We start from the raw sequence: 237,508 nt of genomic DNA, 5'->3' as shown, positions 1-237,508 counted from the left end.
GAAGGGACAGAACAATAAAATGATGGAGAAGCAGGCGTTTCTATTCATATGGCATACAAAATTCTCCTATCTCAATCAATTCCACAAAATATCTTAAAATTCTATCTTTTTCTGTGTTTCTATTAGAGATTTCAAGGAAAAATCATAACACCCTTTTCCTGAAAGCTACAGTAATGAAAATAAAATGAGCACTGAAGTCACAATGTTTTAACACATTGTCATGCAGTGTTTTGTGTTTATCTTTGAGGTATAAAATGCTCAGTAAGTGGGCTAGTGTAAAAAATATTAAGCACTAGTCAACCACATGTAAGAACCAAATTAATCCCATCATATTGGAGGGAATTTAATTTGAAGAAACTCAACTTCCTGACTTGGTTAAAGTCTATAATGTAATGAGACAAAAGTGAAGTAGTTTAAGTAATAAATGTTTAATCAAAGAATTTTACATATTATTAACAGCATTCATTTGGCCAAACATCTACACGTTTGTAGAACGCTACTGTATATAAAGTGGGAATGTATCAAGTATAGACTATGAAAGTGCAAATAACAAGTCAAGGTTAGAGGAATTTTTTTTTAACATTATAAAATTAACTTGTTTACAAAATAGGCTTTGCCAAACTTTATTTCTGAATTGTAAAGTCAATGACTGTGTTGTTTTTAAAATATGTACCAAGGAAATACAAATTGGCTAATGACCATTTTTCATGCTCAGGAGAGAACACCACAGAAACAAGGGTACTGCACAAGGTGCGAGGAACCAGACCCACCCGGACACTATCCCCACACGGAGCGCGCTTTCTCACCTTATTGCCCCTTTGCAAGACGCCTCAATGCGATACAAAGACTCTTTCTATTGAAAAATTACAACTTGGTCTAAAAACTGATTGGTGTTGATATTTTTAATCCAAAATAAATTTGTAAAAAAATCCTTTAATGGACTATTTCAGTTTAATATACAGTAATACACTGTAGAAAAAGTTAATATTTTCCCCAACTAATTTTAATAGGGATTGATATCAATGTTTCTGATAATTGGGGAAATAAAAACTAATGTGGACCTTTGATATCCATGGCATAGGAACAATTTCCACACAGTTTATCCTAGGGAACCCAGGCAGTATTAAATGCTCTAATATAATGTCCTAGCCATATGAATTCAAAGTTCAAGAATATTTCAAAAGCAGGATTTGGAAAAAAAAAAGGAATCAAAAACCATAATTACAACTCATGGGTATCAATACTAATATAACCTTTACCCAGCCCAGGACTTGCCTGTACAAACTCAGTACTGAAATTTTGGTATCTGTAGACTTCTGGTAAGAATCTGGCAAAACATTAAATGGAGTGTTGCATATCTATTTTGTTTTATATTATGCTAGTTTTGATAATATGTAAGTAAAACAGCCATTCCAACAGTTTACTCTAGTTTAATTACACACTGTACCATTGTATCTTAATTACAACTAAGACCAGTATTTTCTTCACAGTAAGACACTGATAACTAGAAAGTTGATTTTTTTCAACACTAAACAGTAATCACACAGCAAATGAGTATTGTGCAATAGAACAAACACATGTCAGCATTTGCTATTTAGGCAAACAAACTGATTGAACATTTAGTTGTTATATTTACTGTAAAGGCAAGGCCATGGGTGGTTTTATGGAGGTCTTTGCAATTCATAGCATAGTTACTTCAGAAGAAACATTGAAATTTGAATTACTCACTTATTTAACTGGCAACTATCCATGTAGGTTAGGCAAAGGCACGGTAACATGTTGCGCAGGATGTTTTATTGAATTTTTTAATAATCGTGGGATTTACTATAACTCATGAAAACTCCACTTTTTTTCTATTTTATAAAACACTTACCATTAAAAGTAATTGCACCCATTAGTAATTAGAATGCACTGTAAAATTGTGAAAACAAAGAACTATGATTGCACTTCCAATAAAGTGTCTCTTAAAATACAGCACCGCTGTTGCTAATCAACTGTATTTTAATATTAAAATAAACTGTGTTTAACAGCAGCATTAGGTTTAGTTAACTTAAGCTACAGGCTACATTTATTTAAATGCAGTCTCCATGGCAACAAAAACCCACTGAATTCTGGAATATCATCGCTCCCAAGTGGCACCTTTTCCTCCAGAGAAGGCTGAAACTGCTCTGGAGCCCTCTAGGACACCGTACACCTAAATGCCTTGTTAGTCAGCGCACGAGTCAGAGTTTGGCACAAGTGGACTGTAAATAGACATGAAAAGAAATTTTTGATTCATATGAAAATTAAAACTAATCACACTGCGGTAGCTGCAGCACTAAAGAGAAGCCTTGAATACCTCAATCCACACTGTCAGACAAAAGGAAGGACGTTATGGAGGAGCACAAAGAGGCTGAGGACTAAGTGTTACTAGATCTGTCCACAATAACTTCTAAAATGAAGAAAACTTCTTTTAAAAAAAAGGAAAACCACCCAAGGATTAGGGAGTAAGCCTTTAATTTAAATGTTCAATTTAAGTATTGCTGACCTTAGGCTAAACAGAGGACTGCATTTTCTTAGAATGTGGAATCTAACCTAACTTATTCCATTTGTGTTTCTCTCTCTCTCTCTCCTTTTTGTCAGCAAAAAGGGGAAAAGTTATCCAATTAAATACAAAAGAAATTCCCTGTAAGGTTAAACTCAGAAAGGAAGCTACCATTCAAGGGAACTCCTTCATATTCAAGCCTAATGTCAGTGGTTTATAACTGAGCTGGAATTAAGTGGATGAAGTTTCCATAAAGCCTACTCCACTAGCATACCATCTGTACCTGCAATGGCATTTAGAGCCCAGAGGTGTGCAGTTCACACTAAATGTACTTGTTCAAGCCAGTCACTTGAGGTTTGAGGTGTTTGACTTGAAACATCTGAACCATCCCCCTTGTCGGCAGCCTCATTACCACTTTCGCCAGCTTGAGATGCTGCTTCCCCAGCCAGAATATTCTCTTCCAAAGGATTTTCCTCTTCTATTTGGGTTCCTCTACCTTTACTGACCACAGCATCTTCAAACACTGACTCTTCCTCTGGAGGCACCAGTTCCACATCCCTCACCCCTTCTGACCCATCTTTGACACAGGGGAGCTGGGAATCTGCACTGATTTCTGCAGCTGCTGGAGGAATCAGGGCAATACTCTGAGGGTTCATGTCATGAAACCAAGCCATGATATTGCCAAGGAGATTGTCATTGATGTTGGTGTCCTGGCCAGCTGAGTCAAGGTCACTGGATGAGGGATAGAATTCACTTCTTGCCTCACTGAGAGGGTGTGAACTCGGGGTGTCAGTTGAAAATGGGTCACTTTCTGCTCCTAGTCTCATGAGGCTGTCACCAAGTTCCAACAGTTCAGAGCTGCTCAATGCAGCCCGAGGGCTATCTGTGTTTCTGGGGACAGAGTCCAACCTGGAAGGTAAAGAAGTGCCTATTGCTCCTAAGGATGCCTCATTACTGAGGAAGTCTCTACTTTCTTCATCGATGGCCAGCCCAGATTCTTGCAGTGATAACTGTATTGCGAGAAGTATATTGGGATCGTCTTCATCCAAGGAACTCAGAGCCTGAGAGCAACAGAAAGTAAAATCACTTTAAAATGTAAAAGGAAAAATGATTTAACCCAATGAGGTTTACCACTGTTCTTTTACCAAATAGATAATTAATATTATCTCTATTTACACAGAAAAATTATCTCATTTGAATTTTTTCTTTGCCCATGCTAAAGGGGGAATAAATCTGAAATATAGGAATCTTTTCTTATAGTACATCTCTGAAACAAAGATTTTAGAATGGAAGGAAGCAAAAGGAAAGTCATAAAAGTGAAAATAGGAAACCAGGCTTAACAGAGCAAGAGCAGAAGCGGGGGCAACAAGGCTATCCAGGCAGCCTACCTGAAGCGAGTCCTGGTTCTCAGAGTGACTGGCAGGGGTGTAGTCGCGCAGGGAAGAGCTGTGCAGCACACTCATAGACGCAGAACTCACCACGGAGGTGCCAGGCCTGCGGCCACTGCCGCCTTCTGGAACATCTATTTCAAAGCAAGTGGTACCAGAGACAATTTAGTCATACAAGATTTCATACATCTTTTTATTTAACTTGGCAATTTCTCTTTCAGTGCTGGTGAAAACCCATGTTCCCACGTTCACTTAACGTTTCAGAGCTTTCTCATCCATATTTGTCTCACCACAAGCAACAATATAGACCTAGTACTATTACTTCAAATCCATGATTGTTCTTTGTATTTTTTCTTGCACTATATAGGCTTCTATTCATAAAGGCAAGTGCTACCATCCATTCCTCTGTTATTTTCTTAAGCAATACCAAATAAAGGTGTTTTAGTTTTCAGGTTTTTTTTTTTTTTTTTGGTGAGGAAGATCAGCCCTGAGCTAACATCCACGCAAATCCTCCTCTCTTTGCTGAGGAAGACCGGCCCTAAGCTAACATCTACTGCCAATCCTCCTCCCTTTTCTTTCCCCTTTTTCTTCCCAAAGTCCCAGTAGATAGTTGTATGTCATAGTTGCACATCCTTCTAGTTGCTGTATGTGGGATGCCGCCTGAGCATGGCCGGACAAGTGGCGCGTCGGTGCGCGCCTGGGATCCGAACCCGGGCCGCCAGTAGCGGAGTGCGTGCACTTAACCGCTAAGCCATGGGGCCGGCCCCTTCAGGGTTTTTAAAACTAAAGAAATTTGGGAATTACAATAGCCTGAAGAGCAAATCTTTAGGCCCATCGATCCTGATTTATTAACGATCATCTGCTGACATTATAGTCTGAAGATTTTCAATTAACAATTTAACATTTAAAGGCTGATAATTAATTTTCCTCTAATACTAGAAATTTTCTCTCTTTTAAAGAATGTTTATAGGAGAAATGAGTCTAGGAGAAAAATATTTCTTGAATACAATAACAGTGATCAACAGCTATGATTAACTGAGTGCTCACTAGGTGCCACTGGTGCTTAAGTGTTTCACCTGCATTATCTCATTTAATGCTCACAATGAGCCCCCAAAGTGGCACTATCAGGTTAAGTGACTTGACTAAAGTGTCACGCTGATATGCAGCAGGGATGGGTTCACGAACCCAGGTCTGTCTGACTCCACAGCCCATGTCCTTAACCCCCCCGGTTTTCTGCATCCTGTGACATCTGCATATTGATTGTATATCTAAATTACAAACTCTTTCACAAACATTTAGATTAACTAGTTTTTTTTTTCTTTTTGGTGAGGAAGATCGGCCCTGAGCTAACATCTGCCAATCCTCTTCTTTTTTTGCTAAGGAAGACTGGCCCTGGGCTAATATCCATGCCCATCTTCCTCCACTTTATATGGGACGCTGCCACAGCATGGCTTGACAAGTGGTGCATCAGTGTGCACCCGGGATCTGAACTGGCGAACCCTGGCCTCCCGCAGTGGAGCGTGCACACTTAACTGCTTGCGCCACCAGGCTGGCCCCTAGATTAGCTAGTTTTAAGATTAAATTCAAGAGAACTAAGAGATTAAAACATACCCAACCCAAGAGTTTACCTAAAGTGCTTTCACTCGGCTCTTCAGGGCCTGGAGGATTACTGAGCAGACTGTGCACGTCTCCGCGACGGCGCTGCTGTCTGTGCCTCCTCCGGTACTGAAATTCAGCATATTCCTGCATAAACCAAAGGTTATAAAATACAGGAGAGCATGCAATTTTTTTTAATGCAAATAAAACAAACAACACACTTTTCTTCCAGGAAAAAAAATGTGTGATTTTATGTACATATTATAAAATCACTTGGCTTTAGAAAAAGAAACTTCAGGGTTTGCCATGCCAAGGAAACAGAAAGGGTAAAATGGAAAAAGAACAATTTTAAATAGTCATTACAATTGCCTGGGTAAACTGCGAATACTTGCAAGCTCCAATGCTAGATCATAACTGAGCCTTATTTCCTAGGTCTGGGTCTTGTTATCTAATATTATAAATAATACCATAATTATTTTACTAATATACATTAGGCTTTCCCTGGAGGTCTGGTTAAAAAAGTGACTGTGATATATGCAACAGAAAGAAAAAGAAAAGCACATCCTGTTAAGTACTTGTCAGGCTGTTAGATTTTATATTCTTCCCTACATTATCATACTCACAAGTCAAAAGACTACATTAAAAGGAAAATGTGAGGCTAGCTTTAAAATAAGATGTTGCTTGGCTTCCTTCCTATACTAGCTAATATCTACAATGCAGGCAGGGAAGTGTTTTCTATTCAGCACACGGGAGGAACAGATTTGGGCAGATGTCCTGAGTCTATTCTACATTTGTGATAACAGTTTAAAGTAGGTTTACTATTACCAGAGGCAGAACCTGCGACCACCTGCTATGACCTGGGTACAAATGTGCTTTTCCAGATTTTAGTGATAGAAGAGACTAGAAGAGAGGCCAGTGTGCATGATATCAGCATAAAAAGGCTAATTTTGAGAATCATTATAGAACCTTTCAGTGATAAACACTAAGATAGTCAGGTTTATGATTATCCCAGTTACCCTAGATTATTCAATATGCTTATATTGTGAAAATACTGGAATAAATGAAGGCAAGTTTTACATCACAAATAAAACTTTCACATGATACCACTCTGGTTAAATTTATTTAAATTCCTTCATCTATGTAAGCAGTTGGACTCTAATAAGAGTGGGAGGCATCCCACCAGATTAGAACCCAATGAACGAAAGAGACTCCAAGCACTTGGAGCAATTATTTGGGTTCTTTAAAATTTCCGGCTGAGCTGGGGTATCATTTCCTCTTTTCCTGGAGGCCCATGATCCCAAACTGCATGACTCTTATGTGTCATCATGACTCACTGGACCACCGAGAACCACCACACTTCTTAGACAAAGATGGCACAAAAATTTTATTTCAGTTCAAGACTTAATACTTAGGGAGAATCTGATTACTTTGTACACTTGACAAGGGTACAAAGTTATTCTGAATTAAATAAACTATTACTCATCATAAAATATATGTATTTCCAATTTAAGAAAACTAAATGCTTTAAAAACAACTGTAAAAGAAACTTGTTATAATTATTCTGATAGAAAACTCAAATGGCCTTCTCTCAGAATGTAATAGGCTTAAATATTGTTCTCATAAAATTAGACTTATCTGATAATTTCCAAGGATTCTTAAGATCTTCACATAAGCACTGACATGGTCTGAGAGTGCTAAGGCTACCGAGAAGACTGAGAAGCTCATGATTTACAGGGAAAAAGGCTGCCAGGAGTTTTTTTTTGTTTTAAGTAATAATAGCTACCATTTATTGAGCACCAATTTTGTCAGTGACTTAAAGATATGCTTTAATCCTTCCAGAACTTCCATGGGGTAGATAGCACCATCCATGTTGTAAAGATGAGAAATTAAGAAAGAACATAGCCTAAAGTCTAATAAGTTACAGAGCTAGACTTTGAATTCAGGCATCCCTTAGACTTTTAGACTATGCTCTTTCCTCTGGGCTCCACTGCCTCTAAAGTGGTACAGAACAAATACTACTGCTTGTTACTGACTCATTCAATTCAATTAAAATAGAATAAGATAGAATTAACTTTACTGAAAAAAATATAAATTCAACCTAAATCCACTTCTACTGGAGTTTGGCAACATTATTTTATACAGAGTCTATATGAAGGCCAAGAGCTAACTTCTAAAGATATAATTTTGGCAGTTACTTGATAGTCACACACACGCAGAATTTTAAAGTTTCACACTGTGTGGTAATTCTTTAGACTTGTAATAAGGTTTACATAAAAGCTTGGTGTTTCAATGTACCAAAGACTTTAAAGAAAAGTAAAAGTGAGTTAAATAATTCTTATAAGCTTTATTAACTCATAACAAATAAATTTAGGAAGGAAATGTTACTTACACTTTCACAATTCTCAATCTTTGGAGAACAAGAGCTCAATAATGTTATATACATATTCACATGTGAGGTGCCAAGCCTTCCTATTTTTTACAAAATGAATCTGTGTCAGTCAAATTAGCAGGCCCTCAATATTCACAGACAAATACTTCAGGATTCCTAAAGTTACTGTCACAGCCAGAAAGCCACAAAAGGATGCACACATGATTGTGAATACTCTGGTAAGGTTTTCTTTTGCTAAATTGTGTTTCTATCTTGAAATACTGAAAACTTTAGTACTGTTTTTTTTTTTTTTAATTATGTGCAATATATATATATATTTTTTTGGACTCTTTTTTTGATAACGGAAGCTTCTTTATTTTTCCTTTTAGGTGGAAATCTTCCACAATATCCTAAAAGCTGTAATTATATAATACAGAAATAATAAGTACAGGATTAGGTAAAGAAAAGGTTCATAATTTGTTTTACAATAGAAATTTTATTAATATATTAAAATTTTTTTGTAATTTAAGTGAATTTAAAATTTCCATATCAGAGCTCTTAGCACAAATTGCTTTCTCAAGTCAGTATTTTCTTGGATGTATCTACCAATACAAAAGGACACAAGGTGATTGCAAGTATCCTCAGTGGCTGAAGAGAAAGTATATGATTTAAATAAGCCACAGTCATTTCTGGATAAAAATCAATTTCACTGTCTTTTAGTGGCAGATAACAAATGGGTTACAAACGATCAAGTTTCATTGTTTGTTCTGTCCCCTTCCAAGAATTAAGTTAAATGGTTACCATAATACAAGCATCGAATGGTATACTGTTTTACAAAGAGCAAGGAAGGAGAGACAGAAGTAGAGAACTGCTAAAACCATTCAGTCTCAATATTCAGACCCAACAGTGACGGTGGCAATTTAAATCTTAGAAAACAGCAATGCGATTAAGATTTTCACTCTATCTTATTTTTATTTGCGGCAACTGCTATTTGCAGTGTTAGTATTTTAGACCTTCTGTATTTTAAAAAGGTATATCAATAATAACAACAACAAAAAGACAAGAAGAGTGTGAAAATCTTAAAGAGATGCAGAAAGCAACGAAGCAAAGCATTTCTTTCTGCATAAACATGATTAATGTCAAGTTTCCACTTTAGCAATTGATTGTAAATCAATTCTCTCAGGTTGTTGCAATAACTTAAAAAAATAGATTGTGTATTTAGGTTTTTAATAGATTCAGACTGAAACAATATTACCACTAGAAATGCATTTCCAATAAATAAAATTTATATCTTTATTAACCAATTTGAAGATATTTTCAAAAAATATATGCTGTAAATTGGCCTTAATTCTGACTGTTCAGAATTAAAAATGATAGAAGGGGGGATGCATTTTAATAATGTGATGATAATCCAACACCATAAATAGATAAATGGAGGCTCACTGAGGCATTCTGATTATAAAAGAAAGAGAAAACATTGCTGACAATCTCAGGAGGATTTAAAATAGATGAGAGTGCAAATGCAAGCAGGATTGCACTAAGGAAAAATATAATTAAAACAAAAAACAAAATCCTCACAAAACAATTACCTCAGGTGATGCAAATCCTAAATATTCCCAATCCCATGTTCCACCAGCAAAGCTACAAAGAAATGAGACATACCGTTTGATTTATCATCAGTCCTACAGAGCACACACAAGCAGATCCTTCCCTTTGAACAGTACTCTTAATTCCTCTGCTTGGAACTTGCTTACCCAAAGTAGATCAACTACTGAACACAAGTAAAAGGATACTTTCATTATTTCTTTCAAATTCTAAGTTGCTTTATACTTGTGTAAAATGGTGGAAAAATAAAAATCAACATGCGATATCAGAGTATTTTATGATTTCTTCTATTTTTATTTTCTAAGTGTGTTTATGCAAAAATAGTGTCAAAGGGATTTTTAATGCCTATAATTATTATGAATAAGAAAAAATGCTTCAATTTATAATGGCAGAAGTAGTATAAGTCTCTGAAATAAAACAACTAACTGTTCTTTAATGGATGAATATGGATTACTTAACTTTACTAATGTCAAATTTCTAATTTCTTCACAACCTCTTACCACAAAAATATAAATATGACCATAACAAGTTGGCAAGGCTCCCAAATTCTATGTCATTAGATGTTTATGACTATCATATCACTACACATATTATGTATTTGAAATGATGCATTAGAATACTCTTTGAATTTGAGTTCACTGAAGTATGAAATTAATCTAGCCTAATTTAGTCTGAGAAACTACACAATGACAAACAAAAAACAACAAGAAAAATAGAAATAGTACTGGGGAAAAAAAAAAATCACCAAAAATAAGTTAACATACTTTTATCAGCTATCCATATTTTAAGTATAAGTAACTTCCAGGAATATGAACTCCAATTGAATAAAAAAATAAACCTGCTGGCATTTGTGGCTGCAGCCAGAATGATTTCCATAATGTGCATCCTTTTTACCTGCGCCTTGGAGCTTCTGGTGAGTCTGCAGGAGCAACTCCCCGAGCCACGGATGCCAGAAATTCTTGCCTCTTCTGCTGTACAAGGCATGCTGCCTTGATGATCTTGTGGCGAGGTGTGCGAAGGTAAGGCCTATTGACTTTTTGGGCAAGGTCTTCAGTGACCATTTCTAGGTCTGTCTATGGTGAGAAGATGGAAAAAAAAAAAAAAGATTATAGGCTGAGTCGGTTAGTCAATAGCAAATCTAGTGTCTACCTGGTTTCTCAGTTAAATCTAACTCTTTTGAAGTCAGAAATTAATCCAAATTTTGAAATAAATTCCTATTTAACATATGTTTCTATTTTGCACATTTCAGGAAAACAGCACTCATTTGATACGCATTTATAGCAATGTAGTTGGTACGGCTTATAACAAAGTAGTGAGTATACCAGCTGTCTACAAGGAATTTGTAATTTGTCTATGTGGAAAAAAACTAATAAATTTCAAGGCAGTGCACATGCAAATGCATGACCGTGTGGTGTAGACTATTTGTAAATGCTGAAGGAATCTGCAGCAAGGCAAGAGCCCTGTGATTTGGGGTCAGGTCTGGAAGGCTTCATGGAGAAAATGAATATTGAGCATTGAAAGAAATGTAGGATATAAATTAGTAGAGGGCAGTTCAAAGGGATGACATGAAAATTGTAGCAAGAGAAGAAAGTTTGTTGGTTTCAAAAAAAGAGGGAAATGTACAATGAACTTGGTCAGCTACAGTGATGTCAGTCGGCTTAGGTGTTTTGTTTTTTAAATACTGTAACTTTTTCCATGGAACTTTTAAAATAAACTGGTAAATAGCAACTTTCTCATCTAGTATGTAATGTGGTTTGTTTCATCTTTGAACTCCTAATTACAAAATCAGAACCAGGCCAGATTTCAACCTCAACCAGTTTAAAACAAAGAAATAAATGTGGTAGGAAATATGTGCACAGCTCAGAACTCATTCAGATCTGACAATTCAGAGTGACAAATTTAAACATAAAGAAAATTTCAGTTTATTACTGGTAACTTTTCCTTTATTTAAAAAATTCTAAAAATGAAAAATAATTGTTTACTAACCACACTCAACTAAGACAAAACTTATTTAAGTAGTTGAAAAAGGAGGAAATCTGTTTTTCATAATAACTGCATTTAAATATAATTTAAGAAAGATATCTTACTTGCATGAGTTCAAAAATTTCTTTCTTTGTGCTTTTAGGTTCTAAGAAAAATCCATATGGATAAGAACACTTGAGAATGCGTCGAGTTTTTAAGAGCACGTGAACTGCATCTTCAATGAAAGTGGTATCTGGACAGCCTCCTTCAGCTATAAAGTAAATCAGGCACAAAGAAAAAAAATTTTTTGGCTAATGTGCTATTATAAAATTAAACAACTAAGTTTTCTTAAAAACAAAACAAAACCACCTCACAAGGACCCTAAGAAGAAACGGTTTGAAGTAGCTGTATGATAGTATTTATTTGAACCAGACTAAAAACCTACATAAAACACTCAGGTGTGACTTGTCTGCACTTATAAATGAAGCACACATTCCTGGGCTGCAGTAGCCCAGGAGTGCTGATGGCAGTCATGAAGGAATGCAGACACAGATCCTGGGTTCTGCTCTCACCCTGCTGGCAAACAAATCTAGCTTTAGGTTAACTCAAAGGTTCCATGCTTACTAAATTTTTCAGGTCATCCTTAGCAGAATTTTATTGATAAAGAATCAGAACAAATGCCTTGCTAAATTGCTGCTAAAAAAAAAAAGCCTAATTATAATTATGCCTCTGCAAAAACCACACTGTAAGGAAAAAGATAAAACATTCTGGGGAACTACTGGATAACTAATGCTAGTAAATAAAAAACTTTAGGGAGAGAAAGGGAGGAAGAGTGAGGAGGAGGGAAGAAGAAACTGCCTTAATATCTGAGGCTGTTCCTTCCCCAAATATCATTATAACATTCTAGCTTCTTCCTTAACTGCAAATAAACAGAAATTGAGCAGTAGAATATAAATTCATAAGTACTTTTGAAACTAAGATTATTCCGCATGCCTGTAGAAAGAAATTACATGTGTATGTACACACACTGCTATACAGATCATCCCCAAATACCCATACCTAGTGTAGGCAGCTGAACTAAGAAGATGGAAAAAAAGAAAAACAAAACAAACACTGCCCCCCTTACTATGATATGTGAGAAGTGTGTGAAGTTTTGTTTCTTGCTTTCCAATCATTATACCTTTTAATTCTTTTTCATATCTTACTGTGCTGTCTAGAACCTCCAGAAGGTTGAACAGAAGCAGGAATTAACATCTACAAATATCTACTGCATGTTTACTATGTGTCAGGCACTGTTCTAAGCACTAGGGATACATCAGTGATGAAACAGACAAAAATCTCCACTAAAGAACTGTAGAACCTGTGAGGGGTTTTTCCTTCCAGTTTTCACTGTGGACAATACTTGAAGAGTTTGATATTGGCGTGATATAGTTATATCATTATTAAAGTCTAAGAACTAATAATTAACAAGGAGACTAAGCTGCTATTGACACCTTTTCTCCCGCTGTAATTTATTTAACTTATAGTTACTGTCTTAATTAGGGAATTATCCTCATGAAAAGGGTGTTATTACTCATTACTTTTATAAACTGGAGCAAACACAAGTATAATTGATTGCATTTTAAGGCTTAAAACCTTTTATATATAGGCTGTGATTATTTTTAAAATGTGACTTTTTAAAACAAACATACCAGAACCTGTACTGTGTGTGGTCATTGTGAGATATATTCTAATGGTGCAACTAATACTGAATACATTTATAGGAATGTTTTTTTCGAACTTCCATTTTAGGATCCATAAGTTAGCCCTATTTCATGTCTTTGTTTTTTGACTCCAGTGTCTATCATTTACTAGCGAGATGATTTCTCCCCAAACTGTACTTGATTTCCATTCCATTAGACACTCTGCTAAATTTTCTCAAGAGTCTTTGGGGATTCAGTCACATGACAATTGGGTGGCATGTGACTCTCGCTCCTTTGACTAGGTCAGGGATGCTTTTTAGGTCCCATCCACTTTTCCCAACATCATAGAACATCAGCAGTGGCACTGCTGATGCCAGAGTAAGCAAACCATGATGTGTGTTTATCTGCAACCAGTGTAGGCTGCATTAAGAGGAGCAGACGAGGTAAGCTGTGTAGAAAATCTAATCAGAGGCCCTAAATGCTAAACTGCATTCTGGGCTTAGAGAACTCCAAAAGTACCAGGACGAGCTAATGGAGATAAGGTATTCCTTTAAGGGTCTTAACCTCCTACCAGTAAAGTGACTTAAGCATGGAAGGCTATTTTATATTAATTATCACACATACCACTTACAACTTACTTTCTTTGAGAGCTCTACTCAATTGCTCCATCTTTTCTTTGGCTGTTTTAAGAAGGCGTTGTTCTAACTAAAGGAATAGAAATAAGTAATTTATATCATTCTCTTCATTTATTCACAACAGTGTAATTCAGAGCATTTGAAATGATCTGGGACATACCTGATAGCTATGCTCATGGTTTTTAAATCTTGTGTAATAGTGCATAAATCTGTCAAGTTCCTGAAATCGTTTGTGTTTTTTCTCAGCCTAGGAAACAAAAGTCCATAAATCACTTTTATAAATAAAAATATTAGCTATTAAAATTGGGTTTTTTGATCACTTAAAAATTTTATTACTAATAGGTAATAATGCATACGGATTTATTGATTATTTCACTGAGAGAAAACAATAACCAATACATTTTAAAGGCTCCCAGAATAGAGTCTTGTATTTGTATTCTCTGTGACAAACCAGTGAATCCACAATCCCAGAGTATAACGCAAAGATGCCTCTCAAGCTCTATGTTTATCAGATATTCAACATTTTATTATATTGCTTATTGCTATGGACTGAATTGTGTCCTCCCCACCCCCGCCAAATTCACGTTGTGCCCTAACCACCAATGTGATTGTATTTGGAGACCGGGCCTGTGAGGTGATAAAGGTTAAACAAGTTCATTAGGGAGGGGCCCTAATCCAATAGAGCTGGTGCCCTTATAAGACGCTGAAGAGACACCAGAGCTTGGTCTCTCTCCCTGCCATGTGAGGACATAGCAAAAAGACAGTTTGCATTCAGGAAGAGAGTTATCCCCAGAAAACGAACTGGCAAGAATCTTAATCTTGGACCTCCTAGTCTCCAGAACAGTGAGGAATAAATTTCTGTTGTTTAAGCCACCCACTCTACGGTATTTTGTTATGGCAGCCAAGCTAAGATACCTATTATATGCTATAACATAATATTGTATTGTTGATATTATGTTAAAATTGTTTTTAAGTCATTACAGAGGCAGGTTGGATATAGAAGACTTTTCTTATCTTCACCAATACAAAAAAAGGAAAATTAAAAAAAAAAAAAGCTCTCAAGTTTATAGAGCTATTTTGTTTAAATTAAAGGCTACTCTAAAGTGTATTCAATTTGGGGCCGGCCCTGTGGCGTAGAGGTTAAATGCGCGCGCTCGCTGCTGGTGGCCTGGGTTTGGATCCTGGGCACGCACTGACGCACCGCTTGACAGGCCATGCTGAGGCCACGTCCCACATAATGTGGAGGAAGATCAGCACGGATGTTAGCTCAGGGCCAGTCTTCCTCAGCAAAAAGAGGAGGACTGGCATAGATGTTAGCTCAGGGCTGATCCTCCTCACAAAAAATAAATAAATAAATAAATAAATAAAGTGTATTCAATTTAATGCCTCATCGCGATGAAGACAGGAAAAGAAGAAATGCAAAATACTTCCAATGGTATTAGGTGGCTTAGCCAGAGGTCTTGGCTTAAATAGTTCTCTTTACCTCCACAGTCATTTCCTTGGATTGCTCCTCCACATGCTGAATGACTTCATAGCGAGTACATCGGTAATAACCTCCCGTAGAAGAACTATGTTTTTTCCATTCTTCTAGGCAAATCCAGCAAAAGTCATACTTGCACTTAAAAAGAAAACATACATGCAAACATCTCCCTATGTTAATATGCAAATTATTTTCCAATTTCTAGTCAACCAATTCGTAGAGATTAAACAATCCTGCCTGTGTGACCATGAACAAATCTTAAAGATATACCCTCTTTTTCATATTTCCTCTGGAGACCTTATCTGTACTATGCAAAAGACATGGGGGTAGTTTAAAATTATTGGTTATAAGGATAAATTAAAATGTAAATCATAGGGCCGGCCCCGTGGCTTAGCGGTTAAGTGTGAGTGCTCTGCTACTGGCGGCCCAGGTTCGGATCCCAGGTGCGGACCGACGCACCGCTTCTCCGGCCATGCTGAGGCCACATCCCACATACAGCAACTAGAAGGATGTGCAACTATGACATACAACTATCTACTGGGGCTTTGGAGAAAAAAAAAAGGAGGAGGATTGGCAATAGATGTTAGCTCAGAGCAGGTCTTCCTCAGCAAAAAGAGGAGGATTAGCAGGGATGTTAGCTCAGGGCTGATCTTCCTCACACACAAAAAAATGTAAATCATAATATTATGAAGTAATCTCAAGAAATCTTTAAAAATATCAATAGGATATTCTTTCCAAATAATCAAAACAGATACTGACAAATGTTTCATTTTTCAAGTGCATGGTAATCTTACTTTGGTCTATAAAGCTCCACCAGTCTATCTGAAAACTCCTGGTGACTCTGAAAAATTGGTTTTGAAACTGGCAACAAGTTTAAAAGGTCTCCAAGTAGAACAGCTGACATAAAACCTGTTTCTCATTTTGTAGAAATTTTCACTTTCTTAATTACCATAATTAGCAGACAATGCCAAAAATATGAACATTTCAGTATGAAAATATATCCTCTTTTTTTATGCTTATGGATTTTGAGTCAGAAAGATCTTTCCATTCCAAGTCTATGTTTTCTTCTCGTACTTCCATGGTTTATTTTATTTTTAAAACATTTAAATCTTTGAGCTGTTCAGGATTTATCTGGGTATGCAGTATACAGTATGAACTAAACTTTACTTTTTTTCCACACAGCTGGCCAGTTGCCTCAATATCATTTATTGAACGAGTCCATGTTTCTCAGCATAGTGGTTGAAGATGCCTCCTTTACTAAATTCCCACATATCTCTGTCTATTTTCTGGGCTTTCTTTCTATTGTTTCATTGATCTGTAGATTCATGTACCAGCACCATGCTATTTTAATGACTGAGCCTTTATAAGACGGCTTACTATTTGACAAGTCCAGCTCCTCCTCACTGTCCTTTTTCAGAGATTTTCTAGCTACTCTTGTTTTGTTTTTCCATATGCACTTTGAATTAGCTTATCTAGATGCAGAAACAAAATCTGCTGGTATTTTTGATGGAATCTTTCTATCCAAGAACTTCATTATCTTTCCATTCGTTTTTCATCTTTTGTGTCCTACAGATAGGGGTTTTAAAATTTTCTTCATATAGGTCTTGTACATTTCTTAAGTTTCTTTCTAGATAAATGAGGTCTTCTCTTTCAGTATATATTCTATCTGGATGTTGTTGGTACACATGAAGGCTATTACTTTCTACATATTAATATTTTACTCTGCTAGTTAATTAAAATTTTGTTCTTTGCAGTAGTTTTTCAGTTGATTCTTGTGGGGTTTCTAGGTACACAACTATGCTGTCTGCAACAAAAGATAATTTTATCACTTCATTTCTAATTTTTACATCTTCAATTTTTTTCTAGTGTCTAATTATGTTGACTGGTATCTCCAGTCCAATGTTAATAATATTTGTGATGGACAGCATCCTTACTTTGTGCTTGATTTTAGTGAGAACACCTCTAGTTTCCCCACTAAACATCATGTCAACTTTTGGACTGAGGTAGATTTCTTTTTATCATACTAAGGAAGATTTCATTTATTCCTATGTCTTTGAGGGTCTTATAAAGAATGGTTGTTGATTTTTTTTGTTGTTAAATGTGTTTCTAGCATTTATAGAAAATATCTATGATTTATCTCCTTGGATCTACTAACAAGATGAGGTACAGCAATAGCTTTTTTAATATCAAACCATTCTTGTATTCCTGGAATAAGCTCCACATGGTCAATTACTTTTTTATTAAAAAAACTTTTAATTGAGATATAATTGACAGTCAATTCTCTTTTAACGTACTCTGCTGGATTATATTTGTTAATATTTATGGGTTTTTCCCCCCTCTAATATCTTATTTAGGACTTATGTATTGTTATTCACAAATAAGATTGATCTACAGTTTTCTTTTAATTTTTATAATCTTGTCAAGTGCTGGTATCAGGTTCTACTCACTTTATAATAATACTGAACTTTGAAACCCCCCCTCCTGCTTTTTTTTACTCCCAGAAACAGTTTAAATCACATTGGAATTACCTATTCTTTAAAAGTTTGATAAAATTCTATTGGGAAACTGTCAGGGCTATTGCTTTAAAGGGGGGAGATCATTGAAATACTGTCTTTATTCTATGGAAATAGGTTTGTCTGGATATCTCTTCTACGGTCAGTTTTAATAAATTATATTTTCTTAGAAAATCAATCCATTTCAAATCCAAGCTCAAATTTATCAGCATGAGTTGAGCAAAGTTATCTCTTATTAATTTAGTTTCCTTTATTGATTATTCCCTTTATTTCTTATATTGTGCATTTGAACTCCCTCACCCCCATTTTTTTCTTACATAAGCTTAATAGTTTACCTTATTTTTTCTTCAGAAAACCACGTTTTGGATGTATTTCTTAGTTGTACTGTTTTCAGGGTTTTTTTTGTATGTGTGTGAGGAAGATCAGCCCTGAGCTAACATCCGTTGCCGTTCCTCCTCTTTTTGCCGAGGAAGACTGGCCCTGGGCTATAACACCTGTGCCCATCTTCCTCTACTTTATATGGGACGCCGCCACAGCATGGCTTAAGAAGCAGTGCAGCGGTGGCCTGGGACCCGAACCAGCAAACCCTCGGGCCACTGAAGCGGAGCACGCGCACTTAACAGCTAGGCCACCAGGCCGGCCCCTTGTTTTTCAGTTTTTACTGATTTTTTTTTTTTTTTAAATCCTTCCTCCTGGCTTTCTTCAAATTTATTTTGTTTTTCTAATTTTTTGAGTCATATCCTTAATTCATTCCTTATTTTGTATTGTTTTAAGTGAATAAAGCTACGCACGTTTCTGAGCATTGCTTCAGCTATAGCTCTCAGGTTCTGATAAAGTAGTATTTTCATTATCCTAGTTTTCTAGAAATTCTTTAATTTCCATTTTTACTTCTTTTTTTCCTTAAGAGTTGTTTGAGAGATTTAAAATTTCCAAATAAAAAGGCCTTTTGTAACTTTATTAATAGTTTTATTTTATTCCATTACAACCAGAGAATGTTGCTTATAATATTTTCTATTTTCTGGAATATTACTGAGATTTCTTCAATGATCAATAGTCAATCTTTTGTGAATACTCCATGGGTACTTGAAAAGATGGTGTAGTCCATATTTTCAAGATATAGAGTTTGAATATATAGCAATCAGATATACCTTGTAATTATGTTGTCTTCTATATCTTTACTGATTTTTTTTCTCTACCTGATATGTCATGAACAGAGAGCTGAATTAAAGTCTCTGTACTTATCTATCCTTTCACAAACATGTACTTACACAATAAATTGTGGGCTTGTTTCAAAGCTCTGACAGTATGCGAGTTCTTTTGTTGCCTGGTATAAGCAAACTTTGTGCCTGATTTGATACAAGTACCCTTCAGTACAGCTTTACTGATCTCTCAAAATTAGTTGCAAAAATTCTACAAAACAGCCAAATTTTATGTTCTATGATAAGAAAAAGAATACATAGCTTTAATAATTTTTATTTTTTAGTTGCAGCATATAGTTTTACACAGAGTCAGATAAGAAAATTACTAAGTGATTTAAAACACAGAAGAATGCAAAATTTAAACAATCTCCTGAAAACTATCTAAAGGGAAATGAATAGAATAAACAGTTTTTAAAATAAACAAACTTATTTTTATACGGCCAAATTTGTCTCTGTTTAAAAATGTTTAACAATTTGATTCCAGAAAGTAAAAACTGTCTGCTGAATCATAATCAACACTGAGGTATTCATAAAGGTATATTAAGATTTAGTCATTGTGTTACAGTATGAATTCAATTACACATGACCTGTTGTTCCACCTTCACATTTAAAAAAACTCTAAAAGTATAACATTCAATGCAAATACTTCAGATGGCATATTAAACAAGACTACTACATTTACATAGTATGTAAGTAAACGTGTCTTTTAAATGCAACCGAAGCTGAAGCAAAACCTGTTTACTATAAATTATCTCACATCATTAGACTAATTCATGAATATATTCATTCACTAAATACATATTTATCAAATATTTACTACTGGTAGGTGCTACGAAGGAAATACATAAAGGTAATGTTGGATGCTGCCTCTTTTGCTAGTAGCTCAACTGCTGATTTTTATGGTCAACTTATTTTCTTTACGCATCTATGTAGTCTATAACAGATTTTCCAAGAAAAAAACTAATATGGATGCTGAAGATAATACCACAAATAAATCAAATAATTTTGGCTTGATCAGCTGATCAGGTTAGCTGATCAGCTAATAAGCACTTTTGAGCATTTTGCTCAGAACACTATAGTAGGTTTTCCCTCTTGCCTCTCAGGAAATCATTATTACTGTCTCACTAAACCAATTCATTTATGTTAATTTTAGAGTAATATTGGCTTATAAAAATCATCTTGTAACTGCCATTGTTTTTTAAGTCATAATAATAATGATCATTAGCTTCAAGGTTAAAAATCAAGCAATACTTAGAAGATATTGATATATTTTATTGGCATCTTCTTAACTCTTTGGGTCTCTTTCACATCCTAATTTGGAAAAATTACATTGTCCTCTCGATAATTTTAAATAATTATCTTTTACATACAGATGGCACTTCCAATGAAAAGGAAAAAAACTGGAATATCATTACAATTTTAAAACAAAAATGTTTATAAATGTAGGCATGGATTAATAAAATATTATTACCTAATTCCAGAATATTTGTTTTAAATATGGTAGTCTCTTTCTATGCAACTAAGTCAAGAAGGTAGCCTTCTAACAGTATTTACTTATATTAATTATCTTTCAGCCAAGTAGATCTTCATTGGCATTTTCATTTTCAATACAGTAATGTATTACTTATTTAATTGATGGTTTCATTAGCAGATCTAAAGTCTGCCCGCTGCTTTGGGTAACTTTATTATAAACACCCATAAGCAGCCAGTAAGATTTATTTTATTTTATTTTATTTATTTATTTTTTACTATTTGTTTTTTCCCTTTTTTCTCCCCAAAGCCCCAGTAGATAGTTGTATGTTGTAGTTGCACATCCTGCTAGTTGCTGTATGTGGGACGCCGCCTCGGCATGGCCGGACAAGCGGTGCGTCGGTGTGCGCCGGGGATCTGAACCCGGGCCGCCAGTAGTGGAGCGCGCGCACTTAACTGCTAAGCCACGGGGCCGGCCCCAGACAGTAAGATTTAGATTTGGACTTAGGGGGACTGCCTGGGGCCTGGCTTGGGCCTTGAGTCTAAGCTGTGTGCTCCAAAACCAGCTTTGCAAGAGATCTATACAAGTTAGCGCTTTATCATTTAATATTATTATTTATACATACACAAAACTCTCTCAGGGTCCTCACTGGAGGAGGTGACTGGCAGGGAAGAATTCAGGCATTTCTGATCTTCTGGCCAAACACCACTGAACTTTTACTCTTATGTTTAATATTTACTATGAGTGTAAAATTTAGTAATATAAATCAACATTTATGTTATTCAACAAAGAATGTAAAATGCAATCTGCTAGAATTCATCTGAAACCTATCAAGACTTTTACGCTTATAACATTTCTTCTTTGGATTAACAATCAAATTAAGACTCCGTCCACAAAGCATGCACAATCCTCTTTTAACTTCTTACCTTAGCACACTGCATGTGATTGCATCCCTCATTCTTCTGTATCGGAGACTTACAGTTAGCACAAGGCTTGGAGTTAGTTAACAACCAGAGACAATTGGCAGCATCCTCATAAGCTTCACTAACTCCTACAACTTTGGGATATTAAGAACAAACACAGAAATAAATGATTTAATGTACAACTGCAGGGGAAAAAACCCCAAAGTTTTCTTTGTAGGTTGTCTCTCAATTTTAATCATATATTTATTTTCCTCCTAGGTCTCCTAAGTTTTTAAACTGCTTCATTCTGAATAGCATCATTATTGGATAAGGAGCTGTATTCCCAAAGCTCTATTTATGAAACATGATTTAAAGAAGATTTAACCCTCAGTTGTGTCCAAATAAACTGGGGAAGAAAAAAGACAAAGTTAAGAAAAAAAGCATTATGTTATTCTCTGTTTAAAATAACTATTGCATCAAAGATTATAGAAAGAAAGGTTACTTTAGACAATAATTTCTTAAATAGGCCATTTGCAAACATAATTACCAGAAACTCTTCATCATAGTAAAAAACATAAAAATTATATTAAAATACCAACAGCTTTTTTTACCCATGATTATTTCAGATAAACTAAAAATGAATCCAATGTGACATGTCTAAAACTAATCATTTCCCCCAAACCTGCTCCTTCCTCTATTCCCTGTCCTGGCAAATGATATGATCATTTACCCAGAGTCAATCCAGGAACAGGATAATCTTGGACACCCTCCTTTTTCCTTCACCCACCCGTCCATTGATCTAACTCTTTCTTTTTCACATCTGTCTCCTCTCCATTCCCACTTCTTATTGCTTTAGCTAGGGGTTCTCCACACCTCTTGCCTAGACAATTACAACACAGAAAACCAACCTATCTCCCCAGATCCTTCTCCCCACCTCCAACCACCCCTGTACGGCCCGTACAGTTATGTTTTTAAAATACAAATCTTTGGGCCAGCCCCGTGGCTTAGCGGTTAAATGCGCACGCTCCGCTGCTGGCGGCCCGGGTGCGGATTCCGGGTGCACACAGACACACCACTTCTCCAGCCATGCCGAGGCCAAGTACCACATACAGCAACTAGCAGGATGTGCAGCTATGACATACAACTATCTACTGGGGCTTGGGGGGGTAAAATAAATAAATAAATAAATAAATAAATAAAATACAAATCTTTAAATCTTTTAGTTGCTCCCCACTGACTACAACTGACTACAAGATAAAATCAAATTGCTTTAGCAAAAAATATAAAGCCCTTCATGATTTGACCACTTTCTACCTGGCAAGCTTGTCCTACCCTCTATCCCCACACCAACCGTATACTCTTCATCATCTTAAACTCAATTTATTCTATTACAATTTGAGATCTGCAATAATGCCATGGTTTTTAAAGATTCTAAATTTTACATTCTATAAACTTTTTCCCCCAATGGAGAAAAAGTTTAGGGGCTGGATGGAGTTCTAGATGCGCAATTAAAAAATTATTTTTTCCTGCAAGAATGTCAGTAATCAAGTTTGCTTTGTTTTCTTTTCTATCTCTAAGTGCACAGGGAAGCCTCATGTTCTCTTTACTGAAAGAGATGTCCAACATCACTTTGGAATCATTCAAAGTGGCCCATCTAATCAAGGCCTTGATTACATGCAGACCCTCTAAGAAGGGTAGAGTAAGGGACTGGCCCAAGGCAGAAAGAAGGGGAGAAATCAGGCTCTTTGAGTTTGGAAGTTTAAAAGGGAAAGTTAGCCAACTCCCAGATATAAATCCCTGGAGAGGGAAGTGGGGGCAAAGGTTTGGGCTGACTGACCCAGGAAGTGGCTCTGTATGTGAACTGGAAGAGCTGAGCACTAGGAGCAGCCCTTTGATGGAGCCTAGCAGTGGAGGAGTGGGGCCATCTTGCTGCGAGGAGCCCCAAGTGCCTACCTACTTAAGTTTGTGTCAACAACAGAACAGCACCTACTGCTGGACTGTAAAGCGCTGATTTTCAATTCCACAAAGCAAGAAGAAACAACAGCAGCAATGAACTGATCAGACTCTACTACACTTCTAAACTTATTTGGTAGAAGATGGTTTGATTAGTGTGTTAGTGGAGAGAATTCTGAGATAATTTGGTAGAGAACAGGAATTTCAGAAGGAACTTACTACACTTATGGCTAATAAGATCAAGCTGCAGAGGTAATGCTGTTTATTAAGGGTATTTCTTGCTATAAAACCTAATCACTAAGTACAAATGTCTAATTTTTATTTAAAAGTAGTGGCCTATCTCCTCTCTTCACCATCAACATTATTTTTAGCTCACAAGCTCTCACATATTCTTATGACCTTTATTGTCCATTGTTATAATAAATAAAGCACAAAGCCATTAAAACAAAGCAGCTGTGTGGCCTGCAACATAACAGTTTTTTTTCTTCTCACCCTAGGAGAGAATGCTAGTTCCTAACTGCATCCTAGTGGATTGCATGAAGTAAATTATGTCCAGAAAATAACTCACTATTATTACAACAGAAACTTGTGCTGGAAAAAAATGTCTTTACTTCCAGTTCTGTGAACATGAACATTTCATACATATTTTCTTAATACCTGCAATACCTTATCTCCCTTCAACTTACCTCATGAGTCTTCTTCACCTCTACTAACTTCCAAATTCTTCCCTTCACTTCAGTTATATGTCTATTGTATCTCGATCTTCTTTCCCTAATCATCTAGTGTGCTTAGGTCTCTTTGTAAGAAATATTAACTTCATTTAATCAGGTCTTAGAGTATAACAGAATCTAAGATCTACTAGTAGATTCAACATGTATGCAAGTGAAAACAAAGTTGCTTTTAAAGACAATTCTTTTTTGTGTGTGTGTGAGGAAGATTAGCCCTGAGCTAACATCTGTGCCCATCTTCCTCCACTTTATATGGGACACCGCCACAGCATGGCTTGACAAGCAGCGCGTTGGTGCGCGCCCGGGATCCCAACCTGCGAACCCCAGGCCACTGCAGCGAAGCGCATGCACTTAACCACTGTGCCACCGGGCTGACCCCAAAGACTGAATTCTTAAAGACTGAATTCCATTCAAAAACCATTTACTATGTACCATGAAAAAACTGGTCTGAAAATTTGATAAATCGACCATAATTTCACAGAAAATATAATCATTCTTTCCTCTTGCTCTGGTTAGACACGAGAGGCAGTTTCAGTGCTTAAAAATAGCATTTGAATCTTTATATGGAATTAATTCTTTGAACCGATCTCAGTACATTTTCTAATACTTTTTCTCATTAATTAGATTTTGTCATTCCTTTTGAGTCTCATAATTCAAACACTTTGAAAAACTGGGCATAAGGGAGAAGACTATCTTACGAATCTACAAGTTTGATTGAAAATGCTTATGCCAAAGATATGTGACCATAAGCCAAAGTAATATGTAAACTCATTAAAGCATTTAATCATACTCTTCTTTTTGAAATATTATTTTTATATATTTAATGATGATGTTCTACTTAAGAATTACAGTTGGCCTATTATTGTTTGCTTTAAGCCTCATCCTAAATTTCATAAACTCAAGTGGCCATTAATAGTAGTCTACTGGTCATCACCTTTCAGTTTGGTGGACAGTGAGAAAACTCCTAGGTTTTTCTCAGCAACTGGGAATTTTCCCCGCAGTCTTGGCTTTGGCTCCTTCTCTGGTAGACCAATTCTCAGATGTTCTCAGTCATTGCTTTCTGTCCAATTTTCTAAAGTTCTTCCATCTTTCTAAATTAAAATCCTATTTGGGACTCTGAGAGCGCTCTTCAGTTTTTATTTGAGGTCTCTATCTCCGGCCACCAGAAGTAACCACATATACACCATGTATACCATTTCCTAGTTCTTCTATTTCTTTTCTGTCCTCATTATCAGGATTATTATCATGTGCGAGGATATTCTGTCACAGTCCCACCAATAGTTTGTGCTTACTAGCCAGGTCGTTCTCCCTCTCCTTCCTTAGTAAAAGCTTATTAGTGGGTACAGAATGATTGATCCAATTTTACGAATGATAAGGGATAACTAAAAATAATCACCCATTTCAAAATACTTGCTTTATATCTCAAATCAGACACTCCGGCTATTTTCTACTCAAGAATTAAACAATATACTGTACTAATTACTTCCTGTGGTGCATTAACTCTTTTACGCAACTGTTAAGTACACTAGATTTACAACTTAATAAAATTACATCTTAACTCTCCTGTATACACCTCTCTTCTCCCATCTGCACTGCCTCTGTCTTGTTCAAGTCCTCATATCCTCTCACCTGGACATTCTTAAGTCGTCTCAGAAACAGCATTCTTTTTTTTTTTTGAAGATTGGCCCTGAGCTAACATCTGTTGCCAATCCTCCTCTTTTTCTTTTTTCTCCCCAAAGCCCCAGTACATAGTTGTATATCCTTGTTGTAGGTCCTTCTAGGTCTTCTATGTGGCACGCCGCCTCAGCACGGCTTGATGAGCGGTGAGTAGGTCTGCGTCCAGGATCCGAACTGGGGAACCCCGGGCCGCTGCAGCAGAACGAGCAAACTTAACCGCTACGTCACCAGGCCGGCCCCAGATACAGCATTCTTAGGTGGTATCTCAACAGTCCCTAATTCATCATTCACACTTCTGCCTGAGTGATCTTTTTAAGTAAGCATCTTCAGTTATCCTTCTCCTACTCAAAACTCCTTTTCAGTGTCTCAGGATAAAGTCAGACCTTCCAGCATTGAATAGAACCCCTGCCCCTGACACCCTGATTTGCACTTGTGCCTTGTGCACCCTGATGTGCACTTGTGCACAGTCTGATCTCTTACTGCAAGTTCCTTTGCACTGGTTGTACGAATTATTTGCAGTCCTTGAATATGCCATGCTGTTTCACAGCCCTACTCCACCCTATGTCTGGAATGTCCTTCCTATTCTGATCTCTGTGAAGAATATCAGCTTTCAGGATGCTGCTTATGCATCAATTCTTTGCTACAGCTTTTCCTAACCCTCTCCTAGAGAGAACTGATCTCTTCCTCCTTAGTCCCTCCCCTTCCTCACAATGCACAACAGGTACACTGTTCTCTCACAGCATTTATAATACTCTTTGTTCTTAGTTTTGTATATAGCTGTCTCCATTTCTAAAATGTATATTTTAAGAGCATAGAGGGCATCTTTTTTCTGTATTCTAACATAAAATAGCACGCAAGAAATGTTAAATAAATAACAAAGATACCATTTAAAAGCAACAAGTTATTCCTAAGTTTTCTCAGCATCTCTTCGGAGCTGCAGACAAATAATTCTAAAATCCCACTAGACATCTCCACACATATGTCCTGCAACTACCTCAGGTTCAAAATGTCCACAACAAAATTATTTTCCCCTGAAAGATACTCCTACTTCTGAATTTCCTAAACTGACCAATGACATCATAATCTACCCTCTAACCCAAACTAAAAATTCATCTTCCTACTTCTGGTCTATTTCTCCTTCAGTCTACCCTTCCTAGTCATCAGTTATCTGGATAAAAATATCTCTCTTCATGCCACTTCCCTACTTAAAAAATGCATTCTATGGCTTATTCTGTTAATAGGATAAATCAGATAATTTGGCAAGAACCCTCACAATCTGGCAACACCTTCTTCTCCAGCCTCATCTCTTGCAAATTTTCCCCATGGACCTTAACTTTAAGCTCCATAGAAATGTATAAAGAAATGTAGGTAGGTGGGCAATAGCAAGCTTCTCTAATAGAAACATAGATGTTTCTAGGTGTCAGAAGCAGGGGAAAAAAAATCAAAATCCAGTTGTCTTGTCATGTTCAAAGGTGGTGTAGGGTAATGGTATTAATGTATTTACGGAACTCACAAACATATATAGACCCATACATATCAGCAGAGTAGGGAAAATGGGTGGGTGTCAAGAGAGCAACGGCAAGCTACATCTGGCATTCGACAGAGACACAGTGAACCTGGGGAACAAGAACAATCTACACAGGTGTTTTTGATTTGGGAAGTCCCTAGCACTTAGAAGATACTCTAAAAAAGAATTGTTGGTTAAATCATGAATTTATAGGACAGAAATATTTAATCAGACCTTGTTATAAAATCTACTTCCCTTTGCTCCTGGATAAGCAACATGAACCTTCTGATCATGTGAAAGGGAGTTTCTTCATTATCAATTAATAAACTGGTATTCTGATTTACACTGCAGTCTCTTCTTCATGGATCTGAACAACCCTTAGTCAGTGCACAAAACGAATCTCGTGAATCTAAAACGCTGAGGGGGGCCGGCCCGGTGGCACAAGCGGTTAAGTGCGCGTGCTCTGCTGCAGCGGCCTGGAGTTTGCCGCTTCGGATCCTGGGCGCATACTGACACACTGCTTGGCATGTCATGCTGTGGCGGCGTCCCATATAAAGTGGAGGAAGATGGGCAAGGATGTTAGCCCAGGGCCAGTCTTCCTCAGCAGAAAAAAAAAAAAAAAACAAAAAACAAGAGGAGGATTGGCAGATGTTAGCACAGGGCTGATCTCCTCACAAAAAAAAAAGAAAGAAAAAGAAAAAAAATAAAATAAAATGCTGAGGACCCGCTCCCAGATAATGGTATAGTGCCCAACAAAATACAAGCCTGTAAGGTCTCACGGCTGCCAGCCAGTCACTCCCAGTATCACTTCAGCTGCTGACAGGAATCCTGCCACATCTTTGCCTCTGCAGATATGCTAAAACCCAATTCATAGCTCACTGCCTCCCGGAAGATTCTTTGACACACCCCTCCCAACCTGATTTAATTGTTTTTGTTTTTGTACTCTCATTTTTACCCAATTACACTAGTTATCACATGACAGTGTAATGATCTGACTGCTTCCCTTCTAGCCTCTGCACTCTTTGAAAGCTGGTATCATCTTTATTACGTGCTTTGCTCATAATAAGCATAGAGTCACTGTGTGAATTCTTAATCCTGACTTGCAATATCTCAAATTAACTCCATTATCTAAAAGCTAAAAAAAACTAAATTAATTTTCATTTATATTAACTTGAAAGAAAATAGTAGTCATAAAACACTTCAGGGGATGAGAAATTATTGCAAAGCAGATATATTTGCTTGTCAAATGCAGGAATTGCTATTAGGAAGGTTAATTCAAACCCATTCTGTTTCCCAGGCACATGGCCTGTGTCACTCAATCCAATCTAACTGCTGGTTTCCTCATCTGTAAAAAGGGATTACTAACATCAATCTCATAGCATTTCTGTGAGGATTAACAGAGATAAGGTACTTACAGAAGTCTCAGTAAAAATAGTTATAGACATGGCATTTAACATAAGTAAATCTACAGACCCACATAATAGCAAGAAATTAACTTGTCTCATCCTCCACTGGAAGCTTCCAGGGAAATAAAAAGCTTCCTCTCACTACAGATCATACATTTCTTCCCATAAAGTACAGAGAAGCTAGTTGGCCCACCCCAGGATAAAAGGAAAGTGCTGTATGAGGGGGGCTTAAATGTGATCCCTGATTACCCTGGTTTATCTTGGGATGGAAAACAAGTCAGTTGGAAACATGGAACCTGTCCACAATTTCCCCTTGCAAAAACCCTACAATCTCCAAAAGGATGGTGGTTAGAGAGGTGATGTTAAATCGAGGAGCTTAGCATTAACAAACTTAAAAACTTCTTAAATGAAGATTCTAAGAAATATGACCGCATTATCTTTTGAATGCTATTAGAGAATACACAGCATAGCTATCTAAAATTCCTCTTACGTTCTTCCGGTTTCATTTCAGTGATTTTTTGTAGCCAGTTTTTCCACGTTTGGCAGTCACAAGGCTCATGTGCTTCACCAAGGCACTCCCTAGAGAGGAAAAAACAGAAAGGCAATTTTAAAACATTCTTCACCAACATCAAGGGAAAAGAATAGGTGAGAAGTACTCTTTCAGTTTGAAAGTTGAGAAAACTGAAGCACAGCAACTGCTGAGAGATGAAGCATTTCAATAGAGGAATTGAAAACATGATTCCAAAGCTTGATATCACCAGGTCAGTTTTTTTTTTTTAATCAGTACATTCATTTATACATTTTTAAAAGTTCCAAATAGATCACCTAATATGGATAATTTAGTTTTGCATGCCTTAAAAGCTGTAAAATATTTTTGTCAATTAGGTAAAACTGCCCTCACTAATATTTTAAATTCTTGAAACTCAAGGTGTGCTCCCCTGGCTAGCAGCATTGCCGTTACTGAGGAGCTTGTTGAACATGCAGAAGAGCAGCCCCATGAGACCTATTGATTAGAATCTGCATTTTATCAAAATTACCACATGACCCTTCTGCATTTTAAAGTTTGAGAAATACTGCTTTACATCACATTCTTGTCATTACTTTTACCTCTGAATCCCCAAGTAACAGACAGGGCAATCTAATTTACTTTTGAGTTTCATGAATCCCAATTTTCTGTTTCATTGGAATTTGGCAAATTTTGATTTAAATAAATAAAAACATGTTAATTTATCATTTATAACTTAATCTTATATTCTTTCTAGAGCTGTGTAAAAATCAAGCATTAAAAAGGGCCTAAAGCCTTTACAAATTACTTCTTTTAATTCAATATGATGCTATATTCTATAGTACAAAGGTAAATTATTACAGTTACTTAAATACCATTTTGGGAGGAGAAAAACCTAATCTGTAGGTGCCATCACCATCATCATTATCATCATCATCATCATGTGTTATTTTAGACAAAGATCATATTTGCAAAGTTTAAGTTTGTTAAGAAGACATACCTACTGACTCGGTAGTCTTACAAACTAAGAAGTAACATTTCACTATATTAAGAATGCACCAATTCTACTTCACACCCATTAGGATGGCTACTATTTAAAAAATGGAAAATAACAAGTGTTGGGGAGGATGTGGAAAAACTGGAACCCTTGTGCATTGTTGGTAGGAATGTAAAATGATGCCACTGCTATGGAAAACAGTTTGGTGGTTCCTCAAAATGTTAAACATAGAATTATCACATGATCTAGCAATTCTACGCCTAGGTAAATATCTAAAAGAATTGAAAGCAAGTACTTAAACTTTTACTGCAATGTTCATAACAGCACTATTCACAAAAGTCAAAAGATAGGAACAACTCAAATGTCCACTGACAGATGAATAGATAAACCAAGTGTGGTATAGACACACAATGGAATATTAGCCATAAAAAAGAACGAAATTCTGATACATGCTACAACATGCATGAATCTTGAGAGATCATGCTAAGTGAAATAAGCCAAACACACAAGGACAAATATTGTATGATTCCACTTACATTAAATATCTAGAATAGGGAATTCATAGAGACAGAAAGTGGAATGGTGATTACCAGTAGCTGAGGGGAGAGGGGAGGGGGGGTTGTTGCTTAATGGTTACAGAGTTTCTGTTTGGGATGATGAAAAAGTTCTGAAAATGGGTAGGGGTGACAGTTGTATATAACATTATGAATGTACTTAATACCACTAAATCAGATACTTAAAAATGGTTTAAAAAAAAAAAAGCACCAATTACCTGAAAGAGTAATTTAGTTTCTTTAAATTCCTGACATGACCAAATCTGGCATTGGGAAAATTTTTTCCATAACTGCAGTTTCATAGAGTTCCTTAGTAACTCAGTGGTAACTTCACAGTCATTCAAAAAATACTGGGTTGATTAAAAGTGGAAGTAGATACACTAGATTCACTTTAGTACATATTAAAATCAACTCTGCTTTCCAGAAAAGTAAGGGACATTTGTGGTAACTGTTAATTTTAATTTGGCACATATACTAGCATACACTAGGGTATGAAATATGCCACAGATCTAGGAACAGTGTTTCCATATGGTGCTTGAGAATACATGTAGGAATACAGAATCTATATTTCTCATGGCTCATTAAAAAAAAATTAAGGTAAAAAATAGCCTTATATATCTGCAGTACCTAAAACAAATGAAGTCAATAAAATAAATTTTTTTCATTAAGTTTAAGACTTTTTCCCCCTGGAGATTAAACAGCACATTCAATATTTTTCTCCCTAATAGAATCAATACCAATATGACTGGTTCTGCTGTCAACATTTTCTGACAGAAGCAAGAAAATAATCATGGGGGAAAAAAAAAGTCCAATGTTTTCAAATACAATCTGAAAAAATAAATGCCACTTCTTCAAAAGGCCATAATTGCTTATCAGTGTTCTGGTTCTCTGAGGTTGTTGCATTAGACAGCAACAGAAGGTTTTCTTTTGCAGAACCTCACAGGAGGACATAGACCTGCCGCTTCCTCAGGTGCTAGCCCCATCAGTGGGATCACTTGCGGGTGTTATAACTGGTTGGCACAGTTTCCACTACTTTCCAATGCAACGCTAAGAGTTAGTATAAAAAGGAGAAGCTTATAAATGAAGGAGAGGCTAGAGAAAAAACTGTAAAGTAGAAAGAGAGCTAGAGGTTGCCATTTAATACTATTAAGTATCTTTGAAAACTAAGGCATCTGAGAAAATAAGCCCAAAATTCTTCAAAGTATGGTAATAACAATGCTATCAGATATAATAGGTGATTGATAATCTGGATTATAGAATGTGTAGGGAAAGAGGTTATTCCGAGTGAAGTAATGAAGATACTGTAATGTTCTGCAAATACTGGAAAGCTCAATTCCTGAATAAAGTTTTAACCAAGATGCCAATGACTGATGACAAGTATTCTGACAGACCTGGTACATGTAGAGACCGCATCTCAAAATGTCACTAAAAATGAGTAAGCAAGAAGGGGAATTTTGGCACATAGTCAACTGAAATTTATAGACACCAATTGAGTGGGTTCATTCAGGGGAAAAAAGTGCCTGGTAAGAAATTATAAAGAAAAAATTGACTGTTTTACCTAAAATCCTTAACCCTGTCCAAATATGACAGTTAACTAATATCAAGAGATCAAGGGATGGCTCTTTCCTCAAAAATGTGTTAATATGCACAACTGTTGGCAGGAATATACAATGGCTCCAAAGGGTTCTGGAAAAGAAAAAATCTACTAACATTTCATTACTTGACAAGAAATTCCTATCAAGAAGCCGGCAATTTCAGTTCATTGCCATTTATTTTATTTTTTTGGTGAGGAAGATTGGCCCTGAGCTAACACCTGTTGCCAATCTTCCTCTTTTTGCTTGAGAAAGAGTGGCCCTGAGCTAACGTCTTGTGCCCATCTTCCTCTATTTTGTATGTGGGATGCCACCACAGTATGGCTTGATTAGTGGTGTAGGTCTGCACCCGGGATCTGAACCTGTGAACTCCGGGCTACTGCAGCAGGGCACGCCGAACTTAACCAATGCGCCACCAGGCCGGCCTCTCACTGCCATTTTAGAACTTTATTAATGACCACTCCTGAATGAATGCGTAGAAATCCTCATTTAATGATTCTCCTCTTTAGCTAACTTTCTCCTCTAATTAACAAATCAACTAAAAGAAAATTTTTTTTAAAAGCTAACATTTTTGAGTATACCAGGCAATGTTCTAAATACTTTACATGTACTGACTGATTTAATCTACATAACAGCTCTTTGAAAGTGGTACTATTTATCCCCATTTTACATGCACAAAGAGGTTGAGTAATCTGCAAGGTAGCAAGTGGATGAGGTAAGATTTGAAGCCAAATAGTCTGGCTTTGGAACTAGCACGTTTTTATGTTGACTATATGAGACACGAAGGCTTCTCTTCTATTACTGTATTCTAAGAGAGGATGCTTGCTTATAACCAAGTCACACAGCTAGTTAGTGGCAGAGCTAAGTCTCGAATGCACATCCTGTGTGTCTCCAGATTAATGTCAACCATGTGCTCTATTGAAACTTGATAAACTGAACTCTCAGGCAGTATTTATTTAGATGGATATGCTACTTTGTATAGAGCAGAGATGATATTTAAAGAACGTCTTAGGATTGATCCCTATCAAATAAATAGCAACATGTTTTCATTCTGGGCCTAGGAAGAGCTGGGGAATGTTCTGCTAGTTGGGAGGACTCTTTTTTTCTGGAAAAAACCCTTTTTTTCCAGAACCAGAGCTATTAAGCTAAGGGTTTGAGACTCTGATTTTGCAAGAGAAGATGAGACTCAACTGTTAAGTCCACAAACAAGGCCAACCTCATTTATTTTGCCCAGAGGACTCTTAAAAGAGTCTCTTTGCCTGTGAAGTCTCTGGAGGAGAGGAAGCATGAAACTACTGCTTTAACTCAATCAAGATTCATGATCCTAACCAGGAAGAAGGTGTTATCAAAATCCTTATTGTGGGTATTGGAGGAAAACAGAATTTTAAGGCAAAGACATTCACTTTCAAAGTTTCCTCCAATACTTGACAAGTCTGCACATTGTACTCTGATTCACTGGAAACTTAAGTGGACTAGAAACCTGATACTGTGATTTCTCACCAGGAGCATCACTATGATTCAAACCTTCCTACCAAGGGTTCAAATTTGTTTTGTGGTGGTGTTGATACTATTTTAAAGACTTCCTTGCATAGTTTCAGTAAATAAATTCTCCACAGCTGGGTGATATATTAAAAACCCCACCATATTATTATTTAGAATATTCTTGCCAGTCAATTTCAGTGAATAACTCTAAAATATGTTTGGCTATCTATGGATTTAGAAGAGATAAATTTCAAGTTTCTCAGTTTCCAATGGAGATATTGGTGATTAAAGGGACCAAGGGACACTCTGAGGTGATACAGGAGAGAAATGACCACTATCCCAGGTTAAATTGGAGTTCTTCTCCTCACTGATTAGGATTTTGGTGGCCAAGAAGTATTTCTGACAACAAATCTTTAAACAGTTGCCTCAGAGAAGAAAGATTTTGTGTCAGTTCAGAGGGCAGTGAAGTTACATAGTAGCATATTTTACTTAATAAAAAGAAAAACAGGGAAAAGATTATTGGCTTAAGCGAGAGTCCAGGTTTTGAACATTGTCTAGGGATAATACTGTCAAGGTCACACAAATTATAATTATACAGGCTAGGGGGAGAAAGCATTCTAGGTTCAGTTATTAAAGGCACAGAACTAGTTGATGAACAAGTTAGAATAGCCAGGGTTACCCTGTGGTGGGAAGAGAAATGCCTACTCCTGCCTTCCCTCCTAACAATGAATTTATTCAGTTATATTCAGAGAGACATCTCTTGGGGATGGATCTCAACTGATTCTGTCACATGCAGTTCTTAAAAAGAAGAAATTATTATTGCCATCTCTTGTGGTTTTTGTAATCGTTTTTAGAGAATATTTCGGAGCTGTTTGGGGAGAGAGAGAAGCAAACCCAGAATCACATGCCTTTATTTTATAAAGATCTCTCTTGCAAAGCTTCCTTTTGCATGAAGCAGATTTTGTTTCTCTTTGAAACACTAGATAAGGGCAGCAGAATTCTACTTAAAATTTCTTTTAAAAAAAAAAATTTTTAGAATTTCTGATCATCGGCAAAGCACTTATACTATATAAATAAGAGTAGCAAGCTAAGAATATAAAAACGGAGATTGCAAATTAATGCCTAGAGAGGTGAAGGAGGCAATGCAAAAATCCTAGAATATACATATATCATATACCTACATATATCTATCCTATAGCTTAACAAATATCAAAACTGAAAGGTAACAAGGTTAAGTTGAAGAACTTAAATATGTCTGCCCTTCATTGAAATCTGTTCTCATTTCACTTAAGTCACATTCTCTTCCCCTGAATTGCTATGTCCAGAAAACGATGATTCTATTTGCCAAGTTCTCTACCACCCTTATGAATAGGAGAAAGAGTAAATAATTACCAAATGTGACCTTGAATCCATGTGGCCATGCACAGATCCCTTGAACTGGGATACAATTCAAAGTAGGGCCTGTGATCTTGGCATATAGTCTCCAATGGATCTTGAGTATAACCAGCCTGATATTTTGGGGTGTGAGAAAGAGTAAGCTGACATATTTCTCCAAACATTGGTCTAGAAATGTACAGTTTATAGCATCATATATGTTTATAGACATATACAGCTTTTAGAGTCTACCCTATATTGTTAGGTTTTTCCATTAGTTTCCTTATCCTCAGTCAAATCAAACTTATTACTTGCAGGATACAAAGAGAGGTGGGGAAGAATACAAGAAAGTAAAAGCTAATCTATAGTAAAAACTAGTAACAGGTAGACCACAGAAACCACAGAGCTTAAGAAGACAATGCCAATCACAGGTTTTTCTTTTCCCTTCAAAACTCTATTCTTCTCTGATCTCAGCAAATTCTATCTTCTTTTTATCTTCTAATTTATATTTTCCATTTTTGTAGCCTCTCCATCAATCTTCTAAATCAGCCTTTTCAACCAGGGATGCTTACATAAAGCAGACAACTCAGAAAGTGATTTATGTGATAACTTTTCTCAATTTTCCCAAGGATAGTACATAATTAGTACCATTCTAGACGCACAGGATGCATACAATGGGGTGCCTTACAGCACTAGAGCTTAAGTTTCTCAAGAAACCTGACAATAACTTAGACGAGGAAGCGCTTTTATTTTCTTACTTTAATATTCTTACTGTATAGTAAAGTAGATTCATATTCATCTAAGGATCATTTATTTACTAACAGTTAAGCACACGTGTATTCATTAACTCACTTCTCATTTCTGTAGCTGGATCCTTATCTCTTCTGGTGGGGTAGTGAGATGAAGTCACGAAGCAACCAGGAAATATTAAAATGTAAAACTAAAAATTAGGAATTTGTCTTTTAAATGTTTTGAAAGATTAAGGTATGTAGATATAACCTATTATTCCGTATTTTCTTGCTATTCACTTGCTGAGTCTGATTTGGCCATGAAAGTAGTAAACATGGTTTTCCTTTCATTAATCACTAAATTCAAGCACCTAGCACAGGAGTCTAGCAAACTTTTTCTGTAAAGAGCCAGGATAGTAAATATTTTGGGTTTTGAGGGCCATACAGTCTCTGTCATAACTAATCAATGCTGTCATAGCCTGAAAGCAGCCACAGACAACAGGTAAACAAATTGGCGTGAATAGGTGTGGCTGTGTTCCAATAAAACTTTATTTTCAAAAACTGGTTCAGACAGTTGCTTGCTGACACCTGACCTAGAGTTCAGTGCTACATATAGGTTGGCAGTTGAAGAAACATCTTTAGCTAATGATAATGATGATGAGGGTAAGAAACAGACCTTTCAGGGTAGGGATATTTCCATAACTAGGCCTTTTTACTATAGAGTGGTGCTACAATTTGATTTTGGTTTCTGATAAGAACGTAAGTAAAGAATAGAGTTTTATATTCATTTAAAGCATATCCTTGCATATATGATAAATCTGGAAATGAGCAAAAAGCAGAACAAACATTATTTCTTTTTCTGATCATTTAATTAACTAAAAATAGTTAATTATCATTGAATCTACTCTCAATAAAGTAGAATGCTGATGTCGAACAAACATATAGTCAAAGGACTAGACACAGTTACACAGCCTATCCATTGCTGACTTATCATCAGTTCATACTTACTGAGTACTTATCACGCACCAGAAATTAAACAAAGCAAGAAACACAAAGTGGTTCCTACCTAGACTGTGCATTAGAATCACCTAAGAGCTTTTTTTTTTGGAGTTCCATTCCAAAACCAATTAAATCAAAACCTCACTTGTTGGGGCCTACAATGAAAATTTGGAAAAGCTGTCTTAGTAATTCTGGGCATCACTGCTAGAGGCTTCTATTTTTGAAGAAAAGTTAAACTCTAGACATTTTCTAATCTATAGTAAGCAATTTGGTATTAGAGTTTAAGTGCATGGGCTCTGGAATCAAAAAGAGCTGGGCTCCGATCCCATTTCCTCCATTTCCTAGCTGCATAATGCTGGGCAACTTCTCCGTGCCTGAGTTTCCTTATCTGTAAAAAGGGTATAATAACAGCACTCAACTCATAGCACTGTTGGGAGAATTCAATATACGAAAATATTTGGCATAATGCCTGGCATACATCAAGCACACAATAAATATAAACCATTACTACTCATTACACATTTTTTAATTAATAAGAATGACATCAAACATACTATAATTTAAAGGCCTGATTCAGGCACAAAGTCTCTTTAAAAATTCTCTTCAGGCGATTCTAACTCATCTTGTACTGACCAGCAGAAGAGGTGTCCTTTTCCACAGTCCACAGCAGGAGCTCTGAGCAACGGGAAGCTGAGCGTATCAGACCCAGACGTATTTGACCCTTGTTTTGTCAGTCTGACTGCTCTTTCACAGCCTGGAGTAGGACACCATTTAATGGCAGGATTATTTTCAACAAAGGCCTGTTTAAGCAGCAATAACAAAACACAACAGAAAATATTTTAACTCTTAAATTCTAATATAGAGCACACCCCATGTCAATCTACTTTAAAGCAAAAAAAGAGTCAAATAAAAAACAAGAAGTCAGCCTCAAGAAATACTTAAAATAGTACCAGAAAGTACGAAACAATAAGGAAAAAAGTGGCAATTACTTTAGTAAGGACATGACTTTTTATTTCTTTTATTTATTTTTTTTGTGAGGAAGATCAGCCCTGAGCTAACATCCATGCCAGACCTCCTCTTTTTGCTGAGGAAGACCAGCCCTGAGCTAACATCTATTGCCAATCCTCTTCCTTTTTTTCCCTTTTTCTCCCCAAAGCCCCAGTAGATAGCTGTATGTCATAGTTGCACATCCTTCTAGTTGCTGTATGTGGGACGCCGCCTCAGCACGGCCGGACAAGTGGTGCGTTGGTGCGCGCCCAGGATCGGAACCTGGGCCGCCAGTAGCAGAGCGCGTGCACTTAACAGCTAAGCCACGGGGCCAGCCCCAGGACATGACTTTTTAAATTTACGTTTTCTTTCATCTAAAACCAGGTAGATGATGGTAAAGTAAAAATGCAATTATTCACACAGAAAATGTGTAATTTAAAAATGTTTTCTCATACAGTGTGCCACTTTTCTGATGGAAAACAATTATAAATAGAATCTTGCATGTAATTATTAGTTGCATTAGAACAGTAAATTTCTAAATGGTACCCTAATAATACACAGAAATCAATATTATGATGCCTTCTATGTTAAAGAAATAGTAGGACTTCTTCTTTAAAAGTCCATATATCAAGGTTTAGACTACAAAAAATCTGCTCAAGCCAGTTGAAATTTAACTGTTAAGTCACATACAAAAGAAAGTAACTTGCATATGCTTCTGAATAACTTCTGCATGAAAATAAGATAGAAAAAAAGGTGAAATAAACATTGTAATTAATTATATGAAACTATTACTTGAAATTAAAAAAAACAGATATAAATTTCCAAATTGATAATCTTTATTTCTAAATACTTAATTTAGGAGTGTAAAATATAATGTCTTTGTGAAAACTTAAAATACGTACTATGTACTTTGAACATGATCCTCATCAATCAGTTATAAAAGTGCAACCGGCAATCAGGAAATAGTTCTGAGCAATAGTTTTATTTTTTTGGTAAATTACTACTTTAGCTTTTCACTTTTACTTCTATCATGATTATAAAATAATGTTTTAGCTTAAAACTTTAATTAATGCAACCATTTCTTTAGGCAGTTTTTCTGAGACACAAAAGTCAGAGTCCATTATTTTACATGTTTTCAAAAATAAAACAAAAAGCTAAAATCTGCTATACAGATTTAATTAAATTAAAATTATGGAAATCAGACAGATAATTGGCAGCATACCTTAATATCAAACTGTAGGTATCGTTTGTCCATCTCCTTGGAAACTACACTTTCTATGATATCCACAGGCACAAGTTGGAAGCAATCATATGCAGGGCAGAAAATGTTGTGAGCTTCACCTTCTTGAATTTTCAGATTCAAAAACCTATTAAAATGATCAATTGACAGAAAAAAGGTAAGGATATAATTTATTTGCACGTTCTAAGAATTTTTTTCTTTATGCTGAATTTTCTGTTAAACTAAAATAACACCAATGAAAAAAGTGTGGAATATCAATTGCAATACCTGATTTATATAATTCACAAACATTATTGAACACTTACTACCTGCCAAACATTCATTTTATATATATACAAATATATATACACACATTTATATGTTTTACATGTTCCTGTTTTGCTTTACTTCTCTAAAAATTTGAAACAATATATTTATTTAACATTAAAAATTCAGAAATGAGTGGTTTAGAAAAGTCATATTCAATTTTCAATATGCTACACTTTTAAGTAAAAGGGAGCAATTGTACACAATTAAACCATGGATGATTCAAAAGATTTTGGGGTGGCATTGGAATACAGCATGCTTTTTTGAAGAAAAGGTTTTCTGCTTATATTTCATTTAGATTAACATTAAAATAAATTTCACGTACTACTCTAGCACATTAGTTGAGGTAGTAGGGGAAAGGTATCCTGGAAAAAGGCAGGAATCTTGCCTAAGGTGAATTAAGTGGTTAAGAGCTGAATTTTGAGTTAGAGAATTCCAGGTCTGCCACTAACAAATTATATGATATTAAGCAATTTATTTAACTGTTCTGTGCCTCAGTTTGACTATCTGTAAAATGGAGATAATAATACGCACTTCTTGGGGTTGTTATACAGATTATATGATATAATCTATGTTAAATATCAGCATGGTGCCTGGCATAGAATAAGAATTCATAAATTTTAGCAAGGGTTTTATTGTTATTACTATTATTATTGCCTATGGAAAAACAAGAAACAAACATTTGAAGTGTGGATTTAACACTTAAATCTAGAGAAAATAAATGGAAAACCAGGCAATTAAATCACCATTCTCTTAGTCATCACCATCAACAGTTTGATTATTCCACTGCCTACAATATCTTTTTCCTTTAGTTCTCTAAGTATCTTAATTTAATTGCACTTAAAAAAATATCAAGCTTATTGAGACGTTATCAGATCTGCTCCCTTTGCTCCATCTCCTTCTTCTTCCACATCTTGGCACATCAGGAAAAACAGAGCCTCTCTTAATATCCTCCCTCCACATCTCAAATCTAGCCATATTGTTAGCTATCTTTGCCTTCTTCCCACTCACTTAGTCAGAGGGCTTCCTCTTTTACCCCCAGGCTAATCCTCAAATCCTCTGGCCAGCTCTGGGACTTGCACTATCCGTTAACCTACTCTCTTTCTCTCTCTCTAATGGCTCTTTATTTACCCTCAGCACAATAAACATGCTCAAGTTTTTCCCATCCTGAAAACCTTTCTCAACCAAATAACATTTTTTACTTTCACTCTCCTTTCCTTTCACATCCAAGTTTCTTGACAAAACAGTTTGTGATGATTTGTCATTCCTTCTGCAAGTCCATCCCATTCACTTCTCAACCCGCAACACTCTGCCTTCTATCATCTCTTCACTGAAAGGCTGGCTCTCCACAAAGCCATTAGGATTAGCCATTAGCCCCAAGTATTCAAGATTTCTCAGGTTTTTTTGCCTCTGATTTCTCTAGAGTATCACACACTGCTGAACAGTGCCTTCTTTCAGATTCTCTCTTCCCTCTGGCTTCTAGGACTTATTTTTTTCCCTGGTATTCTTCTTATCTCTGGTTTTTCCTTGTCCACCATTTTTACAAGTGCCTTTTACTCTCCTGATCACTTATATTTTACTGTTCCCTAGGGTTTTCATGCCAAAACTCTTCCCTTCCCATACCATACTATTTTCCTGGATGATTTAAATACCCCTAACTTAAACTACCACCTATATTCCAATGACTCTGAAATTTAAAGCCCAGATCTCCCTCCTTAGCTATAGATTTTGATTACACACACAATATTTTTGTTTAATCATAGGCATTTTAAATTCAACATGTTTAAAATCTTCCTATTTTTAATATGATTTAAAAACCACACACTCTCCACAAAACTCTGACATATCCCAATAGAAGAGCATTCTGCAATTTAGTCACCAGTTAAAAATTACTTGTTTTACTCTGTGTCAGGAAAAACAATTTGGAGAAGCAAGCATGGATGAAGGGAAATGCTATAGAGTAGCAGTGCTGCAAGTGTGATGTGTGGACCTGTGAGGGTTCCTGAGACTTCTCAGGGGGTTTATGAGGACAAAACTATTTTCATAATGGTATTAAGACTTTGTTTGCTTTTTGGTTAAAAGTACTGGTGCCTTAGCATGAATCATGAGTGGCACTTGGTAGCCAAGTAGACTTTGTATTCTTTACTGCTCCATACTCGCAGTTAAAAAAAAAAAGCCAGTTTCATTTAAGAGTGTCCTTGAGGGAGTAAGAAGAATTATACATTATTAACAAATTTTATTGATTATTTATTTTATTAAAAATGGGTATGTATTTTTTTGGTATTCTGTGCAAAGAAATGAGAAGTAAGCATAATGAACTTCTGCCGCACACCAAAGCATGATGGTTGTCTCAGGGAATTAATTGTTCAAGTTACAAGCAGACTTCCCTGCTTTTATCATGTCGTACTATTTTTATTTGAAAGAACAACTACAAACAATGATTATTCAGACTTGGGTATACAGTAGACTTTTTTTGAAAATGAATTAAGTGAGCCTGTCACGTCAAGGAAAAAAGCTGACGGTACTTGTTGCCAAGGACAAAATTCAAGCCTTCAAGTAAAAAGTAGAGTTTTGAAAAATTCTTTTCTGCTATGGTGAGCCTGACAGCTTCCCAATATTTAGAGACTTTCCTGATGAGACTGGTGGTGATAGTAACTAATGTGATTTTTTTACTATATTTATGTATAGTGAAATGTGTTAACATTGGAAGATCTACCTAACTCAGTGAACTAACATTTTCAAAATGATATCACAAGACCACGCATGGGTAAAAGATCTATTAAAAGTGCAAGCTAGATCAATGGAATTTTTTTTTTTTGCTGAGGAGATCAGCCCTGTGCTAACATCTGCCAATCTTCCTGGTTTTTTTTGCTGAGGAAGACTGGCCCTGGGCTAACATCCGTGCCCATCTTCTTCCACTTCACATGGGATGCCGCCACAGCATGGCTTGCCAAGCAGTGCGTTGGTGCATGCCCGGGATCCGAACCAGCGAACCCCGGGCCACCACAGCGGAGTGCGCGCACTCAACCGCTTGTGCCACCGGGCCGGGCCCCGATCAATGGATTTTAATGTAAGAGTATAAAAATTCTATTCGTATGGTTTCCGATTTTACACTGCAACTAACCATTAAGAAAACTACGACTTGTTGAGTTTTGATGTATATCAAACAGTAGCCACACTTATCTGAATAGGCTATTAATATGCTCCTCTCTTTTCCATATACACATCTGTGTGAGGCCAGATTTTCTTTACATATGTCAACCAAAATAATATACTATAAAGGATTGAATGCAGAAGCAGACGTAAGAATACAGCTGTTTTCTATTAAGCTACATATTAAAGAGATTTGCAAAAATGCAAAACAATACCACTACAAATTTTTTTACTGGAAATAGTTATTGTTAATAGCAAATGTTATTTATGTTAACATATAATGGATTTTTTTTTTTTAATAATTTAATCTATTTATTTTCCCCCAAAGCCCCAGTAGATAGTTGTATGTCATAGTTGCACATCCTTCTAGTTGCTCTATGTGGGATGCAGCCTCAGCATGGCCCGAGAAGTGGTGCGTCAGTGCGCACCCGGGATCCGAACCCGGGCCCCCAGCAGTGGAGTGCGCACACTCAACCGCTAAGCCATGGGGCCGGCCCCATATAATGGATTTATTACTGTTATTTTAAAATGAATAAACAAATATTAAATTTTTTTTCAGTGTTAATTTCTAATATAGCATATATGCATAGGTATAACCCATATAAACACAAGCACTTTGAAGTCCTCAACAATTTTTAAGAACGTAAAGGGATCTTGAGATTAAAAGTTAGAGAACTGCTAAATGTAGAGTTCCCTTTTCCACATAACAGGAACCTCTTCCTTTTAGCTATTAAGAGGCTCCCTGGGAAGTTGCGTATAGTTTATCTTAATACTCATAGTCCCCTGTCAAAGTGCACAGTTTGCTTAGACATCGTTACTATATGACTTATTTACTGTACATTTTATGAATTCTAAATACATCAGAGCAGGTGTAATTATCTCTGGGAACTAAATGACAGAACTGAGAAGATCTCATTGAAGATAGGATCATTTCTCTGTATAACAGCCATGCTGTTAATCCTCATCAAGATATAATTTCCCACTAAATTTATAAGCAGAACATGGAGTCGATGAATGTTAGTAAGAGAGAAATATGGGGCAAACTTTATGTTTTTATCTTGTAGGTCAGTTTCACAGATTATATATCATAGATAGGTTCTCTCTGCTTATTACCATGCTTAGGAAGATGATGATAACAAACATTTGTTGAGTGGTTGCTATGTGTCAGGCCTTGTTCTAAGCATTTGACATATATTAAGCCATTTAATAACAAACTGATAATAATCCTATGAAGTACTTACTATTATCACCATTTTATAGAGTAGGAAACTGAGGCACAGGGAGGTTACCACTTACCTAAATCAACAACTAATAAGTAGCAGGAAGGATATTCTAGGCTGGGTAGAAAATAGTAATTTCTATTTCATTTAAGCCCTTGCCATAGATGCTTCAAAGCATCTGTCTAGACTGAGGGGATAAGGGGGTAGGGAAGAGTAAGATAAATTGAGAGATTTTCAAACTATCTAAGGACCTTTAAAAATTCTTCCTTGCTCCTTGGACAGACAAGTTTCTTTTCTATACGCCTATGAAAGGACTGCAATTAATTTAAAAATAGCTTTTTTGGTGAGGAAGACTGGCTCTGAGCTAACATCTGTTGCCAACCTTCCTCTTTCCGTTTGAGGAGGATTTGTCCCTGAGCTAAGATTTGTGCCAATCTTCCTCTATTTTGTATGTGGGACGCTGCCACAGCACGGCTTGATGAGCGGTGTGTAGGTCTGCACTTTGGCTCTGAACTTGCAGGACCCGAACTTGCGAACCCTGGGTCACTGAAACGGAGGAAGGGAACTTAACTACTAGGCTGGCCCCTAAAAATAGTTTTATCAACGTATGAATCACCCAAACTGGAAGCTGTTTTACTGGTGCTTGATTTGACAAGAACTACCTGGCAGGAGTGGGGATGAGAATCCTAGGTAGGCTGATAAGGTACCATGGAAAACAATAATTACATCTTTCAAATTTAAATCTTACCATAAACTTCTTATGGCTAGTCTGTGATGAGTATGGGAGATGGTTCCTGTGATAGGAGTTTGGTGAGGTAGGTGAAGAAGTTCAAAAAAATTCAAGTAAATCTCTGGGGGGCTCAGTTTTCACATAGCAACCAAGGTCAACAGGAGCAAACTTCACAGAACCCAAATAATACTTCCTTATGCAGTACAGTTAACAATTTTAAGCTAAATAAAGTACTGTACCTGTGGAAGATTTTCTGCATCCAGAATTAGATCAAAGTTTGCTTTGGATTGTGAGCTCCGACCCTTGTGAATTAGTTTACCTCAGCTGTACTGGTTTGATCCTATTTAATTAGACTGAGCAGAATCTAGTCTATGTTTTAAAAAGAACGACCAGGGGCCGGCCCGGTGGTGCACAGGTTAAGTGCTCACGCTCCATGTTGGCAGCCCGGGGTTTGCAGGCCCAGATCCTGGGCATGCACAGACACACTGCTTGTCAAGCCATGCTGTGGCAGCGTCCCATATAAAGTAGAGGAAGATGGGCATGGATGTTAGCCCAGGGCCAATCTTCCTCAGCAAAAAAGAGGAGGACTGGCAACAGATGTTAGCTCAGGGCTAGTCTTCCTCACAAAAAATAAAATAAAAAGTACGACCAGGTATTCTTATTTGTTTTGACTTTTTTTAAAGCAGTAATTTTTTCCCCCTCCAAATGAAATCTTGCCTCAAACCCCAATTTGGAAAACAGATAAAGAAAATGTACTCAAAATAAAACCTGAATGACAGAAAGAAGATCAGTAGTTGCCTACAGATTGGAGGGATGGGATGGTGGTGGAAAGATAAGAGGGAGGCAGAAAGAGAAGGGTGAGAGGAATTTCAAGGAGGAATGAGGAAACTTTTGGGGGTGATGGATATACTTATCGTGATTGTGGTAATGATTTCAAGGGTGTATATATATGTCAAAGCTTATCAAATCATTTATTTTAAATATGTAGTTTCTTGCATGTCAATTATACTCCAACAAAGTTGTTTAAAACCCTAACAGAAAATCTGCTCAGTTCTTGCTCTCTCACCCACACAGCACTCCTCAGCTTCCTACACTTGATGCTCTGTGCTCCACGAAAAAGAATAGTTTGCAAACTTCTGATTTTTAAGATTGCCTTAAATACTAATAAACATGCTTCACTTAGGCCATCAATCAGTAGATTTATGTGTCTCCAGAGATAACATGATACTGTATTGCTCCGTTTTCATTGTGTTTATAAAACTCTCCCGAAAAGTGCAACATTAGAGCAAAGTTAATGGATAATGAGAAAGTATAAATCTTCGCAAGGTGATGGGAAGGAGAATATAGATAAACATGAGAAGCAAAATAAGTTTTTCATTTGTAATATATACCCAACTATGCCTAGGAGAGACATCTAATTGAACTGATTAAAAAAGAATTTTAAACATCCATATTTTACAGATTTTCAAGGCTATTTCCTTGTCACAAAAAATTCAGAGAAAGCATAAAAACAAATGCTTAAAAATTCTTGGGATATAAGAAACTGATTCTTGATATTTATGTGTAGGCTTAAAATTTACATTAGATGTAATATAAATTAAGATACTAAGAAAACTTATTTACATATACCTGCTTTGTTCCCAAAAGTACCTTACATTAAGCTAAATAACATTAATTACTAAATTAAATAATTTTACTAAATTAATAAATTAGAAGATTTAAAAATAAGAAAAACAAACTTCTTCCTTAGTAGCAAAGTATAATACATTTCAGTGTAACTCTGAAACCAATATACATAATCCATATCATTAAATATTGAAAGCAATTTTATTACCAAATCAAGATGCTATCATGCCGTAAGAAATACTGAGCTGCACATATACTCACGACTCCCAACATCCTCTACAAAAGTCATGTCCACAGGGCATATCCACTGGGTCTTCAAATACAGAAATGCTGCACATACATATATCACACTGGAGATAAAGAAGAGCAATGCTTTAAACAAAGTCATACTTTGGAGAGAGAACAATACATTCATTTGTTCATTAGTTTAAGGCAAAACAACTGGTATAGTAATTATAAAAAGTGTTTCAAATTTATAAAGGAAGTTAAAGTTAGTGTGCCTACCTATGATTGAATAATAAATACCATGCCTACCTCATTATAAACTATTGTGGGATTTAAATGTTTTAATGCAAAAGGCAAACACTCAAATTCCAAATTTGTGTATCAAATTAATCAGCAACTATGCATTTGGAAAAGGAAGTACAAGAAACAAATCATTACAATCTACTCAGGTCAAGATCAAATTGCCTGTTGCAAAACAAATACTTCAATATCACGTCCTTCACCCTATGCTTACCCCAGAAGATCTACAGAAACAGAGTAATGTTGCTTTTTCAGTTTTTTGAACTCAGCATATTCAGAGCAGCAATTCAAGGATTTCTACTCAGGGAACTCTGCTACAAAACTACGTATCTTCTAAACAACGACTTACTAAAAGCAAACTTTATAATGTTACAGACGTGAATTATAGAAGTAGAATTGTTTTCCAAGAAGGCCTAGATAAAACCCTGAGTGCTTTCATATGAGTGGCTGAATCATTCAAGAAACATCAAAATTTCCTATAATAGTACACCAATGGTATGCCAATTAAAAATGCAGACAACAGCACTACTGTTTCTCAGTAAAAAGCAAACATTTATTATTGAAATGTATCTAGATGACAAACTCCAGAAGCTTTCCTGAACCAAATCTATAATTATCAATATATTATAAATGTCTTCAAGAAAATATAAAAAATATTTTTGTATTTTTGGTTTAAAGTGCCTATGACAAACTCAACTTTTAATATTTCAGTATGGTGTATTCAAAACTGTAAGTAACTGGAGGTTTTAAGTGAGAATATAGGAGGTGGTTTTCCCAAACTCTTATTATGTTATCTGTTTTTTTTTTTAACTCCCCCCCCCCCCAAGCCCCAGTAGATAGTTGTATGTCATGGTTGCACATCCTTCTAGTTGCTGTATGTGGGACACGGCCTCAGCATGGCCAGAGAAGCGGTGCCTCCGTGCGCGCCCGGAATCCGAACCCGGGCCACCAGCAGGGGAGCGCGTGCACTTAACCGCTAAGCCATGGGGCCGGCCCATGTTTTCTGTTTTGAAATGAGAAAGGAAAACCTTTTGTATTTCAATCTGTAATTCAGAGATCACAAAAATATTCTGTGAGAATATTGTTTTATTTTTTATTTTATTTTTTTTGCGAGGAAGATCAGCCCTGAGCCAACATCCATGCCAATCCTCCTCTTTTTTTTTTTGCTGAGGAAGACCGGCCCCGAGCCAACATCCACTGCCAATCCCTCTCCCTTTTCTCCCTTTTTCTCCCCAAAGCCCCAGCAGATAGCTGCACGCCACAGCTGCACATCCTTCCAGCTGCTGCACGCGGGACGCGGCCCCAGCATGGCTGGAGAGGCGGTGCGCCGGTGCACGCCCGGGATCCGAACCCAGGCTGCCAGCAGCGGAGCGCATGCACTTAACCACTAAGCCACGGGGCCAGTCCCTGTGAGAATAAATGTTTACCAAAGCCTGAAATAACTGAACCCGTTAAGAAGGGTATAGGATTCAACTACAAGAATACGACTAGAGATTCCATGAAACAATACTAAATAATTTAAAAGTTAAAAGACTAAACACAAAACTATGAGAAGTACACTGAACACCAAACCATACCAAACTGGTGTCCAAATCCCCAGGAGATAAACTTATTTCATCCGGAGAGGTGACAGAAGAGCGTGTAGTCCTTGGAGTTCTTGGAGAAGGGAGCGTGTCCCAGGCATTATACCCACTTGGTGGTGGAGTTGGCATTTGAACACCCGATCGTTGGCAGCAGTTCTCTGGGTTGGACATCCAAGCTTCAAGTAATTTCTCCCTGTCCCAGTCTTTAAGAAAAATGGAATGAATATCTCTCAAAAAACAGAGAAAATATGGTGATTTTTTAAGAGCTTCATAATAACAAAAGAAAGTGAGGATAAATTAAAGAGAGAAAGCTCATCTAAGGAATAAAAATTATTTATAACAAAGTAGTCACTGCAAATGAATATTCAGGTATGTTATATATTAATATTTTTAAATGAAATTTAAAATTATAATCTACTGTGGCTTACAACCATGTCAATATCTAACAATATTGTCAAAACTTCCAGTCATTTCTACTAATAATCAAAAGATGTGGCTCACACATCACTTTTGGAATTTACTAAATTTTTGTTGGCATAGATTTGATTTAGTCATTTTACTCTTTCAAAAAAATATGTAATTTTGTAATTGGTCTCACTGATTTCAAGTTGTAAAATGATTACATAGCTAACTATAAACATGTCAAAATGCCAACAAGTCCTAAAAATCATTTTGTAAACAGTCTGAACACAGAAGGAACTTCTAAAGGGATTATGGTTATAAATAAAGTTTTAGTGAATTAGGTATAAATTCTGTACTAAGTGAGCTCAAATCTGGCATAACTAAAAAAGATTATTTTCCTACTATGAACACTTTAAAAATAGCCAAAGGAAGCATGTCATTATCAAGTCCAGAGCCATAACTCTTTAAAAACAATAAACTAAAATATCCAATTATTTTGCTAGGTGTTTTACACATATTATTTCATTTATTCCTCCCAACAAACTTTTCAACCATTATTTAGATGAAGAAACCAAGACCCAGGGAAGTTATATAACTTGCCCAGGCTCACATAAATAGTGAAGAATTTGAAACCAATTTCTGTGATTCCAAAGTCTGTCTTTCCACTGTAGCACAATAAAGTACAGCGGTCAGGAGTAGTACAGAGTCAATTATTCACCGTAGGCCCATTCTACACAATTTTACAGCTCAAATACAGATAGCTATGGAAATTTTCTATAGAACAGTTTTTTCAACCATATTAAGTCAATGATTTGGTGGTTTAACAGGATAATTACGACTCACACATGCAATGAAGATAGAGGGAGTGTATTTCCAGCTGTGTAAACCATACGTGCAAAGAAGTATAATAGAGAGACATGAACAGTTCTGTAAAGTTACAGTATACCATGTTGTGGTTAGGAGAGATAAAAAATAAGATTGGAAATAGGGGTCAGATTACAAAGAGGAAGAAAAATTCAACAATTGAAAAAAATTGCATGTGAGTACATTCCAGGAAATGTTGCTAAACGGATCTCAGTGCTTTGATAGGTCATTATTTACTTAGAAAGCTAAAATTACTTTTCTTAGAACAGTATGATTATTTTTTAAAAGTCTCCATTATGTCACTTTTTAATAAAGGAAAAATAGACTATTATAATTTATATATGCAGATATTAAATATGCTAAATTTTAGTCTTATCTAATACAAATATTTTTCAGCACAATTTCTGCTTGGATTCTATCACATCATTCATTTAGCAAATATTTACTGAATGTTTTTTATGTGCCATGCACTATATCAGGCAGTAGGGATACAATGGGAGGAAAAACCAGGCACAATTCCTGCCTTCATGGAACTTATGGTCTAGAAAGGAGAAAGACATTATGTAAACTCAACACATTAAAAGAAAATCATCACTGTCCAAAGCACCATGAAGAAGAGGTAGAGAATCCCGGTCAGAGAAGGTGACTCTGAGGAAATGGCCTGCAGCAGACATCTGAGGGATGAGTGGGAGTCAACTAGGTAAAAGGGAAAGGGAAAGACATTCTAGACAGATGGTACACAGCATGTTCAAAGGCCTTGTGGCAGGAGGGAAGGTGGCAACCTTGTGAAATTAAAATGACCAACGTAGCTGGAGAAAGGAGAATAGAGGGGAAACATTGTGTGAGATGACACTGAAGAAACAGGCAAGAGCTAGGCCACATAGAACTTTTTAATAATACTTCTATCATCAGCTTAGGAGTGATAGGAAATCAGTGAAAAGCTGGGCTTGGGGTTAGGAAGGGTAGGTTGTCATGATTAGATTTGAAAAGATCATTCTGACCACAATATGGAAAAACACGCAAACAAATTGGATAGGGCAAGAGTGGAGGGAAGGCAGACAAGAGAGGAAGCTATCGGGTAGTATACATGAGAGACGATGGCAGCTAGGGCTAGGTGGCTGGTTGCAGTGGAGATGAAGAGAAAGGAAGAAGTTTAAGATCTGGGAGGTCAAATTGACAATTCAGTGACAATAGGATATAGCGTCTGAAGGAGAGGAAATGTCAAAGTTGGTGTCTCAGGTTTACCCAGTTGGTTAGTTGGTTCTGCCATCTATGTAAATAGGGAATACCAGAGAATCAGGTACGTGGAAGACCATGATTTTAGTTTTATACACGATGAGTTTAAGGTGCTTTTGAGATATTCTAGAGGTGCTTTCAAACAGGCAGTTATACATAAGGGTATGGAGCTCAGAAAAGAGGTCTAGTCCAGAAGGAGAAATCTACACCTATAGAAGCCTTGAAAGAAAATATCCTTTCCTAGGACGAGAGCAGAGTGAGAAGAGAAGATATGCACCACTGATGTTTAATAGCCTCAAGAAGACAATGAGCCTCCAAAGGAGCTTAAAAAAATACTTCAATATAAATTTATTCTAAGCACAAGCAGATTAGCTTTAGTCTTATACTTTGTAAATTTTACTTATTTTCTCACTAGGTAGCATTCAACTATATAAGTTACTTTTATTACTGAGGAAATACTCAGAGAATGACCTTTGTATTCCTAACAGAGTCCTCCTTAAAATTCAATTACTACTTAGTAAATACTGCCAAACATCTCTGTCTTCTGCTTTATCTAGATCAACTTCATTATTTTGGGACTAAATTTGACAACAGATAATATAATACTCAAATCTATTTTCCTGTATAAAGCTGAATGAATGTTACCAAGGATACAATCCATAAATCTTCCAAATAGTTCAGTTTAATAGCTCTGAGATAGAGTCTATCCTGGTTTGAGAGCAATTAGTGTAAATTGTAGCTCTGTGCACTGTCTATTTTATTTACTAACATCACTTATCTCTGTCAATCTTATTTGATAATCAAATGTCACTGACATTACCTAAACAATACACAAAAGATGTCCATTTAAAAACCTGCATTAGACTCTATTTATGCCATAATAGGGGAATGAATATAGAACTCTTAAGTAAGTTATCAAAAAAGTTATCACAGAATAGACAAATGCCAAGTAGGAAAATTCGATTCGATATCACTTTATTAGAATTGACCCCGACTACGTGAAAGGAGTAACTAAGGGAAGTATCAATGGAGTAAAAATGGAGTTAACCATTTAATAATACTCGATGACACAAGTATAAACAAACAGAGATAAAAATGTTCCTTTTAATTACAATAAAATTACTGGTAAAGTTAGCCTTAGATTCTATATAATATTGTACCTGAGAGTTATGATACATTATATCATCTAGCTGAATGTAGATACCTGTAGCAGAAATTGCTAAGTCTGCAGTGTAGAACTGTTGCTTGCAGTTAAGTGTGGGCATGTGACTGAACTCTGGCCAATGGAATATGTGCAGGAGTGATGCATATGCCACTTCCAGGACTGGCTCAAAAAACTTCCCACGCTTATTTCTCCAGGCTCTTTTCCCTTTCTGACTGGTTGGCTGGAATGGGGATAATTGCCAGGGCAAACTCAGACGCCATTTTGTTTAAGATGGCAGAGTCTCAGTCGGTCAGGGTCCTTGGATAACTGTGTGGAGCAGAGCACCTGTCCCACTCCTAAACGTACTGGAAACGCTTTGGACTATTATATGACTAATAAATGTTTACTGCGTTTGAGCCTACACCTTCGTTTCAGCAGCTAGCCTACCCTAAACTAATACACTGTCATGTCATGGCTCCCCACTGATGAATAGCTTCCACTTTTCTGCTAGTTCTACATTATAGTTAAATGTGCTCTCTGTATTTAAAAGCTCAAGCAAAAAGTAGGGTATACTTTCTGGTGCTGTGAACCTTACCCTAAAGAAACACAATTTAAGGTATTTTGTGTTTTTTTACAGTTTTTATATTATGATTCTTAAGCATTATTACTGGCTAAAAATAGTTCAGTTGGCTAAAAAGAAAATATTTTATCTTTAAATTCTATGATTTTAAAAGCTATTCTTAATTTCTAAATTTCATTTTTGACGCAGGTCTAAATTTCTTTCCAAAGGATTTACTTCAAAGTTTACAAAGATGTCAATGGAGAGATATAGTTTTATAATAAAAAGATGGGTTTTCAAAAATATATAAATATTTCAGGTATATTATCTATTCATTCTGTAACTATCTTCTGAGGGCTTATATCAGATACTGTGGAATCAAAAAAACAATAAAAGCTGCCCTCTAAGAGCTCCTAGGTTAATGCAGAGGAAAAGCAAATAAAGAGATTATTACAACATTGTATTTTAAGTGTATGACACATATATGCATGAGATATAACGGGAATAGACAGGAGGGGTCTCAGTGCAGACTTGGGACCACACAACCAGAAAAGGCTTCCTGGAAGAGGTGATTTCTAAAGACAAGTAAAGACAGGTAAGAAATGCGGAGACTGACAGTCCAGGTGAAGAAGCCTGGGTCACAAAGGTCTACTAAAGAGTCTTCATGGTTTTTAGTCTGTGGAGAGCCAGTGAAGGGTTTTTCAGCAGAGGAGTGACACGCTCAAATATGCATTTTAAAAAAACGGCCTAATGGCAATATGAAAAATTAAGAGGGTGAAAGAGGAATGGCAACACTAGAGACTAGGACTCAGGAGACTACAAATCAGATGAAAAATAATGATAGCCTGAATATAAGTTGGTGGCAGTGGGAATGGAAAGAGCTAGGTAGGGTGAGGGAGGATAAGAGATATTTAGGAAGAGAAACGATGAGAGTGTGGCCAAATGTAATAGAGATGGAGGAGTAAAGTATGACTTTCAAGTTTCTGGCTAGGGTAATTAGATGAATGTTGATGCCCAAGTTATGAAGACAGTGGGAGAAATGATGAGTTCAGGTGGGGACACCTAGACTGAGGAGAAAATATTAAATAGATATTTAGAACTATAGCCTCGAATGCTTTATTAAAGTCAGGTTGTAGATATACTCTTTACTATTTAGGTGGTTTTTGAAACTATTGGTTTCAGTAGATAAATGTGCACAGCAATGTTTCTTAGAGAGTGGTAAGCCACTTGGTAGGCTTGTTTAGAACACATATTTTTATGCCTCACTCCTCACCCAATGACTTACAATCTCCAAAAGTAGCCTTAGGAATCTCTGGTTAGTTTCCTAGGCCATTCTTATTTACACTAAAATTTAAGAGCCACTGGTATATAAAGTGGAAAAGAGTGTCAAGCTTAGAACCCCTGGGAAATATCAATATTGAAGGTAGTGATTCTGGAGGGTTATATACCAAATTATTCACAGTGGTGATCGAGTTATAAATTTTCCTCTGATCAGAAGATCATATAAGGGGCTGCCCCGTGGAGTAGCAATTAAGTGCGCGTGCTCCGCTGCTGGCAGCCCAGGTTCGGATCCCGGGCGTGCACTGACGCACCGCTTGTCAGGCCATGCATGGCGGCGTCCCATATAAAGTGGAGGAAGATGGGCACAGATGTTAGTCCAAGGCCAGTCTTCCTCAGCAAAAAGAGGAGGATTGGCATGGATGTTAGCTCAGGGCTGATCTTCCTCACACACATACAAAAAAAAGATCATATAAAAATTTTTGGAAGTTGACATTCTATTTTTAGTATAAATGATAAAGATTTATAGTGAAAATAGACAGGTAACCTCAAAATGACCAGACTAGAATAGCCATTTACCTTCCTCTTTTTAAAAATAATTTTTAAATCAGAAAAAACTTGTCTTTGAAACCAGCCAAAATGTCAAATACCAAGTATGCAAAGAGAGTGTCTAACTCAGCATGTGACAATTCTCAGAATGGCTGTCTTAAGTACCACAGAGAACTTACAACAAGCTGAGTACTTTTCCTAAGTAGAGTTGGTAATGTCCTCAAAAAAGAAACCTTAAGAGGGATAGTATAGTTCTGTGTTGACTCTACAATTTCACTTTGTGCATTTCACGGTGAGAAACAGCCTTTACATAAAATAAATGCAATTGACAATACTGATAACATGCTTGTTAGGTAGTTAATTGACTTTAGTAAAAATTAATGTCAAAACCAAGACTAGGACTATGGATTCCAACTCTCAACCCTGCTCGAATCACACACATTTCTAAAATTAGACAATCTATAAGTTGATTTAGTACCTCGATTTTTAAAAAGAGATTTCCATTTCTCTTCTATGGTTTATAGCCAGTTTATACCTCAAAATACAAAATGTTATGAGGATGTTGGGTACTGCAGTAGCCACTGTACAAAAAACAACTTAGGCTTGTTTACCAAACTATTTTGTTTTATATTAAAATAGCTAGCTTTTAACTCTGAAAAGTTTCAAAAGGCACTCATGTTATCAGAAGCATAAGACATTTCTTTCATTACCATGAGCTCGAAGTAAAGCTTCAGCAGTAAATAGTGGAGCCTGAAGCATGTCTGCAGTTTCCACAATCAGCATATCTTTCAATTTACGAAGATCCTGAGGTCGTAATCCTTCATATGGCTTTGAAAAGAAGAAAAACAAAATTAAATTAGTTATTATACTCTTAGGAAGTTCCAAATGACTATAAACAAATATATATGATAATCATTTATTTAATCTTCCAGTTTCAGTTTGGTTACTCAAGTTTAAAAGGCTCTGTAGGCTCCACTACCACAGACTGCAAACTACTCCTTCACAAGTCTTTAGGCTGGAAAGTGGATGCTGGGGCTCATGCACCTTATCATTCTAAAATAAAAGTATCAGACTATAATGACAAGACCATTTTACACTTTACAGTTTTGAAAATTTGGATAATACAAAAAAGTATTAGAAATAAAAACCTATAATCCCACCACTGAGCAATAATCATGATCAAAGTTCTCAAGTATTATTATCCAGTCTTTTCTTTTTTGCAAATGAATTGTGTGTGAATATATGGGTATGCATTTAGGCACAGTTTTAATTATTGAACCACAAAACATTTACACTTATGAAGATCTAATTTGGATTGCTAGTGAGATTATATGATACTTATTAATTAATTTGGAGAGAAATGGACTATGCCATACTCTTCAGACTTTTTACTCATAAACATATTACCTCTCTCTGTTTATTCAAGTGTTTATTAACACTCCTTAGTCATATAGGTACTATTATTACCTCAGATTTTTTATTCTTTTGTTATCCTTTATCGTTTTCTTTTTTGCTTTTAACAGAAAACATATAAAGAACAAAATCACAAGTGCCTCACTATTCAGAAAAAATTATTGATAATGTTTTTGCCATACTTGTTGCAAGTCCTTTTAAAAACAAAATGAAACAAAAGAAGCAAAATTTTATAAAAGCGAAAATAACCTGTCACATGTTTTTGCCATTACACTTCCCTAATTTTCCCCATCCTTGCCTGTGGCAATCACTATCATGAATTTGATTTATAGTTGCCATAATACTATGGCATAACATTTTATATAAATATCACTAGGCAATTTGCTTATTTTTATTCAATATTGTGTTTTTATTATTAATATTGATACAAGTATCTATTTCAATCCTTTAAACAGATATAACCAGCTTAATGCAGTAAGCATAGAACTAAAGGCTATAGCTTAAAAAGCAGTAGAAATTCCCAAGTACTTATCAGAACAACAACCATTGAGGATGTCCTCTGGTAGCATCTGTCAGTCTCCAGAGAGCTCTGGGCAGTTACCAAACCTCATCGATTGTAGTTGATTTAGAGATATTTTAGAATTAGATGTTATCTTTATTTCCTGCTTTTTTTTTTTTTGGTATCATGGAAACCATCTCATCAATTCTTACTTAACCCCATATGACTGGGACTCTATTCACCAGGGATAATTTCTCTCAGTTGACATGATAAGCTTCCTGATCCTTAGATGCCTTCTGGCAGGGATGCACAGATAAGCAATGAGTGTATTAATGACAGACAAGACTGACAGACTTGACTGCATAGAAATATGCCAAGATTTAAACATAAAAAGTATATTACTTTTAATATATAAGGAATTTGTGACAATCAGTAAATTAAAAAACAAGTTATAAAAACACAAATATCCTTCAAGATACAAACTCTTTACCTAGCAAATTGGCCAACGTTAAAAAAAAAACTCAATATTGGTAAGGTTGCAGTGAGGTGGTCCTCTGACATACTGTGGGTAAAAATAAAAATTGGTACATCATTTAACAACCAAGCATCATATATCATGAACCTTTAAAACATTCATTTTTTGACTTAATAATTTTACTTGCAGGAAACTGCCTTATGGTATAATCACAAATGTAGACTAAACGGGTCATTTGCAATGTTACTTACAAAAGTGACAAAACACAAGTAACCCAAATGTATATACTAAGGGAGTCATATAGGACATCTGCATGTTAGAATAGTCAACAGTCATTTAAAATGACTTCCATGGGGCTGGCCTGGTGGCGTAGTGGTTAAGTTTGTGTGCTCCACTTTGGCGGCCTGGGGTTTGTGGGTTCGGATCCCAGGTGCGGATATACACACTGCTCATCAAGCCATGCTGTGGCAGCATCCCACATACAAAATAGAGGGAGACTGGCACAAATGCTAGCTCAGGGACAATATTCCTCAATCAAAAAGAGAAAGATTGACAATGGATGTGTTAGCTCAGGGCCAATCTTCCTCACCAAAAAAAATAAATAAATAAATGAAAAAAATAAAATGACTTCCATGATGAGTTTGTAAATGTCAAGAGGTGTTAAGAAAAAAAAAAAACCCCACAGGATATAAAATATATAATATCATCAGTGATGAAAAATGGAAGGTGATCCTGCAAAATGTTACAAGTATTATTTATTAGTGGTAGAATAAGGAATATTTTAAATTTTCATTCTGCTTTTTTATAAAGAGCATATTGTGCAGAAAAAAATTAATTAAAAAAGAAAAATCCGTGGGTATGTTAAAGAGCTTTCAACAGTGGTGGAGCCCACACTCAATCAGTCTGCAGTACTGTTCCTTTTAAAAATGACAGTGAAGACTTATGCTAAATAAATTTCATATCACACTGTATTAACAATCTACTGCACCTATATATGCATTCAGCTACACTGCTATGAATTTCTACATATACCTGTATTCTATGAACTTAATTAGAAAAAGAAATAAAAATTTAACCTAAACTATATATATATCCATATATTATTATCTATATATCCATATCTATCTACATCTATATATATATGGATATCATTAACTAAAAAAAAAAAGATTGCAATTTAATCCAAACTATCCTTTTAAAAGCCCCTGAAATCATCATGTACAGTTTGCTTTTAAGCTAATTTATGAACCGCACTTTCCCCTACAAAAACCTAACAAATCCTTTTATGGTTAAATTTGTAGTACTCACTCTAGTATAGAAGTTATATGCTATGTATAACACTGCTTCTGGAAAATGTAGTCCAAGTTCAGACTTGAGACTCCAGGTACTTCTCCTGCCTCAGCAATGACAGTGAACATCTCCTGATATTCTCAGTGATGGCAACTGTATATTTCCTGGTATTATTTCCTACATGTTCTTTTTTATATTAGCCATCATTCTACCTCATTTACATTGAGCCAAATAAGATTTGATTTCAGATGTATTAAGAAAGGGATAATACAAAGCAATCTGCACAGATTAAGTTTTTTAAAAATGCAGTTTTAAACTTAAATAGGTGACACTTGAAGAAAAATAGTTCTTAGAGAAGAAAGACATACTGCCTTCATGAACACATAAGATATTCACTCTGAATCTCTGCAACAGAACTATAATTAGGTCATGCGAAGCATTTCAATACACTGCTCAGTCCCAAGTGGGCACTAACCCTCTCCTCTGCAGGAAGGATTAAAATGAAGGTGCCTTTCTCTTTCGCGTTGCAAAGATAAACTGCTTCTATTTTCAGACTAAACACAAACCAGTAATAACCTTCAAAGCAGTCAGTACTGATACAAAGAAAGGAAAAGGAAACTAATTTAAAAAGAAACAGTGAATAAAAGTGCCTCTTTTGCTTCAGTGCATACTATTGCTACCAAAATACCACTGAAGAAATGTGAAACAGCCCAACATAAAAATTGCACCACTTGGACATCACGTATAAAGTGACAGTATCTTCAAAACCTGTTTCAGAAAAGACTATGACAAAGGAGTTATGAAAGAAGTATTTGTTTTTTCCACAATGAAAATAGCTCCCCCCAATTATAGAGGTAAAATATGTTCATTGTTAAAAAATGAAAAAACGGGGGCTGGCCCGGTGGCATAGTGGTTAAGTTCGAGCATTTCACTTTGGGGGTCCCGGGTTTGCCGGTTTGGATCCTGGGCATGGACCTACTCACTGCTCATCAAGCCATGCTGAGGCAGCGTCCCATACAGAAGAGCTACAACTCTACAACTATGACACACAACTATGTACTGGGGCTTTGGGGAGGGGAAAAAAAAAAAGAGGAAGATTGGCAACAGATGCTAGCACAGGGCCAATCTAGAAAAAAAAAGAAAATTAAAAAAAAAAAAAAAGAAAAAGCGGATACTTATTTCCCCAAATATATCAGTAATTTTTAAAATTTTAAAAGAAGTGAAAGACACTCAGGGAAAGGAGAGGATATTTCAATGCCTGTCTCTCATTAGCTGATCCCTGAGCTTAGCTTGGTAGAGAGAGGGGAAAGAATAGCTGAAGTCTTTAGGATTTCTTCCCTTTATTTCAGTTTCCCCTCTCCTTACTCAGCTATTCTGTCTAGGCATCAAGACCCAGGCCACCCTGATCTGTACTTTGACCTAGGAATAACTGCTCTTGCAGAGTAGGTTAAACCTGCTAACTAGGGTAGCAAGCTAAGGCAATGTCCAGAATATGGGTTCCCTGCCAGGAAAAGAGCCTTGAGCCTTCCTGAGGTACAGACTAGGAAGAGGGGGGGTTCTTTAGATGGCTTTAACAGCAGCATATTGCTCAGTTTTCCCTTTGTTTACCCAGATGTAGTCACACAATCTACTCCTACAGAGCCTGACCCATACTAGGCCTAATACTCCTTAGTTTCTCTGTTCTTTCTTTGGGGGTTTAGATAAATTAAGCACATTGTTTCCAGCCATCACTCTAATACACATCACCTTGTTTTTATTTCTTTATAGCAGTCACCACTCTCAGAAATTATGTTCATGAACTTTTTAAACTTATTTGTGTGCATCTCTCTCTCCATGCTGGAATAGAAACACCTAAAGGACAGGACTTATCTTTGTTCTTCACTGTTATCTTCAAGCTTCTAAAACAGTATCTGGCAGAATATTCACTCAGAGTTTTATTGAATGATGAGATGAAGAAGCAGATTACCCATTTATAAACTAATCATCTGGAGAAAAGGATTAAATTAAAATGTGTCAAGAAGAAATTATAACATTATACACTGTCCAGATCATTAACTAAATCAAGAAACTTAGCTAAAATAAACACTTCATCTTGGGAACATAAAATTTTAAAAGTACCTAATTATGTAGTTCAATACAATTACATAGGAAGCCATGTAAAATTACTAGCATAGGCAGAATAATCCAAAAGGTGATGAGGCTCAAAGTAGAAGGTACAAAAATGAATTTTAAAGAAAGTATTGTTGTTTTAATTTTTTAAAATTGTTACAAAACTCATATAACTCAAAATTAACCATTTTAAAGTGTATTCAGTGGCCTCTAGTACATTCACAATGTTGTACAACCACCACCTGTATCTAGTTCCAAAACATTCTCATCACCCCAAAAGAAAACCCTATACCCATTAAGTAGTCACTCCCTGTTCCTTCCTCCTCCCAGCCCCTGGCAACCACTAATGTGCTTTCTGTCTCTATGGATTTACCTATTCTGGATATTTCATATAAATGAAGTTATTCAATATGTGACCTTTTGTGTCTGCCTTCTTTCACTTAGCATGTTTTTGAGATCGATCCATATTTGTAGCATATATTAGTATTTCATTCCTTTTTATGGCTGAGTAATATTCCATTGTGTATATACCTCACATTTTATTTATCTAGTCACCTGTTGATAGACATTTGGGTTGTTTTCAACTTTTGGCTACTGTGAGTAGTGCTGCTATAAACATTTGTGTATAAGTATTTATTGATGAAAGTATTGTTTTTTTACATTATGATATAGTAGACAAAAATAAATCCAATATGGATTAAAAACAAAAATACAAATCTAGAAAAAACGTAGGGCCATTTGATTATAATATTAGCAACACAAATTCAGAAGCCAGAAAGGAAAAAAAATGTATACCTCTGAATATTCTAAAAGTGAAAAACTTAGGATATAGATAAATACACAAAGTTCTCATAGAAAGCAATAAGAAAACACAAATAATCCATAGAAAAAAAGCAAATGAACAATAAATTCACACAATAATCAAACAAATAAATTCAAACAGCTACCATTTATTTCTCCAAACTGGCAAAAAACAGAAACACTGATAATAGCCAATGCTAGCAAAAATGTGAGGAAAAGAATTCTCTAATACGCTATTGGAAAACAAGAAAAGTGATATAATCTTTTAGGACAGTTTAACACATCTATTAAAGTTAAAAATGTATATATCTCATGATCAATCAAACCAATTTCTACAAATTTATAGGGAATATATCTTAAAAATGTGAATATAAATGCAATAACGATGATATGATCATCATGATTATAACAGCAGAGACTTAGATAACACTTATAATGAGTCAGGCCCTGTTCTAAGTATTTACATATACTAACTCATTTAAGGATCACTACAACCCTATGAATTAGGGATCATTATTATCTGCATTTTAAGGAAGAAGAAACTGAATCAGAGAGACTAAGTAACTTGCTCAAGGTTACATAATAAGTCAGTCGTGGGGAAAAGATATGAACCTAGCCAGTCTGGCTTCAGATCCATGTTTTTAACCATAATAATGACACAACTGGATCAAGGTATATATGGAACAAGTAGATACATGTCCTCTCTAGCCTTGTTTTTAATGGCAAAAATATCTAAATTATTTAAATGTTCATCAATAGGTAAGTGGTTAAAATATGTAGATCATGTGTTCTGACTGCTGAAAGATATTCATGATATACTGTTAAATTGAAAAAATATTTTAGCAGAATTCAATGTACTATATGATCTTACTTTTGCACTAAAAATTCTATATGCATATATGTTAGCTTAAGTCTGGGAGTACACACAAGAAACTGTTACCACTCGGGGGTAGAGTCAGGAAGGAGGAAAGTTTTCACGTTTTTTAGCAATGTATATTCATTATAAATTTTAGTAGGAAATGCATGAAAATAGAAGAAAAAATAATAATAGTAAAGAAAATTACCCATAACCACAATTATTATTTTGGTATACTTCAATCTTCTCCCAATACATAGTAGGTTTTTCTATATAATTAGTATCAAACTGTTCTGTAACTTTTGTTTTAACTTAAGATAACAGTTTATTTTAGTTATACTAAGTTCATTTAGATCTTATATCTACCGCTAATGAGTACTCATGTTATGATTTAATTATAAATTAAGATAGTATCTTGGAGAAAAAGCCTAAACAGTCATAAACGTCTTTCAATTTAATCACATCAACATTATTTCTAGAATATTATTGTTTAAATGTTGTTTTCTGACTAAATTGTTATACTAATTATTACATTAATAATTTCTATGTGTGACTCAAGATAATGGATGTCAAAAGGTAGGCAGTATAGCATAGCAAATAGAGATGCTTAGACTTGAACTCAGAAGAATTAGGTTCAGCTCACCTTGATCCTGCCAGGTTATTCAACTATTTTCTGGTTTATTTTCCTTATTTAAAAAAAGGAGGGGGTATAATTGTCATTCAAGGTTACCGTGTGGATTCAACAACCACGTGAAAGTGCTTAGGACATGGCCCTCTCTCTATGTGTACTTCATCTGAATAAGCATTCCTATAACACAGCCTAACTAAAGAAACACAAGGGGCAAGAAATGTAAATCTTTTAATTCCAAGAAACTCAGTTCTTTTGGCCATCTGGTGAGTATGGAAGCTCAAAAACTGCTGGGAATTTATGGGAAAAATAAAACAACAATACAATTATTTTTCTAAGCACATACAAACAATAGTTATATAAGTCCTTTTAGAATCGAGTTAGCACTGAACATTGAGGAATCAGAATTATTTTGAAAGAAAAAATTTATTGTGTCTTATAAATTCTTTATTTAAGAAATATATATGGATGCCCACTGTGCAAGCAGTGAGTGTGTTAAGACACTGAAAATACTCTGCTGAATAAGGCAGTTATGGTTCTGGCCCTCATGGTGTTGACAATCTAACAGGAGAGAAAGGCAATAAACAAGTAAACAAATACATAAACTAAATACTTATAGCATGTGATAAATGCTAGGAAAAATAAACAAGGTATTATGGCAATGAATAATGGAAGGAAAGAGGCCTATTTTAGAAAGAATGGTCCACGCTTGCTTCTCTGAAGAACTGATATTGAGCTAGCCAAGAGAAAAATTGAGAGAAGATTTCAGACATAGGAAACAGCAAATGCAAAAGCCTTAGTGCAGTTTAGGTATTATAATTAGAGCAAGTGTGCTGGCAAAAAAGGTTTGAGATGATGCTGGAGAGGTAGGTAGTAGCGAGGCCCTATAGGGTCTTATATCTGAGCAAACAGTTTGGATTTTATTCTAAGTACAGTGAAAAGTCACTAACTGATTTAAATGATATGATCTAATTTAAGTTTAAAAACGTCACTCTGGCTTCTGTGTACAAAATGGATTCTAAGAGGACCAGAATAGAAGGAAGGAACCGGTTAGGAAACTATTACAGTAGCTCAGATGAGAAGTGAGGGTGGAGAGGGCCTAGGGAGGTAAGAGTAGACATTGGGAGTAAATGGATTTAGGTTATATTTTTGTAGGTAAAGTTGACAGGATTCTCAAATTTTCTGGATGTAAAAAGGAGTGAGGAATTGAGAATGCTTACTACATTTATGCTTGAGCAACTCAGGGGATGGAGGTAATGTTTGCTGAGATAATTAAGGAAAACCGGAGAATAATGTCCCCGAAGCCAAAGGAAGAGTGTTTCACTAAGAAGAGAGTGGTCAATTGTGTCAAGTGCTGCTGATGAATTCTGAGGAGAGAAAAGTACCTACTGGATTTGGCAACATGGTGACTTTTGATGTCCACGACAAGTGCAGTTCCATCATAGTAGAAGGGAAGAAAGTCACAATGGGCTGAAGAGTGGATGGAAGGTGAGGATGTTGGTATGTACAGACAACTCAAGTTTTGTTTTTCTTATAAGAAGATTGGAGATAATGAGGCTACAAGTGAAGGGGGACAGGGCTGAGGAAGACTGGAGAGGCTGTTTTGCTTTTTTTTTTTTTTTTTTAAGATAGGAGTTACCAAAGCATATTTGTAGATAAGAGCAATCCAGAAGATGGGGAGAGACTGAGGAACAGGAGGATTGGAGTCTTGGAGTAGTAGGAGTGCTTGGGATTCATAATACACATCAGCATCTCTATTTATATGTAAGTAAACATACATATGCTAGAGGATAGACACCACCTCCACGTTTTCTAGATGTATTTTCATACTTATGGCTGTGCAGATGACAGTATATTTAGCATACTGCAAAGAAGACTACACAAATTGGTTTTAAAGAAAAAAACGAAATTTAAAATAAAATCCATATAAATTTTTTATTAAAAAAAACTTACCTCTCGTTTGTCTAATGCAGCATATTCAGCTTCTATTTCTTCAGCTTCGGGATCTCGTGAGAACACCATTTGAGATTCCAGATTGAGGGCCAAATCTTTGTGGTGTTGCTTTTCAGCACAATCACAAGGAGTATCTTTATTCTCATTCTCAGCAAACAAGTCTCCCCCATGTTTTACTAAAAGCTAAAAAAGATTTTTTCAAAAACTTGTAACCACAGATTTAAATGATGTTATTTCACACTACATATTAAAAAATTAAAAATATGATAAAGTAAGCACAACAAAATGCAATGGTTATGTACTTGAAATGACAATAAAAGTTATTTAGATGCCAGTGGCTTCTGATTGTAAGATTAGCAATTCTTGTTTAGCAGTATTAAGATGACTTCCTTTGGTTTAAAACAACAGCAAAACCAATTTCTTAAACTTTAAAAAGAAATTCTTAAGTATTTTGTCCAATCCAAAAATAAAGTTTTACTTAAAAATAAAAAATTTTATAGTTATTCAATGCTTTAAATTCTATAAATTTCCATAAATCTTTCTTAAACAAGGACGCTGCTGATATTGTTACTTTAACCTCTAATACCTGGATGTCCTGACATGGCAGACAAAAGCTTTCATTTGTATCATTCATTATCCAGTCAAACATTGAAATGAAATTAGGATGAGTAAGCCACTGAAGCAAAACTATTTTCAATATTCCTCAAAATAAGTGATAGGAACAGCTATTGATAGCCATGTTGAGAAGATACTCTATCAAACAATCTCTCAATTTTTAAAGGTGGGATTTGGCCCAAAGAAATCCCACCTTTAAAAATATATGGAATAGCGACTTGACTTGTTCACTATTGAGGTTTCAGCTGGTTTTGCGGACACTAAATATGTTGTTACAAAGGGCTGTAGGTTCAAGTTTCCACATTATGTCTGCAGAGACGTTATGAATGACATGAATGCCATGAGGGTTATAATTTAGGACAACCCTAAAGGACAGACTGACAAAGAGTCATGCAGCTGATTCTTTTACAGGATTCAGTCATGACCATAATGACATAGTAACGGCCACCATTTACTGAGTGTTAGTTCTAAGTGCCAAGCACTATGCTAAGTACTTTAAATTCACATTCTTATTTAACATTAACAACCCCATGTGACAGGTATATTATGATGTCTCAGAAAATTTAAGTAACCTGACCAAAGTTACCCAGATAGTAAGCAGCAGAACTGGGATTAAGACAAGAGTCTGACCAAGTTCTTAACCGTGACTAGATATTGTACTGACACATAGAATAGGATGATCACATAAATTAAAGAAGAAAATGCATCCTGGGTCCACCATAAAGTTCTGCCCAGATCTGACTTACGACCTAAATGTGAATACTTTTTATAGGTTTTCATTTTGTATGGGGGTTAATCAAATGGTAGCTTTACATTTTCTTCCAAATAATTTTATCTTGCTTCCCTCCAACAAACACATACAGCTTCTTGTAAAGTTCCTTTATTGCTTTTGGAACTGGAATCCTTATGGTTCCTCTAGTCATCCCAAGCGGCCTGACAAAACAGGGGACTTATATCAACGCTAGGCCTGGAAGCCATGGGCTAACTTGACAACCCCAATGGATATGGCTTCAGCTTCTTGCTCTAGGCCAAGGGAATGCCCTAGAGCTAAGATGGTTTAACATTTTTTTTCAAGTTGTAAAAACAAGCAAACAAACAAACCAAGAAGAATATAAAACACTGACTTGTGGCCACAAAGCTCAAAATACTTATCCTTTGTATCTGGCCCTTTACAGAAAAAAATTAGCTAACATAGCTCTAAGCAATCACTGTTGCAGCCACCTGTAGAGCCTGAGGGCAAGGTCATAACAGCTGCTATTTACCACCTAGAACCTTTTTAGTCAGTGTGATCTGGGGACGCAGCAGTATTATCTGGGAGTTTGTTGAAAATGCTGAATCTCAGCATTTCCACCCAATCCCCTGCCACTCCAGGCCTGTGAATCAGAATCTGATTCTGATCTCTAGGAGATTCTTACCACAAAGAATTTTGACAAGCAATGACCCTAGAGTACAATCTACAGGGCTGTGGAAATTGATATATTTATATTACCTAATCTACTCAATATTGGGGACTTGCAGTAAGTCCATAGACTTATCATACCTATAGCAGGGTCTGTTTTTAGCCTTTCTGCTTATAGGTTATCCCATACCTAAACGCAAAATAAACTATTTGCTTCTGACTGCTACAGAACTAAGAGAGCTGACTTTATTCTTTGTTTCTTTATTCAGAGTAGTAGAAAATGATTTCTAAAGTGCACACTGGGATAGCTTTCCAAGCCATGATTTGATTTACTTTCACAACGGATATTACTATAGAAGAGATTCTAAATATTAGCAAACAAGATAAATCATCTTGAACTTAAAGCCCTCGTCTTTAACAAAAGCAAAGACAACAAAATTTGAAAGATTGTGCTATTCCAGAATATTGGTAAGGGGAACCTTCTTAAAAGGATATGCCGGAGTGTAGACTGCAAACTTTGGAGTTTAAAAAAAGAATGGGTGTGTGAAGAGATGTGTGAGAAGTCAGTGTTGAGAATCACTGTTGACCATTTTTAGAACTTCAGTGAGATTTCTTGCCTTGACTGGTAATCTATCTTCGAAAGGAGTCAAATGAGTTTGACGGGACTGGGGGTGAGGGGATCACAAAGACCTGTATCTCACTGCTGCCACTGGCATCTGCAGAGAAACTCATAATTGGTGATAGAATGGAGGGTCCATGTCTGTAGCATTTGTCTTGGCAAGGAAAATCAGCATGTATGCTACCTTTGGCATAGAATCTAGCTAATAGCAGTACTGCCTGACATTGGTGGAGTACTTCTTAGAAAAGTTATTTCACCTTGCTGACATTTGGGGCATAAGGTTGGAAACACCAGTAAGTGAAAGATGTACTAGGTGGAGACATCTGTTCAATTATTGCTGCATAAAGTCAAGTGTTTTGCTTTTACATAATAGGGAGTTACATCTGGTCCTGAAGAGGTAGTTTTTAAATACTTCAACCAAAGCATCCTAACTAAGTATCATTTTCTTCAATCTCAAGCAAGGAAGACTGAATATTTATTTTATTTTATTTTTTTTTTTGTGAGGAAGATCAGCCCTGGGCTAACATCCATGCTAATCCTCCTCTTTTTGCTCAGGAAGACGGGCTCTGAGCTAACATCTATTGCCAATCCTCCTCCTTTTTTTTTCCCCCCAAAGCCCCAGTAGATAGTTGTATGTCATAGTTGCACATCCTTCTAGTTGCTGTATGTGGGACACGGCCTCATCATGGCCAGAGAAGCAGTGCGTCGGTGCGCGCCCGGGATCCGAACCTGGGCCACCAGTAGCAGAGCGCGTGCACTTAACCACTAAGCCACGGGGCCGGCCCACTAGCTTTTGGTTTAAAGGAGAGAGACACCACTCCTCCTTTCACTTGAACACTTAGAGGCCATTGTAGGGTTATTAATCGGCCCGATTTCAAAATTGTTGTATCTCAGCAAACAGGGAGGCCCGAGGAGAGGGAGAGAGACAGGGAAAGGCCTAGTCAGGGGAGCAGTCAGAACACATACATTTCTTGATTAAGTTTGCTGTCTTCAATGGACGCAGTTTGTGGCTCCCCAAAACAATTACAATAGTAACATCAAAGATCACTGATCACAGATCACCATAAAAAATATAATAATAATGAAAAACTTTGAAATATTGCGAGAACTACCAAAATGTGACATAAAGACACCAAGAAAGCAAATGCTGATGGAAAAATGGCTCCTATAGACTTGCTTGACGCAGGGTTGCCACAAACTTTCAATTTGTAAAAAATGCAGTATCTGTGAGGTACAATAAAATGAGGTACACCTGTAATCTTGAGAAAAGATGTAAAAAAAAAGAGATGATTCTTAAAGTATACTGTAGTTGTAAAATTACCATTTCATCGTCTGTTTCCTGTATGACCTTGAGCACTCTGTTACTGTCTCCATATTTACTCTCTGCCTTTCTAGTGGCTCCTGGTACTGGGATCCCCTGTATTAATTCTGTCGTTCTACTTTTTTCCTAATACTTTCCTTTCTTTCTCAGCCACATTTCTCAAATTAGTGACTGACACCCTCTGTCTCTCCACTTCCTCAGCAAATTATTCAATTACTCCCAGCAATCTGACTTCTACCCTGACCATTTCACTAAAACAATATTCCTGAAAGTTATTAATACCTCTCAAATCCAACAGCCTTTCTCAGTCTTCTAATTCCTTTACCTTTCTGCAGCATGTCACTTGGCTATCTCCTCTCCTTGAAATTCTTCTCTTGGCATCCTTGACACTGTATTATCTTGGTTCTCTTCTCTGCTTTTGCTGTTTTCTTTATAGGACACTTCTTGTTCTAATTCTCTTTAAACATAGGTATTCTCCAAATTGATGCTGTGACTTTAACTTTGTAATTTTATCTGCAATCTAAAGTATTTCCTTGGATTTCTCATCTATACCTTATCTTGCTTTTAGTTATCAACTCTATGCATATAACACTCAGTTCTAAACCTATATTCTTTATTCCCAGTTAGGCCTAATTTTCAATAGCCTGAATACCCTTTCATGTGGATAATCTAAGACCTGAATCTCAATCCTTCTATTTTTTTTTTTTTTTAATTTTTATTTATTTATTTATTTTCCCCCCAAAGCCCCAGTAAATAGTTGTATGTCATAGTTGCACATCCTTCTAGTTGCTGTATGTGGGACGCGGCCTCAGCATGGCTGGAGAAGCGGTGTGTCGGTGCGTGCCCGGGATCCAAACCCGGGCCGCCAGCAGCAGAGCACGCGCACTTAACCACTAAGCCACGGGGCCGGCCCTCAATCCTTCTAAATGAACATTCCATATATTCTCCTTTCCTTCCAACCAATTCCTTCACCTCATCTCACATTTTAAATGTCTGTTAATTGTTAGCAAGCTTCAAAGTGACGCGGGTTGAAAACCAGGCTCATTTTACTTAAAAATAAAGTTAATTTATTTTACTCTAATTATAGATATCATAGCAGATTGTTATGAAAATGGGAAAAAATCAAAGAGAGAAAATTATATCATCCAAAGATAGCTCACCATTGTTAATATTAACATTTTAAAGCCTCCATCATTTTTGACCTTTCTCTCCCTTGCTTTCTTGTATCAACTGACCAAGTCACCAGATGCCACCAGGTATTCACAATGTCCCTTGCATCTGCCTCCTTATTTCCATTTCCAATATCACCACACAAATCCAGGCTCTTTATGAGCTCACACCAGAATTAGTGCAATAATCTTCTAACTCCTATCACTCCCTCTAATACACTAGTTTTCAACCTTGGCTGCACACTGGAATTATCTAGAGAAGTTTAAAATACTAGTGTCTAGGGTCCACCCTCAGAAATTCCAATTTTTTTGGTCTGAGGTATGGTCTACACTATGGGATTTTTTGTGCAGCCATGGTTACAACCACTGTTCCAGCACAAAGGTTTTCAAATTGTGTAAGAATCATCTGGGTAGCCTGGTAGTCACATCAGGGGGACTTGGGGTGGGGATTAGATATATGTACTTTTTACAGGTGATTCCATTGTAGGTGGCCCACGGACTATGCTCTAAGCCAGGCCTTCTCAAACTTTTATGTGAATATGAATCACCGTGGGATCTTGTTAAACTACAGATTCAGATTCAGTTGGTCTGGGTTGAGGCCTGAGATTCTGCATTTCCAACAAGTTCCCAAATGATTGATGCCAATGCCAGTCTGAGCATCATTCTTTGTGTAGCAAGCCTTTAAGAAACACTGCTTTAGAAGTACCCCCATTCAAATCTATTCTGTATTACAACCAGAAGGCTAACCTTACTATATTTGCTTTCATAATAGCGCCTTTCCAATCAAAAATTTTCAATGGCTCAATTTTCTATAAACGAACCCTAAATTCTTGACCTTGGCATTTAGTGTTTTCTACTTGGTATGGCCTTCATTTTAAGTCATCTGTCTTATTAGTCCTCCACAAAATACCTCAATCTGCATATGTTTGAGAACTAGAACAGTGCTTCTCAAATTCTAACATGTAAACAAATAACCTAGAGAAGTTGCTTAAAACATTCCTACAATCTACCCTCAGAGATTCTGATTTGGAATCTGGAGGTCCGATGGGCCCAAGAATTTGTATTTATAACAAGCTCCCAGGAGTTACTGATGCTACAGGTCTGAGGGCCACATTTTGAGTAGCCTCCTCCAAACAATTAAAATGAAATCTTACCCACTCAAATCTTACTACTACTTATGAAATCTTCCAGGATAAGTAAAATTAAAATGATCTTTCTTTCCCTTCAATGCCTATAACGGTTACTGCCTAAATAATTAATATAGCCCTTAGCATCATCACGTTTTGGAGGCAATAATGAGATCATAAATTTCTTGATTAAAAATTTGATAACTGATGGGGCCGGTCTGGTGGCGCAAGTGGTTAAGTGCGCGTGCTCCGCTGCAGCGGCCCGGGGTTCGCCGGTTCGGATCCCAGGCGTGCACTGATGCACTGCTTGGCAGGCCATGCTGTGGCGGAGTCCCAAATAAAGGGGAGGAAGATGGGCACAGATGTTAGCCCAGGGCTAGTCTTCCTTAGAAAAAAAAAAAAAAAAGAGGAGGATTGGCAGATGTTAGCTCAGGGCTGATCTCCTCACAAAAAAAAATTTGATAACTGAGGCCCAGATTGGCAAAGTTACTCAGTTGCTGAGCTGGGACTACAATTTCTGTATTCTTTTCACAGTTTTAAAACTCCAGGTGCTAAAAACAAAATATAATTAAGTAAAACTCTTCAATCTGACCTGTGAATGGTTTTTATGGCTTTTCAATGAAGTGTGAAATGCTCTGATGGCTGCCAAAGTGTCAAATAGGCTCTGTGGCTGTAAAGGGAAAAGCATGACTTAGCACCTTTGGTTTTCTAGTGACCTCTATTTGATCTGACAATAAGCAGCTACACTTAAAGCTCTGAATAAGCAGGTAGGACAGGGGCACATAGGAAACATCTAAAATAATACTCATTTTAAAAAATGCTTTTCACAAAGTGAAGTACTATCCAAAACAAGAACAACCTCTGTCACATCAACCATTTATTGAATCACTATGACAGGCGAAGCACTAATACAAATAAAATGAGGCCTAATGACTAGGCTTGCTCTAGCGAAGTCTGTCAAGGGGAGAAAAATCACTAGACTTTTAATTGGGCCATGCTAATAGACCTAACCCATCATTCCTCTCCAAAGTTCATCTCTATTCTAAAGTAGAAAAACAAAAACTGTCAGCAACTGAGAAAAAAGTGTATTATTTTATTGTATTAAATTCTTGTTAAATTTATGTTTTAATGGAGTTTTGTTCTTAACGTGCTGGGCATCCATTACATAGTATTTTTTAAGTTCTTCCTATCATGAAAGCATATAGGACTTGCTACATGTTGATAATGTTATTTTATATATTCAGAATAAGCTTCTGAAGTGCGGAGTGCATAATGTACGGGTCCACTGCAAACTAAGGCCCGTAGGCCAAATCCAGCCTGCCGCCTGTTTCTATATATCTCACAAACTAAAAACTGTTTTTACCTTTTTCAAATAGTTGAAAAAAATCAAAAGAATATTTCATGATATGTGAAAATTATATTAAATTCAAGAGGGAGTGTCCATAAACAAAGTTTTATTGGAATACTGCCGTGCTCATTTGTTTACGTATTGTCTGTGGCTACTTTCAGGCTATGACAGCGTTGCTGAGCAGTTGACTAAAATATTTACTATCTGGCATTCACCGAAAGAAGTTTGTTGACCCTTGGAATAATTCTTTGAAATACGAAAAACTTAGAATTACAGGGGCTTTATTTATGGTTTGTCCTTAATAAAGGTTTAACATATAAGCATTTCTAATTTTCAAACAACTGCAGTTCACTTCTCTTTGCGTTACTTTTATCTCACAGCAGTTTTGAATGATTGATATTTGTGAAACTCCAGATTTTCCTACTTAAGGAAGTTCTGAAAAATACATCAAAGTGAGGATTCAATATAAGCACCTGGTGTTAGAGAGTGGCCAAGAGAGATAAAAAAGAGGGGCTGGCAAAGAGATAGGAAGAGCTCTATTCTGCAAATGAGTGGCATGAGTTTTGTGCAAAACAAACCCCAAAAACCAATCCAAGGCAAATCCAGGTATTAAGACTAGATATAGGGATAATGGTAGCATCATTAATAGAAACAAAGCAGTCAAGAGGAGAAGCTAGTGAGTAGAGAAGACTGAGTACAGTTTTGGAAATGCTGAATTTGAGAGACTGTTGGAATATCCATATGAGGAAGTCAACTAGGCAGCAACATAGCATGAGAAACTTCAAGGCTAGATATTCCATTGCAATATCCTATATACAGCCATTGATACCTTTACACCTGGAAGATCCCAGAAGAACTCTAAGAGGTTTTTATGTTACGTTCTGCGTGTGTGTGTGTGTGTGTGTCCCTTTAGCTTACTATGGAACACAATTATTATAGGAAGAAGGGGAAGTTTTAAAGTAAATATTTCATTTCTATGGTTAAAAATAACGTCACAGGAAACTATCTGTTTAAATCATTAAATGCACATATGAAATTGTCAACTGATGTTTATCAACTCTGTCCTTAAATAAACATACAGAGAAAAAAAAATTTTCAACAACTAGAGAAGAAATATTTCCATAGATATAAGTCCTTAAGTGTTAAAAAAACAATAAAAAGCTCGCCCTTAACATAGAATAAAATAATCAATTTAATCTTAAAGACTAGACACTGAAAATGGGATATATTTTACTGCAATCATAGATTAACATAAAATTAGTGCTAAAAGAGATCTTTCGAAATCATTGTAATAGTTTCATCTTGGATGGCTGGGACTGATAATCTCAAAGAGGTTGAATGACTCACTTAAGGTTCTACACATAGTCATAGTGAGGACCAAGATGAGAAACCAGTACTCATTCCACCATACTATGATCTCTAAGCTTTATGAAAAAATTAATAAATATCTGATAACACTCTTACTCAACCCAAACCCTTTATATCATGCTTGGCACCACTACGGCACTATGAAAACTAGAAAACATTATACAAATTTTAGTTATTATAATTATTCTTATGGCCAAAGACAAAAAACAATGACATAGACAAATCAGTAGTTTAGGAAAAAAACATTTAAATTACTCATGACAGTAAATTTTATAAAAGAAGTCTAAGCCTTTCTGTTCATCAAAGGAGTATGACACCACGTGAAGATACCTGAAGACTAGTACTCTAAGAAGTACAATTATATAGCAGGTTATATATTTCAATGTATTTATTTTATGAACTAGTACTAGAAAACATAATAAGGCCTCTGTAATTAATTAATGTATACTTCCCCAGGAAACTCTTCTAGTTTAATTAACAGTAAGCATTATCAAAACTCATTCAGGGCCTAAGGCTGGGCAAGTGTACAGTCAAGTATATATAAGAGATTAAAGATAGCTTTATATGGGTAAAATGGTATGCTGAAATTTGTTGATGAAAACTAGAATAAATGCAACCAAGGTATTTATAAGGTTCTATTTGGGATGTTTTAAATTGTCAAAAAGCTCCTCTGAATACAGAAAAATGAAAACAGTCATCAAATGGTATGGTTTATGGAATATGATATGCTGACAGATCAAACAGTTAAAACATACATAAACATTCACACCAAGCAAATCATCAGGCCTGTCAGATAGTTCAGAATAAACCTGGCACTAATTTCCTTCACTGAGCAAAAAATAATGCTGGTAAAAACATCATACTCAATTTTTTCAAACAATTTAATAAGCATGTCATTGTAAACATACTTCAAAACCAACAACTAAAGCAATGCTTATAGAAAATTTTTGGAAGCAAGATATTAAAGCAGCAACTTAAGAGCACTATTACTACTATCAAGAATAAGCTATTTGGGCCGGCCCCGTGGCTTAGTGGTTGAGTGCGTGCGCTCCGCTGCCGGCGGCCCGGGTTCGGATCCCGGGTGCGCACCGAGGCACCACTCCTCCAGCCATGCTGAGGCCGCGTCCCACATGCAGCGACTGGAAGGATGTGCAGCTATGACAGACAACTATGTACTGGGGCTTTGGGGGAAAAATAAATAAATAAAATCTTTAAAAAAAAAAAAAAAAAAAAAAGAATAAGCTATTTTCTACTCTAACTCGCTTGAGAAATATGATACAGTCCCATCAATAATGGTGAGTCACTACAGCAGGGATTCTTTCATAGGAGGTGGGCATAGAACAATATACAGTAAGACTTGCGTAAAAAGCCTTAGGAAATCTGCCAATAGGCCCCCTCCCCTTGAAATCCTAGGACATCCTTCTACCACACTGTGAATCAATGTTAGAAAGCATTGCTTAAAAAAATAGTTTCAAGTTAATGACCGTCACTAACTAACTAGTGGGCAAAGGTGACACAAACCCAAGAGATGAAATGACAAAGACTTGAAAAGATTAACAAGTATCACAAATAATAGCTGTAAACAAAATATAAGATCAGAAGGGTTCTAGAAGTGAAAAGAATTGACACTTCAGATATACTAAAGAAATACAAATGGCTGTAATCTTTTAAAGTAAGTAAATGAAGGGCATTCATATTTTTTGGTATATTTATCAATTTAGAAGTATAAAGTATATATAAATGAATAACATTAAGGAAATACTTAATTTTCAGATATATATTTTAATCTGATTAGATCAATGCTTTTCAAATAAAGGTCTACATTTTTGGTAATGTAGGTACTTTGTGATTCAATCTATAATACTCCCCACTTATAATTAAATACATCTACACAAAAGAACTTCTATGTGGACTGACATGAATGTAGCTGAGAAAAATATGTTCTGTTGTATGTAGAGTGGTGATGACACTATGAAGAGGAGTGATTTCTTAGCTTAGTTAAGATCCTATATTATATGGCTGATTTTATCTAACCCTGTTGTTAGATATTATACATACATTAAGGTGAAATATATATATAGAAAAATTCAAATATAGTATTCAGGAGCACTTTAATGCAGATTAAACAGAATTTTAAAATTCCAAATGTTTTTTAAAAGACCTCAATAAATGTATTCATTAATATTTATCCCTTGCTTAGGGAACTGATCAATTCTGGATAACACAGCTATAGGTCTCACTTGCCAAGATTTGCTATATCCAATATGTATAAATTTTATAAATTAGCTACTAAGAATCAGCAAAAAAGTGGAACAATATCTCTAATAAAACTATTATTCTCAATACGATAGTGTTTAATTGACGATTGTTATCGTCAAGGGTGCTAGCAAATTTTTAATTGCTCTTGATTTCATTTTATTCCCAAGATTCATCTTTTTTTTTAAAGATTTTATTTATTTTATTTTTTCCCCCCAAAGCCACAGTAGTTAGTTGTATGTCATAGCTGCACATTCTTCTAGTTGCTGTATGTGGGATGCGGCCTCAGCATGGCCGGAGAAGTGGTGCGTCGGTGTGCGCCCGGGATCTGAACCCGGGCCGCCAGCAGCAGAGCGCAAGCACTTAACCACCAAGCCATGGGGCCGGCCCCTCCCAAGATTCATCTTATTCCCACTGGTTAACTGTGGGTTTGTTTTTAATCTTTCCCTAAAATAAGGAAACGACTTTATTTAAAAGGGGTATAGATTCTTTCAGAACCACAAAAGGGACAAAAATGACTAGTTAAATTAACTGTTAAGATAAGCAAAACAAACATTGACTATTACCTATTACCAAGACACAAATTTTACCATGCAGAATATCAAAAAAATGAAGTTTTACCTCTACACAGGTTTTCATCCCTGAGGCAGCAGCATAGTGCAGGGGTGTGTTTTTTTTGTTATCAACAGCATCAATAGCTGCTCTCTCATATTCGCCTTGGTCAAGTTTTGCTCCTTTCCATCTTAAGATCATCTGCAGACAATCTGCTCTTCTGGAATCATCTTCTGAGGGGCGTGCTAAGCGAGGATGAAGGGCTCCTTCAGATATCATAATTTGAGGTCCCATACACAACAAATGCATAGATGTTTCATTGTGCACATTCCGTTTATTTGGATTTCCATCTCTACCAAAGAGAAAAGTCCTAAAATGGTAAAGGAAAGGAAGGATGAAAACCAGTTTTTTCCTACTTAGAAATAAGAATACACAGAAAGATAAGAAATTTAAAAGATAAACTCTCCTTCTTAGCTGCTAATCTAATTTCTATTCAAGTATTGTTTCACAATAGGGTGAATGACTAATTCCTACAGTTATAAAAAACTCCATTCTAGAATAATAACACTAAGAAAAACAAAGTTGAATATCTTTACAGTATTTGCAAATAAAAGAAGAGAAGAAGGGATATGAAGGGAAAGGAAGGGAGAATGAAGGTAAAGTGAAGAAAAAAGGAAGACAAGAGAAAAGGAAGGACAGGAGGAAGGAAAGGCACAGAAAGGGCTAGACTAGAGCCCAACTTAGAGACTAACATGTCAATAATATGAATGCTGAGGGTACATTCTTAAACATTCCACACCAACTATTTTCTTCCTTATTGCTCTGCCCTATTTCTCTTGACTATATGTTCATTTAATAAGGATGGTGACAAAGATATAAGCACAGCAAGTAATGTGTAAATTTTAAATCTAGGAAAAATTTCTCTAGCTGAAATTCATCGGCTAGCCTTTGAAATAATAAGGCATATATTTACACAGAATAATACTTCTTGAGGGGAGTAAGTTGTGGTTAGTTCTAGAAGACCAATATCTAATTCCAAGACGGTAGCCTTTACCAATGATAGGTCTAGGTGAGCTGCCTTAACTACTGCCAAATGCAGATCGGAAGATTGTACCCAGCTCCTAATATATCCTTGAGCTAGGATCATAGGATTAATAGTTGAGCCAATTCAGTGGCTATAATAGGATATTGGAAAATGAGCTGGAAAAAACTCTGCTATAATACAGTCACTCTATACTAGAAAACACACATATACACTATGAAATGGGCATACAAGCCCCATATCTGAAAATGAGTACCTACATTTACTGTGGAGGGCTGATATCATTAGCACTCCTATGTCCAAGTCCAGAACAGCAATGGGAAGAGAGCAGAGCCAAACCCTAAATCCTAGTTACATTTGGATTGCTCTTAGGTTAGTTTTAGCTTAGAACACACGGCTCTGACAGAACACACGGCTCTCACCATAAAAGAACTAGCATGGACTCTTCAATTTGAATGAGTTAGCCAAGCTGGAAAGCTCTTATGAGGAAAAGACTGAGGAAGAAGTCCTAAGGCAGTAGAAGGTTCCAGACAATTTTTAGAACAATTCTGGATCTCTCCCCTTTTATCATTCAAGACTCTGGAGAGCTCAGCAGTACAGCCCTTCAAACCAGCCTATTAGGTTTTAGCACCTACATTTATTTGAATTGTCCTGAAAGTAGACATGAGGTCTCTGGAGTAGGAACAAGTGAATTACTATTACTTATAATAACCATGCCGATTCCTCATATCCCAACTTCCCACTGGGGCAATGCAATCAGAGCCAGATCCGACGTCATCCTCCAAGTATTGGGGTCTGCACTGTAGGCGACTGTGGTAGGTAGAATAACGCTCCTACCCCAAAGAAGTCCATGTCCTAATCACTGGAACTTGTGATTACACTACCCTACATGGTAAAAGGGACTTTGCAGATGTGATTAAATTCCTGACATAGGGAAATTATCCTGGATTATCCAGGTGGGCCCAATGTAATCACGAGTCCTTACAAGAGGAAGACAGGAGGGTCAGAGGCAGAGAGAGATTGGAAGATGCCTTTAATGATGGAGGAAGGGGCCACAAGCCAAGAAATGCAGGCAGCATTTGGAAGCTGGAAAAGGGAAGAGAAGAGATTCTATCCTCAAGCCTCCAGAAGGAATGCAGTGCTATCAAAATCTTGAGGTTAGTCCAGTGGAACCATTTCAGACTTTTCACCTCCAGAACTTTAAGATAATAAATTTGTGTTGTTTTAAGCCACTAAGTTTGTGATAATTTGTTATTGCAGCAATAGGAGGTTGATACAGCAAGGAACCTTGAAAATAAGACTCTGGGAGGCTTATATAACAGACCTCCTCTCCTCTGGAGACAGGGGGGAAAACAACCTATCCGTGAGAGTAAACAAACTGTCCTAGGGAAAAATCTTGGGTTCCTACTCTTTGGAGTGTAAAAGAGGTCTCTTACGGTGAAGATAAGACTAGCATCTCCAAATTCTACAGCTTAGGCAATGTCTCCATGGTCTCAGGTCTCATCCACTCTTCACTCCCCTTCAAAGGTAAACATGTATCTCCTGGGAAGGAAATCTCTGGAGTCCTCAATCTCTATTCAGTCACCGTTTAACTTCCAAGGCTTGTCTTTTAGTCCAGGTCACAAGTTTCAGTAAAATCTGCTCAGAAAGCCCTAACTGTGCATATTTTCTCTACAGTCCCACATAACCTTTATAGCCTTCTGATCCTTGCAGTACATGTGTAGGCTCTTCATTGATGGCTCTGAAACTCGGTTTTCTAGGAACTGACCCAGACCATCTACACAAACCCAACCCTATTTAGAAGCCTCTCTACACTAGGCTCTCTCTTCCAGTTGAGTTTGGCCACTCCCTTCTTTGTCTTCACACAGCATCCTAAATACATACTAACTCATCAGTTTAATCATAGTTACTTTCTTACTTATCTGTTCCCTTCTCCCACTTAGTTTATAGGCTTTTAAGGCAGTGTCTATATCCTGTTCTTTCTTGAATCCCCAACAAAGTGTCAGACACATAGCAGATGCTTGGTATAATTTTGATAAACTGAATCCATATTACTTTTATGATCTAGATCAGTGACATGGCATTGGGGATCTCCTATAGACAGCATTCTAGATCTCTCAAGCCAGCAGTGTAGTAGAAAGGTCAAGAACATGGCATCTAGTATAGAATGCCAGGCTCTAATCCCAGTTCTGTCACTTTTCAGCTGTGTAATTTTGGGCATGTTACATAATAGCTCATTAACAACTAACATACGGTTCATATCCTTTGACCTAGTAAACCTACTCCTGGGAATTTATCCTAAAGGAAATAGCTTAAAAGAAAAATCTATAAGAACAATGATATTCAATAAATAGTATTAGTTTGAAATGAAAAATTTGGAATCACTTAAATGTCTGGTTATAGGAGAAATGGGAAACATAAATCATGGTATATCTATATAATAGAAAATTATAATCAAGTCATTAAAAAGTCTGTCTGTGAATGTTTATAGCCAAAACTAGAAGGGAACATAGAAGAATTCTAACAGTTGTTTAACAGAGGCAGGAACGTGGGTAGTTTTATATGTTTATATAATCATAATGTTGCTAATTAGCTAACAAAAAGGAAAATATATATTTTCCCTATGTCAACAACTGATGATAAAATTCCCAATCATTTTTCCCTGTATTTATAATGGTTGAATTATAATGGATAACTGAAATTAAAATCATACTCTAAAAATCTGTTCAAGATTAAAACCTCTTCCAAGAGGTATTATTATTAACAACAAAAAAAGATATCATTTTCTTAAACCTCTAACTTAGTAAGAAATTATAAAAATTAATTCAAATTCTATAAGATTCTGGGCAACCACATTTATCCAGCTTTTCCTATCCCCATTTCCAATATATCATTTATTCTCTCTTTTAGTTTGGTCAGGAAACCTCGCGTTGTTCTCACCATGGAATTTAATGCAAGTTGGAAGGATGTCAGTTGACATGGAGGGATCTCTCTCTTTCTCTGTTTCTCTCGTATTAAACATTTCTAGGTCTTTCCCAATACAAAGAAGAGATAGTGAGATAATTTTGTTCTCACATCCAATTTGCCAGACTCCGATTAATCAAACCAAACAGTTTATTATTCTGAGATTAAAGTATTAAAATAGCTTCTTTATACATATTTATTCAGGAAAGATTCTCAAATTTATTAGACATAGTGCCATACTTGCATAAACATTTTGTGCTAAAACTATAAAGCTGGATACTCTAATTTTATTGATTCACATAACTATTTTTCTATCATGTTTAAATTCAAAAGTAGAGTCTTCCTTACTTTACATGCATGCATAAACAGAATAATAAATATATAATCGATATGTAAGTTTTAGATAGGCCCGTTTCTCTAAGTATGTCAGTAATTATGAAGTATATTTTACGATATGCACATAAGGTTAATTCTAGAACAGGGACAAGAGATAATTGGCAGGATGGAGTAAGGAAAATAGTAACCTGAAAAAAAGTCCCTTTCATTAGGGATTTTTAACCCATCCAGAAGCCATCTGTTTTTCTAGATTCTTTCACTGTTAATTCCCAAATGGCTAGTAAGTGCTACCTCTATTTCTTCTACATTCAATCTCCACTTCGATGTGACTCTGTTCTTATCATTATACTGAAATTGCACTCTCTCACATCACCAGGAATTTCCTAAGAGCTAAATTCTTCATCATTGTCCTTAATTTTTGCTTGTAACCTGAAATTGCTGACTATTCATTTACATGGTTACTATACTTTCTATTACCTTGGTTTCCATAACTACACACCTTTTCAATATCTCTCAGTTTTTATCAGTACAACTTCTCTTTTACCCATGATGATGGCTCTACTTCCTACACCCTTATTGGAAGCAAATTCAGTTCTTGAATCCATTTTCTTCTCCATACACATTCCTCCCTTTCAGAGAGTACACCTACTCTCAAAGACATTTATCTTTCAACGGTTTCTGTGAAAATACTTTGTAAATTGTAAAGTATTATCAGAACCCAAATTATAGGCAGTGGTGGCAGAATCATGGTTTCTCTCAAAGAGCTTGTACTATTACTTCTGTGATAATTCTTAACGCTTTATCACCCTGTCTGACTTCTCATCTGACCTCTAGACCATATTCTAACTTCTTATAGGCCCCCTTCTCTTACATATTCCACTATCATCTCCTATTCAACTGAGCTCCCTCCAAAATAACAGTCTTCTCTCCCAGAGCCTCAATTTCTTGCCATAACACTCTTATTCTCAGACACTAACATATACATACACCATCAGTTCCTTTTAAACCTTCTTTTTCATGCAACAAATATTTATTGAGCAGTTGTTATTTGCCAGGTACTATTCTAAAAGTTAGGCATATTGTGAAGAAAACAGATTAAGTCCCTGCCCTGTGGGATTTGCACGCAAGGGGGGTTGGGAGAGGACTGCACTTCAATCCATTTAAAAGAACTTAATAACTCCTGAAATATAAAAGAGTCAAAAAACAGAAATCAATAATTGGAAACTCTGGGGCCGGCCCGGTGGTGTAGTGGTTAAGTTCATGTAGTCTGCTTCGGCAGCCTAGGGTTCGATGGTTTGGATCCCAGGCATGGACCTCCACACCGCTCATCAAGCCATGCTGTGGCGTCATCCCACGTACAAAATAGAGGAAGACTGCCACAAAAGAGAGGAAGATTAGCTCAGGGACAATCTTCCTCAAGCAAAAAGAGGACAATTGGCAACAGATGTTAGCTCAGGGCCAATCTTCCTCACAAAAAAAATAATAATAATAATTGGAAACTCTAATTCTCAAAGCTTGTAATTAATATATGCTCCAATAAAGACATGCTCTAATAAAGATTTTATATTTTATTTATACCAAAAGACAGGCCCCTTTTATTTCCAAAGAAGCAAAAGAAGCTATTTTGTAAAAATCTAAGTAAGGAATAAATATTATAATCCCTATTTCATACATGACTTTTCCAAGATACAACTAATGAACTGTACATCCAAACTAGAACACACTGACTGAAAAGTCCAGCGGTCTTTTTGCTACATTAAGTAGTAACTGTTTATGACTATAGATTTAGTTTCCCATGAAAGAGGCACTGTGATGTGGTATAATGTAAACACACAGCATTTGGGTTCAGAGAGCTATGGATACAAACTAGCTGCTAAACTGTAAACTTCTCTTCTTTGACTATTTTATTGTGCCTAAGAAGAGAGGAAAGTTACAGCTGCCGCTGCAGGTACCATAAAGCTAAAGGAATTGAGGATAAAATCAAGGTCTTATTCCAAATGAGTGCTTTACTTTATGGCTACTAGGTCCTTGAGGAGGTATATCTACCTTAGTCTACTCACATATGTCATGTATTAGGAACCTAGCCAAGCTGAGCCAGGGTCTGTACTGAAGCTGGCAGGCAGGTACCCCAGATTACATGACGCAGCATGAGAAAATAACGGCCAACAACTTAGTAGAAAGTTTAGCAAGGTTAAATTCAGTGAAATATCTGAAGCTACTTAAAACACATATAGTTAAAATAGAGTTGCTATTTTACTTAATGCTGATGAGTAAATGCTATTTATCCCTATTCTACATGACATAGTGTTAAGAAGAGTAAGTTCTTAATTCCAAAAGCAACTAATCATTTAAAATAATTTGATTTGTGATTTTCTAAGCACTATCTAAATAAATTTCAAAAAAAAAAAAAGAATACACAAATCAAAAAAATTAGAGTTGCTTGTTCTTAGGAAAGAAAAACAATAAAGTAACTTCTGATTCTAGTACAGAATGTTAAAGGCTTTAATAAAGAAATTATGAGCCACTGATCTGCAAACAATTAAAGAAAGAAAAAAGAAAATGCCCAAACACTTTAGGCTGAAGTTGAAAGTTTAAAAAATATAAAGTTAATTGGTATTCATATATCATAAAGGTAGTCCAAATTGTAAGTAAAAGAATATACAGTCACCTTTTCTGTAGGTCTTTAAATTCTCATTCAATAGAATGATAACCAAATGATGGTGACAGACAGATATATCCCTGCTTAGAGGAACCAAGAATATTGACCAGATCAGTAATTCTTAAACTTTTTGGTCATAGGACCCTTTTACAACTTTAAAAACTACTGAAGATTCCTAAGAGCTTTTGTTTATGTGGGTTATATATATTGATACTTACCATATTAAAAATTAAAACAGAAATTTTAAAAATATTTATTCATTAAAAAAATAAACCCATTACATATCAGACACTTCCAACATCTTAAAATGAAAAATAACTATGTTTTTTAAAAAATTAAGTGAGAAGAATGGCATTGTTTTACATGTTTACAAATTTCTTTTAATGTCTGGCTAATAGAAGAAAAATGGATTCTTATAGCATTCAGTCTGTTGTACTACATTGCTTTGGTTTACGTATATGAAGAAAATCCAGCCTTTATCTAGTTAGAAAATCTAGCCTTTATATAGTTACAAAACAGCCTTTTCAGATAATTGTGAATATTCATATTTGATACTACACCAAAAATTCAACAAGTGGCCATTTCTTAAATATTAGTTGCAACGTAGAATCTGAAATCATATCAATGAACTTTTTGTGTTCTGTTACATTAAAATCCATTAGTCCACCTTGCATTTTGAATAAATCTTTTACCCATACATAATTTTAAAAAATCATATACTGGGCCAGCCCCGTGGCTTAGCAGTTAAGTGCGCGCACTCCACTGCTAAGCCCCGTGGCTTAGCAGTTAAGTGCGCGCACTCCACTGCTGGCGGCCGGGGTTCGGATCCCGGGCGCGCACCGACGCACCGCTTCTCTGGCCACGCTGAGGCTGTGTCCCACATACAGCAACTAAAAGGTTGTGCAGCTATGACATACAACTATCTACTGGGGCTTTGGGGGGGGAAAAGTAAATAAACAAAATCTTTAAAAAAAAAAAATCATATACTGATCTTCTGAAAAATACTGATTCACTGAGTTATGTAGATCTTCTAGATGTTGTCACATTTCATTATATAATATTTTAAAAAATCACATTAGGTTATAACACCATCAATCTTATCAGAATAGTTTCTAAGGATTAGGAAGCAGTCAAGTTGAAGGCAGTGAATATGAGTTTTCCAAAATTCTAATATTCACTTGAAAGTTCAAATTTTATCATTAGCAACAAATACTGTCAATTTTTCCTTGAATTGATAGGCTCACTTAATTCATTTTCAAGAAAATGTTGGCCAAGTAACCCAGTCTGAATAACCATAGTTTTTTGGTGTGGTTAGTTTAAAATGGTGTTTCATGAAAAAGCAAGTATTCAACTCGTAACTCAAGCACTGGTACAAGTGTTCCTCTTCAAAGCTATCATCACACTTCAGTATGCAGCAGAAGTGCTTTATGCATTCTTCCCATTTGTCACATAGAATATTAAAAAGATGTGTACCCAAGGATGGAGATTAATTAAAATTAATAATTTTTATTGCTTTATCAAGGACATTTTTAAGTGAAACTGGCTTGCTTTCTTTTTTTTAAACTGCAAGTGCCTGACAGTGATGAACACAATGATTACTAGTAAGGCTTGGTGCCACTACCTTGATTCATATAAAGGTGTCTGTAGTTTTATCTTTCAGTTTTTGCACTATTACTGCAAACATCAACACAGTGAAAAAGGCAAGTAACATCTTAGTATAATTAAAAAAAAAAAAATAGTTTGACCTCATATACCCCTGAAAGAATCTCAGGATCCAGGAGTCCTCAGAACACACTTAAAAAATCACTGGACTAGGTGACTTTCCTATATAGTGTTTTCCAATTTTATAAAGTATATATTTATAAATTACACTATAAATGGTTAAAAAATATTTTGCTACTTGGTTTCTTTTATGTTAAAATATACATATTACCTTAGTTATAATAATAGAGAAATACATTTTACTTGGTATTCCAAGCAATTTTTAATTAATCATGTAACAAGATCTGATATTAAATATTATTGGAGTGTTCAATATTAGGAAGCTAAAGCAACAGTTTTGTAATCTTACTGAAAATGTTCAACTTCAAAAAAGAAAGCCTTGGGCCAGCCCTGTGGCTTGGTGGTTAAGTGCGCACGCTGTGATGCTGGCAGCCCGGGTTCGGATCCCGGGTGCGCATCGAGGCACCACTTCTCTGTCCATCCTGGGGCCGAGTCCCACATACAGCAACTAGAAGGGTGTGCAGCAGTGACATACAACTATCTACTGGGGCTTTGGGGGCAAAAAATAAAAATAAATAAAATCTTTAAAAAAAAAAAAAAAAAAAGAAAGCCTTAATAGATTAAGCAATCAACAGTTAATCTATTGAGAACATTTATAAGTGTCCAGCATTGTATTTATGATATCAACAATCTAGTGGAGAAGACGAGTTTAATAATGATAGGACGGTTTAAAATCTAAGTTGTAGCAATTTCAGAGAACAGAAAGAATTCTTGAGGTCAGAGTACTTGGGGATGCATTCATAAAAAAGGCAGAAACCAAGTTAGGATTTACGACAGAGAATTAGAAACGAGAGAAGACATTTGAGAACCAAGGAGCAACAAGAATAAGGCTAAGGGGGTGGCATTTCTAAAGGTGGGGAAAGCAAGAGGGAAGTCAATCAACCAGTTTGACTGATAAGATCAGGTTAGAGAATAAGGAGAGCTAACTGTGTAGAAGCATAGATAACTAGGTAGAAGGAGAGCAAAGAGAGCTTTGGACCCCCAACAGAATAATGCATACAATAGGGTATTGTTATAGTTTTCTCACGATAGAAAGAACATTGAAAAGGCTATACTTCAGCAAGATTAATCTGGACATGAGATTAGAAGAGGAAAAGACTAGCAAAAAGCACATTTGGGAGTCTAATATTTTCAGTATTGGGAGCAGGGGTTGATAAGAGTGAAATAAGCTTGGGGCAATGGGGATGGAAAGAAGTGAATTCAATAGATAAGACTCTATATTAGTAGAAGGTTAGGTAAAGGAGAAGAGTAAGTCAGGGAGACTTGAAGACATTTAGGGTTATAGAGGTGAGAAGAAGTAACATTATTGAGGACGTATTGTATGGTAGGCAGCATAATAGATACATAACACACTAATTGATTTAATTGTCCCACAAGCTCTATGAGGTAGATATCTATTTTACTGATAAGGAAACTGAAGTCTAGAGTGACTAAGTAACTTGCCTTGCTAATAAGTGGCTTAAGTAGCTTTGATACCTAAGTTTATCTGACTGTAGAGGTGAGAGGCTGTACATCTCAGTGGTTAAAAGCCTAAAGCCATCAGTCATCTCCTTGGGCAATTAGCTTTGCCACTTACAAGCTGCAAGAGTTCTGACAAGTTGCTTAACCCTTCCATGCCTCAGTGTTCTCACCTCTAAAGTGCCGATAACAAACCACCTCAAAGAACTGTAATGAGGATTAAATGAGACAATGCATGTAGAGCACTGTTAACAGTGCTTAGAAAACAGTAAGCCCACAATATGTTTGCCATTATTATATAAGCACAATATATTAGTGTCATTAACATTGGGTGACCCAGTTTTGGAAGGAAAAATACAAAATTTCAAACAAGATGAGTTGGAGGTGGCTTCTAAGTAGATATTTTTAGAGAAATAGAAATAAAAGATAAATACAAAAATATGAGGTTACAGAAATACCTATTTTTAAGTCAAGGAATACTTATTCTATTTTTAAGAGGTTACAGAAATACTTACCTGATAAAGTCATGGGTCTGGATGACCTAAATTATTTATGGCCTTCTCATTCACAAATCCTGATCATAAAAATATTTACTTGTGCAATTACTTTATAAAACTTTTATTTACTTTGTGTAAGATACTATGCTAGATGGTAGAAGTACAAAGAAGGTACTTTAAAAAAGTTGTAATTTAGGTAGGCAGGGAGAAGATAGACAAAGTTATAAAATATAATGAGATAGTGTACACCAAACAAGTAATACAAACAAACAAAAAAGAGCCATAGAAGTTAAAAAAAAGATTGAGGTTCCTATGGGTTGTAATAGGCTAAGAAGACAGATAAAGCCTGTACAGGATCTTGAAGGAAGGGCACGATTTAGATAAGACAGAGAAAGCTGAGAGGATGGGGAAGGGGGATACTCCTGGTAGAGAGAGCAGCGTGGACATGGCAGACAGCACACATGGCATGTTTCAGGGATACCAAGAGGAGCTTCATTTGAACAATTTGTATAAGAAGACATATGAAAAACATTGAAAGTTTTTTGTCAAGTTGTAAAAAGCTTTGAATATTGATTTAAGAATTATATTTCACTGTGTAAGCAAAGAAGTGTTCCTTTCTTTCTCTTCTAGCATCAGACTTCCATAGCTGCATGATCTACTTCTAAAAACTAAATTTGTTTAGAACTACTTTTCTGTCTTTTGCTTCTTTCCTTTTATAAGCTAGCAATTATCAAATTTAATTCCCATGTAATTAGGTAAGAATCTTCATATAAATATATTTGCTGTCACTAATGCTTTCTTGTTGAAGAGGTTTTTTAAAAAGTTTCTTAGTATTTTCAGTTTTAAGTAAATGTTTTGCTTTTAGAAAAGTCTTTTCAAGCAACTGAACCCTATCAAAAGAAACTCAAACTTGATCATGACTAGATAAAGCAAAAGCATGTTTTTCAATTTAAACTAGCTAATCAGAGCTTAGAACTTTGCTGTAGGCACCATTCCCTGAAATTTTTTGACAGCTGACAAGTACTTTTCTAGAATCGCAATGTTATAAATTAAATACTATACTATTATCTAAAAATCATACTGTGAAACATACTGAGGATCAAAATATATTTACAGCAACAAGAACATGTGAACCAACCTCATTATTAAAACTTTTGGTCTAATTTAGGCATAACTAAAAAATCACGCTTAATTTAGGCATATTCAGTTTTAGAAAGTTTAATTCACCACAATACCATATAACATGCACATATGTAAGTATATTTTCAAAGATCAGGAATTTTTTCCTCTTTCACCAATTTGTTATGCTGTTTCACAGTAATACTTACCTTAATATTTTATTCATTCCATGTCTAGCAGCATAGTGTAATGGAGTATTGTGCTGGTAGGGCTCCCCATAAGATGTATTTGGATCAAGGGATTCTTTTAGCTGAGGGTTGTTTTCATATATTTGGCAGGCCAGGTTTTCATCACCATTGATGAGTGCTTTACGGAATTTGGTGGTTGTATTTCCCATGTTTTGTTTTGGTTTTTTTTCTGATAGGCAGTGGCACTTTTTTCCTTCCCCCTTCAGCCACGTCTTGAATGCTTCTGCGACATGCTTCACATTCTAATGGAGGAAAAATTATCAAATTAGATTGTAAAACAATAATTATGAAGCAGTATCCTAAAGAAACAATATCTAGGAAGACTAATAAAATCTAGGAAGCATATGTAAGGGAATCAACTATATTATATTTTACCAAATTTATTTTAGCCAAAAAACCCTCAAATTTTTAACACTGCCTATTAACTTATTGTTAAACTGTGACATTTTCCCGCACAGAGACAGTTAAGGTTTCACAGGCTGCACTTTGCACTATAAAAGTTATTTACATAGATGGGCTTTTCAATTTTCCTCTTCACATGGGCAGGAAATGAGCTTGACTGAATTTAATGGTTGAATACACTTAAATTTCTGTATAAATTATGTATAAATGTGACTCAGCCAATTTGTGATAGTGAAAATGTAGGAAATTTGGCTCAAATAAAAACTGCAGAATAGGTAGGTATTAAATTATAGCAAAGGAAAAGTGAAACTGCTCAGTACTTACAAAGACAGCAGAGCAAAGATTTTTAAAATGTAAATATATAGGACTACACAACTCACTGATTAATCAGATAGTCACAGCAAACTAATAAAACTGCTTATAACTGATTATACACAGAACAATGGAAATAGTAATTATTCTACCTTAAGATCATTACATTTATTTCCTTTCTACTAAGAAGAATTCAAAACAAGGCTGAAAACATCAAACGTTTATGCAATACTATGTTTGGAAAAGAGGTTATGATAATTATCATATGGGCATTTACTACTGAAGCAGTGTGAGGCAGGTGGTGGAAAAACGACATGGAAAAATAATCACTAGACCTGGAGTTTGAAATCTCATACTTGCCTACCCTAGCCATATAATTTTGAGCAAGTTATTTATCCTCTAAAAGCCTCAGGTTCCGATTCGTACAGTAAAGGAAAATGACCATTTCTTATGGATGGTTGTGAGGATTATAAGAGCTACTTTATTCAAAGTACCTACCACAGTCTTTGGCTAGTGTGCTGAATAAATGCTAGCTTCATTCCATTCCAATGTTTCTAAATCTACTCTTGAACTATGATCAAAATTAGTGACAAAGCAAACAGCGTATGCAAAGGCAGGTATGAAATAAAAGGCCCATTCAAGGAAGGTGAGTATGGATGGAGTCCAGGGTCTCTAGTGTTGGACTAACAGGACATCAAACTGGAAACAAGTTTGGGCCAGGCTAAGAAACTTGTACTTTAACCTGTAAAGAACAGATAATTAAAGGCTTTTATTCAGGGCAGTGACATAACTACTTTTCAATTTAGAAAATTAACTGTTGTGACAGTGTGGAAGACAGACTAGAGGGAGGAAAACTTAGAGGTAGAATACAAGTCTATCATGTTACCCAATTAACTCACTGGCAGGCTGGACATTAAAACGTAGCTCTAAAAAAACAGCTGAAAATAATACCTACTTGTTCAAGCTTTGTACAGGGTAGTAACAGTTTCAACAGAATACAAATTAAAGGACTGAAAAACAAGAGTGTTCTTTTAAGTTTCCTGTAAAACAGAGGTTCTCAACCTTGGGTGTACATTTAACAACTGGGAGAACTTCAAAGAGTCCCATTGGCCAAGCTACATCCCAGATCAATTAAATCAGTCTCTAGGGGGTGCCACCCAGGCATTGGTATTTAAGCTCCTTAGGTGATTTCAATGGGTGTGCACCACTGTACAAAAAGCTCCTAGAACCCTCCAGCTAAATGGTTATATCTGAGTTTGGAGATGAAGGTGATCGGGCAGGGTAGGACACCTGCTAAGCTTCTTTTAGAGACAGGTGTTAACTACATACTTACTATAGCAGCACATTTTCTGGCCCACATCTATACTTAATGAGGTCACCATTTGGGTCCCTTAAGAGTTGTTATTGACTTTTGATTTTAAATATACAAATACATATGCATAGTAGTAATTTTTGAAAATATGAATAAAGAAAAAGGACAAAAAACTCATAGTCTACTTACTGGAAGATAACCACTATTAGCATTTTGATAAATAACCACCCTACTTATAATATATGTAAATATGTGCTTGTATGCATATATACACTATAAATATTTATATACATAAATTGGATCATTCCTCATAATTTTTAAATTTTTATGTAATTTTTCAGAGGGTTGTTGAACCTTTAGCCTAAAGTATTACTCCTTTATCATCTCATTTTGAAGGAGAGGAGTAAATCCTTCCCTCACACACTCTTTGCTTATCACAATATACTATATATAGCCACTTTTGGGATTTTTCAGGGGCAGCCTGGATTTTATTTTTTTCTAGGAGCCATGTGTTTATCCTCAGTAAAATAATTTGTGTTTTGTTGTACTGCTTTAAGCATTTTAAGGGTTTATTATTCTTAATGAGAACTCCATTCAATTTACTGTGTATTTTTATCTATAACCAAATATAAAGGGTTTTACGTGAGTTCTAAAGAGTCTAAGGATACGAAAACTTTCAGTTGTTTTGGTCTTATCTTTCCACCCTGATAGAATGTAGCTCAAACTATAAACATTTTCAAAGTTTTAGATTAGATTAACACATAACACATTTTCTTTGATTTACATTATTACTTTGGTGAAATGTTCTGTAAGAAAAATAATTTCTATCCAAGAAGCGAAAAAAGAAATGTTTAAGAAAGCAATGATATCTTGGGGTACTTATTTAAAATAAGACACCTTAAAAAAGTCAATAATACTCTAAATGTGCATTAAATATTACTGTCACTAATGTTGAAAAGCATAAAGGCATCTAGAAACCTTTTTGTGATTCTCATTTATTTTCAAGTCTGCTTCATTTTTAAAATTTGAGTTCAATAAGCCTGAAAGTCACCAGGAAATGCATCCTTTAAAACAGTCATAGCTCCATTCCCTCTCAGATTTAGTCTCACAAGTCTTTCCTAGAAATTTGCCAGATGAGTCCTTTCACTTTTTCATAGCCATAGCTAGTATAACCTGAAGTGACTGCTCCCTCTTTGTTTGAATCAAACCCGTAAGTAATATTTCTCCAACTCCAAGATAAATCTATTTATAGAGCTTCATGAGACAGGTGATGGATTATCAAAGAGGTGAAAATAATTCCTTATTTTGGGCTTCTAAGTTTTACAGGAAAACCTAGGCAAAGCTTAATCATCTTTTTTTTTTTTTTTTTTTTTTTAAAGATTTTATTTATTTAATTTTTCCCCCCAAAGCCCCAGTAGATAGTTGCATGTCATAGCTGCACATCCTTCTAGTTGCTGCATGTGGGACTCGGCCTCAGGATGGACGGAGAAGTGGTGCCTCGATGCGCACCCGGGATCCGAACCCGGGCCACCAGCATTGCAGCGCGCGCACTTAACCACCAAGCCACAGGGCCGGCCCAGCTTAATCATCTTTGACTAGTAAGCACAGCACTTGATAAGTATTTAATGAAAAAAAGTAAGAAGAAGGTAGCCTATCAATGGACTCCAGAAAGCATTCCCTAATTTCTAATTAACTTTTAATTGTGAAGGGCTCTATAACTCTAGCTTTAAATTTTTGTCTCTCAACTTCCCCATTCATAGGTTAATAATCTGCAAAAAAAACTCAAGTCCACTTAAATTAATAAACTACTCCCAGAAATCTTTTATAGAAGATGAAGTTCTTCAGAAATAAATAACCAACTCCTAATTTATGTTGCCACGAAAGTAAATTATTTTTAAAGTCATAATTATGGATTGAAGTTGTTGACTTAAACAAAATAATTGGCTCCCATTCTTCATTTAACTAGAAGAAAAACCAATATTACACACACACACTCAATTCATCCTTCTGCAACTGTCTGCACTGCTGATAAAAATAACAATCTTAAATCCACAACTAAACTTCTCTTTAGCCAGAATAGAAACAAATAGAAAGTTTGTTCAAACAGTAGGTCTCAACCCTGCCCAGCTCCAGGTTGAAATCAGAGATGTGTCTCTAGGAAGATTCCAAAAGCTCCAAGTCCACAGAAATGCTCTAATTGTTACTGCAATAATACTTAGAGAAAAGGAGAGGATGGTTTAAAAAGAGACTCTAAGAGAACTTTCAAGGGATAAGGTAAAAAATGAAATAAGGATAGAAGAAAAAAAAGCCAGGAAAAGTCAATATACTACAGGAGACAAAAACCATGCCAGCAAATAATGTATTAAGCTATCAACTCTATTCATTCACTCATTCAACAAGCATTTATTAACCTGTAGTAATTTTCATTTGTTACTATGCACCAGAATCACCTGGGGAGGTGATTTCAGCATGTCTAGGGAGAACGAGGCCAGAGTGAGAATTTTAAAAGCTTCCCAGGTGATTATAATATGCAGGTCAGAGTGGAGGACCACGGACTAATTCTGAAACTATGCTAAGCCAAAGGTGTTGACAAGAAGAGTGATGGCAAGAAGAAGTGTAGTAGGAGTTGAAAAGACCTATGCTCAAATTCTGTTTCTGTTTTACCAAGTAACTTAACCTCTTTGAGTTGTGTCCTCATCTGTAAACCAACAGTATTAACATCTGCTTTCTTCAGCCAACAAACATAAATGAACAAACAAAAATCATTCCACCTATGAAGTTTATATTCTAGTGGGAGTAGAGAGAGAAACACTGTAAGGCATTGATTTTATTCTGTGTGCATTAGGGAGCCATTACAGGTTTTTGAGCTAGATCTTTTTCAGGCTTTAGCACTTTTAGAAAAATGCATTTAAGGTTTATCCTTGTTAATCCATGAATCAATACTTCAACCCTTTTTATTGCTGAGTAGTACTCCATTATATGGATCACCACTGTTTGTTTAACCAGTCACATATTGAAGTACATGTTGGTTGTTTCCAGTATTTGGCAATTGTTAATAAGACCACCATAACATTTACATACAGGTTTTATGTGAACATGTTTTAATTTCTCTTGAGTAAATATCCAGGAGCAAGCAGAATTGCTGGAACATGTGGTAAGTTATATGTTTAACTTTATAAGAAACCACTAAACTGTTTTCCAGAGTAGAGGTACCAGTTCATTCCTATCAGCCATGTATGAGAGTTACAGTTGCTCTATATCTTGGTCAGCATTTGGAATTGTCAGGTTTTTCTCTTTTCTTTTTTGGTAGCCATTCTAATAAATGTATAGTGGTACCTCACAATGGTTTTAATTTCCATTTCCTTAATGACTAATGATGTTGAGCATGCTTTCCAATGCTTATTTGCCATGACTATATCTTGATTTGTAAAATGTCTGTTTAGATCTTTTGCCCATTTTAAAGATGGATTATTGTTGAATTTGAGCTCCTTACAGACAGTCATGCACTGCTTAACAACGTTTCGGTCAATGACAAACCGCATATATGACAGAAGTCCCATAAGATTAGTACCATAGAGTAGGCTATACCATCTAGGTTTGGCTAAGTATATTCTATGATGTTTGCACAATGATGAAATTGCCTAACGACACATTTCTCAGAATGTATTCCTGTTGTTAAGTGATGCATGACTGTATTCTGTAAAAAAAAGTCCTTCATTGGAAATGTGATTTGCAAATATTTCTTCGAGTCTGTAGCTTCTCCCTTCATTCTCTTAACAGTGTTATTCACAGACCAAAAATTTTAAATTTTGATGAAGTCAAATTTATCTTTTTTTTTTCCTTTTATGGACTGTGCTTTTGGAGTCATATGTCAAACTCTTTGCCTAACCTAGGTCATAGAGATTTTCTCCTATATCTTCCTCTAGGAATTTTTTAGTTTTAGGCTTTATATTTAAGTCTGTGATCCATTCTGTGTTAACTTCTATATAAAGTTCGAAGTATAAATTGAGGTTCATTATATTTTACATATGAACATTCAATAGTTTCAGCACCATTTCTTGTAAAGAGTGTCCTTTCTCCACTGAATTGCCTTTGTACCCTTGTCAAAAACCAACTGACTATATGTGTGTGCATCCAATTCTGGACTCTATTCTGTTTGATTTTTCTGTGTGTCTATTCTTTCAGCAAGACTATATTGTCTTGATTACTGGGAGAACTGACATCTCAACAATATTGAGTCTCCCAATCCATGAACATGGTATTTCTCTCCATTTATTTACATTTACTTTGATTGATTTTTCAATGAATGTTTTATAGTTTGCATCATACAAATGGTACACATATTTTGTTACATTTATACCTAAGTATTTCTTCTTTGGGGGTGCTATTATAAATGGTACTATAAAAAAATTTCAAATTCCTGTTGCCCATTTCTAGTATATAGAAATACAATTGAATTTGTATATTGACCTCGCAGTCTGTAAATTCACTAAATTCACTTATTCTAGGAGTTTCTTTGGTAGATTTTTTGGGATTTTCTAAAGTAGACTCATGTCTTCTATGCATAGAGGAAGTTTTATTTCTTCCTTTTAAATCTGCATTCTTTTTTTGCCTTATTGTACTAGCTAGATAGATTTTTAAACTAGCGGGCAAAAGTTTGAGGAAAAATGGGATATTTGTATAGACTCAAAGTATCTCCCCGAAGATATTTAATAATTACAAAGTGAAAAATGGCAATTTAACAGTGGAGAATCATGGGAAATATCACTGAAACCAAGTTATCAAGGTTAACACCAACAGTAAAATACTGACATCACGTTCCACGATTTGATGCACTAGAAAAGGGCACATTACTTCTGTAGTATTCTTGAGAAAATATGCATAACATCAATCTAAATATGAGACAATATCAGACAAACTGAAATCGAGGAACAGTCTACAAAATGACTGGCTAGTACTCTTCAAAAGTGTCAAGGCCATGAAAGACAAAAAGAGACTGCACAACTGTTCACAGATTAGAGGAGACTAAGGAGATGTGACAACTAAATGCCAAGTGGGATCCTAGATTGGATTCTGGAACAGAAAAAAAGTTATTAATGGAAAAACTGATGAAATAGAAAAGTATATAGTTTAGTTAATAATACTGTACCAACGTCAATTTCTTAGTTTTGATAAGTGTATTATGGTTATGCAAGATGTTCACATTAGGGCAAGCTGGGTAAAGGGTAGACAGGAACTCTCTGTACTATTTTTGTAACTTTTCTGTAAGTCCAAAATTACTTCAAAATAAAAAGGTGAAAAAAAAAAGATTCTCCTAGCACCTGTGTTGAGAACAGACTATGGGAAGGCACAGACAGAAACAGGGAGACCAATCTAGAGCCTACCAGGGTAATCCAGGCAACAGGTGATAGTTTCTTGGACCAAGACTATAGAAATTAAGGTGATGAAAAGTGTTTGGATTGCTGAAATATTTTGAACAGTATTTCCTGAAAGAAACCCTTAAGGAGTGTAGAAATAGAGTAGTTTCTGATGGTGAGAAAAGACAGAGGAAGAGGGGGGAAAAAGATTAAGACCAACTGCCTGAATCTAAGTCCAATCTGCATTCTTGCCACCTAAAGGTACAAACCCTAGTACTCAGGTCCAACTACGTCCCTAAAGATTCCATGACGTTAAAACATCTCATTTGGAGGAGAATAAGGAAAAAGGCATGCCTTGGCCTCTCCTAGAGCCTAGGGTGTATAGTCAGCTTCAGTCACACAGGGTTCAGGATTTGATCATGTATGTATGTAGGTGAAGGGGTAGTGGTAATCTTTAGGATTTACCTTCTATGAAATCCTCAATGGCTTCCTACAGATGGCAGGATATAGTCAAACTCTTAGGAAGTGCATAACTATGGCTGTACCACAAAAATGTTTTTAAAAACAATGAGTTTGCCTGAAGCTGGGGACTTGTATACGGGAATAAGCAGAGGTAAGGCTGGATAGCTAATAGGGCTAGACCCTTAGAATCCCATCCCAAGAGTTTGGCTTCAGCTTTACTTTGTCAACTTAATTTCAGGTCATCACGGTTCTTAACGATATCTCCCACTTCTGAAATGATAAGAGGATTATTACTATATGATATTAACATGATTATTATTTTGACTTTAAACTTGGCCAGTATAATTTAGTGTTATGTATGTATCCTATTTTCTCAGACAGATTGATTAACGCAATGGAGTGTAGTGAGCTGAAAGAGCTTTTAGGCTAGACAGACCAAGGATCTTGGCAAGTCTGTTAATGACAACCTCGGTTTTCTCATCAAGAAAATAACATTCACTTTAGAGGGCCATTGTAAAGATTAAATTTAATAATGTATATAAAGTTCCACAACTCATAAGAAATAATTGATACAACACAACTTCTCTTCCAGTTAAGACTATAAAGTTCACCAATATAAGAAATACCTTATACTTCTCTATATGAAGAATGTTTATAGTATTGAATTTTTACAAATTATAGTTCATAAAATCATAGGAACAGAAAGGACTACATTTAAATCCTCCCAACCTAAACTCCCAGATTTAACCATACAAGCTCTTGAACATTCATGGTGTGTTGTAAATAAATAACTGCCTTCTACACTAGATAACCTAAAAAGCCTACCCTGAAATTGACCAAAAAATGATCATTGAAATCTTGTATTACACGTATTTGGTACTCTTTTATACTTCATAGGGATGCTAGAATATCATGGGCATTAAATGAGATACAGGTTGCCCCAAAAGATAATGCTAAGAAAACATAATTTTTTTTCTTCCTTTTTAAATATTTATTTAGTTATTTTATTGATGTTTTAATGGTTTTTAACATTGTGAAATTTTGGGTTGTGCATTTTTGTTTGTCCATCACCATGTATATGACTCCCTTCACCCCTTGTGCCCACCCCCCACCCCCCACCCCCACTGCCCCTGGTAACCACAGTACAGGAAAACATAAATTTTAAAAAATTTAAATGACTTAATGTTAACTTTCCCCCACCTTTTATTCTTTTAATAACTGGGATATCAAAGATTGGAGAACTGCTGTTTTTAAAAGTCCATGCAGATTTTAGGAACTAACAACAACAATAAAAGCATTATTAGAAAGTACTACAGTAAGATGCAATCGGTGTAGTTCCTCAGGAAAATGACTTGAGATAAAAAGGCTGAAGCTGGGGCTGGCCCAGTGGGGTAGTGGTTAAGTTCGTGTGCTCTGTTTCTGCGGCCCGGGGTTCACGGGTTCGGATCCCGGGTGCGGACCTACACAGCGCTCATCAAGCCATGCTGTGGTGGTGTCCCACATCAAAAATAGAGGAAGACTGGCACAGATGTTAGCTCAGGTACCATCTTCCTCAAGCAAAAAGAGGAAGACTGGCAAAAGATGTTAGCTCAGGTCTGATCTTCCTCACTTAAAAAAAAAAAGGTTGAATCTGTTTGACTGACAGGCAATAAACAAAGCCTTTAGAAATATGATGTCAAACTGGCGAAAGTCTACTGAGGAATCTTACTGTAAGGTTACTCACTGTAGCAGCTGGTCCCTATGCACCCCTCACCCTCCAACACACACCCCTTGATCTTAATTCTATTACTTAACAAATTTTAAAAATTTAAGCTATATTATACTTTATCATAAACAAAAAACTCTGAGTGCAAACATTAACACAACTGGAGGTATAGTTTAAATGTCATAAATATACTATTGAAATGTTAACTTATATTCATCAAAAATAAAACAAGGAACAAGAAAAGCAATTTAGACTCACCTTCACAGGAAAACTGAAATGTTAGACAAATACTGATTTTTAATGAATTATAATGCACAAAATCATAGGAATAGAAAGGACTACATTTAAATCATCCCAGCTTATCTTTCCAAATTTAACACTAAAAGCTTTTGAACATTCATGGCTTGTTGTTAGCCAATAGTTTGCCTTCCTTATTAGATTATGGGGAATCTACTTTACTGCTCTTGTCCAAGTCTAATGCTTCAGTAAGACTGAAATTTATATTACTGAACGTACAAGCAGTTCACAGCACCTCTAAGCAATGTATGGTTTAGAGCAGGTGTCAGCAAATATTCTGTAAAGGGCAGGATAGTAAATATTTTAGGCTTTGTGAGTCATATGATCTCTGTCATATGACTACTCAACTCTGCTAGCATAGCTTGAAAGCCATAGGCAATATGTAATAGAGGGGGTTGGGCTGTGTTCCAATAAAACTTCATTTACAAAAATAGGCAGGGGGATTTGGTCCATGGGCTGCTACAGTTTGCCAACCCCTGATTTGATGGAAGGAGCACAGCATAGTAGAACAGTTTGGGTTGGAATCTCACATCTACTACTTACTTGTTCTAGCACAAATCACTAAACCTCTCTATACCGCAATTTCCTCAGGTATAAAATGGGGATAAGGATTGTCCTACTTTGCAGGATTGTCATGATTATCTGGGTAAAGTATATAATACAGTGCCTGGCACATAGTAGGTACTTAATAAATTTTATCTCCCCTCCTCTATTAGGCTCTGCAAACCACTGGTAAAGAGTTGGTTGCCACCTTTAAAGAACTCAATATTCATTCTTTTTAAGACAGTGAAACCTTAAGAAAAATGTCATCAACACTATGTTCTGTATCAGGAATGATATATAATTGGTAGTCTAGACTTTATCACTTATTAGGTGTCTGGCCTTTGGCAAATTAAAAAACTATATTTTTTTCACGTATCTTCTGAACCAAGGTTAGTTCCATTTTCACTATTTATCTAGGTCACTGCCAATATTAACAAAGGTCTCTCCTATGTAACTGCACTTAACAAATACTACATGAAAGGAATGTAGAATTGAGTACAAAGCCAGGAGCAGGAGACAGAATCTCACATTGGGAGTATACACAAAACACACACAGACACACACATACACGTACCTTTGGTAAGGAGCAAGAAGTCTTAGTCTAAAATGTTGCTAAAAATGAAGCATGGTTTAAGAGATTTGGGGTTTAGCTCGCCTAATTGCATACTAAGTCAAAGTCAAATGTGGCTTTACTTTTGATGGCTTCCTGGAAGAACTTCGTGAATACCCACAGTCTAGACGAAAAATTATGAGTATTAGAGAGTACTGTAAAAATGATCTGAGTTGAGAAAAATCTTTTAACATAGAAAGCAACTTCCCTGTAATATGCATTCCAGAATTAAAATTCACTTTGCTGTTATTACAGTATCTTAATATGGCGGCATTCAAAATAAAATGGCTACACAAACACAAAAGTATTATCATGATAGCACTAAAAAACTCTATGTGACAGTTTGGCTGCTGAGGTTTCTCAGCAACCAAGAAAAAGAAGATAACCCAACATATTCTGGCTGCTCTTGGATACCTTTTATATCTATATAGCTTTCACAGTGTGGAAATTGATCCTGCAGTTAGAAAAGGAAGAAACGAAAATAGCTGCAAAGGGCAGCAGGTGACTGCTTCTTTTTGCCAAACTGGCAAATGAACACTGAAAATGGCTAATATAAGACCCAGAAGTAGAAAACTGTCCAAATTTGGGACACAACTACTGTATGAAACATCACTCATTTTATTTCCTATTAAAACATAATTATTGGGCTGGCCCCATGGCCTAGTGGTTAAGTTCAGTGTGCTCCGCTTTGGTGCCTGGGTTTGATTCCCAGGCATAGACCTACACTGCTTGTCGGTGGCCATGCTGTGGCAGCAACCCACATACAAAATAGAGGAAGACTGGCACAGATGTTAGCTCACAGCAAATCTTCCTCAGCAAAAAAACCCACAAAAAAACAACCCAAAACATAATTATCTGTAAGGATCACAGAACTTAGAATCATCCATACAAGTAATTTTCAGATAGCTGAAATTTTTTCTTAGGCAATATTCAGCTTTCATACATTTGACTTTCCAGCTACTCAAAATGTTATGTGTTATACTTTAACTCCCCCTTCACAACTACTTTTCAAGTTTTGAATTCAGAATTTCATACAGTACTGAAAAATTAACATTTCAGGCTTTAACACTATGGTGCTGTCAGCAAATAGCTTAATTTCAGCAACTCTGGCATCTCTGACCATTCAGCAGTATTTGCCTTCATAATTTTTTAATACTGTATTGTCCTTATTTTCATAAACATAAGTGAAAATGTTAAATTGGTAGTGTTTTATCTTGTATTACAAAGCCAAGGTCTCAAAGTTGATGAAATTGAGAAAAAGCCAAAATTATTTATACCCCAAAAGGCAAACATTTAGCCTCAAACCACGGCTCCCTAAACTTAACTGTACGTTCAATTTTATAAAAGATAAAAATTACATATACTATTTATGGAAGTTTACAAATTTGTAACCTTACAAATTAATTTTTACTATTTGTAAGTAGTATGAAATTCTTGAAATTATTTATTTATTTTTAAAAAAGATTTTATTTACTTATTTCCCCCCCAAAGCCCCAGTAGATAATTGTATGTCATAGCTGCACATCCTTCTAGTTGCTGTATGTGGGACATGGCCTCAGCATGGCCAGAGAAGCGGTGCGTTGGTGCGCACCCGGGATCTGAACCCGGGGCGCCAGCAGCGGAGCGTGCACACTTAACTGCTAAGCCACGGGGCCGGCCCCATCTTGAAATTATTTAAAAGTGAATTGTAATTAGAAATTTTGTGTTTACACTTCAGGGAACAGAACTGCTCCCTAACATATCTCTAATAATTACATACATTCAAATTTAGTACAAAATAATTTAGTTTACAAAATAATATTAAACGAAAATAATTTCCTTTCTCAAACTAACCAAAAAGAATAAAAGATTGCAAAACAAAAAATTTTTTAGATTATCCTCGTTGGAAAGGACTCCACTCCATCACCCACTGTTTTAAAGTTAGTGAGTCTTCCTGGCTTTGCTGTATCCTTCATTGTGAGGTACTCATTTTAAATTGTTATTGTCTTGGGGGAAAATCTAGAAGTATTGTAATGTGTCAAGGTATAACACTGTTTAGCTTCTAGAAGCTCTTATTGTTTCTTCTCCATTGTCCTGCTGAACCCAAAGGAACTTATCAAGTTTAACTAAGTTTATTCAATATTATAACTTCAGCCCTGTTTGTCTGAGGATGTTCTAGCCTATTGTGCAGAAAAGAGTTAACACTGCAGGCCTGAGATGGCTATCCTTAGAAAGGCCTACTTGCAAGATTGGCCCTTGGAAGGTGTCTGAAAACTTGGATTCAAGGAGAGTTCACACCATTCCCTAACTGACAGGAATGGCTCACTGTACCTACACAATGTGGTATATGCTCAACACTGGCTTTTCTTCTGGGAGTCTGGAATTTTGGCACATGCTAGGCAGAGTGTGCCAACCGTCAATAAAAACCTTGGGTACTGAGCCTCTAGTGAGCTTCCTTTGTAGAAAACATTTCACATGTATTGTCACAATTTGATGCTGGAAGAATTAGGCACATCCTGTCTGACTCTATGTGGAGAAGACTCTGAGAAACTTGTGTCCAGCTCCCTCTGGACTTTGCCTCATGTGCTTTTTCCATTTGCTGATTTTCTTTATATCCTTTTGCTATAATAAATTTTGGCTGTGAGTACAAGTACATGCTGCATCTTCTGAGTCCTCCAAGAGAATCACTGAACCTAGCAGTGATTTTGAGGACCATCCCCCAAAACATAGTGGTGTCAGAAGTGGGATTCGCTAGACTATCCCTGACTCAACAAAATATGATGAAAGCATTGTTTGGGAAAAGAAAAAATGAAGGAATACAGAATGATGAACTTTCGATGCCTGGGTAGCTATAGAGTTACCCATAATATGAAACAGCAGGCGAGCTGCTTTCTGTTATGAGAGATAAAAGTTGCCTAGGGAATTGGAAAACGATAGACCCATCCCCAGGAGAGTTGGCTTGCTGATCCTGTGGCTGCTTTTGGTTGTGCTGGCTAAAGTTGCGTGGGAGGAAGTACATCCAGGAGATATCTTTGGTTTTTGTTCTTTCCTGCAGGTGGGAGGATAAAGGGCCCAAACATTCCCAAAGGTGAGCTTTGGGTGGGCCAAAAATGTTAAAAGTTTACACTGGTCTCTCCTACAAGTAAGAAGGGAAAAAGGTTAAATCAGCTCCCAGGGCTGGAGCAAAGCTTTAGATAAACAGAAACAGGGAAAAAAGGGGAGGGGGTAACTTCCAACAGTTTCATTAACCTAGTTGCTCCTGTAGCAACCCTAACTCTCTTGCATTACAGCCAGGATATACCCCCAGCGCAACACACACACACACACACACACACACACACACACCTGTAATGACCATGTAAATGGTAAACTTTCTTCCAGAGATATTTAAATAAATTTGCAATGAGAAAAAAAGGGAAATTTTCACAAAATGCTTTTGCATTTTGTGGCTATTGCATCGGGTTGTATGATAAATAAAACTGATGTAAAATGTTATATGCTGGTAATTTTATAAATGCTAGAGGGATTATCCTCATCAGGAAAAGCTGCAAAGAAAAAATGGTAATGGGACAAAATTCCCTTGCTTTTTGCTGCTGGTGAGTAGACTGGAATTTAGACTCTCTGAATATTAGAAACAGAGTAAGTCTCCATTACTGATGATTTTTGCCTATTGGAGCCTCTGCAAAAAAAGAGACACCATAAAAAGAGAGGCAATCTCTAGATGTAGGTATACTTTGGCAGTTTTAAAAAGCAGTTTTTAGTTGCTAATGAACTCGTATGAAATCAGATGTCTGATACTCAGAGGCTGATGATTTTTCAGCGTGATGTGCATATTTTTGAGAGGGTCCCTTTGGACTCAAGATTGACAAGATAAGGGCTAAGAAAGCCCTGCTTGTCACTTGGACTTGGAACACAGCTGTCTGGCCTTGTAAAGTCTTGGCTTTGCAAAAGACTAGCTGTTAGCTTTTTTGGAGTTCTGAATTTGCATGTCCTAATTGCCTGGGCCTGACTCTAAGCTAAAACCTGAAACTGTCTGATATGGGCTATTTCAGCATCAGCACGAGCTCCACTGCACTGAAAGCAGGCATAGCCTCAATGAACAGAACTCAGACTCTGGGAGTGTTGCAGATTTAGGACACCCTTCTGTGGGCCCTAAACTATGAAAACATCAATGGATGCTGCCTGGATTGTCTGGGTCACATCCACATGCCCACAAGAAACAGCTTATTCTCTAATGGGAGAATTAGGCTAAAATTAGACCACTGATTGGCTCTATATTTCTGATGCAGAGGCCAAATGTACATTTGTGATTCCTGCCAAAAGCTGTAAATTGGAGGAGGGCACGTCACAAGGAATGTGACCCCTCCACTCACTCCTGACAGATTGGATTCTGGACTCTCTCTGGGGTATGGCTCACTGCTATCGACTTGTGTTCAAGTTTCCAGATTAGTTACAATTTACAACAATGGATTGATAGCCTGACTCTACTTCCCTCAGCTTTCTTCTCCTGGTAGACACACCTTAGTGAGTCACTTTGATTATTAAATACAGCTGTCAAAAAAAGGCGACTGATTTTTTCTAGGCTGCTCACTAGATAATCAGTCAGGAGAAAAGAGGGGGGAAGTTATATAACCCTTTTTTGAAAATTTTTGAATAGCCAAGATTTAATTCTGACCAATTCCCACACATAATGTGTCTTTTTGGTCAAATTATATAAAAAATGTTTTCCTATGAAAATGCTTTTGTCCCACTTGCACCCAATCCTTGTTGACAAAATATATGGATGAGAACAGAGGATGACTGAAAAAATGTCAAGTTATGATTGTTAAATGGGACACACTGATTTTGTAACAATAGAGACAAAACAACAACCTGGCACCTGGGGAGGCATGGGAAAGAGTATTAATGATCTTTGTTTTTCAGAACTATCCTTGGAAGTATTCTCCTCTTCCTGTAGGAAAACTCCCCATGCTGCCTTTCCAAGAAGCTGTGACCATTCTGAATTCAAATTGACTGCTGAGCTATGATCACACCTTGACTATGAGACAGCAGAGGGTGGCCTAGTTCTTGCACTTTCCATGCAGGACATCTCTAGATGTGGTCCATACTTGTGAGGCAGATGAACTGATGTCACGGACAAGCAAATCTGTTTGGAACTGTCTGCCTTCAGGCAGTCCTGAAACCAAATACTGGACTGAATTAAGTAGACTGGACTGGGAACCCTAGAGTGGTACACTCCATAGCAGAAGGTCACACTGGGGCCCTGTTAACTGTACCGCCTAATATATGTCCTACATGGGGTATCCTAACTATTGTGAATTCTTTGTTTTCAGGGGTATTATGTGCAGCTTCCGGAATTATACTTTTTTTTGTGTGTACACTATTAGGACACTGCTTCAGCCCTAAAAGGCAGTTAGGTCACTTTCAACTCATCAGTCAGATTTGTGCTGTCTGAATTGATGCCTCAGGCTAGATAAAAAAGAAACTTAAATACAGAAACTTAAGGAGGAAGCCACCTGGCTTTCTAAGATAGACCTTTATTGCTAATGAAATTTAACCATTTAGAGGTTCAGCCTAAATTCTGAACCTCTAAAAGGCATAGGTGTCAAGATGCCTTGGCCAAGTGGGGATGGACTGTGTAGAAAAGAGTTAACATAGCAGGCTTGAGACAGCTATCCTTAGAAAGGCCTGCTTACAAGAACTGGCCTTTGGCTGGTGTCTGGAAACTTGGATTAAGGAGTTAGGATTCCCTAACTGATAGGAGTGGTTCAGTGTGCCTAAGTTGTATAAACAATGTAGTATATGCTAAACACTTGTTTTTATTCTGGGAGTCTATAATTTTGGTACATGCTAGGCAGGTGTTTACGTGATCAGCCTTCAATGAAACCTTGGGCACTGAGTGTTTAGTGAGCTTCCTTGGTAGATGACATTTCACACATCACAATTCAACGTTGGAGGAATTAGGAACTTCCTGTTTGACCCCATGAGGAGAGGACTCTTGGAAGCTTGCTCCTGGTTTCCTCTGGTCTTCACCCCATGCACCTTTTCCCTTTGCAGATTTTGCTTAGAATCTTTTTGCTGTAATAAATCTTAGCTGTGAGTACAATTTAGTCCTATGAGTCCTCCTAGCAAATCACTGAATCTGAGGGCTGTCTTGGGACCCCTGATACCCTTAGCTTACATTGAAAAAATGCTTTAAAGTGGTTTCAACATTCAAAAATCAATTAATGTAATCCATCACATCAACAGACTAAAAAAGAAAAATCACATCATCATATCAATAGATGCAGAAAAAGCATTTGACAAAATCCAACACCCATTCATGACAAAAACTCTCAATAAACTAGAAATATCAAGCTCAACTTGATAAAGAACATCTACAAAAAACCTACAGCTAACATCATACTTAATGGTGAGAAACTTGAAGCTTTCCCACTAATAACAGGTAGAAGGCAAGAATAATCCTCTCACTACTTTTCAATCATACTTGAAGTTGAATGCAATAAGACAAGAAAAGGAAATAAACGGTATACAGATTGGGAAGGAAGAAATAAAACTATCTTTGTTCACAGAGGACATGATAATCTACACAGAAAATTCAAAAGAATGGACAAAAAAACTCCTGGAACTAATAAGTGATTACAGCAAGGTGGCAGGATACAAGATTAATATACAAAAGTCAATCACTTTCCTAGATACCATCAATGAACAAGTGAAATTTGAAACTAAAAATATAATACCATTTAATAAGCATCCAAAAAAATGAAATGCTTAGATATAAATCTAATAAAATATGTATAAAATCTATATGAGAAAAACAACAAAACTGATGAATGATATCAAAGAAGAACTAAAATGGTGAGCTATTCCATATTCATAGATAAGAAGACTCAATATTATCAAGATGTCAGTTCTTCCAAACTTAATCTAGAGATTCAATACAATCTCAATCAAAATACCAGCAAGTTATTTAGTGGGTATTGATAAACTGATTCTCAAGTTTATATGAAGAGGCAAAAGTCCCAGAACAGCCAACACAATATTGAAGGAAAAGAACAAACCTGAAAGATTGATGCTACCCATCTTTAAGACATACTATAAAGCTATAGTAATCAAGACAGTGTGATATTGATGAAAGAATAGACAAATAGATCAACAGAACAGAATAGAAAGCTCAGAAACAGACCCATATAAATATAGTCAAATGATCTTTGACAAAGGAGCAAAGGCAATACAATGGAGTAAAGATAGTCTCTTCAACAAATGGTGCTAGAACAATTGGACATCCATATGCAAAAAAACGAATCTAGACAGACCTCACACCCTTCAAAAAAATTAACTCCAAATGGATCATAGACCTAAATGTAAAACTCAAAACTAGAACACTTCCAGAAGATAACACAGAAGAAAACTTAGATGGCCTGAGGTATGATGATAACTTTTCAGATACAACAGCAAAGGCACGATCCATGAAAGAAATAATGGATAAGCTGGAGTTCATTAAAATTAAAAACTTCTGCTCTCTGAAAAACAACGTCAAGAAAATGAGAAGATAAGTCACAGATGGGGAGAAAATATTTCCAAAAGACACATCTGATAAAGGACTGTTATCTGAAATATACAAAGAACTCTTAAAACTCAACAATAAGAAATCAACCTGATTTTAAAAATGGGCTAAAGATTTTAACAGACACCTCACCAAAGAGATATACAAAAGGCAAATAAGTACATTAAAAGATATTCCACATCATATGTCATGAGGGAAATGCAAATTAAAACAATGAGATACCATTACATATCTATTAGAATGGCCAAAATCCAGAACACTGATAACATCAAATGCTGGCAAGGATATGGAGCAGCACGAACTCTCATTCATTGCTGATGGGAATGCACAATGGTACAGACACTTTGGAAGACAGTCTGGCAGTTTCTTACAAAACTCTTATCATACAATCCAGTAATCACACACCTTGGTATTTACCCAAAGGAGTGAAAACTTATGTCCACACAAAAACCTGCACACGGATGTTTATAGCAGCTTTATTCATAATTGCTAAAATTTGGGAGAAAACAAGATACCCTTCAGTAGGTGAATGAATAAATAAACTGTGGTACATGCAGACAATGGAATATTACTCAGCACTAAAAAGAAATGAACTATCAAGCCATGAAAAGATAGGGAGGAAACTTAAGCACACATTACTAAGTAAAAGAAGCCAATCTGAGAAGGCTACATACTGTATGATTCCAACTATATGACATTCTGGAAAAGGCAAAACTTGGAAACAGTAAAAAGATCAGTGGTTGCCAGGAGTTAGGGGTACAGGAGGGATCAACAGGCAGAGCACAGAGGATTTTTAGAGCAGTGAAAATACTCTGTATGATATTATAATGATGGTTACATGTCATTATACATTTATCCAAATACAAAGATTGTCCAACATCAAGAGTGAACCCTATAGTTACCTACAGTTAAACTATGGACTTTGAGCGTTTATGACATTTTAATATAGGTTCATCAACTGTAACAAATGTACCACTCTGGTAAGTGATGCCAATAATCGGGGAGGCCAGAGGGAGTGACGTCAGCATCACGGCAGAGTGAGCTCTTCCCTTAGTCTCGCCCCACTAAGATACAATGAAAAGGACATTCATAAACCAACAGAGGACATGCACACAACACAACAGATGTCTGAGAGATCCACGCAGCCATACATCTGAAGGTGGGAGTGCTGGACTCCTCTGTGGAAAAAGGGAAGGAGGTAAGTAGATCTTCTCTCCCTCCCAAGCAGCAGCAATCTAGGGTGCAGGACTTCGTGTGGCGGCTGGCGCATGACTCTGAGAGGAGAAGGGGGAAAAGGCAGCACTCAGCAGGAACACTTGTGCTCTTGGAGTTGCCTCCTAGCCTGTGGGTACGCTTCACATTGAGACAGCTAAGCAATCGCGGGGGCATTCCCACCAAGCTGAGCAGCCCAGGCAGGCAGTGAATGCAGAGCGGGAGCACACGGGATCAGGCATGTGAAAGAAAGCGCCCCTCTCCCACCACCACACTTGGCGCACGAGCTCAGCCAGTTGGCCAGAGCAGGGGATCCCTGCCAGAGTGCCTGTGCCTACATGTGTAAAGCAGCAGTGGCCAGCAGGCAAATGCAGATGGGTGCAGTCGACACAGCTTCCAATGGACAGGCACAACTGTCAGGAGTTGAAAAGGGCCCAGAAAACACAGCTCCTGCCCGCACCAGCGGTGACAGGTGGAATCTGTGACCAGATACCACCACTATGCAACAGCAAAAGTCCACCCTATCCAATAGCATGAAGAAGTATATTAACACTCCAGACCAGAAGGAAAATGACAAGTACTCAGAAATCAATCCTGAAGTCACAGAAATTTGAATCTAAATGACAGAGAATTCAGGATAGTTATCATAAAGAACTCAATGAATTACAAGAAAACTCAGAAAGACAGTTCAATGATCTCAGGAACAAAATTAAGGAATTTTGTTGTGAAGGGAATTCTTCACAAAAGAGATTGAAACTAAAAAAAAAAACCAGCCAGAATGTTGGAGATGAAAAACACAATGAATGAGATAAAGAAAAATCTGGAATCCTTAAAAAACAGAGCTGTACTATGGAGGACAGAATTAGTAATTTAGATGACAGAAATATAGAAATGCTGTAGATGGAGGAAGAGAGAGAACAAAGACTAAAAAGAAATGAAGAAATTCTCCGAGAAATATCCAACTCAATTAGGACACGCAACATAAGGATTACAGGTATTCTAAAAGGAGAAGAGAGGGAGAAAGTAGCAGAGAGCTTTTTCAAAGAAATAATAGCTGAGAACTTCCCAAACCTGGGGGAGGAGCTGGAATTACACGTAAATGAAGCTAATGGAACTCCACATTACATCAATGTAAGAAGACCTTTTCCAAGGCATATATTAGTAAAACTGGCAAAAGTCAATGACAAAGAAAAAATGTTAAGGGCAGCAAGGCAGAAAAAATTAACCTATGAAGGAACCCCTATCAGGCTTTCAGTGGATTTCTCAGCAGAAACCTTACAGGCTAGGAGAGAGTGGAATGATATATTCAAAATACTGAAAGACAAAAGCTTTCAGCCAAGAATACTCTATCCAGCAAAAAAATCCTTCAGATATGATGGAAAAATAAAAACTTTCCTAGATAAACAAAAGCTGAGGGAGTTCACTGCCACAAGAGCCACCCTACAAGAAATGATCAAGAAAGCCCTCATACTTGGAAAAGAAAAAAGAAAGGGTTTATAAATAGACAGGCAAAATCAGAAAATTGCAGCTCTCTATCAGAACAGTTTAGCAAACAATTATAACATTAAAGATACAGGGAAGGGAAGCATCAAAAATAACTATAATCACTTCATTTTAATCACAAACTCACAACACAAAACAGAGTAAGTTGTGACAACAATAACTTAGATGGGGAAAAGGAAAGGGATGGAACCTGCTTAGAGTAAGGAAATAATAGGCTATCAGAAAATGGACTATCTCATCTATGAGATCTTTTATACAAGCCTCACAGTAACCACTAACCAAAAAATCAGAACAGAGACACAAATGACAAATAAAGAGAAAACTGAGAAAACCATCATAAAGAAACACCAAACTGAATTGGCAGTCGGAAATACATGGGACAAAAAACAAGGGAAATACAGAACAACCAGAAAACAAGTGATAAAATGACAATATTAAGCCCTCATATATCAATAATCACTCTAAATGTAAATGGACTGAATTCTCCAATCAAAAGACACAGAGTGGCTGGATGGATTAAAAAACAAGTCCCAACAATATGCTGCCTCCAGGAAACCCATCTCAGCTCTAAAGACAAACACAGGCTCAGAGTGAAGGGATGGAAGACGATACTCCAAGCTAATGGCAAACAAAAGAAAGCAGGTGTTGCCATACCTATATCAGACAAAGGAGACTTCCAGATAAAAAAGGCAATGAGAGACAAAGAGGGGCAGATAAAAGGGACACTCCACCAAGAGGACATAACACTTATAAATATATATGCACCTAACACAGGAGCACCAAAGTACATAAAAAACTATTAACAGGCCTAAAAGGAGAAATTAACAGCAACACAATAATAGTAGGGGACCTCAACACCCCACTTGCATCAATGGATAGATCACTCAGACAGACAGTCAACAAGGAAATAGTGGAATTAAATGAAAAACTAGACCAGATGAACTTAATAGATATACATATAGAACACTCCATCCAAATGCAGCAGAATACACATTCTTCTCAAGTACACATGGAACATTCTCAAGATAGACTTTATGTTGGGAAACAAGGCAAGCCTCAACAATTTAAGAAAAGTGAAATCATATCAAGCATCTTTTCCAACCATAATACTATGAAACTAGAAATTAACTACAAGAAAACAGCTGGGAAAGTGACAAATATGTGGAGACTAAACAACATGCTACTGAACAACCAATGGATCAATGAAGAAATTAAAAGATAAATCAAAAAATATCTGGAGACAAATGAAAATGAAAATACACCATACCAACTCATATGGGATGCTGCAAAAGTGGTTCTAAGAGGGAAATTCATAGCAATACAGGCCCATCATAACAAACAAGAAAAATCTCAAATACGTAATCTTAAATTACACCTAACAGAATTAGAAAAAGAACAAACAAAGCTCCAAGTCAGCAGAAGGAGAGAAATAATAAAAATTAAAGCAGAAATAAATGAACTAGAAACCAAAAAAACAGTACAAAGGATCAATGAAACTAAATGCTGGATCTTTGAGAAGATAAACAAAATTGACAAACCCTTAGCCAGACTCATTAAGAAAAAAAGAGAGAAGGCTCAAATAAATAAAATTAGAAATGAAAGAGGAGGGGCCGGCCCCGTGGCTTGGCGGTTGGGTGTGCGCGCTCCGCTGCTGGAGGCCCGGGTTCGCATCCCAGGCATGCACCGGCACACCGCTTCTCTGGCCATGCTGAGGCTGCGTCCCACATACAGCAACTAGAAGGATGTGCAACTATGACATACAACTATCTACTGGGGCTTTGGGGGGAAAAAAAAAAAGGAGGAGGATTGGCAATAGATGTTAGCTCAGAGCCGGTCTTCCTCAGCAAAAAGAGGAGGATTAGCACGGTTGTTAGCTCAGGGCTGATTTTCCTCACAAAAAAAAAAAACAGAGAGAGAAATGAAAGAGGAGAAATTACAACAGATAGCACAGAAATACAAAGGATTATAAGAGAATACTATGAAAAACTATATGCCAACGAATTGGATAATCTAGAAGAAATGGATAAATTCTTAGACTCATACAACCTCCCGAAACTGAATCAAGGAGAAATAGAGAATCTGAATAGACGAATCACAAGCAAAGAGATTGAAACAGTAACCAAAAACCTCCTCAAAAATAAAAGTCCAAGACCAGATGGCTTCCCTGGAGAACTCTACCAAATATTCAAAGATTTAAAACCTGTCCTTCTCAAACTATTCCAAAAAACTGAGGAAGACAGAGCACTTCCTAACTCATTCTACGAGGCCAACATCACCCTGATACCAAAGCCAGACAAAGACAATATGAAGAAGGAAAGCTACAGACTTTATCCCTGATGAACATAGATGGAAAAATTCTCAACAAAATATTAGCAAACCAAATACAGCAATACATTAAAAGCATTACACACCACGATCAAGTGGGATTTATACCAGTGACACAGGGATGGTTCAACATCTGCAAATCAATGTGATACACCACATTAACAAAATGAGGAATAAAAACCACATGATCATCTCAATAGATGCAGAGAAAGTGTTTGACAAGATCCAACATCCATTTATGATAAAAACTCTCCATAAAATGGGTATAGGATAATGGAGGATGCCATGCATGTGTAGGGGCAGGGGATATATGGGAAATATCTGTACCTTCCTCTCAATTTTGCTATAAACCTAAAAAGCTCTAAAAAAATAAAGTCTTAAAAAAAGACATGAATTCTAATTTTTATGTTAATCTCTCTGCATTTGCTTCCTTGACCATACAATGGGCATGAGTTATTGTGAGAAATAAAACTGTAAGTAAAGTATTTAGCACAGTGTCTAATATAGAAGACATTTAATAAATATGCGTATTTTCCTCTGTTCTTTTTTTTTTTTTGGTGAGGAAGATCAGCCCTGAGCTAACATCTGCCAATCCTCCTCTTTTTTTTTGCTGAGGAAGACTGGCCCTGGGCTAACATCCATGCCTATCTTCCTCCACTTTATATGGGACGCCGCCACAGCATGGCTTGACAAGCAGTGCGTCGGTGCACGCCCGGGATCCGAACCAGCAAACCCCGGGCCGCCGCAGCAGAACGCGCGCCCTGAACCGCTTGCACCACCTGGCCGGCCCCTCCTCTATTCTTTTTTTTAAGAAACACTTTTCTGCTTGCTTATTGGTTCATAACTTTAAGACAGGCGAAAGACCTTGAAATCTGACCACTAGATAGGTGATGAATCTCCAAACCCAAGTTGTGAGACAATTTCCAAGTAGTGTCTTATCATTACCTCCTTCCAATTCATTTCTGAATAGTCCTGGAAACTAAAGTGACTTAAACTAAACCAATATACACATGCATTAAAAGCATACACAAAAAAACATGGAAATATATGCCATGGACACACTAAAATTTAAAACAAGACCAATTTATGCTAGCCTTTTATGTCCACTAAGTTAAGGAATCTGAGTAACACTAAATGAGATTTCTATAATTTACAGGGTACTCATAGAACCATTGATCCAAACCCATGTTCCCTGCTGGTATGTTTGGGTGATACAGTTTCTGTACTCAGGGATATTTTACTTCACTTGAGAAAAATGTTTGCTTAAAACTCTTTCATTTTAAACAAAAACTTACATACTTATAAATAAAAACAAATGCACTTAAGATATTATTCAATATTGTTCTGCACCTATCAGGATAATCTAATTTTAATTCAGTGCATTCTGCCCACTAGAACTTCAAGACTAAGCGGAAGTCAATTATATTTATGTAAACTAATGTTTTCTCATGTTTTCCTGTTAAAAGATGACCTTCAAGAGGTAGTTCATTATTATTCTTACAATTTACATTGTCATTAAGAAAGCTCCAGGAAAAATTTAAAAGATTAGAAAAGATAACACTGAAAAGCACTTGAATGCCTAAAATCTATAACTTTCAACAGTATATGCTAAATAGACATCACTAGCATCAGAATTATGCTACCAAATAAAGGATTCTTTTAACTGTTAATATTGTAGTTTCTTTTACTATGTTGTATACTATGTTGTATATAAGTCATAATAAGCATGAGATTGTATAATTTTTCTAATTTCTGAACCTGTGTGTGCATGTTACAAATCTAATCAAATTCCCATTTTGGGATTTTTAAACTATGGTACATTTTCAGATAAACATCCAATCTCTAGGTACTAGGAGGTGATTAGCATTACCTATTACACAGGACAATACTAAGAGAAGTAGAGAGAACAAAAGCAGGGACACAGCCAATTTTCTTCTGACGTCATAGTCTTTTTAATCACAATAAGCTATCTGAAGATCAACAGAGACACAGACGAGTGACTGATTAACTTCTGATGTCACAATCCTACCTAAATAGTCTAGTGAGAGAGAAACCCAGGGAGTAACAATGCCTGGTTCTTTACTTGACTCCATCGTTCTCTAGATACAATTGAGGCAAATAAAAACATCATTGTTTTCCTATTCCCAAAACATAAAATGGACCCCTCTTCCAAAATTCAATTTTCAAATTCTTTGTATAAAACTCACAAACTAATTTTAGAAATAATTTTAAACTGGTTCATTTCCTTTCTGGACCTCAGCCAAAGATGTTATTACTACACATGGATATTTATACACTAGATGTTCATAACTCAAGAAATAATAGAACGAACATTCCCTTCAAAAAAAGAAAAACTATTAGATATACCTACAATGCAATAAATAAATAAATATAATACAAAATAAAACCACAAAGAGTTTAGATTTTTTAAAAATCTTCTCAATATCTTTTATCATAAAGAGGTCAACTGAAAAGAGTATTTTATTAATTTTCAATTTAAGGGGACAGTATACTTCTAGTCCATCTACAAATATACAAAAAAAAGGATTCTAATACTCAATTTACAGGTAGTTCAATTACTTTCAAATTTTAGATTTTGATGAAACTATGAACAGATGTTTCTCTGTTTAAGCACCAATTAAGTAAATTATGGTAAATCTGAACGCTAGAACACAGTCACTAAAATCACTTTTACAATTTTATTTTATGTGGGAAAATGCTTTCATAATAAATAAATGAGGTAATAAGATTACATATAATATAATCACAACAAAATAAAATATACACATCCATACAAAAAAGAGTAAGGAAATATATATTATGCTGTTAACTCTGAGTAGCAGAAATATACAATGTGTACTTGGGATTCGTCCTCTATTCTTTTTGGTATTTTTCAAAAATTCTAAAAAAAAAATGATTTAAAACTAGATTTAATGATGGATGTGGTGTTTGAAAGTGATAAACTACAGGATTGAAGATTTAGATTATATATTAAATAACATATATTTGGAATAACATATGATCAAGATTATTCATTGCAGCATTGTTTGTATTAGCAACACAGTGGAAACAACTTAAAAGACCAAAAAAATTATAAACAAAAATCAACTGTATTTTTATAAATTAGCAGCAAGCAACTAGAAAATAAAAATTTTAAATTCTATTTAGGGGCCAGCCCAGTGGCATAGTGGTTAAGTTTGCACCCTCTGCTTCAGTGGCCTGGGGTTCGCAGGTTTGGATCCCAGGCGCGGACCTACGCACCGCTTAGCAAGCCATGCTGTGGCAGGCGTCCCACATATAAAATAGAGGAAGATGGGCATGGATGTTAGCCGAGGGCCAATCTTCCTTGGCAAAAAGAGGAGGATTGGCAACAGATGTTAGCTCAGGGCTAATCTTCCTCACCACCCCCCCAAATTCTGTTTACATTTAGTGTCAAAAATATAACATACTTAGGAATAAATTTAACACAAGGTGTACAAAACGTTTATGCTGAAACAAATATTGTTGGGATTATAGAAGACCTAAATAAATGGAGAGATAAACTATGTTCATAGATTGGAAGACTAAATATAGAATTGCAAAAGCCCTAGAATATCCTAAGCAATCTTAAAAAAGGTAACAAAGTCAGATAATTTCATTACCTGATTTCAAGGCTTAACTTAATTAAGATGGTGTGGTACTAGCCTAAGTTTCAACAAATAGATTAATAGAACAGAAGAAAGTACTCAGAAATAGACTCACACTTAAATAGCATTATGATTTTAAACAAAGGTGCCAAGGCAATCCAATGGAGGAAAAGTTAAGTTCTTTCATCAAGACATTGGAATAAATGGATATCTATATGGAAAAAACTGAACCTTGATCCCTACCTCAGACCATATGCAAAAATTAATTCAAGATGAATCCCAGACCGAAGTGTAAAAGTTAAACTCACAAGTTTAGTATCCAGAATGTATCAAGACCTTTTACAAACTGATAAGAACAAAGCAAAAGGATACAGTGATAGGTTGTATTATTATCCCCAATTGTTTCCTGACCTCCTCATAGGAGGATATACTTCCCTGCCCATTTATACCAGTGTTAGCCATTTGACTTGCTTTGGCCAATGAAATGTGAGTAGAAATAAAGCATGACATTTCTGAACCAAAGCTTTAAGAGCCATCATGTGGTTCTACCACTGTTCTTTTTCTCATTGCCACAAGACCTGGGTCCTTCAGCTTAGGTCCCAGAATGCAGACATGAAGCAGATCTACAGCTGACATGTAAGTGAATGTTTGTTGTTATAAGCCACTGAAATTTTGTGGTGATTTGTTTCTATAGCATAACTTAGTCTAAGCTAACTAATATAGGAGGGAACAAGCAATTCACAAAGGAGTGAACCCAAAAAACCTATAAATGTGGCTGAAACAGGATTTATTTTTATCATATAACTATAAATCTAAGAGATAATCCAGAGCTCTTGTATAAACTACACAATGTCATTAAAGTCCTGAGTGTCTCCTACTTTTATACTCTGCCATTCTTAGATTGTAGTTTTCACCCACATGGTCATAAAATGGCTGCTACAGCTCCAGACTACAAGCTAGGTACGTCTCATTAGGCAGAACTGGATCACGTAGCTACCTGTAACTGCAAGGAGAGGTAGAGAATAGAGTTTTCACCTTTTAAGGTTTCCTAGTTGAGACACGAAGAAAGAAAAGATTTAGAAATAAAGATTGAGTCAGCATACATATAGTGTCTGTCACAGACGCCAGTTCTACTTATTAGATTGGTAAAAAAACTGGAAACAAAATGAAATGCTTATACATTACTGGTGGGAAGTATAATTGGAACGATTTTGTAAAGTAATTACATATTTGTTCATGTCAAAGATGAATACATCATAAGCCTAGGAATTCTACTTCTCTATATATTACTATCTAATATATATTTTTATATATATTTATTTACTTCTATATTTAAATGAGGTGTAACAAGGCCAACTTATTTCTTTTAATAAGCCAAAAATATTAGAGTATATTTATGTACTAAGGGTAGTTCTGTGAAATTTTTGTTTCAAATAAATAAATACACACATACACACCCTCATATACATATATACACACAAATACATTTGGCAGGTATGTGTGTGTGTACACCAGGTTATGATATACAAAATTATTTTTTACTGTGGGTTATGGTTAAAAAAATTAACAGATGTTGTCCTAAGATAACTCCTGACAGGTACACAGAGAGACTTGTACATGGATGCTTATTTTGGCATTATTTATAATAGTAGGGCTTGGCAACCAGCAGGCTCCACTGTAGCATGAAACTGACTGAGCAGTTTCATTGTGGACCCCAATTGCAGAATGTTTAGGTCTAATCTTTTAGGCTAAGTGGAGGAAGGGAGCTGGCGGAGGTCTCACCATTTAGTGCTTATACTTCCACCTAATCCCATTTCCAGGATGGAGCATTTCCTTCTGCCGTCTGTCCCTGTGCTTCTGGCTTCTGTGCTTCTGCTTTGTCTTGATAACATACCTCCTGTTTTAGCCAGAACAGAAGAAGAACAACAGCTCAGCTGCGCAGACTGGGGCAGAGGATCTGGTCAATCTTACTCCCCATAGCATTTTTCGATCTCTGCTGTTTTTAGCCATATCCCATACTTCTTCATCCTAAGCTACCTGTGCGTCCAGTTCCTGTGCTTTTTTGGTGTTCTTTTGCACAAATCAGCCTGCTTTTTTTTTTTCCTTTCACAGTTGTAGAATTAGGTTTGAACTTTGCTTAAACAGTTTAGCTTTGCTAAATCAGTTGCCTTTGTGCATTTGCTGTCTAGCTTTCAAAACTTGTAAAGTCTCATCTGCTGTTATGTCCTCTTGTTCTTTTTGACTTTAACAAAATTTTTGACATAACATAAAATTTACTGTTTTAACCATTTTTAGGTATACAGTTCAGTGGCATTAAGTACATTCACATCGTTGTGCAACCATCACCGACATCCATCTCCAGATCTTTTTCATTTTCTTAAACTGCAAGTCTGTACCCATTAAACATTAACTCCCCATTTCTCCCTCCCCTCAGCTCCTGGCAACCGTCATTCTATTTTCTGTTTCTATAATGTTGTATGGTTCTTTTTTTAATCCACTTTTCCAAAATGGAGATCAATCTCCTACATTCAGTTTTAGGGCAAATTCTTTGATTACCTCTGCCTCTCCAGTTCTCTGTTCTCCCTTTCTAGAACTCCTATTATTTGCTATATCCCCTAATTTCCTAATCTTTCTCTCATCCTCTATCTCTTTGCCTTTTTGTTTTACTTTCAGGGAGGTTTCCTTAACTTTATCTTCCAACTATTCTATTGTATTTAAATTTAAGTTATCATGTTTTAATTTCCATAGCTCTTTCTTATCATTGAGTTGTTCTTTTTCTTATGGTATCCTATTTTTGGAACATGGATGTAACATTTCATCTCTATGAAGATATTAGTCTCTGTAGACTCAACAGTTAGAGATGTCGGTCCTCCTCAAACTGATCTATGGAGTTAATGCAATTACAATCAAATCCTAGCTGGAATCTTTATAGATATAGACAAGCTGATTCTAAAAGTTATATGGAAAGGCAAAGGAACTCGAATAATTAAAAACAATTTTTAAAAGAAGAATAAAGTTAGAGAAAAAACACTAATTGATTTTAAGACTTATTCTAAAGCTACAATAATTAAGACAGTATGGTTTTGGCAAAGAGGTAAACTTAGATTCACGGAACAGAAAACAGAGTCTAGAAATAGCCCCATACAAATACAGTCAATTCATTTTTGACAAAGGTGCAAAGGCAATTCAATAGAGAAAAGGTTTTTTTTAAACAAATGGTGGAACACTAGAAATGCACACGGAAAAAAAAAAACCATCACCTAAGATGCAAGAACAATTTACACAAAATAAACTAAAAATGGCTCACAGATCTAAAAGTAAAACTAAAAACTATAAACTTTAAGAAGAAGAAAACATGGGAGAAAATCTTCATGACCTGGGAGTATGCAAAGAGTTCTTAACATGATACCAAAAGCATGATCTATAAAAGAAAAAAATTGATAAATTAGACTTTATTAAAATTAAAAACCTTTGCTCTGCAAAACTCACTGTTCAGATACTGAAAAGACAAACCACAGAGTAGGAGAAAATATTTGCAAATCACATATCCAACGAAGGAAATGCCACAAAATGAATGAATTTCAAAGGCATTATGCTGAGTAAAAGAAGCCAGTCTCAAAGAGTTACAAACAGTATGATTCCATTTACAAGACATTCTCGAAAAGACAAGACAATAGTGGTGGGGAACAGATCAGTGATTGCCAGCAGCTAGAGATACAAGAGGGTGTGACTACAAAGGGATAGGACAAAGGAGTTTTTTGGAGTGACAGAACTGTTCTGTATCCTGATTACCAATCTATATGTATTAACATTCATAGAACTATATACCAAAAAAACTCAATATTACTATACGATAATTTAAAAATTAAATTTAAGGGGCTGGTCTGACGGCCTAGTGGTTAAGTTTGGTGCACTCCGCTTCAGCCACTCTGGTTAGGCTCCCAGGCACGAATCTACACCACTTGGCAGTGGTCATGCTGTGGCGGCAACCCACATACAAAACAAGAAGATTGGCACAGATGTTAGCTTAGGGCAAATCTTCCTCAAGCAAAAATAAAAAAATAAATTAAATTTAAAAGATTTCTTTTGCTCCCTGAATTATCAAAAAATCATCTTGGTGTCCTTCACCCTATTTATTTATTCATTTCAGCCTTTCTTTATTACAGTACAGGTGCTCCTCAAGTGTCTTTTTGGCTCACTATTCATAGGTAAGAGTGAAGTACTTAAAAATAACTGGAAATTGTATTGTGAATAGTTAGGCAAGAAAGACAGCTGAATGCTTTCAATCACGGGAAAGGAAGAGGATACAAGGCTGATGAATCCAATGTATCTTGGGTGATGCTAGCTAACACCTTGGAAGGTATCAATGAATCAAGTTGCTTTAGGTTTATGTAGCACAAAGTCAGAATATTCTTGTCCATACTAGGGCTACAGGCTCCTACCAAACAAAATGTGGACAGGAAAAGGATTTTCATTACAGAGCTTTCAAAAAAAACCACATGTTCACTTATTCTTCACAAATTCAGATGCTGTTACTGAGCAATCACTATGTGACAAGCAAAGCACAAGATAACACAAAGACACTTCTCTATGTGGTTCTACTTCCTTTCTCTCTCTCTCTCTCTTATTTATTTATTTATTTTTGCTGAGGAAGATTTGCCTCTTTATGTATGTGAGCCGCTGCCACAGCATGGCCACTGACGAGTGGTGTAGGTCCGTGCCTGGGAACTGAACCTGGGCCGCCAAAGAAGAGCACACTGCACTTAACCACTAGGCCACCAGGGCTGGCCCTTCCTTTCTCTTATTTAAGGAGTAAACCACAACACAAAGACATGCATATTTCTATCAGGTTCTATGTCCTTCTTCTAAGTAAAAGATCATTTCAGAATCATAGGCTTATCTGATGATAACCAAACTCCTCTACTGCTACATAACTATAGCTCTCAACCTAAGGAAACTGGTTTAGAATCTGGGGACATTTTATTCTTTTCCTGTCCCTCAATCTATCTCACTGATTCAACCTAAAAAACAGGGTAAGACATGCTATTATAAAAGAGATTTCAGAAGAAAGTAAACCTATCCTATAGGAACCGTATAATACTTTCAATTGTATTATAAGATAAAGACACAACTTCTAATATTCTTTGTGCTTCAAGTCAAATATTAATAAAAGCCTGGCAAACACTCTGTGGTCTGTTGCCATGTCTGCAAAAGTACCTTCTTGTGATGAATAATTTATGCTTTAGAGTAATGCCCTCCCCTAACACGCCACCACAAGCTGTTCTAATAACGAAGGGTATTTTTCCCTTAAATCCCTTGAACAAAACATAATGAACAAAAACTTCATGTAAGGTAAAGAAGGAAGATGCAAGCTGAAAGGAAATACCCAAAGTCCACTGTAGAGGTGTTGCTATTAAGTCAAAGGACACTGATTAACTGTAAAGACAAATTCTAAAAGATTAAAGCCTTTTACAACATGATTGCTTCAGTTTTTAATTCACTAATTTTATAAAAAGACAGTCATACTCCTTTAAAAATGAAAGGTCTACAAATGCTTTCCTTCATTATATTCCAATATATTTTTACTTACCCAGCAGTTGTTTTACCCTTCTCTAGTAAGAGCAATCCAATTTTTCCAGAGAAATCTCCTTCCACCCCAATCAGGACATGGTTTAGATAGGGCTGACTCCACATGGTTTAGATAAGGCCCAAGTCTGGCTAGTCAGTGCTTTCTATTCACTTAACCACAGTGATTGGTTCATGTCATCCAAAGTGGACCACTGACCTAATTCCAGGACTTTTGTTGGAAGGACCAAGAAAGAAATGTGTCCTTTTGAACAAAGATAGACATGTATAAGTGACCATGTTTTATATCATGCATTTCTCCCATTACCATCGGCCTGCAGCTACCCGGACTAAGGATGGACATCTGATCCAAAGGGAACCTTTAAGGCAAGCCAGTAGCCTATTACAAGGTCTGGTTAAGAGTTCTACCCTAAAAGAAGGTTCTATACTGGATAGTGACTAATTTAACTAATCAGATTCTCTCTCACAGAATTTGAAGGTATGAAAGAAAGAAAAAACATGAATGAACTGGGCTTTCATACTTTATCATTTCTTCTCAATCCTCCACAACCCTTCCCTTCCAGACCTACCCTTTCAGAAGGCACCCTTATCTCATGAACAAAACAGAAGCACACAGAGAATTTCTTCATTGTCTCATAGTCAAGCTTAGAAACCAACTTGCATTTGCATTCATTTTTCTCTTCTTTTCTTCCTATTAGAATCAAAGTGCAACACTCTCAAAGCAAAGGCAAATGTTTGCTTTACGCTATGCATCCCTTCCTTTTCAAACACATTTCCTTCCTTTTCAAAAACTGTGTCCTTTCATTTACCTTATTCTATTTCTATGCCACTAGTTCCCTAGAACCAAGGGAATGACATGGGCCTAGATCACCTATCAACATGCAAACATGTTCTATTATTTTAAAAAATCTCCTCTCCTAAAGGATGTTTTCTCAATAAATGCTTGGTTAATTGTATCGACATGGAAAAACAAAGAATCCTGAACCCTACCTAAAACATCACACAAAAGTCAAATTCCAGATGAAGTGCAGATCTAAATGTGAAATGTAAAACAATAATGCCTTCAGAAGAAAACATAGGGGAACACCTTCATGTCTGTAGGGTAAGCAAAGATATCTTAAACAAGACACTGTTAATATTAATTTACTTCACGTCCATAATGTCACTGTCTTTTCCCCCGTAATTGTTTCAAATTTCTTTATTCTTTAAAAATACAACACATAATTAGGTTTTCCCTCTGTCACAATTCTTTCCCTCCATCTCTCTTCCCGAAAAACTACCTTGAAGGTTTTTTTTAAATGTGGAATAACCTAACCATTCATCAGTATGACAGATAAAATAAATGGTGGTTGTTCATACAATACTATGTAGTAGCTAAAACATACAAAAAAATACTACATGATCATTGTCTAAAGGAATGCTTTTTGTCCAATCAAATTGTAAACATGTCAGTAAGTATAATTTTATTCTTCTTTGTATTTCCCAGAGATAAAGAGTGTCCATATTTTCCAAATCCAAAATTAAGACACTCAAGTAGAAAAATACAGAGCCCAAACATAATACTTGAAATCATACTTGGCCTGGGAGGTGTTTATTGTACCCACAAGCAACAGGAGAACTCTGAACGTCACAGTAAGCAATCTCTAATCTATCTATCTACGTATGTTGCTGACAATAAGAATAGCTATCAGCTAGGTCTCTATTCATTATAATAAGGCGTTTCAGTAGCCTTTCTACACTAACTTCTAAGCAAAAGCACGAAACTTGAAAAAGTTTGAGAGTATCACTTCTTCCTCATTCCTAACGCTTTCTTCTATTTCCAAGGAGTCTAATTCATATAATATTCCTGACCTTTATCTACCCCAAGGATATTAGCAGATCTGGAGGGAAAAAACTGGATATGCTTACTGTTTTGACCTCGCAACTGGTTCTGAACTCAAGCAAAACACAGAGTCCTTCCAAACCTCAACAAAAAAATCAACTTTCTTAAAACATCTTTTAAGGAAGGGGAGAAACATAAGCTTTACTCCTTTTTCTTTTTTTAATTTTATTTATTTATTGTTCCCCCAAAGCCCCAGTAGATAGTTTATTGTCATAGTTGCACATCCTTCTAGTTGCTGTATGTGGGACGTGGCCTCAGCATGGCCGGAGAAGCAGTGTGTCGGTGTGCGACCGGGATCCAAACCCGGGCAGCCAGCAGCGGAGCTCGCACACTTAACCACTAAGCCACGGGGCCGGCCCTAAGCTTTACTCTTTTTAACAAAGTTATCATTGATCCCCATGAAAATGAAACTTCCAAAAATGACTGCAAAATTACACTATATAAACATAAAAACAATAAAGAACAAAATTCCAATCCATGGATTAATTTTGCTCTTCTTTGAAGAAACACAACTTACAGGTTTAATATTATAGAGTTAATTTCAGATAATGTTGTTAATGAAAATATTTAACAGCTTGAACAATATATGTGCAGAGTGGACTGAAAAAAGACCAGAGGCCTAGATCTATAAGAAGACGCTCATGGGACAAACCTAGTCCTGTGGTTTATGTACTTTCTGTCATTTAATCCACACAACAATCTCACCTGCATTTTACAGTAAAGAAACACAGGCTTTGGGAGTTTAATTATTTTGGAAAGGCTTTATGGTATATTTAGAAAATTCTGAAGACAAACTTCGGTTTGAATCCTGGCTCTAAACTTACTAGCTTACTAGCTACTTAAAATTTTTGAGACTTTTTCCCAACATGTAAAAGTACAGAACTGAGCCTCCATGGCTGGACTATTATAAAATAGGGTGACAAAATACATAAAATACATTCAATATTTAAATAGTGGGTACTCAGTATAATGTAGCCATCATCGTTGTTATTACTAACTTGCCTAGAATCACATAGCTATATCTATCTAGTTCTAAAAACTTTTTTCCTTCTTTCAAAAATACTTAATAGTGGGGCCGGTGGCGTAGTGGTTAAGTTCAGGCGCTCTGCTTTGGCGGCCCGGCGTTCGCAGGTTCAGATCCTGGGCGCAGATCTACACACCACTTATCAAGCCATGCTGTGGCAGGCATCCCACATACTAAAAAGTAGAGGAAGATGGGCACAGATGTTAGCCCACAGCCAATCTTCCTCAGCAAAAAGAGGAGGATTGGCAATAGATGTTAGCTCAGGGCTAACCTTCCTCACACACACAAAAAAGAATACTTAATAGAATTATATACAGAGTATAAAAACTGGAAAAATATATATACAGCATAAAGAAGAAAATAAAAAGATAACTATACTCCTCAAATCCTGTACTAATCACTGTTAATGTATTGACAATTTTCTTTCTATATGTGTAGAGCCTTCTTTTAAGTGCAGAACTAGATCATGCTATATAATAGAGTTGGAATTTTTTCTTTTATACTTAACTTTTATTATGAGAATTTTCCTATTTGATTAAATATCCCTTGAGCACATAATTTTAACAATATCTAATTCCAATGTACAGATAATAATTTAGTCCTTTCTTTATTGATTTACATTAAGTTGGTTCTAATTTATCCAGCATTATGGGTAAACTTATATGTATCTTTGAACCTATCCTTTTTTTCCCCCACAAGATGTCTTAACCCATGTAGCAGTATCTGTTTTCTTAGCAAAGCCCATACTATTACCATACATGTTGACATTCAAGTCCTGGTTTGCACCTGGAAGAAAGAATTCATTTATACTTTATATATCTTTAGCCACTGACATTGAATCTTAGCATTAAGTACATTCTATTGCTATAGCAACAAAATATAACTAAGGTTAAGGGCTTCCTCACATCTGTTGTATGTTGTCCAAGTCACAGACCCAGTCTGAGACTAGAAACTCTCCATCATCAGAAACAAGAACCTGAATCCTGTATTTGACTTAATGTTTTTGAATTCACTATATATTCCATGTATCTTAATGAAGTGATGAAAGACATAGGAATATAAGAAGCTTTAACACCTAAAAAAAGACATGAAGAATTGAGATTTGAGCCACCTATGCTTCCTTGCACCCTGAAGAAATGGCAATAGGAGGAACATAGTGTTGCAAGGACTCTTTCAAACTGAAATGTTAGGATATGATTCAAAACACGATTCAACAATAGAGCACAATACTGAAATGAAAAATCCAAAGTGTATTACTTCTGTGGCAAGTACTTAAAATTCAAGTCTTGTTGGGCCAAGAGAAAATGAGTAAGAGAGCAAGGTGCTTCTGCGGGACCTAACTGCTTCAATTAAGGTAGTTATTAAGCACTGGCTACACAAAAACACTAAAACCTACAAACCTCTCAAAAATCTAAACAGCACCAACTACTTTCAGTTCAGATTTACAAGGGGGAATAGGTACTGACCTCTTTTGGAGAATACGAAAAAAGCTACAGTATAAAGTTATAAATCACGATACAGAGTCATCTAAAAGCAAGATGCATACCAAAATATTACTATGACTGTTAGGAAGAACCACATTCAATGACAGCAATTAATAATTCATATAATTTACAGAGAACTAAAAGATGCTTACTTAGGTGCCAGCCCAGTGACATAGTGGGTAAGTTTGCACTCCACTTTGGTGGCCCGGGGTTTGCGGGTTCAGATCCTAGGCGTGGACCTACGCACCACTTATCAAGCCATGCCGCGGCAGGCGTCCCACATATAAAGTAGAGGAAAGGTGGGCACAGATGTTAGCCCACAGCCAATCTTCCTCAGCAAAAAGAGGAGGACTGGCAATGGATGTTAGCTCAGGGCTAATCTTCCTCACCAAAAAAAAAAAACAAACATGCTTACTTATCTCCCAAAATAATATATGAACTTAGAAACCACAATTTATGTCAGGGGAAATACACTGCAGTGAAAAAATCAGTCAAATAGTAATTTCAAATTGAAACAAAAGACGATTAGAATACATCATTTTTAGAAAAGGGAGAAGCATAAAAAATAAACAGTGGAAGTCAATGATTGGTAGCCTATGCTAGAAACACATCATTTCCAGGTGTACTTCTCAGAGGAAAGGCATACTCTTCTAGGCAGATAAAAAAAATAAATTCATGCAGCAAATCTGTTCTGAGCACCTAGCATGTGCCAGGCATTGTTCTAGGTGTAGGGGAATATGGCAGGAACAAAATTAACTAAAATTCCTGTCCCCATGGAGTTTACACTCTGTATTCAATAACGTAAGATGTTATTTTAAAAAAAGATAATCATAAAGCCAGGAAGGGGATAGAGTTTTGCGACGTTGTAATTTTTTTTCTTTTTATTTATTTTTTGCTGAGGAAGATTTGCCCTGAGCTAACATCAGTGCCAATCTTCCCCTATTTTTGTATGTGGGTCACCACCACAGCATGGCCACCAAGGAGTGGTGTAGGTCCACACGCAGGAACCGAATCCAGGCTGCTGAAATGGAGTGCGCCAAACTTAACCACTAGGCCATGGGGCCAGCCCCACAATGTTGTAATTTTTTAAAGAGTCATTAGGGAAGGTGACATTTGAGTAAAGAAGGTGAAGTAGAGAGCCATGTGGTACCTAGAGAAAAGAGAATCCCAGGTAGAGGAAACGGGCAGTGAAAAGGAGCATGCTCTATTGTGTCCAAGGAACAGAAAGGAGGCCAGTGTTACTGTAGGGTAGAGAATGAGGAAGAAAGTAGTAGGACATGAAATCAAGAGAAGTGATGGGGCAGGCAGACTGTGTAGGGTCTTAAGGGTCATTGTAAATCACTAGGCTTTTATTCTGGGTGAAAAGGGAAGCCACTAAAGGGTTTTTAGGAGACAAATAAAATGACCTCACTTATACTTAACAGGATCACCCCACCTGGCTGTCTCAGAAGACTAACAGGGGTGGTGGCAAGGCTAGAAGCAGGGAGACTATTTAGGAGTTGGCTGCAGTAATCTAAGGAAAAGATGATGGCAGCTCAGACCTGGGAGCTGGCAGAGGAGGCAGTGAATACTTAATCAGATTCTGGATGTACTCTGAAGGTAACAATGGACAGAATTTGCTGATAGATTGGAAGTAGGAGTGAGAGAGAAGGAAAAGATAAGAATGACTCCAAGGTTCTTGGCCTGAGCACCTGGAAGGATGGAGTGACCATTCCTGAGAGGGGAAGATTGCAGGAGGTGAGGTGTGAGTGGGAAGGGGGGAGATCTGCTTATATTTGAACATGTTACATTTGAGAGGCCTATTAGATGGCAGGTAGGCAAAAGGATATATAAGTCTGGAGCTAAGGAGAGTGGTCTGGGCTGCAGAAACAACCTGGAAGTTGACAATGTATAGATTATATACTTTCTGTACAATCAATTTAATATTAAGATATAAATTCACTGAAGTTTTCCACACATATTTTTCCAATTTTAAAATGCTGATATTTTTCTCATACCTATCTAATCTAGACTACTGAATTATAAATTATTTAGTATATACATGTTAAACAGAATACACAAATTAGAAGCCAGAAAGCCAATCAGGGAGACAGAAGTATACACAAACTACACCAAGGAGTAAAGGGTATGAATAAGGAAGATGGTGAGAGGAATCATGGACAAAGTTAAACATTTAACTACATGACTTTTAGGTTACAAATTGGCACACTGATATTACGGTATGTGTTATATTTACAACTGGTTCTTGACATGTGGTTGATGCTACCTAGGTTTAACGGTACAAAATTCCAAATGAAAAGAAGTCTCTTTTAAATTATATTCTAGATAGCAGGTGGATGAAAGAAGCTTCTGAGGCCGGCCCCGTGGCTTAGTGGTTAAGTGCGTGCGCTCTGCTGCTGGCGGCCCGGGTTCGGATCCCGGGCGCGCACCGACACACCGCTTCTCCGGCCACGCTGAGGCTGCGTCCCACATACAGCAACTAGAAGAATGTGCAGCTATGACATACAACTATCTACTGGGGTTTTGGGGGGAAAAAATAAATAAATAAAATCTTTAAAAAAAAAAAAAAAAAGAAAGAAGCTTCTGAGTAAATGGACCTGTACCCTGTCTTTTCCCACTCCAATCCATCCTGCACCTGCTAGATTAATCTTCCTTTGTCTGTGCAACTTTGTTTTTACCTTCTCTTACGAGATAAGGTTTGGGATCATAGTTAATTTCATTCATTTTATTATCTCCTCCATCAGAGTTCCTCATCTAAAGAACTCTGAACACAGAAAAATGATTTGAGGAACTATTTTTAAAATTCTCCCAATGCTTATATACAACTAGTACCATTCTAGAGGCGTAAGAGAGAAACAAATCAATTCATACAATAGATGCCAACAAGACCAGTAGCACCTGGGAACTTGTTAGAAATGAAAACTCGCAAGTTCCACCCCAGAATTACCGATCAGAAACTCTGGGGGTGGGGCCGAGCAACGCGTGCGTTAACAAGCCCTCCCAGTGATTCTGATACATTCTAAACTTTGAAAACCTCTAGCTTAGAACATTAAGGCTCAATTTTCTTAAGGACGTCAGTTGAAAAAGGCTACTAAACTATAAAATCTTTGAACATAGGAACTTTATTATTTTTCACTTTTGATTGCCTTTTGTATCTGGCATTTATCCCACATTCAAAGAGTTTTTAAATAGTTAAAAAATCAGAAGTACTCCCTTCCTCCAAGTTTCCTTGTTTTTCTTCATTCTATGATACCAAGTTATCAATTCAACCCTTATCCTTTCTTTCTAGTCCTCCCTATATTATATTATAGAAAAGGTAATGTTTTGCCAATCAGAATATCATATCCTAACTTTTTAAGTAATTCTGTGGATGTCATGTCTAGTCACATTTCAGAGCAAGAAGAACTCTCAGAATATTATTTATCCAAGTGCATCAATTTACAGGTGAGAAAATTGAGGCCTGGAGAGATCACGTGGCAAGCACATCCTTACCGAAGTAGAGAGACACCAAAGGATAAAATTATCATCTCCAGCCGTCTTTATCTGGCCTGAATCAAAACAGCTAGTTTAACAGATTTAAATAAAGTAAGGCATTAGAAAGGTTGAAAGAGAGAGAGAATAATCTTTACATTTACAACTGCTTTCTGGAAATAAAAATAAATACATCATCAAAAACCACCATTGCTTTATTTATTTATTGGCAATAGTGCATGCCCTTTTCTCATTCTTTGTTCTAATAAACTATGGAAAAAAGACCCTTAACGTTACTAAGAATGCTCTTCAACTATCTAATGACGTGGCATGCTATGCCAGAGTCTTGTCCTCCACTGTCCTATCAGTTCCAAACTAAATTTCCCAGAAACTAATCTCAAGACTGTTTATAACTGTTTCACTCAGGTAATGTGGCAATTTTTCTCATCAAATTTATCTTCCTGGTTATACTCCATCCAACACAGAGACTGCCTGGAGAAAGCCAGAGTGGAGCTCCTTTGATACGTTGTGTCCCAAGCTGAAAATCATTTTAATTGTACTTGAATCTTATTTAACAAGGGTTCTGAGTAACTTACAAGCAACATTCTGATAATTAAATAAGTTAAGGGGAAATAAACGCTGTGGAAGGCAGTGAAATATACTGGAAAGAATATGGGCTTTGGAGCCATGAAGATCTATTGGGTTCAAGTTTTAATTCTAGTCCTTACTTGCCCTCATTTTATAGGACAGAAGCCATATTAGTATACTGCCTCATATTGTTGATATCTAGTCGTTAGTCATTTTAAAATACACACTCCTTGAGAATAGGAACTATGTTTTATATATCTCTGTATCCCTCCACATTATATTCACATAGGTGATCAATAAATATGTACTTAACTAATATGGAATACAATAGCAGATAAATTTTCTACCTATTAGGTGCTCTTGCTTCCAGATCCTATCCCCAAATGTATCCCCCCCAACTACAACTGGCTTAACTTTATCAAAAGATAAATCTGATCTTGTCCAATTCCATTTTAAAACTTTCCCAAGGCTCCCAGCCCTTATGGAATTAAGGAAAAGTCCCTGCTAAGACCAGACTTTATCTTATCACAGCCTATCTCTTATAACTCAGATCCACCTCTGAACTACTAAAGCTCCCAGAATGTTCTTCCCCTCCCCCTACAAGCTCCTCCTCAATTGCTAACGCCTACTATCTTAAAAGTCATTTTCGTTATCAAGTTTCTGGATCATAGTTCCCCAACCCTCAACGTACTTAGATGTCCTGCCTCCCTCACTTAGTAATACACACACCGAATTTACCATCTAATGCAACAGTGAAACGTTTAATCTGCTACCCCAATTATCGGGTAAACTTCTTGAAGACAAGGATCACACCATAGTCAGTTTTATATCCACTGCTTACCATAGTTACTGGCACATAAAACACCTTTAATTAGTATTATTTATTGAACATAATGATAAAGTCCTATGTTCTCAACGACATTAGTTTCCAATTTGAGAATATAATCATGTTTATTTCCCTGTTTACTTGTAAATAACACTGGGGGAAAACACATAGCTGCCTAATACGTTAAAGAAAAAGATTCTGGGGACTTATTCTGCACACACATTTAGTATGACACAGAAAGAAAAACAGTATTAGTTTTTCCAAAGAACAGAAAAAATATTTCACAAGAACTTGCTATTAGGGGGGACCTCCTTTGTCTTGGCCCCATCTCCAGAGGTTACAGTCTCCAAACTGGATATGATCCTTAGTTAAAATAAGCAGAGCCATGAATGAGGAAAGAAGAAATAGAAGGAAGCTGCTGCACAGCCTGGAATGCCATCCTAGGACCAAAAGGTGACAAGCACCTGCTGTGGAAGACTGAACAGAAAGAGAAACGAGCCTGCATTCTTGACAGCACTGTGGAGCCACCATGCCAGCCCTAGATCTCCTACCTCTAATTTCTCATTACTTAAGGAAAATTATTCCCTAATTTATTTATACCACTCTTTTTTGGATTTCTAAAGCAAATGAACATGATTCCTAATTGATAGGAAAGATAATACAAAGAAGAAAATTTAGGAAAAAGTTCGTATAACTCCGGATAGGAGAGAGATATTCTCAAGACAGGAACATCAGAAGCCATGGAGAAAAAGACAGAAATGATTACATGAACTACCCAAAGAAAAATGTATCGTAAATGATACCATAAACTAAGACAAAAAACAAAAGACAGACTGACAAAACATATTTGCAAACAAAGCTAAAGGATTATATCCATAATATATCAAAGAAAACCAACAAACTGAAAGGAAAAAAAATCCAACAGGAAAAAATGAGTAAAAATATGAATAAGCAATTTATAGAACTGAAAAATCAAAAGGACCAACAAGTATATCAAAAGATGCTCAGCTTCACAAGTAGTTAGAGAAATGCAGAATCAAGCACCATAAGAAACTTTTTTTACCCATTTTATTGTCAAAGAAAAACATCAGTGATAGTGAGTTTGTGGGGGAAGCAGTTACTCTCAGACATTAATGATGTCAATAAGAATAGCGTCAACATTTCTAGAAAATAATCTGGCATTATTTATTAAAATTAAAAGGGTATATATTATGTACCAGATATTCATTGCAATACCGTTCATAATAGAAGACTAGAGACAACCTAGACGTCCAAAATGAACACAGATATGGTTTCAGATATCTATAGCTACAGAACAAACCACCTCAAACTTAGTGCCTCAAAATAGTACGTTATTTCTCACAATTCTGTAGGCTGGCTGGGTGGTTTCTTTGCTGGCTTCACCTCTCATTCCTCTGCAGATGCATTCAGCTAAAGGGTCAGCTGGGCTAGCAGGTCCAAGATAGCCCACTTTCATGTCTGCTGGTTGATGCTGGCTGTCAACTGGGGCGTCTTGGTTCTCCTCCAAGAGACCTCTCATCCTCCTATAGGCTAGACCAGCTTCCTTAGATGGCAGTTGCAAGAAAGCATTCCTTGAAGGCCTCTTAAAGACTAAGCTCCAGAACTCACACATTACTTCCACCGTATTCACCGTTCAAAGCAAATCACAAGGCCAGCCGAGACTCAAGAGATGGAGAAAGAGATTCCACCTCCAGACAGGAGAAGCAGCAAAGCCACATTGCAAAGGGAAATGCATACCAGGATGGGAGGAATTTATGGTCATTAATCATTCTACCCTATCAGAGGTAGGTAGGTGGGTGTGTGCGTGTGTGTGTGTGTGTGTCTGTATGTATGTATGTAAGTATACACACACACACACACACACACAATGAAATACAATATAGTTGTTAAAAAACAAGATGTAGAACATTTAATATAGTATGTTATCATGTATGTGGGGGAAATTATGTATATATTTCACCACAGAAATATATGTTTGTAAATCCTGGAAGTATACTTAAAAATTAACTAATTAAATACTGGGCCATGCAAAGCAGTCAGCATGCTGGCTGAGGATGCAGGGTTCTGAGGCCATGTTAGGAAGGTCAGCAGAGGTGTGAGCCAACAGGCCCAGAGGCGAGGATAACGGGGTGTCGTGTGGGGATAGGGAGTTGAACAGAGCTATGGATCCCCAAAGAGGCACAGGCCAGCAGGCCCAGCAGTCAGCAATGCACGGTGGTAGAGGGAGATATAGGAAGAAGAAAGTCTACAAGGCAGGGAGAATGGTAACACACCGAGGAAGTAAGTAAAACAAATGGGCAAATGATAACTATATTGAGGCTAATGTGAAGCCAAGTATCTTATTGCCAGAGAAGGCATTTATAAACATGGAAAGGGGGAAGGCTAGAAAGAACCCTGGGGTATTGGACTGGAATTGGAAGTTTAGGAACAAATTTATGGTTTTATAATATATACACCCAGGTATAGAAATGGATGTATATGAGTATTAATACATGTGTATTATGTGTGTGTATATAAACCATACTCACATACTCATATATTTCCTAGTTCCTATAAGCAATGACATCCCAGTAGCAATGAGCACACTAAGCCCCTAAATCTTTGTTTTTAAAGACCATCTTTTACAAAAACAAACAACAACAACAAAAATCAAACAGCGCTCCTGGGAGAAATGGTTGGTTCCAGGGCTAGACCAGGCAAAGTACAAGATGAACCAGGAACAGCATGTTCTGCCAGAAAGGCACAATGAATGAGATGGGAGCGTCGTAAATAGGCATTAGAGCCAGCTTAAAGGGGCTCCCACTGGCTAAATTGGGGACAATTTAAACAACAAAATAAATAATAATAATAGAAACAAATCACAACACATTAAATTAAATTGAAATCCATGAGTCCTTACTGATTTAATAAACAAATAAATAAATGGGGGAGAAGGGAAGTTCCACCTTACAATAAAATACCAACTAATAAATGTAGAAGGAATAAGAGAAACAGAGAAATATCATTTCAAAATTATCATAACAGTGGTTAATTCAGGTGGGAGTCATCACTGACACTCATACTAAGGCTAGTGAGTGGAGATTTGACAAGAAACAGGATGCTGGCATAATTTTGGAATACCTCTCCACAAACACTGATCAAACACAAAAGGACATCAATATGATCAAGGTGTTAATCACCAGAAGCAGCATGACTTGACACCATACGCCTCTGGATGCAATGCATTGAAAAGAGCACAGCCCCACTTCTGCGGTATTCCTGCCAGGAAGGCACGACCTGATGGGAGTCATGAGGAAGTAACGCATGGATCTAGGATGAGGGTCATCCTATAGAGTGTGGGGTCCATACTTTCTAAAACTGTCAAGGACATGAAAGACAGGGAAAAATGAGGCTGAAGAAGTCTGAAGAGACATGACAACTAAATACAACATGTATTCCTGGATAGGATCCTGAACCAGAAAAGAAAGAGAGATTGTTGGGATAGTCAATGAACTAGATAGTAGCATTTATACCAATGCTTATTTTATGATTTGGACAGTTATATGCTGGTTATATGAGAGAGTGCTTTGTTTTTGAGACACAGACACTATAGTCTTTATGGGTGATGGGACACCACTTCTGCAGCTTGCTCCAAAAGGTTCAGAAAAAGACTATAATGGATAAAACTGCAAGTATTTATACACACACACACACACAGACACACACACACACATACGTAATGTACATATGGAGACAGAAAGAGAGAGGGCAGGCAATGGAAGAAATGCAGTAAAATATCAACAATGGTATAATCTAAGTAAAGGAAATATGAGAGTTCTTTGTACTGGTCTGGCATCTTTTCTCTAAATATGAAATTATTTCAAAATAATTTTTTGTGTGTGTGTGTGAGGAAGATGAGCCCTGAGCTAACATCCATGCTAATCCTCCTCTTTTTACTGAGGAAGACGGGCTCTGAGCTAACATCTATTGCCAATCCTCCTCCTTTTTTTTTTCCCCCAAAGCCCCAGTAGATAGTTGTATGTCATAGTTGCACACCCTGCTAGTTGCTGTATGTGGGACGCAGCCTCAGCACGGCCGGAGAAGCGGTGCGTCGGTGCGCGCCTGGGTTCCGAACCCAGGCCGCCAGTAGCGGAGCGCGCGCACTTAACTGCTAAGCCACGAGCCGGCCCCCAAAATAATTTTTTAAAATCTGAAATAAATATGTGATATAGAACATCTAGTGCTAGAGCAGATGATAATCAGCTATCGTCTAAGGCCAAGAAGCAGAATGAAAACCCTGGTTTAATATGCTTATTTACGTATCTTCCTTTACAATACTCTGAGGGGATACATTTAACAAGGAGGGCAATGTTTTTATGCCTATTTGGAGAAGAGTACCTCAATGTTTTCAAATCAACTTTCCCATCTCTTCACGGATTTTATTTTATTTTTTTTTAAAGATTTTATTTATTTATTTTTTCCCCCCAAAGCCCCAGTAGATAGTTGTATGTCATAGCTGCACATCCTTCTAGTTGCTGTATGTGGGACGCGGCCTCAGCATGGCGGGGGAAGCGGCGCATCAGTGCGCGCCCGGGATCCGAACCCGGGCCACCAGCAGCGGAGCGCGCGCACTTAACCGCTAAGCCAAGGGGCCGGCCCATTCACGGATTTTAAATAGGCATTTTACAGTTCAGTGAGGAAAGAAATGTTGACTTACTCATCTTTGTGGTCCCAGCACTTAACGCATTTATAGTTTAGTCACTGTTATGTCCTTGAACAGGAATTATAGTTTAGTCACTGTTATGTCCTTGAACAGGAATTCTACCCCCAATATTGTTCCAATCAGAAAACACAGTGACCTGAGTACCAAGATTCTGTTATACTGAAAAGGAAAAACTGTCTATGTCAAGTTAAAATATCTATGTCAGACTGAGGACAGCAAAATATCAAGGACTGCCTTTCTTGGGAACTTGGAGGAGGAATAATTATCTGCTCTACAGTCGTAAAAACAGACGAGTGTGCAACCAGTAGCAAAAGGGGTTACCCTAAAGAATGGCAAACTGCTGACAGTTTTTGGTAAAACCCAGAATAAAATGTTTACAAATGAGGCTTTTGGCGAAAAGAGTTGACAGTGGAAGATCATCTTTAAAAAAATGTGACAGGGTCTGAAAATGATTAGATTAAACCATATCAAATTGCCGATAAAGCATATATCCTACTAATAGATGAGTAACATCATTTTTAAATCTGAAGGAATACATTTTCATTGCCGAAACCAAAACTCTCCAAGGCATTAGATAGTTGTCAAAATTTAACTCAAAATTTTAAAAAGCTGAATAGATTTCATATAACTCAATACTCTTTCCTTCCCAGAGAATATATACATTTTTAAGTATATTTCATAGGCTCTTGGTCCCATTGCTGAATCAGAAGGAAAAAAAGTTATACATGCCTGAAGATCTATGTCACAGTTAACCATAATGAACTTCAGAATTGCCTTTCCAAGGTTTAAACACAACCGAAAATTACATTTGGATAGGATATAATTTATCTGCTTCAGAAAACAAAACATACTAATACCTTACAAAATTAGAATCTTTCTATTCAAAGCATTATTAGAGAATTAAAAACTGTTATAGGGGCCGGCCTGGTGGCGCAAGCGGTTAAGTGGGTGTGCTCCGCTGCGGCGGCCCGGGGTTTGCCGGTTCGGATCCCGGCATGCACCAACGCACCGCTTGTCAAGCCATGCTGTGGCGGCATCCCATATAAATCGGAGGAAGATGGACACGGATGTTAGCCCAGGGCCAGTCTTCCTCAGCAAAAAAAGAAGAGGATTGGCAGATGTTAGCACAGGGCTGATCTTCCTCACAAAAAACAAAACAAAACAAAAACTGTTATAACTATGTTACAATTTCTTCTCTCTACGGAAAAATCTGAAGGTGAAATCTTTTCTAGCATATTACAAGTGAAACAACCTTCAGCATTACTGTAAACTAGAATCTGTATGGTTTTTAAAAGAAGATAAAATACTTCTTAGGACTGTTCTAAGAATTAAATGAGATAATGTATATAAAGCACTTAGCATGGTGGCTAGCACAAATTAAGCACTCAATAAATGGCATTTATTGTGTTTATTCTTATAGAAAGGATGTGGGCCGGCCCCATGGCTTAGCGGTTAAGTGCGTGCGCTCCGCTGCTGGCGGCCCGGGTTCGGATCCCAGGCGCGCACCGACGCACCGCTTCTCCGGCCATGCTGAGGCCGCGTTCCACATACAGCAACTAGAAGGATGTGCAGCTATGACATACAACTATCTACTGGGGCTTTGGGGGGGTGGGGAATAAATAAATAAAATCTTTAAAAAAAAAAAAAAAAAGGATGTGAAACAACCCTAAAAAGTGATCAAGTGACTTAAAAACCTATTAGAGATGTCTAGAAAGGCAGATGGATAGAATCACAGTCAAATATCTAGACTGGAGAATTCAACGAGGAAAGCAATCTTAACTTATTTATCCTTGCAGTCCCAGAATCTAACACAATGCCTGGCACACACAGTAGGCATTCAATAAAGGTTTAGTGAAATGAGGTGAGGATAAAAGTCAGTTACCTGAAAAAGAAAAAAAAGAGGTAGTCTAAGGTTGTCTGAAAAGTAAACTTAGAGTCCAAAAATTACTATTCCCTAAGCAACTCACTTTGAGAAAGGAAATAAAAGACCTAAGCACTTTTATTTTTTTTTTATTTTTATTTTTTTAAAGATTTTATTTATTTATTTTTCCCCCAAAGCCCCAGTACATAGTTGTCTGTCATAGCTGCACATCCTTCTAGTTGCTGTATGTGGGACGCGGCCCCAGCATGGCTGGAGGAGTGGTGCCTCGGTGCGCACCCGGGATCCGAACCCGGGCCGCCGGCAGCGGAGCGCACGCACTTAACCGCTAAGCCACGGGGCCGGCCCACCTAAGCACTTTTAGAACCAGGCACAGAAACTCCCCTGAGACTGGTGTTTTTAATAACGACTGAGGCACTCTCAAATATGTGTGGACAAATGTGTCATATATAAAGTCTAATATTAGAGAGAAATATTTTTAAATTTCACCTAAATAAATGTCATGTGCATCCTCAAAGAGAAGAAAAGTACCTAAAGCACTGAGGAACCTTTTTCTAACTTCCATTCAAGGAGAATCAAAAAAACTTAATTCATAGTTCTTCCAAGTATTTATATATAAAAATTAGCTTGAACTTTTACCTACAAGTTGTAAGTACACATATTTCACTTTCACAAGTTCAGTGCACACCTCAGAAAAGAAAGAGGAAAGAAAGAAAATCAACACCCTCAAAAGTGGGCAGTGCATTTGCAACAACATGGATGGACCTTGAGGGTATTACGCTAAGCAAAATAAACCAGACAGAGAAAGACAAAGACCATATGATTTCACTCATATGTGGAAGATAAACAAACACATGAATAAGGAGAACAGATTAGTGGTTACCACAGCAGAAGGGGGTGCAGGGGAGGGCAAAAGGGGTAATGGGGTACATATGTATGGTGATGGATAAAAACTAGACTATTAGTGGTGAGCACTACATTCTTTACAGAAACTGACATCTAATAATGTACACCTGACATTACACAATGTTATAAGCCAAGGTGACCTCTATAAAATAATTAAATTAAAAAAAAGTGGGCAGTACTATAAGAGTACAAAAGAGTAGCTAACAAAACTTCTCTCCCACCTGTTAGAGCCCACACTTACCGCATAGTCTGGACAGTTTCAGAACTCTTTCATACTGAAAACCCAAAATTATCAGTGCAGTGGGCAAAGGAGAAAGTGCAATATGAAAACATAGTCCTATCTTCCCCAGCCTACCTCCATCACCTCACTACAGCACCCCACTCTTATTTGGAAACTGATCAATTTTATGAAAAGGAAAAACCATATCCTTAATAATACACTCAACTCTGTATAGTGTTTGGCTTCTCCAAGCCAGTATAGTACATTTCCAAGAGACAGCTGGAGCTACATCTCCTGAGGCTACTTCAAACTAAAATCTCTGAAGAGTGTGAAGTTACACATCAAATAATAGCCCCAAATCAACTGCTGGAAGGAGGTTTTGAAAACAAAAAAAAATCATCATTAAACACATCCAACTTTCTTAACAAAATGACAATGTTTTTGGTTTCAGGAAAAAAATAACCAAAACTACCAGTCTACATTACAGAATAGTTTACAATAATAACAAAGAACCTGCAATACACAGAGTAAAATTATTTTTAAACCATCACTTGCTTTCTATAGTGCCTTGAAAAGTATCAAATGTACGGAAGGCATGTAAGAGCTACTGTCCAGTCACTGACAGCATTACAATTATTGTTTAATCTAATTTCTGGAAAGTTCTACAGTGGCAGTTTAAAAACCAAACCAAACCAAATTTTAATGAGAAAAAATGCCTAAAATCTGGAAGTACACATTGAAGATATTCAGTTAATTTATTGGTTTTTTTTTTTTTAACTAAGAAGCAGGAAGGTCACAGGCATCAAAGTGTTTAACATCTGTAGGTGGTTCATCCAAAAGAGTAAAAAAGGTCTCTCTGGAATTAAGGATTTAAAATAATACCTTATCAAATATAATCTGACACGATCTTTAAAAATCACTTTAGTGGGTTTTTTTTAACCACTAACAAAGCAAAACCTTCCTATATAAAGATTTGCACATCATACACACACACTCTTTGCAAATTAAGAGTTAAATGTAAATCCAAAACCCTAAAAATTTACCTAAAGGTATCCAAAATACATTTGAAACATCAGACTTTTGTTTTCACATTCATTTCTCAGAGCTCTTAGTAAAGCTCTTCTGGAATGGGTCTTCATTTCAATACAAGATTGTTCAATATGCCATTCCGTGTGAATAGAGCTTGTGAGACTAATTCTCAAAACCTCCCCAGGAGATGCTTAATTACAGTTTTAGTTTCAATTTCCTGCGACTACAACAGCAACGTACAGAAAACTGCTTATACACGATTAGGAACAGAGATGAATGAAGGTCCAGGGGAGCGGCCCATTCTTTTGTTTTGGTGGCAGAAGCTGCAAACATAAAGGTTCACTAGAGCCACCCGCACCTATCCCCACCCATCACAGCCCTGCAGAGCACTTTCATCCATCCGCTCAAGACTCTCTAGCCCTCGAGATCAGCAGAACCCGTGGCTTTCCAAGTCTCAAAGGATGGGCGGGGGAGGCTGTGAGGTCCGGGGTACAGATAGAAAAAGAGGAAGGACACAGATCCTTTGAGGACAGAGGGATAAGGAGATGCATCCAGATGGGGAGGATGGGACGCGAGACCCGGCGGCTTGCAAATTCGCCAGGAGACAAGCCACATGGGGCAGACAGAGGATGTTGCCTGTTCGGGGATGGGGACAAACAGACGGACAATCCTCCACAAGAGGAAGCAGGCACATATGTAGGAGACCCAGGAGGGTGTGAACTAGGCAGCGCTGAACTCGGAGCCCAAAATGGATTGAGACCGCCTCAAACAGACCCGTACAGCGAAGCTGAGACTTACAGTTACTTCCCGGGCTGAGGGTAAGGGTCGGGTGGATCTCGCAGCTCTGCAGTTCTGCCACTGTCGCAGCCGCCCCTAAGTCTTGCGCTGAGCCGGTGACCTGAGGTACCCTCCCTGCCCCACCCACCCGGGCGGACGCCCCCCTCCTCGCTGGCCCGTGTGCGCCCGCTGGGCAGAGGCTGCTGGGGCCGAGAGTGCGCACTGGAAGCCGCGGGGAGCGCTGCGTGAGCCAGAGGCGCCCGCCGCGAGGCTCAGACTGGGCGGGCGCCCCCCATCCCTCTCCGGCCGCCGCGCCGCCTCACTCGGGGGAGGGGAAGAGGGGGCGGTGGCTCTTGCCTCCGCCTCGCGGTTAAGTCCGGCTCATGCTCCAGCCTTGCGCGCGCGCAGCCCGGGCCTCCCTCCTCCCCTCCCCCGCCTCCGGCTGAGCCGCTGCCGCGCCCGCCGCTGCCACCCCAGTCCCCGAGCCGTCCGCCACCAGCCCCAGACAGCCTGCAGCCCAGCGAGAAGCAGCACGAACGGCAGCAGTTCGGCCGCCGACCCGGAAGCTCTTCTGGCGCCAACCGCGAGGCCGCTAGGGGTGTGAACCCGGAAGCGATTTCCTCGCCCCGGTAGCGGCGGGATGGAAATCTAAGGCCTTTGAAGACCTGGAATCCCCTAGTTTCGGGAGAGGGTGAGGGTGTATGGTGCTGAGGTGCGAGAAGAAGGACAGTAAAGAGGCGGTGGACAAGAGGTTCTGCAAGGCCAGAGACCTGAGCTCTCTAGGCGCGGGGTGGGGAGCGCGGCCGAACACACCGGGCGGCTTCTGGTGGCAACCGTGGGTTTTCCTGTCACAGGAAGTTGGGCCCGGCCGCTGGGAAGGAGAAGGGAAGGAGGAATGAGAAAGCGATGACGGTCCCCCGCCCCCCAGGTGACTGTCCCACCCAGTGAGTTGAATGTAGCGGCCCGGGAGGCGCTCGGCCGCCCGCACGGGTGAGACCGCTCGGTTTCCTTGGGGGAAACGAGGAGGAACAAGATCCAGACTGCAGCGAGAGAAAACGAGAGGTGGGACGCTGAACTATCTCATCTAGTTTCTCCAGGCAAGGAGTTTATTTCTTACTAGTAGTTACAAAGAAGCCAAAGCCACTTTTTACATGGCAGCTCTTTGAGCAAAGAGACGTGCACGTCCTTTTCCGGTGGTGCACTTTGATGGGTGGTGGCGGGGGAAAAACCTCCTAGGCAGAGTGATTATTTTTGTCATGTCAGGGAAAGCGATCCACAGCTTGCCGTTCCAGCTCACCTCTCCTCTTTACACCTCTCTTCATCTTTCAAGGCTTTCGGCTTGCTTTCTTTGCTTTTTCTCCAGGCTTTTTTGAGTTTCACCGGCAGTCTTTGATCCAGCTGGCCTGATTCACGACCTAGCCTCCATTCCCTTCTCACTCTCTTGGAGATCTTATGTGTCTTCAGTTTCTGTTTGCAAATGCATCTCTCTGCATCTCCAGTCTTTTAACTGCTTTGATGTTCTCGTCTTATTTGGAGGAAGTGACAAAAACTCAAAAATGTCTTCGTAACAATATAAAAACAAATAATTCATTCCATGATCTTTTTCCTTTACCCCTTGTTAATGTATTAGTTGGTTCCCCCTTAGAATTGCGTTGTAGAACTACAGTAGCAGCTGATGTATAGCATGTTTAGATACACTACGGATGAAATCCTGCTCCCCCAAATAACCTCATTGAATGTACCTGGTGTTCACTGTAGGAATTCATTTGGTTCCCAATTCTAATATTACTTAGTTCCTTCTTTGTTGGCCAAATTTAGTATAATGGCCTTCAAAAGCTATTTGAATATTATTAAATATCTTAAATTTCAGAATAGAATGTCAACAGAAAGAAAGCATTTGAAAATTATTGGTGATGCTTGTTGATACTGATAAGTGATGATTGGTAGGATTGGTTGAAGGGACAAGGAGAAAGCAAGCTGAGTTAGAAGTAGCACCAATGGCTATTTTCTATTCTGCTTTATTATTACTTCCTCTCCTTTTATTATCAGAAACCAATTTGAGTAGCAAAAGGGTGAGATTTTTGTGGTCAACAAATCTCTGTAGGGGAATTCTTGCTATTTAGTTGCTATCTCTTCTCTTTAATGTCATAATGCTTTAAAATAGTGAATTATTCCAGGAAAATGGGGAAGGGGCAAGTAACAGTCACTGTCTACCTTAGTTTTTTTTTCTGTAAAATGGGGATAACAATAATAATACCTATTTCATCAGGTTTTGGGGGGAATAAAATGAGTTAATATATGTAAAGCGCTTAGCACAGTGTCTAGCACATAGTAAGCACTATAGGTGTTAGCTATTCATATTATTTTAAAAATATATTAAATGCTATATTTAGAAAATGAAAATAAAAACTTAAGGACAACTTGTTAAAATCATTTTGGCTGGTGGGGATAAAAAGAAAATACATTTTATTAGTGCTTTTCAACTATGTGGATGGTAAGGTTTGTTTGGTTTGGTTTGGTTATTTAAAGTTGGCTTGGGTTTTAAAGCGTTCAGAAACATTGCTTAAGGACAGAGGAAGGAGGGATCATGTGCTGTCTCAGGAACATCTTACAGAGCCCTAAGATAATGCTCCATTTTTTTGTTTTTATTTATGAAGATACACTTTCTGATCATTGTTGGTAATTTTTATTAGCATGTACTTTGCAGACTGGTAAATCTTGTCAGCTTTGACTTCTGCTTACTAAATTTACGATACTCATATTCACATACTGAATCTTCTCTTTTTCTCCATTGCAAAGGCTTTTTAAGTTTGTCCATCTGTGCTCTATATAGCAAATGTTTCTTATTAAAGACATTATTGGCATTTTGTTAAACAGGACTGTCTAGCGTAGTAAAGAAACTGTAAACAAATCTGCCCCATAGAGACTAAATGCCAGTTGTATACCTCCCCTCCCCCAGTCATAGTGACAACCACAAATGCCCCTACAAATTTAAAATGATCCCAGGTAGGTACCACCTCCAATTGAGAACCACTTCTACATATTTGTAAGACCTCATTACTTAGGCAGCATATTATCATTTATGCCTAAGCATTTTCCAGGGTAGAATGAGCCATTTAACAAAATGCCACATATTTCCTATAGTTAGTCACTTGAACGCTTATTTAAAACTCAGTTTAAATATGTTGCAAACTTCAGTTATACCTTTCTCTATTATTTTTAGCTCAAGTTACTCTCCTCCAACCCCTTTGCATGTGTTTCCGCCTTAGCAGTTTTGCCTTCATGTATTACTAGCTTTTATTCTTTTCCTAACTTAAGCCTTTGTTTCCTTGTTTCATGTCACTGAAAGTATGTATATTTCAAATATTCGAGTATGAATATTTCTTAAAAATCGGTTTTTAGATTCTTTTAGGGGTATGTTAACATTAAATGTTGTAAAAACAAATCTTTTTTTTGACCTCATGGTTATGTCTTTTTTTTAATTACATCACATTTGCTTATCTTTTAAAAGTTGAGTGTACCGTGCAATACTAAATATTCTAGAGAAGTGATGAGTATTAACAATTAAAGGATTTTGCTAGTAGACATTTTCTTAACATGAGTTGATCAGCAGAGGAATTGATTTGCTTTAAATTGTGTTTAGAAAACTAAGAATTACATGATTCTCTTTTAGGTGTGTAATAGAAAAAAAGATTTCTGTAATTGTGCCATGTATGTTATACAATGTATTCACAATACAATGTCTTTCTTTTGGGGGCTTGCAATCTTCAAGGAGGCATCCCTACATTTCCTAATTTGTGAGGTTTTATCTTGAAGTCATTGTTAATCTGAAGTAAAAAGTAATTGCTAAATAGAAATTCTGAGAAGAAAAAGGCCTCATCCTTTTCACGTAGGAAGCTCTGTTGCATGAGGTAGGTTTTAAGAATGATCTTACAGAAAAACTGAACTGAAAAAAATTCCGTGAGGTATAGAGTGAGAATAAATGATGTGTCCTCAGAACTTTTCACAAAATGAAATGTCTGAATCCTAATGTTTTAATGTAGTTTCTCTGGTGAAATATTTATAGTTTCTCTGAATCTAAATCAGTGAAAATTTTTATAATAAAATTTTTGGACAATAATTTTAATGGTTCTTTTACTCTTAGGCTAACGTTTACTTAAAATGCCAAAAGTTACTGGATTGTAAAAGAATTTCTTTTTAAGGCAATTTTCCAATTATAAGGTATTTATTATTATTATATAGGGTAGTGAATTAAAGGTTCCAAAATAACTTTATTAATTGCACTTGAGAAGACAGAATAAATTCTTTGATCTCCTCTCAAATGACATCGAAAACCTTTCTTGGAAATGATCTCTTTTTTTCTCTCTGAGAGTTGGAACAATAAGGAATAACTGAATGTGGTCGCATTTGGTCTTGCTGAAGAGAACATTCCATCCGTTTGGTGGAATTAACTGTGTTTAGTCTGATCTTATGTGCTTTTTTTAAAACAAGCAATGCTGCTTTCTAGGTCTCATATCTTTCTCTTTCTTGGATTATTTACTTCTTTGTGTTGCTTCGTTAAATCTTCGTTAAATAAGATCATTTTAATGCCTAATGGGCTTTAAAAAAACTAAAGAAGGTTCATCTCAACATGGCCAGGAAAGAAACTCCTTGTTTGATGGTCTTTTAGGAATTTGCTGGCATATAAATGATGGGAAGCTTTTTTAAAAAAGATAAATACAATATATTCAATACAGAGATGCATTTTAGTCTAGCCATGAAAAAAATTAATAATAGTGCTTAATGAGGAGATAGAACTATTTAACAACCAAGAGAGTGCTTGAAATTCAATTACTTGTTGGAAATTGCCCAGCGGAGACTTAAAATCAGTTTGGGAAAAAAAGTGCATATATATACATATATATATGTATATGTGTGTGTATGTATATATATATTTGGATTATCTAGGGAATTAATAATGGAAGTAGAAAATATTCTTAAGTCATCATCAGAAAGCTTTTGTCAAATGACTATGTTTTTGAGTCTGTGATAGGCACCTCCAAAGAAAATTATAAACTATACTTTAGCTTATCCAAATGTCTAATATCAAAGTTCTCCTTTCTAAATATTCTGGAGAGAGTGTCAATGGCAGCTACCTATTTCCAGCTTCCAAACTGTTGACAACATAACATTCACTTGTGTAATTAATGGAAAATAAGTGTGTATTATTCTGAAACACTATTTCAAGTCACTATTTACTTACTATTTACAAGACATTTTATAATCATATCACTTTTTTTTAGGTCCAAAAGGCAGATTCTTACGCAATTAAGACCTATGAAAGTATGTATTCCCATTAAAAAAATTTTATCTCTAACAGAATAGGAAAAAAGGACTACAAGGAAATCTTAAATTATAAGCTAAGGTTTTGAATAGTTCGGTGGTAAGTTAGTCGCCTCTGGCTTGCCTTGTAGGTAGTATGTATATTCTAAGAAAAATCAACATTTTTTAAAACATTGTTTTTCTGAGTGATCATATGTCCTTTAGTCTTTCACGGGATTTGTTTGTTTGTTTTATAAAGCAATGGGAAATCCAGAAAATATAGAAGATGCATACGTTGCTGTTATTCGTCCAAAGAATACTGCCAGTCTCAATTCTCGGGAATACAGAGCTAAGTCATATGAAGTGAGAACAATTTACTAACATTTGATTTGCTACTATTGAATGTCATTCTCCATTATCATTTTCATTTACATATAAAGTCTCACCATATCCTGTAAATTCTAGTTGACAACCTAGATCTTGACAAGGTAGAACTGAAAATCGTAGCTCTCTGCCCATCACTATGTTTTTTTTCTGCTGCATGCCTTTTGACCATTTTTCTATTCTTTGATTAGTATAAATTATTAGATATTAAAAGGTACTTGTTTGAGTTTTCCTTATAATTTATAGATTTAGGTTTTAGTACAACTTATGGAATGGCTCTCAAAAATTAAAAAACCATTGCAAAAGTTACCTTATTTAAAATTCCAATCTAAACATTGTTCTTGGTTATTTTCCCAAAGAACTATTTTTAACAGTTCATTTTAAATGATCTTTTTACCTTTAATTAAGTTTTAGGCAATTAAGTTATTCTCTGTAGTCTTGAATTATGTTACATATATTAGTAAACGTGATTGAGGCCAAAAAAAAGAGCCCAAAACAGAATTGTTATCTTTTCCATACAACGGATTCCAAGCATCATAAAATACTTCTAATCTAGACTGACTCCAACTAATTTCTCTAGCATGTTGCTTAAATTGCTTTTTTAAGGTTAGTTATCTGAAATCTGTTAAAGGATACTACAGGGGTTCTCAGGAGGCTGCTACTTCAGCAGTGCTCTGGCTTACTGGTTCTCAGTCCTGGCTGCACAGTTGAATCACCTGGGGAACTTTTAAAATTTCCAGTACTAGGACTCCACTCTCCAGACATTCTGATTTAATAGGTCTGAGATGAAGCTGGGCATTGATATTGTTTTAAAAGCTTCCCAGATTATTCTGATATGTAGCTAAGGTTAAGAAAGACTGCTGGCTTACTATATTCTAGGGCAAGTAAATTTTATTTTAAACTTTCTCTTGATATTATTTTTTTCATCCAAGATTTTGTTGCATGAAGTTCCCATTGAAGGACAGAAAAAAAAGAGAAAGAAAGTTTTGTTGGAAACTAAACTTCAAGGCAACAGTGAAATAACACAAGGCATATTGGATTATGTAGTGGAAACCACCAAACCAATTTCTCCTGCAAACCAGGGTATCAGAGGTAGGAAACTTTTCTTTTCTTTGTTTAACACAGTTTGCTTTAAATGCCTATGGAGAAAGACCTTTTAAAAAATATATTAAAATCAATTTCTTTTTATGTTCCTTACCATTTAAAACACTTGAAAAAGATTCAGAAAGTTTTTTTTAAGGTCAGCCAAGCCCCTTCAAGAAGTAACTTGACTATAAATTTTTTTTAAGTTGAAAAATATTTAAATAAGTCACAGTGTTACTGATTTGTTCAGTAGAGAGAGGAGAGCAAGAGGTGGCTTGAAAACTAAAAGAAAGTACAAATTACTTTTGTTAGAAGTATAGGTAAGTATCTTTGAACTACTATTTTTATTTCTCTATTCCAAGACAGAGAAAACTATAAACCTCTCTCCATAACTAAGTAAAAGTTAAGATTCATGGATGAAAGAGAGTCCTGTAAGTTACCAGGTAGCAGAGGTTTTCTTTCCTTTTGGTTACAGTAAGAAGAAGAGCCAAACTGAATTGTAGAAATATTAACCGTGAAAGGTTGAGGCCCCATTTAAAATATTAAATAATGTATAGCATTATCAGTTATGAAACTGATTAAAAGTTAATGATCAATTTCTCAGGCCATAGTTTCACAAGAAGCAGATAGCAGTTAGAAGTTAAAGAAATTAGTCCAAGATTTAGGCATTATAATTAAAAAGGTAAAGCTAAGTTCAGTCAAACAGCAGTTGAAAACAGTTGGTGGTGGTGAAGTAGAGCATACTTCTCTGTTCCTACTTTTTGGTTTTTTAAAGCTTATTCAGTGTTTTTTTCTGTTTTTTCATGTTTATAGAGATTAGTTGTCTAATTCATCTGTTTCAGTAAAGAGACTGTTTTTGTTACAGAGATAAGGCTGAATCCTGTGATTTGATTTATTAGTTATTTTGGGTGTTCGTTTTCTATAGATAGCTGAACTATAAGCCTGTGTTTCATAACTTTTGGAGGCATCATTCACCATATTTTACCTCCCTAAGAGGTAACCTCCCCAAGAGGTAACCTCCCCGGTAAGGCCTGAAGAGTTTTTGTGGGTTGGTGTTCTAAGTGTTGTAATTCAGGATTATAAGAAGTTCCTGCATAAATTTACAGATCTTTGATACACATTCTGAGACCCACAGAGAATCTCCTTTCCCTAATTATCAGATTTACTTTTTAATAAAATGATCTAGAAACTGATCTTAGCTAAAAAGGGGACTATCCTTGTGGGTGATCAAGGCATGTGAAAGGCTCTTTTTGGATGCCTCAAATTTGTCAATCTTTTCTACCTCAGTATTGGACTTTCCTGATAAATTTTTATCCAGACTTGTTAATGTTGCTTAATTGTTAGAGTTTTCAGGATCTATGCTAAGACAGAAATCCAGTTAGCCCAAATCACATGTTTGAGCTGAGTTATAATCACAAGTTATAATTTGCTATGGATTAGCCAAAGGCTACCACTCTTCACCCAGAAAGGGGATGGAGACAGTGTCAGTGTTAACAAAAATGTCCCCTGGCCAGAGGGCTGGGTAGTTTCTCTTAGGGGAAGTTATGAGTGGACAGGCACCTGAAACATGTCCAGCACAATTATGCCTTGTATACTTAGACAGTAAAATGTAATAATATATTTTCAGGCTGCTTTTAATAAGAGAAATTAAAATAGAGAAGTTTTACTTAACTAAATAGACAATTATATTAATAAGCCATACCATATCCTGACTATCCTATTCAATTGAGTTTTTCTAAATGTATGAAATATTTTTATAGAGTGACATGATTCCTTATATAAATATCGCATGAAGATCACAAATTACTTTATAATAGCAGTCATTATGCCTTACCTTTTTGTGCAGTGCTATATATAGTTTATAAAGTCCTACCACATTTATTCATGAAATTCTTAAATTGGTCCTGTGAGTTGGTATATGGTCATTCACATCTATAAAATGGAAATGCAGACATAGGTTGTCACCTGCTAAAATATTGCCATTAATGGAAGAAATTAGACTAGAACTCTCATCTCCCAACTTGTAGTCAGTGCTTTTATTTTTTTCCCCAGAACAGATCTCATAGTTACATCTATAATTTGCAAAGTAGGCAGTTAAATAATGGATCAGAACTGGGTTTGGGGAAGCAGCAAGGCAGGGAAGATTAAGTGACCTCAAGCCAGACAAAAGAAATATTGCCTCTGAAATTTATTAGAATGTTATTCTGTATCTAACACTTATCTTTTGTACAGTGTCTGTTTTGTAAAATAACTATTTGAGGGCTATAATAATAATGGGCCATAATAATCATGAATATTGACTCCAGCATTTTGTGAATAAATGAAGCTCCTTGAATTCGTGTATTATCTACCTGTCAACAGAAAGTATGCAGCTAGGTATTCCTACCTGGGTCAGGAACAAGGTTCTGTTTCTTGGGGTGGGGAGATTGGGAGGATTGATAAAAATCACGGCAAAGGTCACTAGAAGATGAGAGGTTTTAAAGTGCAAAACTTGTAGGTTATTATTTATAGTTCTCTTGCTGCCCAATCAGGAAAAACAGACTAAGAATGGTGGTTACAATTTAGACAATAGTTTGTAACCCAATCAAGTTTTAATAAAAACTGAAATTGAGAGTGGAGGTTGAATGTTCTCTTCAGTTGCTCTCTCAATCTTCAGCAGTTCAGTTTTCCTTACTAAAGGAAGCTCCTCTTCTAGTAAGTCAAGACCAGGACCATGAATCTACTGGTTGATTGTCTACAGAATGATTTGCATTATTATCAGAGTTACCAGTTTTTATTAGTGCATATAATAAAATTGACTTTTTTTATTTCAATTCCTCTTAATACTGCCTTTAAAATTTTTTTCTAATTCTCAAGATAATTTATAAGATTTAAAGGCCTATTATGTTTATCTTTACTGACTTTTTAAAAAATGATTAGGAAAACGAGTGGTACTAATGAAGAAATTTCCTCTGGATGGGGAGAAGATGGGCAGAGAAGCAGCATTATTTATTGTTCCATCAGTTGTCAAAGGTAAAGTCTAAGTTTTATCTTATGAATCTCTATGTACCTTAAATGCTAAGTTAAAGTCTATTGAGGAACTTAGGAATTTGCATTCACAGTTACTACTGTAATACTGTTGTAAAATACATGTTTTTAAATTAATGGAAGATGGAGAAATTTGTTACTTAAAGATGTTTTGATTTCAAAGTATATTCAGGCTTCTGGACTGAACAACAGTGTTTTTGTTTCTGTTTTTAAAAGTAGAATAAAGAAGTGAGGAGGGAAGCCATAATTGAAACTAAAAGTTTTCAAGTTCTAATGAGAGATTTTTCAAAGCATAAGCTATACATAGAATAGAAATAGATATTTAAGTATTTTGGAAAATTGACAGATTATGATGAGTACCTATCTTGTGTTTGAGGCAAGAAAATGTCAATAATAGTTCTAAAATACTCTGCCCAACAGTATTAGTAATATTTAAAGAACTTAGATCTAACATGAAAATTTAATTTGAGCTTTTGACATCCTGGAATAATGGAAAAACTATTGAGTTTCAGTGCAGACCTTGCAGCCCACTAATTTTGTGCTCTTGGGCAAATCACCTCTTTAAGCCTCAGCTCTTTATTTGTAAGACAGGTATTTGCTCCTACTTGGTTCATTGTGCTGGAAGAATTCAATGAGGTATTAGATGTTAAAATCACTTTGGAACCTATAGAGTACTGGCCTCATGTAAGGTAGTAGTAATTGTGATGATATATTAATGACCCACTGTGGACATCCCATCAGCCTGCTTCTACACAGTACTTACGTGTATTACATTAGCCAGCTCTAGCATTCCAGATATATTTTTTTTCCCAGCCACACTTAAGTTAAAAAGTTCAGTATTTTAAATGGTATTGGAAATCTTATTAATCAGAGTTTTGCAACATTGTTGAGGAAGAGAAAGAGGGGACAGTTGCTGCTAATCCTCCAAGATTCTAAATGCTGTGTTCACCCAAGTGGATAAGTTCACGGAGCTGGCTATCACTTGAATCCAGGTCTTCTAATTCCAAATCTAGAACAATTTATGTTAAACTTAACAATTTTTTTTAACGTACTGTAGACTTTTAAATAAAAAACATGCAGTTGTAAACCTTTTATATGATGGCATAATTCTTCATTTTTCTTTTTCAGATAATACTAAATATACATATACTCCAGGATGCCCAATTTTTTACTGCTTACAAGATATTATGCGAGTCTGTAGTGAATCCAGCACTCACTTTGCTACGCTTACAGCAAGGATGTTAATAGCCTTGGATAAGTAAGAATTGCCATTAAAAATATTTTTTAATAAACCAAATACGTGTTCATAGTAGAAATTAGCTCTGATAAAGACACTTTTGGAAGAAAATATATGTATTAAGAAATGGCAAGTTTTTGAAGTATAATATAAAAATGAAAAACCGCAAAGACAAGATTGTCCTGATTTGCTTGCAATACATTCATTTTATTCTTCAAAATTAATGAAGACTGCCCTAGTTAAGAATTAAGATTGCTTTGTTACAAAACTAGATTTAGTATGAGTTACTCTTACCAGTGAACAAGTCGTTTAACCTGTCATGCCTTTGTCTTTCTGTACCAACAGGGCTAATGTCACCTACATCTCAGTGGTTTAAATTTTAAAAGTGCTTCAAGTTTTTTGAAAGAAGTTTTTATTATTACAATGGTATATACATTTTTAAAAATAGTTTGCTGTGTCCATTAACAAAACTTTTATGAATAGTAAATGAAGTACTTAACCAACACTAACTAAAAGCATAAAAATCTGAATTTAATATTAAAAAGTATCACATATCAGAGTTGGATAGTGGTCTGCTTTTTTCCTATTCACTTTTGAACAAATACTTCTTTCTATTTTGCCAGGTGGTTAGATGAACGTCATGCACAATCTCACTTTATTCCAGCTTTATTCCGACCTTCTCCTCTTGAGCGGATAAAAACTAATGTCATAAACCCTGCATATGCTACTGAATCAGGTCAGACAGAAAACTCACTACATATGGGCTATAGTGCACTAGAAATAAAGAGTAAAATGTTAGCCCTAGAGAAAGCAGATACCTGTATTTACAACCCTTTGTTTGGATCAGATCTTCAGTATACAAACCGGGTAAGAGTTGAATGAATTTTGGCTCTGATTTCAAAAGACATTTCATCTCAAATGTAATTTTTTTTCTTGAGATAAATGCCTCTGTTACTAATTGTAAACATTAAGATGACATCTACACTTAGCTCTATTTATATATATTAAAGTCAAGTATCTATAGCTCTTAAGGGTTTTTTGTTTTTGTTTTGTTTTCCCTTTCTAGGTAGATAAAGTGGTAATAAATCCATACTTTGGTCTAGGAGCTCCAGACTATTCAAAAATCCAAATTCCCAAACAGGAAAAATGGCAGAGAAGCATGAGCAGTGTCACAGAAGACAAGTACTATTTTGATTTTACTCCACATTGCTTTTTTAAAACTTACATTGTAATGTTAAAGTATTGTTTAAAATGATATGTGCAGGGGCCGGCCCGGTGGCGCAAGCAGTTAAGTGTGTGTGCTCTGCTTTGGCGGCCCGGGGTTCACAGGTTCGGATCCTGGGCACGCACCAACGCAAGGCTTGGTAAGCCATGCTGTGGCGGCATCCCATATAAAGTAGAGGAAGATGGGCACGGATGTTAGCTCAGGGCCACTCTTCCTCAAGAAAAAAGGGAAGGATTGTCATTGGATGTTAGCTCAGGGCTAGTCCTCCTCACAAAAAATAAATAAATAAATAAATAAAATAAAATGATATGTGCAATTAGTAGACAATGTAGTCATTGCATAAATGATGTAGTTTTCAGCTGCTCAGTGATATATAGTTTTCATAAATATATCATGTTTGTTTTGAAACTATTTGAATTTCAACAGTGCTGTTTTTTGTTTTTTAATTTGTTTTTAATGATTAGGGAACGACAGTGGGTAGATGATTTTCCTCTCCATCGAAGTGCCTGTGAAGGAGATTCAGAATTACTAAGCCGTCTTCTCAATGAAAGATTTTCAGTCAACCAATTAGATAGTGACCACTGGGCACCCATTCATTATGCATGCTGGTAAATAGATTACTTATTCTTTTCTTTTTAGAAAGAATGAATCTTTAGTTATAAATATTACTACTTCTTTTCAAAACTATTCTCATTCCAGCCACTTTTTCTCTACCATGTTTGCTTTATGAGCTTTCTGTTTAGATCTTTGATTACCGTACATGTGCCACTCTTCAGAATTGCAAGATCTGCCCCATGGGAAAAGAATCGTTAGTGATCTCAGGCATAACCAGGTCATACAGTAGGACAGCTAAGGACTAGCAAGTGCTATTGCACAGCACAAAGTCCTTATTCACCCTTGCAGTTTCTATTGTTTTTGTATTGGAGTTATGTTTGTTTATCCTTACTATAAAATTTACATGTGTTAACTACTTATGATTTGACCCTGCATCATGTTAGAAAAGTATCCTTTTAGTTCTTTGGCAAGCTGTGGTATCAGGAAACCTCCAAAAGCCTTTATTAAAATCAAAGCCTTCCTTTTTTTTTTTTTTTTTTAGATGAGTGGGTTTAGCTCACAGGATTGGGGTTAGCTCTTTCCACTAGTTGCCCAGTGTAGTTGTTGCTCTCCTACTCTTCTGATGTAATGATAACTCTTCCCCTTAGCTGGGCTGAGTTCTTCAATTTGTGTTCACAGTGGTAGTTAACTGTTTGCTATAGCCCATCCTCTAGAAAGGACATAATTAAAGTTATTTACCATTATTTCTTATGGGAAATTTGCTTTTGACTTATTATTTAAAATGAAGTTCTTTGGCTACTTGAAGAAGTGCCTACATTCTTTACTGCCTGTTAAATGTCCACAACTTCTTAGCTGCATGATGTTGAGCAAGGTATTCACTTCACCTCTCTGCAGCTCAGTTTTTTAAATCTATATGTAAAATGCATTCATTAGATCATTTCTAGAGTTCTTTCCAGCTCAAATTCTTTTGGTTTCACTGATTCCAAAATTTGTGATCGAGTAGCTAAATATAGTTGCTTTTTAATATACATCTTTTCTCCCTTAAAAATATGCTGTTTCCTTAAAATTATGCTCCTTTATTCAATAAATATGCTCTTATTTCATTTCCTTAAAAATATGCTCCCTTATTCTGTAAATGTGTTCTAATTGTTGTCCCATTACAGGGAATTTTTATATTCAGATTTGGAAAGAGTTAACCTAAATCTTCTTTAACTGCACTTATAGTTGTTTCTTCAGATTACTGGTAAATACTGGTATCAGCAACAGTACTAAAAGAAATCACATGCTTTACCTGGAACTAAACAAAAAGAGGCAGAGAATATAGTTCAAACCCCAAGAAAGTATACTGTGCAATTGGGAAAGAGAGAGGCAGTGAATTTTAGTTTAGTAATCCCAAATTAACATTTGGCTATATCGATGCCCTTTTTAGTGGTAGGGGGTTGTATTCTTCTGTAATAAAAGAATGCTAATATTTTTAATTACCTGTTACATAAAAACAGAAGTATGGTATAGTATTTAAAGTGCTTTGGAATGTACCTAGGTTTAAGTCCCAACTGTTAGTTCCTAAAAGTATGACCTTTGGCAAGTTACCTAATGTCTCTAAGGATCTGTTTCTTTATCTACAAGATGGGCTTAATAATAGTACCTTTCTTAAGATTAAAGGAGAAAATGCTTTGAGAGTACCTCACACATAATAAGCACTCAATAAATGTTGGCTGTTATTATTAAAATATTATAAAAATTTAAAGGTTTTGATGTCTGAATCTAAAATTCATTAATCTGTAGTATTTTTATTTGGAAAGTCTTATTACTACAATACAGCAAGGAAAAGAGTTGTATTCTTTGATAAAATTAATTTTCTGTCAGCTGGAAATAACGACCAAGTTTAGTACACCAGGAGTAGTATGGGTCACCTTGCGATACTTTTAATCAGATGGATCATTTGATTGATGTGAATGTGAATGAAGACTGATTTAACTATTTAGTAAGAACTTAAATTACCTTATCTTGGAAATATACTCTTATTTACTAGTTGGTTCAAAGATTGAGGAGGTGAATACTGGGCTGTCTCATCAAGAGACTGAGATTTGGAGCCTATCTTTATAAACTTAGATGTTTACCCCTTTTGGTCTGTTTTCTCATTTTTAAAATGAGAGTTTTATTAGATCAGTGGTGCTCAAACTTTGATGTCAGGACCCCTTTCACTCTTAGAAATCCCTAAGAGCTTTTGTTTATGTGAATTATATCTAATGTTATTTACCAGATTAGAAGTTAAAACTGAAAAATATTTTAAGTATTTACTAATTCATTTAAAAATAACAATAATAACATAAATAACACAATCTTATGGAATATACCATACTTTGCAAAATAAAAAATGAGAAGAGGGGGCTGGCCCGGTGGCATGGTGGTTCAGTTCATGTGCTCAGCTTTAGCGGCCCAGGGTTCACAGGTTCGGATCCCGGGAGTGGACCTATGCACCCGCTTGTCAGGCCATGCTGTGGCAGGCGTCCCACATATAGAGTAGAGGAAGGTGGGCACGGGTGTTAGCCCAGGGCCCATCGTCCTCAACAAAAAGAGGAGGATTGGCAACGGATATTAGCTCAGGGCTAATCTTCCTCACCAAAAAAAAAAAAAAAGAGAGAGAGAGAAGAGTAGCATTGTTTTACATTCTTGCAAATCTCTTTACTCTCTAGCTAAATAGAAGATAGTTGGATTCTTACATCTGCTTCTGCCTTTAATTCGTTGCAATATTACATGTCACGTAACTTCTAAAAAACTCTACTGTACACTTATAAGAAAATGAGAATGAAAAGGGCAAATAACTTCTTAGTATTATTATGAAGATATGTTTTACCTAGAGGACACCTGGAAGAGATTTCAGGGATCCTCATGGGTTCCCAGACCACTCTTTGAGAACCACTTAATTAAAGCACCCCTAGGATTGCTCCAAGCTTTTAAAATTCTCATATTGGTGATCAGGTACCTAGACGCTATTCTTTACTAGAATCACCATTTTCCAAAACTATTTAAGTTGGCTTTCTCCCCATATGGGTAACTTGTCAGCCACTCAAGTAAATGTCTCACTGACATCCCATACTCTCTCCCTCTCTCAAGTTGCTGTCTTTTGTCTCTGATAGTACTTCTAGGCTTCACATCATTGTTAGAGGGTGTTTTAGAACTACGATGATTTGGCTCCCTACAAATTATTCCATCTGATTTCATTTGGGCCTTCACTGTAGCTTAGCTCTGTGTCCTCTTTGTCTCCTTCATCCCATGAGCCATTTAGTCCTCCCCTATAAGCTATTCTACACCTTTCTACTCTTAAGCATTTAAACTCCCACTACTTCTTTCTCTACTCACATCAGATAGTTTTATCCCTTAGTTTCAAAGAACATTGAAGCCATGAGAAATGTCCTTCTTCTCTACCCTTAGTGATCAGTTTTTGTTCCCATCTCTCTCTTGTACCATAGGGTATGCAAGTAAAAATCCTTGTTCCCCATTAAATTTACTTTCTCCTTTTCTGCACTTTCTTTCCTCTTGCCTTCAAGCATACATGGTTCTCTCCCTCCTTGAAAAGAACCTTTATTTGAACCTGCTGCCTCTTCTGGCCACTATCCTGTTTCTTTCCTTTCTTTCGTAGCCAGACTTCAAAGGTGAGTGGGCCACACTCACTGTTTTCTCTTTTTCACTCTTCATAAACCTTCTTAACCTTTTCTGAGTTTTAATCTCTTTCCCTGCTCTGCAGCATTTATTACTGTTGATCACCCCTTCGTTCTAAGAACAAAGTGGAGTTGAAAGGGCGTAATGGAGCTATAATGAAGGTCAGTACAAATGCAGGATATTATTGTTACTTTATCATTATTATTGAAATACTGGCCTCCATTCTGTCACCCAAGCATCTGTTATAGTATGGAAACTGCTATCCTAAGATTCAGAAAACTGGATTCTAATTCTGGCTAGTAACCATGAGAACTGGTTCAAGCTTCGTTTTTCTCATCTGTGCAATAAAAATCCTTCTGCCTGCCTCATAAGTTGTGAAGCTTATAATCTGTGAAGATTATATTAGTTATTTAAGAAAGTACCTTGAAAACTTTAAAACATCACACAAAATGTATGTTTGTATTAATTATTTTTATTATTACTTGAATTGCTCCATTAGTATCTTTTCCTGTCCTGAAAGAGTGTTTTTCAAGATGCATTTCATTGTTCTAAGATGATCATCTTTCTCTAAATTTTCTCCTAGAAAAATTTCATCCATTCTCCCAGCCTTAACGATATTCTTTTAAGTTAGATGAATTTGCATATTCTCAGATAGATATCCCAAGCCTTTGCCTTCCTTCTCAGTACCAAGCCTGCATTTTCAACTGCCTACTAAACAGTTTAGTTACTCATTTTTGGTGCTGAAGGCAGTTTGAAGAATGCAAATACACTCTCCCTACCCTCAAGGAATTTCCAGGCTAATAGAGATGTATATAAACAAGGATGAAAATAGGTAAAATGAGATAAATCCCATAAAAGAAGCTAAAATGTAGTGGGAATATAGAGGAGGTAGATTTTAAACTTCAAAGAAAATTTTAAATTTCAAAGAAATAATAGAGCTTAACCTGAACAAAATGAGGAGGAGGAAAAGGACGTCTCAAGAATAGCAAAGAATGTGAACAAAATGTCACATGAATAAGAATGGGTAGGATACAAGTGGCAGGTTCAGGGCATAAAACCACAAGGTACGTGAAGGGGAAGGAGGGAAAGTTGAAGCCAAATCGGATCAGTTCTAAAGATGCGCTGTTTTCCCCTCAAATGCACCACATCTAAAAGCAAATTTCCTTTCACCTTCTTCCTTCCCGCCCATTTATTTCCAAACAATGAATTACTTTTCCACCTTGCTTCAGATTGCAGCCTTACATAAGGTTTTCACTGTAACCGTATGGTGGACTCACTTTGTCTGGCACATGCTTTGTACTCTTCTCGTCCTTGCTTTGCATACTCCTTTTCCTACTACCTAAAATATTTTACCTCCCTTCGACATCTCTTCAGTTTCTTCCCATTTAAAATCCAGTTCAAATTGTTCTTCTATCAAAACACTTTTCAGGACCATCTTAGACTGAAATCATATCTTCCTTTACTGACTTTTTTTTAAAGCATTAATATATACTATTTTGATTTGACAAATATATAGTGCCTTATTTTGTTGATTGTTATCCTAAACTGTTCCTTAAGTTTTACAACACTATGTAATTTATCCCATGTTTTCGTTTTACTCTCTGATTACATTGTACACCTGTATCAGAGCAGAGACTATGTATCTTACATATTTTTGTGTCTCCAACGTTGCCTGATACAGCAGCTATGTATAGAATTACATCTTTAGGCCTATTTTGTAAATCGTAGGCCCAAGTGAAAAGCATTATTAAATTTATGAGTTACTTTCTGATTCCAAACCTATTTTTGACTAAAAATTTTCACTCTGTAATTTATAATTTTTCTACTTTACTTTGTGTTCAGTGGTTCTCTATCATCTGCTCTATCTTGTATTTGAAGTTGTATTTTCTCCCAGTTGATCAGAAATAGGAACAGCTGAATTGAACCAGAATAATTCATAAGAAATCCTTAGGCACTGAAAACATTTACATTAGTGTCTTAATTCCTTGCCCTCTGCCCTAGAAAAATCTTAGATTTCTTTGAGATGTTGCCTAAAATTTGGATTTTAAAAAACATTTCAGATGACTTTTTTAGGTGTTTTACTTTTTTATAGGTATGGAAAAGTTGAGGCCACTCGCATATTGTTAGAGAAAGGGAAGTGCAATCCAAACCTTTTAAATGGGCAGCTTAGTTCTCCTCTTCATTTTGCTGCTGGAGGAGGACATGCTGAAATAGTACAGATTCTCCTAAACCATCCAGAAGTTGACAGAGTAAGTTATTTTCCAGGTTTTCTTTTTTTTTTTAATGTTCAAGCAGTGAATAACAAGTAATGACAGTAAAATGTTAAATTGCGTATTGAGAGAGCAGCTGAAAAAACAAATTTCACTTACTATATAGAATAAGTAATATTTGTGTATAAACTTTGCTTTTGTACATAATTTTTTTTATTGTGGTAAAATATACCTTACATAAAATTTACCATTTTAATCATTTTTAGGTATACAGTTCAGTGACATTAAGTACGTTCACATTGTTGTGCAGCCATCACCACCATCCATCCCAGAATGTACATAAAATTTAACCTCTTTTCATTTTATATTGTACTTGCTCAAAAATATCTTTAAAGAATGAAAAAGATTTTCTACCCATTTTCTAGAATTCGTATTAACAAGTATTTTGTAAAAGGAAAAATAATAGCTTTAACAAAATCTTTGTTGTATCTATGATCAGAACTTTAAAAAAAAACACATTGAATAGGCTTTGTGTCTTTCATCTTTGGCAGTTCATGTTTATTTTAAGCATAGCATGTACTAAGTATGATTAATGTTTACTTAATACTAGACAAGAGTCTGTTTTTTATGAGACTTTGACTGATTGAATATTTTCCCTTAGAATACCATATATTTGTAATGTCTATTTTTCTTTATCCTTTATTCCCCCGACATTTCTAGCACATAACAGACCAACAAGGAAGATCCCCTTTAAATATTTGTGAAGAAAACAAACAAAATAATTGGGAAGAAGCTGCAAAATTGTTGAAGGAAGCCATTAACAAACCAGTAAGAATTATCTTCATAAATAGTTAAAGCAAAGCATCGCATTTAAATTGATAAGTAATTTGAAGCTCTGTGGCAGGAATGGAAGGATGAATGGATGGATAGCTTCTTTACTGCTTTTATAAAACCTCATGTTTAGACTGTATAGGTATTAATTTGTTTTCATTCCTAACATTTGGACATTTATTTTTGTATGACAAAACTTGCATAAATAAATAAATCTTTCAATCACTTAAAATTTATCTAATTTCCAGTATAATCTCTATACTTGAAGTGCTAATTACAAATTATGATCTAGTCATTGAAGCATATCTTTCTACTTAGGCCTTCTAAGCAATATTTCATATTTGTAAATAATAACATTACACATCATTCATTAATTTAGTTTCAGCAAGTTACTTATCTGTTACACATTCATTTTCCTCAAGAAAGTGAATGGGTTAAAATAGGAGATTTCCTAGCTCTTTTATTCTTCCACTTCAGCCTGGCCTTTCCATCTAATTATGTCTGAAATAATTAGCAGTGACACTAAGACCGAGAAGAATTAATAATTGGAAAAAACTCACTTATGCCTAAAAGTTATAGGGATGACAACAAAACTATCATCAATTTAAAAACTGTTTGAAAACTTGCAAACCAGATAAAAGGATTTATACCAACAGATAAAGGATAAAGTTTGATACCAACAGATACAACCCATATGTCTGAGCCTTTGCAGACATTCCCATCAATTAGACAATAAGTATTTGTGGATTATTTCTGTGAATTGAACACAATAAAATGCTGAAAGTGATAAAGAATAAATATATGATCTCTGCCTGTAAGGAAAATTACACACACACTCATACACATTTTGTCAAAACACTCTTCCATGAGCACAAGACAAACACAAGGAAATAGATAAGCGGTACAGGCACCTTTATGTTATACTTCATTGCAGTTTATTTTCTAACTGTATAGTTAAAACACATGTTTATTCCTGGCAAACTTTTTATATCAGAATGTATGAGATAAGAGGAATTAGGTATTTTTATCCAAAATGAACTGTCCTGAAAGTTGTTTGGAGGCATCAGTTACTTCTATAATAATACAAATGTATTGAGAATGTCATTTTTCTCTGGGATTTTCCGACCTGGAGAAAAGAAACATTGTATAACTTTTACCTGCAGAGTCTTCTATCACAGACTCCTCTTAGGACAAATTATTGCTGGTGCACATTTCTGCAGTATAATTTGTGGTCCACTAAACTCATGAGGTACTTGACAACCAGATTTAAATTTACCAGATTTTCTAAATCTGGTACCTAACACCAGATTTAGTTAACCAAGTCTGTATCCCCCATATGATATTTACATTGTACATTAATGGCTTTAAAATTTCCTCTTAGAAGATTTTGAAGTTGAATATTTTTTTAAAGCCATTTGCCTTAGTTTCTCAAACTTATTTGACCATGGAATATCCAGAGGAAACTGGAAAATATAAATAATAGAAGTAAAATTTTTAAAAATATTGCCAACAGATTCTCACTTGAAACAGTTTTTCTGATATTTCTCATGTTAGAAATCTATAATAAAGCAGATGAAGTTGAAATTAAAGCATTTTGTTGGTTTGGGATGTATAATTTCTAACCAGGTTTCATAATTTATTATCATTCTTTGTCCTAGTATGAAAAAGTTCGAATATACAGAATGGATGGATCATACCGTTCTGTTGAACTGAAACATGGAAATAATACAACAGTGCAGCAGATAATGGAAGGAATGCGTCTCTCTCAAGAAACACAGCAATATTTCACTATTTGGATCTGTTCAGAAAACCTCAGTAAGAAAGTTCTTATTCTGTTGTGTAAACTTCATTATTTCTTTTTGAGAGTGGGTTGGTAAACTTAAGTGTAGCATCAGTTTATTATTGATTTTTAAATTTTGAAATGATACAATGTTCTATGTTATATAAATTATTAGTGTTCAAACTGCTGAAATAGATAAGCCTCTGGGCCTACCCCACCACCTGTCCCAATTCATTCAATGTTTTAAGTGGTAAAAAACAAAACATTCCTTCTCTAGCAATGGAATTTGATTGGAATGCTATTAAATGCAGTACTCATCCAACTTGCCTTTATTTTCAGTGCTCACCTCACCTCAAAGTAATACAAATGTTGTTTTTCTTTATATTAGTTTTCTATCAGATCTTTTTATTTAAAATCAACCTAATGTCACTATAGATTTGTCTCTCAGACAAAGAATTGCAAATACATAAGGGATTTAATTGAGGTTGTTGTGATTGGTTATCTAATGGTTTAGTTGTATTTTTTTAAACACCAAATTCTACTAATTGTATCATAGTTAAATAGGCTATCATAGAATTAAGGATCTTAAGTATATTTGATAAATTTTATTTATTTTAAGAATTATTTTCATAATTCTTATACTCTTAAAAACAAAAGCAATTAACCTGAAATTGGGCAGTAATATTAATTAAAGTCAATGTTGTTTTAAATTTAGACCTTCAATTTGTGTATACTCAGTACTTAAGTGCAGAGAGTTTAATACAGTGTTTCTATGTGTTGATATAATTGATTTATTTTTACTTTATCATTAATAAAAGGAAAGATGTTTTTCAGGCCTCCAACTCAAGCCTTATCATAAACCCTTGCAACATGTTCGTGACTGGCCAGAAATACTTGCTGAATTGACTAATTTGGATCCCCAAAGGGAAACACCACAGCTTTTCCTAAGAAGAGATGTGAGACTTCCTTTGGAAGTTGAAAAAAAGGTTTGCTTGGAAATCTTATTTATAGTCATCTAAATGTAAAGAATCTATTGAGTTCCTATTGTAGGCACTAGAGGCAGAAATTGTGCTCTTCCTTTCAGGGGCGTTTTACTTCTGTTTTTCTGTTGAATCCTCACAACCCTGTGGTGTATGTAAGTGGTAGAGTTTGAGTCAGTGTACTTACAGAGTCCCTAGTTGGTTTTTCCATTTCCACCTCCATTGTCTTAGAATACAAAAGAAATAGAGAATCTATCCTGAAGAGAATTAGCAACCAGATAAGAGATTATACAGAAAAAAAATTTTAGAATAGTTATAAAGGAAGTACAGTGTCAAAGATAAACTAAGGGCTAATCAGTTGTGTAAATTTCAAAGGAGCAAAGAGATACATTGGTGTGGGGGGAGAACAGAAAAAACATTCTGGGTAGAGAAGATTATATTTGTAAATGGACATAAAAAGTTATTCTCAGCTGTCAGTAAGTAGTTGTTCTCAACTCAAGCAGAGAACCATATAGATAGTAAAAAATGAGAATAGAATTTATGTTTGATAAAAAGATCTGTTCCAAACAAGTATGTTTGGATTTTAATTACTGTAAATGTTAGAGGAGAGGTGAGATAATGCCATCTGAAGGCTGAGTGGACAAAGAAGAAACCTAAGGGAGATATTACAAATAAAAGTAGGTATGATAGTCTAAACACAGTGGTCGCTGTGAAAATTAGGGGAAAAAAGTTCCAAAGTCTCATAACTTGGGTGAAGGAAAAATACATAATGCATTTCCTGATTCTTCAAGGAAATATTAAACAGACAAAGTTAAGCAAATTTCAGCACATGAAGATTTCAGTGACCATGTCCAAACTTGGTAAATGTTTTGTGTCTGACTATTCATATTGTCCCTCTAATATTATCAAACCAAAGATAGATTTGATCCTCTCAGTGAATTATGCTGGGACTTATATAAAATTTGCCAAAAACTAAGATCTTGGTTATTCATAAAAAAATCTATTAGAATCACATAAATAGAATGAAGGAAAAAAACCTCATGATAATCTCAATTGACACAGAAAAGGCATTTGGGAAAATCCAATACCCTTCCATGATAAAACTCTCAGAAAAATAGGAATAGATGGGAACTTCCTCAATATGATAAATGGCATTTATGAAAAACCCACAGCTAACAACATACCCAATGGTGAAAGACTGAGAGCTTTCATCCTAAGATCAAGAACAAGACAAGGATGCCTGCTTTCACCACTGCTATTTAATATAGTACTAAGTTCTAGCCAGAGCAATTAGATCAAAAAAAAAGAAAGAAAGAAAGAAAAGAAATAAAAGTCATCCAAATTGGAAAGGGAAAAGTAAAACTATCTCTAGTCACAAATGACATAATCCTATATATATAGGAAATCCCAGAGAATCCACAAGAAACCTGCTAGAGGTAATAAATGGATTTAGTAAAGTTGCAGGGTACAAGCTTAACATACAAAAATCAGTTGTTTCTATACACCAGCAACAAACAATCCCCAAAAGGAAATTAAGAAATACATTAAAATAGTATCTAAATGAATAAAATACCTAGGAATAAATTTAACAAAAGAGGTGCAAGACTTGTACATTGAAAACTGCAAAAACATTACTGAAAGAAAGTAAAGACTTAAGTAACTGGAAAGACATCCCATGTTCAAGGATAAGATTTAATATTGTTAAGATGTCAATACTAACAAAGTGATCTGCTAATTCAATGCAATTCCTGACAAAATTCCAGCAGCCTTTTTTGCAGAAATGGAAAAGGCAATCCTCAAATTCATATGGAATTGCAAAGGGCCTTGAATAGCCAAAACAATTTTGAAAAAGAAGAATAAAGTTGTGGGATTCACATTTCAAACTTACTACAATTTCAAAACTTACTACAAAGCTGCAGTAATCAAAACAATGTGGTACTGGCCTAAGGATAGACATATAGACCAATGGAATAGAATTGAGATTCCTGAAATAAACTCATATATCTATGGCCAACTGCTTTTTGACAAGGGTGCCAAGTCCATCCAGTGAAGAAAGAATACAATCATCCCTCAGTATCCATGGGGGATTTGTTCCAGGACACCCCATAGGTACCAAAATCTGAGGACGCTCAAGTCCGTATGTAGTCTCTTCAACAGATGGTGCTGGGATGACTGGAAATTCACATGCAAAAGTATGAAATTGGACACTGATCTCACACCATATACAAAAATTAACTCGGTGTATCAACGACCTAAATATAAGAGCTAAAACTGTAAAACTCTTAGAGGAAGACATGGGTAAATCTTCATGACTTTAGATTTGGCATGGATTTTTAGATATGACACCAAAAGCATGAGTAACAACAAAAAATAGATAAATTAAACATCAAAATTAAAAACATTTGTAAATCAAAGGACATTATCAAGAAAGTGAAAAGACAACCTATAGAATGGGAGAAAATATTTGCAAATCATATATCTGATAAGAGTTTACTACCCAAAATATATAAAGAACTCCTACAACTCAACAACAAAAAGACAACCCAGTTAAATTGGGCAAAGAACTTGAATAGCATTTCTCCAGTGAAGATATACAAATGGCCAGCAAGCACATAAAAAGATGCTCAACATCAGTAGTCATTAAGGAAATGCAAATCAAAACTCAATGAGAAACTACTTCACACCTACTAGGATGGCTATAATAATAAAAATTTATAAAGGAAAATGATGAGTTTGGTGAGGATGTAGAGAAATAGGAACCATTGTACGTTGACAGGTAGGAACGTAAAGTGGTGCAACCACTGTGGAAAACAGTTTAGTGGTTCTTCAAAAAACTAAACATAAAATGAGCATATGATGTAGCAGTTCCACTCCTTGGTATATACCTGAAGAATTGAAAACAACAACTCAAACAGATGCTTGTACACCAATGTTCATAGCAGCATTATTCATAATAGCCAAAAAGGTGGAAACAAAGTGTCTATCAGCAGACAAATGGATAAACAAAATGTAGTATATATGTACAATGGAATATTATTCAGCCATAAAAAGGAGTTAAGTTCTGATACATGCCATAACATGGATGAACCTTGAAAACATACTAAATGAAATAAGCCAGACACAAAAAGACAGATATTGTATGATTCTACTTATATTAAATATCTAGAACAGGCAAGTTCATCAAGACAGAAAGTAGATTAGTGGTTACCACAGGTGTGGGGGTTAGAGAATGAGGAGTTAACTGATTAATGGTTATAGAATTTCTGTTTGGGTGATGAAAAAGTTGTGGAAATAGTGGTGATGGTTGCACAACATTGTGAATGTAATTAATGCCACTGAATTGTACACTTAAAAATGGTTAAAATGGCAAGTTTTTTGTTAAACATATTTTATCACAGTTTTTGTGTGTGTGTGTGTGTGTGTGTGAGGAAGATTAGCCCTGAGCTAACATCCGTTGCCAATCCTTCTCTTTTTGCTAAGGAAGATGGGTCCTGGGCTAACATCCGTGCCCATCTTCCTCTACTTTATATGGGACGCTGCCACAGCATGGCTTGACAAGCTGTGTGTCGGTCCGCCCCCGGGACCCGAAACTGCGAACCCCAGGCTGCCAAAGCCGAGGGTGCACTTAACTGCTATGCCACCAGGCCAACCCCTTTTATCACAGTTTTTAAAAATATATTAGATCTGTGAAATCTGCAGATAATCTAAGTATACTCAGTCTGTCTTGCTTCTCTACCTAAGTAATATTTTAAAAATTGGCTGGTAGAGAATAAGAGCAGTAATGATAATACTTGGATGAGAAATTGCATAATTATAAGTATTACAAAGTGGGCTTTAGTGAAAAAGAAGCAAGGCTTAGTAAATACTTATGGTAAATCAGAATATCATGATCATCTGATAAAGTAGTTGTGTTCTTTCACTCGTTATGTGATTAGGAAATTCCTATTTGTACCATCTGAAAAATAGAAAAATTGCATTTATTGATTAGCATCATTCTTTTAGGATAAAAATAGCCTGATTTCATTAAAAAAGAACAATTGTTAACTAATACTCACTGAACATACTATTAGAAATTATAACTATTCTCTACTCAAATTCTTCAAATTCACTGTCAGTTTTTTTATTTTTTTTTTTTTTTTTTTTTTTTTTTAAAGATTTTATTTATTTTATTTTTCCCCCCAAAGCCCCAGTGGATAGTTGTATGCCGTAGCTGCACATCCTTCTAGTTGCTGTATGCGGGACTCGGCCTCAGGATGAACGGAGAAGTGGTGCCTCGATGCGCACCCGGGATCCGAACCCGGGCCACCAGCATCGCAGCGCGCGCACTTAACCACCAAGCCACAGGGCCGGCCCATCACTGTCAGTTTTTTTAGAAAAATATGTGTTCTTTCATTCTTTTTCCCAACATTTTATTTTGAAAAATTAAAAACCCATAGGAAATTTGAAAAAGTAATAAAATTCACACCATACACCATTCATTAAATTCACTAATTATTAACATTTTGCTACATTTGTTTCATCTTCTCTCTCTTTTCTTTGTGAACCATTTAAAAGTGAGTTGCAGGCATCATGGCACTTCATCCCTATGTATTCGACACGCATCGCCTGTGAACAAGGACATACCTACATACTACAATACCATTTCCAATCTAATAAAGTTGATATTTCCGTAATAACATCAAATATCAGATCTATATTCAGATTTTCCTCAATTGTTGCAAAGTCTTTTATAGCTCCCATCTGTAGGATGCTTTGCCTTTGACTATTTCTTTAGTCTCTTTTAATCTAGAACAATCCCCTCATCTTTTTCTCCCCCATGAAATTCTGTTTCAGTTTTTTAGATCATATGGAGTATTATCAGATTATTTTAGTTAGTATGACAAAAACAATTTTTACCACAATTTGGATCATTGTGAATTATATTTGAAATATTTTAAGTATTCATTCAGAAACTTGATAATTGGGATTATTTCCAAATAGAATATATTCTTTAGGTTAGCATTTTTCAATCTTTGTTAATCTTATCGGATAAAGTGAAACTTGAAAGTTTTTAAAACTTAAAAAAACTTAAAAAAAACCTTATGCTCTCCTTTAATGTTATTTGGAAGTCAAAGTATTTTTAGTCAAATAAAAAATGTTTGTTTTAAAGTAAGCTTTTTTAAAACTACATGTACCCCTCTGCGAATTGACATACTTCCTTTTATCTTCTTTGAGGTTCACTACTATATTGCATGAAGCATAGATAATAGAAAAATGTTTGAGGAATATAAAGAATTTAGGTAAAATTGCCCTAGAAATTATCCATATCCATAAACTGATGATAATTTTATTAGAACTGTAAATCAGAGGTTAGCAAACCATGGCCTATTGCCATATCTGACCTGCTGCCTATTTTTGTATATCTTGCAAGCTATTAATAGTTGAAAAAATTCAAAAGAACAATATTTCATGTCACTAAAATTTTATGAAATTCAAGTTTCAGTGTCCGTATATAAAGTTTTAGTGGAACACCGTCACACCCATTTGTGGATGTGTTGTCTGTGGCTGCTTTTGTGCTACAATACCAGAGTAGAGTAGTTGTAACAGAGACTATATGGCTCATAGAGCTTAAAATATTACTCTCTGACCCGCTTAATAGAAAAATTTGTCAATCCCTGCTCTAAAACAATGATAGCTCATTTATATATAAATATGTACCTTTTGCTTTTCCGTGTTAGTGACAAGTTGTACATTTGTAACAGAAATTGTAGCCGAATAACCAAATTGTACTTTTTCTTTTAAGATCGAAGACCCACTAGCTATTCTTATTCTCTTTGATGAAGCCAGATATAATTTATTGAAGGGCTTTTATACAGCTCCTGATGCCAAACTAATAACATTGGCAAGTCTACTGTTGCAAATAGTTTATGGAAATTATGAGAGTAAGAAACACAAGCAAGGTTTCCTAAAGTAAGTATTTAATACAATGTGTGGTCTTGTTCTATGCTCAAGATTTCGTTTAACCAAGAAAGTTTAGAAATATTATGTTAAGAAATATTTATACATTGGTTTGGAATTAAATAATACAAGGCATGGAATGAGGAAAAAAAACAACTATGGTAAAGCGTTCTTTATGTTATACTCTCTCCAAAGTTATTTTTCTTATATTTTGACTCTAGTTTGACATACCTTATACTTTTAAAATTTATCTTTCTTAAACTATTTGTTTAAATAAGTTCACTAAAACCTGACTTGAATTAGTAGAAAAATGTTATTTGTAAGTCAGATGCATTTAAGAATCCCACCACAAAAACTAGTTTCATGTTTTAATTTGAAAGAAAACACTGTTTTAGCACATCTAAAGTTTGTTTATTGTGGTTTTCAATTTTCAAAAATATTTTGTGATTATTGAAAGAAGAAACATTTCTCTAAATTAAGCAATGTTAGCATTGTGGCTTTTTGCTTTAAATTTTTAGAGTCTTCTGATATTTTACAACAGTATTTTTCAGCTCAAAAATCATGTTACCTTAAAGTCATTTGTGTCTAAATGATATATTACTTTAGCTACTAAAGATGATTTATTTAAAAAATGTTGGCATATTTTCTTACAGTGAAGAAAATCTAAAATCTATTGTACCTATTACCAAATTGAAAAGTAAGGCACCTCACTGGACAAACCGAATACTTCATGAATACAAGGTAAGCTGTTCGATAGAAATAAAAAGACATCTTATAGCCTAGTTGAAATTTTGTTAGTATTATTAATATTTTAAACATAGGTACATTAAATATATAGTCTTGAAATTAAAAATAGATATTCTAGTTCACATGCCTGAAAGTAGCAAGATATTTTTATTTTTAATAATGTAGAATCTTTTGCCGAATACCTTCTATGTGCTGGATACTGTGGTAAGGGCTAGAGATTAAAAAAACATGAAATAATACACTATCTTTGTCCAAGAGGCACTTAATATAAGATCTCAAAAATCGCTCTTGGGATAATGTCACACAATTTTATTCTTCTTTGGGGGCAGCCTTGATATTAGAAACTGCTTAATTGACCTCTTTGGATTGTCAAAGGTATGTTCTTCTTTCACGTCTCTATTTTACTTTGTTTTTAGAATCTTAGTACAAGTGAAGGTGTCAGTAAAGAAATGCATCACCTTCAGCGCATGTTCTTACAGAATTGTTGGGAAATTCCTACATATGGAGCAGCTTTTTTCACAGGACAGATATTTACAAAGGCAAGCCCCAGCAATCATAAAGTCATCCCTGTGTACGTAGGAGTGAATATAAAAGGACTTCATCTCCTCAACATGGAAACTAAGGTAGATTTTCAGCTTTTCAGCTGTTTTTGACCAGTCATATTATATAATATCTAAAATAATAGTACCAGCCTACATGAAAAATCTAGAAATGTCATATATACAAAGTATTCATTGTAATTTCATTTATAATAGCAAAGGATAGAGGGCAAAAAATAAGTAATTATCAGTAGGGGGTTAACATATTAATTATAGTACATTTCCACATTGAAATACCTTGCAGCCATACAAAAGAATAAAGAATATTTTTGTGTAGAATGATCTCCAAGATACATGTAGTGAAAAAGCAAGGTGCTGAACCATATGTAACATGTTACTATTTATGTAAAAATGGAGGGAAGTTATCCAAAGAAAACAAAAACACTAACTCAAAAAGATATATGCACCACTATGATCATTGCAGTATTTACAATAGCCAAGATATGGAAACAATGTAAGTGTCCATCAAAGGATGAACAGATAAAGAAAACTGGTATATATATGCAATGGAATATTATTCAGCCACAAAAAAAGAAGGAAGTTTTGCTGTTTGCGACAAGAATAGACCTTGAGCACATTATGCTAAGTAACATAAGTCAGACTGAGAAAGACAAATATCACATGATCTCACATATATGTGGAATCTTAAAAAAAAAAAGAAAAAGAAAGGGGCTGGCCTGGTGGCATAGCAGTTAAGTGCGCGTGCTCCACTTCAGCAGCCTGGGGTTTGCGGGTTCGGATCCCGGGCATGCGCCGATGCACTGCTTGTCAAGCCATGCTGTGGCGGCATCCCATATAAAGTAGAGGAAGATGAGCACGGTTGTTAGCCCGGGGCCAATCTTCCTCAGAAAAAAAAAGAGGAGGATTGGCATCGGATGTTAGCTCAGGGGTAATCTTCCTCACAAAAAATAAATTAATTAATTAAATAAGATTAAAAAAAAAAAAAAGAAAGAAAAAAGCTAAGCTCATAGATACTGAGAACAGATTGGTGGCTGCCAGAGGCAGGGGGTAGAGGGTGGGCAAAATGGGTGAAAGGAGTCAAAAGGTACAAACTTCAGTTGTAAAATAAATAAGTCATGGGGATGTAATATACAGTGTCATGACTTTAGTTAATAATACTGTATTGCATATTTGAAGGTTGCTAAGAGAGTAGATCTTACAACTCTTCATCACACAAAAAAATTTCTTAATTATGTATGGTGACGGATGTTAACTAGACTTATTGTGGTGATCATTTTGCAGTATATACAAATATTGAATCCTTATGTTGTACACCTGAAACTAATGTAATGTTACGTGTTAATTATACCTCAATTAAAAAAATAGGGGGAGGGCCGGCCCTGTGGCTTGGTGGTTAAGTGCGCGCACTGCAATGCTGGTGGCCCGGGTTCGGATCCCGGGTGCGCATAGAGGCACCACTTCTCCGTCCATCCTGAGGCCGAGTCCCACATACAGCAACTAGAAGGATGTGCAGCTATGACATACAACTATCTACTGGGGCTTTGGGGGGAAAAAATTAAATAAATAAAATCTTTAAAAAAAAAAAAAAAATAGGGGGAAGTGAAGACTATGTTTACATAAATGGCTATCGCTTGTGTATGCATAAAAAGTATCTTGAAGCCTTTAGAGAAGGGAACTAGGTAACTGGGAATAAGAGTAGGAAGGAGACTTTTCATATATACCATTTTGCAACTTAAAAAAATTTTTAACTGTGATTATATTACCTATTTTAAAACTCCATTAGATTTAAATGAAAAAATACAAATTAATAAAAGGAAAGTCTAATAGCTGACACAAAAGCTTCATTTTGAAAATTAGAATTAGTTGTAAGAACTAATTTTTTTGTAAGAACTAATTTTTGTGGGGCAGGATGAAGTGTGGAAGGGATTGTGACTACCCATTAGAACACTTCAGAGCTTTTGAATCAGAGGCTTGTTACTGTATTGTGCTCCTTTTTCTAATCAAAGTTGCTATAATATAAAATATGGGGTTATCAATTATTTTTAGCATATTTAACACATTTCACAGGATGAACAACTTTCTAGTTAGTAATAGGAAGCTAATAAAAATCAAATCTTTTTTGTTTATTCAGATTTGTCAAGAATAGACCATTTCCCAAATCAGTTAAAGTACTAACTAAGCTTATGCATTTTAAAAAGGCATTTTAGATTAGGAAATTTCATCATAAGCCTAATTTTTATTTTCATCATTTTTAGAGGTCTTTGTGAAAGTATCCCAATTGTAGGTTAGTCCTTTCATGATAATTCAGGATCATCCTTATGGGCAACAGTTATTTTACCATGCTGTTAGATAGGCCTGTGAATGGAGATAGAGAATATATAGGGACATAGGGCTGAATAGGGACTGACTTAAGTAATTGCCTTGGAACTTGGTTTTGTTTTATTTTGTTTTTGTTTTTTTTGGGGTTTTTTTGCTCAGGAAGATTGGCCCTGAGCTAAAATCTGTTGCCAATCTTCCTTTTTTTGCTTGAGGAAGATTCACCCTGAGCTAACATCTGTGCCAGTCTTCCTGTATTTTATTTGTGGGTCACCACCACAGCATGGCCACCGACGAGTAGTGTAGGTCTGCACCCAGAAACTGACCCCAGGCCACCGAAGCGGAGTGCGCTGAATTAACCACTAGGCCACAGGGCTCGCCCTGAGGAACTTGATTTTTTGAACTTTCTGATGTCAGCTTGCTTTGGGTCATTTTCTTATTGCTTTCTATTTAAACTATTTTACTCACACAAGATAGGCTGCTTCTTATTAGCTTATAAACACTTTAATATTTCTATTGTACTAAGTTTGTTAAAGGAAATGAAAGAGAAATTCCCCTCACATTTCAAGAAATTTTTCCTCTGTTATTTCAGAGCATTTTATACCAATATCTACAAATCCTTCTTCATTGAACTGAATGGTGTTGCTGTGGGTGTAACACTGAGCCCTTTTTCTAAACTGTACTTTATGTTTGGCTTTTGGTAGCATTCCAAGTTTAGGCAACAATAAAGTTTTATATAGTATTCAAATGGTGGTTCAGCAATATCTTACAACATTTAATATTATGAATAACATTCTGGTCCAGGAATTGAGTAAGTGAGATAGCAATAATAGGTAGAGGATGATAACAATATTATTAGTTAATGGTCTGCTTTTTCAGGATAAGATGTTCAATTTCTAGAAATAGAAATAAAAATGCTGTCGTTGGGTATATAAAAAGGTGATTGAACCCAAGGGTGATGATGGTTTTTGTCCATATAATCATTACCTTGTGTTTTGTATGCCACTGGTAAATTTATGGCTATGAAATGCTCTATGAAAAGCTCTAAGATGATTACATTTTCTGATCATCAATGATGGGAACAATCAGCTTGTCCTCAGTTGTCTTAGATTCACCAAGATCTGCTAGGGTTGAATTTGACAAGCTTGTTTAAATAAACATCTTCATCTGCAAAAATACCTTCATTTGCATTTAAAACTCTACATGGGATAAATTAGCCTCAGAGATTAATTCTCAGGTAAAGCTATAGAATACAGCGGGGTTTTTTTTATTTCAGTTGCTTCTACCTTCTATATTTTGTTTCTCTCTCTCTCTCTTTTTTTTTTTTTGGTGAGGAAGATTGGCCCTGAGCTAACATCTGTTGCCAATCTCCCTCCCCCCTTTTTTTTTAAGAAGGACGTGCACCAGATGCACGGTCATTCACTCAACAGTGGTTTTTGTTTACTTCTCTGTGCTTTTAGGCATTTGCCCGTTTTTGTTTTTTTTGTTTTTTTGTTTTTGAGGAAGATTGGCCCTGAGCTAACATCTGTTGCCAATCTTCCTCCTTTTTTCCTTTTTTCTCCCCAAAGCCCCAGTAGATAGTTGTATGTCATAGTTGTACATCCTTCTAGTTGCTCTATGTGGGACACTGCCACAGCATGGCTTGATGAACGGTGCGCAGGTCTGCGCCCAGGATCCGAACCGGCGAACCCCGGGCCACCGAAGCAGAGCGTGCAAACACAGCCGCCACACCACCGGGCTGGCCCCCCGGGTATTCCTCTTTTTGCTTGAGGAAGATTGTCCTTTAAGCTACATCTGTGCCAGTCTTCCTCTATTTTGTATGTGGGATGGCTCACAGCATGGCTTGATGAGCGAGGTATAGGTCCTCGCCCGGGATCCAAACTCACAAATCCCAGGCGGCTGAAGCGGAGCGTGCGATCTTAACCACTACACCACCAGGCTGGCACGTTTCTCTTTGAAATAATGAAAATTGCCCATCAGAAAACATAGCTCAGCCCATTTCATATGCTCCTCAGAGGCTTGTCTGTTCTCCTTACACGCAATGTAGACACTACTGACTAGATAAATGCACTGTTGTGGTTCATTGTTTTACTGTAGTGAAAGTATTGCAGTCTTCATAACTGAACTGTACTTGTTGATATATCTTCTACCTTAAGGTACCACTGCCACATCTAGGCAATAGATTACCCTCTGCTGATGTCAATTTATGTTGACCATAATGCCCTTCTGAAATAAAACTGGTTATTTAAATACCCACATTGTGCCATTCTTCATGATCACTTCTTTTTTTTTTTTTTTTAATTTTTTGTTTATTGCAGTAACATTGGTTTATAACACTGTAAAAATTTCAGGTGTACATCATTGTACTTCTATTTCTGCATAGATTATATCATGTTCACCACCAAAATACTAATTACAACCCATCACCACACACATGTACCGAATTATCCCTTTCACCCTCCTCCCTCCCCCCTTCCCCTCTGGTAACCACCAATCCAATCTCTGTCTCTATGTGTTTGTTTATTGTTGTTGTTTTCTACTACTTAATGAAGGAAATCATACGGTATTTGACCTTCTCCCTCTGACTTATTTCACTTTGCATTATACCCTCAATGTCCATCCACGTTGTCACAAATGGCTGGATTTCATCGTTTCTTATGGCTGAGTAGTATTCCATTGTGTATATATACCACAGCTTCTTTATCCATTCGTCCCTTGATGGGCACTTAGGTCGCTTCCAGGTCTTGGCTATTGTGAATAACGCTGCAATGGACACAGGGGTGCATGTACCTTTGCAAATTGGTGTTTTCAAGTTCTTTGGATAAATACCCAACAGTGGAATAGCTGGATCATATGGTAGTTCTATCCTTGATTTTTTGAGGAATCTCCATACTTTTTCCATAGTGGCTGCACCAGTTTGCACTCCCACCAGCAGTGTATGAGAGTTCCCTTCTCTCCACATCCTCTCCAACACATGTTGTTTCCTGTCTTGTTAATTATAGCCATTCTGACGGGCGTGAGGTGATATCTCATTGTAGTTTTGATTTGCATTTCCCTGATAGTTAGTGATTTTGAACATCTTTTCCTGTGTCTGTTGGCCATCTATATATCTTCTTTGGAGAAATGTCTGTTCAGGTCTTTTGCCCATTTTTTAATTGGGTTGTTAGTTTTTTTGTTGTTGAGATGCATGAGTTCTTTATATATTTTGGAGATTAAGCCCTTATCAGAAGTATGGTTTGCAAATATCTTCTCCCAATTGTTAGATTGTCTTTTCATTTTGTTGATGGTTTCCTTTGCTGTGCAGAAGCTCTTTAGTTTGATGTAGTCCCATTTGTTTATTTTTTCTATTGTTTCTCTTGCCCAGTCAGATGTGGTGTTTGAATGATCACTTCTTGACATCACTATTTCTCCTATCTGTCCTGGTTGGCTATATGCTGCTTTTGACTCTGGTTTTCCTTTTTCTGCTTTCAACTATCTTGGCCGTTTCTCTTGTGCTTTTTGACTTCCCTCATTAAGCACCTTGCCCTTTGTAGGTTTTACCTTCTAATGAGAGCTGCCTTTTCCTTTTGGAGCAGACTGATCTCTCAAAACCACCAAGTGAACTCTTTCGCTTTTCAAGTCCATTCAGCTGTTTTCATTATTGTGGATTTGTCAAGAATTCCTTCCTCCCTGCATATTGTCCTTTAACAACAAAATCTTTGTTTTTTAACTCATGGCCTTAGTACTTTTGTGGGTAATTTGACCTCTGTGTAATTGACGAGTTGCTATACTACAGATGTATTTTTTTTCTGTATATTAAACTGTTTTGAGGCCATATTAATGGACTGTTTCTTGCCTCTTGATTAAATAAATTTCAAGTGACTGATCCAAAACCTAGGCAGTTTAAGGTATTATGATATCTTGACTCAGTGTTTCAGTGTGTACCTTGGTAAGTAGCTCTTTACCATATCCTATCTATAAAGTTATATTTTACAACATAAATGTAGATAGCTATTTTTAAACAAGACATTATTGGTTCCCATTACACATGATATACATTCATGTAAATTAATTATACTGTGTTTCATTTATAGAACCTCACTTTAAAATGCCCTAAGCCATTATCTTTTTTGCATGTCCTTAGTTTATTTACAATCAGTGTGTTAAGAACTGCTAGTCATAGAAAGCTAATGTTTCTAAACATACATATTTTAAAGGATCGCATGAACACTTTCTTTGTATATGTATATATAAAAAATTTATTTTTAGGGCAAGAAAATGCAAGTTACTGCTAGGAGAGAATTATTTAAAAAAATAATCAAAAGGATATATCGGGGGCCCGCCTGGTAGCATAGTGGTTGGGTTTGTGCACTCCACTTCAGCAGCCCGGGGTTCGTGGGTTCAGATTCCAAGCACAGACCTATACACCGCTCATCAAGCCATGCTGTGGCAGCGTCCCACATACAAAATAGAGGAAGATTGGCACAGATGTTAGCTCAGGGACAATCTTCCTCAAGCAAAAAGAAGAAGATTGACAATAGATGTTCGCTCAGGGCCAATCTTCCTCACGAAAAAAAAAGCAAAAAAGGATATATTGAATGCCTACTTAAATATACCATTATGTTAGGAAAGTATAGGAATAGGTTACTCTAACATTGTTTTTTAAATAGTTCTGTTGAATTTATGAAGAGTATATTATTAATTTTTTAAATTATGCTTATTTTTACAATAAATATATCAGGGTACTTATTTTCAGTGAAATGAAATTGCCTAAGTCAGTGTGTTACCCCTATTACATAAATTTCAGATCTGAAAGTACTATGTGAATATTCAAAAGGTATTAAATAAAAGTAAATGGAACTGTTTTTAACATGCAGAAAGTAAAAACTTGTAGTAAATTTAATTTTCTTGAAAGTCACTGATAGAATGGGCATCATTTTTTTCCCCCAGCTTTAACTGAAATATAGTTGACATATAACATTGTGTAAGTTTAAAATGTACAGCGTGTTGATTGGATACACATATATTGCAAAATGATTATCACCATGGCATTAACTAATACCTCCATCACCTCACATAATTACCATTTCTTTTTTGTAGTGAGATCGTTTAAGATCTACTCTCTTAGCAACTTTCAAATATATAATACAGTATTATTAACTATAATCATCATGCTGTACATTAGATTCCCAGAACTTATTCTTCTTATAGCTGAAAGTTTGTACTCTTTGACCAGCATTTCCTTGATTTCCCCCACCCTCCAGCCCCTGATAACCACCTTTCTACTCTCTGTTTCTATGAGTTTGGCTTAAAAAGATTCCACATATAAGTAATGTCCTGCGGTATTCGCCTTTCTTTGTCTGACTTATTTCACTTAGCATAGTTCCCTCAAGGGCCATCCATGTTGTCACAAATGGCAGGATTCCCTTATTTCTCATGGCTGAATAATATTTATGTGTGTGTATATCTACATACAAATACACACCATAGAATGGGCATCTTTGAAAATTTTTGTCAATCTGATAACAAAGAATATCATTGCTCAAAGCAGTCTCCTGAGAGTCTACCACGTATGTGGCTCTGTACTACAGGTTATGTGAGGTTAGTGTGGGCGCTTTGAATAGGTTTTATTCTAACATTCAAAATTATTATGTTTAGACCTGACTAGGTAAAATTATTATATTTAGACCTGGCTATATAATATAATTAATATATATTTCAATAAAACGATTTCTAATTATGTTGCAGGCTCTACTCATCAGCCTTAAGTATGGTTGTTTTATGTGGCAATTGGGAGATGCTGATACATGCTTTCAGATCCATAGTATGGAAAATAAAATGAGCTTTATAGTACACACAAAACAGGTAAGTACTTATCAATTATTCTGTACTTCTAATAATGAAGTACTGTATTAGTAAAGTTATTGCTTTTTTAAAAAAAATGACAATCCAGTTTACTTCAAGGAAAACCTCTAATAGTAGGTGAAATTAAAATAGTTAAGACCAAGGAAAAAAAGACAGGCCTTTCCTAAGCAAACAAAGCCAGAAACTTTAGAAATTATCTGAATAATTTATTTCAGTCTTATAACAGTGAAACTGTTTTTTCCTCTATTTCCTTTACTTCTGGTCAGTATTCCCTATCTCTTCTATCAAGGTATTAGGTAGTCCTTCCCTCTTCTTGACCAGTATCCTATCTGAGCCACTAGTTGCATCCCAGCAGGTTCTTCTTAAATCCCTTCAAAAACCTGAGTAAATACCCTCTATTCTTGACAAGTTGACTCCTGAGAGAAGAAAGTTACTTTTCAAATAGATAGGGAACTGCCCACTGCCATGTATGTCATTTACACATTCTTAGATGTTTCGTACTTACTGTTGACATATATTTTACTTTGTAGGCTGGCCTCGTGATAAAACTGTTAATGAAGCTAAATGGACAATTAATGCCTACTGAAAGAAATTCGTGAGCGGAAAGCAGCTGATCCTTAAGCCACCACAGTTTGTGATGCAGATTTTTTCCATGAAAGATTTCTTAAACTATTACATTTAACAAGGCATTTAGTCTCTTGTAATATATATGTATATTATTACATTGTACAGAATCTGTACTTATGTTTGGTGTGTAATATACCAATTAGTTTTATATAATATTCTCATAAGCTATTCTAATTTTTCAGAGAAACACACAAAAAGGTGTAGATTGATAGTCTGTATAATATTAGACAAAATAGTAAGCTTTATAAAAAGTTATTTTTGGTAAATCGTAAAGAATTTAGAGTGGAATGTGATGAAATAAAAATATAGCTTTGCTATGGCTTTGTGTGTCATTTCAAAATATACTGAAAGTCAACATGATTTGAATAAAGAAAATATATTTTCTACTTAACCCATATATAACACTGTTATTGAAAACATTTTTCTGTAATCTATGAATATTTCTCAATATGTTTTTAAAAGACTTAGTTAAAATGTATAACTGGTATAAGCTAGTATTTCTCAAAGTATAGTTCTTAAACCCCCTGCGTCATAATTACCTGGGTGCTTCTTAAAAACGAGGATTTCAGAGACTCTAGACGGGTTCATTCACTCTCTGAAAGTAGCAAGGCCTAGAACTCTTTTCTGAAGTTTTGATTTGCTTTCTGTTGAAATAATTCCAGACCCAATAATGAATTTGGATTATTAAAATTAAGTAAATTACACAAAACTGCCTGGCACACAAGCACATACGTGCAAAGACACAGATTAAGTGACAATCTCTGGATATTAGTTGCATTTATTAAGTACATGTTGTATTTTTATGAGTTGGCTTAGTAATTTATTTATATTGGCTTTACATTGTGGGAAGTAGATCACCAAATATCTGGTTGTTTCATTTAGGGGAATACTGATAGCACAGATGAGGCGCTAACCTGCTTAATCTGTTATTTAATAAACTTAGAAACCAGTCTTTCCAAGCTAATAGATTAATGTGTTCTAAGTAAGTTCAGAGATACAATAGTCATATTTAAAATTGTTCTACAGGGGGCCAGCCCCGTAGCATAGCAGTTAAGTGCGCGCGCTCCGCTGCTGGAGGCCCGGGTTCAGATCCTGGGCGCGCACCGACGCACCGCTTGTCAAGCCATGCTGTGGCGGCATCCCATATAAAGTGGAGGAAGATGGGCACAGATGTTCACCCAGGGCCAGTCTTCCTCAGCAGAAAAAAGAGGAGGATTGGCGGATGTTAGCTGAGGGCTGATCTTCCTCACACAAAAAAATAAAATTGTCCTACAGATTGCAGATAATTTTTATATATCATCATCTACTCTTCACATTAACTTCTGCTTATTTTTAATGGTGCTCTGCCTGAGCCTTATTAAGATTAAGATTATATGCTTAAGTTGGATGAGAAAGCCTGATTTATCTTTAATTCTGTGCTAGGCACTTTTGATTCTACATAGACAGTGCCCTGTTCAGTTTCATCCATTCCAGTGGCCTCAACTGTTACCAAATACCCTGTTGACTCCCAAACCTAAAACTTCAGCCTCAGCCTCTCTTCTGAACTCTAGATCTCAATTTCCAGTTTCCTGCTATTTTAGCTCCACAGTGGCCTATATGAGGAACTTCAGTTTCGTCATAGCTGGAAACAGAATTTGTTTTGTCTACTTGCTCCATTCTGTCCTTGTATTCTCTGTTTGGTTCATGGCATCATCAAATTGCATCCAGTTGCTTAGCCTGGAAATCTTGGAGTTGTCTTTAACTTTCCCTCTTAATCACCTGACACATTCCATTTATGGAGTTCTGGCAAATGTCTTGTGAGTCCTTTCCCATTCCCTTCCTCCCTGTTTGCACTGTAGCCACCCTAGTTCAGGTCCTCACCATCTATTCCTGGGCTCATTGTAGCTTCCTCCCTTGGCCTCACCCACTCAGGCTCTACACCCTGCCTACCTTTCTGCCACACTGGTGCCAAATTAACCTTTCTCTTAGATCTGATTATTTTGTTACCCTCTGAAAACCTCCTCACTACATGTAGAATTAAATTCCAATTCCTTAGTGTTGAGTCCAGGGCCCTTAATACTCTGTCACTAACCTGCCTATCCAGATTAATGTCTAACCACTTCTCCCACACCCATCCTGTGCTCCAACCCAGTGTTTCCTAACCCTGGCTCTGCAGTCACATAGGAAATTTTAATACTTTATGACTCAATGATTTTAGGGTGGAGCCCAAGCACTTCTGTTTTTAAAATATCCCATGTGATTTTGATGTACAGCTTAGCGTTTAAAACTGCTATTACCAGCCTTAACTAAATGACCGAATGCTTTTCCTTTCAAAGAGGGAGGTGAGGATGCATTGCTACTACATCCAACAACTCCCTGCTCCGTGGAATACACTGTGCCCTCCCAGAGTTGTGTACAGTGTGGCAGCCCTGTAGAGAAGGGAAGAGGAGACTACTGGAGTAGCATGCCTATTAAAGGCTTAAACATTTATAGCATTAAAAAGTCAATTTTCAAAATTAGTATTAAAAAATAATAGTTCAACATTATCTGTTGGACCATAACAAACCAGAAATAAACAATAAGGAGGAAATGCAAACAGCTTTTAATGAGTGCCTAGGATTAGTCATGCATATCTGTGCACTGGGGAAAAGTTAAGATACCGTTTTCCAGTTCATCGTTCTTTCAATAAATTTGAGTGCCTTTTATGTGCCGGGGATCCAGTGGTAAGAAAAAGTCAGGGAGCAGAGTTGAATGAGGGAGATAATAAATACTCATGGAAATATATATTTATAAACTCTATAATAAGTATGATGAAAGAAAAAATGTACTATCTAAGCTTAAAGAGGAAAACTTGATGTAGCCTTAGAGAGCAAGAGAGGCTTCCCTGAGCAAGTGCTGCTTCAGCTGGTGTCTGAGGGGTAAGCAGGAATGAATGATGTTAAGACAGTTGAGGGAGAAGGGGAATGAGGTGAGATGTTTTGACCTCAAGGATGGTCCTGGAGAATTACAGTTTTCTCATTTTTAGCTAAGAAGTGAATTCAAACAATTGTTTATCCAAATCACAACAAATGAATTTCCATTGTAGAAATAAAACTAGAAGAGCTAACACTGCACGTGATAAATGTATTAGAAAGAGAAAAACTTAACTGAAGAACCACATCTTGTAAGATTAAAAGTTGCCAAAATTGACCCTAGAAAAATTAGACCTGATAGAAATATTTAACAAAGTAAAACTGCCCACAGTTTTTAACCAGATTTAATAGAAGAATTACATCAATAAAATTTAGGTTTTAATGCTGAGGAACTCAATGGTAAAAACTGTAACTGGAAGAATTTAATATACGCAAAGAACTGATTGATGAATCAATTCCTTGCTTTATAATTTAAATAGAAAAAAACACTTCCAATGAAAATAATTTCAGTAAAATGAAAATGGAAGAAGTATAAATTGTTTTTGCTATGCTGTGTAGAAAACTGGTCAAGAAATTCGGTAGGTTTGAGTACATGCAAAAAATATTTTCTCAAAAAAATCCATCTGTGATGGTATGATTCTCATTTAACATTTGTATTCCTCAAGTCAGATTGCCTCTAGGGTCATATCTGATATTTGGAAAGGCAGGGTAGGGGGACTGAAAAAGGCCCTACAGCAAAAAAGGGGTAAGTGCTTGGGGGTTCTTAGAGGCCAGAGTGCTTGAGGCAAAGAAATATCTTTCAGACATCTTGGGGTGTAGGTGAGAAAAGTAATTTCAACACATTGTGCTGATTTCTGTGATAGAAGAAAGTGCTGGTTGTTCAGGATTCATTGGAAGGGCACCAAGGATAGGTGGGAAATTAGGGACTGACTTCCCCATTAGTTAAATGACAATTGCTAATGCTTAAAATGGTGCTTACTATGTGCCTGGCATTGTTGGAAGCACTTTTAGATATATTAACTCCTTTAATCCTCACAACAATGACTATGAAGCAGATATGACTATTCCTATTTTACAGATGAAACAGAGTGAAGCAGCTTGCCAAAGAGAACACAGCTAATAAGTGGTGAAGCTGAGATTCGTATCCAGGCAGTCTGGCTCCAGAGAATAAGTGAATCAGAAACATGATGTATGGTTGTAATAAAAACATAACAAGATACTTGTTTTCTATCTTTTACAAAGCTTAGGAGTCAAACTTCCTAACGGTGATGTAAATGTTTTCATTTCCTTATATTGTATAACTTTGAGTACAGTTGTATGTGGAGAGGTGATGTTACTTGTCTAAGGTCAAAAACCAGTAAGTGGTAGAGTCAGGATTCAAGATCTGGCTTCTGAATTCCCACAGGTAAAGGAGCGCGGGCTGGAGAGGTTTTTTTTGTTTAAAAAAAAGGACCACATCTTGAATGATGTTGTGATGTGTTGTGTTCCCTGCTAATGAGGAGCCATTGGAACCTTTGGGACTTGACGAGCTCAGATTTGCGTGTTGCAAGATCACCCTGGGCCAGTGTACAGAAGGGCTCGAAGGGGTCTGAGCAAGAAGATACAAGACAGTGGGAAGAAATGGATTAATGTTTTGACAGAACCCAGTGATCGTTTGAAGATGAGAAACAGGAAGAGATAGGAGTCACAAATAATTCCTCTCTTTCTGTCCTGGGCAACTGGGAAAATGGTATCATATCCTGCCTAAGATAGAGAACGGAGGAGGACAATTTGAAGAAATGTGTTGAGTTCCTGGTGCCTAAGGGACACGCAGGTGGAAATGTCCCAGGCCTGAAGCTCAGACGGCTCTGCAGGAGATGGCGATTGAAACTCCAGGAAAAGATTTAAAGCCACTCGGGAAGATAGCAGAGTGAGAAGCAAGCCAAAGAATGCCAACATTTGCGAAATGGGCAAAGGTGGAGCAATCCACAAGCATCTTGTTAGGCAAGCGGATATCAATATGGGAAAGAAATAGCCTGGCACTATCCTGCATGGTGTGTAGTCAATACATTTCATATGGGCAAAAAATAAATATTAAAAGAATCTTTAATACCACTAGAAAAAAAACAGACTAGTATATTTTAGTGGCAGAGATCACATTCATTTATGGATATTTTTAAAATAGATATCATGAGAGAGAGATGTTTTAAACGTACACAATAAAAAGGAAAGCAAAAAAATCAGGGAATTTAGAGCAACTAACTCATACATGGCTAATAGGAATGCAAAATGGCACAACCATTTTGGAAAATAGTTTGGTAGTTTCTTATAAGTTAGATATACACCTACTGTAGGATCCAGTCATTCCATTCCTAGGCATTTATCCAAGAAACAAAAACATGTTTTCACAAAAACCTGTAGGCAAATGTTTATAGGATATATTTTCCATTTTTTCATAATTCATAATGAAATGTAATTACTTATAACTGCCTGAAACTGTAAATAACCCAAATATCCTTCACTGGGTGAGTGAATAAGCAAACTCAAGTACATCCATACAATGGAATACCACTTAGCAACAAAAAAGAAACTATTGATGAACAATGTGGATGAATTTCAAATGCATTATGTTCACTGAAAGAAGCCAGACTCAAAAGGTTACACACTATAGCATTCCATTTAGATGACACTCTGGAAAAGGCAAAACTATAGGGTCAGAAAGCAAATAGTGGTTATCAGAGGTTAAGGATGAGGGTGGGGGGAATATAAAAGGGCAGCATGAAGGAATTTGGGGGAATAAAAACCGTTCTGTATCCTGATTGTGATTGATAAATAATCCGTGTATTTGCCAAACCTTACAAAACTGTACGTCAAAAAAGAAATTTTACTGTACATAAATTTTGAAAATACATTTAAGAATCACAACTTGCTATTCAAGTGCTGAAAATCTGCCAAAAATATATAAAGATTTAATAGAAATATAAGTCAGGACCCAAATTCCAATAGTGCGTGGTCCAAGAAGATTAACAGAGAGGTTGTGTGTTTGGAAATGCAGACAACTTTAAAAAATGGGGAAATACATGTCTTTGCTAACAAAAATGCAAAACAACCCTATTAAATTAGTTAAAATTATATGAAATAATAAAACTCAACTAATTACATTAATAAAAATAATGGCAAAGGACTGACACAACATATGGAAATATATTTTGAGTGGTACTGAAAATTGGTTTAATCTGGTAAAGCAGTCTGGAAAATGTTGACTCCCCTTAACCTGATGATCCCACATCAAGGACAGTACAAGAACAAGCCCGCTGCCCCCACTTCCTCATTTGCAGTGCTTTACTGGTACAAGTTCCCCTACTTGCCTAGGGAGTAAACTGTATGTGCTGCAATTCAACAGGAGAAAAAATAATCGTTTTTTAACATTACTGTAAAAATGGAACAAAATTGTACAGTTAAAAATAATATATATCCAAGGCAATTGTTTTTAAAACGTCTACCCCAAAGCATACCAAATGCTTTAGTTGTTGCGGAATCAAATAATTATGCCATCTCCTCAATCATATAAGCAAATAACACAACTATAATCCCAAACCAGTAATCAGCTAGTCATTTGTTGACTATGTGCTGTTTTAATAATATGCCTTCCCAGTTATATTTTACAGCTGCTGATAATACTTTTTGTTTGTATTTACTGAATATCTACCACTAGGGCAGTGAAAGGGAAAGAACCTAAAATGATAAGTCATCTGCAGATAGAAAATGGATAAACAATTTTCACTTAAGTCAAATGTGTGCCATTTTTCCTTTCCAGATAGTTTTCTTTCAGTTAATATTAAATTTAGTTTTAGAAACATAACCACTAGGAGGAAGAAAAGCCAGTCTGGATTTTTAATTTATTTCAGCAATTTCACTCACAAATAATTAACTATACATAGTTAAAAGCTGGATTTTAATTAAATTTACCGAACTTTGGGTTACTTGTTTACTATTTTTAACTATATGGATGTTCACACACCACATATTTTTTTATGTTGTATAACAGTTTAAAAGCAGGATTTTACTAAGTGCTATCAAGTTAATAACAGTTTCCCTTCTTTCTTAGTCATAATCAGTCATTGAAATGAATGGTAAAATATATCATTTCACATTTGCATTATTGTATAAATGATACAGAAATAATAGAAATTTTCCAAGATGGATTAAACAAACACTATTATCTATTACAGAAGTCATCATGACAAAATGTTTTTGAAACTTATTTTCAAGTTATGCATAAAATTTGAGACAATTCTTACGTAAAGATAATCTCAATCTGCTTTCTAATGTGGAGTTTTAAATCACAATTCAGAAACTTAGTATTTAAACTCCCTAAAAGAAAGGGGGGAAAAAAGAAAGGACAAGAAAACCGCTTGTATCCCAAAGACCAAAGGTACTATAAATTGCCATAGTAAAGTTAAGAAGCCTTTTTCACCTCTACCTTATGATGAGCAAAGAAGGTAAGTATACGAAGCATCAGCTTTTAATGCCCTTGATTAAAAAAATAAAACCAAAAAGCAGACTTCCTGAACACCAGCAAATTATATTTATTTCGAACAATATGGTATTGGCATAAAAACAGACACATAGATCAATGGAACAGAAGAGAGAGCCCCAGAGATAAACCCATGCATATATGGTCAGTTAATTTATGACAAAGGATCCAAGAATATACAATGGGGAAAGGATAGTTTCTTCAATAAATGGTGTTGGGAAAACGGGACAGCCACATGCAAAAGAATGAAACTAAACCACTATAACACTATCCACAAAAATCAAGTTAAAAGGATTAAAGACTTGCATGTAAGACCTACAAAACTACTAGATGAAAACATAGGGGGTAAGCTGCTTGACATCAGTTTTGGTGATGATTTTTTGGATTTGACGCCAAAGGCAAAGGCAACAAAAGCAAAAATAAACAAGTGGGACTACATCAAACTAACCAGCTTCTGCACAACAAAAGAAACCATCAACAAAATAAAAAGGCAACCTACTGAATGGGAGAAAATATTTTCAAATCATATACCTGACAAGGGGTTAATATCCAAAATATATAAAGAACTCATACAACTCAATGGCAAAAGAAACCAAAAAATTCTATTAAAAAATGAGCAGAGGATCTGAGTAGATATTTTTCCAAAGAAGACATACAGTCAACCAATATGTACATGAAAAGGAGCTTAACATCGCTAATCATGAGGGAAATGAAAATCAAAACCACAATGAGATATCTATCACCTCACACCTGCTAGAATGGCTATTATCAAAAAGACAAGAAATAAGTGTTGGCTAGGATGTGGAGAAAAGGGAACCCTTGTGCACTGTTGGTGAGAACACAAATTGGTGCAGCCACTATGGAAAACAGTATGGAGGTTCCTCAAAAAATGACAAGTAGAACTACCATGTGATCCTGCAATTCCACTTCTGGGTACTTATCCAAAGGAAATGAAAACACTAACTCAAAAAGATATATGCTCCCCCATGCTTATTGCTGCATTATTTACAATAGCCAGGACATGGAAGAAACCTAAGTGTCCATTGATGGATGAATGGATGAAAAAAAAAAAAAAGTGGTGTGGGGGCCCGCCGGTGGCGCACTCTGCTGCAGCGGCCCGGGATTCACCAGTTCGGATCCCGGGCGCGAACAGACGCACCACTTGACAAGCCATGCTGTGGCGGCGTCCCATATAAAGTGGAGGAAGATGGGCACGGATGTTAGCCCAGGGCCAGTCTTCCTCAGCAAAAAAAGAGGAGGATTGGTAGATGTTAGCACAGGGCTGATCTTCCTCACAAAAAAACACAAAAATGTGGTGTATATACACATAATGGAATATTATTCAGCCATAAAAAAAGAAATCTTGCCATTTGCAACAACAAGGATAGACCTTGAGGGCATTATGCTAAGTGATATAAGTCAGACAGAGAAAGACAAATACCACATAATCTCACTTATATGTGGAATCTAAACAACAACAAGAGCTCGTAGATACTGAGAACAAACTGGTAGTTGCCAAAGGCAGGGCGTGGAGGTTGGGCCAAATGGGTGAAGGGGGTTAAAAGGTACAAAATTCCAGTTACAATATAAATAAGTCCTTGGGATAAAAGGTACAGCATGGTAACTATAATGCTATACCGTAAATAATACTGTATTTTATATTTGAAAGTGGCTAAAAGAGTAGATCTTAAAAGTCATCACAAGAAAAAAAATTTGTAACTATGTATGATGACAGATGTTAACTAGACTTATTGTGGTGATCATTTTGCATTATAGACATATATCAAATCATTATTTTGTATGCCAGAAACTAATATAATGTTATATGTCAATTATATCTCAATTAAAAACAAAACAAAACAGACTTCTGGAACACCAGCAAATTACATGTATTCCCAATTAGTCATCAAGTTCTTAACTCATTAGGCAGATGACAACCTGCAAATCCAATCCACAAAATAGCATACTAAAAGGCTACGTATGTAAAATTATTATAGAAAAGGGAGCCTCACTGCTTTTCATAAATTCTAGAAAGTTAATTGCATCTTATTCAACTTTAAATTCCAAATTGGAATTTGGCGGTGATGAGACGGGCTGGGAGGTCCACACACTAAAATAATTTGCTAATAGTTGCAGGTTGTGAAAAAGAGCTGGGAAAGCGGTGGCCCAACCACCTTGATAACCAGGAGGGCTGTAACCCTTCACCAAGGTGGCAGCGGCCGGCCCAGGCCAAGCGCCCCACCCCGCAGACAGGGGCCCCTGCAAAGGAAAGGTGAGCCTTGACGTGAGGCCACGGATAACAACGCATTGGAAGTTTCCTGTTAAACTAGCGCTCTAAAGACATTTTAAACATCACCTTGAAACACGGATGTGACAGTGTTCATCAAAAGATATGAGTGAATTCAAGTGGCATTTTTATAGAATACTTCATTTCAATCCTGGTAAAACTCATTGGTTTATTCAATTTTGTTATATTTTAGATATTGGTATTACTAAAGCAAGCAAGATCCTTTTTAGGTTTCCTATTTCTCTTTTCTAAAAGCTCTATATTTGGTTCTTCTATTACATTCTCATATTCTACAAATACTTCCTGTTTTTCTGATAAATGCCATGTTTTGGTTCTCTTAGGCTAGGACTAAATTAGTCTTGTAACTTTCACTTGTCCTGCTGTTTAGACGCTCTGAGAAGGGAGGTCACAGTCACCCCACGAGCTTTCTCAAAGCTCAGCCACCTCTCCTGCAGACACTCACTGCCCAGTCTTCCTCCTGGTAACCGCGAAGGCAGACCCGCCCTCAAATCTCCGAATCCTCGCGTCTCCGGGATCCCTTTAGACAGTGGCGCAATCGCCGCCTCCGGAGATGCGCGCGCTCAGTTATTCGGTCCGGTTCGTGGTTCGAGAGCCCGCTGGGCCTGACGAATGGCCTGGGGGGAACCGAGACAAAAGAGGTCTGACTCCGCGAGACGGCTTGGCCGAACAGTGACCAGCTGGGCCCTCCACGACACTCAGTGCCCGTAGCGCCTGCTGTTCATCCCGCAGGCACGAACAGCTGGGTAGAAGCACGTCCCAGCGCGACTATCCGCGAAGTCGCCTCGGGTGGATGGGCGTGGCGGGAACCTCCGAGGACCAGGGCTCCACCCCGGCTGCTCGTTAGAATCAGCTGCCCGGGCCGCCCCAGACCCATCGAGGCAGAACTCGGATTTCCCGGGCAGATGCCAGCGTGCAAGCCGAGGACCCAGGGGCGCGTTCTCCACCCCGCACGCGCGGCGGCGCGCGTCCCTCCGGGGAAGAGAACGGAGGCCCCAGCCTCCCCCAGGTGTCCTAGTGTGACGGGCCGCCAGCTCACAAACGCGCGGGGGCGCGGCCGAGCCGCCGTGCCGGCCACTCGCGCCCCGAGCCCGGGGTCGCGTCAGCGCGGGCAGCCGGCCGCCGCCTTCGCCGGAGTCGCTGGACGCTCTGCTGCGCGCGCCCCCGGCCCCACGAGACAAGAGTCGCAGCGGCTCCGGGAGGCTCCAGGTGACTCGAGGCGCTGTGACTTACTTCAGCGACCCTCTAAGCCAAACCCAGGTTTTCTCCTCCCATTTCCCCTCGACACCCGCAGCTCTGCACGTCCTCCCTCTTCTCCATGCCCCACGGATGTCCACCTCTCACGTGTGTGCATCCTGCCCCACGTTGCTTTAGCCTCTATGCGGTGGCCTTTTCCCCACACTCTAGGAAACAGTTGGTTGATGCTGCGCCATATGAAAACCTCCTGTGGCTCCCGGAATGTCCACGTCTTTCAGATATGTAACAAATTACATCTGGTCTTTGTTCAACTTTGCTAATATTTACGAAAACGGATTTGGGATCTGTTTTTTCCTATCAGATTGGCAATATTTGTTTTTAAATGAGACTCAGTGCTTGTGAGAGTGAGAGGAGAAAGCCTTTCTGGTACACATTTTTAGAATGTTGTTTAGCTGTGTGTATCAGCCTTAAAAATGTTCACATAGGAATGGTTAAATAATTGAGGGCACATCCTTCAATGGAATATTACCCAGGCATGAAAGATAAGCTTTTCAAATATTTGATTTCAAATCACAGTGTGTTAACTGTGTATTGCGTGATGATGGAAATGTTCAATGTCTGCGCTGTTCTATGAGGTAGTCACCACCATGTGTGACTATTGAGCACTTGAATTGTGGCTAGTGTGACTGAGGAGCTAAATTGTAATTTTATTTAATTTGAATTGAAATAGCCACATGTGGCTAGTAGCTACCATATTGGACAATGATGCTACATAGTAAGGTCTTAATTTTGTCAAAAAAAAAAAAAGAGGATATGTATGATATTAATCTCTTGTTATCTCTAAGAAGTTGTTATAGGGAACATTATAGTTGCTTCTCCAACATCTGTTCTTCCTTTGGGTTGCTCTGTCTCCCTGAGATATATATGTGTCCTCTGTGATTTGGGGAAGACAAATGCTACCCCAGGCTCTAGGTAAAACAACAGCATTACTCCAGCTCCTGGCCATAGTCGTTGGTTCAAGGTTGGGCACATGACCTAATTTGGGTCAATGGAACAGGAGAGCTCATCTCTGACTCAGTTTCTCCTCCAATACCAGTCCCTGTTGGGTACAGCATCATGGTCATTCTGTAGGTATCCACACACGGAGACCACAGCAGCCCTTGTTTAATAAGTTCTGCATCTTTTAAAAACAGCCCTTTTGTTACACAACAATGTGAATGTACCTAATGCTACTAACTGTGCACTTAAAAATGGTTAAAATGATAAATTTTATGTTTATTTTATCATAATAAAAAACTAAAACAAAAACAACCCTTTTGCAGAAAAACAACCAAACACCTCGGGACAAAACTACCATAAATTGTGGTGACTCATCTAGATTACAATTCCATAAATGCTATGCTTCCTAAAGCCCAAGGGCGAAAGCCACCTGAAGAAGCCATCCCCACAAAAGCCAACTGCACAATCTGGGCTGCTGCAAAACGCCAAGGTCCAAACTCTAAGGCCATAAACCACGAAGCCTCGCCATCCCAGAGTCTTAATTTCTCCAGTTGTATTTATTTTTCAAAGTGTTCGGCCAATGCACCAGATGTTGCCGTTTGAGGAGTGGTCAAAGACTAACATCTTTTTTCTCCCTCCCAAGTTCTTTATCATTAAATATAATCAGGCAGAAGGGTGTCAAAATATCACATTTATTACCGATAAAGCAGTTTAGAGAAAGTGGTCTCCAGCTAAGTGGACTTGTAATAATTCACCGCTGAATTCGGCATAATTACACTGTCATCACACAGATGGACAACACGGCCCCCCAACAGGCATGCAGCCCTCTTATTCTACAGAAGACAGCTGACTAGAACACAAATCTTGCAGGCAGAAAGACCGGAAGGAAGGAGCCCAGAAGGAGCTGAGCTCGTTGGTTACCTAAGACTCCTCTTCTCTATAGAGGAGATATTGTGGAGATGAGGCTCAAGGCCAAGGGCATTAGATAAGTAAAGTTTCCTCCCTACAGAAACATGAAGCAATGAGAAAGTAGTTACTTCCCCACATATCTCAGGAAGAAAAAGAAAAGTTGGACAAACCAGTACGCATTAGATCAAATTAATGAGAGATCAAAAAGCAAATTTTACAGAACCTTCAGGGAATAGATTATAGCTGTAATGTATCAAATGCTTCAACAGATAGATAATTGGGATAAGTTACCCAGCTCATTTTATGAGGGTAGTACGACCTTGACAGCAAAACTGGACAAGAACAGTACAGAAAAGGAAAATTACTATCAAAATTACTAATCAACAGGCACAAAAATTCTGAGTAAATGTTATATTTAATTCAGAAGTGAATTAAAAAGTAATATATTATGAACAAGTTTGATTTATCCAAGAAATGCCAGATTTTCAATAAAGAAAATCTGCAAATGTAATTTACTACACTAGCAGATTAAGGAAATAAAAGATAGCTGTTGCCATCCCTCCTATTCCACATTGTACTGAAGGGCTTAACAAATGCAATATGACAATAAAAAATAAACAGGAGTCAGAGAATTGGATAAGAAGAAACAAACACTGCCAATATTTATAATATTGTCCTTATAGAAAATATAGGAGAATGTAGAAGTTATTAGAACTAATAAGAGAGCCCAGTCAGATTGCTGAATACAGGATCAACATACAAAAATTAGTAGTGTTCCTATACACCAGTATTTTAAAAACTAAAAAAAAAAAGAAAATAGATATTTCCAATAGCAACAGAGATATACCATGTTATCAAATGGGAAGACTCAAAATCATAAATGTATCACTTCTTTCCCAAATTAATTTACAAATTTAATTCAATTATCATTGAAATACAAGCAAGATATTTTGTGGAATTTGACACACTGATCCTAAAATTGATCTGGCTATGTAAAGGATTGAGAATAACCACCATAGTTTTGAAGAAAAAGGGTAAAGTGAGAGGACTTTCTCTACCAGATATCAAGATTTGTTATAAAGTTCTAATCATTAAAACATGGTATTGATGCAACTTAGATAAATAGATAAAAGGAATAGAAATTGAAAGTCCAGAAACATCTCCACACATGTATGATGTATGATTGAGGCAGCATTAGAAATCAATGAAGAAAGGATTTTACTATTCAATAAATTGTTGGAGACAATTGACTAGACATAGGAGAAAAAATTAAATTAGATACAAAAAAAACGCAAAATAATTTCCTTATGGATTAAAGAACTAACTGTGAAAGACAAAGCATACAATTTTTTAGAATTTGTGCTAGATATCTTCTATTTGCCCCTTATATCACTTAGTCTTTGCTGCATAACAAACAACTAAGCTCACAATTCTGTGGGTCAGCCGTTTGGGACTGGCTAAGCTGGGCAGTTCTTCTAATAGTTGTGGCTGGGCTCACCCATGCATCTGTGGTCAGCTGCCAGTCAGCTAGGTCACTCTGCTTCTGAGTGTTGGCTGGCTGAAGGAGTAACTAGTCTCATGTATCTCATCATCCAATAGGCTAGCCCAGACGTCTTCACATAGCATAGATGGTAGGGGTCCCAAAAACTGCAAGACGACAGTTTTGTAAGCTCCAATGTCTAAGTGCCTTTCAAACCTCTGCTTGTGTCATGTTTGCTAATGCCCCATTGGCCAAAGTAAGTCATGTGGCCAAGCTGAGATTCAAGAGGTGAGGACATAGACTCCACCTCTTGGAGCACATACAAAGATGGGAAAAATTTGTGGCCATTTTTGTAATCTCCATTCTGATTCTGCTTTGTGCCCCAGGGAGCTGAACTGTATGGACTGCATCAAGTGTCTCTAATGCTCTCTGGCTTCCATTTGGGTTCAGCCACTGAGATGCTGCAGCAGAAGATAAGAGGAATGGAGGAGACTGGAACTGGGAATTTATTGGCTCTCGTGCTACAGCATTGCTGCAAACTGACTGTTCCTCGATCCAAAGGCCCAGTTCCAGTCAGGCGGCCCTTGTCCACAGTGCACTGTCTGGTTCTCTCTCTCTCTCCCCTTCAGACTTAGGAGTAACAATGAAGCTCATTGTTACTAGGCCTGGGATACAGCACTATCCTCTGTGGTTTCCCTACACTCACCCTCACCTTTATAAATAAGCTCCCTGTTAAACTCTCCTCAAATTACTCATTTTGACTGGATCATATCTTTCCTGTGGGACCCTGACTGATACAGAAGTAAATATAGAAGAATTTCTTAAACAAGGCACAAAAAGCAAAAACCATAAAATTAAAATATGACAGAACACTTTGTGGAAACAGAAAATTATAAATCCAAATACTTTGACTCAGCCATAGTTAAAATTATAGTTAAAGCCATAAGCCATACATTTTGAGAAACTTTGAGTGGAGATCATTTGGACACAGATTATTTTAATAATCTTTAACACTAAGTTAAAGCAAAAGCCAAAAGTGTATTGATTAAACCCCAGTCCAACCTGGTGTGGTTAAGGTTCTATTGAAGTTAGATCTATGCATAGATATAACATAATTTATTTAATATGTCTCCTATTATGGACACATATTATTTCCAATCTGTTACTATTACAAATAATGCTTTTTGTGTCCGCTTATTTCATTCTCTATCCTAATGTCATGAAAACATCCTTCTATATCATCTACTTGAAGTCTTACTGTTTTACTTTTCACATTTAAATCTATAGTCCACCTAAAATTTATTTTTGTGAGTGGAAAGATAGGGGTCAGATATCTTTTTCTTTCTCTATAGATTCCCAGTTGACCCCAAATCAAAAGCCATCCTTTCTCCAGTGCTCTTAGTGCCACTTTGGTTATAAATCAAGTTCCATGTGTGCCTGGGTTCCATCCTTTTAATTTCAGCCTTTCTATGATCTTATGTTTTAGACTCATCTTTCATAAATAGCACTTAGGTTTTGTTTTGTTTTTTACAAATCTGACTTTTAATTGGTTATTTAGTCCACTTAACGTTTATTTTGATTAGCAGTGTATTTGGACTTGTTTCTACCTTCTTTAAAATTTTTCTCTGTCCAGTTTCTCCTTTTTCTCTCTTTTATTGCTTTTAAAAATCGGACTGAATTTTATTGTTCCTCTTTTCCTTTTGTGTTTTTAAAGTTTTTCTCTCTACATTTCTGGGATTTATTCCCTCTATTTTTATTCTTTTAATAAAAACTCTTAAAAATTTACCAAATTTTATCAAGCATGCCTAGCAGTCTTAAAGCTGAACAACTTCTCATCTACCTCAGATAAAAAAGACTTTAGAACATTTTAGCTTAGGTCTTGTTTTTATTTTATTTTGCAATAATTTTAGATTTACAGAAAAGTTGCAATAATAGTAAAGAGTTCCCTTCTACCCTTCACCCAGCTTCCCCTAATATCAACATTTTTCATAATCATAGTACAATTATCAAAACAAAAATATTTATATTGGTATAGTACTACTAACTGAACTACAGACTTTATTTGGAATTTACGTTTTTACACTGTCTTTTCTCTGTTCCAGGGTCTGTCAACCAAAATGAGCAGCTTTACGAGGCAAAGATAAGGTTTTAAAGAAAAGAGAGGCTTTATTAAAGGTTTGCAAACTGAGGAGGTACATCTCAACTCGTTAAATCTAGGTACACCACCCTCAGTCTAGGGTGGCTGGGTTTATAAAGGCAAAAAATTGCAGGGTGTGCAAGGCTAAGGCTGAGTCCAGTTCTCATTGGTTGCACTTTCCAGTTATAGTTTATCTTGTGCCCGGGGCTTTCCAAATGTTTTAACTGCAGGGAAAAACTACCACTTTGTTCTCTGGCCATCTGGTGACAGTCAAGGTTAAAATGCAGTTTTCTATTTCTGCCCATAGTTCAGCCCTGAGGTGGTCATGGTAACTGTCACCTCCATTCTGGCCTTGTTCTTATCTCTTTCTTCTATCATTCTAAGCCAGGATCCCATATTAAATTTAGCTGTGATGTCTTCTTAATGTCCTTCAATCTGTGACAGTTTCTGAGTCTTTCCTCATCTTTTATACCCTCAACACTTTTGAAGAGTACTGATCAGTTATTTTGTAGAATGTTCCTCAATTTGGATTTGTTTGATGTTTTTTCCTAATTAACTGAGGTTATGCATTTTTGGCAAGAATACCACAGAAGTGTTGTGCCCTTCTCAGTCCTCCATATCTGGGCTACATGATGTACTGGTGGTGTTGACTTTAATCACTTGGCAAAGGTGGAGTCCACTGGGCCTCTACACTGCAGAGTTACCATTACCCTGTATAAATAATAAATATATTTGGGGAGATTCCTGACTCACATACTACTGCATAATATTCCAGTTCTGTCTTTTTATTTTGGGTGAGGAAGGTTAGCTCTGAGCTAACATCTGTTGCCATTCCTCCTCTTTTTGCTGAGGAAGATTGGCCCTGGGCTAATATCCATGCCAATCTTCCTCTGCTTTATATGTGGGATGCCTGCCACAGCATGGCTTGATAAATGGTTTGTAGGTCCGTGCCCGGGATCTGAACCTGTGAACCCCAGGCTGCTGAAGCGGAGCACGTGAACTTAACCATGACGCCACTGGGCCAGCCCTTCCAGTTCTGTCTTTTTTAATGCCATACATGAGATACTATTATTGTTTTATACAGACCTACATTTCTTTGAATTTACATATGTGTCTACCATTTTACTTACTGTCTATTCCCATTTGAATTTCAGACCATCCTCTGGTATCTTTTTCCTCTTGCTTAAAGCACATCTTCCTTTAGAGCAAGTCTCTTGGTGGTAGTTCTTAGTTTTGTTTACCTATGTTTTTATTTTCCCTTTATTTTTGAATGATAATTTGACTGGATACCCAATTCTAGGTTGATAGTGACTTTCTCTCCACATTCTGAATATTCAAAGTTATTCCACTGTCCTCTAGCTTTCACTGTAGTTGCTAGGAAGTCTGTTCTCATCTTGTCCTTCCTTTGTAGGTGTTCCCTCCCTTTCCTCTGACTGCTCTCATATGTTTTCATTGTTATGTAATTTCATGATGAAGCTTCTTTTTATTTATTCTGCTCTGAATATGATGTACATCATGGATCTGTGGATTCATATTTTTCACCAGCTCTTGAACATTCATAGTCACTATTTCTTTAAATATTGCCTTTGCTCCATTATCTCCACTTTCTCCTTCTGGAACTCTAATTAGATATATGTTAGTCCTTCTCATTATATTTTTCATGTGTTCTTTTATTTTTCCATCTCCTTGTCTCTCTTTACTACATTTTGGATATATCTTGCAGACACATTTTCCAGTTCGCTAACTGTCCACTTGTCCTAGCATCATTATCGAAAAGACCATCTTTCTTCCAATGCTCCAAAGTCCCATCTTTTTTATAAAGCGAGTATCCATATGTCATAATCAAATGTCTGCTTCTGGATTTTCTATATATTCTACTGATCTATTTGTATGTTTTTGTACCAATACCATATCACCTTAATTACTGTAGCTTAATAACAAGTCTTGATATTTAACAAGCAAGTCCTCTCACCTGATTTTCCTTCTTTAAGAGTGTCATGACTATTCTTGACCCTTTATTTGTCCAAATAATTTTAAGAATCAGCTTGTCAAGTTCCACAAAAATAAGGTTAGGATTTTTATTAGAATTGTGTTGAATTTATAGATCAATTTGAAAACAATACCATTCATTGATTTAGGTCTTCTCCAATTGCTCTCATTACATTTTGTCATTACATTAAGTAGTATTTTTTTCTGTGGAAGTCTCACACAGTTTTTGTTAAATTTATTCCTAGGTACTTGATATTTCTTGATTGTAAATGATACCTCTTTAAACTTTCATTTTCTAGCTCCTTTTTTTAGCATAAGAAATTGACTCTTGTATGTTGACTTTGTATTTAGCAACATTACTTAATGTTCTTATTAATTCTAATAATTTATCTGTAGATAATCTTGGATTTTCTACATACATAATTATATTATCTGTGACTAACGATAGTTTTATTTCTTCTTTTATAATATTTATACCTTTTTCCTTGCCTTATGCCACTGGCTAAGATTTCTAGTACAATGTTGAACAGAAGTCATGATAGAAGGCAACATTTTCTTGCTTCCAATATCAAAGGAAAGCTTTCACTGTTTCACCACTAGGTATGATATTTATTGTAGACTTTTTATGGACATCTTTTAGCAGATTAAGGAAATTCCCCCCTATTCCTAGTTTGTTAAAAGTTTTCTTTAAAATCACGAAAAAAACTTGCAATTTATCAAGTGCTTCTGCATCTACTGAAATGATCATATGGTTTTTCTCCTTTAATCTCTTAATGTAGCAAATTACATTAATTTTCTAATGTTAAAATCCTACCTTGCATTTCTAGAAGAAATGCAACTTAGTCACAGAATAGTCTCCTTTTTTTTTTTTTTTAAATATTGCTGGGTTTTATGATACTTAGAATAGCTTTACAATGTTTAGAATTTTTGCATTTTTGCCTTGAATAAAATTGGCCTATAATTTCCTTTTTTCTATCTTCCTCGTTAGGTGTTGATGTCGAGATTAGTGCTGGGTATCATAAAACAAGTTGGAACATGTTCCCTCTTTTTCTGTTCTCTTGGAAAGTTTGTGAAATATTGCAACCATACCAGTTTAATAGAAAGGATTTAATATAGGCAGTTGTGTAGGCAAGTACTGGAGAACTGAAAAGGTAAAAGGGAAACTGCAGTAACACAGAGATAGAAAATATAGGAAGCAGCCACCACCCCTAGGGATGAAGGGACAAAGAGAAAAGGTTGAGTTATTAAGAACTACAAACTTGGAAGAAGGACCTATGGAGCTGGGACCCAGACCTCTGAGGAGGGGTGCTGCCCAGCTGTGCAGGTACCTCAGGAGTCACACAAAAGACTTAGTGTCAGGCTTTAGTCCTTGAAAATGTTGTTTTACTTCTAGCTTACTTTTACAGAAAGCATCTTCTTCTTTAAACATTTTACTTCCTGCTGTTAGAAAATTGTCATAATGTACTGAATTTATTGGGATAAGACACTTCAGTACCATGTGTAAATCTACATTGTCCACAATGCAAAAGACATTCTCTGCATGTGGCATGGGGTGGTGGCGGGGGCTCTGGCTATCCTCTTTCTGTCTTCCAAAAATTTGCTGAATTCTTTCATTCCCTTATGTCTCATTTTCTTTAATCTTTTTTCTTCCTTTCTATAATTTTAATGTGATTTCAAAAGTATCACGTGATAAATGTGTGCAATCAATAAACTATCCTTAACCAGCAATCATATATAAAATTAGCTCATTAGTTATAAATGTATTGTTTTTGTTTATTAAATTATTCATTATAGACTAAAAATTGTATTAAAATCCATTTGTAATTTTTACATCTTTATTACATCTCTTCTTGTAATATCAACATTTGTTTTGTAGATTCAAAAGGAACAAATTAAGCATGACAATTAAAATTGAGTTACAATCCTGTATCGGTATAAAACGTATCAGCAAAGATGTCTGAAAAGGAGGGTACTTCAGAAGAGCTGGAGGATGTCGCTACTCAATTTGGGAAAGAATCTAGATCATGGTCAGTGGAGGAGCCTGGATTTACTAAAGAAACATCAAATTCATTAAAGGAAGCTTCTGATGGGAAACCTTCCAGCCAGATTTGTGAAACACGTCCTAGAAAGGAAACATTGAGTATATATGATGATACATCAACCTCCTCCTCTGGAAATAAGTCTAGGAGAAATGAAGAACAAAGGAAAACTCCTCAATTTTCTGAAACAATCACTGGATATGACACCTTACAGTCAAAAACTGAAACTTCACAAAGTCCATCATTATCAATAACTAAGATGACTGCTGAGTATCAGACTTTCGTTGACTTCCTATCTCATGAAACATTAGGAAAAATTAGTCCACCGCTCTCTGAAGAAAATCAGAAAGGACTTGGCTTAGAATCAGATAACTTTACAGTTAACCTCAAGGCCAAGGGTTTACAAGAATTTCCTAAGGGCATTTTAAAAATCAAATATGTAAAATATCTATATTTAGATAAGAACCAAATCAAAAGCTTTAAAGGGGCAGACTCAGGTGATCTGCTAGGACTTGAAATTCTATCCTTGCAAGAAAATGGGTTATCATCACTTCCATCTGAAATTCAGTTCCTTCATAATTTAAGGATATTAAATGTCAGTCACAACCAAATATCACATATACCTAAAGAAATATCACAGCTTGGGAATATCAAGCAACTCTTTTTTAATAATAATTACATTGAGAATTTTCCTTCTGGCTTAGAAAGTCTTGGAAACTTGGAAATTTTAAGTTTGGCTAAAAATAAGTTACAACATATACCAGATACTCTGTCTAGTTTGAAAAACTTGAGGGTTCTCAATCTGGAATATAATCAGTTAACAATATTTCCTAAAGCTCTGTGCTTCCTCCCGAAGTTAATTTCACTAAACCTTACTGGAAACCTGATATGCAGCTTGCCAAAAGAAATTAGGGGGCTTAAAAATTTAGAAAAACTTTTACTAGATCACAATAGACTTAACTTTTTGGCTGTGGAAATTTTTCAGCTGCTCAAAATGAAAGAACTCCAGTTGACTGACAATAAATTGGAGCTTATCTCACACAAAATTGAGAATTTTAGGGAACTTAGGATTCTAATACTTGACAAAAACTTACTGAAAGAAATACCAGAGAAAATTTCCCACTGTGTAATGTTGGAATGCCTTAGTCTTAGTGATAATAAGTTAACAGAACTTCCTAAGAACATCCATAAGCTTAAAAATTTAAGAAAACTCCATGTAAACAGAAATGATAGAGTAAGAATACCTGAAGATATCTCACATCTTAATAATATGGTCAGTCTAGAATTTTCAGGAAATGTAATCACAGATGTTCCCATTGAAATAAAAAACTGCAAAAAAATAACTAAAGTTGAACTGAGTTATAATAAAATAGTGTATTTTCCAGTAGGTTTGTGTGCTTTAGAGTCTCTTTATTATTTAAGTTTTAATGGAAATTATATTTCAGAAATACCTGTGGACATATCTTTCAGTAAGCAACTGCTTCATTTAGAGGTTAATGAAAACAAACTCCTTATATTTTCTGAGCACTTTTGTTCTCTTATTAATCTGAAATACCTGGATCTTGGTAAAAACCAAATAAGGAAAATTCCAGCATCTATTTCCAACATGGTATCACTCCACATCCTTATTTTATGCTGTAATAAATTTGAAACTTTCCCTATAGAAATATGTACTTTAGAAAATTTGCAAGTACTTGATCTTTCAGAAAACCAAATACAGAAAATCCCTTCAGAAATCTGTAACTTAAAAGGAATCCAGAAATTAAACATGTCAAGCAATCAATTTATATCTTTTCCTGTTGAACTATGCCAACTTCAATCACTGGAAGAGCTGAATATAAGTCAGACAAATGGGAGAAAGGTAAGAGATTGATATTTTGGGCTTTGGGGGGAAGGTGGGACTGAAGGGGATCAAAATCTAAGCTGTAGTGTATGTGTGTGTGTTTTAAATTTAGCTGAAATATTTTGTTTTTTAGAGGATAGGCTTTTTTTTTTTACCCTAGACATTGCTTACAAATACACTTCTCAAAACAAAAGATTTATAGGAAACTATTTCATTAATATGAAATGCCAAGTAATTAAAGCCGACAATTTTACAGATTTCTTTTTATTTCAATTTAATTGTAAAAGGAGTTTTAAAGTTATGGATGTATATAAACATATTATTGGAAATTTGGAAAACTGAGAAAAGTTTAAAAAAATCATTCCACAAGAATACTATTGTAATATAACTACTGGTATTATGTTGATACAACTTACTTTTAGTCTTTTTTTTCTTATGTGTATGATTTTATAAGCACTTATAAAAAGACTACACACTCAATTTTAAATTCTTCTATTTTCACTTAATGTATCATAAGCATTTCCCCACGATATAACACAATCTTCCCAATAATTTTTATAACCAATACATGATTTATGTAACTAATCCTCTGTAAGCATTTAGGGATGTTGTAATTATTCATCATCATAAATAATGCTGTGGGGCCGGCCCCGTGGCTTAGCGGTTAAGTGCTCGCTCTCCGCTGCTGGCGGCCTGGGGTTCAGATCCTGGGCGCGCACCGAAGCACTGCTTCTCTGGCCATGCTGAGGCTGCGTCCCACGTACAGCAACTAGAAGGATATGCAGCTATGACATACAACTATCTACTGGGGCTTTGGGGGAAAATAAATAAATAAAATTAAAATAAATAAATAAATAAATAAATAATGCTGTGATGAACGTCTTCAAAAATATAGACCTTTTTCATGTTTTGCTAATTCCTTTGGGAATTATCCCTAAAGAATTGCTGTATCGATGGGAATAAATGTTCTTATAGGTTAGCATTTCATTTTTACTCAAACGCTAAAGAGTGAATTTTATGGAAATACTTTTTTAAAAATCAAAACACTACTGATTTATATTAAGATTTGTATTAATAAAAAGGACACAGCTATTATCTGGCTATCTTTAATTTGACCATCACAGTCAAATTAAAGTCCTTTGATTGAGACTGGACTATTATCTAGATCAAGATTTCCCAAAGTCTGTTCCTAAAAACACTAGTCCCATGAGCTGCTCCTCAAAAAATAAAATAAAAAAAATAAATAAAGGGGAGAGAGGTTCCTGTGATCAAACAGCTTTGAGAAGCATTGGGTTTTTCTCTTAGAGAATCACAATGAACATTAGTATATTAAAAGCTCTGAAGAGTCCTGCGCTTTAAAGAAACTTGTTTGTCTCCATTTAACCCAAATTTCCCAAACTTATTTGACCTTTTTTAACCTAACAACTGCTATATAATACATTTCCAGAAAAGCTACTCCAGGGAATACTTGCTTAAGTAGATGGAATGAATAATGATACTTGTGTTTTAAAAGTTATTTTTGTACTAAAAGACACATTTTAGTTCTGCATTATAATCATCAACTAATTCCTTGGCTGATTTATAAACCTCCCACTTTCTCCTCCCGTATTTTGCTGTGGAAGTCTACAAGGCTGTGTCCTAATTTCTCTTTTCTATTAACTCCTTCCTAGACTTCACCACACCATGCACATGACCCTCAAATCTACATGACTAGAGCTGATCTCTTACCAGTGCTCTAGTCCCCTAGTTCCCAATTTCCCTGGAAATTCCCTGTTCCTCTATTCTTCTATTGTCTCAAACTCAACATAATTTCAAAATCAAACTCATCTTTCTTTTCAATGTAACTCCCTTCAAAACTTCTCCATTTTTTTCTCATTCTACTTTCTTCAGACCTGCCCATTTAGAAATCATAGAATCATCTTTGACTGTTCCTTTTCCATCACCAGTTATATTGGATCTTATACCAAAATTGTCTCATTTTTCCTCTGAAAAAGCCCTTGGATCATCTCCCTGATTTTCCAGTGTCACTGTCTCCATCCTGGTCCATGACCATCACTCAGTTCATGCCTAGACTACTCGAGGAGCCTCCTGACTATTCTCTTTGATTCAGTCTCCTCCTTTTTATTAGGACTTGTCAAAACTGTCAGACTTCATTCCAGAGGACTGTTCTCGGAAATCCAGATTACATATTTATTGCCTACTCATGGTGGGTGGTTGCCAAAGGCACCAGTCCACATCATTACAACATCGTTTTCCATATGGAAAAAAACGATTTACAAGAATTCCTCTCAAAAAGAATATCCTATATTATTGGAAAGATCACTTTGATAACCCCTTTTGGGTAGAGGTGAAAAGCTCAAAGGATTAATTTATATAATAGCAGATGGTCACTAAACAGTCTTCTGAAGAAGATGAGTCAGGTTAATCACAGGGCTTTTATTTTGCTACATGAAGGATGCCCAACAGGAGTCTTCCTTCCATAGTAGCTCTATCATCACACAATTGTCAGGCACTTCTTCTAACAAATGTTGAGCAAGTAGTTAAAGAATACCTATTTGATAGATTGTCAAATTATGGACCTGCCCACCTGTCTTGATCTGACTCCTACCTCATGGGCCCAGCTCTCAAGTCTTGCCATAGCCTGGTTCCATGTTCCTTCTTCAAACATATCTCTCTTTGCTTCTTATCACCTCTCTTGACTGGTCACCTTCTCACTGGCCACTGATATTTGTCTTGCCTTAAGTGTCCTGTAACTTCTATCCAATCCTATTCATTCTTAAGAGGCCACTTGAGTTCCACCTGCTACATGAAGCTTTCTTTTAGTTCTCCGATTTGTACTGATATAGTCTCTAAACTTCCAGATATGATTATTGTATTCTTTATTTTGGCACTGGATTGCCTATTGCTTAATTCTGTTTCCTGATTTTTTATTATGCACGTATTTTGTTCCTTGAACTAAGTTTTCATTTCCTTGAAGTTCGGGACTGTCTCTTGTGCTTCTTTTATATCTGGAAGAACATTGAGCACAATATCCAGTATTTACCTTGTTGTTTGGTTATTTCTGAGGAGTCCATATATTCAAAATTCTTTTGTTCACTCACAGAACTTCCTTTATTTCAAAAGCCACAGATAATGGCCTTATTTTCTTTGAATACGCATTTCTTCTTCCCGTAGCAGAGTATCTTAATTCCTTATTTTGTAATATTTTTATATAGAATTTTTTTTTTTTTTGGTGAGGAAGATCAGCCCTGAGCTAACATCTGATGCCAATCCTCCTCTTTTTTTTTTTTTTTTTTGCTGAGGAAGATTGGCCCTTAGCTAACATCCGTGCCCATCTTCCTCTACTTTATATAGGATGCCACCACAGCACGGCCTGACAAGCTGTGCGTCGGTGCGTGCCCAGGATCTGAACCTATGAACCTGGGGCCACTGAAGCAGAGCACCCACCCTTAGCTGCTTGCGACACCGGGCCAGCCCCTATATAGAAATTTTTATTTGAGGCTACATTGACAAACTGAGTGTGTCCACTCAAAATGGTTTTATTGAGCATTTACTCAAAATGCATTATGCTTGGGAATATATACACAAAAAGCATAAACGTATATCGTGTCATTTAAAAATCCAAGGAAAACACACAAAGGACTAATAAAAAGCAATGTTGATAAGAATAGGAATAAAGAGATCAAATGTGGGACAGAATAGTTGGGAAAGACTTCATGGAGGAGAAGAAACCACAGCAGGATCAGATTTAGGGAGGGAAGGAAGGGATAAGGTGGCAATAAACATCGACCAATGGGAGAGTGAGGGAAATGGGTTAGCAAGCCACAGGGTTGAACTGGTAGCGCTGGTCAGACTGGGGAGGTACTTGGATGCTGCACAGTATGTTGTGGGTTTTAGCAAGGAAGAGAGCCACAAAGAATTTGTGACATAGTGAAAATATCTCCTGTTTAAGACAAAAAAGAAAAAATCCCTCCTTCCATTTGGTATTAGAAAAATTTTTAGTCATAGAAATATTTATTAAAAATATAATTGTGTCATCTTTTTACAGCTAACAAGACTTCCAGAAGAGCTATCTAATATGACTCAACTTAAAGGACTTGATATCTCAAATAATGCAATCAGAGAGATTCCAAGAAATATAGGAGAATTGAGAAGTTTGGTTAGTTTAAAGGCATACAACAATCAAATAAGTTATTTGCCACCATCTTTTCTATGTTTAAGTGATCTCCAGCAACTAGACTTGAGTGGTGAGTGTCAAACACAATCAATAAGCATAATCAATAAGTAGAGTACTAGTGTCTAGGTTGCAAATTTTGCTGACAATACAGAAAGGCAAACAGTCAACGTAATGTATTAAGTGCTCGTTGGAAGGAAATGGCTATCGTAGGTACAGAAAATGAGAGCAGAGCATAAGGTCCAGTGCCTTCCCTGAAAAAGGTTATAATCTAGCTGGGGAACTTTAACATATGTTCATTTCCTTTCTGCCTTCTCTGCTTATACCCAGTCATTCAGTATTTCTTCCTTTTCTAACCCGACCTCATGTCTCCCTCTACACACACCTACTTTCATAACCTTAGGTTAGCATTTTCTCTATTTTATCCTCTCTGCTGGCTCCCTTGACCCCACTCCTAGTCTGCACTACTCTAATACCTTACAGGCTTTTACAAAGTAAATCACTACAACAACCAAAAAAAAAAGAGTAAATCACTCTCTCTAAAGATATGAGAAAAGATTTCCCAAAGCACAACAAACACCAGACTGGTATTTTTCTTAATAATTTTTGCTATGAAATATTTCAAACTTACAGAAAATAATAAACACTTGTTCACCTACTCCCAGGTATAAGGAATGTTAATATTTTGTGATATTTACTTGAGATATTTTTGATCGTTAAGAAATAAAATAATAGAGTTGAAACTTCTTTTGTACTTCTTCTCAAAATAGAAGTAACTACTGTACTGAAATTGGTGTATATCTTTTTTCCATCCATGTTTTTATACATATATATACATATACACACACATACATATCTCCGTTAAAAAGTAGTACTATTCTGAGTTTTTTAATTTTGTTAAATCTTATCATACTACATGGAATATAATTTACCATTCTGTAATTTGCCTGTATCATTTGTCATTTCTAAAATTACTCCATGTTAACTTACATGTAGACCTATTTAATTCATTTTAAATGCTGTATAATATTCAATTATATGGTTAAACAACAATTAATCCATTATCCTGTTGATAGACAATTAGGTTGTTTCCAATTTGTTTGCTACTATAAACATCCTTATACATGTTCTTGGTATGTATCTGCTTGAGTTTCTTTAGTACATATAGCTATAAGTAGAATTGCTGTATCAGAGGGCATGTACATCTTCAATTTTACCAGATTTGTGCAAATGATCTCCATAGTGGTTGTACCAGCTAACCACATGAACAGTTGAGTTTATGAAATGATATCTTTCAGTTGGAAGTAGTATTTATAACCAGAGCCCTGCACTTTCTTAAATTTAGAGAATTTCTAGATTAAAAACAAAGTTCATCTTTTTGGTAGAATAGTACCAGTAGTACAATAAAACCTGCAGTAATGTATCAATATTAAGATATGATGCAACTGGAATTTCTCTCCTAAATCTCCAGAATTCCAAGTAAGTTGGCTGTGCAAGTACACATCAGTCATTTCATTAATTTTGCAAAAAGTTGCAATAACTCAGCCCTGCAATTGAATTTTTTGGTCCCACTTTTGTGTTATGGCAAAGTTTTACTGTATTTTAGGAAGGCTATCTATTTTGTCCAAGTGTAAGACATATTGCACTCACCTACGATTTGTGCATGGAAAAAATGAAGGCTGGCCAGAGCCTCCTGGTCCATTGGAGAACATGACTACCAATGGAAGCATAGTTCTCTGGAGCATGGCTTTCTAGTACAGACTCAAGACAGAATGGGGAGATCATAGACTTTTCTGTGAGCTTAGCCAGTACTCTGTTAGTCCCTATCAGAATTAGAAAAATGTATCAATCAGGATCCAATCAGGAGACAGAAAGCACATCTTAGTTAATGACTAAATATAATATTATTCACCACATCACTGAAAGGGTGAAAAGAGAATTTTAAGATTATCACAAAGGTAGCAATGGCGGGAAGCAGTAACCACTCTATGGCTGAGGGAATAAAATGAAGAAGCTGGAATTATCAAAACTTACAGGCTTGGAGGAGGGGCCACGCAGGGTGAAACCTAGGAGTCTGAGGATGGAGCACTGCTTGGCTGGTGCTGGTTTCTCTGAGCTTAGTGGTAGTGTGTGTGTGTGCGCGCGTGTGAGAGAGGTAAAGCTAGTTCTGCAAGTGTTAGGAAGACTGCCAACTGCATTCAGCTGTTGCTGTGTGAAGGCACTGTTGCTGGTGGGGTAAAAGAGTGTTGCTAGGGTGACATGCAAGAAAAAACAGTCAAGAAGCCCACGGACGTGGGTTTGGAGCTAAGAGACAATTACTAAACAATTGGCGTGCCCACATCACCAGCATTTATTGCCAAATTTGAAGTCAGAAGGGCTGAGTTCAAATCGCGTCATTTAATCTGTCTCCTCCATTTGTAAATGAAGCTAACAGGAATACCCATGCCATAGATTTGGTTTGCAGACTGAATGAGACTTTGAAAGCCTGTAGCATACTATGAAAGCATTCTTCAAACAAAGATGTTTATATACTCTTATGAATGAACCCCCTCTGGCACGAACTGCAGTGAATTTAGGAAGATAACCCATCTGACCCTGTTTTTCTCATCAGCAAGATAGGAAAGCTACGACTTCTACTTGTTCACAGAGTTGTTGTGGGAGTATAATTAGATAAAACTTATGAAAATATTGTGACAAATGTGAAGCATTATACCAATGAAGGAGATTTAGAGATTGATTCCTTTCTTTCCTCATACCATGGGCTTCGGAGCAGGACAGACCTTAGAATTCTGGCTCCATCATTAGCTAGGAAGTTATTTTTTTTAGTGTTAAGCTTTTGTTTCCTAATCTGTAACTGGAAATAATGATATCTACTCTTTGCATTGTGAGGATTAAATGGTCAATCAGTAAGCACAAAAACTGATGCAGTGTAGGTTTTTAACAGATGTTAGCTCCTCTCCTCTAAGGAGCCAAAACACCAAGTGAAAGGAAGGTAGATTGACGTGTGAGCTGCTTGTGGTTGTCCTCGGGGAGGACACTTCTCCTGCCTCACGGTTCTCTCTACAAATCTGCATTGATAATGCAACTGTGCAGGATTTCATCATCTCCTTCCTGCAAGACGGCTAGTTATGCTGGTATAGTTCTATGTTGCTTACAGCTGGCCTCTGTTCTGATGCCCAGTGCCTGTGCCAAACCAGTTGTTAAATATTTTGATTATCACCACTGATTACATGGACTAATGTAACAGCCTCTGAAAGGTCTCCTACCTATAGCCTCTCTCTCTCGTCCTGGTGTTATTGCCAATATTTTTAAACACTTTTTATTGAAGTACGATATACATACCAAAAAAAGTACATATTGCCTCAAAAAATTAAAATTAAAAATAGAACTACCATATGATCAGCAATTCCACTTCTGGGTATTTATCCAAAGGAAATAAAAACAGTAACTGTAAAAGATACATGCACCCCCATGTTCATTGCAGCATTATTTTATCTAAGTGTCCATCCATTGATATCGCGTCATAGAAATGCGGTATAGAGCCAGCCTTGATGGTCTAACAGTTAAAGTTAGGTGCTCTCACTGCCTTGGCAGCCTAGGTTCGTTTCTCAGTCGCGGAACCACACCACCCCTCTGTCAGTTACCATGCTGTGGTGGCGGCTCACATAGAAGAACTAGAAGGACTTACAACTAGAATATACAACCATGCACTGGGGGGGTTTGGGGAGAAAAAAAAGAGAAATGTGGTATATATACATGTACAATGAGATATTATTCAGCCATAAAAAAGAAGGAAATCTTGGGGCCGGCCCGATGGTGTAGTGGTTAAGTTCACATGCTCCACTTTGGTGGCCCGGGGTTTGCGAGTTCAGATCCCAGGTATGGACTTACACACTGCTCATCAACCCATGCTGTGGCGGCATCCCACATACAAAACAGAGGAAGACTGGCACAGATGTTAGCTCAGGGACAATATTTCTCAAGCAAAAAAGAGGAAGATTGGCAACAGATGTTAGCTCAGGGCCAATCTCCCTCACCAAAAAAAAAAAAAAAAAAAAAAGAAGGAAATCTTGCCATTTTCAACAACCTTGAGGGCATTATGTTAGTGAAAAAAGTCAGACAAAGAAAGACAAATATCATATGATCTCACTTATATGTGGAATCTAAACAAACAAACAAAAAAACTGAACTCATAGACAGGGAGAACAGATTGGTGGTTGCCAGAGGTGGGGGGTGGGGTGTTGGTGAAATGAGTGAAGGGGATCAAAAGGTACAAACTTCCAATTATAAAATAAATAAGTCCTGGGGATGTAATGTATAGCATGGTGACTATAGTTAATGATACTTTATTGTATATTTGAAAGTCACTAAGAGAGTAGATGTTAAAAGTTCTCATCACAAGAAAAAAATTTGTAACTATGTATGATGATAGACGTTAACTAAACTTATTGTGGTGATCATTTCAGAATATATACAAATATCAAATAATTATTTTGTACACCTGAAAGTAATATAATGTTGTATGTTAATTTTATCTGAATTTTTAAAAGTACATATTGTAAGTGTATGTCTCAATGAATTTTCACACACTGAACAAACCCATATTTCAGGACCTGATTCAAGAAACAGGACATTCCCAGAAACCCCTTCTTGCTTCCTTCGAGTCTTCTCTCTCTTCTCTCAACTAAGGATAACCACTATCATGATTTCCAATAGTGTGCCTTAAATCATAAAGTATACACTTTTTGTTTCTGGCTTCTTTCAACATTATGTTTTTGAAATTCATTCATATTATTCTGTGTAGTTGTAAGACCATTCACTCTCAATGCTGTGTATAGTCTATTATGTGAATATACTGTCTTTTATTTATTCCTGCTGTTGATGGACATTTAGTAGGAAAGCAGTTGTTTCCTTGAGGTCAGATAACAAACTGTGTGTAATTTCAGTCCTTTTAAATTTATTGGGACTAGCTTTATGGCTCAGCATATAGGCTACATTGATAAACATACCATATACTGTAAAAAAGTATTCTGCAAGTGTTAGATACAGTGTTTTATGAATATCATATAGATCCAGGTAGTTGACAGTGCTGTTGGAATCTTCTGTCTTTATTGATATATTGTTTTGTTATGTTAATTGCTTAGAGAGGGGTGTTAAAATCTACAACTATGGTTGTAGAATTGTATATTTTTTGCTTTAATTGTCAATTTTTTTCATGTATTTTGAAGGACTGTTACTAGAAAAACACATATATGATTATCATGACTTTCAATTCTAATGAATTGATTTTTTTTGTGTGTGTGTGTGAGGAAGATCAGCCCTGAGCTAACATCCAATGCCAGTTCTCCTCTTTTTGCTGAAGAAGATTGGCCCTGAGCTAACATCCGTGCCCATCTTCCTCTACATTATATGGGACGCTGCCACAGCATGGCTTGTCAAGCAGTGTGTTGGTCCATGCCCAGGATCCAAACCTGTGAACCCCGGGCCACCAAAGCAAGATCTTAACTGCTACGGCACCGGGCCAGCGCCTGAATTGATTTTTTTATCATATAAAATACCTATCTCTAGTAATAATCTTTATGTTGAAGGGCATTTTATCTAATATTAATATAGCCTTTCCAGACTTCTTATGCTTACAGTTTGCATGGTATATTTTTACTATCAACTTACTTTCAACATATCTGTGTCTTTATATTTAAACTACATCCCTTGTAGATAGCACCTGTGTCTTTATTTTTAACGTGAACCTCTTTTAGACAGCATATAGATGGGTCTTGCTTTTTCATCCTGTATGGCAGTCTCTGCCTTTTAATTGGAGTATTTAGTCAATGAACATTTCATATAATTATTGGTATGGCTGAATTTAGATCAGCCACTTTACCCCTTGTTTTTTATTTTTTTTTTTATTTATTTTTTTGGGGGGGTTTTTTTTTTGTTTGTTTAATTTTTTGTTTATTGCAGTAACATTGGTTTATAACATTGTAAAAATTTCAGGTGTACATCATTGTACTTCTATTTCTGCATAGATTACATCATGTTCACCACCAAAATACTAATTACAACCCATCACCACACACATGTACCGAATTATCCCTTTCACCCTCCTCCCTCCCCCCTTCCCCTCTGGTAACCACCAATCCAATCTCTGTCTCTATGTGTTTGTTTATTGTTGTTATTATCCACTACTTAATGAAGGAAATCATGCGGTATTTGACCTTCTCCCTCTGACTTATTTCACTTTGCATTATACCCTCAATGTCCATCCATGATGTCACAAATGGCTGGATTTCATCGTTTCTTATGGCTGAGTAGTATTCCATTGTGTATATATACCACAGCTTCTTTATCCATTTGTCCCTTGATGGGCACTTAGGTTGCTTCCAAGTCTTGGCTATTGTGAATAACGCTGCAATGAACACATGGGTGCATGTACCTTTACAAATTGGTGTTTTCAAGTTTTTTGGATAAATACCCAACAGTGGGATGGCTAGATCATATGGTAGTTCTATCCTTGATTTTTTGAGGAATCTCCATACTGTTTTCCATAGTGGCTGCACCAGTTTGCACTCCCACCAGCAGTGTATGAGAGTTCCCTTCTCTCCACATCCTCTCCAACACATGTTGTTTCCTGTCTTGTTAATTATAGCCATTCTGACGGGTGTCAGGTGATATCTCATTGTAGTTTTGATTTGCATTTCCCTGATAGTTAATGATTTTGAACATCTTTTCATGTGTCTGTTGGCCATCTGTATATCTTCTTCGGAGAAATGTCTATTCAGGTCCTTTGCCCATTTTTTAATTGGGTTGGTAGATTTTTTGTTGGTAAGATGCATGAGTTCTTTATATATTTTGGAGATTAAGCCCTTATCAGAAGTATGGTTTGCAAATATCTTCTCCCAATTGTTAGGTTGTCTTTTCGTTTTGTTGATGGTTTCCTTTGCTGTGCAGAAGCTTTTTAGTTTGATGTAGTCCCATTTGTTTATTTTTTCTATTGTTTCTCTTGCCCGGTCAGACGTGGTGTTTGAGAAGATGTTGCTAAGACTGATGTTGAAGAGCATACTTCCTATGTTTTCTTCTAGAAGTTTCACAGTTTCAGGTCTTACATTCAAGTCTTTAATCCATTTGGAGTTAATTTTTGTGTATGGTGTAAGGTAAGGGTCTACCTTCATTTTTTTGCATATGGCTATCCAGTTTTCCCAACACCATTTGTTGAAGAGACTTTCTTTTCCCCATTGTATGTTCTTGGCTCCTTTGTCAAAGATTAGCTGTCCATAGATGTGTGGGTTTATTTCTGGGCTTTCGATTCTCTATAGATTCAATGCAATCCCTATCAAAGTTCCAACAACATTTTTCACAGAAATAGAACAAAGAATCCTAAAATTTATATGGAACAACAAAAGACCCCAAATAGCTAAAGGAATCCTGAGAAAAAAGAACAAAGCTGGAGGTATCACACTCCCTGATTTCAAAATATACTACAAAGCTGTAGTAACCAAAACAGCATGGTACTGGCACAAAAACAGACACACAGATCAATGGAACCCCTTGTTTTCTGTTTCTCTCCTCTGTTACTCCTTTTCTGTCTTCTTGTTGAATTGTTTTTCTTTGGTAGGTTTCAAGATTTTCTCTCTTTCTTTCATTTTCAGCAGTTTGACTATGCTGTGTCTAGGTGTGTTTTTATTATAATTAAGACGAAATTCACACAACAAAAAATTAACAATTTTAAAGTGAACAATTTGGTAGCATTTAGCACCTTAACAATGTATTGCAATGTACCACTACCTCTGTCTAGTTCCAAACAGTTTTCCAAAGAGGCAGAATCATTTTACAATCCCACCAGCAATGTACAAGGATTGCAATTTCTCCATCCTCATCAATATCTGTTATTTTAAATATTTTTGGATTACAGTTATGCTAGTGGATGTGAAGTGGCATCTCATTGTGGTTTTGATTTGCATTTCCCTGATGGCTAATGATGTTGAGAATCTTTTTAGGTGCTTCTTGGCCATTTGTATATCTTTTTTGGAGAAATGTCTATTTAAGTCTTTTGCTCATTTTTAAGTTGGGTTGTTTTGCTGTTGAGTTGAAAGAATTTTTTATATATTCTGAATACTAGACCCTTATTAGACATATTATTTACAATTTTTTACTCCTATTCTATAGGTTTTCTTTTCATTCTCTTGATAATGTCTTTTGACATACAAAAGTTTTAAATTTTGAAGAAATTCAAATATCTATTCTCTCTTTTGTTGCTTGTGCTTTGGTGTCATATTTAAGCATCCATTACCAAATCCAAGATCATTAATATTTATGCCTATATTTTAAGAGATTTTATAGTTTTATCTCTTATATTTAAGTTGTTGATCCACTTTAAGTTAATTTTTGTATATGGTGTGAGGTAGGGGTCTACTTTCACTCTTTTGCATGTGAATTTCCAGTTGTTCTGGCACCATCTTTTGAAAAGATTATTTTTTTCCCCTTTGAGTGGTCTGGGCACCCTTGTTGAAAATTAATTGACCATAGGTATATGGATTTATTTCTGGATTCTGAATTCTATTCCACTGGTCTATAATGTATGTTGAACACATGCCAGTCTCATACTGTTTTGATCATTGTAGCTTTATAGTAATTTTTGAAACAAGAAAATGTGAGTCTTCCAACTTTGTTTTTCTGTTCTCAATACTGCTTTGGCAATTTGAGGCCCCTTGCAATTCTACAAGAATTTAAGGATCTGGTTTTCCATTTCTGCAAAAACGGCCATTAGAATTATGATAGAGATTGCATTGAATCTCTAAATTGCTTTGGGTAGTATTGCCATCTGAACAATATTGTCTTCCAATCCATGAACACAACATATCTTTCCATTTATTTATGTCTTTTAGATTTTTTTCAGCAATGTCTTATAGTTTTCAGTGTACAAGTCTTGAACTTCCTAGGTTGAATTTGTTCCTATATATTTTTTTGATGCTACTGTAAATGGAATTACTTTCTTAATTTCATTTTCATTGCTGGTATATAAAAAAAAAAACAATTTTTGTGTGTTGGTCTTGTATCCTGCAACTTTGCTAGATTTAATTATTAGCTCTACTAGTTTTTTGTGGATTCTTTTGAGTTTTCTATGTATAGGATTATGTCATCTGTGAATAGAGGTAGTTTTACATCTTCCTTTTCACTCTGGTTGCCTTTTATTTCTTTTTGCTGTCTAATTGGGCTGGCTATACCTACCAGCCCAAATTTGAATACCAGTGGTGAAAGTGGGCATCTTTGTCTTAGGGGAGTATTAGGGAGAATTTTGGGGGGAAAGCTTTCAGTCTTTCACCTTTGAGTATGCTGTTACCTATGGGTTACTCTAAATGCCCTTTATCATGTTGAGGAAATTCCCTTCTATTTCTAGTTTGCTGAGTTTTTTTTTTTTTAATCATGAAAAGGTGTTGAATTTTGTCAAATGTCTTTTCTGCACCAATTGAGATGATCAAGGTTTTTTTTTTTTCTCTTAATGTCATATATTACATTAATTGATTTTCTTATACTGAACCACCCTTGCATTCTAAGATAAATCCCACCTGGTCATGGTGTATAATCCTTTTAATATTTTGTTGGATTTGCTTTGCTAATGTTTTGTTGAGAATTTGTTCATAAAGGATATTGGTCTGTAGTTTTCTCTTCTTGTAGCGTTTTTTTCTGGCTTTGGTATCAGGGTAATGCTGGCCTCATAGAATGAGCTAGGAAGTGTTTCATCCACTTCAATTTTTTGGAAAAGTTTGAGAAATATTGGTATTAGTTCTTCTTTAAATGTTTGGTAGATCTCACCAGTGAAGCCATCAGGCCCAGGACTTTTCTCTGTTGGGAGATATTTGATTACTGATTCAATCTCCTTACTAGTTATGAGTCTATTCAGGTTTTCTATTTCTCTGTGATTTAGTTTGTTAGGTTTTGTGTTTCTAGGAATTTGTCCATTTCATCTAGGTTATCCAATGTATGGGCATAATATTGTTCACAGTACTTTACAATCTTTTTATTTCTGTAGAATCAGTAATAATGTCCCCATTTTCATTTCTGATTTTAGCAATTTGTCTTGTTTCTTTTTTTCTTAGTCCATCTAGCTAAAAGATTATCAATTTTGTTGATCTTTTCAAAGAACCAACTTTTGGTTTTGTTAATTCTATTGTTTTTCTATTCTCTAGTTCATTTATGTATCTGCTCTATTCTTTATTAGTTCCTCCTTCTGATAACTTTAGCTTTAGTCTGCTTATCTTTTTCTAGTTCATTTAGGTGTAAAGTTGAGTTATTGAATTGAGGTATTTCTTCTTTTTTAGTATTGGTATTTCCAGATATAAATTTCTTTCTAAGCATTGCTTTTGCTGCATCCATAAATTTTGGTATATCGTGTTGTCCTTTTCATTCGTCTTTTCACATTTTCTAATTTCCCTTTTGATTTCAAATTTGACACATTGGTTGTTTATAAGTGTTTTTATTTTATTTTATTTTATTTTTTTATTTTTCCCCCAAAGCCCCAGTAGATAGTTGTATGTCACAGCTGCACATCCTTCTAGTTGCTGCACGTGGGACGCGCCCACAGCATGGCCGGAGAAGCGGTGCGTCGGTGCGCGCCCAGGATCCGAACCTGGGCCACCAGCAGCAGAGCGCGTGCACTTAACTGCTAAGCCACGGGGCCGGCCCTAAGTGTGTTGTTTAAATCTGTAAAATTTCCAGTTTTCCCTCTGTTATTTTTGCTAGTTTCATTCCATTGTGATCAGAGAAGATATATTATATGAGTTCAATCAATTTTAATTTACTGAGACTTGTTTTGTGGCCTAATATATGGTCTAGCCTGGAGAATATTCCATGTGCACTTGAGAAGAATATGTGTTCAGCTATTGTTGGTTGGAGTGTTCTATGTATGACTGTTAGGTCTAGTTGCTTTATACTGTTGTTCAAATCCTCTATTTCCTTACTGACCTTTTGTCTGAATGTTCTATCCATTATTGAAAGTGAGGTATTAAAGTCTCCAACTATTATCATAGAACTGCCTATTACTCCCTTCAATTCTGTCAATATTTGCCTCATATGTTTTGGGGCTCTGTTGTTTGTTGTGTAAATTTATAATTGTTATATCTTTGTTATGTATTGATCCTTCTATCAATATATACTGTCTTTCTTGTTCTTTGTAACAGTTTTTGACTTAAAAACTATGTTGTCTGATATTAGTATAGCCACCCTAGCTCTCTTTTGGTTAGTATTTGCATGGATATCTTTTTCCATCCTCCAATACCTAGTGCCATGAAAGAAAAGAAAATACTATTTTCCCAGTCTTTGCAGCTTAGCTCTAAGCTGGCGCATTTCAATGCTAAGCTAGGCCACCTACAACTCTGTCTTAGTCTTCCTCTTCTGGTTATGTGGTGCCCAGAGATCCACCATAGATGCAAGCCTAGGATTCTCTCAGTTCTCTTCCGAGCATGTGTCTAGTCCTGGCCATGCCTGATGTGTCCCATTTTCCCCCGAATACACTGTGGCCCTTCTGAGCCCTTATTCCCCCAAGAAACTTCCTGCTCAGCTTCCTCCTTCCTGGGCTTTTGGATCTGTTTGCTGCTTGCCCTGTCTGCTGTCCCTTGCCCCAGGTGGGTATGAACAGTGTATGTCTTAAAATGTTACAAGTGTCACTGGGAAAGCAGCTCCAGCCTGAGTAGGGTGAACAAAACAAAGGTCAGCCTTTGTGTCAGTCCCTCGGGAAAACAAAAGAGAGGGCAAAATGCAAAATCACAGTATTTCAAGGACAAAGTCCATATTATCTCTCCGGCACCAGCAAGCTGCACCAGGAATGTGGGCTGCTACACTAGGAAATGAAGGATGGTAGGGAATTGAGTGAAAAAGCCACCATGCTCTCTTACCAAATTTCTGCTGCCTTTTTCTTCCATTGAGCAGTATTCTGGTTACTGTAAGATTTGGACTAAATTCCAAAATTCTGAAAAAGCTGATTCTATCTGTCTTTTCTAGTTTATGATTGTTTCAGTGGACAGGCTGATTCTTTGAAAGCCCTACTCTGAATTTTCTGTGACGTGGTTTTTATGTGCATTAATACTGCTTGGATTTCACTGAGCTTCTTGTCTGTATATTTATGTATTTTACCAATTTGGGGGATTTTTCAACCATTATTTCTTCAAATATTTTTTTCTGCCTTCAATCTGCCTCTGCATTCTTCACAATTACCTCTTCATATTGTGCTGCAAATCCCTAAAGCTGTGTGTGTGTGTGTGTGTGTGTGTGTGTGTACAGAGCATTAGGGATCTTGTATTGATCTATCTTCAAGTTCACTGACTTCACTATCATCTCTATTCTGGTGTTAAGTCCATGCAGTTAATTTTTTACCTCAGATATTGTATTTTTCAGTTCTAGAATTTCCATTTATTTCTTTTTTTATAGTTTATATTTCTCCCCTAAGATTTCCTATTTTTTCATTCATTATGAGCATATCTTCCTTTATGTTCTTGAGCATAGTTATATTAGCTGCTTTAAACTTCTTGTATGTAACCTACAACAATTGAGTAATTTTTTCTCTTAGGAATGAGCCACGTTTTCTTTTTACTCTGTTTTGAATCCTGGAATTTATAATCTATTCTATTTCTCTCCAAAGAATGTTGATATTTGTTGTTGTTGCTGTTGTTGCTTCATTAGGCACTTAAATTGGCTGAACTAAAAATACAAACTCCTTTACTGTGGTTGGCAGCTCCTTATAGCTCATTTCAGTACTTTTAGCCATTAGCTGTTATATTTGTTATCTATTGTTGTGTGGCAAATTTCCACAAAATTTAGCTTCTTAAATAAATAAACATTTATTTCACACAGTTTCTGAGGGTCAGGAACCCAGGAGGAGTTTAGCTGACTTGTTCTATCTCAGAGCCTTGTATGAGATTGTAGCCAACTTGTGGGCTGGGGCTAGAGTTAGGTTTGACTGGAGCTGGAGTATTTGTTTCAAAGCTTATTTATATGGCTATTGCCATATGAGCCTGTTCATGACATGGCAACTAGTTTTCCCCAGAGCTAAGTGATACCAGAGAATGAGAGAAGGAATATGCCCAAGATAGAAGCAGCAGTATCTTTAAAAGCTTAATTTTGTGATAATGACAGAAGCTATGTCTGGGGGCAGTGGATATATAGGAAATCTCTGTACCCTCCACTCAATTTTGCTGTGAACTGAAAAAGCTCTTTAAAAGAATCTAAAGCTACTGAAACAAAACAAATCTTGGAAGTGATATACCATCACTTCTGCTTTATTCTATTAACCACACAGACCAATCCTGGTACAATCCTGGTATAATGTGGGAGGGGACTACACAAGGTGGTGAGTAACAGGAGGTGGGCATCACTGGGGGCTGCTAGATAGCCCTAAATTTATTAAAGGAATCACGTTTGTAGTTAAAAGCTTTCACACGAAGGAAACTGCAGGCCCAGATGACTTTATTGATGAATTCTATCAAATATTTAAAGAAGAAACAATGCCAATTTAAGAAATCTTCTTTCATACAATTGAGGATAAAACACTTCTAAACTCATTCTATGAGGTCAGTATTACCTTGATAGTCTAATGAGACATAGACATTACTAGAAAAGAAACTTACAAACCAATATCCTGCATGAACATTGATGCAAAATTCCTTAACAAAATTAAACGAAATCAAATCCAGCACTATAAAAAATTATAATATATCATGACCAAGTGGGATTTATCCTGGAAAAGCAAGGTTGGGTTAACATTCAAAAACTAACCAATGTAATTCACCATAACAATATAGTGAAGGAAAAAAAAAAAGCATATGAATATCTTACTAGATGTATAAAAAGCAAAGAGCCTATGACAAAATACAATGTCCATTCCTGATTTTAAAAAGCAAACAACAACAACAACAACAAAAAGAAACCTGTCAGCAAACAAGGAATAGAAGGGAACTTTCTCAACCTGATAAAAGGCACCTACAAAAATCTACAGCTAATATCACACTCAATGGTAAAGGATTAAATTCTTTCCCACTGTGATCAGGAATAAAGCAAGGCTGTCCTTTCTTACCATTTCTCTTCAACATTATACTGGAAGTCCTAACTAGCGCAACAAGGAAAGAAAAAGAAATTAAAAGTATAGAGATTGGAAAGGAAGAAGAAAAAAACGATTTTCTAGGTAGAAAATCCCAGAGAATATACTAGAACTAATACGTGAGTTTAGCAAGATTGCCATATACCATGTTAATATACAAAAGTCAATTGTATTTCTAGTAATTGTGTACTAGTAACGAATGATTGGGAACTGAATATTTTTAAAAGTAACACTTAAAATAACACCAAAAAACAAAATAGGTATAAATCCAACAAAGTATATGTAAGATCTGTATGCTGAAAATTACAAACATAGATAAAATGACTCAAATAAGACCTAAATAAGTGGAGATACATAGTGTTCATAAATTGGAAGACTCAATATTGTTATGTCAGTTCTCCCCAACTTATCTCTAAATTCAACTCAATTCCAATTTTAGCTCATCCTAGCAAGGTTTTCTATTTTGGAAAACAATGAGGCAGCTCTAAAATTTATATGAAAGGCAAAGGAACCAGAATAGCCAAAATTATTTTGAAAAAATACAAAGCTGTAGGACTCACATAGCCTGATTTCAAGACTTATGCAAAGCTACAGTAGTGCAGACAGTATAGTATTGGCAAAACAACAGACACCACAGATCAATGGAACAGAACAGAGTCTAGAAATAGACCCAGTTGGTCTATTGATTTTTGTGGTCAATTCATTTTTGACAAATGTGCAAAGGTAATTCAATGAAGAAAGATAGTATTTTCAAGAAATGGTACTGGAACAACTGGATGTCCAGAAGCCAAAAAATAAAACAAACAGCAACAATAAAAAAAAAAAAACAACTTTGATATATACCACACACCATATAAAAAATCGACTCAAAATGAATCACAGAGCTAAATGTAAAAGTGAAAACTATAAAACTGCTAGGTAAAAAAATAGAAGAAAATCTTTGTAACCCTGGCAAAGATTTCTGAGATACAACACCAAAATCACAATCCAAAAACAAATAAATGATAAATTGGACCTCATCAAAATTAGAAACTTCTGCCCTTCAAAAGGTGTTGTTAAAATATGTTGAAATATGGAATAACCGCAACTCTGATACATTGATGGTAGGAATGCAAAATGGTACAGAGGCTCTGGAAAATAGTTTGGTAATTTCTCATAAAGTTATACACATATTTACCATACAACCTACCAATTGCACTCCAACTACACTTTTATTTCAAGTGAAATGAAAACTTATATTTAATAAAGAACTGAGCACAAATGTATATTAGTGGCTTTATTCGTAATCACCAAAAAGTGGAATCATCCCAAATGTCCTTTATCTAGTGAACGAATAAATTATGTACATTCAAATAATGAAATACTTCTCATTAATAAAAAGGAACAAACTATTGATACATCAATAAACATCAATAAATCTCAAATGCATTATGCTAAGTGAAAGAAGCCAGACTCTAAACACTACATACTGTGATTTATAACATATATATGTTATACATATGCATATATGCATATATAATTATGGGTTTATAATATATATTATAAAACCCCAGATATGTATATACATACACACACACTCCTAGAAGCAATGAGCAAAACTAGTACCCAGATTTTGGTTTCTAAATACCATTCTTCACTAAAAGGAACCAGGTTCCTTTAGTTATGGCTATAAATAATATAACTATAAATTTATAAATAATATAAAGGCAAACTTTAGGTCAGTTCCTCTCTAAATGATTACAAATTCTTACTTTGTCATTTACCACAGTTTTACTTTTTATGTCAGGTTTGTATTGTACTAAGGTGGTGTTGAAAAAATTACATTTAGGGAAGTGGAGCTTAATTCCTTGTGGGTGGACTAGACTTAGTAACTCAGTTCCAAAGAATAAAGAGTATGGAAAGGAAAAAATCAAAACATTATACTGGAGAAACCTGGCAGACGCTATTTTAGTCAAGGGATCAAGATTAACATCACTACTGATGTGGGTATCAGGTAACCCTGATGTGAGGTGATGAGAGCACTTCACCTCTGTGGTATGCTTTCCAAAAACACATAACCCTAGTCTAATCATGAGAAACTATATCAGATAAACTCAAGTTAAGGAATATTCTACAAAATACCTAACCAGTACTACTCAAAATTGTCAAGATCATGAGAAACAAGGAAATACTGAGAAACTGTCACAGACCAGAGGAGACTAAGCAGACATAACTGTATGCAGTGTGCTATCCTGGAATGGATTCTGGAACAGAAAAAGGACATTTATAGAAAAACTAATGAAATCCAAAAAATGTCCAAAGTTTATTTAAGAGTAATGTACCGATGTTAGTTTCTTAGATTTTACAAATGTAATATGATAACCCGAGATTGTAACATTAGGGAAAACTACAACAGGATGAGGAGTACACAGGGACTCTACAGTTTCTGCAACTTTTCTGTAAATCTGAAATTATTCCAAATAAAAAGTTTATTTAAAAACTGGCATCACGCCTACTCTGTAAAGTCATTTCCTGTATTATAAGAGGAAAGCCTCCTATCTCATCTGCCATCCTCTATGAGAGGAAGGAACCACCACTCTGATTCTGTTCTTCCTCCTTTTCACTCTCAGCAAGTGGACAACAGTAAAGACTTATGATTTGCCAGCATTGTGAGGATCCTCTGGTACTTTGCCAGTGAGACACAGTAGATGCCCTGTACATAGTTGTTATTTGTCTCCATAGTTTTCTTTTACAGAAAGGTATAATTCAATTATAATTTTTTTTCTACTAGGAAATAATCTGACAGCTCTGCCTAGTGGTATCTACAACCTTTTTTCACTGAAGGAGATAAATTTTGATGATAACCCTTTGCTGAGACCTCCAATGGAAATCTGTAAAGGAAAACAATTGTATACTATTGCACGCTATCTACAGAGGGCAGATGAAAGAGATGGTAGGTGATGAGTAAGTGATTGACTAGCTGTTGATTGACAACTAGATGACAAACTATCACCTGTACATTAAAAGACAGTTTGCTTTAATTAGAGGCTTTCAATCTGTCAGAGACATTAAAATATTTATCATCTTCCCTTTTCTGAAGGTTAGGAGTTTATTTTGATAATTCAGATTATTTAATCTGTGTCCATAGAAGGTGAACCACTGAAAACAGGCAAATCCAAGTGGAGGGATGAGCTGCTTCCTACCTATTGTCCTCAATGCCCTTCAATATGTTTTTCATTATGGTTGTGGCCAGACTCAGAGAATCCACACACAGATTTCTTCATCAGTTCTGATCTACATCATCATACATAGTTGTTCTAAAAGTCATATTTGGCCTTGAAGGAAATCCACAGATACTTTCCATTGATGCCAATCAGTTTTTGGCCCACGATGATAACCCATCTGCAATCCTTGGACAGTCCTCATTCCTTCTGTCCTTAAGCACTCCGTTGGTTGCCCCTGATTATTACAGAGAGCAGGTGCATTTTCTTTAAATGTGCTTCCATTGGACCAGATGGAGACTGGTTTCTCCAGGCCTCTGGGAGGGAAGTTTCACTATCCAATTCTTTCCCTGGGGCTGGGTTCCCAACAACTAAGCTTTTTCCTGGGACTCTGACTTTGCCATTCGCTGTCAATCCTCAGAGTGGATCCAGATTTTGGTCGTCCAATTTAATGCAGTATTTAAGAAGTATTAAATCAATTTAATAAGTATTGATCCAAATTTGGGGAAAAGGAATGCATGAAATGGTCCCCTAAAATCTTTCTATCATGTCCCCTGTCTATGTAATAGAGTTTACATCAGCATAATCTCATAATCTAGTGAGATGGTCACTAATACAGTCCTCTGTAATCCACAATATACGTCCATCTATGTGGCTACCATTCAAAATCTTTTGCAATACTTGGGCCTCACTGATGGAAGGAACCTAAGAGATAAAATTAAAAGTCACAGTAGTGGGCCGGCCCCGTGGCTTAGCGGGTAAGTGCACACGCTCCGCTGTTGGTGGCCCGGGTTCGGATCCCGTTTGCCCAGCCACGCACCGCTTCTCCGGCCATGCTGAGGCCGTGTCCCACATACAGCAACTAGAAGGATGTGCAGCTATGATATACAACTATCTACTGGGGCTTTGGGGGAAAAATAAATAAATAAAATTAAAAAAAAAAAGTCAGTAGCTATTTTCTCTAACTTCTATGCAAGTTGGTTCTGCTAATTATTATCATAAAAAAGGGATATTTTATAATAATTTTATTTCTAAAAAATAAAGTTTTTAAGGGTTTCCAAGGATCCATAAAGTATTCCTGTTAGGTAACAGTATTTTAGAGAAGGGCTGTAAAGTTACGTGATTGGACCTCCTTGCTAAATTTCAAGTTCCTGAGGAAGGAGGCTTCATGTGGTTCTAGCCTCTACGGAGAAAGTATAATGAGCAATGGCAACAGACCAAAGGCAGCAAAAACAAGAGAACCCTAGCCATTTATCTCCCTTCTTTATGCAAAAGGGGCCTTTATACTGCAGGCTTGGCACCCAGAGAGTGTGAAGAGGAAGTCATCATGGGAGATATATTTATTCTGCAATTAACAAAGAACAGGGGGTCACTTTCTTAAAATTTTACTCAGGAGGTTTTCACTTACATCATCAGCATACAATCTAGACTGAGGGATTAATGATATGAATAAAATTTAAAAAAGAATGCATAGAACATATTTGAGATGATTACAGAGGGGTGGTAGATGGCTAGTTCTTGAAAATTCCCAAAGTACCTTGGTCAACAAAAAAATGGATCTAGTTCAAATTAGCTAGAAGCTTTTTTTTTTAAACTAAAAACTTTCTACTTATATGTAAGCCAACAATCATTAAATAAGTGATTTGAATATAAAATATGCATATATACACCATATTCATAGTAGATGTGAACTTGGTTTCTCAAGTTAAAGAAACACATTAGAAAGCCATAATTGGGGCCAGCCCAGTGGCTTAGTGGTTAAGTGCATGTGCTCCGCTACTGGTGGTCCGGGTTTGGATCCTGGGCACGCACCGACGCACCGCTTCTCCAGCCATGCTGAGGTCGCGTCCCACATACAGCAACTAGAAGGATGTGCAACTATGACATACAACTATCTACTGGGGCTTTGGGGGGAAAAAGAAAAAGAGGAGGATTGGCAATAGATGTTAGCTCAGAGCCGGTCTTCCTGAGCAAAAAGAGGAGGATTAGCATGGATGTTAGCTCAGGGCTGATCTCCCTCACCAAAAACAAAAACAAAAACAAACAAACAAAAAAATAAAAACCCATAATTGAAGGAAGGAGTTAAATTCATTTCAAATCCTGAAAGAATTAAAGAAAGGGTTTGAAAATCACTTTGAAGTGGCTTATAATATCCTTTTAAATAGCCATTTTATGTTGTAGGGTTTTTCCGATTTTAGAAGAAATGGAACAAATGGTTCAAATTTCAATTTGTATATTAGGTCTGCGTTTTACTTTTCGATTTTACTTGACACGTACTCTTGAGCACAGAAGTAAGAAACCTAGATATAATATTAACTCAAATTAGACTACGTTTTCAAAAAAGATGGCCTAAATTTTCTTCTATGTTCAAATGTAGAGAAAATCTTAGAGAAGATCTTCAAGATAGTTGCCAACAACATCACGGAAACAAATTTTGAATTTTTGTGTCAAAAATTAAATCTGGCTATCTCAGAAACTGATATGTCTACAAAGAGGTAAATATGAATACATACTTATACATATGGAAAAGCTTATCCTCATGTTCTGATTTATATCATATTGATATTACATGGTTTAGAAACATTCATATTAACATAAACTCTAATTTGCTGTGAAAGACTGATTGTAGTTTATTATATATTTGAAATCCATGTGGGTATAGTGTTAAGAGCAAGGGCTCTGAGGACAGACTGCTTGGCTTTAAATCCTAACTAGTTTTGTGACCTTGGATAAGTCCCGTAACTTCTCTGTGCCTCAGTTTCTTCATTGGTAAAATGGACACACTTACCCAAGAGAGTTGTGAGGAGATCAAGTTATAAAGTATTCAGTACTATAGCAGTAATGTACTGGTTTATAGTACATTACTATAATAATATCCACATTTATTGTTTTGAGGTCTTGAGTAAATCTCTCTTAGAATTGAATATTAAATGAATTGTTGATTTTCTACAAGGAAACAAGGGATGGCATGGTGCTAACATTCACTTTCTATGTGCCAAGCTTTGTGCTAAATTTTCATATGGATGATCTTCACCAATTAATTTAATCCTCACTTCAATCTGGTAAATTGGTTTGAAACCCTAGATATATGATATTTAAATAGTTTAAAACAATGTTCTTAATTGATAATTAAAATAACTATTATTTTTCAATTTTTCAGCACTGTTTCATTAAGTGAGAGAGTCCACCAAGCACTTGATAGGTGGAAAATGGAAAGTAACAACTTGTCACCAACCACTGCTGCTTTAAGAGACCAACTAACTCGGACGCTAACTATAATAGGAGCATATGAGATTATAGACAAAGTAACAGCTTTAAAACTTTTTACATGTGCAATTAAATTCTGAACGGTGCATACATAATAAAAACTGAAAACTTACGGTGCACTTACATAATGGATATAAGAGAATTGCATGTCATATCTCTTTTCATGCATTCCTAAGAGATGATAACAATTCATGGCTACCACTCTAATGTTATCATAAAAAAACATTACAGACACTGTTTTGTGTATTTGTTCTGTTGCCTTGGAATTATGATAATGATTTTTAAAAAGAAATAATGCCATTTAAAAATTTTTTGTTACATAACGCTTTTATATAGCCCAAGTTTATAGGTAATAAGGTCATTAGTAACTTTCATTGGAGTTAGAAAGCCGAACTTTATTTTTTACGAACTGTAATGAATGTGCTATCCCTACTGTTTCTCCATTAGGAATGTGATAGCTCTGTTAAACATAAACCAGGGTGAGGCTCAGCAATCCTCTAGTTGAGTGTCCAGACAGGACTGGTGGAGTGGCCATGTGTTGTCTTGCCTGTCATGTGTGCCTCTCCCCTTCTTCTGCTATCAGAAACCCTCTTTCATATGGGGAACCCATTTCATGTATTTTAGGCAGAGCTGACCTTGTTATATACAACCCTCCCCTGCAGCCACTAACACCAAGGTCTTCCACCCATCTAACAACAGTGATTGATTCAGGGAAAGCCATTTGACTCAAGCCAGCCTAGTAAGAGTTATTCTTGGACCTTTCTGCACAGCTGTCAGGGAAGATGCACTCTTTTTGTTGGTAGGTTATGAGGTTTGGAGTCTTGGTCCATTATGCACTGCTTATGATAATCTGTTTGAGAGCTGGATGGAGAGAGACAGAATCCAGCTGTATTAGTCAGGGTTCTCCAGAGAAACAGAACCCACAGGGTGTATATAGCTATACATATAAGACGAAATGTATTATAAGTACTGGCTCACATGAGGCCAGGAAGTCCCACACTGCCATCTGCAAGCCAGGGAACCAGGAAAGCTGGTGGAATAATTCAGTCTGTAAGGCCTGAGAACCAGGACCTCCAAAGTCCAAGGGCAGCAAAGATGAATGTCCCAGCTCAAGAAGAGAGAGAGAGAATTTGCCCTTTTTTCACCTTTTTGGGCCACTTGGCCCCCAACAGACTGAGTGATGTCCACCAAGATTGGTGAGGACGAATCTCTTTACTCAGTCTACTGAATTAAATGATAATCTCTTCCAGAAACACTCTCTCAGACACCACACCTAGAAATAACGTTTTACCAGCTATCTGGGGCATCCCTTAGCCCAGTCAAGTTGACATATAAAATTAACCATCACACCAGCATGTCTGAAACTAACCATACTTCTGGACTCTTCATTTTTTACTCGCTTAACCTAGTGTGACCTGGGTTTCCATAACTTTGAATGGAAGGAGCCCTAATACAAATCTTTAAGAATATTGTAGACATAGTGCAGTTTTTGTTACTTTTAAAAATAATTTGCTACTTGAAAGATACAGTAAACTTTGTGATGTGAGACCAAATTAATCAAAGTAATTGATTTTGCAGGTTGGATTTAAACAGTGTATATTTTATTATCTTTGTTCTTGTTTTGGAAATGCAACATGGAATATTGGTTCACAACTATAACAACTACGTCTCTAATCCTCTGTTTTTAAACTTTTTCCGGTAAGGATAAGGATACCTAAGGATTTATATTGTCTTAATAACAGCTGTTGTTAATGTTCTCCACTGGAGGCAATGTACTTCCACAGAACATTAAAGTGGGAAGGATCTTGGAAACTGTCTATAATTTTACAAATGAGAAAATTAAGACCTAGAACAATTAGGTGATATAAGCCAGCTTCTCTACTCTTCCTTCAGAGATTAAGATATAAAGACCAGAAAATTTTGTAGGTGAAACCTTGGTTTGAAGTCAGCGAGAGAGAGAGAAAAAAAACAAAACTGGATCACATCAGAACAATGAATGAACATGCATTGTGCCCAGTCCTTATCATCTTCTGCCAAATTGCTACAACAGCCTTTTAAACAAATGTCCTATCCTATAGACTCACCCAAACCACACTGTACGTCGCTGCTAGATTTATTTGAAAAACACAGATCTAACCATCTCAACCTCTTGATCAAAAATTTTTAATTACTTCTTTTATAGCCTAGATTATTCAATACTTTCCCTTGGTCTTCTCTAGTCAAGCTAAGCTATTCGAAGTTCCTCAAATATGTTATGAACTCTGACTTCTCTCTTGTGTATTTACTGTTCTTTCTGTGAGGAACATGTTTTCCTTTTCTGTGAGTAAGTACCTCCCCTGGCTAATTTTCATGCAGCTCTTGTAAGACTTAGCTCAGATCATATCCACTCACCTCTCCCTGAGAATCAATTCTTGGAGCAAAGACAAAATTTGCAGTGTAATTATAAAAAAATCTAGAAAATAATGGTTATTTCTTTAATTATCATGCTCTGCATATATTATACGATAATATTTATAAAATTAGTAATGAAACAATAAAACCAAATTGAAAAAGTTAAGCATATGTTAGAGCAAAACATAACTCCAAGACCAGGTATATAAAAGCTATGACAGTTGAAATTTAAATCTCTTATATAGCAGCAATATTAAATATTGTAGTTAACCATGTTTATGTTGATACATAATAGAATCTGCCTGCTTTGCAACTGGAATTCCTCCTCTCCTATTTTTGTTGAGCTTGAGTTAGTAGTTCATATCAGTATCTTAGAGATAGATGTCTAGATTTTGAAAAATTCCCAGCAAAAATTTCTTGGATGGTTACATTTTGTTTTTTAATCAGTCTGACAATTTTAGCACTGTGATTTGAATATTTAATTCATTTACATTTTATTTAATTACCGATATTTTGGAGTGGGATTTTTTTAGATATAGTCACATGCCATAAAATTCATCATTCTAAAGTGTACAATTAGGTAGGCTTTAGTATATTCAGAAGGTTGTGCAACTTTCACCACTCTCTAATGCCAGAATATTTTCATCTCTCTAAGAAGAAACCCCATACCCATTAGCGAAATCCCATACCCAGTAGCAGTCACTCTCCATTTTCCCTTCCCCCCAGCCCCTGGCAACTACTAATCTGCTTTCTGTTTCTATGAATTTGCCTGCTCTGGACACTTCACGTAAATGGAATCACACAATATGTGGCCTCTTGTTGGAGAATGTATCAGTATTTCATTTCATTTTATGGCTGAATAGTATTCCATTGTATAGATATACCACATTTTGTTTATCTATTCACCAGTTAATGGAAATTTGGGTTGTTTCTACCTTTTAGTTGCTATGAACATTCATGTACAAGTTTTTGTTTAAATATCTTTCTTTCAAAAATTCTTTTGAGGGGGCCGGCTGGTGGCATAGTGGTTGAGATTGCATGCTCCGCTTTGGCGGTCCAGGGTTCGCAGGTTCAGATCCCGGGCATGGACCTACACACTGCTTATCAGGCCATGCTGTGGCAGGTGTCCCACATAAAATAGAGGAAGATGGGCATGGATTTTAGCTCGGGGCCAATCTTCCTTAGCAAAAAGAGGAAGATTGGCAACAGATGTTAGCTCAGGGCTAATCTCCACCCCCCCCAAAATAAAAGAATTCTTTTGAGTATACAACTAAGAATGGAATTAGTCATATAATAACACTATGTATAACTTTTCGGGCAACCATCACACTGTTTTCCATAGTGGCTGAACCAATTTCTATTCCCATCAGCAATATATGAGGGTTTCGATCTCTCTGCATCCCCCCAACACTTGTTATTTTCATAAAAGAATTTATTATATACATCCTAGTGTGAAATGGTGTCTCATTGTGATTTCGATTTGCATTTGCCTCATGGCTAATGACGTTGAGCATCTTTTCACGTACTTATTGGCCATTTGTATATACTTCTTACATTGCTTCTATGGTGACCACCTCATTTTTCTCAGCTCTCCCCAAACTGAAACAGTTCAAAAGTCCCATTTCTCCTGAGAGGGGGTTGTCAATATTTAAAATTCAGTTTGCTTGATTATCTTGCAACCACAGCTCTCTAATGGGTTCAAAGGAAAGCTATGATTTTGTAGATTTTTTTTCTTGGTGTTTAGATTTAAGATGGGGGCAATGTTCTCATGTGGTTTTCTTCATCCTAAATAAAAGCAGAATTCCTAGTTTCTTTATGTGTCATTCCTGGAATGCTTTTCCATCTTTTTGGTTAAAAAATTATAATAGTATTGCCTTTGGGCCAGTGCTTCCTGCAAGCATCAAAAGGCAGGATAGTTTAGCTGAAGTTTTCTCCCTTGGTTTTGAGGCCCTTAGTTTCATTTAACTTTCTTCTCAGTCTCCCATACGATAGGGACTGCTAAATGTCCTAAATAGACCCTATTAACAGAAAAATGTCTCCTCCTTTAGGTATATTCTGAGTAACTAAACTCATCCTACTTTGCCTCATCCTGAGCAAATTATTTTTCTATACTTTGTCATTGGAACCATGTGTAAACCTTAACGTCCTCACTTTGCAACTTTGAGTCTTCTGTCAAATTTTTACTCTTTTTAATTTCTGTATTCTTGCTGGTAGTCTCTCAGAAAATAATCTTGTCATACCCTTAGGCAATGGCTCTGCTTGTGGATGAATGTGGCTACTATCACTTCTCCACATTAATTTCTTTCCAATTATGTTATGCATTATGGCCTCAACTATGGCAACTATGGCAATCTTTAACCCTAACCTAAACAAAACAAGGAGGTAATTATGCCCCATTGGAGTCAGGCTGGGACAATGCTTTCACCACCAGTTACTACAACTTTCGACAGCAAGGTACATGTGTTTATTTCTAAATCTCCTCTACCCTTTATAGAACACATACCCAAAAGCATAGTGGCTAGCATGCATGTATCACCTTCCCAATTTCAAAGTTTTGCCTCTTACAGAAATTAGAGTTTTCACTTCTTTTGAAATTTACCTGAACATAATCTTGCTCAGTGTGCTAATATTTTCAGGAATATTAGGGTTTTTCGTTTTTGTTTTTGGTAGACAACGGTAGCCATCAATAGTTTCAGGTGAGTGAGGGTTAGTTACATTCCCCCACAACCTCACTCTACCAATGAAGCAAGTCTTAGACAATCCTTCTATAAATTGTGGAAACAAACAGGCAAAAAAATAGTCATATCATCTGTTCTGTAAGTGCAGTGAAGTCCCACCTCTACCCTTTTTGATGTTCTAACCACACCTTTCAGGAAAGATACATTGGAGGCAAATATGACAATATCCTAAGTGCAAGATCCAGTTAACCTTATTCTCTGTTTCGAGCAACCAGAATCTTCCAAATTCTTAGCTGGACACAGGACAATTTGGGGAGTGAGCCTGGAGAGTAATCCCTAACAGAAGAGGCTACAGGGCTGGACAGAAATTTTTTTATTGTGGTCAAGTATACATAACATAAAATTCACCACCTTAACCATTTTTAAGTGACATTAAATACATCCACACTGTTATGCAACCATCACACAACCAACACACACAAAAAATAAATAAATAAAATAAATAAAATAAACACACAATAAATAAATAAATAAATAAAATTTAAAAAAGCTTAGGAATCTTACTGTTGAATAATTTACATAAACAGATACAATTTAAAACCATCTCTAATTTTCACAATAATTATTATTCTGTGACATCTAATTTAGCTAAAAAATTTTTCACAAACATTTGAAGCGATGAAATCAATTAAAGGCTTTACTTGTGTAACAGATAAGTACACTCTCAAGCTTATTTGCACTAGGAGAATTTTTTCAAACTTTTTTTTTCCTTTTTTTTTTTTTGTGAGGATGATCAGCCCTGAGCTAACATCCGTGCTAATCCTCCTCTTTTTGCTGAGGAAGACCGGCTCTGAGCTAACATCTATTGCCAATCCTCCTCTTTTTTTTTTTTCCCCAAAGCCCCAGTAGATAGTTGTACATTATAGTTGCACATCCTTCTAGTTGCTGTATGTGGGACGCGGCCTCAGCATGGCCGGGGAAGCAGTGCGTTGGGTGCACGCCCGGGATCGAACCCGGGCCGCCAGCAGCGGAGCGCGCGCACTTACCCGCTAAGCCACAGGGCCAGCCCTGCATTAGGAGAATTTTTATCTTCCTTGATTGCAAGGAGCTTGTGAAAAGTAAGTTGTCAAAACAAAAATGAATTTTCTTTGAGATTTTTTCTTTTTTTTTGGTCTCAAACAACTCTTCACTTTATTAATACATTTTTTTCCTATTGAAAATGGCTCCTAAAGAACAAAACAGTGGAGAGAAAACATATCAACAAAATATTTAACAACCACATTGCTCAAGTATTAAAGAGAGAGTAATGCATATTGATTTACTTTGCATTTTGTAATTACCTCTTATACTAATGATTCTTAATATCATGGAACCTCTCTCACAATAAGCATACACCACAAACATTTGGCACATACAAGTTCAGAGCACTCCTGAAGGCTATTCATGGACTCCATTTACAGAAGTGGTAATAATTTCCAGAAACTGACTCATTTTCTCATGTACATCCTAGAAACACCAGCTTCTCACAATCTTCAACTTATTTTGTAAACAAATTAATGTTACCAGTTAAAAATTACCTAGAATACTAATGAGCACAAACATATCTGGCTTGAAAACATCTTGTTAAACATTTTTGGATGTTGCTTCCTACCTTTTAAGTTTAAGAATTAAAAAAAGGCATTTCAAGGGGCCAGCCTGTGGCGTAGCGGTTAAGTGCGTGCACTCCGCTGCTGGCGGCCCAGGTTCAATCCCGGGTTCGCAGGGATGCACTGCTTGTCAGGCCATGCTGTGGCGGAGTCCCATATAAGTGAGGAAGATGGGCACAGATGCTAGCCCAGGGCCAGTCTTCCTCAGCAAAAAGAGGAGGATTGGCGTGGATGTTAGCTCAGGGCTGATCTTCACACACACACAACAAAAAAAGGCATTTCAATAAAAACAAATCCATACTGAAGTCATTTTCCTTTGTGTGGAGAAATATGAATGAACTGTGCATTATTAATATTTAAAAGTAAAGTGGTTCACTGCCAAAACTTTAAATATCTCAAAGCACTACAAATTCTAAACACATTAAGATCATGTTGCCACTTCAACGTTCTTGGGGATGGTGAGCAGTTAGCCTGTCTGTGGCTCAGGATCTGCTGCCATGCTTGTTTCCTGAGCTGCTTCTGCCTCTGAGAGTCTTTCACCATGTTCCAGTGTTTGCTGAAGTTCATGGACGGTACTAAGAAAAGGAAACTGTTTCTGTCTTAATTCCAGCTTATCTTCAACACTTTCTTTAATATGTGAAAGATGCTCTAATTCTCTTCCTGGAGCCTCTGGTTCCTGTAATGTCTCATGCCTGTCTGGATGATGCTGGATCACTTTTGCCAAAGCATCATATTCTTGGTGATTTTTTCGTATTTGTTTTGCTGGAGGAATTTGCTTTTTACACTCAGCCATTTTTCCATGTGCTCCAGCAGTGCTACATTCTATTGGTTTGTAAATTTTTTCATAATTTTCCATTTCTCTGAGATTCATATCATATACCAGCAAAGTTTTGCCCACTGAAAACTCGCCTTGGGACAGTGTGCTCAGTGTACGTTGGTACTGGCTGTATCCTTCTTCCTGGGATCCAGAGTTGCACCATTTAATGAAACTTTTCACGAGCAGATTAATTCTTCGATCATCTCCAGTGCCATCTCCATCAATTAGGAGATGCTTCTGTATGACTTCGTCCTCAGTCATGACTCCCATTGAGGTTTTTTTCTTTTGGCTTTCTATCTCGCTAACATATTTTACTGTTAAGAAGCTAACTTCCATTCTTAAAGAGGAATTTAATATTTTAAAAATTATTATTTTTCTAAAGAACGAGTGCTTTCTGCTTTTATTTCACAACCACATTCAGAAACTGAGCAGTATCAGGATTCTTTGCTTTCCTCTTGTGTCCGCTTTTGTCTGTTTTAGCCACATTTTCTCAGGCTCTTTGACACGGGATGCCTGTTGGTAGCTCCTAATAAAATGAATAAAAAAGAGTTGATTTATTTCTATCTAGATATTCTAGGAAAGAAGTCCGATTGGCTTGGTTTGTACTGTGAGCCTACAGCTTGGACTCATATATTTTAGTGGCTATAGGGCCTGGTCCTTGCTTGCTCAGCAAGAGCCCACAAGCCCATTGCAACCATGTGTCCTTCTGGTTCCCTTCTGGGCAGGATGCCCAGCTGCTGGGATTTGTAACAACCCAGAGCCTGGCCAGCCATAATCCTACCTTATCTCACTCAAAAAACATCATGTCTTAAGAGGACACAGAGCCTCTCGACGTGAGCTACTGTTCCCGGGAACGCTGGTCGTACCAGGGACAGCCCCTTGGCAAGCATATAGCCTTTGTGTCCCCTGCCTATATAAGCAATGCCTTTCCTGCCCGCGGTTGTGGGTGCACATTGCTGTCCAGCCGGCCGCCGCTGGACCTCCCTGTAAGTAACTCCCGATAAACCTATTTGTCTCGTTCGCGTCTCCGGGTCTTTTCTTGGGTCTGTCCGCAACCTATCCTGCAACTGCTCACCCAACTGGGCGTTTGTCCAGACAGTGGCTTACAACCAGAACAGGTAAGTAGCATTCTTTACCTCTAACCTTATTTTCACAACTCTGATGATGAAGAAAGGCAAATTTAAGGAAAAACATATCAGCAAAAGGAAATTGTTCATCCCAAATCCTAGAACATAGCATAATCCATCCACTTGCCTCAGGCAACGTTAGGGCATATATGGTAACTGCTGCTGCTACCCCTTCAACAAACCTCATTTGCTTTTCCTTTTTGGCATGCTGCCAGACTACATTTCTCAGCTTCCCTTGTGGTCATGTGGGGCTCGTGTGATTGCTTTCTCACCAATGAAACATAGGCAGAAATTATGTAAGTTGCTTCCAGATCTAGCTCCTAAATAGACATTCCATACCCTGTCTATCTGACTGGAGTTCCTGGGCATGGCAGACTCACAGGATTAGTGAGTCTCAAATCAAAAGACAGCCCCTCAACTAGGCATAGCCACTTTGTACTGTTGAATAAATGAGAAATAAACTCTTATGACGAGTCTAAGGTCTTGGGGTTGTTTGTTATAGCAGTTACCCTACCCTAACTCATAGAAGTGACATCTCCCAAGCAAGAGCAGATCCAGGACTGTCCTAGTGCCAAACTTATGGAAAAGAAACAGAGATTCATAAGGGTTCTGTGATTCAGTTAATGCCCTTACTCTTCCCTCGTGTTAGCATTCCTCCTTATTAGTAGAATAAAGGAAAAATTAGAACTGAGAGGAGGCTGGAACTTTCTGTAGAAGTCACCAACAGAAAAGTATTTGGTATACAGATGCTTAATAAGTAGCAGCTATTAATAGAGGTCCATTTAACATTTAAAAATTTTAAGACTTGTTAATCTTTATTATGCCCCTGTAGTAGATCTCAAGTGAATTTTCCACAGTTTACCTTGGATTATTATGTGTACTGTACATTCATTTTATTACATTTTAATTTGAAAATATGGTGAGACAACAGTAAACAATGCAACAGTGGCTAAATCTAGGGGGACTGAGATGATAGTTAACTTTTATTTTCTTTTTGCTCATTTGTATTTTTTTCCCCAATGAGTATGGTTTACAAAAAGAGTAACGAAGTTACATAATCTTATTTTCTTAACACAGCCAATTTAATGTTTGCATGTTATCTTCATCTTGGAGTTCATAACCGTATGCATACAGTTTGTTTTATATACTAGCAGTGCAGTAAATAAACTGGGCTTTGGAACCAAACAATTTTGCATCCCTGCTTTGCCCCTAATTAGCTACTTGGTCTAGTGACAGTCATTTAATCTGTGTCTTGATTTTCTCTTCTGATGGAGAAAATTCCTAAGGTACTGTGCTGTAGTGAGGATTTAATGTATATAATGTATTTAATGTATGTTAAAAACAACCAAAATCAAAACAGTGCCTAGCACATATGTTTTTATAATTAGCAACTATTAATATATTAATAATATTTTATCATATTTTCCCCATTTTTCTATATGGTTTTCATAATTATATTTTGATGGCTACTCCATTTGTTGTTTATTATTTCATTATGAAATTATACCAATAAAGTAGTCTGAAAATGTTGGGCATTTGGCATTTAGGTTGTTTCCAATACGTGGCTTTCACAGACGTTGCTGCATTAAACATTCTTTTCCCCCAATTTTTTGTGGTAAAATACACACAACGAAATTTACCATCTTAACTATTTTTAAGTATATAGTTCAGTGGTATTAAATATATTCATAATTTTGTGTAACCATCACCACCAGCCATCTCCATAATTTTCATCTTGTAAAATTGAAACTCTATACCCATTAAACAATAACTCCTGGTGAGAACTCTCTTCCTGGCTTGTAGATGTTGGCCTTCTCACTGTGTCCACACATGGCGGAGAGAACTCTGGTGTCCCTTCCTCTTTTTATAAGGGTACCAGCCCTAAAATTGGATTAGGGCCCCTCTTTTATGACCTTATTTAACCTTTATCACCTATATTATAATAATAATATAGACAGGACAACCAGATACTGCTTGATACTGCTCTGTGTCCATGAAGGAAACTCCCAGTCCTCACAAAACGTTCAACGTTCTGTTCTTTTCCTTTGACTTTAGAAATAGTCATATTTAGCATCTGGTTTTAGTTTTTCTCTTGGGTTCTAAAATTTTATTTTATCTACAAATAGTAGATAACAGATAACTGTTTGTTATCTACAAACAGTAAAGTTGTAAAGCTAAGGTCATATGTTGGTAGCGTGGCTTTGGGGATTTTAAGGGAATCACCCTTCCTGTCAGAGAGCAGCATACTATTGAGGAATTATGGGAAAGTGAGCAAAGGCTCAAGGTTGAGCTGAGAGGGAAAAAACTCTTTGGAGAAATGGCTGCAATTTGTACCAATTCAGGAGTCAGTTTAATATAATTCTCCTCCTCCTGCCAAATATATCAGAAGAAGATTATAGAAAGGAAAAAAATTTCTAAAGAAATTATCCCAGTTACTTTTTAGTCAAGCATCTTACTGTTTAAATAAACATTAAAAAATATTTAAACAAAGAAGCTTTGGCTTTGATCACAGATGCTTTGTTTATCAATCACCTAGCATTTCAGTGCACTCTTAGTTCACAGTAAGGAATTAAGTTTAATTTCAATAATATTAAAAGACTGGTCTGATGACACATATGGGCAGCAAAGAAAAAAAGTGAATTACCATATTCAACTAATAAGGTAACAGTAGGGTCCAAACCATAGTGAATCAATAATCTCCCTTTTCATTTTATGATGTACTTCTGAAACATCACTTTGGAAAATCCATATTAAAATAACAAAAGCTATGGTTATATAATAATGGGAACTACCTTGAAGTTTTAATGAATAAAAGGTCTTGCTCTGAAACAATTTCACAGGAAGGCAGTACTGGTGGCATGGAACTTAGTTCCACAGAGAACAAAAATTAAAAACCCCGCAAATCATATTCTAGGTCAGCAGTTTTCAAATTTTTAGTCTCAGGACTCTTTCACAATCTTATAAATTATTAAGAACCCTAAAGAACTTTTTTTAAAATTGTGGGTTATATCTATAAATATTTACAATAATACAAATTATAGTTGAGAAATGAAAATGTTTATTATTCTGTAAAAAACAACAATCCCATGTTAATATAAATAATGCATTTTTATGAACATAATTATATTTTCAAAAACAAAAAAATTAGTAATAAGTTGACATTGTTTTAGTTTTCTCGCAAATCTCTTTAATGCCTGGCTTAATGGATGACAGTTGAATTCTCATATGTGCTTCTGAATTCAATTTACTATGCTATCTATATTGTTTTGGTTGAAGCATATTAAGAAAACCTGGCTTCACACAGATGTATGATTTGAAAAGGGAGGAATATTTTAATAACTTTTTCAGATAATTAGAGATATTCTTCTTTACAATGGTAGTATCTTAAAAGTTAGTTGCAATGTAGAATCTGAAACTCTATCAATGAACTTTCTGTATTCTGTTACATGAAAATCTACTGGTCTAACTTGGACTTTGATGGATGTTTTACCCACGCATGACTTTGTAATATCATGCATTGGTCATTTGAAAATACTGGTTCATTGAACTATGCAAAGACATATTAAATAATGTGTTGACACATTTTATAAAACAAAATCCATTTGTTACTAAAATTTCCTCTGTAGAAAAGTCTCAAGAATTACTTGTCAAGTTCATAGTGGTAGACGTTTTCTAAAATTCTTAATTTTTGTTTGAAAGCTTTCATTTTATCACTGACAATACATAGTGCCAGTGATTTTCCTTGAAATAAGCTGACTTCATTTTCAAGAA

The 237,508-nt window shown here is 36.3% G+C and overlaps 3 protein-coding genes and 2 pseudogenes across 9 annotated transcripts; 3 read left to right on the top strand and 2 right to left on the bottom strand.

Moving 5' to 3' along the window:
• Window positions 1-1,415: 1,415 nt before the first annotated feature.
• Window positions 1,416-140,061, bottom strand: ANKIB1 (ankyrin repeat and IBR domain containing 1). 4 transcript variants are annotated; one of them, XM_087419490.1, is made up of 21 exons: window positions 139,761-140,061; window positions 117,127-117,241; window positions 88,094-88,374; window positions 76,097-76,397; window positions 64,254-64,436; window positions 54,940-55,057; window positions 48,192-48,400; window positions 46,351-46,439; window positions 39,037-39,181; window positions 37,461-37,627; window positions 29,087-29,175; window positions 21,350-21,480; window positions 15,244-15,378; window positions 13,921-14,007; window positions 13,764-13,830; window positions 11,569-11,714; window positions 10,376-10,554; window positions 9,466-9,517; window positions 5,541-5,655; window positions 3,913-4,046; window positions 1,416-3,585 (listed from the first exon to the last, which is right to left on the bottom strand). In XM_087419490.1, exons 2-21 carry the CDS (start codon window positions 117,127-117,129, stop codon window positions 2,842-2,844), a joined length of 3,375 nt encoding a protein of 1,124 aa, XP_087275616.1. In that variant the 5' UTR covers window positions 117,130-117,241; window positions 139,761-140,061; the 3' UTR covers window positions 1,416-2,841. The 4 variants fall into 4 exon arrangements, with proteins under 4 accessions (XP_087275616.1, XP_014643650.2, XP_014643649.1 ...); XM_014788164.2 differs by having other exon boundaries at window positions 5,541-5,637; XM_014788163.2 differs by lacking the exon at window positions 117,127-117,241.
• Window positions 139,527-140,434, top strand: LOC147918178 (uncharacterized; annotated as a pseudogene).
• KRIT1 (KRIT1 ankyrin repeat containing) lies at window positions 140,393-178,420 on the top strand. 4 transcript variants are annotated; one of them, XM_087419753.1, is made up of 18 exons: window positions 140,393-140,801; window positions 143,512-143,650; window positions 145,300-145,403; window positions 146,357-146,516; window positions 149,427-149,519; window positions 150,663-150,792; window positions 151,395-151,638; window positions 151,838-151,953; window positions 152,461-152,604; window positions 158,307-158,463; window positions 159,145-159,252; window positions 160,914-161,070; window positions 161,870-162,021; window positions 167,798-167,964; window positions 168,606-168,693; window positions 169,116-169,322; window positions 177,303-177,419; window positions 177,950-178,420. In XM_087419753.1, exons 3-18 carry the CDS (start codon window positions 145,302-145,304, stop codon window positions 178,016-178,018), a joined length of 2,211 nt encoding a protein of 736 aa, XP_087275879.1. In that variant the 5' UTR covers window positions 140,393-140,801; window positions 143,512-143,650; window positions 145,300-145,301; the 3' UTR covers window positions 178,019-178,420. The 4 variants fall into 4 exon arrangements, with proteins under 4 accessions (XP_087275879.1, XP_087275809.1, XP_014643648.1 ...); XM_087419683.1 differs by lacking the exon at window positions 143,512-143,650; XM_014788162.2 differs by lacking the exon at window positions 143,512-143,650 and having other exon boundaries at window positions 140,393-140,836.
• Window positions 178,421-198,422: 20,002 nt separating this feature from the next.
• Window positions 198,423-225,158, top strand: LRRD1 (leucine rich repeats and death domain containing 1). Its single transcript, XM_004431335.3, has 5 exons — window positions 198,423-200,369; window positions 204,400-204,598; window positions 221,382-221,543; window positions 224,189-224,306; window positions 224,972-225,158. Exons 1-5 carry the CDS (start codon window positions 198,423-198,425, stop codon window positions 225,156-225,158), a joined length of 2,613 nt encoding a protein of 870 aa, XP_004431392.1.
• A 5,596-nt stretch (window positions 225,159-230,754) lies between these two features.
• On the bottom strand, window positions 230,755-233,244 carry LOC147918177 (THO complex subunit 7 homolog pseudogene; annotated as a pseudogene).
• Window positions 233,245-237,508: the final 4,264 nt, after the last annotated feature.

The sequence above is a fragment of the Ceratotherium simum genome, chromosome 1 (genome assembly GCF_057802395.1).
Source record: "Ceratotherium simum simum isolate JZ-2026a chromosome 1, ASM5780239v1, whole genome shotgun sequence".
Lineage (NCBI taxonomy): Eukaryota > Metazoa > Chordata > Mammalia > Perissodactyla > Rhinocerotidae > Ceratotherium > Ceratotherium simum.
The sequence above is the reverse complement of the archived record's forward strand: the minus strand, read 5'-3'. Positions and strand labels throughout refer to the sequence as shown.

Coding starts and splice junctions, on each gene's coding strand:
- LRRD1 (XM_004431335.3), top strand. CDS start 198,423: ATGTCTGAAAAGGAGGGTACTTCAGAAGAGCTGGAGGATGTCGCTACT. Junction 221,544..224,188: donor GAGGGCAGATGAAAGAGATG/GTAGGTGATGAG, acceptor GTTCAAATGTAG/AGAAAATCTTAGAGAAGATC. Junction 224,307..224,971: donor ACTGATATGTCTACAAAGAG/GTAAATATGAAT, acceptor TCAATTTTTCAG/CACTGTTTCATTAAGTGAGA.
- KRIT1 (XM_087419683.1), top strand. CDS start 145,302: ATGGGAAATCCAGAAAATATAGAAGATGCATACGTTGCTGTTATTCGT. Junction 150,793..151,394: donor ATGTTAATAGCCTTGGATAA/GTAAGAATTGCC, acceptor CTATTTTGCCAG/GTGGTTAGATGAACGTCATG. Junction 161,071..161,869: donor GATCTGTTCAGAAAACCTCA/GTAAGAAAGTTC, acceptor GATGTTTTTCAG/GCCTCCAACTCAAGCCTTAT.
- ANKIB1 (XM_087419490.1), bottom strand. Junction 11,715..13,763: donor GAGTAGAGCTCTCAAAGAAA/GTAAGTTGTAAG, acceptor TTTACTTTATAG/CTGAAGGAGGCTGTCCAGAT. Junction 5,656..9,465: donor TAGGATTTGCATCACCTGAG/GTAATTGTTTTG, acceptor TGGTTTATGCAG/GAATATGCTGAATTTCAGTA.